This window comes from Syzygium oleosum, unplaced genomic scaffold, assembly GCF_021117445.2.
Source record: "Syzygium oleosum isolate NSW1041296 unplaced genomic scaffold, Sole_v2.1 Sole_v2.24, whole genome shotgun sequence".
Classification (NCBI taxonomy): Eukaryota; Viridiplantae; Streptophyta; class Magnoliopsida; order Myrtales; family Myrtaceae; genus Syzygium; species Syzygium oleosum.
In genome coordinates, this window is record NW_026607508.1 from 1,017,523 (window position 1) to 1,305,880 (window position 288,358).

The window sequence follows — 288,358 nt, forward strand, 5'->3', positions numbered from 1 at the left end:
TCACCACATTAGGCCACAAGAATCGCCATGAAAATCAGTCCACAAATTACACCAGTCAAATTCACATTTTCACCCAAATCAAGGCGCCTAAGCTCAGCAATCATACAGCACACTATAGGCCATTAAACCTCATCTAAATCATCACGCTAAGCCACTAAATTAACCACAAAGTCAGCCCCTAACATCCTTCGCAAGTTAACCCCTAAATTACCCTAATTAACCCCTAAAACTAATCTAGAAATGTACATTAGCCTAACTAGAGTTTAGGGTTGTACTCACTTGAATTCCTAAGCTCCTAATGAAGGCTGAACAGGTGGCAAGGGCGGCTGAATAGTGGCGGTTCCGCGCCGGACTAGTGGCGGCGAGCGGCGGTTCTCTCAGCGACGCTCAGCTGCGGCGATCCAAGGCAGTCCCACAGCCGAGAGAGGAAGAGAGAGACACGGCGAGAGGGAGAGGAGAGGGGGACGGGATGGTGATGGTGGTGATGGTGAGGCGTGGATCGGCGGCACCGGTGAGCGATGGCGGCGGCTCTCCGACGAGGGGCCTCACGTGGCCGAGCAAGGAGAGGAAGAAAGGGAGAGTGGCGAGATTGAGAGAGAGAGAGAGAGGAGGGGCTGCCAGCTTGGAGAGGAAGAAATGAGGGAGAGAGAGAGAGAATGGGAGAGATTAAGCACAAATGGACTTAGTGGGGTTAGGTGACCTAATTTCACTAAAGGACTATCTTGCCCTCAATCTAAGGGTAGAGATTAATTCTAGACAAAATATCTAAGGGCACTAAGGTCCAATGATTCTAACAATAATAATAATAATAAAGACCATAATATCCACTAATAAATCTCTAAAATTCGGAATCCAAGCTTAGGGGTCCGGGGGCACAACGGTAATTTTCCGACCCCGGATCAAATTTCCAATTTTCGACTCTACTGATTCCAAATATGATTGGCCACATAAAAATGACGTCGTCCTTGCAAAAATAGTCACGTATGCCCACGAGATTCAACACCGAAGTCCAGACTCAATTCCACAATCGATTTCGCTCAATTTGCGATTTTAGCGTCTCTCACTAACGGGCGGTTGTTTAGGGGTTACGCGTATCGACTTAGGATTACTCGAGTCGTAACGATCTCAATTTCCAAGAGAATGCGAGGATTATCGCTAGTTCCAGGGGTCGCGATCGTTCAGATTAAGTTCGGGATTGTTCGTCACGCGTACTCTCGGTCGTGCGGAATCACCCGAGATCCGGTCGTACGTCGTTGGCCAAATCAAATCCGTCACTCTCCTTGGATCGGCCAACATTGGCACAAAATATTCCCTCGTCGTTTCTCGGAATCGGACTCGATTCGCGATCGAGTTCCTAGGTCCACGTACCGTTTTCCTAGTTAGCCATTCCCTATTGGTCAGTATCCCGAGAAGGATCCGTTCCGGGTGAGACTTACTAAAATGAAATGAGAAATAAACATCTAATTCATTGATCACGAAAGTGGGTCGAATTTAGGATGTTACAACTCTTCCCTCCTTACAAAAATTTCGTCCTCGAAATTTACGATCCAAACCCGACTACTCAAATAAATGGGGGTGCTGACGTCGCATTACTTCTTCGCTTTCCCAGGTGGCGCCTTCTGTCCCGTGATGCTCCCAAATAACCTTGACTATCGGGATCGTCTTATTCTTCAAAACCTGCTCCTTCCCGTCCTCAATTCGCACTAGCCTCTCCACGTACGGCACCCTGTCGTCCACATCTATTACTTCATGATTCAGCACGTGGGTCGGATCCGGTTCGTACTTCCTTAGCATTGACACGTGGAAGACGTTATGAATTTGCGACAAATTCGGCGGCAAAGCGAGCCGATAAGCCAACGTCCCATTCCTCTCCAAAATCTCGAACGGGCCTACATACCTTGGACTCAGCTTTTCTTTCTTGACAAACCGAGATAGTCCTCTCATTGGTGAGACCTTAAGGAATACGTGGTCACCAACCTGAAACTCCAACGGTCTACGCCTTCGGTCCGCATAACTCTTCTGACGGCTCTGAGCTGTCTTTAGCCTTTCCTGGATAATCTTTACCGTTTCCACCGATTATTGAACCAACTCTGGACCCGTTATACTTCTTTCTCCCACTTCATCCCAGCACAACGGTGTTCTGCACGCTCTGCCATAAAGTGCTTCAAACGGTGCCATCCCAATACTCTGCTAAAAGCTGTTATTATAGGCAAATTCAACCAAATGCAACTGCTCTTCTCACTTGCCCTGAAATTCTAGTACACAAGCCCTCAGCATATCCTCTAAAGTTTGAATAGTCCTCTCTGACTGGCTATCTATTTGCGAATGATAGGATGTGCTGAACTGCAACTTTGTTCCTAGGGCCGTGTCACGCCCCGAACCCCAACGGGCTCGCGACACCCCTTCCACGGTCGTATTGAACGCGACGTCCCAGGACGCGTCGCCGACCCAAACGAATTACGCAAGCGGAAGCGAAATGAAACAACCCAGACAACTAATATGATGACGAAAGGGTAGCACAAAACAATAATTCCAAAACACAACATTAAAACGGAGTAGTTGTTGGATATCCTACTTCGCTATACAAAAGAGGGGCACACAAAAATATGGGGCAACTTGACCCGTCCTTGATCTCCGAGATATCCTTGCAGTGTCTCCAGTCACTCATGGTCGCGGATCTGAAATGGTTATATAATAACCGTGAGAACGAGTCTCAATAAGCAACCCCCTATACCCCACGTAGGCCAATGCGTACCTAGACAAGTCGTACATGCAATCTACCCCATAACATATAAAATTCGCATCATTATACTTACCTCACCATCGAACCCATGTAAACTCTGCACGTTAGTCAAATCGCGACAAGACGATAATACTAACTCAATAACATATCACAATCAATCAAACGCCAACCACACTAGCACTCAATCAATCCCACCAATTCAATCACACATTCAATCAGCCAGTCCAATCAGTTCAATCAATTCAATCACACAACTCGCATGCGTGGTCGAACAACTTTCCACGACCTCCCAGGTCCCTTCACACTGCCCGTGCCACTGCGCCTCAGGCCCAATCTCACAGCCCGCGCCACTGCGCCTCAGGCTCAGCCCTCAGATCAAGTCGGGCTCGGTCCCGCGTAACCACGCCTCAGGACATTTTTCCCCTTCCATTGACCCGCGTAACCTACGCCTCAGGTCTGGTCATGCCTTTCTCGCCACACCCGCGTAACCACGCCTCAGGTTGGCAGCCCTCCGATCAATCCGGGCTTTTCTCATGCACATGCACCACAACACAATTCGCAATTCTCACAAATCGTACCAATCAAACTCAAGGCATACTCACCACAATATTCCACCAAACCCGACCTTCAAGTCGGTCACATTCAGCTATCAATTCCACTCACAACCGCTACGATAAGCCAATCATTGACTCACCACAATAGCCACAAATATGCACCCACAATCATCCCAATTCCAAATCACAAGCTCACGATTCCCACATTCAAGTCAACACATTCAATTAATCCAATTCACCCACAAGCGCCACGATAATTCAGTCGTGCTATTTATCTCAGTAAATCACTAAATTAACCACACAATTACCGCCACAATAATTCACAAATTAAGCACAATCAGTCTAATTAGCCCACGCCTAATTAAATTCCTAAGCCGGTACTAAATTTCACCCTAAACAAGTCTAAAAATACCCAAAGTACTAGGTAGGGTTTAGGAAGTCACTTACCTAAGTTTGGCCCGGGAAAAGTCGGCTCGGGCCCAAAATGGCCAGGGTGAACAGTACCGGACTGGGCGCGGGCGCGGTGGCCGGCCAACGCGGGCACAATAGCCGATCGGCGTGCCTCGGCGCGCGGGCGCAAGGCCGTACGGCGTGCCAAGGGGCGCACGGGCGAACGGACGGGCGACGCGCTTGGTCGGACGGCACGGCGCCGGCGAGCTTGGCCACGGCCCGGCCGGCTCGGGCCGCCTTGGCTACGGCCCGGGCCGGCCCGAAGCCGCTTGGCCACGGCCGGGCCTGGCCGGGCCGGGCCGGGCCGGGCTAGCTGGCGGCGGCGACCGACGGCGGCGGCGACTACGGCGACGGAGACGGCGGCGCGATGGTGGCGAGCGGCGACGACGAGCTGCAGGAGGGTGGAGGTCGGCCGGGGGTGGAGGCGAGAGGGAGAGAGAGATGAAGCTGAGGCTGAGGGGGAGAGATGGCGGACCGGCAGTGAGCTGGCCGGCGAGCCGGGCGATGGAGGAGCCAATCGGCGAGCAAAGAAGACGGGGACGGTTGGGCGACGCGGCGGCGACTACGCAGCAGCCGGCAGTGGACGGCAGGGACGGACGAGCTCAGATCGGCGAGCTCCTGTGTGTGCGAACAAACGAGCGGCGAAGGCGACGGGCCGAGCTCCGCGGCGGCGAGCTGGACGGCAGAGCGGAGACAGGCAGTGGCGACGAGCCGAGCTCGCGCGCTTGGGAAGGAAGGGAAGCGGCGTCGGGCGGGGCTGCCGGGCGACGCGGCGGCGCGGCGACGGCGCGAGGAAGACGGCGGCGGCGCTCGGCGATCAAGCGGGCTCGGGCGGCGGTCGGGCCGGGCGAGCAGGAGCGGGCGAAGCGAACGGCAGCCGGCGAAGAACCAGAAAAGAAAGAAGAAGAAAAGAGAAGAAGGAAGAGAGAAGGGAGGAGAGAGAAGAGTGTGTCAGGGGGGGTTGGTCTGCCTGGCATGGGCTGAGGGGACGTTGCACGGGGAAGACGTGCGCGCAGAGGAGGAAAGAGAGAGGGAAAGAAGGAGAGAGAGAGAGACAGAGAGAACAGACGTGATGATGGAGGGGGGGATTTACATGACCAAGGATAAAACGGAAGCAAACAAACACCCGTACAAATTAAAACACATGACCAAGGATAGCAGTAATACCATAAATACAACTTGCACTAATAACAGGGATTTACAATATCCATTACAACAGAATAAACATATAAAAACCAAAACGGTTCAACAGCTACCAACATCAAAAGGGGGTACATGGCTCGGCGGTCAGGCACTATATCTAGCCGGGGCTCCTCCCAAACGTATCGGTACGCCTGCCATCCTCAAGGCTGGGGGTCTGAAAAGTTGGGGTTTAAACAACAGTGAGAATAAATCTCAGCGAGTAGGCCCCCTAAACCTAAATTAGGCTAACATGCATCTCCCGAACAAGCCTTAACTAAACAAAAAGTCAAACAATCACATGACTTAGGACCTTGCCCCAAATCCAACACTTACTTGGCCCTGCAGGTTGGGCACTTTATAAATTCACAATAATAGCACATAACCCAATCGTGGCATGTACATAACATCACTTGGTCACAACGCATGTCATGCATATGCTCATGCTCATGTTCATACTCGTGCTCATGTCTCATCAATGTACTTTCGCACACTTGCACTCTTGCACACTTGCAATTTACCAATTCTCCTCCGACCCGCGTAAAACGCATCAGGTCTATCACTTCGAGATCGATCACTGGCCCACGTAAAATGCATCAGGCTCATGACACAAAACCCGCGTAAAACGCATCATGTTGGCCATCTTCCAGTTGTCCGGGTATCGTCCCACGTAACACGCCTCAGGACGGGTTCAATACCCCGCGTAAAACACATCAGGGCTTTATGTGATCACACGTACATAGTCACCAGTTATTATCTGAACCCCGCGTAAAACGCATCAAGGCATTTTAGGTGATCACATGCTCATGTCATTCGTGCACACTCGTACATGCACATGCTATGCCAATGCTCGAGATGCACACTCATGGCTACAATATCAGCACTCGGCATTCGTGAAATTCACACTAGGCACTCAATATGATTTGGCTATTTATTCAAATAACGCCACAACATGTTCAATTTACATCTCAATAGGCCCAATAGACCAATTAGTCCAAATCAATCGCAACATGTAATTTGGCACCCAATTTCACGTAATTAACACATCAAAACTACTCATGCCGATAGTCTACTAAGCATCTCATGAATTGGCCACGCCAAGCAAATCATAGGGTATTACACAATCACAATCAAGCCATACTTAATTCAGCCTCCTCATGGGTCGATCACAATTCTCTAAGCAATTCACCCTAACACCTCGATTAACCAATTATGGCCCGAATCAACCCGATACCAAATCAGCCATGGACAGTCCACCTTAGACCACTAAATCACTTCCACATCATCACATTAGACTCCCCAAATTCACCATGTAACAGGCACTACACGGCCCAATCATTGCGCCCATTATATTCCCCATTTAGACCGCGATTAATCCACCTAATGATCCGATGAACCTACCTTAATCGATCACCAATCAGATCACCTTAGGCCACTAAATCACCACTAAGTCACCACATTAGGCCACAAGAATCGCCATGAAAATCGGTCCACAAATTACACCCGCCAAAATCACATTTTCGCCCAAATCAAGGCGCCTAAGCTCAGCAATCATACAGCACACTATAGGCCATTAAACCTCATCTAAATCATCATGCTAAGCCACTAAATTAACCACAAAGTCAGCCCCTAACATCCTCCATAAGTTAACCCCTAAATTACCCTAATTAACCCCTAAAACTAATCTAGAAATGTACATTAGGCTAACTAGGGTTTAGGGTTGTACTCACTTGAATTTCTAAGCTCCTAATGAAGGCTGAACAGGTGGCAAGGGTGGCTGAATAGTGGCGGTTCCGCGCCGGACCAGTGGCGGTGAGCGGCGGTTCTCTCGGTGGTGCTCGGCGGCGGCGATCCAAGGCGGTCCCACAGCCGAGAGAGGAAGAGAGAGACACAGCGAGAGGGAGAGGAGAGGGGTACGGGATGGTGATGGTGGTGATGGTGAGGTGTGGAACGGCGGCACCGGCGAGCGGCGGCGGCGGCTCTCCAACGAGGGGCCTCACGCGGCCGAGCAAGGAGAGAAAGGGAGGGAGAGTGGCGAGATTGAGAGAGAGAGAGAGAGAGAGAGGAGGGGCTGCCGGCTTAGAGAGGAAGAAATGTGGGAGAGAGAGAGAATGGGAGAGATTAAGCACAAATGGACTTAGTGGGGTTAGGTGACCTAATTTCACTAAAGGACTATCTTGCCCTCAATCTAAGGGTAGAGATTAATTCTAGACAAAATATCTAAGGACACTAAGGTCCAATGATTCTAACAATAATAATAATAATAATAAAGACCATAATATCCACTAATAAATCTCTAAAATTCGGAATCCAAGCTTAGGGGTCCGGGGGCACAACGGTAATTTTCCGGTCCCGGATCAAATTTCCAATTTTCGACTCTACTGATCCCAAATATGATTGGCCACATATAAATGACGTCGTCCTTGCAAAAATAGTCACGTACGCCCACGAGATTCGACACCGAAGTCCGAACTCAATTCCACGATCGATTTCGCTCAATTTGCGATTTTAGCGTCTCTCACTAACGGGCGGTTGTTTAGGGGTTACGCGTATCGACTTAGGATTACTCAAGTCGTAACGGTCTCGATTTCCAAGAGGACACGGGGATTATCGCTAGTTCCGGGGGTCGCGATCGTTTGGATTAAGTTCGGGATTGTTTGCCACGCGTACTCTCGGTCGTGCGGAATCACTCGAGATCCGATCGTACGTCGTTGGCCAAATCAAATCCGTCACTCTCCTTGGATCGGCCAACATTGGCACAAAATATTCCCTCGTTGTTTCTCGGAATCGGACTCGATTCGCGATCGAGTTCGTAGGTCCACGTACCGTTTTCCTAGTTAGTCATTCCCTATTAGTCAGTATCCCGAGAAAGATCCGTTCCGGGCGAGATTTACTAAAATGAAATGAGAAATAAACATCTATTTCATTTATCACGAAAGTGGGTCGAATTCAGGACGTTACATCCATGATGGCTGGGCTTTTGTTCTCGTGCCCCTAAGGTATGAAAATAATGAAATAGGGCTAGGCCAATTATATACTTAGTTGGATGTATCAGTTATATATCTTATGAGTAGTCATGTGTTTAATTATCATTGATAGTTTGAAGAAAAGAAAGCAAAGAAAAAGGACTACTTGGAGGTTGGGATTGCCATTTCGAGGAAGCCATAATTTTTTTTTTAGTGAGCATACGATAAAAGCTAACATAATGACATGAAATACTACATTTCCAAAAAAAAAAATCAAAGAATAAATAGACAAAAGCCATTCGCTCCAATCTGGTAGATTAATTGAAATTTATTTTGATGACCGGTCAAGTGCATCAACAATTTAACAATAAATTTGATATAAAAACAAAGAAACTTGTGTCAAATAAGATAATCCGAATACTGCTATGGTATTCGATTTCCAGTGAAAATAAGTTGATGGTTGCACACACCTATTAGATATAGTGGTCCACAACTGAAGCGATGTAATATTATTCTTTGCTGATATATTTAATTGTCCATATAATGATATGTCTTTTGAGGGTCATGTGTTTAATTACTATTTAGCAAAGAAGAAACAACTACACGGAGGTCGTGAATGTGATTTCGAGGAAGCCAGCAAAGTTTCTTTGTCAGTTTGTGCAATAATTGAGTCCACTGGGACCGCGGCGATCTATACTATTCTCTACCTTGTCGGCCATTTGGCCTGTTGACCGGTCAAATTTATCGACAATTTACCAATAAATACAATATCAAACAAACAAACAATTGTCAATCAGCCAATCTGAATAACCCGTGATGTGCGTCTTCAGGAAAAAAAGTTCACGTGTTCACACCTATCAGATAGCTTGGTCGATCGATAAGCACTATCATTTTCCAAATTTCTAATATTATTTTTTGTTGACCCTGCCCTAAAAAGGTTATACACCTCTGTCCGCCAGTATAAGAATAGATGAACAAGGAGACTGAATAGCGAACGAACTACCTGAAAGTATCATACCAAATCTGCAGATAATACTCATTATTGATTGTTGAACTCCATCATCTAATGGCTTCTTCACTGAAACCCGAAAGGAAATACCATGTGTTTTTGAGTTTCAGAGGCAAGGACGTCCGGAATAACTTCCTCGGTCATCTCTACAAAGCTCTTGATCAGAAAGGAATCTACACTTATGTTGATAGCGAGGAGCTCAGAAAAGGAGAGCAAATAGAGCCGGTGCTTATGAAGGCGATAGAGGAATCACAGATCACAATAATCGTTTTCTCCAAGGATTATGCTTCCTCATGGTGGTGTTTGGAAGAGTTGGCGAAAACCATTGACCGTAAGAAAGAAAGCGATCTCATGGTCTTTCCCTTGTTTTACAAAGTGGAACCTAGAGAATTGAGAACACCAAGAGGGAGCTACAGAGATGCTATGATTAAGCATGAGTCCAAGTATGGGAAGGATTCAAAGGAAGTGAAGAGATGGGAGAAAGCTCTTTCTGATGCCAGTTACTTGTCCGGATGGCATTTGAAAGATGGGTAAGTAGAGTGGAGTCCATATTTTATTTAAGAAGCTATATTGCAAGAAAGTATAGAGATTGTAAAAAAAAAAATCTACTTACACATGAGTGAAAGTATATATATAGATGGTTCATCTTATCATTCTTGAAAATTCTTAAGTGGCTTAAATTAAAGTTAGGAATTTCATATAAGAGTTAATAAATCTAAGACTTAGTTAAGAAAGAGAAATAAAATTTGGCAAAAGATAAGAAAAGTTGATAATTAAAAGAAAAATAAACTTGGCAAGTAACTCAAATAATAATTGATAACCCTAAATTAATTGGTAACTTAATTGTAGAGATGTTGGCAAGTCACTTTAATTAAGATCGGCAATTTCTAAAATTAGTTAAGTAAATCAAATGAGAATTGATAACTGAATAAAGAAGATGGTAAATTAAAAGAACATACGGCGCACAAGTGAGAGTTGGTAACCCAAAACTAATAGGTAATTATTTAATATAACGAATATTGATGATTCACTCTAAATTTGTACTGGTAATTTCATATAAAAGTTAGTAAGTTTGAGGCCGTAAGTTATGCAAACGAATTTTGGTAAGTTAGTACAAAAAATTAGTTATTTACTAATTATAAAAAAGATTGGTGATTTCATAAAATCGTTGGTAGGTACTAACAAGTTATGGGAAAGGAAAAGTCACTCATCTTTTTTTCACCGACAGCTTGCGATACTTACAAACACTTGTTGAAATTCACCGTCACAAAAAAAAAACTATTTTTGTAACGAAACAATAAAATTCTGCCTTTGGCTTTTGCTAAGCCTTGTTTCATTCGGAGCTCTTTCTTTTGGATCCTTGTTGCCCTCCTCGAAGTATAATAAAAGTTCTAAACGTTTTGTTTGTGGGCTATTTGAGTTTTTCACATTTCATTTTGGTTAATTGAGCTCTACAAATTTTCAATTTTGGTCAACCGAGTCATAAACTCGTTACCGGTGGCATTTTGAGTTTGAAAAATCACATGTAGCAAACCAAAGAATAGACACGAGGCTTTTTCCCGTAAAAAAATTGACAATAGGACTTCATCGCCTGAAAGTTTTACTGACTTATTTGAACAATATAAAATGCTAAAACCTGATCGATCAATGGACAAGATGTTAAGTATGTGTTACTGCACTTGCCTCATTTCTTTGGAAGGAAAGAGAAAGTTTGCAACGCTTTATACAGGATAATTAGTGTGTACAGGCCATGTAAGGCAATGACATCGTGCTTCGGGGTATTTTTATAGTTTTCAAATCAAAATCTTAACCATTGTTCAAAGTCTTGAGTAGCTTTTTTTGATTAAGCGTATAAATAAATCACATATAACAGTTCAACAAGAAAAATAAGTAAATTGTTATGTATAAATCAAAAGAACATGAATCACTTGGATGACTAAAAGTTGAACCCTCAACTTGTTTTGATTGTTGTGGAGCTCTTTTGAGTTCTAATTCAACTTGGTGGGTATCCATTTTGTTTTGGCTGTGGTTATGTGAAAATATGATGCACTGCTTTTGTCATTGTTGGCTAGTAATTGCTTTTTATTTGCTTATTCAAATTGCTAAAACGATGCCACAACTTCTTTTTCCGTTTTTTTTTCAGAGATGAGTCAGAGCTTATACAAAGAATTGTGATGGAAATCTCCATTCACCTAGACCGAACACCTTTGCATGTTGCTAAGCATCCAGTTGGGATAGATTCCCAAGTGGTTAAGTTGAAATCGATGTTAAAGCTTGAGTCCGATGATGATGTTCTCATGGTGGGATTGTGGGGACAAGGAGGCATAGGAAAGACGGCTTTAGCCAAAGCAGTTTATAATGATATTTTCAGACAATTCGAGAATTCATGTTTTTTGGCGAATGTTCGAGAAGTTTCAAAAGATTGCAAGGATTTAGTTACTTTGCAAGAAAAATTACTATTTGAGACATTAGCACTGAAAGAAAGATTAGTAGTGTCCAATGCTGACAGAGGTATTAATCTAATACAAGAAAGACTTTGTCACAAAAAAGTTCTCCTCATCCTTGATGATGTGGATGACTTGTGCCAATTACATGCTTTAATAGGAGAAGGTAATTGGCTTCGTAATCAAAGTAGGATCATGGTTACTACAAGAGACAGCCATTTGCTAACTTATCTCGGGATAGATCAAGATCACGTGTATGAAGTTAGAGAACTGAATGATAGTAATGCTCGTGAGCTGTTTTGTAAGCATGCTTTTCCGATACACCAAAAATTTAAAATCAAGACAGATCTAGTGGATAGTGTTCTAGATCATGCTAAAGGCCTTCCTTTAGCACTTGAGGTGCTAGGTTCCTTTTTACGAGGTAGAAGAGAATATGAATGGGAAAGTGCACTAGATGAGATTTCTACGGCTCCTAAAAAAGGCATCAATGATGTGCTCAAAATAAGTTATGATGGACTAGAGCCAAAAGTGAAAGAGATCTTTCTCCACATTGCTTGCTTCTTTAAGGGGCGGGATAGTGAGTATGTAAAGAAAATTCTCGAAAGTTGTGATTTTAAGGCAGTAATAGGATTACAAATTCTCATTGAGAGGTCCTTGATAAGAATTGAGACCAAAGACATACAAATGCATGACTTGATTCAATTGATGGGTATGGATATTGTGAACCAAGAAAGCAATGATCCCACAAGACGCACTAGACTATGGCTATATGATGACGTTGTCGATGTTCTCTCAAGTGACATGGTAAGGCTTGCAAATACCATCAAAATTCTCTTCCTTATCTTTTTGCCTCTAATTGTTGAACATGCATAACGTAAATAGTCTTGTATATATAGGAAAATTGTGCTGTAAAAGCCATAGTGTTGGAGCCACCTGAGCCGACAGAGATATGTATCGGTCCTGATACTTTTACAAAAATGAGAAGTTTGAGATTGCTCATTTTGCGCAATGTGCATAATTCTTTCCAAGGTTCTGTATGTCTTCCTAATGAGCTAAGATGGTTTCAATGGGCTGGATGTGCTCCTCGGATTCCAGAATTTTCCTCTGGTCGAAAGAAATTAGTGGGACTTGATCTGAGCAATTGCAGTATCACAAAAGTGCCAAATCAATTTAAGGTGAGTATTTACCTACATTAGCCCTTTTGAATTCAATATATGAAATTTGTATTTTCTTCCCAATGTTTTTCCAAGTTGGTTTCGTTGTCTTTGAAAAACTTCAACAAATTTTAAATTTTATTGATTTTCGGAAAATTTCATTGTGATAGAACATATATTCTTGACCTTCATCTATTATATATAGTTAGAGCTAGAATCCGACAATGTGCTCATTCTTATGCACACCACGTGATGCTTTGTTTTGCTTCTATGATTGTCACATGGCCTGACACGTGGTATTGTTTTGTTACGTGGCCCACATTTGCACTAGCCACGTGACACTTTACTATGCTTCTATGATTGTCACATGATATGACACGTGGCATAGTTTTTTACATGGCCACATTTGCATACTCGCTGCATGACCCTTCACTTAGAATATGGGATTGCCACATGCATGACACACGGCTCTATTCTATCCAAAACTAATTTTCATCTGCTAATAGAGAGTAGATTTGGGTGAGGAATACCGGTTTGGGATATTTTATTGGACGAAAATTAGTTTAGGGTAAATGTGTCACAATTGTACCAGTTTAGGATTTTTGTAAGATGAAAATTAATAAGGGGTAAATCTGCATGTCGATTGTGGATTTTTAATGATATTCATTCTAATCTTTTTTAATAATTGTTAACCCAATTTTATTTGTGAACTTTTTTATATTATGCGTCTATATATTATCCAATTATTTCAAATAATATCTAAAATGTCAAATGATAAGAGTTAACTCTGAGTTACTAAAATGTACATATATATATGTGTGTGTACGTATGTATAATTACTGGTAAAGTTTCTAAGTGTTTAGTAATTTCTCAGCGCGATATTTTATTCTCACAAAATCAGTTTATAGTAACTTTGAATGAAAAGTTAATTAATAAGTTAAGAAATTCACTCAGAAACCTGAATAGTGGGTTCCGAGTGTGCCTGATCTACCGAAGCTCCTTGCTTCCTTCCCCATGAAGAGTGTTGTGGCCTAAAGATGTGTAATTAGGACATATTCAGTGTTCACCCGGTCAATATAGATTATATAACAGTGGAGGATATGTAATTGTGACATATCCTTTCCCTTGAGAAACCCAATCTCCCCCATGTCTTGTGTAGGCAATATTATAAAACCATGGACAACATAAATGACATCCGATATTAGATTACCATCATTTCACGAGTTTGACTCCCCTGTCTATGTACAACAGCTTACATAAGCATATTTGTGGACTCCGTAGCAGATCACCTCTACATTAAATAAACAAGTTGCTCAATATTTACGATTGACGACCTAAAATATAGTAATTTCTTGAAAGATAAATAATGGATATGCTTCGGTATCAACCAATTCTCAAACGGGAATCCCCCGATTTTAATGTAAGGAAGCAACATCATCATACAAACACCCCTTTTTGTCCCTTTCAGAATGTTTATCAAACCTGATTTCGCTGTTTTTGCAGGGCTTCCAAACTTTGAAGTACCTTAATGTCAGTGAGTGCGAGTCGTTGGTTCGCATGCCGGACCTCTCGTGTACTCCAAATCTCGAGGAATTGGATCTCCGTAATTGTAAAAACTTGGTCGAAGCCCACAAGTCCATCGCATATCATTGCAAGCTACAGGAGTTAAATTTCCAGGGATGCTCTGAACTTAGTGTTTTTCCAAATGAGCTCAAGTCAAAAAATCTTCGAACTCTCAATCTTAAAGAATGCACAAAGTTTGAAAGGTTCCCTGATATTCCACATAAACTCGAAGCCCTAAAAGAGCTTTATTTGGAAAGAACCGCTATCAAAGGACTTCCTGCATCAATAGAAAATCTTGTCTCTTTGAAGACAATGGATGTAGGTTATTGCAAGAAACTGATGAGTCTTCCATATAGCATTTACAAGTTACAAAACCTTGAAGTCTTGGCTCTTGATTTTTGCACAAATTTAATGGGGTTTCCAAGGTACGAGGATTCAACTGATCCTTGTACGAAGACCAAACTTTCAAATTTACATCAATTAAACCTTTCAGGATGTAATTTGTCCGAAGTAGACTTTCTTGAGAATCTTTCATGTTCTCCATTCTTGACAACATTACAATTGTCGGGGAACAATATTACTAGCCTTCCTACATCCATCAATAAACGTCATCATTTGTCCTATTTGCTAGTTGATAATTGCCATCAATTACAGGAGATTCCCAAGCTTCCACCTTTTATGAAAACTCTTCGGACGGATAATTGCGAATCTCTGCAAAATTGTGGAGATTTAACTTCAATTCATGATTTTGTTCGTAGAGGGTTAACCATGGCTGAAATTTGCTCGCCTTACCAGGTTAGATTCTCTCTCTCACGCACACACATGTACACACACGCACGCATATCGATATGGACTATATGCTGGATCTCGTGCATGGTTGGATATTACAATAGCAGAAAATGCAAGATTTGAGGCTTAAGAAAATCAAACAAATATAAAGTGATTCTGCACGTGTATGCATGTAATGGAGTTGGCTACCGTACTTTTATGGAAATGATTTCTATCACATGAGACTTGTATGTTAATGCAAGCAAGGATCAAGGGATCTCTGCTCTCTAATTCCATGTGGAATTCTTTAGGATTACTTACTAAATTCAAATTGAATTGTTCTATTTGGGTACTAATAACAAAACTTGGGTACTTTCTAATGATCTATCTTTATTTCAGCCTTTTAATTACTCTGCTGTTCTCCCTCGAGGAGAGATGCCGGAGTGGGTTCTCCCTGTTGAAAAGGATTCCATATCTTTCATGGCTTCAAAAGACTTATATGACAAGTTTGTTGGATTTGCTGTATGTGTTTCTCTCGATAAGGATAATTATGAGGAGGAAAGTGAAAACTCATATCGTTTGGTTATCGAGGTTAATGGCCAAATAAGGGAAAGACATGGGTTCCATCTCGAACCGTTGGAGTTGGATCATATACAGCTTCGTTATCTCAGACCACCAAAATTGTGGGGAGTAGCCGATTTTGGTCGAATTGACGGGAGTCATGTACAATTTAGTCTCACAGTTTCTAGTAAACACATGAAAAAGTGGGGATTGCGAATATTTTGCAAACAACTGGAGGACAATTTGAAAGCTGTGCTTCAAGATAATCGATTAATCGATCCAGCTTTACTCTACGAGATTGGTCATGAATCAACATATTCAGGAGTCGAGAGTTTACTTATACACGAAAATGGTTCAATTGAAACAGATGCACAAAAATGCTTGCAAGATTATCAAACGAGAATTGAGAAATATAGTATAATGGTACTAGAGAGAAAGAGAGAGCGTGTCTTTTTTATCGTTTGAAGCAAGTGAATCAAGACTATGTCGACTTCCAATTTGATCAATGGGAGAAGGGAACGGTCGAGAAACTTGCTAAGGAAGCAATTCGTTGGCAAGTGAGCTCGCTGATTTTTTTTCTTCTTCTTCTCGTGTTCTTCTCTCTTTTATCTCTTTTCTTTGTATTTAGATTTTCTCTCTCCCCCGACGCCACTTTCAGCATCACGACTGATCGTCTTCCATCCGACACCACCAGTGAGCTCTAACGAATGGAAGATTGCCACCTGCCGACGTAGGTGACGAGCAAAGGGAGTTGGTCTTCCTGAAACAGAGTCCCGAGCGAATCGACAGCGATGGAGACCGACGAGCGGAGGCGACGGAGAACGGCGAGCGGAGGCGACGGACTACCACCCGACCGAAGCCATGGAAACTGATAAAGCAGCTTGGGGTGAGAGATCCTCTCTTGAGGTTCTGGGCTTCATGTAGATTGCTGTAGATCATATCGATTTTGAATTTGATTCGTACGGTTCTACAATTGCGCGGGAGCTTGAAGAATGTGTCCGTGAATTTGTTAGAGAGACGTTGGATAAGGTGCTTCTTCGTAAGTTTAGTCTGGGGATGCTTGGTGGTGAATTCACTGGCAATCGACATTACGCGCTGCAAAATCAGCAACGATCCCTAGAAGGTATATCTTTTCTTCCTTTCTTTTGATATGTGGCAATTTTTTCAAAGAAGTAGGTGAAGTCTAGGTTCAATGGGAAAAACAAGCAGAGGGAGAGTGAAACAATGGGAAGTAGCTTGTGCATGGTTTGGTTTAGTTCGCTTTTCGGGTGAAAACTGAGCCACTCCGTGTGCTATAGGTTGGGTCTCCCTTACGCGAAACCACGCATTGCAGCGGACAACCAGCCACAGTGGTGTTAAGGGGGGGTTGCTTTTGAGGTGTATGGATATGTAGTATGTACAACTCATACAGATGTGCAGTGGTTGAAAGGTTTTCCAGGACTATTGACTTGCAAAAAACTTCCATTGCTGGGATAGGGCTCTGTCTCTATGTTTTATGCAGCGCTTGAAGAGGCAAAACCATTTAGGAATGAAGAAGATGCAGTGAGATGGCAAGCCACCAAGAAAGGTTGCTGGACAGTCGAGTCCTTTTACCACTTGTTGACTTTGGCATCTACGGAGAATTAAAAAGCAAGTTTACTTGGAGCATGAGTTGTGCGCATGAATAACTGGTTAGGTGGTTATTTTCTTTCTTCCTGTAGACGATGGGTATGAAAAAGAAAAAAATCATAAGAAACACGGAGTTTACATAAGTTATTCAGTAGAATAGAGACAAAAGCACAAATGGCTGATTGTCAATTCTGATTTTTGAGGCCTTCGCAACAGTTTAGTGTTCTCTTTTTATGCTTATGTGCCATAGCGTTTACGGAGGAAATTGACCTAGCAGCTAAAGCTCCTAGAAGCTTCTTGAATGTTTGACTATAACCTAATTAATGAAAGATAAGCTTCTGAGGTACCAATGATAAGACTCACTCGAGTCAGCAACATGTAGTTTCTCAAATTAGTAGCTGTTTGTGCTTTAGTGTTGTTAGAGCCATATAAGTTCGACAGTTAGGTGGGATTGGCATTTGAATTACAGGATGAGAATGTGGTAATAACCATTGCTTGGAATTTGTGACCAGTATATATACAGGACCTGCAAGATCTTGATCACATAACTATGAGACATGCGTTCATTAGATCTGTAGCTATGAGACACTCTGAATATTTCTACTGGTAGCAACTTGATGTTGATTTCCTCTTGAATTGTTTGAATGCATGCACGCATGCATGAAAGAATTTCTAACTCTTTTCCTCATGTTTTCTTCTCCTAACTAGTAACGAGACCTATTTGCTTTTCTTATATAAGGCAAAGCTTGCTTTGGAAAGCCTTGAAGTTGCAGTTGGGTTAGAAACTGATTTTCAGTAACTAGGTGCGTTTCAGATATGTTATCTTATTTTCTAATTAAGATGATTAGTATTTTAGACTAAATTAGTGAATGGTTTTCAATAATATATCTGAACAAATTTGTTAATAGTGGAATTTTGCATGCATAATTAGGCTGTAAAGGGTTTTGTTCACATTATTCTTTCATAAGACATGACTAAGGCCAACAATAGCAATATTCTTGCTCTATTATGCACAATGTGTTGCGTTTTTCATTTACCATTACGCTCTGTTTGGAGCCATATTATGGTCTTTATCTATTTTTTGTGAAGTTCCTAATATTATTTTCTTAGGCTGTATGTTAGCTTGACTTTGGTATTCTTACTTGGTATAAAAAAAGCATTGTGAGCATTGTATTGACTTTTGAGATTTTAAGAACCAACTCTTTGGGCACATTTCTTCGTACAATGGCCACATGTACACAAATAGTTTAAGCCTGATTTCTGGTAGAGATCATCTCCTATCTAATAGTCTATTGCTGCAATTATTTATAGTTTTATGGTGACAATACACTGCTATAAATGATTTTATGGACAGTAATGAATAGTCGATACAAAAAATATATGGCCCTTTTAGTATCTTGTGTAGCATACTGAAAGAATAAAGGCACCTTGCTACCAGGTATATATAAAAATACTGTTATAAAAGGTGGAGGTGGCTAATCCAGTAAGAAGCCTCTTTTTCCACGTGAGATTCTCAGCAACTTCAAGCGAGCAAAAATTGTTGAGTTCATGTAGTATATGCCTTAATCTATCTTATATATTCTCTCAATTAGTTAACTTGAAGGAGAAAACATTCCTCATGAAATGCGTTTCCTAAATTTATGCTAACCTACACTGTGAGAAACTATCTTTCTGACAAAGCTCCTAAATTTGATATGCTTGCTTTGTTTTTCTCCTTGCTCTTTCATAGGCAACAAGACATGCAAAGATGGAAGCTCTTGATGTCCTTCAGGAACAGTGGCAGATGACTGGATTTTCAGCTACAGAAGTTGCAGAGAAATTTTCAGCATACTCCCTTTATGTGACATGTGAACCATGCATATATGTGCAGTAGCATTATCGATCATTGGTACATCTATTGGTCATACTGAAATAAAACTAAACTTTCCTGAATTGGTTTATTCATAAATAATAAGATTTCTCTTACCCCTTTTTAGGTATAAAGGAAGTATATTATGGCTGTACAAATGATAAATTTGGAGGCTGTGGCTCAATACTGGTGTTGCATTCAGTAGCTCCAAGGCATGCATTTCTGAACTTGCTTTTGTTGCTAATTTCGTAGCTACTTAGCTCCACTTTGTTATTGTGACATATGATGATTGACAACTAAAGCTGACTGGAGGTCTTCCTTATGTTGATTACTGATGGATGTGATTTCGTAGTGGTTCTGTTTGTTGTCATTATTTAAATATTGCAACACATAACCATGAAAATAAATGGAGGTTTATGGAGCTAATTTTCCATCTTTTCTGTCCTTAAGTGGAGTTTCTGGAAGCGTCCAGAATTCAAGTATATATTAATTCTAAATTTCTCCGCTTTGTTTCCTTTTCCTTGAATTCTTTGTGATTTGTTAGACATTTCTGTATTCTTTTCATATGCCCAAGAAGATGTACAGTTCTGGGAAGTGCTACAAGTTAAGCTAACATTAGTTTCTTCTTTCCTGTTCCCTTTCCCCTTTGTTTCTCACGTTTTCTCACTGCAGTCAGATTTTTGATGTCTTTAGTGTTGTCATGGTTAAATCTGGAAATCTGCAAAGAAATGTGATAATTTAATCATGAGTAAATTATGCTTTCTGATATGCCATGGGCAATGTACTTGACAAAGAAACCTCTTTTTGTGTTTATTAGTTGTAATTATCTCTTCTTGCATACGTGAGAGCAGGTGCCTACTAAGTTGCGGTGTATGACTTGTGTTTCCAGAATGATATTTCATCTGTCTGACGCTACTATGATCTAACTTTTGATGTTTTCTAAGCTTGTTTAAAACTCATCAAGGTTTTACTCAAACTTTGTTGACACAAAAGTTAAAACGTTGAAACGGGATTTGTTTCGTTGTGATTTTCGCAGTTCATGAAGTAGCTAATCTAGATTACGGACATTGTTTTTCTATTCAAGTATTTTTTAAAGAACAACAGCTCAAGTACAGGGAGAAGAAGCAAGAGATGTACTAAGGATGCATCTTAACAAAAAATTTAGAGAAAAGGAAATAAACCATGAAAACTCTAGACTTCTAGAGATTGAAGTTTATAGTTATGCTGCTCTTAATAATCTGACTACGAGTCAAAAGTAGTGTGGGAAACATGAACTAGCTCATTGCCTCTCTAAATACGACATCAAGCAAGAGGACTCATCTTGCGGATAAAGGACTGCCTTGCTCAATTTCCTCCTTCTGGAGCTCAAAAACTAGTCCCAATTATTGCATAGTTTCATGATAGAATATGAGACTGTTGTCATAATGGTGAGCATGGTTCCTATCCAACGTTCGGAAGACATAGCTGATTGAAACCCATCCTGGCCAGTACTAGTATACAAATCATCCACAAATCTTCTCTCAATGAGATCCTGGTACCAAAATTTCTCTGAAGAGAAGTTGCCCATCTGAATTAAAAGCTTCTAAGTATCACCCTGTTTACAGCATGTTAGTTGTTCTCCATGGACATTGGGTTTTACGTAGAAGAGAAAATATAGAATGGCCCAAAGGCATTGTTAAAGTAAAAAATTTTAAGCCATCCATGGACATTGGGTTTTACGTAGAAGAGAAAATATAGAATGGCCCAAAGGCATTGTTAAAGTAAAAAATTTTAAGCCATAGTTACCCAAAACACAAAACACACATCTTTTTTAGATTTGATCCAAGAATTTGCCAAGGTCAATGCCGCTAATAGAGCTTAGGTACTGTCAATTGAATCAAATGGTACACTTTAGAGATAATTTGCTTGCATGAAAACCTATTTCCTAGAGTACAGACATTTCTTAAAATTGATAATCTGAGGACCGAAATGTAAACTTTTTAAACAAAACATATTCTCCTATCGGAAAACTTGTTTTTGCTTAGATAGTACCTTCTTTTGCAAAGTGCTTTGTCAATTAGTCTGCTAAATTATGTCTGCCGTGATATTTGGACACGTTTTGCAATTGGAATCTATTCTGGGTTTCGAGCAGATGAACTAGGTAAAAATGCAGATTCATCGGGACCATTTGTTGGTTTCCACAGAAATTTCATCTGTGTTCCCCTTTCAAGTGTCTGCCTGATTGATGAATGTTTCCAACTTTTTTCTTGTTTCTCTTGCAGTAATGGAAATTCTAGATCAAAGGATTTCAAATGTTGTGGATGGATAATGGCATCAGAAGCGGTTTCTCATCTGTGAGAATTTTAAGAACAAGGAAACTATAATGGTGGCTACACTTTACCAGACAGACACTCTTGAGTGGAGCGGTTGTCAACCATGTAATGGTTGCTATGAATAGGTGTAGAATATGCCCAGTAAAGAAAAGTTAAAGAGTTTTAGATGGCCAGTCATTTTTTTGTTTTGGCCAATTTTCAGATGCCCTGTTTATCAAATATAGCTTTCCTCTAGACTGGGTATTCTTAGCCAGATTGCCATTTGAGAAATGGGACGGAAGGAAAAAAGAGGAAGTGCAGTATCTTAATAATTGATAATCCGTTGGTTAGACTCGTTGAGAGAAATATCTTCTTCCTTGATCCCTATCGTGAATTACTGAACATATATGGTTCTTGGTCGAGCAATTCTCCAATTTGAGCTCTTTAGTTGCAAATATTTGAAGAGACTGATTAGACCAGAACCTTTTCGTGCTTCTGAGATCATTATAAAACTTTGGAAACTCATTACATACAGAAAAGATGGCGTTGATTAATTTGTCTACGCAATGATAAAATGAATTTGGTTTTCTTCTCTGTTCTATAGAACCCTGTAACAAGAATATCATTCTTGTTGGCCATTTTTTCCCTCCTTTTCCATTCTTTTGCTGTTTACGATAGTGTGGAATCTATTTTTTGTTTTGAGTATTATAGATATATGCTGAATGCTAATATTTTGATTTCAGCTCCAAAGCCTCCCAGGCCACGGGTTACTGAGGCTTCTCATTTGATCTATGTGCATTGATTCCTCCCGTTGAATCTTCTCGTTCCTCTGCACAACTAGGTAAGACCTTTGAACGTATGATTCCTTGCTTTTATGAACGTCATGTACATCATGTGTAGTTTTATGATGGACCTTTGCTGTGTAATGAATGATTATCAGTTACTTGTGCATATAAAAAGCTGGCGGCATTGTGTGACCTTTCTAAATTATAGCCTGTTAACCATGATTATCATGTGTGATCCCTAATTATGATAAAAAGTGGTAAATAATTTGCATGTGATTCACATGGGTTTCCTAGCAAAGAATGCATTGACTGGATTTAAACTTCCAGATTGCACCAATTATGTCCTAGATACTTAAATTTATAATATTTGTAGAGCTAGTTAACGTCGTGATCATCGTTGACTTTTCCTAGCATATAATTGTGGAAAAATCTCAATGATTTGATTGGTCGCGTGGTGGCGCCAAAAGTACATAAAAATCTCAATGTTTTGCTCCGTGAAGAGGGATTTGGCGGCCAGAGGACTCCTCAAGCTCAATCGTCGACGCCGCCCTCTCTTTAAACAAGAGCTTACCTGAACAGTGGGTACCGCCGGCCAGAGGACTCCTCAAGCTCAATACCGACTGCTGGTGGACGGAGGGAGCAACGGAAGTTTTGATAGCTGGAATTGTTCGGGATTCATGCGGTATGTTGGTGGCTGGCTTTGCGAAAGGCGTGCAAGCTCCCTCGGTTCTGTTTGCAGAAGCCCTAGCAGTGAATGAGTCGATTCTCTACTTGTGCTCTGTAGTATCCACCGACTGCTTGTCACTAGTGGAGCTTACCACGGGTAATGTTGAAAGCCCTTGAGCCATGCAAGAAATCATTGAGGAATGCCGGTTTCTGCTGGCCCACTTGGTTATGGTGAAGGTTGCTCATTGTCCCTACGAGGTTAATCAAGTTGCTGATTGGATTGTTAAGACCGCAGGAACAAGACTGTCCCTTCGAATTGGTCTTCTTTACCCCAATAACCCCTTTGGAATATTTTGTGTTCAGAAACCAACTTGTCTAGCTCTGGTAGAGTTTGATTCATGAATGAATAAATGAATGAAAGTGCTTTTTCTGACCCAAAAAAAAAGAAAAAAAGAAGGCAATTGGCAACTGTTTCTTCCCTAAGTGTGCTTTCAGTATTGTTCAATCCTACACGTGAGACCTTTTTTCGTTCGATTATGAAATGTCGAAATTTTAGTGCTTTCTAGCTAGTACTGATCATAACCCAATCTATTAAAAAACATTTGAAAATACCAAAGCATTTGACTGAAAGATCTATAGTCTAACACGAGCAGGAAGATGGTAATTTTGGACCTCAATGTGTTCGAATTTTGTATAAATGCGGGCTAATATTAATTGTATAATTTTTTGGTCCGTGAAAAATACTCTGTTATAGTACTTATAAAATATATAAGAATGTTATATTGCCCAATTATGGTAATGTGAACATATTATATAGGGCTTAGCATATTTTGGTTACAGAAATAATGTGGTTGGCCGATTAGTGAAGATTAGTATTTTAACAGTGACCTGTAATGGAGGAGTCTATTAAAATATGCTACATAAATAGGTTATGGTCTCCATTCCCCTAATAATTTCGTACACCTGCATTTTATCCATCAAGACCATCTAAGGTAGGAGAAAGAGACGAAAGCCTAGTCCTGATTTGTCTGGATTTATCCATAGTGCTCGATTCAAAGACGATAATTAGCTAACCAGGTACCTGTTTTTTATTCAAGGCCAGGTATTGTAAATTCTATAAGTGAGTTTTTGATCATTGCATTTCTTACATGTGGTATAAGAGCTGCTATATATGGGTTCAGAATTCATTTAATGCGTAATCTCTATGTAATTACATGTATAGTCATATTTCAGGGGTTTTTATGGGTGAGTTCGGGAATTCAATTCTTTTGGTATCAATATGGGATTTTAAATACCGGTTCTATGGTAAATCTTCTTGGAAAATTTCGTGTTATAACTCGGCCTATGCCGTGTGAATTTCAAATATTGAAGGGCATGTGAACCGAAAATGACATTTTGCAATTTGACCTTTTTGGTTGTTAGTTTGGACGATTAATTTGTGGCTTTTGTTACTCATGCAACAATTCTCATACTCCATAAATTTCGTGCCCTAATATCATCTGCGCATCAAGAATTTCCAACTTAGAAGATTTCAGCATGAATAAGAGAACCGAAAATCATGTGGTGCAATTTCGACAATTTTACTTGTTGATGCTCAAAAACTGTTAGAGAGTTCTCTTCTACGTTGAATATCATATTCTGTGAATTTCTTATGACCGGAGTAAACAAGCTTCAAATTGGATGTCGATTTCTTATTACATGTCCAAACCGGCTTCATTATTGTGCTACCCACAAACAGTTTTGGTCATTTTGCAGCTTTAATTTCGAATGAAATCAATTCAGGGCACCTGAATCGAGTTTTGGGTGTTTCGGATTTCTAGGGTTAGATGACACCGAGTGTCAATGGTACAAATTACTTATAATTGGACCATCATTAGGCTATTAGATGCATGAGTAAGCTTCGTTTATTCGTCTATCTCTCGGTAAATCCTAGACTTTATTTCGAATTGAAGCATTCAATCAGGATTTTAGGTTTTTAACGTATAATAAAATCGAGATAGAGCTTCAGTTATGCTAAAAGGGTCGAATTTGCTACGTTCTAACGCCGGATCTAGAACGAATCAAGACCGGGTCGCGACCCGGTCAAGCTACCTTGCCAGAGGTTGAAGATGACTAATTGTACGCGTATGCAAGGCAAACCCCATGCGCAGAAGACGCACGTCTAGGCACGTGACAAGTCTTTTGGGCTCCATTTTTAGTGCGGTCTTTTGCGTTGTGCTCCATGTGCCAATGTCCTTTTTTTTAATTGGCATATTTATGGTAGATTTTATCTTAGAAAAATTGAGATAAATTGAATACTCATAATTTTTTATAAGTTAGGTGCTGCAAAATTACTTTGATATGAGAAATTACATACATATTCTCTTTGAAATATTGTGTTTTTTGAATGTACAAGTTTGAAACAAAGTCTCTAAACAAATATGTGGGGATAAGAAGTTATATAATGCACCATTAGTGATTGGTTACCAAAGTCACTTACTCGTGGGGACACACGAAAAATTTTCTCATGTTATTTGAGCATTCGTGTTTGGAGATGTCACGTGATTCAATATGTGATTGAGCACCAGAGTGCTTCACATATTGAGAACGGTGGAATTACTCATGTAACTATTGATTATTTTTAACATCCCGACTTCAAGAATACTTGCACATTTTGATATGGGTGTTTGACCATCAAAGTGGTTCACTCATTGTGACTTGTGGAGCACTCACAGGTCGTAATCTTCATGTGATGTTTATTATCTTATGATATACGATCACATCCTAGAGACCATTATTGTATTCTATACATCAAGGATTTGAGGCAGTGTAGTAAGACACACCAGTCTAGGAGGCTTGTTTGCCCATAGGAGATAAGCTTTCTTAGATTGATATTGTCTCATAATTAGCTTCACTGAGAGGCTCTAATTGACGAGTTATTTACTTTGTCGTAATGGGGAGTCTATTATGATCACAAGGATAGTCACTCGGATGAAATATCGATTCTTATCAATCACGCACACTTGGATTGTTGGATTTCTTTGTGGGATAAGATGTGCCATTTTGATTGGCAATAGAGAGAATTTCTAGTTGTATATTGCATTCTCCACCTATAGGCGAGTTTGTTAAAAAAAAAAAGCATCAAAACTCTCAAAGTTTTGTTCGATTGTCTCCTTTGAAATGCTAGATTGAAATACGAAGGTCTTGGCTAGTTTTGATTATATGAGATGGAAGCTTATAAAAGAAATTCCTTGTTAAACTTGCGGCATCTGTATGGCCTTACATATATGGGAGCTCGTAATATGGAGTATTTTACGACATCTTGTTACTAAGGGAATCAACTTAGTGATACATATATAATATCTCCTTTGGGAGATGCTTAGTTCTTGTAAGGCATGAATTCATTTTATGATATGTGCATGTACTTGAGGCACATATTAAGGTTGATTGACATTTGATCAAACTCAACATTATTGCAATTTTACAAGAGTTATACTCTTATATCCAAAGTTTATACGATATTCTTTTATTATCAGATCGAAAGAAATTGAGTCCAATGCTACCGATCTTTGATGTCAAAATTTGATAATAATATTGTGATTTTTGTGTTCCATTCCAAAGCTGAATGCCTTTATGGATCTTTGGAACTTCCACCGTAATTGTGATTTCAGTTCGTTCCTGCTTTGCCCTCGCTTTTTTCCGAGTTGCATTGCCGTTGATTGTGCTGTGGAGGAGGAATCGAGTTTGCGAGGAAGGTGTTCGATGAAATGACGAAGCTCGACTCTGTTTCAAGGAGCACCTGTTCACAATAGAAATAATCCACGACTCGGCGGTGGCGACCTCAAGCTTTGGATTGGTGGTCAAGCGAAAGCAAGTCTCTCGAAGATTGAAGTCCAGAGAAGCTCGCTGAATGTGCTCGACAACGCCATGATCCTGTCCGTGGACTCTCTCTCCCTCTCTCTTTCTCTACATTCCTCGTCATCGTTACGAGCGCTTCTTTGCTTCCGCCTACCATTAACGTCTCCATTGTTGCTCTGTTTCAAAGGCCTGCGATGTCTTGCCCAGGGATATTCAGGCGCACTAGTTGTCGAGCATCACCGGTGCTGCTCGGTTCCCATGAATTCAAGCTCCAGCATGGTTCTCATTCTCGGTCATGATGACACATGCTTGAAGCCCATGGAGCAAGAAATCTTTGGTCAATTCATGAAGCTGAGTTGTCATGTCATTCGAACCCATTGAATCAGGAACTCTCTAGAGCGTCGAAGTCCACAAAAGCAGGTCCCAAAGCCGGCACTCTGGAATAGGCAGTTAAAGCGTTGAAAACGGAAACAAATTGATGAGAATGCCAAAAAAAATTTAGTTATAGGATGGAGAGTGATTTGGAGGAAAAAATCAGATCTTATTCAGCAAAGATTGTGATGTCAAGAAGTGCTGAGGGACAAAGTGGCCAAATTTGAAGCGGGTTTGTATTCCATGCTCTCTGACGCTCTTCCATTTTATGTTATAGAATTAGTTGAAGTTGGAATAATATGAAGAGTTCAAGATTTCTTTGAAACCTCTTTTCAATGGGGTGAACACCGACTTGAATGCTATCGTGGTGGATTGATGAATATCCACGATGAATGAAGATGAGATGGAAGGGGACGATGTTCTCGCAATCAAACGGCGAACTGTTTGATTGATTTCTCTAGTTAATTCAAGAAATAATGTTTTTCATGAATCGTATGGGGGAGGTGTTGAGGTCCGCAAGGATTGATTTCTCTAGTTAATTCTAGTTAATTCGAGAAACTGCAGATCCACTGGTGTCAAGGGGGAGGTGTTGAGGTACTTGAATGATAGCGTGAAGTGATGAGTGATGCTAGAAATTGTTATGAAAATGAAGTTGGAGCAATTGAAGGCTAGCTTGAAGTGAGGGGCAATGTGTTGCTATGCATTTTTAGGATTTTCTTTTAATAGATTATAGCATACATTGTCAGTAGGAAAAAAGGATTTACATAATTGACTTTATACTTACGCCATTAATTTAAAAAAGAGAGTATTATTCACCTAACATCAATTATGGATTGGTTGATTAGGTAAAATTTCCTATAAATTAAGTATAATATATTTTTCCTATTTTTTTAATCTATTGTCGTTTCTCTTTGTGATAATTAAGATTCAAGATGATTTGAATTTATACGATGGCTAGAAGGGGGAGAGACTGGTGATTGTAGAGGACTTGTGACGAGTTCATACGTTATCTTTTTAACAGAAGAGGATAAGTGTTGTGCACGAGAAGAGGTGGCAAAATGGATTAGTGAACCTATTTTTCCACTCATATTTATTAGAAGTGAGCGTATTACGGGCCACCCCAATTTTATAATTGGATTGAAAAGGGTTTTAAAATACAAAGTCCAACTATAAGTGGGTCTAAATGAATTTACCTCATACCCATAAATTAACTCATTTTAATTGGGTTGCGTACGGCTTTTTAGCAATTGGGACATGTACATTTCAGCCCATGTGTATGGTTGAGAGAGTCTATTGATAAACACGGACCGGTTGAGGTAAGCTTGTTTGGATTCGCTTATAAGCAAGATGTAATTTCTTATCTTTTCAAATTTGAAAACAAAAAGAATATCCTTAGTTTGTGAAATATTACAACCAAAAATGATGTATATATTTATATGTCGATATTGTTTCCGTGAGTCGTAATATTGAATAAAAAGCAAAAAGTAATTAAAAATTGTATTGCTTATGAAAGATCTCAAACTAATGACACCCAAACCCTCCTTTCCAACTGGTTGGCCCTCTTCAATCATCTGATGCCTTTTCACTTTTAGTTTTATCTTTTCAAATTTACTTACACATAACTTCACATCCACCGTTTCCTTTTTACTTTTAACTGTTCTGATTATTTTATTGAGACCATTTTACTTAATTTGGTTTTTCTTAGTAATCAATTCAATCTTAAATTTTTTAATTTGGCCACTTTAGTCCTAAATCTTTTGATGATTTGCCATCACTATCGTGGCGGTCTAGTTAGTGCTGGCCATCCTCCTTGGCACGGTCAGTGCTGACATGGACGATTTTTGCAATTTTTTAAAAATTTTCAAATTTTTTCCTTTTCTTTTCTTTCCTTTTTCTTTTTTTTTTTGGGATTTTTACAATATTTTTGTGTTTTTTGCTATATTTTCTAACATATTTTAATTACGCTAATTTACTTTTTAAATTCGATATGAAATTTTTATCCAAGTAAACTTATAAGTGAAGATTTTAAAGTGGATTAAATGGGTGGTATGGGTTTTCATAGGTTGGATGAGATATAAATATATTTTAGTAATATAAGTTTGGTCGAGTATGAGTTACTAAATTTGAATTAATGGGTCAAAAAGGGTTAAATGAGTCAATTTGGTTTGAATCATCTTCGACCCGACACAAACCCAACACAACCCACTATTTGATGGCCCTACGCATGAGCAATACCAATTATCAGGGACTGGTTATAAAGGAACTTGTCCTTTCACACGCGATTCTTTAGTTGTGACATTCTGAAATTCGGCCCATTTTCGATATTTATGAAATGATTATATCATCGATGCACTTTAGTTAAATCTCACTCGGAATTGATCATTCTTGATAAGACTAACCATTAGGAATGACTAGCTAGGAATTAAGTACGTGGACCTAAGGACTTGTCCGTGGATCGACACTTCGACCATAAGGATTGACGAGGAGATATTTTGGGCCATTATATACTGATCCAAGGATGGTTATGGAACGATTCGCAAATGTTGTATAATTGGATCGTGGGTGAATCTGCTTGACCATTGTACCAGTTTCGAACTATCCTAAACTTAATCCGAACGATCGTGTCAATTGGAACTAGTGATTGACCCTCGCAATTACATGACAATTAAGGTCGTCATGGCTCAAGCAAACTTATATGTAGCCCAATATCGAATCGGCCACGAGTCGATACGCGTAATTCCTAAAAGCCGCCATTTAGTTTGAGATACACTAAAGTTGCATTTAATCAAATTTGACCATTACTTGGAATCCGGACTTGGGAATCGAAATTCTCGAAAGCCATGACTAATTCATTGGACGACGTCACATTTGGCATGACCAACATTAGGGCCACTCGGATTTGTCGGAAAAGTGAAATTTGGATTGGGTGTGAAAAATGACCACTTTGCTCTTAGGATTATTTGAGTTCATTTGAAAAGTGGAAGGGCATTTTGGTTAAGTTGTTGCCCCCATGCTAGCCGAAAATATTGGACCATAATGCCCCTCTCTCCTCTTGCTCATTTCCTCTTTTGCCCCTAGGAGTTAGTGGAGTTGACCAATCTTGACCATTGGATTTGGATGATGAGATGGGAAGTTTAATCTTAGCCCTTGGATTTGTGAGTGGAGAGGGTGATGGGGTTTGTTAGTGAGGTTAGTAAATTTCAGATTATGTCTCTCTCTCTCTCTCTCTCCCTCATCCTCTCTTGCTCACTCTCTCTCCTCCCTTGTCCCCCTCCATTTCGACTAAGCTTCACTTACTCCTCCGCTGGTCGCCGGTCCTACTGCTCACACCACCACCTCTTCATTCTCTCTCTTTCCTCACCATTTTCGAAACCAACCAGCCACCACTGAAGCCAACACCACCCCTCACCATGACCACCAGCTTGTGCTCGCCTTAGCTGTGGACCGCCATGACCGGAGCTGCCGCCGTCCTTCCCGTCCAACCGCTAGAATAGCAGCTGCTGGACTTGATTTTACTGGGTTGATCTTGCTGGTTTTAAGCTTAGGCTCATAGTAAGTACTTCCTAAGCCTTGATTAGGATAATGGGTTATCAATGGCATGTTTAGGGGTTGATTTGGGGTGGATTAGAGTTGGTTTGTTGGCTGGTTATGCTTGATTGATGATTTGTGGTTGCCGAGATGTTTCTCGGAATTGATTCCTGAGGTACCCTGTGGTTTTGTTATTTTTGTGGAGATTAATGTGGACCGAATTTGAGGAAGTTTTCTTCATAAAAGTTGACCCTAACATCTTGAATTATGTCGTATATTAAATCTGGAATTTTTGGAGGTCTTTTTGGGGTATTCGAAAGTCCATTTTGGGACCATCACAGCTCTGCCAGGTTTACTGTTCACCCGACCGGCGTGTCTCTATGAATTTTTATAAAATTTTCCAGACCTCTTTTCAACAAATTTCCTTCATGAAAGTTGTCAAGGACATTTTTTTTTCTATGACATATAAAAATTTCAATATTTTTCAAGGAGATTTGGGTACTGATTGAAAGGGATTTCTAAGGCCAAACTATCTGCCCTGGTGGACAAATTTTCATTCTGACTTTGGGTGACGAAAAGAGCTATTCATAGTTGGAATTGGATTTTGTGTCCCTCATGAAAAATGTTCATCGAGATGTTTCCAATGACATATCCAAAATTCAGAATTTTTGGAGTTGAATTACTATTTATTTCGAAAGGGTTTCGGTTACTGCGCAATTGCCAAATTTTAGCCCAATTCTGTGCAAAATTGGTTTCTCTCTCTCGGGAGCTTTTCGATGTTGTTGTTACAGGTGAGGGCGTGGCTGGTTGTGAGTTGAACATGAATTGTGTGGCAATTGGCTAATTGAAAGATGAGAAATTGATTTTAGTGAGTGAATGCCCATATGATCATATAATACCCTGAGGCGTGTTATGCGGGGTTAAGATGAGAATTGGTTGAGTGACTGAATGCTTATATGCTCACATAATACCCTGAGGCATTTCACGCAGTGTTGTAACTCTTCTTGATGCGTTTTATGTCACGCCCCGCACCCTACGAGCGCGCGATCATCCCGCGATGGTCGATCATTGAACGCGACGTCCCAGGACGCGTCGCCGACCCAATCCAAACATCAGAGATTAGGCATGCGCGGAAGCAAATAGAAACAACCCGGACAATTAATAATGACAAGGGGTAACAATAGCACAAAACAATAACTGTAATTCCTACACTTGGCAAATACATACAATGCTCATCAAAAGGGACAATGGTTCGCGAACTTAACTCCTCTACAAAAGGGGAAACTCAAAATACGGGACACTCGACCCGTCCTCGATCTCCGAGACACCCTTGCAGCGTCTCCCATCACTTACGGTCGCGGATCTGAAATGGTTATATAATAACCGTGAGAACGAATCTCAATAAGCAACCCCCTATACCCCACGTAGGCCAATGCGTACCCAGACAAGTTGTACATGCAATCTACCCCATAACATATAAAATAAAATCGCATCCTTATACTTACCTCACCATCGAACCCATGTAAACTCTGCACGTTAGTCAAATCGCGACAAGACAATAATACTAACTCTGTAACATATCACGATCAATCAAACGCCAACCACACTGGCACTCAATCAATCCCACCAATTCAATCACACATTCAATTAGCCAGTCCACTCAGTTCAATCAATTCAATCACACACAACTCGCATGCGTGGTCGAACAACTTTCCACGACCTCCCGGGTCCTTTCACACCTTTGCCGCGCCCACTGCGCCTCGGAGCCCAATCTCACGGCCCGCGCCCGCTGCGCCTCGGGCTCGGCCCTCGAGATCAAGCCGGGCTCGGTCCCGCGTAACCACGCCTCAGGACATTTTTCCCCTTCCATTGACCCGCGTAACCTACGCCTCAGGTCTGGTCATGCCTTTCTCGCCACACCCGCGTAACCTACGCCTCAGGTTGGCAGCCCTCCGATCAATCCGGGCTTTTCTCATGCACATGCACCACAACACAATTCGCAATTCTCACAAATCGTACCAATCAAACTCAAGGCATGCTCACCACAATATTCCATCACTCCGACCTTCAAGTCGGTCACATTCAGCTATCAACTCCACTCACAAACGCCACGATAGGCCAATCATTGACCCACCAACAATAGCCACAATTATGCACTTACAATCATCTCAATTCCAAATTACAAGCTCACGATTCCGACATTCAAGTCAACACATTCAATTGATTCCAATTCACCCACAAGCGCCCCGACAATTCAGTCATGCTATTTACCTCAGTCAATCACTAAATTAACCACACGATTACCGCCACAATAATTCACAAATTAAGCACAATCAGTCTAATTAGCCCACGCCTAATTAAATTCCTAAGCCGGTACTAAATTTCACCCTAAACAAGTCTAAAAATACCCAAGGTACTAGGTAGGGTTTAGGAAGTCACTTACTTGGTTTTGGCCCGGAGAAAATCGGCTCGGGCCTAAAATGGCCCGAGTGAACAGTGTCTCACTCGGCGCGGGCACGGGTCAATAGGCGCGGTGGCCGGCCAACGCGGGCACAATGGCCGGACGGCGCTCTTGCGCGCGGGCGCGGTGGCCGAAGCGGCATGCCCGGCGCACGGCAAGCCGAACGGGCGAGTGCACGGGCCTGAACGGGCAAGGCGCCGGGCCACGGCCGGCGACGCGCCCGGGTCGGACGAGCGACGCGCACTGGTCGGACGGGCACGGCGCCCGGGCAAGCTCGGCCACGGCCCGGGCGGGCCGGGCCGGCCCGAGCTGCTTGGCCACGGCTGGGCTCGGGCTAGCCGGGGCCGGCCGGGCTAGCTGGTCGGGGCGGCGACGGCGCGGCGGCGACGGCGGCGCGGTGGTAGCGAGCGGCGACGACGAGCTGCAGGGAGGGTGGAGGTCGGCCGGGGGTGGAGGCGAGAGGGAGAGAGAGAAGAAGGCTGGGCCGAGGGGGGTGGCGGACCGGTGGCGACGCGGCGGCACAGGCCTGCGGCGACGGCGGCGGGCAAATGCGGCAGCGACGCGGCGGCGACGAAATGGAGGAGATATGGAGGTCGGCCCGGGCGGTGAGGGCGAGGTGAGGGAGAGAGAAGTCGGGGCCGAGAAGGGGGGCAACGGCGACGAGCTGGCCGGACGAGCCGGTGACGAGCGAGGCTGGCCGGCGGCAGCCGACGACGGGGCGGCTAGAGCGACGCGGCGGCGACTCGCGGCAGCGGGAACGGCGGCGAGCCGAGCTCACGCGCTCGGGAGGAGGAGAAGGCAGAGTCGGGGCGGCTAGGCGGAGGTGGCGGTCGGATGGTGTGCGGTGGTGACGAGCGGCGGAGGTCGGTCCGACGAGCGGCGATTGGCGAGTTGGGCCGGCGCCAGGCGGAGCGGGGCCACACGCGGGCTCGTCGGGGGAGGAAGAAAGAAGGCTCAAGAAGAAGAGCGAAGAGAATAGAAGGAAGAAGAGAGAAGAAGAAGAAGGAAGATGAGAGAGAGAGAGAGGGTGGGGTGTCGGAGGGGGGAATGGGCGTGCGTGCATGCGTGATGGACGTGTGCATGCAAGGGGGAAAAAGAGAGAGAGAGAGAGAGAGAGAGAAGGAAGGAAGGAGAGAGGGGCAGACGCACGGGAAAAGGAAACGTGCAGGTCTGGGGCTCGGCGCAACAGAGGGGAGAGAGAGAAAAGAGAGAGAGAGAGTAGACGGGACAGGGGGAACGCAAGCGGGAAAAAGGGGAGGAGAGAGAAAGAGAGAGAAAAAGAAAGTCCACGCACTCGAATGCGATCCAACGGACACGGTTCGAACCCAAAAACAATCTAACGGCCCACAAAAAGCCTAATTAATATTATAGGGCAATTGGTCAAAATAAAATAACTCAAAACACACTACGAGAGAGGTCTGCTAGTCCAAATCCGCACCCGGTCGAAATTTCACTTTTCCACTATTCCTGGCAATCTCGAGGCTGGCCACAATAATATCGACACCATCCAATTTATTTCGTCCCGAAACTCTCGAAAATCGACTGCCAAGTTCGAGGTCTAAATAACGGCCAAATTTGATCGAGTGCGATTCTAGCGAAATCTCTAATTTAAAAATGATAACCGGGAGTGATCAGTTCCCGGGCGAGATTTTACTATAAGCACACTGACAAATTACGCGTTTTATAAATCCCAAAAATGGGCCGAAATTCGGGATGTCACATTTTACGTGAGACGATGCCCAATTTATCAGATGCCCAGTGGTGACTAGATGCCAATCGCGGTGGAGGCCGGATTGATGCTCCTTATGGAATGCCGTCTTGATGCGTGTGACGCGGGATGATGCCGTCGCCAACGTAGCAGGACAATGCCCGATTACGCCGAAAGCCCTATAGCCTGATGCGTTTTACGAGGGTTCGGGGAGCCCGAGGGGCCGCTAATAATCCGGACCTTATGATTGTGATATGTATAGTGGTATGCTATGTGAGATTATTATTGGGTATGTCCGGATTATTGAGTGTGTTGTGCATATGCTTACCCCGATTCAGATTGTTATGTGCACTGAATGGTTGCCGTGTGGTGGCTGTATACTAACATGCAGGGCTTGTGTGTGTGCCAAGGCGAGATAAGGTCGCCGGTGATTGTTGTGGCACGTTGAGTGATAAACCTTGCATGCTTTGAACTGTCCTGCGGTATGCGTTAGCCTAAGCAAGGCTTAGGTAGTGACTTATTGAGATTTATTCTCATTGTTGAATTATAAATTTTTCAGACCCCCGAACCTTATGATGATATGAAAGATCCGGGAAGGCCGCCAAGGTACTGCGATGATTGATGATGGATCTAGTCCCCCGTCCTTTTGAGTAGTGAAGTTAGGCTACCCCGACCACCCGACCGTTTTTGAATGCGCGTGGTTTGTAGTGACATGTATGGTGAGAATTTGTAAGTAATGTTATGTTTATAAAGGTGTTTTGGTTGATGAGTTTCCTTTGTCTCTTTATTACCCCGTTTCATTAAATGTTGTATGGAGAGTTCGATTTGCTTCCACGTGTGTTGCTCTTTGATTATTCGTTTGGGTCGGCGACAAATCCTGGGATGTCGCATCTTTAACGAGCGTAGCGGGATGACACATGCCCGTGGGGATCGGGGCGTGACATTAGCAAAGAGAGGGTGAGTATAGGGCATGAGTATTACCAATCATTCGGATGACTGAAGCATGGAACAGGAGCTTCAACAATCTTAAGGGACTTTAATGCAAGGTGGCAGGTGAGAGGTTGATCCATTGCTATCGAAGAGATTAAAGCAGTACATCTCCCGTTGTGAATATAACAATGAAGAAAATGGTTTAGGGTATTTATAGTGAAAGATGAGAAATTGCCATTAAACAGGATGGCGTGTAAAGATTGATGGATGCTGGATTGCCACGTGTCAAGACAAAACAAGTTTGGGACAAGTGGCCCATGACATAACGACATAAGTTGATGCTAAGTCTAATAAGAAATCTTAGGGTTTGACCTGCTTAACTTGCCCCGCTCGGACCGCACTAAGTCAAATCTTCTGTTTAAACTTCAAACTGCCATTTTCTATCTTTGATTTTTCCCCCACTTTGCTCGTCTTCAAAATTGCATTTGGAATTCTTTCTTCTTTCGACCACGAATCATTATTCATGGGTAATGCCTTTCTTTAAAAAAATAAAGAGAAATTCTAAACTTTCCTGCTTAGCTAGACTTCACACATTATAGCAATGAAATTGAATTTGGACGCGTCAATCTAAGCTCAACTTAACTCAAATTACCGACTTGGATTTGTTCACAAGAAATTTCAAGGATGAGAATTTATGATCTTCCACAGATTAAGCTTAATTTTTGTGGTAATCGCTAAACAAATTCCTCTTACACCCATAAATTAGAACATAGGTTAGCCCACAATCCAAAAACTTATTATCATCTATTACGATCGACGGATGGGGACACGGTTTAAAATCTGATTCGCTTGCACCACTGATCATCCCCCTCGTTTCGAATTTGTTTTCAATGAATCTGATTTACCATGGATCATTGGATCATACACATTAGATAAGATGGGTTTCATACAATATATATCCTTTTAACCATTGAGATTTAATGGATCGAACCTTTTTTTTTTGGTCGAAGATCGAACTTAGACATGCGGCATTATTATGGTTGAATTCTAGAAACTGACCGTCGCATTAGTGGTACAGTTATCTATTGAATAGAATTATTGGGTGAACTTAGTGCATAAACAAAATTGACTTTGCACCGTCCAAAGTAATAGGCTCAATACGAATGTCTTCAATTTTTACGATTCAGATTTAGTTTACTACAAATATTTTCATTTAAAAATATCTTACTTATTGGACCCTAATAATTGCCTCCCATTGGACTTTTGGTAGTGGCATATAGCACTCTTTATGAGAGCTTAAAATTGTCCAGACTCCTAAGCCATGTTGAAGCGACATGATAATTGCAGTAGGGAAATGCATGCGCAAAAAGAGAGATTGAAAGGTGCTTCCAAAACACCGCATGATGATCCTTTCAGTCAATCTTTTTCATAAAAATTAGAGATTGAATACTCGCTTGGGTGGTTGATCACTTGATGCTTTCAAAGCATCTAACATTTTCTCACAAAAAAAAACTATTGTGGATGAGCTGTTTTTTTTTTTTTTTTTATAACCCAGGAACCCCCGCACGGCCGACAGCCGGAGGGGTAAACCTGGGGTGACGCTAGCGCAGGACCCACCACCACGGCGCCACACTTAAGAATCCCTAACGATTACGCTGGGGTTCGAACTCTGATCCCTTCATGGGGGGACTAGAGCGCAAGCCAACGCAGCCGCTGCGGGCGGTGATATTGTGGATGAGCTGTTGCTGGCTCATTTATTTAATAGATTGGTTATAAAAGCATATCCATTTTTGGAGTATCCATATATGTCACTTTATGTAAGTCCAATTCATCTTCTTACCCATTAAATTTTTATGATAGGGGATGAAGAGTTTAAATATAACAGTAGTAGAAACTATTAATCATCAACAATGTTGATCCACATAATTCAACATAGGAATTAGGGAAAATTCTAATTAAGGACCTCAAGTGAGGTCAAATTCTCAAATAAGGACCCAAAGTGAATATTGTGTCAAATAAGGGCCTGAAGTGCCCAATCAGTTTCAAATAAGGACCCGAAGTGCCCAAAAAGTCTCAAATAAGGACCTGGGTCCTCAGCCGGCCAAAATACCCGCCGGCCGGCGAAAAAGTTACTGTTCCGGCACCGGAACAGTAACTTTTTCATTTTTTTTTCTTTTTTCTTTTTTTTTTTTCCTTTTCCTTTTCCTTTTCTTTTTTTTTTTCTTCTCTTCCTCCGCCGGCCATAGCCGGGGCCGGCGGAGGTCGCCGACCTCGGGCGAGGCCGCCTCGCCGGCGTCGGGCGAGGGCCGCCTCGCCTCGGGCGGGCGAGGTCGCCCTCGCGGCCTCGAGCGAGGCCGCCCTCGGCGGGCCGGGCGAGTGGCCGCCTCGCCGGCGTCGGGCGAGGGCCGCCTCGCCCGGGCCGGGCGAGGCCGGCCTCACCAGTTGCAGGCAAGGTCGGGCCTCGCCAGTGGCAGGCGATGTCACGCCCCGTACCCTACGAAGCGCTAACATCCCTACCTTGGTCGATTTCAGTGCGACGTCCCAGGAAGAGTCGCCGACCCACACCCATACAGAGATCAAGCACAAGCGGAAGTATAAAATAAACAAACCCAGACAATTACAATATGAGCCAAGGATAGCCGTCCAATAAACAAGATTCAACGCAGAAAATATGTACATACTTATATTACTATTTTAAAACTCTTTTTACATGTTCACGACAACCAAAAAGGAAACACCAACAGCTGGGAATAACCCAAACAGTCACTTCTCCGTTCTGCTCCATTCCCACCGAGGTGCATGCTCGACGACTGCTGGATAAAATGCGATATTCCCAAAAAGAGGTGGTGACCTCTGCATCCTACTGCTGGGGGTCTGAAAATGTTTCGGTTTACACAACCGTGAGACGAATCTCAGTGAGTTCAACCCCTAAACCTAGGCTAGGCTAGCATGCAATCTCCTGACCGAAAACAAACATTTAAAATCATAACACAACCATAATCATACAATTCTCTGACCCTGCAGGTTAGATAGTTCAATATGTAATAATCACGGGACATACGTGGCACACATTATCACACGTACGCCAATCACATGCTCATACACCGAGTCTCACACACTCGCATGCCATTCAATGCATGTTTATGCATGCAAATGTCATTGACATGTCATGCACATTTCTTTGGCCCACTGGCCCACACTGGCACACTTGCCCAGTGTGTCTAGCCTGCTTCAAAGTGCATGAGGCGCAGCATCCGATCTGGCCCAGTGTCTCTAGCCTGCTTCAAAGTGCATGAGGCGCAACACTGTTCTCCTTGCGAACCAGAGCCTGCTTCAAAGTGCATGAGGATGGTCGCCTTCCGGACGTACCGGGCATCGTCCTGCTTCAAAGTGCATGAGGACGGTATCGACCCGAAGGTCCTTAGGTGATCACACAGCTCATTATTATCTGAACCCAGCGTATAACGCTTCAGGGTATTTTAGGTGATCACATGCTCATGGCAGACACGCATTCTCGCACAATTTTCATCACATGCCTCACTCTTGGCATACGCAATGCGTGTCCATGTTATGCAATGCAATGAACCACGAGCACCAATATAATTCAGACAACCCGGGCATACCCGGCAATTTCACCGATGAACTCCTAAATTGGTCATTAAACCCTATTATCCTCCCCAACGATTCTCATTAATCCACTAAATTTTTCCGATAATAATTTCTACCAATCAATTCTCAACCCAGTCTCAATTACACACTGCTATTATCTAAGCCAGTCCAAAATGCACCGATAACACCTAAATCAGTCCAGAAAAACGCAACATCAGTCCTAATCCGGGTTTAGGAATTTTACTCACCAAAACAAGGGTCACGACGACGGGGAATGGCGGCCGATCACTGATGAACAGTGAAACCGGCAGCGGAATTCCCGGCGGACGGCGGCGCGGTGTACGGACGGGGGTGAACAGTACCCCCCGCACGGACGGCGTGAACAGTACCACCGTACGGGGACCCTGTACGGATGACTGGGGAAACGGTGGCCGGAGAGGCGCCGGTCACGGCGGCGACGGCCGTACGGTCTGGATGAACAGTAACCGTACGGGGGGGGACGTGAACAGTAACTGTACGGTCGCTGTACGGACTGGGCTGAACGGCGACGTATGGACATGCTGAACAGCCGGGTGTCGACGGAACGGCGATCGGAGCTTCGGCGAAGCTCCGGCGGTACTGTTCACAGAACAGAAATTGAGAAAAAGAGAGAAAAAGAGGGAAAAAGAGGGGGAAAGGGAGAGAGAAATGGACGGAACCGAGGCTGAGCTGTGGCGGGGGACCAAGGGGGTCGACGGCGAGGCACGGCGGTCGGCGGCGTGCTCCGGTAGCCAACGGCAAGCTCCGGCAAGGCAAAATCAAGAGAGAAAAAGAAGAGGGGGAGTGAGCTACGGAGGAGAGGGAGCTGTTCTGGCCAGAATGAGGGTGAGAGGAGAGAGAGAGAGAGTTTATCTTGGTCAAACATCTAGACTAAGGGTGCCAAGTGTCAAAAATCAAGCCAATGTGACCATTTTACCCCTCATCCAATGGTTCACATTAGATCTTATCCAATAATTCATGGGCACTTAGGTCCTTTATTGTCATAATTAAGATAAGTCCAAATTTAATTAATTTCCTTAAAATTTTCCCAAAATTCGGAACCAAAAATGGCCTAGGGGCAAAACCGTCATTTTTCCGGTCCCGAACCGAAATTCCAATTTTTGCACATACGCGTTCCATATATGCGTGGCCAACATAATATGGCGTCGGAATCGCGAAATTCATCGCGCAAGCCCTCGAAAATCCACGTCAAAGTTTCGGGAATAAAATAATATTATTTTTCCAATTTTTGTCGAAATTCCAGTTTTTGTCCAAAATGACTCCTGGTAAGCGTGGCCACCCAAAAATGGCATCGGCCACGAAAAATAACCTCATTTGGCCTCGAAAAGCGACGCTGGCATCCCGGGGGCAAAATCGTAATTTTTCACCCCCGGACCGAAATTCCAATTTTTACTCGTACTAACTCCACATGTGAGTGGCCAGCGTAATATGACGTCAGATTCCCAAAAATAGTCTCTTAAGCCTTTGAAAATCGATACCGAAATCCGGGCCCAATTCCGTGAACAAAACCCGCTAAACTTTCAATTTCAGAGTCTCTCACTAACGGGTGGCAGTTTAGAGATTACGCGTATCGACCTAGGGCTATTCGTATCGTGATGGTCTCGATCATTGAGAGAATGAGAAATTATCATTAGTTCCGAAGTCACAATCATTAGGTTCAAGTTGGATGGTTGACCACGTGCACTTTTGGTCTTGCGAGAATCACTGCGTCCCAATCGTACATCGTTGGCCTTGGCCAAACCAAATCCATTACTCTTTCCTAAGATCGGCTCACGTTGGCCCAAAATATTTCCTCAGAGTCTCTCGTGATCGGTATCCCTTTCGCGATAGGGTCCCCGGTCCACGTACCATCTTCTAGTTAGCCATACCTTATTGGTTAGTATCCCGAGAGTGATCGGCTCGGGTGAGACTTACTAAAATGAAATGCGAAATAATATCGGTTTCATTGATCCCGGAAATTACATCGAAATTGGGTACATTAAAGCGAGGTCGAGCCTCGCCGGTGTGCGCGGGCCGAGCCCTCGCCAGATCTGGCGAGGGCTCGGCCTGCCGGCGTCAGCAGGTCGCTCTCGCGCGCGTCCGGCGAGGCCGGCCTCGCCGGTTGCACGCGAGGTCGAGCCTCGCCGAGATCCGGCGAGGCCTCGGCCCCGCCGGCGTCGGGCGAGGCCTCGGCCCCGCCGGCGCCCGGGCGAGGCCTCGGCCCCGCCGGCGTCGGCGAGGCCTCGGCCCCGCCGGCGTCGGGCGAGCCGGCCTCGCCCGTGCAGGCGAGGTCGAGCCTCGCCCGGATCTGGCGGGCTCGGCCCCGCCGGCGTCGGGCGAGGTCGCCCTTGCCGGCGTGGGGCGAGGCCGGCCTCGCCAGATCACGGCGAGGCTCGGCCTCGCCGATGCGGCGAGGGCGGCCTCGCTGCTCGGCCCGGGGCGAGGGCGGCCTCGCCCGCGCCCGAGGCGAGGCGGCCCTCGCCCGGTGCCCGGGCGAGGGCGGCCTCGCCCGGCGCCAGCGCGGCGGCCCTCGCCCGGCGCCGGCAGCGAGGCGGCCTCGCCCGGCGCCGCGCAGGCGGCCCTCGCCGCGCGGCCCTACGCCGGCGCCGGCGGCGGCCACCGCCCGGCCGCCGGCGAGGCGGCCTACGCCCGACGCGGCGAGCGGCCACTCGCCGCCATGCCTAGCCCTCGCCCGGCGCGCCGCGAGCGGCGTACCGCCCGGCGCCGGCGAGGCGGCCTCGCCCGGCGCCGGCGAGGGCCGCCTCGCCCGGGACGCCGGCGAGGGCCGCCGCCGACGCCGGCGAGGCGCCTCGCCGCGCGCCGGCGAGGGAGGGCGGCTCGCCCGACGCCGGGCGAGGCGGCCTCGCCCGACGCCGGCGAGCGGCGCCCTCGCCCGACGCCGGCGAGGGCGGCTCGCCCGACGCGCGGCGAGGGCGGCCTCGCCCGACGCCGGGCGAGGGCGCCTCGCCCGACGCCGGCGAGTGGCGGCTCGCCGACGCCGGCGAGGGCGGCCTCGCCGACGCCGGCGAGGGCGGCCCTCGCCGACGCGCGCAGGCGGCCTCGCCCGACGCCCGGCGAGGGCGCCCTCGCCCGACGCCGGCGAGGGCGGCCTCGCCTAGGCCGGCGACCTCCGCCGGCCCCGGCTGTGGCCGGCAGAGAAAGAGAAGAAAAAAAAAAAGAAAAGGAAAAGGAAAAGAAAAAAACAGAAAAAAACAATAAAAAAATGAAAAATTACTGTTCAGGTCTAACAAGAACTTTCTCGCCGGCCGGCGGGTATTTTGGGCGGCTAGGGACCCGTGTCCTTATTTGAGATTTTTGGACACTTCGGGTCCTTATTTGAGACTGATTGTGCACTTCAGGCCCTTATTTGACACAATGTTCACTTTGGGTCCTTATTTGAGAATTTGACCCCACTTTGGGTCCTTAATTGGAATTTTCCCTAGGAATTATGTGTGATTAAAAATTTAATTATATGATTTTCTATGAGTCCATATAACTTTCCTTATTTGTAATTTCAATCTCCGAAAGACTTGAGCGATGTGATAAAGAAAATGTAAACTATTTGGAAGCCATATATAGAGACAACTCTAGTGAGATTTTCTTTTTTTACCAATAGTGAAATTTTCTCATATTGTATTTTTTAGTATGCACAAAGCCTAAAACTTCACAAGATTTGAACAACAATTTGTTTGCTCGATAATATACAATATAGGAATCTATAATGCTTCTTTTCAGGAAATTGCAAATCACTCACAGAAAAAAAAAATCCTAAAACAAAGAATATGACAACTATACGTAAGGAAGATGTTTAAATGACCTTTGAGAAATTTGAAATTATGGTAAATCTTCTATATTATAATAAGAACAATTTACTGTAATTTTAAGTTTTCAAATGTAATTAACATTTTAATTGTTAATATATAATCTAGATAATTTTGAAATGATGCAATAAAATAGTTATTACTACAAAGTTAACACATAAATTTACCAAAGTTACCCTTCATATATTTATCTAAATAATTACTAAAATGACTTGCAAAAAATTATTGAGACGTTAGTAATTTTCGCTACACTTTGAGAATCAATCAAAAATAATAAGTCGATTCTGTTGGGGTATGGTTCATGCTCTCCATCGACAGGAAGACACAGGGGTCCCACTCTAGGGTGAGCGGGCAAGGGTCGCGGGAGCGGCAGTCCCGAGCTGCAAAAGGGCTTTTATAGTTTGAGCTCGAAAAAGAAAAGTTTCCTAATTCAATTAGGTTTCCTAGAAAGATGTTTCCTATTTTGAGTGGGTTTCCTAATTGAATAGTTTCCTCATTGGAGTAGGTTTCCTAATTCGAATAGGTTTCCTAGAAAGAGGTTTCCTATTTTGAATCAAACTATTGCCTATATATAGGCTCTTTCTCTTGTAATTGAGAAATGTAACAGAGGTGCGAGATGCTAATTATAGTGGAATCTTCTGCTAGACGTAGCCCTAGTTTAAGGGTGAACTAGGATAAAAATCTTGTGTCTCAATTTTCTTTCTCGTTTGTTACTCTCTATTTATTTGTGATTGTGTGGCGAATCCTAACATCTGGTATCAGAGCCAGGTTTGAAGTTACAGTTTCTTGGTGAAGAGAGATCCAAAAAATCGAATCTTGGGAAGATGTTGTCGACTGTTCAATCACGGATTGAAGTAGAGAAATTCGGAAGAAAGGGTTTCGAGTTATGGAAAATGAAGATGGAGACTTTGCTCATGGACAGAGATCTATGGCACGTGATCGAAGAAGATAAACCCAAGGAAAAATTCAAGGAGAAGGCAAAGGAGACCAAGTCCACGTCTGATGAATTGAAGGCGTGGAATAGCAACGATCAGAGGGCGCGAAGCTTAATCTAGCTATGCCTTGCAGATAGCGTCCTTGTGAACGTGACCTATGAGAAAACGGTGAAGGATCTCTGGACAAAACTGGAAAGCCTATATAAAAGCAAGTCGCTCGTGAACAAACTCTTTCTGTGGAAGCGACTGTACAACTTATCGATGAGAGAAGGTGATTCTTTTTCTACACACTTAAGCGAATTTAATACTATTTATGGACAACTTGCATCGATTGATGTCAATTTGGATGAGGAAGATAAAGCGTGTACTTTGTTGTGTTCACTATCGAATTCATGGGAACATATAATTATTTCAATTGTTACTGGTATTAGTGCATTTTCCTTTCAGGGCGTTGTAGCTGCTCTATTGTCTGAGGAGATGAGGAGAGCATGTTCTGATAGTGCAACGCAAGAGGCTCTTTTCGTAAAAGGAAGGAACTTTGAACTATCTAAATCCAGATTTGGTGGCAAGAATAAGTCCAGGGGAAGATCTAAACGCAGAGAACGATTGGAAATAACGTGTTGAAAGTACAAAAAGTCTGAACACTTGAAAAAAAATTGTAGAAGCAAAAGTATAGGTCCAGAAAAACGAGATAAGGTATCATCCTATAGTACAAAGAAGGATGATGACAGTAGCACGGGAGACATGTATCTCGCCTGCAATTCATCACAGGGTGACTGCAATGCATGGATAATTGATATTGGAGCGTTTTTCCACATGACGCCTCATAGAGATTGGTTCTGCTGTTATGAGCCATATCGGAGAAGTACAGTACAAATGGGGGATGACACAGCGCTTGATATTGTTGGTCGCGGAAAGGTGAAGCTGAAGATGAAAGATGGGACAATCAAGAATCTTCCAAATGTGATGCATATTCTTGGTCTTATGAGAAATCTTATTTCTGTGGGAACTATGGCACATGTTGGCATTACCTTCACCAGCGACAAATATTCATGCAAGCTAACCCGTGGATCTATGGTGATTGCCAAAGGTGAATGGTATGGGAAATTGTGAAAGTTATTGGGAAACACAGGGATCAATGGTGAGAGTTATATCTCAGAGTAGGTGGAGGAAGATCTTTCGATGCTATGGCATCAGAGATTGGGTCGTATCCCATGTGTTTGGTTGTGAAGCATATGTACATGTGCCAAAGGAAAAGAGGAACAACTTGAGAGCAAATCAAAGAAGTGCATCTTCATTGGGTACGAGGATGGTGTCAAAGGTTATAAGCTGTGGAATCCTAATTCTAAACGTATCATCTACAGTAGAGATGTGGTGTTCAAAGAATTTACAAAAAATCAGATTGTTTGCCAAGCTCCTAAAAAACTACAGACGGTTGAGTTAGATGTTGGTTTAAAGGAAAAGACAGAGGCTACAGTAGTTGGAAATGAAAATTCGGATTTTGAAGTTGATGAGCTCGATGAAGCGGATGATGTAGTAGATTTTGAAATTGAGTTTGAAGTTGAAGCACCACCTGAACCAGTCTTAAGAAGGTCCACACGGCTGAGAAAATTACCTGAGAGGTATACCTTGTTTGCCAGCAATGAGAATTGTGCTCTAACTGTTATAGATGATGATCAAAGTACTATCAAGGAAGCAAGAAGCGCGAAGGATGCCAACCAGTAGGAGAAAGCCATGAAAGATGAGATGGACTCACTAGATAAAAACGGAACGTGGAGTTTGGTAAAACTACCTACTGATCAAAAGGCAATTCATTGCAAGTGAGTGTTCAAGAAGAAAATATCTGTAGATAGATATATAGAACGATATAAAGCTCATTTGGTTGCAAAGGGATACTCGTAGATAGAGGGAGTTGATTATGGTGGGATTTTTTCTCCCGTTGCTAAATTAAATTCCATAAGACTTGTCTTATCTATAGCAGTTGTATACAATCTGGAGGTAGAGCAGCTTGATATAAAAACAACATTCCTCCATTGTGACTTGAAGGAAAATATTTACATGAAGTAACTAGAAGGATTTGTGGTCAAAGGAAAAGAAGATATTATTTGCAAACTGAACAAATCTTTGTATGGCCTGAAGCAATCTCTAAGGATGTGGTACTAGAAATTTGACTCATATGTCTTGAAGCTTGGCTTTGTTCATTGTGATGTCGATTATTGTGTCTATGTGTAGAGGTTAGAGGATGATTTTGTTATTTTAATCTTATATGTTCATGATACGTTGCTAGTTGGAAATAGTTTGAAAATGATTAGCACTGTGAAAGGATTGTCGGCAAAACAATTTGAGATGAAAGATCTAGGCCCGACAAACTTCATCTTGGGCATGCAAATAAAAAGAAAGTGTGAGAATGGGAAGTTGTGGCTAAGTCAAAAGAAATATGTTGAAAGTGTGTTGAAAAAATTCAACATGGCTGACTATAAATCCGAGAAGACCCCCATGTCTACAAGTTCCAAGTTATCAGCACTCTAGTGTCCTAAGATTGAAGAGGAAGCTAAAGAGATGGCAATAGTCCCATATGCAAGCGTTGTTGGGAGCTGGATGTATGTCATGGTATGTACTCGTCTAGATATTACTCAAGCAGTGGGAGTATTGAGCAGATATATGTCCAATCAAGGGAAAGAACATTAGATGGCAGTAAAGCGGGTGCTTTGTTATCTTCATGGTACATCTTACCTTGAGCTATGTTATGAAGGCATGAAAAGCTCAAAGAGATAACAAGCGTTAGAACTGAAATGTTTTGTGGATGCTAATTGGGGAGGTGACATTGATTGTAGAATGTCAACTAGTGGATATGTTATTTCCTGATTCGATGGAGCTGTGAATTGGATGAGTAAGAGGCAAAGCACGGTTGCTCTATCTACAACAGAGGCAGAGTACATGGCACTTACTCATGCTGCTAAGGAAGTAATCTGGATGCACAGATTGTGTAAAGAACTTGGTTTTACACAAGGAGGAGTAAATATTGGTTATGATAACTAGAGTGCTATATTCTTGGCTAAGAATCTTGGATTTCATGCAAGAATAAAGCACATCAGCATACAATATCACTTCACTTGAGAGAAAGTAGAACACAAGGTTGTGGTATTGGAGAAAATTGATACATAGGTGAATAGTGCAGATTTTTTACCAAGGCAGTGAGTGCAGAAAAATTTGAATGGTGTATAACTATGTTGGGTCTAAAGAAGCATGTGGAGTATTCCCAAGTGGGAGAATGTTGGAGTGTCACACCCTGAACCCTATGAGCACGTAACATCCCACTATGGTCATTATAATGCAATGTCTCAAGACTCGTCACCGACCCTTTCATTTTTATCTTTCTTTTTATTACGCATGCGAAAGCGATAACAACCAATACCCAGACAACAACAACAACAAATAGGGATAGGTAGGAAAACGGTTCCAACATTCAACCAAAGCACCGTTTTAATATTTACTTGATTAACCCCTGGGAAATATTTTCTTTACAAGCCCACTTCGAACATTTCCACACGAGCTTACAAAAAGATAACGGGCTGGGGTTAATCTACTTCACCAACAGGTCAGCCCAAAAAGTCAGCTTTCAGGCAGGTACCCCGAAACGCACCGGGTGCATCGACATGCTAAGGTCCTGAAAGACATTAACAATAACAAATGAGACGAAAGTCTCAATAAGTTAACTGCCTAAGCCCCGTTTAGAAAGCCAACTCGCCTTGGGGTTCCTAGTCAAGCGACCACACACCGTATACGGATTAACCACATGCCGTTTAACAATCACAAGCATCCTTACCTCGCCTTGGCACATGTGTTATGCATGACATCAGTCAACAAATATCACAACAATGCATCCAGCATAACACGTACTCGGAACACATAAAAAGATTTCCCATGCATCATGCATCCACACTCGCACGTGTCTCGATTATGAGGTAAAACTCACTTGGGCACGTCCCATATCATGCCTAGCAGTTTTCACCCTATAATCAAGCACTATGCAACATGCGTATTCCATTTATCACGACCCCTCTGGCCTACTACATATCAAGCAATACGCAGCGAGATGGTAGTCTTCCGGCGTGACCGGGCATTGTCCCGCCTCGTCGGGCATGGAAACATCAAACAATCTACAAGATGACGACATTCCAATACGGCAACATCAAACAATCTACAGTAAGATGGTATCCCGTAAAGAGCATCGAATCTGCCATCGGGCCGCGATTCGGCATCCGAAGTATCGGCAATCTAGATAATCTCCAGGCATCCGATAAAATCGAGCGCAATCTACAGCAGACCTCGATAAAACGGGCATCATCAAGCGATCTACAGCAAGACAGCTTCGACATGTGACCACACGAACACACCAGCATTCAGGCCAATTCTTATCTTTTCAATTAGCCAATGCAAAAATGAACTGTGCTTGAATTAATGCCACATAACCATTTTCACGTGATCACATATGCAAACAGTCGCTCAATTTTGTAAATCATTATTTCGAAACACACGTTTTGTTCTCAATGCCTCAAATTCCTTTCTCAAATATAATTATAAAATAATTTATTTTCAAAAATTCAAAATCTTTTCTCGAAATATAATCATTCAAATCATTTGGCCATATATGCCAACTTATACGGCAAAATCCAACATTGACATCACAATTTGTGCATAAAACAATCACAATACGATATAAAAAAAATCATTCGAAAATATTAATATTTGATTTTCGGAATTATTAATAAATGTTTTTTTGGGAGAATAAAATATTATTATTTAATTCCGAAAATTAATTTAATTAATAAAATAAATAATAATAATAAAATAATTGATAACTTATCATCAAATTTGCGATAACTTATCGCCCATACATCAATAGCCTATCACGTAATTGGTAATAGCCTATCGCTCAATTACCGATAACTAATTAATCAATTCCTGATAACCTATCACCAATTTCACTGATAACCTATCATCGATTTCCAACGATAACTTATCAATCCAATTATAACCTATCACCCATGGTTATCAAATAATTCGCCGATAACTTATCTACTAATTTTATTTAAACAGCCATTAACTTAATCTAAACCTAAATTAAACTACCCTAAACAAGTTTAACACCCTAAACACGGGATTAGGGGTTAACTTACTTGTCTAACTACGGCGACTACGCGAGAACAACGGCGACAACACGGCTGTCCGCGGTGGTTTCCGGTTTGGGCTCGGCGGACTGCAGCAAATGAGCACGACGAAGGGAGCGGCTGCTGTGGGGTTGTTCGGGGGCTTCTCGGGGTCGTTCCAGACGTGAAATGGCTGTTGGTAGTGGTGGCTAGGCAGCTGGACAGCGGCGGACCAGCAGCTGTATTGGCGGGGACGGATGGCGGGCGACGAAGCTGGCGTTCCAGCAGAAACCAGCCGGCTGTTCGGCAAGGCTTGAGGGCTGAACCGGAAATGAAATGGTGGTTGGTGGTGGCGTCTTGGTGGTTGGGATGGCGGCGGACAAGCGGCTCAACCGGCGGGTGCAATCGGCGAGTGACGAAGCTGGAAACTCGGCTGGAAAACAGCCGGCGCCGGGGAGTTTCGGGGCAACTGGGGCGGTGTTGTTCGGCCCAGAAGGAAGCTGGGGTCACGTTGGTTCGATGGCGGGGTGGAGTAGAACTCGATGGTGGCTGGTCCGGCAGAAAAATGGACTGGTCCGGCGGCTGGAAATGAGAAGCCGAAAAGAAGCAGAAGGCACGAAGAAGCAAAACGAGCGAAGAGGAAGAAGAAAAGAAGAAGAAGAAAGGGAGGGGGAAATGATGGGGAGTTGGTGGGTTCGGTGGTGAGGGTCAGCTGAGGGAGTGGGGGGAGAGAGAGAGAGAGAAATGATTATCCCCACCAAAAAAAATCTTCCCACCATTTTTCCTTTTCTTTTTGCAATTTCTCAAATTTTGGCCTCCCAATTTACCACTATACCCTCGACCCGTGTACCGTGGACCAACTTATTCTTATCGGGCCTTGATGGTCGGCCCCCTCGGGCGCAAGGTCCAATGGGCTTTGCTTGGCTCACTTCCGCTTTTCGCGTAAAATTTTCGATTCTTCGATCCTTTTCCGAAATTGGAATTTTCGATGGCCAATTCATAGAAATTACGAGGCAACGTCCTATGGTTCGGGCGTGAAATCCTTGAGCATTCGACACTCAAAATCGAATCATAATTCGTGACTGAAATCGATCAATCGCAACTATAGTTCATCTCGAACTAATGGTCGGCTGTTAGAAATAAATTTTTCGATAGCCTTTTCTCTTTGGTTAGTATTTCCTGAGTGATCAGATCAGGACAAGAATTAACTAATAGAGCGTCGACGAAATCACCATTTCATAAATCACCAAACTAGGTCGAATTTTCAGGATAACACATGGGGTGTAGTTCATACTCTCCATTGACAAGAAGGCACGGGGGTCCCCACTCCCCGGTGAGCGAGCAAGGGTTGCTGGAGCGGCAGTCCCGAGCTGCAAGAGGGCTTTTATAGTTTGAACCCGAAAAAGGAAAGTTTCCTAATTCAATTAGGTTTCCTATTTTGATTAGGTTTCCTAATTGAATGATTTCTTAATTTGAGTAGGTTTCCTAATTAGAATATATTTTCTAGAAAGAGGTTTCCTATTTTGAATCAAATTATTGCCTATATATAGACTCTTTCTCTTGTAATTGAGAGATGTAAAAAAGATGCGCGATATGCTAATTATAGTGAAATCCTTTGTTGGACGCAGTCCTAGTTTAAGAGTGAACCAGGATAAAAATCTTGTGTCTTGATTTCCTTTCTCGTTTTTTACTAGCTATTTCTTTGTGATTGTGCGACGAATCCTAACAGATTCCCGTGCATAGCATTGGTTTTGTAGCTAATATCAACTGATGTTGATATGTCCAGACCAAATTTACGTAAGACCTTATCCGTTGGGAATAAATGGGGTATAGGTAATGTCACATAGTCATGTGGCCCACATAGATAAGAGACGGAGGAATAAACAAAACAGGTTGGGTTCTATAATTAACACCAAAATCTAAAAACTCTGCTGGTAAGAATGAAGATGTTAGAATTTTTCTCCCCATCCAAGTAGGCTGGCAACCAAGCGCCCATTTGGTTAGTGAAAATCTTCTGCGTTTTAATTTATATTTTGCGAAATATGTTTAGTATATGTATGATACCTCAAATTCATACTGGAATTAGAGGGAATGATAGGTCTTCCCATAAAGTACTTATCCTTTAACGTAAACCTATCATTTCATAAAAATTTAACTTCATATCAATCCATTTTTTGGTAAAACTTGAATTCACAAAACTTAAAAATGTTCAAACCATTTTCAAAAGGAATTCACTAGTACTCTCAATTTACCAAAAATTTATTTGGTAAATGTCATTCTAAGTCACCTCATATCACTCTTCACATGCCTCCATTTACTCTTTCGTTCTTGTGACATAAAATGGTAATAAAAGGGGAAAGCAAAATCACAGCTTAGCAAGTGATAATCATCGTTATTTCTATGATATCAAGTAACAAGTAATGCGACCTTATTAATATCGCCAATATGCATTGTGAAAATCATACAAATGAATATTTTCCAAAACCTAAATTTAAATTGTTCATGGACTTATATGGTGTTTTATAAGCCTCCAAGGTAGCTACAATTGCTATAAAAAAGTGAAGAGGGTTAGACCTCTTTTAATGAATAAAACAAGTTTTAACCAAATGGCTACAATGTACTCTCTCTCTCTCTCTCTCTCTCTCTCTCTCTCTCTCTCTCTCTCTCTCTCTCTCTCTCTCTCTCTCTCTCTCTCTCTCTCTCTCTCTATCTCTCTCTCTCTCTCTCTCTCTCAACTTTCAGTCGTAGATGCAACAACTATAGTCTACTCCGACATTGATTAAGAGTAATAATTGGGCAAAAGAATACTACAAGTGCCATAACTTGTGTACGGCGCTCACTTTGGTTCCATAAGTTTTTTTTTTATCACTTTAGTGCTAAAATTTTTAAAAATGATCACTTAAGTGCCAACTCCGGTGCCGTAAACAATTTTTCGCCGGAAATCCGATATGGCATTTTTTTTTTATTAATTTTTGAAGCTGACGTGGTTTGCCAGAGATTGGCACTTAAGTTATCGTTTTTCAAAAAATTTAGCACTTAAGTGATCGTTTTTCAAAAATTTTAGCACTTAAGTGATAAAAAAAAACTTTGGGTACTTAATTGATCGTTTTTCCTCCAATTTGGCACTTAAGTGAGCCAGCAAAAACTTTTGGCACTAAAGTAAGCATCGTACACAAGTTATGGTACTTATAGTGTCCTTTTGCCATAATAATTGACTATCAGGATAAAGGACTAATATATATACAATATTTTTATTCTGGTAACTTTTCCATATCACCGAAAACTACTCAATTCATGATTACTACCGTGAGCCATATTTTCCATGAAGAGTGCTTTGAATAAAATCCTTGAATTTTTTCGATGTAAAGAAACTTGAAAGATTTTATGTGATGATCCTCAATATGAAATATATCTTTTGGCATATAATCAAGTAGTTCAACGCGATTATAACACGGTTCCAATACTATTCGTTTAATTTCTCATGAACATTCACATATCTTAATTTCTAGTAGGCTAATATTGTTTTTGCCTATAAACACTTGATTTTCTAGAACCACAATTTCTCACAAGTCTATCGGTCCAACGGCTTGTTGCCGGCCACGTTATTCGAGGTGGAATAAAGCCAGGCTGAATCACATGTACACGCGAATATTAAAAGATGCTTCACAATTAAGACTAGAAGACAACCCACAAGTGGCTCTTGATCAAAGAAAGGTTCTTGGTTTCAAAACCCAATAACTTTGCACATGGCGTGTTGAATTTTGGTAAAGTAGTCACAAGAGTTACGAGGTTCGGCGATGTGCCTACGTCCTCGGGCAAAAAACTCTCTTATTTTTTTTCTTAGAGAGATCTACTGCCATTATTCTGCAAATATACACAAGGGATGCTCTAACAAAGGAAACAAGCAAACCCAAAAATATGAAAACAATCAAATACAGATTTGTCTATTATAGATTTGCCTACAATCTCTCCATTCCTTTGAATAAGAAAAAGCGCAAATCTCGCAAATCTCGCCAATACTCCCCCTCAAGTTGGAGCGAAGACATTGTCTGAGGTCAACTTGTTCACCATATCTTGAAATACTCCCTTGGATAAAGCTTTGGTGAAGACATCCGCAAGTTGATCCTTACTACGAATATATGGCGTTTCTATTGTCTTGTCTTGAACCTTTTCCCTTACAATGTAACAATCGACCTCTATGTGTTTGGTCCTCTCATGGAAGACTCGATTTGAAGCAATATGTGTTGCCGCCTGATTATCACAGAATAGCTTCGTAGGTTTAGACATGGCATCACGGCCCAATTCTTGAAGTAATAAATGGAGCCATACGATCTCACTAGTGGCAGCAGCCATGGCTCGGTACTCAGCTTCTGCACTAGATCTAGCCACAACTGTTTACTTCTTACTTTTCTAGGTAACAATATTTTCACCAACAAAGATACAAAAACCTGTGGTAGATTTTCTATCCATAGGATTGCCAGCCCAATCAGCATCAGTAAAACCCACAATCTCTATATTACCATTATTCTTCAACATTATTCCTCTTCCCGGGGAAGCTTTCAGATATCGAAGGAGCTGGTTTATCAACTCCATATGCCCTTGTGTAGGTTTTTGCATAAATTGGCTTACATAGCTAACAGAATAAGCAATGTCAGGCCTAGTAATGGTTAGGTAAATCAATCTCCCTACCATACATTGAAATTGCCCAATATCCTCTAATGGTGTTTCATTGGACACAGTCTTACTGTTGTAATCCATAGGAGTGCTAGCAGGTTTAACGCCCAACTTACCTGTCTCCTTCAGCAGATCTAAGACATATTTCCTTTGAGTCAGGAATAGACCTTTGTCAGAACTTGCTACCTCTATGCCCAAAAAATACCTCAATTTTCCAAGGTCTTTAATGTCAAATTCCTTGCTCAACATTTGCTTAAGCTCTGCAATACCTGTGAAGTTACTGCCAGTAATGATAAGATCATCAACATAAATGAGAATAACAACAATACCTTCACCAACTGCTTTAGTAAACATTGAAGAGTCAGCTGCGCTCCTTTTGAAACCAAATCTAATGAGTGCAAAACTCAATTTGCCATACCATGCTCTAGGCGACTATTTGAGACCATGTATTGCTTTCTTTAATTTGCAAACCATTCCCTTATCATTCTCTAAGAAATGCCCAGGAGGGACATCCATATAGACCTCTTCCTCTAGGTCTCCTTGGAGGAATGCATTCTTCACATCCATTTGAAACAACGGCCAGCCACAGTTAACTGCCAAAGATAGAAGGTCACGAACAGTATTCATTTTCACTACAGGAGCAAATGTTTCGTTGTAGTCTATCCCATAGGTTTGAGTATACCCTTTTGCGACAAGTCGAGCTTTGTACCTCTCAATCGACCCATCACTGTTATATTTGATCTTGTAAATCCACCGACATCCAACTGTCTTCTTCCCATTTGGCAATTTAACAAGTTCCCAAGTACTGTTACGGTCCAATGCCTGAAGCTCATCTTTCATGGCATTCACCCACACACTGTTTTTACAAGCTTCCAAGAAGATATTGGGCTCATGTTGATTTTCAATAGCAGACAAGAAACTTAAATACTTATGAGAAATTCTATCATACCCAATAAAATCTTGAATGGGATGCTGAGTAGTATAATATGTTGAAAAGTCATAGAGCCGCGTTGAAGGCCTTGGAATGCGCAATGATTTGCGGATTGGAGCTGAGATAACAAGTGTCGTATCTGCTAGAACTCCCTCTGTTGTATCGTCAGTTCCAACTTCCAAATCAGCCGCAACTTGAACAGGAGCAATGTTGACATCTTCTATATTCATGGGCTGATTCCCTTGAACAGCCGCTATTGGAATTTCCTCTTGGTCGAACATTGAAGGCTCGATAGGTAGGACAGGAAGCAAAAATTCAGAATAGTCATCTTGCTCCCTCTGAATTTGATTCTTAGCAAAAAACATGTTAGTTTCATCAAAGACAACATCACGAGAAAGATAAACGCGTCTAGTACTTGGTTCATAGCATTTATATCCCTTCTTGACATTCGAGTATCCCAAGAAAACACACTTTCGAGCACGCGGATCCAGCTTGTCACCAGATTGAGAATGCACATAACACACGCATCCGAAAATTCTCAGGTGAGAGATACCAAATTTTCAGCTATACAGACTTTCAATTGGAACCTTATATTCCAACACCTTACTAGGCAAACGGTTGATTAAGTAATAGCTGGTAAGGACTGCATCTGCCCAATATGTCTTAGGTAAATTTCCTGAGAATAATAATGCTTGGGTAACTTCAAGTAGATGCCTATTTTTCCTTTATGCAATTCCATTTTGCTATGAAGTTCCCACGCAAGAGGTTTGATGAATGATTCCCATGTCACACAAGAACACTTGAAAAGCCTAATTGGTATATTCAGTTCCATTGTCTATACGAAGAATCTTTACTGTAGTGTTAAATTGATTTTTCACCATATTGCAAAAATCTTGAAACACAGTCAGAACTTCACTTTTGGATTTAAGCAAATAAAGCCATGTAGCTCGAGATTTATCATCAATAAACATAACAAAATACTTGAATCCCTCCTTAGAGTCAATAGGAGAAGCCCCCCAAACATCTGAGTGAACTAAATAAAATAAATTTTCTGATTTATGTGTGCTACGTGGAAAAGGTAACCTATGCTGCTTAGCATAATGACAAGGATCACAGCAATTGGAATCATAATTTAAAGTCATATCAAGAGCATGTAACAGTCGGGATGTGTCAATAGTCTTCCTTTGAGCCATCAAAACTTTGCTGTTGAAGTTCACCATATACAGCCCATTTTGCAATGCCCTTCACCAATCATCCTCCTCGTGGTTCGATCTTGGAAGAAAACCTTTTGAGGAGTAAAAATAGCATTGCAATTCCACTGGTTAGTGCATTTGCTAACTGACAATAAATTTGAGGATAATTCGGGTACCAATACAGCTTCAGAATTATGTGAGAAAAATTTAATTTGTCCAACACCCCTAGTTGGAACCTGCCCACCATTAGCAATAGTAATAGGTGGATATGACACATTTGAAGTAATATTGGATAGCAAGTTTTGAGAACTACACATGTGGTCTGTAGCCCCAGAATCAACAATAAATTGAGTTGTGCATATAGCTGAGTAAGCATGAACATTACCAGATGTCATAGCCAAATTTCCAGTTTCAGTGCCGGAGGCGTTTGTTCCATTGCCATGTATCTGAAGTAATTGCTTAACTTGTTGAGACAAAACCTCTAACTTGGATTGAAAATCATTTGGATTTTCTTGGACTGCCATCTTAGCTTTTGCACCCTTGTCTTTGGAAAGACACAAATGCGGATGAAGGACCTAGCACCTCTCTTTGGAATGGCCATCACGATTGCAATGGTCACAATGAAACCGTACTGGTTTCTTGAACTTTCCTTTGGCAAACCGAGCAATGAGGTCTCTTTGCTTCATGTTGATGGCACTGCGGGCCGATTGTTCACCGAGTTCTCCTGATGTAATTGGGGCCAAAGGCATGACCCGTCTCCTTGTTTCCTCACTTTGGATTATGGCACAAACTTCATTGAAAGTAGGCAATTCAGGACTCATAAGAATTTGACGTTTGGTGCTCTCAAACTCGGGTCTGATACTTGCTAACAGCTGAAAGATTTTATCTTGTTCTTCTCGATTGACATAATCCATCGCATTCTGGGTCGCAGGTCTATACTGACAAAGCTCATCCCATTGCTTCTTCATTTTTCCCAGGTGTTCAGTGAAAGATTGTGTTGCACCTTGCTTAGAACAAGCAAGTCCTTGCTGCAACTCAAAGATCCGGGATGCATTTCTGGATTGACCATACATCTCATATATCGAATCCCATAGCGCCTTTGCAGACTCTGAATATGCAAATATCTCGTAGATCTCCGGTTCCATGGAATTGAATATCCAAGACATCACACAGTGATCATTGTCACGCCCCGAACCTCAACGAGCTCGCGGCATCCCCTGCTCCGGTCGAAATGATGCGACGTCCCAGGAACGTCGCCGACCCAACCCAAACATCAGAGCCACATGCGGAAGCGAATAACAAAACCCCGGACAAATAATGACGACAACGGGGTAGAACAACAGAACAATCCAGCAACCACATATTCATACAACACCAAATATACAAACATCATATTCCGAGACATAAATACAGACTAACATCCTCGGTCACCGTTTAAACAAAAGATCGAGAGTGCGGTTAACTTAACTTCCTATGGGTCAACCCGATTTACACAACCCCTAAAACCCTAGGGAAAAACCTAAGGATCGCCCTCGTCCGTCACCTTCTGAATTTCGGCTTGAAACTCGGAACTCACCTGCAGCTCCACCGGGCACCAACTGGCAGCTCCCGGACTTCCAAAAAGAAAAGGCGCACTTCCCGGGTTTAGGGGCGGGGTTCGAAAGTGGCGGTTATACAACCGTGAGACGAATCTCAATAAGTGTACAACCCCAAACCCCACGTAGGCACTCACGTACCGCGCACGAAAACACACATAACACACAACGATCGGCCAAACTAACAATCACATGCGACCCTACACGGAATCCATCACGCACGTTCCCGCACGTTAGACAATAACACGGCCAACACATCACAAGCAAGGAATCACCAGGACGCGCGTGCCTCAATTATAAGACGAAACCACTTGGGCACGTCCCATACCGTGCCTAGCGGTTTCTACCCCATAATTAAGCATCACATCACGCGATACAAACACACTCGCACGCTACTCACACCATGCGTCACTTTCCACAATCCTCTCGCTTGTCTTGCCAAATCCCACTCATTCTCAACCTTTCCACCACTACCGCGCCCGCGTAAAACGCATCAGGCCAACGGTCTTCTGACCTCGTCAGGCATCGTCACCCCGTCGGGCCGGGCATCGTCACCTCGTCGGGGACGGCATCGTCCCGCGTAAACGTACACGCCTCGGGACGGAATCCTACACACACTTTCCTTCTACCGTGCCCGCGTAAAACGCATCGTGCCAACGGTCTTCGACCACGTCGGGGCATCGACACCCCGTCGGGCCGGGCATCGTCACCTCGTCAGGGACGGCATCGTCCCGCGTAAACGTACACGCCTCAGGACGGACCTTTCCAACCAAACCACATTTCCATATCCTCGTTCCACTCAAACCACACTTGCCATGCCACCACACAAACACACTGCCAAACATACACACTTCACACACGTTTCACATTTACACAACCTCGTCACACAAACACCGCACGAACACCCAATCACACATTGTTGGCACGCGAATACAATACGCGAATGCACTACCACACCACCACACTTCACGGCCACACACACGCGACACATGGCCAGTCCACAATCATCCCACGCACAATCCCTAATCAGCCCACAACCACACAGTCATATCACAACACACACGATCAACACACAAACTGGTATTTCTCCACACCCAAACGTTATCAAATCAGTTCAGGCCCTTCACAACAATTTCACAAAATCTCGGGCCGGACCTAACAAGTACCAACCACACGACAAACAAGACCCCACAAGCACCTAAAACCACACATCACACCCATCAATCGTCTTTTTCGCCCTCAAAATCACCATATCTCACTCCCGGCTCTTCACGGCACTTTCATAAAATTACGAGCCGGTCCTAATGGTACTAACTGCGTATCGAACAGCCACTCACAGCACATCACACGGCATATCACAGCCAGCAAACAGTCCCTAAAATCACTTAAACCGAACTTCAAACGAGCCTAGAAATACCCGAGGTCCTAAATGACATTTGGGGAAAACACTTACTCAAAAGGCGAGACAGAACGGGGCTGGAACGGGCCGGGACAGCGGCAGCAGCGTCGCCGGCGATGTACGGACGGCGTGAACAGTGTTCCGTACGGACGCGATGAACAGTACCATTCCGTACGGACACTGTACGGACAGGCTGGGACGGTGGCCAAAGAGGTGCCGGTGACAGCCGCGGCGTCCGACGGTCCGGCGTGAACAGTGATCCGTACGGACGGGTGAACAGTACCGTACGGACACTGTACGGACTACGCTGGACGGCGACGTACGGCGAGGCTGGACGGCTGGGTGTCGACGGAACGACGATCGGAGCTCCGGCGAAGCTCCGGCGGTACTGTTTGCAGACCGGGAAAGAGAAAAACAGAGAAACAAGGCTGTTTTGGACAAAAACTGGGGCTGTGGTGGCTGCACAGAGGTGGAAATGGTTGCTGGTGATGTTGGCTTGGTGGGGGCAGCACCGGCTGGTACTGTTCCGGCGTGAACAGTACCGAAAATGGCAGAAACGGGACTGCAGAACCAGAAACGTGAAGAAGAAGAGGAAAATTCTGGGGAAAATATGGCTGAATGGGTCTGCACGAGAGAGAGAGAGAGAAGACTATCTGGTCAAATGGGTCAAAGATAGCTTAGTGGAGTCCAAGTGTCACAATCTAGGCCCATTGGACAATTTTGCCCCTAATCCAAGGGCCCAAATTTGATCCAATCCAATAATTTAGGGGTAGAATGGTCATTTGCTCTTAACCATGGTTGACCAGACCTGAGTTAAGCCTAACTCACCTTGGTTAATCCCAAAATTAAATCCAATTTTCGGAATTAATCAAAAATGGCCTAGGGGCATTTTCGTAATTTTCCGATCCCGAACCGAAATTCCAATTTTTGCACATACGCGTTCCATATATGCGTGGCCAACATAATATGGCGTCGGAATCGCGAAATTCATCGCGCAAGCCCTCGAAAATCCACGTCAAAGTCTCGGGAATAAAATAATATTATTTTTCCAATTTTTGTCGAAATTCCAATTTTTGGCCAAAACCACTCTAAATGTGCGTGGCCACCCCAAAATGACCTTGGCCGCGAAAAATAACCTCAAACGGCCTCCGAATCTAGCCTCGGTGCCCACAGGGGCAAAACCGTAATTTTTCCGGCCCCGGACCGAAATCCATTTTTTTGCAGAAATGGGTGGCCCCAAGGTTGGCCAAGCCAAAAACGTCATCGGCTGTCCAAAATTGTCACTTTCAAAATTCTCGATTCCCGGGCCCGAATTCCAAGAAATGACTAAAATCGAACAATCGCGACTTTAGCTTATCTCTGGCTAACGGGTGGCTCATTGGAATTACGCGCTCTCGACCCGTGACCGACACTAAGTCAAATCACGTTTAGGTTTACTCCACCCGGGACGACCTCGGTTGTCATATAATTGCGAGGGTCTGTCGCTAGTGCTCTTTGGACACGATCAATCAAGTAGATCGGTCTCGGTTGGCTCAAAACATTCCCTCGTCAATCCATATGGTCGAAGATCGAACCCAGGTCGAGTTCTTTGGTCGTGCGAACTCAATCCCGTAATAGCCTTACCCCTAAGGTTAGCATCCCGAGAATGCGCATTTCCGGGTGAGATCTCACTATAAGTGCATTGGCCAAAATATTCATTTCATGAATCCCGGGAAAAGAATCGAAATTCAGACTGTTACAATCATTGGCTTGCCATTCCTCAAAAGAGGGATCTGACTCTTGAGGAATTTTTGTCCGACCAGTGATGTGGCCCAACCGAGATCGTCCACCAAGTGGAATGGTGACGGCTCGGGACCACGGCAGAAAGTTCCTCCCATTCAATAATAAGGACGTGAGTCGCTGACTGTGTGCCTCCTGCACAATGGTCTTTGATGACCACGTCACTGCAATAGTCTTCGATGACTCCATTCTCGCAACATTTTTCTCTTTATCACCCATAACGCAGAGCAAACAAAAAAAGGAATTGCAGAGACGACAGAAGACAAGCAAAAAGAAATTCAATTCAGTACTCATAGGAATCGTCGATATGAAACCTGCTCTGATACCATGTTGAATTTTGGTAAAGTAGTCACAAAGAAGGACACAAGAGTTACGAGGTTCGGCAATGTGCCTACGTCCTCAGGCAAAAAACTCTCTTATTTTTTTCTCTTAGAGAGATCTGCTGTCATTATTCTGCAAATATACACGAGGGATGCTCTAACAAAGGAAACAAGCAAACCCAAAAATATGAAAACAATCAAAATACAGATTTGCCTATAACAGATTTGCCTACAATCTCTCCTTTCCTTTGAATAAGAAAAAGCGCAAATCTCGCAAATCTCGCCAATATGGTGCCACCACAGGTTTCATAGCACCTTTTTGATAAGAACAAGAAATCAATTAATTAGTGTCCAGTCCACGAATATTGAGGTACATTAATCATCTCTCACAAATTTGCCATATTAGAGTCGGTATACATAGAGCTAACCAAGATGATAAGAAGTCATGATATACTTAAATTGTACATATAAAATTATATGTAGTCATGTGTTAAATTATTATTTAGCAAAGAGAAAACCACCACTCAAAGGTTGGGAACGCTATCTCGAGGAAGCCATCAAAGTTTGTCTTATTAGTGAGTGACCTAGGGGTGAGCGGTTTCCGGTCCGGTCCGGTTCCAAGGTGGAACCGGGAACCGGACCGAGAGAACCGGTTCCCAATTTTGAGAACTGCGGACCGGACCGATTGGTTCTAGGATCGGGAACCAGACCGGACCGTCAGTCCAGTCCGGTCCAATGGAACCGGTTACTTAGAGTTTAGGGTTTTTTTTTGGTCAAACACTTAAGGTTTGGTTCACATTTTACTAATTTTTGTCAATAAATTTATGTCACTGAAGTTCACTTAGGGTTTAATTCACATTTTACTATTTTTTATCAATGAATTTATGATAATGAAGTTCACTTAGAGTTTAGTTCACATTTTATTAATTTTTTTAAAGAAAAAAATAATAAAAATATACATTAACTAGTCGGTCCGGTCCGGTCGGTCCGGTCCGGTCTGGTTCCCCCTTGGAACCGGGAACCGGACCGTCCGGAAACCGGTTTCGCTTTTAGGAATCGGGAACCGGACCGATAGTCCCGAGAACCGGACCAAACTCGTCGGTCCGGTTCGGTCCTGTCCGGTCCCGGTTTGGGCGGTCCAAGTTGCTCACCCCTAAGTGAGTCTATACAAAACCTAACTTAATGAAAGGCAATACTTCATTTTCCATATAATAAAAAGAAGAACAAAGACCAAATAAATGAAAGCCATTCCGTCGAAGCTAGCAGAATATGATGATTGCACTATCTTCAAATTTGGCAAAAACTAACCTAATGAAAGACAATACTCCATTTAGGACTTGATGCAGTATCCAAAAATTTTAGAATTTTATTACATTTTCGTAGCAAATTTTAGGGTTTTTGGTACAGTTATTCCTTTTAGGAATTATCAATCTCAATTGGAGTGATTAACAACTTTCACCAAAATAAGTTATCAGCTAGTTTGCATTGCAAACTCTTATTTAAGTTAGTTCCAACGATAATTTATTTTGTTAATTACCTACTTGTTAAATCTCTTATTTAAAAAAACTTATTTTATTTGTTACCGACTTTTACTTGGCTTTTTTTTCAACGGCTAATATTTACCAACTTCTGTGTCAATGATCCAGCGTGTTTTGTTAGTGGCATATATCTCTAAAATATAAGCAAAATGGCACTTTAATGAGAGCTTTTAAGCAACTCCTAAGCCATATTGAAGGGATAGAATAATTGCAGCATGCGCAAACAGAAAGACTAAAGGTGCTCCAAAAAAACCATATGATGGTCCACTCAACCAGTCTGCTTCATTATAATATTTTCTTTAGAGGAAATCAAAAGTTCATAGCACTTGATATTTAATAGTTAGTTGGGTGCTTTGAAAGCATCTAACATTTTCTAACAAAAACAAACGATTGTGGATTAACCGTTGCAGGCTCATTTATTTAATAGATTGGTTAAAACAACATATCGATTTTTGGATCATCAATATATGTCACTTTATGTAAGTCCGATTCATCTTCTTACCCATTATAATTTCACGATTGAGAATGATGAATTTAAGTATAAACGGGAATAGAAACTAGAGATTGTCCACAACGTTGATCCTCATTATTCTATGAGTCAACATAAATTTTCTTATTTGTAATTTCAATCTCCGAAAGACTTGAGTTATGTGATAAAGGAAATGTAAATTATTTTTTAACTCTAATGAGATTTTCTTTTTTTTACTAATAGCGAAATTTTCTCATATTGTATTTTTTTAGTATGGCCAAGGCCAAAAACTTCACAAGATTGTTTACTCGATATATACAATATGGGAATCTATAATGCTTCTTTTCACGAGACTGCAAATCACTCCAAAAAAAAAATCCTAAAACAAAGAATATGACAACTATAATACGTACAGAAGATGTTCAAATGATCTTGTAGAAATTTAATATGATGGTAATCTTCTGTATTGTAATAAGAAGAATTTAGTGTAATTTTAAGTTTTGAAATCAAAATTCCATAATTTAATATTTAATATATTATCTAGATAATTTTGAAATGATGCAATAAAATATTTATTTCTAAAAAATTAACACTTAAATTTACCAAAGTTATCGTTCATGTATTTTCTTTTCTAAATAATTACTAAAATGACTTGCAAAAAGTAAGTGAGACGTTCATAGTTTTGGTTACGTTTTGAGAAATAACCGAATTTATGTCAGACCGAATTTGGAAATATTCCAATGATGTTGATGTGCGTAGACTGAATTTATGCAAGACCCTCTCCGTTGGGAACAAAGTGGATGTAGGTGAATAAACAAAAGATTGGGTTCTCTAATTAACACCAAAATCTAAAAACTTTGCCGATAAGCATGATGATGTTATTTTTTTCCCCCATTTTGGTAGGCTGGCAGCTAAGCACCTATTTAGTTAGTGAATATCCTATGTGTTTTAATTTATATTCGGGAAATATATTTAGTATATAAATCATACCTCAAATTCATACCAAAATTATAAGGAATAATAGGCGTTCCCATAAAGTATACTAAGCCTTTAACATAAACCTATCATTTAAATTTTAACTTCACATTAAAACTTGTATTCACAAAATTTAAAAATATCCAAACTATCATCAAAAGGAATTCACTTGTATTCTCAATTTACTAAAATTTATTTGGCAAATGTCATTCTAAGTCACCCCATATCACTCTCCACAGGCCCCCATTTACTTTTTTCATTCTTGTGACATAAAACGGTAATAAAAGGGAAAAGAAAAATCACACCTCAGCAAGTGATATTTATCGTTAAATCTATGACATCAACTAACAAGTAATGCAACCTTATAACTAGGTATCGCCAATATGCATTACGAAAGTCATGCTAACATATATTCTCAAAAACCTAAATTTAAATGGTTCATGGGCTTGTATGATGTTTTACTATGATTACGATAAAAAAGTGAAAGAGGGCATTAATGAACAAAACAAGTTTAAACCATATGACTATAGTATAATCTCTCTCTCTCTCCCTCTGTGGGTGTACACACCACACAACACAACTTACAGTCGTAGATGCAATAACTACAGTCTACCCAGCATCAATTAACGCTTTGTTTTAGTTAAGAATAACATTTGATTATCAGGATGGAGGCACTAATATATATACAATATTTTTTCTTCTAGTAACTTGTCCCTATCACCAAAACTACTCAATTCATGATTGCTACACAAGACATATTTTCCATTAAGAGCGCTTTGAATAAAAATCCTTGACTTTTTTCGGTGTTAAATCATTTGAGTTCACAAAAAGAAATTAGAAAAAATTTTGTGGGACGATCCTCAGTATGAGATATATCTTTTGGCATATCATCAAGTAGTTCAAACGCTATTATAACCCGGTTCAAATACTATTTGTTTAATATCTTGTGAACATTCACATATCCTAAATGTCTAGTATGCTAATATTGCGTTTGTCTATGCACACATGTTTTTTTAGATCCACCATTTCTCACAAGTTTGTTGTTCCAAATGGCGTGTCATTGACCACGTCACTCGAGGTGGAGTAAATCCAAGCCGAATCACATGCACGCACTTACTGAAATTTTAGAAGACGCTTCACAATGAAGACTCGAAGAGAACACACAAGTGGCTCTTGATTAAAGGACGAAGCCCTTAATGAAAACCAACCATCTGATAAAAATTTAACTTCATGTCGCATCATTTGTCAAGCAAAACTCGTATTCGCTTAAAAATATCCAAACCAATTTCAAGAGGAATTCACAAGTACTCTCAATTTACTATTGTTTATTTGGTAAATGTCATTGTAGGTCATCACCCGTTGTCACTCTCCACGTGCCCCCATTTATTCTTCTTCGTTCTTGTAATATAGACTGGTAATAAAAGGGGAGAACAAAATCATGGCTAAACAAGTGACAACCATCATTATTTCGATGACATCAAGTAACGAAAATGCAATTTTATAAAAATGTATTGATTATACGGATCGTGAAGTCATACCAACGGATATTCTCAAATAACATGAATACTCCATATATTCTCCATAAGTTAATTCACCGCATAATATGCATCTTAACATAAACCATATAGTAGAAAATATCAATGTCAACCACTCATGTCGATAAATCCCATGGTCACTTTTCACCGGATAATAAGATCTAAAATCTCAATATATATCAAGTTTTTTTTCTCAAGCATATTGTCGTAAAAGCCATTGAGCTATTGCATGCAAGCTACTTAGACCTGTTAAATGGGTCTTAAACCCATACATGACCTATTTAAAAAATAAATGGATCATATATGGGTCACTACAACTTTGAAGAGTCCATCTTAAATGGGTCTTAAAGTTTTAAGTCTATCATAAATAGGTCTTAATGGGTTGAGTGTGGAACCTATTTCCAACCCACCCACTAAACCCACAAACACTTTCCCCCTTTTTATAAAAATATATTTTTTTAAAAATCAAAATTATCTTTATTTTTAATTTTTTCTCTTTTTCTTTTATTTTTATTTTTTCTTTTCTTTTCTTTTCTTTCTTTTTTCTTTATTCTCGGCCAGTGGCCAGCCACGGCGATCGGCCACCGACCACAGGGGAAGGACGACCTCGTTGGAGGCTAGCGATGTCACGCCCCGAACCCCAACGAGCTCGCGACACCCCTTCCACGGTCGTATTGAAAGCGACGTCCCAGGACTCATCGCCGACCCAAACGAACTACGCAAGCGGAAGCAAAATAAAACAACCCAGACAACTAACAAGATGACAAAAGGATAGCACGAAACAATAATTTCATAAAGCAGTCATTAATACAAAACAGTAATCCAGGCTACCAATTTAAAAACCACAATTTTCAAAAGGGGGCGGTGGTTTACAAGCCTATCTCCTCTACAAAAATATACTCAAAAGACAGGGTAAATTGATCTATCCTTCAATCCCTGTAGTACTCTGGCGGCATCTTCAAGTCGATCACGGTCGCGGATCTGAAAGTGGTTATATAATAACCATGAGAACGAGTCTCAATAAGCAACCCCCTATACCCCACGTAGGCCAATGCGTACCCAGACAAGTCGTACATGCAATCTACATCTACCCCATAACATATAAAATAAAATAGCATCCTTATACTTACCTCACCATCGAACCCATGCTAACACTGCACGTTAGTCATAACATGGTAATGCAGTAATAGTAACTAAATAGCACATCGCAATTGCTCAAACGCCAACCACACTTGCACGCAATTCATCTTACTAATTCGACCACACATTCAACCAGCCAATTCCATCACACGCTCAACCAGCCAATTCAATCACACTCAACCGGACATTTCAATCACACTCAAATCGCATGCGTGGCCGAACATCTTTCTCACGACCCGCGCCACTGCGCCTCAGGTCCATTCTCACTGCCCGCGCCACTGCGCCTCAGGCCCACTTGGCACACCGGCCATTCATGCTTTCACACGGACCGCCGTCAACACGTCCCAAGTCCGTAGCCCTCCGATCAATCCGGGCTCAATTTCCAATGACCGACGTAAATACGTCCCGGTCCAACACACCTCTAACGGGCCACCGTCAACACGTCTCAAGCCCGCATCCATTTGGCACACCGGCCATTCATGCCTTCACACGGACCGCCGTCAACACGTCCCAAGTCCGTAGCCCTCCGATCAATCCGGGCTTATAATCGACAGGCATGCACACGCCATTCAATTCAATCAATTTCACGCCAATTGCATTAAACCATCCATATTCACAACTCACCACGTCAATCCACAAACCCGACGTTCAAGTCGGCCACGTACGATCACCCAAATCATGCACATCATTTTATCCAATCCAATTAGCACAATCATATCATAATATAATTAAATTAAATCACGCTCTAACCGTTCTAAACCCGAGACAAGTCATAAAATACCCAAAGTACTAGATAGGGTTTAGGAAGTCACTTACTTCAATTTGGCTCGGGAAAAACCCGCACGGGCTCAAAAACGGGCCGGATGAACAAAGTTTGCCGAATGAACAAGAACGGGCCCCGATGAACAAAGTGTTCGGAATGAACAGAATGGGCCTCGATGAACAGTACTCGGAATGAACAGTAACGGGCCCCGGATGAACAGTACCCCGGAATGAACAGTGAAGGGCCCCGGATGAACAGTACCCCCGGAATGAAACAGTGACGGGCCCCGGATGAACAGTACCCCCGGAATGAACAGTGACGGGCCCTGGATGAACAGTGACGCCCCTCCCCCCCTCGGCTGAACCGTACGAGCAAGGGCGCGGGCTCGGCCACGGCTCGGGGCACTCTCGGGCTGGCTGGGCAGGGTCGCCGGGGCTAGGTGGTGGTAGACGGGGCAGCGACGGCGGCCGGTACGGCGGCGCGCGGCTGCTGGTCGAGGCGGCGCCGGGGAGAGCCCAAAACAGGGGAGGCGTCGGGGAGGAAGAACAACAGAGGAAGAAAGGTGGTGGCGGCCAAGGGGGGAGCGGCAGGTCGGCGGAGGTGGCTGAGGGGAGAGACTGGGTGGCGGAGGCCGAGCGGCGGCGGCCGGAACGACGGCACGCGGCGGCGGCGAGCTGGGAGCGAAGCGGGAAGGCGTCGGGGAAGAGAAAATGGGGGGAGAGGGTCGCGCGGCGGCGGAGGTGGCACGGCGGCGTCTCGGGTGGCGGGCGACGGAGGACGAGGCCGGCGGACGGGCCGGGCAACGCCGGACCACGGCGGACGCAGCTGGCAAGCTCTGCTCGCATGCAGCGTGGGACGGGGCCGCGACGGGCGGACAAGGCCGACGAGCGGCGGTCGCGGGCGACAAGCGCGCACGGCTCGGTCGGGCGGCAGCGGCGGCAGCGGCGGCGGCGCGGGGCTGGGGCGAGCTCGGTCGGCGTCGGCGGTGCGAGCGAAGCAAAAACGATCGAGCGACGAAGGAGGAGGAAGAAGAAGAAGAAAGAAGGAAGAAGAAAAAGAAAAAGGAAGAGAGAGAAGGAGAAGGGATGGGTCTGACACAGGGGAGAAGGGATAGACGTGCGCAGGGGGAGGTGACCGGGGAGAGAGAGAGAGAGAGAGAGAGAAAACAATAAAAAAATTTAACTTCAATCAAATATTAAATGCGATCCGATGACCCAAATTCAAAATCGAAAGCGATCTACCGGTCCAAAATAAGCCTCGCATATAAAAAGGGACAAAGGCCGAATTAATTAAATCAAACTATATCGAGGGAGGTCTACTAGTCCAAATTCGTACCCGGTCAAAAACTCCCCTTTTTCCATTATTCCTGACAATCTCAACGCTGGCTACGATAATATTGACACCGTCCAATTTATTTCGTCCTGAAACTCCCGAAAATCGACTGTCAAGTTCGGGGTCTAAATAACGGCCAAATTCGATCGAGCGCGATTCTAGCGAAATCTCAATTTTAAAACAATAACCGAGAGTGATCAGTTCCCGGGCGAGATTTTACTATAAGCACACTGACGAATTACACGTTTTATAAATCCCAACTATGGGCCGAAATTCGGAATGTCACAACTCTTCCCCCCTTACAAAAATTTCGTCCTCGAAATTTACAATCCAACCCAACTATTCAAACAAATGGGGGTACTGGTGTCGCATCAACTCTTCACTTTCCCACGTCGCACCTTCGGTTCCATGGTGTTCCCAAATCACTTTAACCATCGGAATTGTCTTGTTCCTCAACACTCGCTCCATTTCGTCCTCGATCCGAAGCGGCTTTTCCACGTACGACACTCGTCGTCCACGTCTATTTCCTCGTAGTTCAGCACGTGGGTCGGGTCCGGTTCATACTTTCTTAACATTGACACGTGGAAGACGTTATGAACTTGCGACAAATTTGGCGGCAAGGCGAGACGATATGCTAACATCCCAATCCTTTCCAAAATCTCGAATGGGCCTATATACCTTGGACTTAGTTTCCCTTTCTTGCCAAATCGAGATAGTCCTCTCATCGGCGAGACCTTAAGAAACACATGGTCGCCAACTCGAAACTCCAACGGTCTACGTCTTCGGTCTGCGTAACTTTTCCGACGGCTACGAATGTTCTTAGCCTTTCCGGATAATCTTTCTTGTTTCTACCATCGTTGAACCAACTCGGACCCGTTATACTTCTTTCCCCCACTTCATCCCAACACAACGGTGTTCTACACGCTACGCCATAAAGTGCTTCAAACGGCGCCATCCCAATACTCTTGAAAGCTGTTATTATAGGCGAATTCGACTAAATGCAGCTGTTCCTCCCAACCACCTTTAAAATCCAAAACACATGCTCGCAGCATGTCTTCCAATGTCTGAATCGTCCTTTCAGACTGGCCGTCCGTCTGAGGATGATAGGCCGTACTGAATTGCAACTTAGTCCCCATGGCCAATTGCAGACTTTTCCAAAAATTCGCAGTAAACCGGGAATCACGGTCCGAAGTGATCGATACCGGTACTCCATGCAATCGGACTACCCGCCGTACATATAAATCTGCGTATTTTTCTAGTTCAAAATCCTTTCGCACTTTGCCAGGAAGTGCGCCGACTTGGTCAACTGTCCCCTATCACCCAAATAGAGTCGTGTCCCCTCCGGCTTCTTGGCAATCCCGTTACAAAATCCATCGTAATATGCTCCCATTTCCATTCGGGATTTCCAACGGTTGCAACATCCCACCAGGTTTACAATGCTGTGCCTTCACTTGTTGGCACGTCAAACACTTGGCCACATACTTGGTTACATCCACCTTCATTCCATTCCACCAATAATGCTGTCGAAGGTTCTGGTACATTTTCGTGCTGCCTGGATGAATGCTATAATTGCTCCTATGAGCTTCCGATAAAATCTCTTCCTTAAGCTCCAAATCATCTGGCACGCACAACCGTCCTCGAAACTTAAGAATTCCGTCCTCGGACGCTTGGAAGTCCGATTTCCTCTTAGTGCCATCCATCTCCAGAATTTTCTGAATCTCAGGGTCCGTAGACTGTAACGTCTTAATCTTGGTTTGCACTTCCGGTTCAATCCTTAACGTTGCCACCAAACTGGAGAGGCGTCCTACCTCGAACTTAAACTCTGAGTCTCGCGCTTTTTCCAATAAAATCCACTCTTTGACTATTAATTGCGCGATGCTCGATTTCCGGCTTAAAGCATCCGCTACCCGGTTGGCTTTTCCGGGATTATACAAAATATCACAGTCATAGTCCTTCAAAAGCTCCATCCAACGCCTTTGCCTCATATTCAATTCTTTCTGCGAAAATAAATACTTGAGGCTCTGATGGTCCGTATAAATTTGGAACCTTTCTCCATATAAATAGTGCCTCCAAATCTTAAGTGCGAAAACAATTGCTGCCAATTCCAAGTCGTGAGTTGGGTAGTTCATCTCATGAGGCCTTAACTGACGCGATGCATAAGCAACTACCCTTCCATATTGCATTAGCACGCATCCCAATCCTTTAAGCGAAGCATCGCTATAAATCTCATATCCTCCCGGTCCTGAAGGGATTGTTAGCACTGGCGCAGTCGTCAATCTCTGCTTCAACTCCTGAAAGCTCACTTCGCACTTCTCCGTCCATTCAAACTTAGTCTCCTTCTTAAGCAACCTTGTCAATGGAGTGGCTATTGCTGAGAATCTTTCCACAAATCGTCTATAGTAACCTGCCAGTCCTAAGAAGCTTCGAACCTCAGTAACCGTCGTCGGTCTCGGCCAATCCATCACTGCTTCAATCTTTGCCGGATCCACGGAGATTCCTTCTCCGGAAATTACATGCCCAAGAAATGCTACTCGGTTCAGCCAAAACTCACACTTGCTAAACTTAGCGTACAGTGCATGCTCTCTTAACGTTCGTAGAACCTTTTCCAAGTGTACCTCATGTTCCTCGGGGCTCTTTGAATACACCAAAATATCATCTATGAAGACGATGACGAACTGATCCAAAAACTCCTTGAATACCCGATTCATTAAGTCCATAAAAGCAGCAGGGGCATTAGTCAGTCCAAACGGCATTACCGTGAATTCATAGTGCCCATACCTCGTCCTGAATGCCGTCTTTGGGATATCCTCCTTTTTAATCCTCAGTTGATGGTACCCCGTCCTCAAGTCGATCTTTGAAAACATCGATGCTCCTTGCAACTGATCAAATAGGTCATCTATCCTTGGTAGTGGGTACTTATTCTTAATGGTCACCTGATTTAACTGTCTGTAGTCTATGCACAACCTCAAAGATCCATCTTTCTTTCTCACGAATAACACCGGTGCTCCCCATGGAGACGCACTCGGACGGATAAAGCCTCTATCTAGCAACTCCTGCATTTGGACCTTCAATTCCTTTAATTCAGACAGTGACATCCTATAGGGCGCTTTCGAGATTGGTTCCGTCCCTGGGGCTAACTCAATCACGAACTCCACTTCTCTATCAGGTGGCAGTCCCGGCAATTCCTGAGGAAAAACATCAGGGAAATTGCACACCACGGCTATGTCTTCTAGCCTCGGCTCTCCCGGCCGTCGAATCAACTACATTTGCCAGAAATCCTTGGCACCCTTCATTCAGAAGCTTGGCTACCTCGAGCGACGAAATCCAAGGGATCGAGGTTCCTCCTCGGTTTCCCACAAACTCAAATCTAGGATGTCCAACCAGATTAAATTGGATCACCCTCGCTACTACAATCCATAATGCTCTCTGTTTGACTAGCTGACCCATACCGACAATCACATCAAAGTCATGCATAGATAAAACCGCCAAATCTATCCTTTCTTCCCTATCACCGATCACTATCTTACAATCGGGACATCCAAACGCAATCAGCACTTTATCATTCAGTGGAGTAGTAACACACAGCATAACATCAAGCGATTTCGGCTCAATCCCAGATAATTCAACGAACTGCTCAGATATAAATGAATGCGACGCCCCCGGATCAAACAAGGCATATGCAGCATGATCACAGAGAGAGACAGTACCTGTGACCACGCCAGGCGCGTCCTGAGCCTCCCTCCTTGCCATTGCATACACCCGGCCTTGGGCCGGCAGCCTATTCTGATTGGCCGGCTGGATAGCTCTAGTTTGATTTCCATTCCGGGGCGGCGGCGGCGGGAGTGCAGGCGACCCAGCCTGCCTATTGTTGGGGCAGTCCTTCATCTGATGGCCCCTTCCGCCACATACAAAACAGACTCCGCTCCTATTTGGGCACGATCCATTCCAGTGCCTTCCTCCACATAGCCTACATGGGGCGTTCTGATAACGGTTTGGCTTCCCAATATTCCTCCGAACGGGAGGGACAAAGCGACTATTTCCTGCCATGGGCCTTTTCCCAAGTTGACGGTCATCCCTAGTCGGGGCATACCGCGATCCAGAAGCGGCGGCCCGATCCGTTTGATCTCGCTCAATTGCCTGGGCCCTTTCATATATCTCGTTATAGCCCTCAAGTTCAATGAGATCATCGATCGCGAAGGTCCGGTTTGCCCATCCCGGAACCTCCTAGCTTTGTCCATTGGGTCCTCCACCATTCTCGGGGGGCAAATTTGGACAGCCTTGCAAACTCGGCTTCATTTCGATCTACCGACCTCCGACCTTGGCGGAGTCTCATGAATTCGGCCAATTTCGTTTCTCGGGCACTTTCCGAGAAATACTTGCCGTTGAAGGTCTCAGTAAAAACGGTCCAATTTGGGGCAGTACCCGGCGGGAACACTTGACCTCGGTGGCTCTCCACCAATCGCCGGCATTTTCCTGAAGGCCGGTAGCTCGCTAAGGTTACTTTCTCTTCCTCGGTACACCCCAAAGACCTCAAAAGCTTTCTCTAGCTCTTCTACCCATCTCGGTGCAACCTCGGGGTCACCTCTCCCATCAAACTTTGGGGTTTCAACCTCGAAACCTGTTCGACCGGCTTGGACATTGGCACGATCGCATTTACTCGCACTTGGACCAGGATTTCCACCAATTACATTATTCCCTTGATCGCCATTATTCCCAACAATCTCGCTGGCAGCTGCAGCGGCGACATTAGCACTTCTTTCCTCCGTCTGTCTACCAGATAATATTCCTGCTTCTTCGAGCGCCCTCCAGATTTCATCCACTCTATTATCCTCCATAACTCCAGCTAACGGGGCTATGCGACCTCGACCTCGACCTCGACCTCTACCTCGACCCCTACCTCGACCTCGACCTTGACTGCTCATCGTACCGATTCTCACAAACGCTCACCTGCTAAGTTCCACGCAGGAATTAAAAACCTAGGCCAACTCTACCAGTCTAAAGCCCTAGGCAGCGAATCACAACAATAATTCACTAAGCAGGCAGCCAATCACAACCGACAACCAATCACAACCAACATAGTTCGTGCACTTACCTCAAGTCCTGACGCACCTGCACCTCACACATTATTGCATAAAAATCACTTATCAAATCATAATCACACAGTCTGGGGTACGCATGGCACACAAATCTCCCTAACTGGCTACCCCAAAGTCATCGCTCCTTATCACTCCAGGTTTCGACCACTGGGATCGAGCTGACCTTGCTCTGATACCAACTCAACGGGGATGTCACGCCCCGAACCCCAACGGGCTCGCGACACCCCTTCCACGGTCGTATTGAAAGCGACGTCCCAGGACTCATCGCCGACCCAAACGAACTACGCAAGCGGAAGCAAAATAAAACAACCCAGACAACTAACAAGATGACAAAAGGATAGCACGAAACAATAATTTCATAAAGCAGTCATTAATACAAAAACAAGTAATCCAGGCTACCAATTTAAAAACCACAATTTTCAAAAGGGCGGTGGTTTACAAGCCTATCTCCTCTACAAAAATATACTCAAAAGACAGGGGTAAATTGATCTATCCTTCAATCCCCGTAGTACTGCGGCATCTTCAAGTCGATCACGGTCGCGGATCTGAAAGTGGTTATATAATAACCATGAGAACGAGTCTCAATAAGCAACCCCCTATACCCCACGTAGGCCAATGCGTACCCAGACAAGTCGTACATGCAATCTACATCTACCCCATAACATATAAAATAAAATAGCATCCTTATACTTACCTCACCATCGAACCCATGCTAACACCGCACGTTAGTCATAACATGGTAATGCAAGTAATAGTAACTAAATAGCACATCGCAATTGCTCAAACGCCAACCACACTTGCACGCAATTCATCTTACTAATTCGACCACACATTCAACCAAGCCAATTCCATCACACGCTCAACCAGCCAATTCAATCACACTCAACCGGACATTTCAATCACACTCAAATCGCATGCGTGGCCGAACATCTTTCTCACGACCCGCGCCACTGCGCCTCAGGTCCATTCTCACTGCCCGCGCCACTGCGCCTCAGGCCCACTTGGCACACCGGCCATTCATGCTTTCACACGGACCGCCGTCAACACGTCCCAAGTCCGTAGCCCTCCGATCAATCCGGGCTCAATTTCCAATGACCGACGTAAATACGTCCCGGTCCAACACACCTCTAACGGGCCACCGTCAACACGTCTCAAGCCCGCATCCATTTGGCACACCGGCCATTCATGCCTTCACACGGACCGCCGTCAACACGTCCCAAGTCCGTAGCCCTCCGATCAATCCGGGCTTATAATCGACAGGCATGCACACGCCATTCAATTCAATCAATTTCACGCCAATTGCATTAAACCATCCATATTCACAACTCACCACGTCAATCCACAAACCCGACGTTCAAGTCGGCCACGCATCGATCACCCAAATCATGCACATCATTTTATCCAATCCAATTAGCACAATCATATCATAATATAATTAAATTAAATCACGCTCTAACCGTTCTAAACCCGAGACAAGTCATAAAATACCCAAAGTACTAGATAGGGTTTAGGAAGTCACTTACTTCAATTTGGCTCGGGAAAAACCCGCACGGGCTCAAAAACGGGCCGGATGAACAGTGCCGAATGAACAGTAACGGGCCCCGATGAACAGTGTTCGGAATGAACAGTAATGGGCCTCGATGAACGATTTTCGGAATGAGCGATATCGGCCCCGGATGAACAGTACCCGGAATGAACGCAGTGAAGGCCCCGGATAAAACAGTACCGGAATGAAACAGATGGCCAGGGCCCGGATGAACAGTACCCGGAATGAACAGTGACGGGCCCCTGGATGAACAGTGACGCCCTCACTCTCGGGCTGCAACCGTACGAGCAAGGGCGCGGGCTCGGCCACGGCTCGGGGCACTCTCGGGCAGGGCTGGGCGGGGTCGCCGGGGCTAGGTGGTGGTAGACGGGAGCGGCGGCAGCGGCGGTGCGGCGCGCGGCTATTCTTTGGTCGGCGGCGCCGGGAGAGCCCAAAACAGGGGAGGCGTCGGGGAGGAAGAACAACAGAGGAAGAAAGGTGGTGGCGGCCAAGGGGGGAGCGGCAGGTCGGCGGAGGTGGCTGAGGGGAGAGACTGGGTGGCGGAGGCCGAGCGGCGGCGGCCGGGCGACGGCCGCGGCGGCGGCGAGGCGGGAGCCGAAGCTGGGAAGGCGTCGGGGAAGAGAGAAAACGGGGAGAGGGGGTCGCGCGGCGGCCGGAGGTGGCACGGCGGCGTCTCGAGTGGCCGGGCGACGGAGGGAGCTGGGCCGGCGGACGGGCTGAGCAACGCCGGACCACGGCGGACGCAGCGGCAAGGCTCTCTTGCTCGCATGCAGCGTGGACGGGGCGGCGGCAGGCGGACAAGGCCGACGAGCGGCGGTCGCGGGCGACAAGCGGCAGCACAGCTCGGTCGGGCGGCAGCGGCGGCAGCGGCGGCAGCGGCAGGGGCCCGGAGGCGAGCTCGGTCGGCGTCGGCTGGTGCGAGCAGAAGCAAAAACGATCGAGCGACGAAGGAGGAGGAAGAAGAAGAAGAAAGAAGGAAGAAGAAAAAGAAAAAGGAAGAGAGAGAAGGAGAAGGGATGGGTCGACACGGGGAGAAGGGATAGACGTGCGCGGGGAGGTGGCCGGGAGGAGAGAGAGAGAGAGAGAGAAAACAATAAAAAATTTAACTTCAATCAAATATTAAATGCGATCCGATGACCCAAATTCAAAATCGAAAGCGATCTACCGGTCCAAAATAAGCCTCGCATATAAAAAGGGACAAAGGCCGAATTAATTAAATCAAACTATATCGAGGGAGGTCTACTAGTCCAAATTCGTACCCGGTCAAAAACTCCCCTTTTTCCATTATTCCTAACAATCTCAACGCTGGCTACGATAATATTGACACCGTCCAATTTATTTCGTCCTGAAACTCCCGAAAATCGACTGTCAAGTTCGGGGTCTAAATAACGGCCAAATTCGATCGAGCGCGATTCTAGCGAAATCTCAATTTTAAAACAATAACCGAGAGTGATCAGTTCCCGGGCGAGATTTTACTATAAGCACACTGACGAATTACACGTTTTATAAATCCCAACTATGGGCCGAAATTCGGAATGTCACAACTCTTCCCCCCTTACAAAAATTTCGTCCTCGAAATTTACAATCCAACCCAACTATTCAAACAAATGGGGGTACTGGTGTCGCATCAACTCTTCACTTTCCCACGTCGCACCTTCGGTTCCATGGTGTTCCCAAATCACTTTAACCATCGGAATTGTCTTGTTCCTCAACACTCGCTCCATTCTGTCCTCGATCCGAACTGGCTTTTCCACGTACGACACTCTGTCGTCCACGTCTATTTCCTCGTAGTTCAGCACGTGGGTCGGGTCCGGTTCATACTTTCTTAACATTGACACGTGGAAGACGTTATGAACTTGCGACAAATTTGGCGGCAAGGCGAGACGATATGCTAACATCCCAATCCTTTCCAAAATCTCGAATGGGCCTATATACCTTGGACTTAGTTTCCCTTTCTTGCCAAATCGAGATAGTCCTCTCATCGGCGAGACCTTAAGAAACACATGGTCGCCAACTCGAAACTCCAACGGTCTACGTCTTCGGTCCGCGTAACTTTTCCGACGCGGCTACGAGCTGTTCTTAGCCTTTCCGGATAATCTTTCTTGTTTCTACCGATTGTTGAACCAACTCGGACCCGTTATACTTCTTTCCCCCACTTCATCCCAACACAACGGTGTTCTACACGCTCTGCCATAAAGTGCTTCAAACGGCGCCATCCCAATACTCTGCTGAAAGCTGTTATTATAGGCGAATTCGACTAAATGCACTGCTCCTCCCAACCACCTTTAAAATCCAAAACACATGCTCGCAAAGATGTCTTCCAATGTCTCGAATCGTCCTTTCGGATCGGCCGTCCGTCCGAGGATGATAGGCCGTACTGAATTGCAACTTAGTCCCCATGGCCAATTGCAGACTTTTCCAAAAATTCGCAGTAAACCGGGAATCACGGTCCGAAGTGATCGATACCGGTACTCCATGCAATCGGACTACCTGCCGTACATATAAATCTGCGTATTTTTCTAGTTCAAAATCCTTTCGCACCGCCGGAAGTGCGCCGACTTGGTCAATCTGTCCACTATCACCCAAATAGAGTCGTGTCCCCTCTGGCTTCTTGGCAATCCCGTTACAAAATCCATCGTAATATGCTCCCATTTCCATTCTGGGATTTCCAACGGTTGCAACATCCCACCAGGTTTACAATGCTGTGCCTTCACTTGTTGGCACGTCAAACACTTGGCCACATACTTGGTTACATCCACCTTCATTCCATTCCACCAATAATGCTGTCGAAGGTTCTGGTACATTTTCGTGCTGCCTGGATGAATGCTATAATTGCTCCTATGAGCTTCCGATAAAATCTCTTCCTTAAGCTCCAAATCATCTGGCACGCACAACCGTCCTCGAAACTTAAGAATTCCGTCCTCGGACGCTTGGAAGTCCGATTTCCTCTTAGTGCCATCCATCTCCAGAATTTTCTGAATCTCAGGGTCCGTAGACTGTAACGTCTTAATCTTGGTTTGCACTTCCGGTTCAATCCTTAACGTTGCCACCAAACTGGAGAGGCGTCCTACCTCGAACTTAAACTCGAGTCTCGCGCTTTTTCCAATAAAATCCACTCTTTGACTATTAATTGCGCGATGCTCGATTTCCGGCTTAAAGCATCCGCTACCCGGTTGGCTTTTCCGGGATTATACAAAATATCACGAGTCATAGTCCTTCAAAAGCTCCATCCAACGCCTTTGCCTCATATTCAATTCTTTTCTGCGAAAATAAATACTTGAGGCTCGATGGTCCGTATAAATTTGGAACCTTTCTCCATATAAATAGTGCCTCCAAATCTTAAGTGCGAAAACAATTGCTTTGCCAATTCCAAGTCGTGAGTTGGGTAGTTCATCTCATGAGGCCTTAACTGACGCGATGCATAAGCAACTACCCTTCCATATTGCATTAGCACGCATCCCAATCCTTTAAGCGAAGCATCGCTATAAATCTCATATCCTCCCGGTCCTGAAGGGATTGTTAGCACTGGCGCAGTCGTCAATCTCTGCTTCAACTCCTGAAAGCTCACTTCGCACTTCTCCGTCCATTCAAACTTAGTCTCCTTCTTAAGCAACCTTGTCAATGGAGTGGCTATTGCTGAGAATCTTTCCACAAATCGTCTATAGTAACCTGCCAGTCCTAAGAAGCTTCGAACCTCAGTAACCGTCGTCGGTCTCGGCCAATCCATCACTGCTTCAATCTTTGCCGGATCCACGGAGATTCCTTCTCCGGAAATTACATGCCCAAGAAATGCTACTCGGTTCAGCCAAAACTCACACTTGCTAAACTTAGCGTACAGTGCATGCTCTCTTAACGTTCGTAGAACCTTTTCCAAGTGTACCTCATGTTCCTCGGGGCTCTTTGAATACACCAAAATATCATCTATGAAGACGATGACGAACTGATCCAAAAACTCCTTGAATACCCGATTCATTAAGTCCATAAAAGCAGCAGGGGCATTAGTCAGTCCAAACGGCATTACCGTGAATTCATAGTGCCCATACCTCGTCCTGAATGCCGTCTTTGGGATATCCTCCTTTTTAATCCTCAGTTGATGGTACCCCGTCCTCAAGTCGATCTTTGAAAACATCGATGCTCCTTGCAACTGATCAAATAGGTCATCTATCCTTGGTAGTGGGTACTTATTCTTAATGGTCACCTGATTTAACTGTCTGTAGTCTATGCACAACCTCAAAGATCCATCTTTCTTTCTCACGAATAACACCGGTGCTCCCCATGGAGACGCACTCGGACGGATAAAGCCTCTATCTAGCAACTCCTGCATTTGGACCTTCAATTCCTTTAATTCAGACAGTGACATCCTATAGGGCGCTTTCGAGATTGGTTCCGTCCCTGGGGCTAACTCAATCACGAACTCCACTTCTCTATCAGGTGGCAGTCCCGGCAATTCCTGAGGAAAAACATCAGGGAAATTGCACACCACGGCTATGTCTTCTAGCCTCGGCTCTCCAGCCGTCGAATCAACTACATTTGCCAGAAATCCTTGGCACCCTTCATTCAGAAGCTTGGCTACCTCGAGCGACGAAATCCAAGGGATCGAGGTTCCTCCTCGGTTTCCCACAAACTCAAATCTAGGATGTCCAACCGGATTAAATTGGATCACCCTGCTACTACAATCCATAACAGCTCTCTGTTTGACTAGCCAGTCCATACCGACAATCACATCAAAGTCATGCATAGATAAAACCGCCAAATCTATCCTTTCTTCCCTATCACCGATCACTATCTTACAATCGGGACATCCAAACGCAATCAGCACTTTATCATTGAGTGGAGTAGTAACACACAGCATAACATCAAGCGATTTCGGCTCAATCCCGAGATAATTCAACGGCTGCTCGAGATATAAATGAATGCGACGCCCCGGATCAAACAAGGCATATGCAGCATGATCACGCAGAGAGAAGATACGTGACCACGCCGGGCGCGTCCCGAGCCTCCCCTCCTTGCCATTGCATACACCCGGCCTTGGGCCGGCAGCCTATTCTGATTGGCCGGCTGGATAGCTCTAGTTTGATTTCCATTCCGGGGCGGCGGCGGCGGGAGTGCAGGCGACCCAGCCTGCCTATTGTTGGGGCAGTCCTTCATCTGATGGCCCCTTCCGCCACATACAAAACAGACTCCGCTCCTATTTGGGCACGATCCATTCCAGTGCCTTCCTCCACATAGCCTACATGGGGCGTTCTGATAACGGTTTGGCTTCCCAATATTCCTCCGAACGGGAGGGACAAAGCGACTATTTCCTGCCATGGGCCTTTTCCCAAGTTGACGGTCATCCCTAGTCGGGGCATACCGCGATCCAGAAGCGGCGGCCCGATCCGTTTGATCTCGCTCAATTGCCTGGGCCCTTTCATATATCTCGTTATAGCCCCTCAAGTTCAATGAGATCATCTCGACTGCGAAGGTCCGGTTTCAGCCCATCCCGGAACCTCCTAGCTTTGTCCATTGGGTCCTCCACCATTCTGGGGGCAAATTTGGACAGCCTTGCAAACTCGGCTTCATACTGATCTACTGACCTCTGACCTTGGCGGAGTCTCATGAATTCGGCCAATTTCTGTTCTCGGGCACTTTCCGAGAAATACTTGCCGTTGAAGGTCTCGGTAAAAACGGTCCAATTTGGGGCAGTACCAGCGGGGAACACTTGACCTCTGGTGGCTCTCCACCAATCGCTGGCATTTTCCTGAAGCTGGTAGACTGCTAAGGTTACTTTCTCTTCCTCAGTACACCCCAGCACCTCAAAAGCTTTCTCTAGCTCTTCTACCCATCTCGGTGCAGCCTCGGGGTCACCTCTCCCATCAAACTTTGGGGGTTTCAACCTCAGAAACTGTTCGACCAGCTTGGACATTGGCCTGATCGCATTTACTCGCACTGGACCAGGATTTCCACCAATTACATTATTCCCTTGATCTCCATTATTCCCAACAATCTCGCTGGCAGCTGCAGCGGCGACATTAGCACTTCTTTCCCCCGTCTGTCTACCAGATAATATTCCTGCTTCTTCGAGCGCCCTCCAGATTTCATCCACTCTATTATCCTCCATAACTCCAGCTAACGGGGCTATGCGACCTCGACCTCGACCTCGACCTCTACCTCGACCCCTACCTCGACCTCGACCTTGACTGCTCATCGTACCGATTCTCACAAACGCTCACCTGCTAAGTTCCACGCAGGAATTAAAAACCTAGGCCAACTCTACCAGTCTAAAGCCCTAGGCAGCGAATCACAACAATAATTCACTAAGCAGGCAGCCAATCACAACCGACAACCAATCACAACCAACATAGTTCGTGCACTTACCTCAAGTCCCGACGCACTTTGCACCTCACACATTATTGCATAAAAATCACTTATCAAATCATAATCACACGGTCCAGGGGTACGCATGGCACACAAATCTCCCTAATGGCTACCCCAAAGTCATCGCTCCTTATCACCCGGGTTTCGACCACTCGGGATCGAGCCGACCTTGCTCGATACCAACTCAACGGGGATGTCACGCCCGAACCCCAACGGGCTCGCGACACCCCTTCCACGGTCGTATTGAAAGCGACGTCCCGGGACTCATCGCCGACCCAAACGAACTACGCAAGCGGAAGCAAAATAAAACAACCCAGACAACTAACAAGATGACAAAAGGATAGCACGAAACAATAATTTCATAAAGCAGTCATTAATACAAAACAGTAATCCAGGCTACCAATTTAAAAACCACAATTTTCAAAAGGGGCGGTGGTTTACAAGCCTATCTCCTCTACAAAAATATACTCAAAAGACAGGGGTAAATTGATCTATCCTTCAATCCCGTAGTACTGCGCGGCATCTTCAAGTCGATCACGGTCGCGGATCGAAAGTGGTTATATAATAACCATGAGAACGAGTCTCAATAAGCAACCCCTATACCCCACGTAGGCCAATGCGTACCCGGACAAGTCGTACATGCAATCTACATCTACCCCATAACATATAAAATAAAATAGCATCCTTATACTTACCTCACCATCGAACCCATGCTAACACTTGCACGTTAGTCATAACATGGTAATGCAGTAATAGTAACTAAATAGCACATCGCAATTGCTCAAACGCCAACCACACTTGCACGCAATTCATCTTACTAATTCGACCACACATTCAACCAGCCAATTCCATCACACGCTCAACCAACCAATTCAATCACACTCAACCGGACATTTCAATCACACTCAAATCGCATGCGTGGCCGAACATCTTTCTCACGACCCGCGCCACTGCGCCTCAGGTCCATTCTCACTGCCCGCGCCACTGCGCCTCAGGCCCACTTGGCACACCGGCCATTCATGCTTTCACACGGACCGCCGTCAACACGTCCCAAGTCCGTAGCCCTCCGATCAATCCGGGCTCAATTTCCAATGACCGACGTAAATACGTCCCGGTCCAACACACCTCTAACGGGCCACCGTCAACACGTCTCAAGCCCGCATCCATTTGGCACACCGGCCATTCATGCCTTCACACGGACCGCCGTCAACACGTCCCAAGTCCGTAGCCCTCCGATCAATCCGGGCTTATAATCGACAGGCATGCACACGCCATTCAATTCAATCAATTTCACGCCAATTGCATTAAACCATCCATATTCACAACTCACCACGTCAATCCACAAACCCGACGTTCAAGTCGGCCACGTACGATCACCCAAATCATGCACATCATTTTATCCAATCCAATTAGCACAATCATATCATAATATAATTAAATTAAATCACGCTCTAACCGTTCTAAACCCGAGACAAGTCATAAAATACCCAAAGTACTAGATAGGGTTTAGGAAGTCACTTACTTCAATTTGGCTCGGGAAAAACCCGCACGGGCTCAAAAACGGGCCGGATGAACAGTGCCGAATGAACAGTAACGGGCCCTGATGAACAGTGTTCGGAATGAACAGTGACGGGCCCCGGATGAACAGTACCCCCGGAATGAACAGTGACGGGCCCTGGATGAACAGTGACGCCCCTCCCCCCCTCGGCTGAACCGTACGAGCAAGGGCGCGGGCTCGGCCACGGCTCGGGGCACTCTCGGAGTTGGTAGGCGGGGTCGCGGAGGCTAGGTGGTGGTAGACGGGCGCGCGGCGGCCGGTACGGCGCGCGCGAGGCTGCCCAGTCGGCGGCGCGGGAGAGCCCAAAGCGAGGGAGGCGTCGGGGAGGAAGAACAACAGAGGAAGAAAGGTGGTGGCGGCCAAGGGGAGGGAGCGGGTCGGCGGAGGTGGGCGAGGGGGAGGCGGGTGGCGGAGGCCGAGGCGGCGCGGCGGAACGACGGCACGCGGCGGCGGCGGCGAGCTGGGAGCAGCGGGGAAGGCGTCGGGGAAGAGAGAAACAGGGGGAGAGGGGGTCGCGCGGCGGCGGAGGTGGCACGGCGGCGTCTCGGTGGCCGGGCGACGGAGGACAAGCCGGCGGACGGCAGGCAACGCAGCCGGACCACGGCGGACGCAGCGGCAGCTGCTGCTGCGCATGCGCGTGGACAGGGCCGGCGACAAGCGGACAAGGCCGACGAGCGGCGGTCGCGGGCGGCAGCGCGGCACTGGCTCGGTCGAGCGACGGCAGCGGCGGCAGCGGCGGCGACGGGGGCCGGAGGCGAGCTCGGTCGGCGTCGGGCCGGTGCGACGAGAAGCAAAAACGATCGAGCGACGAAGGAGGAGGAAGAAGAAGAAGAAAGAAGGAAGAAGAAAAAGAAAAAGGAAGAGAGAGAAGGAGAAGGGATGGGTCGACACGAGGGAGAAGGGATAGACGTGCGCGGGGAGGTGACCGGGGAGAGAGAGAGAGAGAGAGAAAACAATAAAAAAAATTTAACTTCAATCAAATATTAAATGCGATCCGATGACCCAAATTCAAAATCGAAAGCGATCTACCGGTCCAAAATAAGCCTCGCATATAAAAAGGGACAAAGGCCGAATTAATTAAATCAAACTATATCGAGGGAGGTCTACTAGTCCAAATTCGCACCCGGTCAAAAACTCCCCTTTTTCCATTATTCCTGACAATCTCAACGCTGGCTACGATAATATTGACACCGTCCAATTTATTTCGTCCTGAAACTCCCGAAAATCGACTGTCAAGTTCGGGGTCTAAATAACGGCCAAATTCGATCGAGCGCGATTCTAGCGAAATCTCAACTTTAAAACAATAACCGAGAGTGATCAGTTCCCGGGCGAGATTTTACTATAAGCACACTGATGAATTACACGTTTTATAAATCCCAACTATGGGCCGAAATTCGGAATGTCACAAGCGAGGCCTCGCGCGAGGTCGAGCTCGCCCAAGGTCGGCTTGGCTCGGCTCGGCTCGGCTCGGCTCGCCGGAATCAAGCGAGCTCGAGGCTTGCCTATGGTCAGCGAGCTTGAGCTTCATCAACCTCTAGCGAGCTCGTCCTCGCCTATGGCCGGTGGCCGGCCGTTACTGTAGCCGACCACCGGCCAAAAATAAAGGAAATAAAAAAACAAAAAATTAAAAAAATTAAAATTCGATTTTAAAAAATAAAAAATATGAAAATCATTAAAATGATTGCATGAAGTAAAATCAAATCAAATTTTATATACCAAACGTCGGAAAATATTTTCTAGTTCATTTTCAGGTTTTAGCCAAACATTGAAAATTTTTTTTATTTTCTTGGAAAATGACTTCATGGAAAATATTTTATAAAAATGTTGCATTTTTCACGAAACAAACAGAACCTCAGTTTAAAAAAAAATTATAAAAATTGTTTACTAGCTTTGTGTTGTATGAAAATGTCTTAGTAGTATAATTTTTAAAAAAATCATAAGAAACAAGTTTTCCTATATTGAGTTCAATATAGAAGTGTTTTAGTAATATGGGTCAAGTCGGGTTAGGTATGGGTTGGGTATGAGTCGGGTCGGGTATGGATCGAGATATTTACATTACAAATAAATGGGTTAATTGATCAATTTGAGTCGGACTATTTATGACCTGATCCGACCCACCCGTTTAAGAGGTCTAAAGCTACTATAGGTTAGGACTACCAGACTACCAATGCACAAAGTCAAAGGCCTAGATTTATTTGGTTCATGGGGTTACTGAACGTTTTATGAGCCTCAAGAGTAGTTATGATTATAAAAATTGTGAAAGAGGGTTAAACCTCTTTTAATGAATATAAAAAGTTAAAATCCAATGACTTCAGTGTAATATATATATATATATATATATATATATATATATATATATATATATATATCTCTCTCTCTCCCTCCCACCCTCTCTCTCTCCCTCCCCTGGGTGTATACTCACACAAAACAACTTCTTGTCGTTGTTATCGTGACTTCACTTGCTCAAGTTCGAGCCGTAGATGTAATGACTACAATCTATTCTGGCATCGATAATGATTTGCTTTCGTTAAAAATATCATTTTACTATTGGGATAATGCACTAATATGTATACAATTTTGTTTTTCTAGTAACATGTACGTATCAACGAAACTACTCAATTCATGACTACTACCATGAGCCATATTTTCCATTATGAGAGCTTTTAATAAAAATCCTTGAATTTTTGTAGGAAAAGATTTATCTAAGTATAAAATAGATGAGTAGTTTAAATGCTATTATAACACAGTTCAAATACTATTTGTCTAATTTCTCATGAATATCCGAATATCCTATATACCAAGGAGGCTAACGTTTTTTTTGTTTATACACACATGATTTTCTAGATCCATCTTTTTTTTTTCCCAATTTTGTCGGTCCAATGGTGCGTCATTGACCAAGTTACACGAGGTGGAGTAAATCCAAGCCAAATCACATGTACGCACTAAATACAATATTAAGAGATTCTTCACAATAAAGACTAGAAGAGAACACACAAGTGGCTCTTGATTAAAAAATGATTATTGGGTTCGATACACAAAATCTTTGACCGTCAAACCAACAGTCTTGGTGCACATGGTGACACCACAGATTTCATAGCACCTTTCATTTGTTAATGACAAGAAATTAATTAATTGATTAGTGTCCGGTCCACTAATATAGAGGTACATCGATCATCACTCACAAACTTACCATATAAGAGTATGCATACATAAAGCTAGCCAAGATAATAACCTTCACCTCTGATTGAAGGTAAATCATATCACTTAGCTATGATATACTTAAATTTTGTATATATAATTATATATTTCTTGAGTAGTCATGCGTTAAATTATTATTTAGCAAAAAGGAAATAGCTACTCAGAAGTCGGAACGCTGTTTTGTGTAAGCTAGCAAAGTTTGCCTTATTAGTGAGCCTATGATAAAAGCTAACCTAATGAAAGGCAATACTTCATTTTCTATGTGAGAAAAAGAAAAACGAAGACTTAACAGATGAAAGTCATTCCCTCGAGGCCGGCACATTAATTAAAATTTTATCTTCCCTCAAGGCCGGCACATTAATTAAAAATTTATCTTATGTTGAATGTCATACTCATCAATAATTTATGAATATATTCAACATCAAATAAAGAAACTTTGTTTCAATAAGACAACTTGAATAACGCCATGGTATATGGTCTTAAGTGAAAATAAGTCCATTTGTTCATACCCATTAGATATCTTGGTCCATACTTAAGCACCAAGTTTTTCCAAAGTTCTGCTATCATTAATAGATCTGATATTATTATTTTTGGATATATTAATTACGCATAAAACTATATATCTTTCGAGTAGTCATGTATTAATTAGTATTTAGCAAAGAAGAAACAACAACTCGGAGGTTGGGATGCCATGTCAAGGAAGCCAACAAAGTTTTATTTTTATTTTTATTAGTGAGCCTATAACCTACGTCACGAGAATCCACCACTCTAAAGTTGTTTGTCTGTTTGTGCATTGTGATCTACAATATTCACTACTTTGTCGGCCATTTGGCTTTATTACCGCTCAAGTTTATCAACACTTTAACAATAAAGTAAACATCGAACAAAGAAACTTGTGTCAATCAGCCAATCTGAATAAACGCCGTGATATGTTCTCTGTGAAAATAAGTCCATGTGTTCACACCTATTAAATAACTTGGTCCATCCTCAAGCAACATCACTTTCCAAAGTTCTAATGTTATTCTTTGTTGACCCTACCCTAAAAAAGCCGCGCATCTCTCTGCTCCGGTCTAAGAATAAATCCACAAGAAGATCAAATGGTGAACGAACTATCTGAAAACGCTGTACCAAATCTTAAGCTAATCGTGACATTTCAAATTTCGATTCATTTTTTGAATTTATAAAATGTGTATTTTGTTAATGTGCTTATAGTAAAATCTCGTCCGAAACTTATCACTCTGGAGTTATTTTTAAATTAGAGATTTCGCTAGAATCGAACTCGATCGAATTTAGCCATTATTTAAAGTCCGAACTTTGGTGTCGAATTTCTTGGAATTTCACGACGAATTTAATTGGACGGTGTCGATATTATTGTGGCCAGTGTTGATATTGCCCGGGAGTAGTGAAAAGTGAAATTTGGACCGGATGTGAATTTAGACTAGTAAACCTCTTTCGTAATGTGTTTTAGTTAGTGTTTTGATCCTTTTCCCTAATTTATTAATTTAGGATTTTCGTGGCCGTTGGATCAAGCTCGCGAGATCGTTTTGTGGCCGTTGGATCGCACTTGAGTGCTTTATTTGACTTTTTGCTTCTCTCTCCCCCGCTCATTTCCCCCCCTGTCACGATCGTCCTTCCCCCTCTCTCTCTCTCTCTCTCCCGCTCATTTCCCCCCTGTCACGATCGTCCTTCCCTCCCCACCTCCGCGCAGCTCTCCGGCCACCGCCCAACCGCCGCGCGTTGTCCGCCCGAGCCGCCGTCCGGCCGCTCGCCCCAGCTGGAGCCGCCGTGACCGTCACCCCTCCCCTCTGTTTTGCCTCATCGAGTTTTCCCCTCCCTCCTCCGCGCGCGTGCGTCCGGCCCGACGCCCAGCCGCCGTGTCGCCGCAGCTCTTCCGGCCACCGCACGTCGTCCACCCAGTCGCCGTGCCGTCGCCGACCGCCGCTGGCTCCCCCATTGCCGCCGCGATCCCCCCTTCCCCTGTTCTGGCTTACCCCCCCCGCTCCGCCTCGCCAGCCATCGCCGCGCGCCGCCGTCTCGGCCGCCGCCGCCCTCGCCGGCTCGCCACCACCACCCGGCTCCCCCTTTTCCGCCTGGTCGCCGCCCCTGCTGCCGCCGGCGCCACTGTGGCCGCTGCACCCCTATTCCGGCCACCACTCCCCTCCCCTTCCTCTGTTCTCTCTCTCTGTCCCTGCTCCGACCGTCACCGCCGATCGCCGCCGCTCGAACGCCGGAGCTGCTGCTGTCCCGGCGACGTGGCTGCTTCTGTTCCGTCCAAGTCACCGCTCGTCACCCGTCCAGCCTTCGACGTGGCTGCTTCTGTTTCCCCCCAGCCGCTCGCCGTCGCTGCCCAGCCGCGGCCGGACCTGCTGCTGTTCCGGCGAGGTCCCTGCCACTCACTGCTGCTGCTGCTTCTCACCACCGTGAACCCAGCCGCTCACCCCGTCGCCGGACCTGCTGCGTTCAATACGACCGTCAAACGGGTGTCGCGAGCTCGTTGGGGTTCGGGGCGTGACACTAATGCTCGTCGCCGATTGTTGAACTCCATCATCTAATGGCTTCTCCCTCGATACCCAAAAAAATTTACGATGTCTTCTTGAGTTTCAGAGGCGAGGATGTCCGGAATAACTTTCTTGGTCATCTCTACACAGCTCTTGACCAGAATGGAATTTACACTTATGTTGATAATGAGGAGCTCAGGAAAGGAGAGCAAATAACGCCGGCGCTTATGAAGGCAATCGAGGAATCGCATATCGCGATCATTGTTTTCTCCGAGGATTACGCTTCCTCGTGGTGGTGTTTGGAAGAGGTGGCAAAAATCATGGACTGCAAGGAAGAAAGAGATCTCATGGTATTTCCGGTGTTTTACAAAGTGGATCCCAAAGAAGTGAGAACACCAAGAGAGAAGTACAGAGAAGCTATGCTTAAGCATGAATCCAAGTTCGGGAAGGATTCAGAGGAAGTGAAGAGATGGAAGAAAGCCCTTTATGATGCTGGTAGCTTGTCTGGGTGGCATTTGAAAGATGGGTAAGTGGAGTGGAGTCCATATTTTGTGTAAGAAGATAATTTTTACAAGTATAGAGATTGTTTGTGAAAATAAATAAATAAATCTATACACATATGATTGTAAGTATACATATAAGTACTTCATCTCAAGAGTCCTGAAATTTCTTAGGTGGCTTCAGTTAAAGTTAGTAATTTCATATAAGAGTTGGTGAATTTGAGACTTAGTTAAGAAAGAAAAATAAAATTTGGCAAAAGAGAAGAAAGGTTAATAAATTAAAGTAAAATGAGCTTGGCAAGTAACTCAAACGAGAATTGACAACCCAAAATTAATTAGTAACTTAATGGGAGAAAAGTCTATAAGTCACTCTAATTAAGATTGGTAATCTCTAAAATTAGTTAGCAAGTAACTCAAATGAGAGTTGATAACTCAAGTGAAAGTTGGTAAACCAACATAACATAAGTCGCTCAAGCGAAAGCTGGTAACCCAAAATAGTAGGTAAATATTTAATATGACAAATGTTGGTAAGTCAATCTAATTTATGTTGGTAATTTAATATAAAAGTTAGTAAGTTCGAGCTATAAGTTATGCAAATCAAGTTTGGTAAGTTAATACAAAATTGGTAATTTGCAAATTATGAAAAATGTAGGTGATTTCATAAAATTGTTGGTAAGTTACTAACATGTTACGAGAAAGAAAAAGTCACCGATCTTTTCTTCACTAACAGTTTTTCGACACTTACCAACACTTACTAAAATTCACTAGCACAAAAAAAAGAAGAAAAACCCTGCTTTTGGGCATGGAAGAATAGAATTTTGCCTTTGGCTTTTACTAAGCCCTGTTTCATTCGGGCAAGATGAATTGCTCCTCTTTTTGGATCCTTGTTGCCGTCCTCAAAGTATAATAAAAGTTCTAAACGTTTTGTGTGGGCTATCTGAGTTCTTCACGTTTCATTTTGGTCTATTGAGTTCTACAGATTTTCAATTTTAGTCAACCAAGTCATAAACTCATTACTGGTTGCATTTTTGGCTAACCAAAGAATAGACACGTTGCTTTTTCCCGTAATAAAAATTGACAAGACAACTTCATCGGCAATGACATTGTGCTTCAGGGTATTTTAATAGTTTTCGAATTGAAATCTTACCACCGTTCAAGGTCCTAAATAGCTCCTTTTGATTTAGTGTATAAATAAATCTCATATAACGGTTCAAAGAGAGAAATAAGTAAATCGTCATGTATAAATCAAAAGAACATAAATCACTTGGATGACTAAGTTGAACCTGAACTTGTTTTGATTGTTGTGGAGCTCTTGGAGTTCTAATTAGACTCGGTGGTATGCTGTGATTATGTGAAAATGTGATGCACTGCTTTGTCATTGTTGACTCATGATTGCCCGTTATTTGCTTATTCAAATTGCTAACATGCCACAACTTACTTTTCCATTTTTGTCAGAGATGAGTCAAAGCTTATACAAACAATTGTGACGGAGATCTCCACTCACCTAGAGCGAGCACCTTTGCATGTTGCTAAGCATCCAGTTGGGATAGATTCCCACGTGGTTAAGCTAAAATCAATGTTAAACCTTGAGTCTAATGATGGTGTTCTCATGGTGGGATTATGGGGACAGGGAGGCATAGGGAAGACAGCTTTAGCAAAAGCCCTTTACAATGCTATTCATAGACAATTCCAGGGATCGTGCTTTTTGGCAGATGTTCGAGAAACTTCAAAAGATTGCAAGGATTTAGTTAGTTTGCAAAAAAAAATACTATCCGACGTATTATTGCCGAAAAGATTAGTATTGTCCAATGTCCATGGAGGTATTAATCTAGTACGAGATAGACTTTGTCGCAAAAAGGTTCTCCTCATCCTTGATGATGTGGATGACTCGCGCCAGTTAAATGCTTTAGCAGGAGAAGGCAAGTGGTTTGGTAATGGGAGTAGGATCATCGTTACTACAAGAGATAAACATTTGCTAACTTGTCATGGCATAGATCAAGATCATGTGTATGAAGTTCAAGCATTGGATGACAGTGAAGCTCATGAGCTGCTTAGTAAGCATGCTTTTCTAACACATCAAAAATTAAAAATCAGGACAGATTTAGTGAATAGTGTTCTGAATCATGCTAAAGGCCTTCCTTTAGCACTTGAGGTCCTGGGTTCCTTCTTATGTGGTAGAAAAGAACATGAATGGGAAAGTACACTGAAGAAGCTTTCTAGGATTCCTAACAAAACCATTAATGATGTGCTCAAAATAAGTTATGATGGACTCGAGGAAAATGAGAGGGAGATTTTTCTCCACATAGCCTGCTTCTTTAAGGGGTGGGATAGTAAATACACAGAGAAAGTGCTCGACAGTTGTGATTTTGAGACAACTATAGGATTAGAAATTCTCATTGAGAGGTCCTTGATAAGCATTGAGCGCGGAATCCTACAACTCGCATGACTTGGTTCAAGTGATGGGTATGGATATTGTGAATCAAGAATGTCGAGATGATCCCACAGGCTTGATGGTACGTGGCTACATGGTGATGTTCTGGATGTTTTGTCGCACGACATTGTAAGGCTTGCAAATACAATCAAAATTCTTCTCCTCATCTTTTAGTCTATTTACTATATATGCATAACCTATATGGTCTTGTATATACAGGCAGATTGTGCTATAAAAGCCATAGTGTTGGAGCCACCTGAGCTGAAAGAGATATGTATCGGTCCTAATGCTTTCACAAAAATGAGAAGGTTGAGAGTACTCATTGTGCGCAATGTGCATAATTCTTTCCAAGGTCCTATATATCTTCCTAATGAGCTTAGATGGTTTCAATGGGCTGGATGTGCTCCCTGGATTCCAGAATTTTCCTCTGGTCCAAAGAAATTAATGGGACTTCATATGATCAAGAGCAGTATCACAGTGGTGCCGCAACAATTTAAGGTGAGCATTTATCTACATAGACCCTTTTATTATCTACTTCGTTTGGAAATGCATACACGTATTATATGTACTAGTACACAAAAGAAAGTGGTGTTCCTCTGTTTTAGAAACCACCTCTCTATTTTTTTTCGGTAATGACTTTAACAACTTGCTTTAGAAATAATATGCGGCAAAAAATTGCATTTGAAAAAAAAAACTCGAAACAACTTTATTAGAATATTCAATGGAAACATTTTGTTGATAAGATACACAATACAAAGAAATTTTATAAATATATGTGGAAAGAGAATGTTCAGAATTTAAAACTTTTTTATGAAGGTCATTGCATCATTAAAAGTTTCAAACACTAATGTTGAAATATGTAAGAGGTGAAATGTCCAATTTCATGTATCGGTCCACGGGTATAATACCTATAAAATAAGTAATTGAGGATAATTGATGGAGGGGGAAAATTGAAATCTCATAAAAGGAGGAGGTCATCTTTACTTCTATAGACGAAGTTCAAATACTTTATGAACCTAATATCTCTAACTAATATTCCAACATCGAATCAAATCTACCCAGTGAAGAGATTCAAAATGCAAATCTGCTAGTGTAAGCTGTGTAAGCTAATTCTATGTCAGTTGTCTACTGAAAATTGAATAATTGATCAAATAAAAGGGGAATAAAAGTGTGACGAACTAACCCGTTGACATGTATCTAAAAACAAAAACACCAAAGAAGTAGAGGCCACGTAGTCACCATGTGATGAGGCCTTACTCAATGCACGAACATAAACGGCGAGATTTGTCCTACATCAATAAAATTAGCTCAGTCGAAGGTTTGAATACACCATGCTGTAAAATAAGGCATTGTTGAATGCTTAAATCAGTTCTTAAGGAGCAGTATTTCTAAGTAGACGTGATAAAATATTCATTATAAATTTTGCTACTTGTGGCGTGTAATGCTTGCACAACTTATTCGATATAAGTGATCCAATAGGGGCTCACCACAAGCTTCTTAAAAGAAAGCCAGAGCTAGATATGAATTGAATATATGAAATTTTTATAGTCTTCCGAATGATTTTCAAAGTTGACTTCATCTTCTTTGCAAAACTTGAAGAAATTTTAAAATTTTATTAATTTTCAAGAAATCTCATTGTGATAGAATTTATATTCTTGATATTCATCTATTATATAGAGTTAAAGTGAAAACTGACAAAGTATTCACTCACGTGCTTGCCACGTGACACTTCACCTTGCCTTTATGAATTCCACGTTGTATCACATGCATGTGGCATAGTTTTTTCAAGGGGCCCGCATTCGAATGCTCGTCATGTGACACTTCACTTTGCTTCTATGATTGCCACATGGCATGAAATGTGGCATAGTTTTTTCATGTGGCCCACATTTGCATGCTCATCACATGGCACTTTACTTTTGTAATTGCCACAAGGCATGACCCGTGCCATAGTTTTATCCAAAACTAATTTTTGTTTGCTAACAGATGGTAAATTCAGGTCATGGATACCAATTTGGGATTTTTTGTGAGACAAAAATTACTTTAGGGTAAATGTGTAATGGTCGTATCAGTTTGGGATTTTTTGTGAAATGAAAATTAATTTAGGGTAAATCAGCGTACATATATGAAATTTTTAATGGTATTAACTCAAATTTTTTCTAATGATTGTTTAACGTAATTTTATTTGTGAATATTTTTATATTTTGTATCTATATTTTAATCACTTCTTTTAAATAATATTTAAATTGTAAAATGATAGGAGTTAAACTAAATTGCTGGGCCAAAGCTATATCGTGAGCGTGCCACGTGACTTTACCTCGCACGAGCTTTACCGTGTATATAAAGTGTTCAGTAATTTTGCAATACAACATATAATTTACACGAAATCAGTTTATAATGACTTTGAATGACAAGTGAATTAATAGGTTAAGAAATTTACTCAGAAACCTGAATAGTAGGTTCCGAGTAGCCTAAGGATGAAAACACTTAAAAAGTGGCAAAGGTATCGTACAAATACCCGTTTTTGCCCTTTCAAAATGTTTATTGAAGTTGGCTCGTTGTATTTGCAGGACTTCCAACAATTGAAGTACATTAACTTGAGCGACTGCGAGTCGCTGGTTAGTATGCCCGACCTCTCATGTACTCCAAATCTCGAGGAATTGAATCTCTTGAATTGCAAAAACTTGGTAGAAGCACACGAGTCAATTGCGTATCATGACGTATTACAAGTGTTGAATTTAGAGGGGTGCTCTAAACTTAGTGTTTTTCCAAATGTGCTCAAGTCAAAAAATCTCCGGGCTCTCAATCTTCGTAATTGCACAAGATTTGAAAGGTTCCCTGATATTCCACATAAACTTGAAGGCTTCAAAAAGCTTTCTTTAGAAGGGATTGCTATTAAAGGACTTCCTATGTCAATAGAAAATCTTGTCTCTTTGGAGGATATGTTCTTATATGATTGTAGGAACCTAGTAAGTCTTCCATCTAGCATTTACAAGTTACAAAACCTTGAAAACTTGGTAATTGAGTGTTGCACAAATTTAATCGGGTTTCCAAAGTATGAGGATTCAGCTGATCCGTGCATGAAGACCGGACTTGCAAATTTACGCTGGTTAGACCTGGCGGGATGTAATCTGTCTGAAGTAGAGTTTCTTGAGAATCTTTCCTGCTTTCCCTTATTGAGGCAAATAGTTCTATCGGATAACAATATTATTAGCCTTCCTACATCCATCAATATGCGTGATCAGTTGATCGAATTGATAGTTACAAATTGCCATCAATTACAAGAGATTCCCGGGCTTCCACCATCATTGCATAATCTTTATGCGGCGGGTTGCGAATCTCTGCCAAGAACTGGAGATTTACCTTCATTTCAAGATTTTGTCCATAGATGGTTGACCACGGCTGATATTTACTCACTTGACCCGGTTAGACTCTCTCTCTCTCTCTCTCACACACACACATACACACTCACGCACACACATCGATGTAGAGTATATGCTGGATTCATTGTGTGCTTGTATATTGCAATAGCAGAAATTGCAAAAGTGGAGGCTTAAGAAAAGCAAGCAAATATAAAGTGGTTTTGCACAAATATGCATGTAATGGAGTTGGTTACCGTAGTTTCATGGGAATGATTTCTATCATGAGACTTGTGTGTTAACACAAGCAAGGATCGATGGATCTCTACTCATTTATAGAGCTTAGTTCGAAGTGAAATTTACTAAGATTATTTGCTAAACTCAATTTGGATTCTTTTATTTGGGTACTAACAAACTTGAATACTTTCTAACGGTCTCTCTTTATAACAGATTCATCCTGATTTCGTAACTATTCTCCCTAGAGGAGAGATGCCAGAGTGGGTCCTACTTGCTGAAGAGGGTTCCATATCTTTCATGGCTTCAGAGGACTTGTATAACAAGTTCCTTGGATTGGCTCTGTGTGTAGTTGTTGGTGACGATGAACAAAAAGAGGAAATCTCGTTTGAGCTTGTATCACATGTTAATGGCGAAAGGCAGAATAGCCCTAGGTTTTCTCACTATACGTTGGATTCGGATCATATCTGGCTTGAGTATATGACACCATCTAAGCTATGGGGAGCGGTTGATTTTGGTCAAATTGATGGGAATTATGTACAATTTAGTCTTGAAGTATCGAGTAGAGTGGTGAAAAAGTGGGGATTCCGAATAATATGCAAGCATCTAGAGGACGGTGTAAAGATCATGCTTCAAGATAATCAGCTAATAGATCCAGCCTTACTCTATGAGATTGTTCAGGAATCAACAGGTTTGGAAGCCGAGAGTTCAGTCATGAACGAAAATAGTTCGATCGAAATAGATTTACAGAAAGACTTGCAAGATTGTCAAATGAATACTGAGAAACAGAGTCAAATAGGCACAAAGGGAAATCATAAGCTTATTCTCACCCAAGGGATTCGAACTGAGACTATGTTGACTTCCAGTTCGACCTGCAAATATGAGCATGGTGGTGTTGGCTTGCAGCTTTTGTTGTTAGAATGATGGAAACTTGCTAAGGAACCAATTCGCAGGTAAGTGAACTCAGCTGATCTAGATTTCAATGCCTTCTTTTGTCTTATTCTTCTTGTTCTCTATTCTCAAGAAAACTTGTAACGCGCTGCTAGTACCCACTGTTACCCGTATGTTTCTGTTCAGGTATTTTATGTGTCCATTTTAATTAGTGTTAACTTTGCTAGCTACAGCGATGGAAATGATTGGCCCTGCAGAGAGCTCTCAAGGAAAGCATGCAAAGGATGTGACTGGAGAGTTACGTGAGGAGGTTTGGGCAAACAAGAAGAAGAAGATACGCATACTCTTACGTGTGGGAAGCATGCAAGCATGGAAAGGGGTCCTGATGGATGAAGATTTGGTCAGAACACGTAAAAGAAGTGGGAAGTTATCGTGCCGTTTATCAACGCGGGACGTCCATTTGATGCCGGTGGAGGTAAAATTGGCAGAGAAGATACAACTTCCATTGGAGTCTAGAGGACGAAGGCGTAATAGAAGAGAGTGACGCACGCACACAAGAATACTCTCCGTGAGTTTTATCTAATCTTTGTTTTTTCATTTTTAACTTTTTCTTTACTTGCACCTTCGCTTCTTGCCACTTTCATTTCCGTGTATTTTCTTTTCAAAATTTATTGCCTTTCAATGTAATCTCAATTCCGGTGCATCTACCTTAGTCTCACGTAGATTCATCCCTCCAAGTCCTAAGCAAAACCTCAAAAAGTTTCATCCAAAGGTCACTCGAACATCGGAGTCCTTAAGATGTAAAGTTTCTACGAGGTATTTCCTCTCGCCAGGAAGACAAAGATGCAGCGGGAATTAGGGCGCAGAACGTACGGGCGCTAGCATGTTAAAATAAGAAACGCGTCCGTGGAGCTGTTGTCATTGTAAATCAAATAGAGAGGCCGCAAAGGCCCCTGTCAGAGCTTAGTTTCACATAGAGTCATCCCTCCATCCAAACCCCCATCCGTACAATTTATACTCGAGTATGAAATCATGGAGCAATATCGGTCGTTCTTCCATCACTCAACTATCACTGGAAACGAATTCGAACACATGACTCATAAAAATTATTCAAAGCCTTTATCAAATCACATAGCTTCTCCGTTATGCCATTTTTCTAGGAACGACTTCTTGAAAACCATCAATGTCATATTTTTTGCGAAACAATATCAGCATATCAATATTGATTTTCGTCTTTGTCGAGGCACCCTTCCATCATAATAGAAATATAATATAATGTTTGATGATCGCTTGCTTGAAATAAACAATTACCTTTTGCTTCTTCTTTTTTGGCTCAAATCCCCTTTAATTAACCCTAGTTAGTTAACTTTATTGCCAAATAGAATTCTGCAATTCTTGCTTCTCTTTGTTCATTTTCTTTGATTTTCCCGCTGGAAGCTCCTTCCTTTTTCTCCGCCATAAAGGCAAATTTCGAACTCCGCCGATGCCACTTTCAGCATCACCACCAGTGAGCTCTGACGAAATGGATGATCGCCACTTGCCAACAGAGGCGACAAACAGAAGAAGAAGAAGAAGTTCCTGTAACGAAGGCGACGACGGCGACGGAGACTGGCCAGCGAAGGCGACCGAAGCCATGGAAACTGGTGACGTAGCTTTGGGCGAACGATTCTCTGCTGAGGTTTTGGGCTTCATGCAGCTTGCTCTATAGATCAGGTAAGCCTGGCACATCCGGATTTTATTAAGTTGGTGTCTGGATTTTGAATTCGATTCATTTGGTTCTGCAATTGCGCGGGAATTTGAAGAATGTGTCGGTGAATTTGTTGGGGTGACGCTGAATCACTGTTTCTTCGGAAATTTTGTCTGTGGATGCTTGATAATGAACTCATAGGTTATTGACGTTACACGCTGCAAAATCAGCGACAATCTCCGGAAGGTATAGCTTTTTTTTTGGTTGTTTTCATAGGTGGCAATTTATTGAAAGAAGTAAGTGAAGTCTAGGTTTAAAGGAAAAACAAGCAAGGGAGAGTGAAATAACAGGAAGTAGGGTGTACATGGGTTGGTTCAGTCACCTTTTCAGGGCAAAGACTGAGCCAATCTGGGTGCTGTAGGTTGGGAGGGAGGGAGGGATTTGGGTGCTTTTGAGGTGTCTAGGAAATGTGGATGTGGATGTGTATGTAATTATTATACAGATATGCTGCGGGTGATAGGTTTGCCAGGAGAATTGAATTCTGAGAAACTTCGATCACTGGGACAGGGCTCTGTCTCTATGTTTTATGAGGCGCTCGAAGAGGCAAAACCATAGAGGAATGAAGAAGTTGCAGTGAGATGGCAAGCCACCAGGAAAGGTTGCTTGACAGTTGAGTCCTTTAACCAATTCTTGACTTTGGCAAGTAGGAAGAATTGAAAACCAAATTTACTTGGAGTGTGAGAGTAATATGAACATCTGTTGTGCCCATGGATAACTGGTTAGGTGGTTATTTTCTTTCTCCCTGTGGACTGTGCATATGAAAAAGAAATAATCATGAGAAACATGGAGTTTACATAAGTTATTCAGTAGAGAAGAGTCAAAAGCACAGGATGCTAATTGTCGATTCTGAATTCTGAGGCCTTCGCAACAGTTTAGGATTCTTTTTTTATCCTTATGTACCATAGCTTGTATGAAGGAAAATGACCGAGAAGCTAAAACTCCTGGATGCTTCTTGAATGTTTGAGTGAAACCTATTTGATGAAACATGAGCTTCTAAGGTACCAATGATAGGACACACTGGAATGAGCAACATGCAGTTTCTCAAATTAGTTGCTGTTTCTGCTTTAGTGTGGTTAGAGCCATATCACTTTAAAAGTTAGGTCTGATTTGCATCCGAATTACAGTACGAATATGTTGTAATAATCATTGTTTAGAAGTTTGTGACCAGTATATAATATAGGACCTGCAGGATACTGATTGTGAGACATGCATTCATTCCATTAGTAGCTGCATATTGATACTGAATATTTCTACTGCTGGACACATGATGCTGATTTCCTCTTGAATTGCTTGTATGCATGCTTGAGAGTTTCTGACTCTTATACTCATATTTTTTTCTTCTAACAAGTAGCAAAACCTATTTGCTGTTCTTATATAAGGCAAAGCTTGCTTTGGACATTCTTAAAGTTCCAGTTGGGTAAAAAACTAATTTTCAGTAACCATGTGCATTTCAGATATACAACTTTATTTTCTAATTAAGATGATTAATATTTCAGTCTTAATTAGTGAATGATTTCAGATTGTACTCTTTTATTGAACAACTGTGTGATTGTTGAGGATGGGCACATTATTGCGACAGGAAGAAACCGGACTAATGAGACACGAAATGTACGGTTTATCGTTGCTTCTTCACCCCCTTGTATAAATTTAGCCAACAGCACTTTGTTATTGTCCTGTATAGATACCCTCGAATTATCCACTCGTAGTTATTGTTGATCATTATATATTTCTCCCATGACCATTACTTTAATAGACAATTAAAGAATTATCAGAACAAATCTGTTAATAAGTGGGAATTTCCCATGCATTATGAGGCTGTAAATGGTTTTGTTCCCATTATTCTTTCATAAAATATGACTATGGCTAACACTAGCAATAATCTGGCTTTATTGTGCACAATTTTTTTACATATTTCATTTCCCATTGTGCTGTCTGGAACCATATTATGGTCTTTATCAGCTTTTGTGAAGTTCCTAACATTGTTTCCGTAGACCATATGTTAGCTAAACTTTGGTATACTTATTTGGTATAAAAATGAATTGTGAACATTGTATTGCCCTTTAAGATGTATGAACGTGCTTCTTGGGCCCATTTTTTTCACACAATGGCCACTGTCTGCACAAATAGTTTAAGCTTGGTTTCTGGTAGAGATAATCTCTTATCTAATAGTCTATTCCTGTAATCATTAATAGTTATGTGGTAACAAAACACTGCTATAAATGACTTTGCGGACAGTAATAAATAGTTGATGTGAAAAATACTTAGCCCTTTGAGTATCTTGTGGAGCATAATGAAAAAACAAAGGCACCTGGCTATAGGGGTGTATAAAAAATAATGTTAGAAAAGGTGGAGGTGGCCAATCCAATAAGAAGCCTCTTTTCATGTGAGATTATCAGTAACTTCAAGTGAGCAAAGCTTGTTGATATCATGTAGAATATGCCTTGATCAATCCTTTATATACTCAATCAGATAACTTGCTGGAGAAAACATTTCTCATGAAATGCATTTCCTAAATTTTATGAAACTACACTAATAGCAACTTTCTCTCTGGCAAAGCTCCTAAGTTTGATCTGCTTTCTTTATTTTTCTCCTTGCGCTTTCATAGGCAACAAGACATGTTGAGAGGGACGTTCTTGATGTTCTTCTTGAACGCAGAGGACAGGATTTTCGGCTGCAGAAGTTGCAGAAAAGTTTTCAGCATGCTCCCTTTATGTGGCATGTGAACCATGCATAATGTATGCAGCAGCATTATGGATCACTGGTACATCTGTCGATCATACTCAAACAAAACTAAACTTTCCTAAAATTTATTTGTTCATAAATGATTAGATGACTCTTAGCCACTTTTAGGTATAAAGGAAGTATATGGCCATGCGAATGATAAATTTGGATGCTGTGTCTTGATGTTCCATTAAAGTACCTCCAAGGCATGCATTAGGTCAGTTTCTGAACTTGCTTTTGTTTCTGATTTTGTATCTACTTAGCTCCACTTTGAAATTGTGACCTATGACAATTGACAACTCAAGCTTACTGGAGGTTTATGATTCCTTATGTTGATTATTGATCAATGCAGTTTCATAGTGATTCTGTTTGCTGTCGCACCTTGAATATTGCAACACACAACCATGAAAATAGAAAAGGTTTATGGAACTAATTAATTATCTTTTCTGTCCTTTTCCTAGTCTAAATGGAAGAAAGTGGAATTTCCCGAAGTGTCAAGTAGTCGAGTTTATATTAATTCTTTCTATCCTTGCTTTATTTCTTTTTTCTTAAATTCTTTGTGACTGTTTGAACATTTTTCTTTTTTTAATTTCCCCTAAAAAATTTACAGTTCTGGGAAGCGCTACAAGTTAAAGCTAACATTAGTTAGTTCTTTCCTTTTCCCTTTGCCCTTTTTGTCTTCATCTCTTCTTCCTCACTTGTTTTCACTGCAATGAGATTCTTTGATGTCTTAATGTTATCAAGTTTAAATCGGGAAATATAGTATCTTCAGAGAAGTATGATTTTTTTAACAATGAGCAAATTATGCTTTTTGATATGCCGTGGGCAATGTACTTGATCTTCTTGCATACATGAGGGCAAGTGCTTGCTAAATCGTGGTGGATGGCTTGTCTTTCCAGTATGATTTTTCATCTGTCTGAAGCTGGCATGATGTGACATTTCATGTTTGCTAAGCTTGATCAGAACTCATAAATTTTTTATTCAGACTTTGTTGACATAAAACTTAAAACGTAATGAAATAGGATCTGTTTCATTGTGAGTTGAACAGTACATGAAGTAGCTAATGTAGATTATGACATTGTCTTTCTGTTGAAGTATTAGTTTTGAAAGAAGAAGCTCAAGTATGGGGATAAGCAGCACGAGATGTACTAAAGATGCATCTAAACAAGATGTTAAGTGGAAAAAATAAACCTTGAAAAATCTTACTTTTAGAGCTTGAAATACATAGTTATTCTGCTCTTAATAATATGATTATGAGTGAAAAGTATTGTGGGAAACATGACCTAACTCATTACCTTTCTGAATACAACATCAAGCAAGGGGACTCATCTTGCAGATAAAGGACCACCTTGCTCAATTTCCTCTCTCTGGAGCTCAATTGCTAGCCCAAATCACTGCATAGTTTCATGAGAGAGAATGAGACTGTTATAACAGTGAGCACAGTTCCTATGCGATGTTTGGAAGATGTAGCTGATGGAAACCATCCTAGCTGGTACCAGTACACAAGTCATCCACAAATCTTCTCTCAATCAGATCACTGTTGCAAGATCTCTCTGAAGAGAAGATGCCCATCCAAATTAAAAGCCTCTAAGCATCACCTATTTACAGCATATTGTTTGTTCTCCAAGGACATTAGGTTCCATGTCGAAGAGAAAATATAGAACGGCCCAAATGCATCATGAAAGTAAAAAATTTTAAGCCATCTTTTATATTTGATGCAAGAATTTTGCCAAGGTCAATGCCTAGTTACTGTCAATTGAATCAAATGGTACAGTTCATTGATAATTTGCTTGCATGATTTTCCTGGACTACAGACATTTCTTTGAATTGATATTGTTAAGAACAAAATGTAAACTTCCTAAACTAAACATATTCACCTACTGGCGAGCTTGTGTTTGCTTAAATGATACCTTCTTTTGCAAATTGCTTTGTCAATTTTAGTCTGCCGAATTATCTCTAGCATGATATTTGGACATGCCTTGCAAATGGAATCTGTCTCGGGTTTCAAGCTGATGAGCTAGGTGAAAATGCAGTGTCATTAGAAATATTGGCTGGTTTCCACAGAAATTTCACCTATGTTCCCCCTTTCGAGTGTCTGCCCGACTTATGAATGTTTCCAACTTTTTTCTTGTTTCTCTAGCTGTAATGGGAACTCTGGATCAAAGGGTTTCAAATGTTGGAGGTATAATGACATCAGAAGCAGTATCTCTTCTGCAAGATTTTTATGAATGAGGAAACCCTAATGGTATGAACAGCAATCAACCACCAGTAGTTAGGACCTATTTACTTTAGATACCTAAGGAAAATGATAGTTCCTTTTTAATGAACCCATAGTTAATTACACATTTTAAGAGGCTTTTACTAGCATAATAGAGCAATTCTACGTTTTGAACCAAAGTTTACTTTATCAATTGATGAAGTAGAGCATTGTGCCTGCTAGCTACATCTCCCTGCAAGACCGTTCCATAGAAAGTTCTCTTCTAATAATACAATGGTCTTCCTTTCACTCATCCATTTCCATATTGTTTAAGAAGAATTCTGGAAGCCTCTTTCTATTTCTACCTTTCAATCAATTCTTCCAACCAGCTAGAGAAAGAATTGTAGCTGGGTTAATGAAATTGCAAGCATACAACTAGCAGGCCATTGGTTGGATTAGAACCCATTCAGAAGTTTTCTCCATCAAGGATAAGGTGCTTATCTTGAGATGGTGGGTACACTTATCCAGACTGACACTAAGTATAGTTGCTTGAGTGGACTGGTGTTCAGCCATATAATGGTTGCTATAAATAGGTGTAAAATTTGCCCGGGAAACAAAAGGTAGAGTTTCAGATTCCCAATCAATTCGTTTGGCCAAATTTCAGATGCCCGGCTAATCGTATGTAGGTTTCCTCTAGACTGGGTATTTTTAACCAGATTGCCATTTGAGAAATAAAACTTCATGTCCTTGGTTAAGAAAAAAGACGAAGTGCAGCATCTTAATAGTTGATAATCCATTGGTTAGACTTATTTGAGAGAAATATCTTCTTACTTGATCCCTATCTTAAATTATTAAAAATATTCACTTGTACTCTCAATTTACTAAATTTTATTTAGTAAATGTCATTCTAAGTCACCTCATATCACTCTCCACATGCCCTCATTAACTCTTTCCATTTTTTGTGACATAGAATGTCAATAAAAGGGGAAAGAAAAATCTCAGCTCCGCAAGTGATATTCATCGTTATTTCTAGGACATCAAGTAACAAGTAATGCAATCTTATAAATATGTATTGCCAATATGCATCGTGAAAATCATACCAATGAATATTCTCAAAAACCTAAGTTTAAATGGTTCATGGGCTTATGTGGTATTTTAAAAGCCTCCAAGGTAGCTATGATTATGATAAAAAAGTGCAAGACGGTTAGACCTATTTTAATGAATAAAACAAGTTTTAAGTTTTGACCAAATGACTACAATGTTCTCTCTCTCTCTCTCTCTCTCTCTCTCTCTCTCTCTCTCTCTCTCTGACGGTGTGGGTGTACACACCGCGCAGCACAACTTTCAGCATTGATTAAGAATAACATTTAACTATCTGGATAAATGCACTAATATATATACAATATTTTTATTCTGGTAATTTTTCCATATCACCAAAATTAATCAGTTCATGATTGCTATCATGAGCCATATTTTCCATTAAAAGTGCTTTGAATAAAAATCCTTGACTTTTTTCGACGTAAAACCATTTGAGTCCACAAAAAAGAAACTAGAAAAATTTTATGTGATGATCCTCAATATGAAATATATCTTTTGGTACATCATCAAGTAGTTCAAATGCTATTATAACACGGTTCAAATACTATTTGTTTAATTTCTCATGAACATTCACATATCCTAAATTTCTAGTAGGCTAATATTGTGTTTGCCTATAAACACATGATTTTCTAGATCCACCATTTCTCACAAGTTTGTCGGTCCAATGGCTTGTTGACAGCCACATTATTCGAGGTGGAGCAAATCCAAGCCGTATCACATGTACGCACGATATTAAAAGATGCTTCCCAATAAAGACTGAACGAGCAGGTTAAAGAAAGATTCTTGGTTTCAAAGCCCAATATCTTTGCACGTGGTGCCACCACAGGTTTCACAATACTTTTTGATAATGACAAGAAATCAATCAATTAGTGTCCGATCTACGATTATCAAGATACATCGATCTTCTCCCACGAATTTGCCACATAAGAGTTGGTATACATAAAGCTAACGAAGATGATGAGAAGTTATGATATACTTAAATTGTACATATAAGATTATGAGTAATTGTTTATTAAATTATTATTTAGCAAAGAGAAAACCACTACTCAAAGGTCGGGAACGCCATCTCGAGGAAGCCATCAAAGTTTGTCTTATTAGTAAGTCTATACAAAAGCCAACCGAATGAAAGGCAATTTTTCGTTTTCCATATAAGAAAAAGAAAAACGAAGACTAAATAGATGAAAGCCATTCCGTCGAAGCTGGCAGAATATGATGATTGCGCTATCTTGAAAGTCGACAAAAACTAACCTAACGAAAGACACTCCAAAAACAAAAACGATACTTCATTTAGAATTTAACTACACTATTTGAAAGTTCGAGAATTCTGTTATACTTTCGTAATAAATTTTATAATTTTTGGTGCAGTTATTTTTTTAGAAATTATCACTCTCAAAGAGTGATTACTAACTTTCGCCGATTAAGTTATCGGCTAATTTTGCATTGACAACTCTTGTTTAATTTAGTTTCCAACAATCATTTCACTACAAAAAAATAAGGTTTTAGCCACGAATTTTTCCACGAAAAATTTGGCAAAATTCGTCGCTAAATGAATTTGCGAAGAAAAAAATTTCGTCGCTAATACGACGTCGCAAAATTTAGCGACGAAATTTTTTCGTGACAAAATTTGTCGCTAAATTGGCACGAAAATTTTTCTTTTGGTCAGTAATTTGCCACGAACTGTATTCGTGACAAAATTCGTCACTAATTATTCGTGACAAAATTCGTCATTAAATATTCGTGGCAAAATTCGTCGCTAATTTGTCACAATTTTTTTTTTGTCAGTAATTTGCAACGAACGTATTTGTGGCAAAATTCGTTGCTAATTTACCACAAAATATTTTGACAAAACGCCACGAACATTGTTCCGCAACGAATTTAGCAACGAATTTTTATTAATTCTTTAGCGACGAGCTCTACGACGAATATTGTTTAGGGACGAAATTAGCGACGAAATTTTATTTTTGCAACGAACTTTTATAATTTGTGATCGTACGATAAAATCATTTCTTTTATTTTTCGATTTTAAATCTAATTAAAAGCAAAATTAATTTCTGAAATTTATATTTAACATTGATTAAGCACTTAATAACATCAAAATATTATAATAATATGAAAATGAAATACATTCATCTACATGTTCCACAAGAATGATATAAATAAAGAACCAAACTGAAAGGTGCATTCTTTCTCTTCAAGGCAGACCTTCTCAATTGAGGAACTATCCGACCAAAAGGCGTTATCAGCCCTGTTATCAGAAAAAAGTTCACAGAATATGTTCTTGGCTTCACCAAGTCTAGCAGCCAAACCTTCTAACCTTCTCCATGTCAACTTAAGTAGCTTCATGTCAATGGTTGCAGGTGAAGTCCCCAGATTTGACATACCAAGACAGTTCTTCTCATCCAAATCATACACTGGTCTTCTGCTTCTAGTAACCTCTTGAAGCAAGTGATCGCCATTAATCTCCACAGAGAGAGTATTTGTTAAACGAACTTGTCCTGATATATGATTAGCTTGGGGCACCTGGATTCGCGCTAAAAAAAGTTTACTGCTCAAAAATAGATACGGTCAACCAAAATGAAAATAACAAGTTGTCACTAATAACACTCAAAAACAAAGGCCACAGAAAACTTGAATCTTTCTTCTGAACAATGGCAACATATTACATAAGGGAGGTAAAAAAGGGAGTCTCAGACAAACCTTCCCCCAACAACCCAAGGAAAAAGCAAAATATGTACAGTTGCTCGAAATAAGTTGCCCTTACCAGCAAAATGAGCATCTCCTTCTGAAGAACGAGGAGCTTGATCTCAACCAATAATCTTCTGTTATTCCCCTGAAATTCTCAAAAATCTGTCTCCCATGACAAGTTGCAACACTCTTTGAGTGAAACTGGAAATCAGAAAGGTCAGTGGTGTGATAAAAAAGACATAGTACATTTGTAACTTGTACAAGAGAGAACCTAAAGCACCTGCACACCATAATGAGGCCAAGTAGAATGCATAATGGCCATAAGGACTTTTTTGCTTCGTACACGATAATTGTGGTGGATGCGTTGTAATTTATCTATCACACCTGTCCAGAGTACGCACCAAGAATCGTGTAAAGCTTTGACTTTAGATTGTCACCTATAAATTTTTGCCCTGTCGCTTTTCATTGAATAGGTCTTTGCCAATCCTTTTAAAAAAGGATCTTTGCAGTGCACTTTCATGAATAGTTTTTGGAAGAGAATATACCAAAGAATGAACAACACTACACCTAAAGCATAAAGCACATGTCCTTAGCTTTTGGATGATAAAACCTAAATTTTTCTCCTCCGAGCCTTGGACACCCAAAATAAAAATCCAACTAAAACAATGATCTGAATTTGAAAACAATCATTCGTTTTGCAAAAAACGACAGCTTCTCAACATCCAGTTCAATGAAAGTCTATATGCATCGCAAGCTAATTGATCTTAATTAATTAGGAAAACATGGACACTAGATGAAAATATGCTTGAGTAGAGGGCCTTGTCTTGCATTGTCCAGAACCCACCTCTAAGTGACTGGTGCAACCAATTCTCTAATCTAGATGCGACAGATTAAGACCTTGACTTACCTGAACAATCTGTTCATTGGTTTGAGAATGTGTGTCAAAACAGCGAAGCATCAAGCCATCTGCCCATTTCTTCTTGTGAAGATTAAGTAGCATTTTTTCCTCCAGTTCATTCTTTCTGTAATTGATGGCAATTGAGTAATAGTGTCTGTTCAGCCCATGGATCAATGCCTAAAAATATGAAGTCAACCCCATGAGATAAGATCAAAACTCAATATTCAAAGAGAGCATTATCTGGTCAGCACTCACTTGGATGGACGGTTTGTTGAGATGTCCAAGGTTGGAGGTTGTTTGCCTAGGTTCTTGGCCAAGCATCATGGTTTGTGGGTTGATCAAACGGAAGGCATCAATCACCACCTTCCCTTTGACACTCTAAATGGGATCCACAACTACTGCAACCGCACGCTGATTTAAAGCCTCAAAACTCTGATTTTATAAGAACACATCACAAGTATAAAGAAGCCTTGTTAACAATTGGATCCAACTGGAAACCTATAACCAATTATAGTCTAGCAAAAAAAAGACATAAGAAACCAATCATACACGAATGCAATAGGCTATGGTCATCAACCAATGGTGAAAATATCTAAAATATCTTGAGTTACAACTCTCCGATTGAATCCCCAAAGCCACAACCTTCCACCAAAACCATCCACACACCACTCCCAATAGAGAAGCTCTTGAGATAATTTAGAGAATAATGCCAGGTATCTAAAGACTAGTAGTCCACTAAATTGGTTCACTGACTGATGCAGCAAAGTTCTACTTAATGTTGAATATGGCCTCCTTGTTCGCAAGCTCAGCTACAGTCTATAACATAACTTAGTAAATCAAATTTACTGTTAACTCTAATTTGAATAGCCCAATGGTTGCCAAACACCCACCTCCATCAGGACCAGAATCTCAGTATACAAGAAAGGAAAAGCATAAAGACGTGAACTCTCATGTCAATGTGTTACTCATGATCAAAGCAATTGATACTTCTACTCAATGTAACTGAGTTCATTTGGCTGTGTTCCAAAACGACATTGTTTTCATAAGGAGGCTGGGGAAAAAACGATATAGGGAAAATAGGTTGATGAATAAAAGAAACTCCATAATTATACTTCTAGACTTGCATGCCATGCTATCATAACGCTAAACTACATCACCAACCAATGGTGGTTGTAAAGCCAAAAAGGCCATACCATTTGTAATTACAATTTGCATGCTCCTTATAAGAATGAAATTTAGAGTAAAAGAGATGACCTGCTGCGTGTTGATGTCCACCCCAGAAAGCCAACATCCAAAGCCAGGATGAAAGCGGTACCAACCTACCACCATCTCTGGTCTGCAATGCAGAACACATAATAAGCATATAAAACATAAACATATGTTGCAACATATACCAATATAGAGAAGAACCCAGACCAAGGATGACCAACATTGACAAAAAAGGGCAGTTAAAATAAAATATAAACCCTGATCACAGGTTACAATTAGAATTTTATACTGGTGCCTATCTGACCTATTGCATGATAGTATTAGATGATAGAATAGCCAGTGTCCAACTCAAGAACCATCCACAAAAATTCAATCCAAGACACACACACAAGTAGAAAATATAAGTTCTACCTATCCAAAGAGGCACATCTTTAGCACAGATATATTGTACTGGTGAACGGTGACCTACGATAAACAGCTAGGACAGAAAATATGGACAAATATTTCTCTTTAAGAGTAATACCCGTGAAACCTCATATCGATTGACCCAGAATTAAGCCTTGAAAAAAAAAAACCGTTGTTTGTCAGTCACTAACTAACATATAATATCTAACACAAGGATCATCACCATTCGGTTTCCAAGTTACTTGAAGCATACAATCTGGCAGATGGAAGATGTATCATATAATATATCAAGCCCATAACGGCCATGACATCCATGAGCTCAGAGAATACTATTCTACCATACCACATCTTAATTGGAGACTATTCAATCATTGTTCAGCGCATAATTAGGTGAGCATTCACATTCATATTACATGAGCATTACCGTGTGTGATAAACAGAGAAACATGAACTTCAACATGCTCGTGATTCTAGATAGGGAAAATCATACCAGTAGGTAACTATGAAGTTCAACATGCAAGTCACTCTGAAAAAAACAACAATCATGCTTTGGTTCTACTAGTAATTAGAATTTTCTCGTAACTAGTGTCTGCATAAAACCTTATCAGCTTATCATAACCCGAAGGCCTTGTAACGCATCTAGTGGCTTGGTGTTATGGAGAACAGAACGGTGCATCCTAGCCAAATGCTGACTCTAACATTTGTTTCTCTGATGATCATAATCTCAATTTCTGTTTTGCTAATTCAAACCCTAGAAATGCTCCAAAAATTGTGATGGAGAGTTCATGATCATGAAGGTGATACTTCCCCAAATTACTCGTATTGATGGACCATTAGCTGTGCACTTTCAACAAAAATCAAACAAGCAAAAGTTCATAAGCAGAAGCTCATGCCAGGCAGTATATTATTCTTGCCATTACACCCCACAAGATGGTTGGATTTCAGCCAAAGTGACTGTGGATATGACAATAAGCAAATATTCAAACACAAATTTTTGGCAAATAGTAATTAGACTATAAAGCTTGATGTTGCCTAGGATGCAGATTCTCCAGGCATATAGACTACAATCTAGCATGAAGATTTTTAAGGAACAGAGACACCACACAAAATGCGAAATGTGGCAAAACCATCTTTACAGGGTAAATCAGCCTCCACACAGCTTGAGACATTGAAATATTTAGGGCAACATAAACAAATTCAAGACAATGAACCCGGAGATAGTCGAAGGGCACGTGCCGTTCAACTCAAAAGAGCATATATACTAAGATAACAAGTAACTCCCCGCAAGAGAACTACTGGGCAAAGAGGGCGGCAGACCCACTGTAAACCATGAGGAAACAATTAAAGCTGGAAACATACCATTGGGAATGTCCTTAAGCTGTATACCACGGCCCTGAAATACCAGCAAGCCATTAATCCCTTGGAAAAAAAGATTAAAAAAGAGAGTCCAAGCGTGCCAGTACCTTTTCGATGGAGAAGCCCTTGCTGGAGGGCGTCCTGACGAGGGCAGGAGCGGAATACCGCTCCACCGATGTCCTTTCTCTGGTGGGCCGCTCGATTCCGGGCGTCACGCTCGATTTCCTCCTCCTCTTGGGCAAGCCCTGTTTCTCCTCGGAGCTCCCTCCTTTCGGATTCTCCTCGCTCTCCTTCTCTTTCGGGGCGTCGTCCCCGTCGTCATCTTCGGCCGAGGCCTCCTCGTCGGAAGCCTCGGCCTTCCCCTCCTCCAGAGCTGCGATCTCTCGGTCCTCTTGATCTGCCTCCTCCACCTTTGATTTCTCGGGGAGCTCCTCCTTGCCCTCGACGGGGGGAGGAGCCGCCGCCCCTTGGGGCTCCGCGGCCTCTAGGGCTCCGGAGGCCATGGGCAAGGAGGAGTCGCAGGAGGAAGCGCGGGTGGGGGAAGGGGGTACCAAAAACCCTTAGCGAGCGCGAGAGGTTTGGGGGTGTGGGGGAGAGGGAAAGAAGCAGAAGGAGAAGCGGAAGCAGATCTGATCTGATCTGATCGAGACAAACGAAAGAGGGAGAGAGAGAGAGAGAGGGAGAACAGCGAGCGCGGGAGGAATCTGAGGAATCAGGAGAGAGAGAGAAAGAGAGAATGAGGGCGGGCAAATTGGGAGTGAGGGCGGGCAAATTGCGACGGACAAGGAAGTTGGTCGCTAAAATTTGTGACCGACAAAAACGTCGGCCGCAAAATTTGCGACGGACAAAAACGTTCATCGCTAATTTTTCGTGGCTCAATTTACTTTTTGTAGTGTAATTTTGGAATAGATTTTAGTCCATGGCTAATTAGCAACGGATTTTAATCCGTGGCTAAATAATCACGGATTTAGCTACGAAAATAAAAAATAGTCGGGAAAGTGAAGCAAGAGTTTATTTTCGTCGCTAATTAGCCACGGATTTATCAACGAAAATAAAAATAGTCGGAAAAATACCGCAAGAGTTTAATTCCGTCGCTAGTTAGCCACGGATTCAAATCCATCACTGATTTGCGACGGAATTAGCGACGGCGACGACCTTTCATATTAACCATTCATCAAATAAAAAAATTTCCAACGAATTCAGTTTGTCGCCAATTAGCGACGACCTTTTAACAATTCAACAAATAAAAATGTCACAAATGTCGTCGCTAATTTTGTCAATTAGTAACGATCCAAATCCAATGGAAAATAAAATATCACAAATGTCATCGCACAACTTCTATTTGACTTGTCGCCATTTAGCGACAACCTATTACGTTAACAATAATAATAATCAACAACAACAACAATAATAATTATGACAACAACAATAAACACATGTCGCAATAATAATAATAATAATAATAATTACACATAATTAATAAAAAGTCTCAAAAATCATAATCTCCATCTTCATCTTCGTCTTCGTCTTCGCCTTCGCCTTCGCCTTCGCCTTCGTCTTGATCTTCATCTTCTTCATGAGCGTCATCTTCATCCTCTATCTCAAAATTAGATTCTGCAACACCTTCTAAATTTCATTCACAAATTTCGGTTGGATCCAAATCTATCATTGCTCCACACGGATCTCGTAATGTTGAAATGTTATATTCTTCAGTTTCAACCATGTTATAAACTTTCTCTTGTTGTTATGCTGTATCATTCCAATGTTCCTCGATTTTTTCTCGTGCTTTGGTTTTACATACAGCCCACCAATAAGCTTTGTCACGTTTCAAACTAGAATATGATGCATAATATACATGAATTGCTTGTTGTGTCAAGACAAATGGTCCATATTTCATATACATTTTCTTGTGATTTATTTCAACCAAATTAAACTTCGTATGCACCTTCATTCGTCGCAAATTCCGTCGCAAATTAGCGACGAATTTATTTTTCGTCGCAAAAATAGCGACGAATTTTTTTTTCGTCGCTAATTCCATCGCAAATTAGTTGCGGACAATTTTTCGTCGCAAATTCCGTTCGCAAATTAGTAACGAATTTTTTTTCGTCGCAAATTTCATCGCGAATTAGCGACGAATAATTTTTCATCGCTAATTTTCCAGGGCTAAATCCTTATTTTTTGTAGTGGGTTCACGCTTTGTTTTGGTTAAGAATAACATTTGACTATTAAATGAAGGCACTAATATTTATACAATATTTTTTTATTTCGGTAACTTGTCCTTGTCACCGAGCCATATTTACCATTAGGAGTTCTTTGAAAAAAAATTCTTGACTTTTTTGGGCGTAAAACCATTTGAGTTCACAAAAACGAAACTAGAAAAAATTTTGTATGATAATCCTCAATATGAAATATATATATTGGTATTTCATAAGGTAGTTCAAACGCTATTATAGCACGGTTCAAATACTATTCAATTATTATCTCGTAAATGTTTACATATCCTAAATTTGCAGTAGGCTAATATTGCGTTTGTCTATACATACATGAGTTTCTAGATGCACCATTTCTCACAAGTTTGTCAGTCCAGCGGCTTGTCAACGATCACGTTATTCGAGGCGGAGTAAATCCAAGCCAAATCACATGTACGCACAAATTTTAAAAATGCTTCGCATTAAAGACTAGAAGAGTACAAAGAAAGATTCTTGATTTCAAAACCCAATATCTTTGCACATGCTACCACCACAGATTTCATAGCGCCTTTTTTTTATAATGACAAGAAATCAATTAACTAATTAATTAGTGTCCAGTTCACGAAGCTGGTATGCAGTCTTCAGTCAAAATAAGTCCATATGTTCATAACTATTAAGTATCTTGGTCCATACTTAAGCACCATATTTTTCCAGAGTTCTACTATTATTAATAAGTCCAATATTTTTTTGCTGGTACACTTGATCCTGCGTGTAATTATATATCTCTTGGGTGGGCCATGAGGTCGATTATTATATAGCAAGGAAAAAACAACTTCTCAGAGGTTGGGAATGAAAATTTCGAGGAAGCCAGCAAAGTTGTTTTTATCACAGAGCTCATGTTTTTCCAAAGTTGCTTGTCGGTTTGTGCAATGATCGAGTCTACTAGGACGAGTACTGATCTATAATATTCGCTACTTTTGTCGGCCATAGGGAAGCTTGTGTCCCTCTGACCATCCGAATAAAGCAGTGGTACGCGGTCTTCGGTGAAAATAAGTCCATGTGTTCACACCTTTAGATGTCTCGGTCATAGTAAAAAAAAGAAGTCATGCATCTATGTCTTCTTAGTACAAGAATAAATCAAGAAGATCAAGTGGTAATGAACAAACTACCCAAAAACACTGTATCGGATCTTAAGTTAATAGTCATTGCTGATTGTCGAACTCCATCATCCAATGGCTTCTTCATCAAAAGGATTTACGACGTCTTCTTGAGTTTCAGAGGTGCAGACTTGCGCAACAACTTTCTCAGTCATCTCTACAAAGCTTTAGACCAGAATGGAATATATACTTTTGTTGATAGCGAGGAGATGAGGAAGGGAGACGAAATATCACCAACGCTTATGAAGGCCATCGAGCAATCATGCATTGCAATCATCGTTTTCTCGGAGGATTATGCTTACTCGCGATGGTGCTTGGAAGAGGTGGCAAAGATTATGGAGTGCAAGGAACAAAAGGACCTCACTGTTCTACCAGTTTTTTATAAAGTGGATCCAAGAGAAGTGAGAAGGGGGAGAGAGAGTTATGGGAGAGCTCTAGCTAAGCATGAGTCCAAGTTCGGAAAGGATTCGGAGGAAGTGAAGAGATGGAAGAAAGCTCTTTTCAACGTGGGTAGCTTATCCGGATGGCATTTGAACGATGGGTAAGTTGAGTGGAGTTCATATTTTGCGCAAGAAACCAATCTTTACAAAGTATAAAGACTGTTTGTAAAAAAGAATAAATGAATCGACACACATGATGTCAACTATAATATGTTAATACTTGATCTACCAATGGATAAAATGTTAAGTAGTGTTATTGCACCTACCCCATTTCTTTGGAAGGAGTAAGAAAGCTCGCAAGGTCAGTTACAAGATAATTAGTGTGTATAGGCCATGTAAGGCAATGACACGGTGCTTTAGGGTATTTAATAGTTTTCAAAGTCCTAAATAGCTCTTTTTGATGAAGTGTATAGATATATCACATATAAAAGTCAAAAGCAAAACTAAGTAAATCGTCATATATAAATCAAAAGAGCATGAATCACTTGGATGACTAAAAGTTGAACCCCGGAATGGTTGTTTTGATTGGTGTGGAGCTCTTGGAGTTCTAATTCAACTAGGTGGATATATATATCTATAATCTGAAAATGTGATGCATTGCTTTATCATTATTAGCTTATGATTGCTCATATGATGCTCCAACTTCTTTTTCTGTTTTTGACAGAGATGAGTCAAAGCTTATACAAAAAATTGTGAAGGAGATCTCTAATCACCTAGACCGAAAACCTTTGCATGTTGCTAAGCACCCGGTTGGGATAGATTCCCAAGTGATTAAGTTGAAATCGACGTTAAATCTGGAGTCTGATGATGGTATTCTCATGGCGGGATTATGGGGACAGGGAGGTATAGGGAAGACAAGTTTAGCAAAAGCTCTTTACAATGCTATATTTAGACAATTTGAGGGTTCATGTTTTCTGGCAAATGTTCGAGAAACTTCAAAAGGTAGCACGGGTCTAGTTAATTTGCAAGAAATATTACTAAAAGATATATTATTACTAAAAAAAAATTTACAAGTGTCCAACGTCGATGAAGGTATTAATATAATACAACACAGACTTGGTTGCAAGAAAGTTCTCCTCATCCTTGATGACGTCGATGACTTGCGCCAATTAAATGCTTTAGCAGGAGAAGGCAAGTGGTTTGGTAATGAGAGTAGGATCATTATTACCACAAGAGAAACATTTGCTAACTTGTCACGGGATAAATCAAGATCATGTGTATGAAGTTGAAGCACTAGATGACAATCAAGCTCATGAGCTGCTTTGTAAGCATGCTTTTCAGAAGCACCAAATCAAAACAGATCTAGTGGATAGTGCTCTGAATTATTGTAAAGGCCTCCCTTTAGCGCTTGAGGTGTTGGGTTCCTTATTATGTGGTACATCGGAAGACATATGGGAAAGTACACTAATGAAACTTTCTAGGATTCCTAACAAAACCATTAATAATGTGCTCAAAATGAGTTACGATGGACTAGATGAAAATGAGAAAGAGATCTTTCTCCACATTGCTTGCTTCTTTAAGGGGCAGGAAAGAGAGTATACAAACAAGGTTCTCAACAGTTGCGATCTCCAGACAGCTGTAGGATTCGAAATTCTTATTAAGAGGTCCTTGATAAGAATTGAGACCAAAATCCTAGAAATGCATGACTTAATTCAATTGATGGGTATGGATATTGTGAAACAAGAATGTCGCGATGATCCCGGAAGACGCACTAGGCTATGGCTATATGATGATGTTGTTGATGTTTTGTCACGTGACATGGCAAGACCTGCGAACACGATCAAAATTGTGCTTCTTATCTTTGACTTTAATTACTAAAAATGCATAACCTAAATAATCTTGTATGTACAGGGAGATTGTGCTGGAAAAGCCATAGAGTTGGAGCTACCTGAGCCGACAGACATGTATATCGGTCCTGATGCTTTTACAAAAATGAGAAGGTTGAGATTACTCATCATGCACAATGTGCATAATGCTTTCCAAGGTCCTTTATGTCTTTCTCATGAGCTTAGATGGTTTGAATGGCCTGGATGTGCTCCCTCCGTTCCAGAATTTTCCTCTGGTCGAAATAAATTAGTGGGATTTGATGTGAGCAAAAGCAGCATCACAGTAGTGCTAAAACAATTTACGGTGAGGATTTACCTACATAGACCTTTTTATTATTTATTTCATTTGTATGTGTATATGCTTGTTATGTGTACTTGTACACAAAAGGAAGTGGTATTCCTATGTTTTAGAAATCACTTCTCTATTTTCTTTCAAAATGACCCTAATAACTTGCTGTTTGAAATATTTTTACATGCATCAAAATTGGCATTTGAAAAATTAAGCTAAATAACTTTATTAGAAATATGTAATGGAAACATTTGTTGTTAAAATAGACGGAACGAAGGAACTTGTCGAAAGAGAAAAATATTTCAAAATTTGAAAGTTTTTATGAAGGTCATTGGATCATAAGAAAATTCAAATTTTAATTTTAATCACGTGAGAGATTAAATAGAATAACCAACTTCATGTATTTGTCCATGGGTATAATATCTGTGATATAAGTTATTGAGGATAATTGATGAAAGGAATAACAAAATATTAAAATCACTTTAAAATGTTTACCAAAGTTTGTTTTGCTGTTTTTGCAGGACTTCCCAAATATGAAGTACATGAATTTAAGTGAATGTGAGATGCTGATTAGTATGCCCGACCTCTCATGTGCTCCAAATCTCGAGGAATTGAATCTCGAGAATTGCAAAAATTTGGTAGAAGCACACGAGTCTATTGCATATCATGACAATTTACAGGTTTTGACTTTAAAGGGGTGCTCTGAACTTAGCGTTTTCCCAAATGAGCTCAAGTCGAGAAATCTTCGAGCTCTCCATCTTGCAAATTGCACAAAACTTGGAAGGTTCCCTGATATTCCACAAAAATTAGGCCTAAAAGAGCTTGCTTTACAAGGGACCGCTATTAGAGAACTTCCTACATCAATAGAAAATCTAGTCTCTTTGGAGAGAATGAATGTAGGTGATTGCAAGAACCTCGTAAGTCTTCCGTCTAGCATTTACAAGTTACAAAACATTGAAAAGTTGATTCTTGAGGGTTGCACAAAATTATTCGAGTTTCCAAAGTACGAGGATTTAGCTGATCCACACATGAAGACTGGACTTCCAAAGTTACTCTACTTGAACCTTAGGGGATGTAATCTGTCCGAAGTAAAATTTCTTGAGAATCTTTCATGTTTTCCCTTGTTGGATTGTTTAGTTCTGGCGGAGAACAAAATTACTAGCCTTCCCACATCCATCAATAAGCGTGATAGTTTGACCTTTTTGGAAGTTCAAGATTGCCATCAATTACAAGAGATTCTTGAGCTTCCACCATTTTTGGATTTTTTGGGGGCGGTTAATTGCGAATCTCTGCAAAAGATTGGAAAATTTACTTCATCTCATGATTTTGTCCGAAGAGTGTTTACCATGGATCATATTTTCTCACGTAACCAGGTTAGATTCTCTCTCTCTCTCTCTCTCTCTCATGCGCTCATTCATGTGGAGTATGTGCGTGCTGTAGTGTGTGCTTGTATATTGCAAAATCAGAAAACGCAAGATTTGAGGCTTAAGAAAAGGGCAGCTACCGTACTTTTATGGGAATGATTTCTATCGCATGAGACCTGTACATTAATGCAAGCATGGATCAGTGGATCTCTACTCATTTTAGAGCTCTAGTTCGAAATGGATTGCTTACTAAACTCCAATTGAATTCATTTATTTGGTTATGAATAACAAATTTGGGTACATTCTAACGGTTTTCTTAAAACAGAATAGTGGTGGTTTCTTTGCCTCGCTCCCTGGAGGAGATATGCCAAAGTGGGTCATCCCTGTTAAAGAGGATTTCATATCTTTCATGGCTTCAAAGGACTTGTATGACAAATTTCTTGGATTTGCTCTCTGTGCCATTGTTAAAACTGATAACGAGACAAAGCAACACTCAGCTAAGATTACACTTAGTGTTAACGGCAAACGTCGGCTAACCATCGAAAATATTTTCGGATTGTTGGATTCGGATCATATCTGGTTTAGCTATATACCTTCTAAACCATGGGGAGTAGTCGATTTTGATCAAATTGAGGGGAGTTATGCACAATTTCACCTTGCAATATCCGGCAAAATCATAAAAAAGTTGGGATTCCGAATAATATGCAAGCAATTAGATGACGATTTAGAGGGTGTGCTTCAAGACAATCAGCTAATTGATTCAGCTTTCCTCTACGAGGTTAGTCACGACTCAACAGATTCAGAAGCCGAGAGTTCACTAGTTCATACTGAAACAGATTTGCAAAAAGACTCGGAAGATTGTCAAATAAGCACCAAGAAGTATAGTCAAATAGCGCCAAAGAGAAATCATAATCCTATTCTCGCTCAAGGCATACGAACCAAGACTGTGTTGACTTCCAATTCGATTGGCGGAGATGAGTACGGTGGCGTTGTTGGCTTACAGCTTTTGTTGTAAGAATGATGGAAACTTGCCAACGAAGCAATTCGCAGGTAAGTGAACTCAGCTGATCTTGATTAAAATGCCTTCTTTCTTCTTGTTCCTTCGTGTTTTCCTTTCTCAGAAAAACCTGTAACACGCTGTTAGTACCTACTTTTGCCCAAGTTAACTTTACATCCTAACTAAAATCCTGTAATTCTTTCTTCTCTTTTGATCACTTTTCTTTGTATTTAGTTTTTCTCTCCTCTTTTTGGGGGATCCTCTTTTCTCCGCCATAGGCAAACTTCGGACTCCACCGATGCCACTTTCAACGTCACGGCTGCTCCTCTTCCATCCGACACCACCGAGCCCTGACGAATGTAAGATCGCCACCTGCCGATGGAGGCGATGAATAGAAGAAGAAGTTCGTCTCCCTAAAACAGAGTCTTTATCGAAGCCACGGCGACGGAGGCCGGCGAGCGGAGGCGACGGACTACCACCGCCGTCCGAATCAATGGATACTGATGACGTTGCTTCGGGTGAACCATTCTCTTCTGAGGTTTTGGGCTTTGTTCAGCTTGCTATGGATCAGGTAAAGCCTGGCACATCCGAATTGTATTAGTTGATGTGATACTTGAGCTGGATTTTGAATTCGATTCGTTTGGTGCTGCTATTGCGTGGGGACCCGATTAATGTGTCGTTGAATTTGTTTGAGAGATGTTGAACTAGCGTTTCTTTGTAAGGTTTGTCTGTGGATGATTGGTAGTGAATTCATTGGTAATCGACGTTAGACGCTGCAAAATCCGTGACAATCTCTAGAATGTATAGCTTTTCTTGAGAGAGAGAGAGAGATTTGGGGGTGCTTTTGACGTGTCTGGGAAATGTAGTATGTACCTATCATAAAGATGTGCAGCTGGTGACAACTTTGCCAGGACAATTGAATTTTGAGAAACTTCGATCACTAGGATAGGACTCTGTGGCTAAGTTTTGTCAGGCACTTGAAGAGGCGAAACTATAGAGGGATGAAGAAGTTGCAGTGAGATGGCAAGCCACCACGAAGTATTGCTTGACAGTCGAGTCATTTTACCCCTTTTTGACTTTGGCAACTGGGGAGAAATAAAACCAATTCTAGTTAGGGCACGACAGTAATATGAACATCGGCTTGTGCCCATGGATAACTGGTTAGGTGGTTATTTACTCTCGCCCTGTGGACTGTTGATATGAAAAAGAAAAGAATCATGAGAAACACGGTGTTTGCATCAATTGTTCTGTTGAATAGAGACAAAAGCACACGAAGCTGATTGTCAATTCTGATTTCTGTGGCCTTTGCAACAGTTTAAAGTTCTCTTTTTATCCTTATGTTCCACAGCGTTTATGAAGGAAATTGAGCTACAAACTAAAACTCCTGGAAGCTTCTTGAATGTTTTAGTGGAACCTGATTAATGAAAGATAAACTTCTGAGGTACCAATAATAAGATGCACTGGAATGAGCAGCATGTAGTTTCTCAAATTCGTTGCTGTCTAAGTGTTAGGTGGGATTTACATCTGAATTACAGGATGAGTATGTACTAATAATCATTACTTGGAAATTTGTGACCAGTATATTATACAGGACCTGCAAGATATTGATGATATAGCTATGAGACATGGATTCATTCCATTAGTAGCTGCATACTGATACTGAAATATTTCTACTGCTGGCAACTTGATGCTGATTTCCCCTTGAATTGCCTGTATGCACGTACGAGGGAAATTCAAACTCTTATACTCATATTTTTCCTCCGAACAAGTAACAAGACCAATTTGCTTTTCTTATATATGGCAAAGCTTGCTTAGGACAGCTTTGAAGTTCCAGTTGGGTAAGAAACAGATTTTCAGTAACCAGGTGCATCTCAGATATGCTACTTTATTTTCTAATTAAGATGATTAGTATTTTCAGTCCTAATTAATAAATGATTTCACGTTGTACTTTTTTTAAATTATACTTTGATTGAACAGCTGTGTGATTGTTGAGGAAGGGCACCTTATTGCGGCAGGAAGAAACAGGACTAATGAGACACAGAATGTATGTCTATCATTGCTTCTCCACCCCTTTATATAAATTTTGGCCGGCAGCACTTTGTTGTTGTTCTGAATTGATACCCTCACATTATCCACTCGTAGTTATTGTTGATCTTTTTTGTGTTTCTGCCTTTAATGTTTCTTTAATATATGATAAAATAGTATATCTGAACAAATCTGCTAAAAAGTGGAATTTTCTGTGCATTATTAGTCTGTAAATGGTTTTGTTCCCATTATTCTTTCATAAAATATGACTAAAGCTAACAATAGCAAGAATCTTGGTTTACTATGTACAATGTTTCATGTTTCTCGTTTGCCACTGTGCTCTGTCTGAATTTTGGACCAAGAACAGTCAAAGAAAAAGGTTCAATGAGGAGAGAGAAAATTGGGGAATGACATTTATGTTTTTGAAAGATATAAAGCCGTTGCAAGCTGCTGGACCAGAATGTTGACTGCTCATGGATTGTGTTGTATTGCATGCTTGAATATGTTAATGAGTACTGATTGCCTAAAACAGATTATAAATTTAGAGTACTGATTGCCTAAAACAGATTATAAATTTATACATTATTCTGAGTACATGTTTATTCTTTACATTACAGGAGAGTGAGTTGTTATCGTGGCTTCACCTCTCTTGATTAAAAAGATGTAGAGAGAGATGCAAAATTCTAAAGTTATAGGAAGCGAGTTAAGAGACTTTGCAAAATCTCAGGGATAGGGAGGATAACTGCAATTTCACATAAAATTTCAAAGAATATCACGCTTGAGTACTAGAAATTAGATCGAATACCTAATAGTAAGGATAATGCTCTTCAAACAATGTCCACACCTTCACATTGAAGAGCAACAAGAGTTGTCCATGCTTCACGCATAAGATCCTCTCTTAGACTCTTAGTGTTGTGGGTATTTGAAGAAAGAACTGAAATTCCGGATAAGGTGTGTTGATGAATCTGTCTTAAAGAGAGTGGTTCTTCCAATTGGAGTCATGGTCTAATGCAATTGGCTCTGATGAAAATCCTGTCCCTAGGATACAATGTACACACTGTAATTTTCCTCACTTAGTCTGCAGACCGAGCAAAGGCTGAACATAATTCAAGCCTTGAAAGTATAGTCAACATGAAGCAGGAACGAAAGAGGCGATTTGAAGATGAAATAGATTTGGAATCAAATGTTAAGCAAGAGTAAAAAATAAATAAACGTGAAGGAGAAAACATTTTTCATGAAATGCATTTCCTAAGTTTATGTTGATACTACAATAAGAGCAACTTTCTCTCTACAAAGCTCCTAAGTTTGATACGCTTTCTTTATTTTTCTCCTTGCGCATTCCTAGGCAACAAGACATGCAGAAATGGAAGCACTTGACGTTCTTTTTGAAAAGTGGCGGAGGACTAGATTTTCGTCTGCAGAAGTTGCAGAGAGGTTTTCAACATGCTCTCTTTATGTGACATGTGAACCATGCATAATGTGTGCAGCAGCATTATCGATCATTGGTACATCTGTTGATCATACTGAAATAAAACTAAACTTTCATAAAATTTGATTAGTCATAAATGATTAGATGACTCTTAGCCATTTTTATAAAAAATGGCTGTGCAAATGATAAATTTGGAGGCTATGGTTCTATACTGCCGATGCATTCAAGTAGCTCTGAGGTATCCATTAGGTCAGTTTCTGAACTTGCTTTTGTTGCTGATTTGGTATCTACGTAGCTCCACTTTGAAATTGTGACATATGATATTTGACAACTAAAGCTTACCACAGGTTTATGACTCCTTATGTTTATTACTGATGGATGTGGTTTCGTAGTAATTCTGCTTGTTGTCGCACTTTGAATATTGCGACACATAACAATGAAAATAAATGGAGGTTTGTGGAAACTAATTTTTCACCTTTTCTGTCCTTTTCCAAGTCTAAATGGAAGAAAGTCGAGTTTCCTTTTCTTTTTTTTTTAATTCTATGCAACTTGTTAGACATTTCCTTTTTTGTTTTGCCCTAAACATTTACTGTTCTGGGAAGTACTACAAGTTAAGGCAACATTAGTTTGTTCTTTCCATTTCTCTTTCCCCCCCTGTTTCTTCATCTCATTTTCCTCGCTTTTTTCCATTGCAGTGAGATTCTTCGATGTCTTTAATGTTATCAAGTTTAAAGCGGGAAATATAGCATCTTCAAAGAAATATGATTTAACTATGAGGAACTTATGCTTTCTGATATGTCATGGGCAATGTACTTAATAAAGAAATCTCTTTTTCTTGTTTATTAGTAGCAATTGTCTCCTCTTGCATACATCAGGGCATGTGCTTGGTAAATTGTGGTGTATGGCATGTATTTCCATTATGATTTTTCATCTGTCTGATGCTGCCATGATCTAACATTTCATGTTTCCTGAGATTGTCCAGAAGTCATCAATTTTTTACTCAGACTTTGTTGACATAAAAGCCAAAAACGTAATGAAATAAGATCTGTTTCATTGTGATTTGAGCAGTACATGGAGTAGCTAATGTAGATTACAGACAATGTCTTTCTGTTGAATTATCAGTTTTGAAAGAAGACACTCAAGTACGGGGAGGAGGGGAGAAGGGGGGGGGGGGGGGGGGGGGCCCCCCGGGGGGTGTTGGAGGAGCAAGAGTATGAGTAAAAAATTTTAGGGGGGAAAAAATAAGCCATGAAAATTTTAGAGCAAGAGATTGATACATATGCTGCTCTTGATAATCTGGTTATAAGGAAGAAGAAAGAGTATGATTATGAGTGAAAAATTTTAGGGGGAAAAAAATAAGCCATGAAAACTCTGACTTTTAAAGCAAGAAGTTGATACTTATGCTGCTCTTAAGAGTCCGATTAGAAGTCAAAAGTATTGTGGGAAATACGAACTAGCTCATTGCCTTTCTGAATAGGACATCAAGCAAGAGGACGCATCTTTCAGATAAAGTACCACCTTGCTCAATTTCCACCGCGTGGAGCTCAAAAACTAGCCCTAATCATTGCATAGTTTCATGTTAGAGAGAATGAGACTGTTGTTATAACGGTGAGCATGGTTCATATGCAATGTTTGGAAGATGTAGCTAATTGAAACCCATCCTAGCCAGTATTAGTATACAAGTCATTTGCAAAACTTCTCTCTATCAGATTCCCCTTGCCAATATCTCTCTGAAGAGAACTTGCCATCCATGTTAAAAGCCCCAAAGTATCCCCTGTTTACAGCTATTGTTTGTTCTCCAAGTACATAGGTTACACAGAGATAATTTACTTGCCTGAAAACCTATTTCCTGGAGTACAGACATTTCTTAAAATTGATATTCTTAGGACCTAAGCGTAAACTTCCTATGTTGAGCACATTCCTTTATTGGTGAACTTGTTTTTGCTTAGATGGTACCTTCTTTTGCAAAGTGCTTTCATTAGTCTGCTAAATTATATCTTGCTTGATATTTGGACATGTTTTGCAAATGGAATCTGTCATTGGGTGGTTTTCACATAAATTTCATCTATGTTTCCCCTTTCATGTGTCTACCTGATTTATGAATGTTTCCAACTTTTTTCTTGTTTCTCTTGCAGTAATGGAAATTCTGGATCAAAGTGTTTCATATGTTGTGGAGGTATAATGGCATCAGAAGCAATTTCTCTTCTTCAAGATTTTTGTGAATGAGGAAACCTAGATGGTATGAACGACAATCAACCATTTTAACCAGATGAACTGTCTGTTCAAAAGAATGTTATAATCTTGTAGTTAGCAGCTATTTACATTGGATAACCTAAGGGAAATGATCGTTCTTTTTCAATGGACCTATAATTATATGCACTCTTTAAGAGGCCTTTATGAGCATAATAGAGCAATTCAACCTTACGAACCAAAGTTTACTTTATCAATCAATGAACTTGAGCATTATGCCTGCTAGCAACATCTCCCTGAAGGACCCCTCCGAATAAAGCTCTTTCAAAATCTAATGCTATGGTCTTTCTAGCACTCATCCCCATTCATATTGATTGAGAAGAATTCAGGAAGCCTCATTTTAATTCTACTTTTCAATCAATTCTCTCAACCAGCTAGAGAGAACTGTAGCTGGGGCTTTCCGTAATTTTGGAAATCTTGCTGTACAACTCTCTCTCTCTCTCTCTCTCTCTCTCTCGTCCATAAGTAAATGGTTTTTTTCAGTAAAATATGTTGTTGTACCCTTGGTCTGGGGAATTATCTACCCACATTCCAGGTAAATAAAACTGGCCCAGTGGAATTTTTTGTAATTATATAAAGGATAATGAAATTGGTAGCATAGAATTAATGGGTCGTTGGCTGCATAAGAACCCATTCAGAAGTTTGACACATCAAGGATAAGGTGCACATCTTGAGATGGTGGGTACACTTGTCCAGACCAACACTAAGTATAGTTGCTTCAGTGGAGTGGTGTTCAGCCATGTAATGGTTGCTATGACTAGGCATAGAACTTGCCTAGTAAACAAAAAGGTAGAGTTTCAGAAACCCAGTCTTTTCTTTTGGCCAATTTTCAGATGCCCTGTTTATCAAATCTAGCTTTTCTCTAGACTGGGTATTCTTAGCCGGATTGCCATCTGAGAAATGGAACATCATGTCCTTTGTTTAGAGATGAAGTTAGTTGATAATCTGTTGGTTAGACTCTGTTAGGAGAAGTATCTTCGTCCTTGATCCCTATCGTGAATTACTAAACCTATAGCGTTCTTGGTCGAGCAAATTCTCGAATTTGAGCTCTTCAGTTGCAAATATTTCAAGAGACTGATCAGATTATAACCTTTTCATGCTTCTGAGATAGTTAGTAAGCTTTAGAAACTCATACATACAGAAAAGATGGCCTTGAAATAATTTGTCTACGCAATGATAAAATGAATTTCGTTTTCTTCTCTGTTTCATAGAACCCTGTAACATGACTATCATTTCTCTTCGCCATTTTTCCATCTTTTTCTATTTATTTGCTGTTTATGACATTGTGGAATTTATGATTTGTTTAAGTATTATAAATATATGCTGAATGCTAATATTTGGATTTCAGCTCCAAAGCCTCACAAGTCTCGCGTTACTCAAGCTTCTCATTAGATCTGCATGCATTGATTCTTCCTGTTGAATCCTCTCATGGCTTTGCATGACTAGGTAAGACCTTTGGATTAGGATTATTGCTTCTCTGAACATCCTGGACATCCTGTATGGTATTATGATGCAACTCTGCTGCATATTGAATGATTCAGTTACTGGTGCATAGAACAAGTGGGCTGCATGGTGTGACCTTCTAGAGTATAGCCTGTTAAAAGGGAATGGCACGGATTAGGGCACTGTGCAATTTTTCTTGCTGTGGCAGCAGGAAGTGATGCTCATGCTAAGATTAATAGTACCTCTAGCTATAGATTTCCTTGTATCATAGTAGTCAATCACAACAAGGATGCTATAAAGGTCTTCAAGATGAAGTAAGACAACATCCTTGCTCTTCATTCTTAATTCTTGGTTTATTCTGAAAATATTATTCATTGTTCTTATTCCTGTTAGTTAATCTCTTCATTTGACTATAACCCAAGTCAAACTTGCTGTTGAAGGTAGTTTTCATTCTTGAGGTGAACTCATCGCAAAATTACTTTTGAACTATAGTTTTCTAACTCTTTGTATTCTACATGTAAAGCGCAAATCTGGATGTGACATCTCATTGGTGCTGATTCTAGCATAATAAGATTCTCTCCCCTTTGTGTGTGATGCCAGAAACAACTAATTATTTTGTTTCGAGATCTTACAAAATTTAATAATTACAATGCATTCAGACAGCCCTTTAAGTATAGAGATCTGTGTCGATATTATTTATGATTATTCACATTCTTTTTCATGGCAAGAGGATGTTGTTAGACATTTAGCATACCAAAAGTGTTCAAAATTCAGTGCACTCTTACTGACAATGCATGTGCCATTTTCTGCTTTTCCAATCACAGAATTTCATCAAGGGACCCACGAAAGGAAGCGTGATGCTTGTCCGGATCTTGCCCGGATGTTCATGTGCTTACTGAGGGTTGCAGCTGTGATCAGAAGTCCATTTCATGCTTTAACTTGATAATAAGATTGTTAAGATAATTTACGGCATAAACTGTGTCGGCATCACTTTTCTGAGGCTAATGTTTGTCATCAACATATCCAATAATCGAGCTTACTTTTTGTTCTAGCTTTTCGAACTTTGAGTTATTCTTGATGTGTTCTTGATGTGTCTGAGCTCCAGAGTTCTGAACTATATCATGTGTAACAGTCTGAATTTTCGATCCTTTTTCCCGGGATTTAGGAAATGAATTTGACCAATGTGCTATAGTGAGATCTCACCCGGGAACCGCGCATTCTCGGGATGCTAACCTTAGGGGTAGGGCTATTACGGGATTGAGTTCGCACGACCAAAGAACTCGACCTGGGTTCGATCTTTGACTATATGGATTGACGAGGAAATGTTTTGAGCCAACCGAGACCGGTCTATTTGATTGATCGTGTCCAGAAGGGCACTAGTGACAGACCCTCGCAATTATATGACGATCGAGGTCGCCTTGATTCGAGCAAACTTAAACGTGATTTGACTTAGTGTCGGTCACGGGTCGAGAGCGCGTAATCCTAATGAGCCACCCGTTAGCAAGAGATAAGCTAAAGTCGCGATTGGTCAATTTTAGTCATTTCTTGGAATTCGGGCCCGGGAATCGAGAATTTTGAAAGTGACAATTTTGAGCGGCCGATGACGTTTTCGGCTTGGCCAACCTTGGGGCCACCCATTTCTGCAAAAAAATAGATTTCGGTCTGGGGCCGGAAAAATTACGGTTTTGCCCCTGTGGACACCGATGTTGGATTTTGAGGCCGTTTGAGGTTATTTTTCGAGGCCGATGCCGTTTTTGGGTGGCCACGCATATCTGGAGTGGTTTCGGACGAAAATTGGAATTTTGGCTCGGAAGTGAAAAATAATAATATTTTATTCCCGGAACTTCGCAATCGATTTTCGAGGGCTTAGAAAGTGAATTTCGCGATTCCGACACCACATTATGTTGGCCACGCACATATGGAACGCGTATGTGCGAAAATTGGAATTTCGCCTGGGACCGGAAAATTACCATTTTGCCCCTGGGCTAATTTTTAGGTCCGAATTTTTTGGATAAATTGGGATAATTATGGATAAATATCAGCTGCATCCTTGGGGACCATTGACCCTTTTGCCCCTCTCTTTTTAGATAAGAATGAATAGGAATCATTTAATTAGGGGCATTTTAGTCCTTTTACCTAAGCTTGACACATGGCACCCCTAATTAAATTATTTGACCAAGTTGGCTGATCTCTCTCTCTCCTCACTCACTCTCACGTGCAGACCAGCCCTCTTCAGAAATTTTCTCCCCATTTTCCCACCTTTTCTCTCCACTTTCTCTCCATTTTCCTTCATTTTCTCTCTCGCCGGAGTTTCGCCGGAGCCACGCCGGCCAGCCGTTCCACCTTCCCGCTCTAGCCGAGTTAGTCTAGAGTCCGGTAAGTCGCGATCTAATCCCTATTTAGGACGTCGGGTATTTTCGGACTCGTTCGGGTATGGTTTAGAGGATTTAGAGGGTGATTAAGGTATTGATCATGATTATTGGTGGTTAATCATGGCTATTGGTGGCTGACTGTTAGTGGTTGTTGCGGGTTGGATTAGACGTCGGGAAATGAGTTTTGGCTGTTGGAATTCGGTAGAAATCGATTCGGGCTTGAATCCGTGAGGTTCGGGGTGAATCGCGGATTCGCGGTTACTGTACCCACCCGGTTTGCTATTTTTGTAGAAAATTTTGAGGGTCGAATTTGAGGAAGTTTTCTTCATGAAAGTTGTTTCCAACATTTTGAAGTATAACATATATTAATTTGGGAATTTTTGGAAATCATTTGATGCCATTCGGAAGTCCATCTTTGGACCGAAATAAAACTGCCCGATTTACTGTTCACCCGACCTTCGGGTCTGTTCGAATTTTTATAAATTTTTCCAGGCCTATTCTCGAAACACTTCCTTCACAAAACCTGTTGGGGACATTTGTGGCTATAACATATAAAAATTTCAAAGCTTTTCAAGGTGATTTGGGTGTTGAAATAAATGTATTTTGAGGACAAAAATAGTCTGTTAGAGCGAACTGATTTTGGTCTGATTTTGAGGGACAAAAAGGCATGGTTGTAGATTGAACCTGATTTCGTGTTCTTCATAAGAAATGTTTATCGGGATGTGTTTTGCGACATATCCAAAATTTAGAATTTTTGGAGTTCGTTTACTATTTATTTTGATGGGATTCCGGTCACTGTTTAGGGTTCGGTTTAGGGGATTTTGTGACTGTTTTAGGGGCTGTTTGGGGCTGAATTGAGAGACTGGTTATTTGGTGGTTGTGGACTGATTTGGCGACGAAAATTTGAGGTATAGAAAGCTTGGGTAGGACCGTGATGTTGTGACTGGATTGGGGTTGAATTGTGCAATCGATCAGTGGGAATTATGCTATGAATTGAATTGTGTACGTGGTTGTGTGATTTGTGATCGTGGGCTGATTTGGATTATGCTTGGGTTGAATGTGGATTGGTGATATGCAGTGTGTGCTTGGCCGTGAGATGTGGTGGTGTGATAGTGCATTCGCGTATTGTATTCGCGTGCCAAGAATGTGTGATTGGGTGGCGTGTTCGTGTGACGAGAACGTGAAATTGTGAAATGTGTGTGAGGTGTGCGTGTTTGGCGTGTGTAGGTGTGGCCGTGTGACAAATGTGGTTTGAGTGGAACGAAGGTGCTTGGAATGTAGGATTGGTTTGAAAAGTGAGACCCCGAGGCGTGTACGTTTACGCGGGTGAGGTCCGTCCTGAGGCGTGTACGTTTACGCGGGACGATGCCGTCCCCGACGAGGTGACGATGCCCGGCCCGACGGGTGACGATGCCGACGTGGTCAAGACCGTTGGCCTGATGCGTTTTACGCGGGCGCGGTAGAAGGAAAGTGTGTGTAGGATTCCGTCGAGGCGTGTTCGTTTACGCGGGACGATGCCGTCCACGACGAGGTGACGATGCCCGGCCCGACGGGTGTCGATGCGACGAGGTCGAAGACCGTTGGCCTGATGCGTTTTACGCGGGCGCGGTAGTGGTGGAAAGGTTGAGAATGAGCGGGAATTGGCTTGAGGTGCGAGGTTTGAGAAAGTGACGCGTGGTGTGAGTTGGTGTGCGAGTGTGTTTGTATCGCGTAATGCAGTGCGCGATTATGGGGTAAAATCTGCTAGGCATGGTATGGGACGTGCCCAAGTAGGTTTTTCTTTATAATCGAGGCAGCGCGCGGCCGTGATGTACTGCTTGTGGTATGATTGGCGCGTGTATTGATATGTGGAAAGTGTGTGATGGCATGTGTGCAAGAATTGTATGTTGGGATTGTGGGCTAACGTGCATGGTGCGTATGCAGAGAGTCCAGTATGTGTGAATGTTTGATTCTTGCTGGTTGTGTGGTTGTTTGGTTGCGCGTTTGGATGTGTCTCGGAATTACGTGATAGCCTAGGTGGGGCTTAGGTTGTGACTTATTGAGATGTGATCTCATGGTTGTTTCAACCAAACCATTTGAGCCCCCCCCGAATGTCGAGATTGAGGTCGACTGAGTCGTCGGGTGAGCGAGGCTGCGGAGGATTCAGGTGGTGATGCCGAGGACAGTGAGTCGAGTGACGCCTTCGAGAGGGCGTAGGGGATAGTTCTGGGAGGAGGATGCGCCCCATTTTTGGATAGTGCTGACCTAGAGAGCTGATCTTGATATTTTGGTGGTTTGGAGTTTATAGTTCGGTGTGCTTATAAATTATTTTGTGGTTTGTATTGGCGGATGATGTAAATATTTGGAAGTGTAATATATGCTTGGTGGTTTGACGATTTGTTCCTTCCTGGTGTTCTCCAATTTTAATGTCCGGGATTTTTTATTGCTTCCGCCGCGAGTTAACTCTGATGGATCGTTGGGTCGGCGACGTTATTCCTGGGACGTCGCACTCTGTTCGACCGGAGGAGGGATGTCGCGGGCTCGACGGGGGTTCGGGGCGTGACATCATGTGTCATCCTTAATGATGATAAAGAGGTTAATGATTTGCATGTGTTTCGTGTATATTTCCTGGCAAATAATTGCAATGACTGGATTTAAGGTTTCCGCTTATACCGATTATCTCGTAAATACTTGAATTTGTAATAATGATGAGTCAATTAATGTTTTGATCGTTGTTGAATTTGGATAGCATATTATTATGAGGAAGTCTCGGTGATTTGATCGGTCACGTGACGACCATGATTGGTTGAGATAGTCACGTGGTGGCTCCAAAAGTACATGAAAAACTCAATATTTTGCTCGGTCAAGGGGCAATTTGCAATTGGTTCTTCCTTATGTGTGCTTTCAATTACCGACGTGATCTCTTTTCTTCTAGTAATAAAATGTCGAAATTTGAGTGCTTTTTTTTTTGTGAGTCATGATTATGTTCTTATCATTGTCTAGTAAAACGTAGAAAATACGAAACCATTTGCCCAAAAGACCAGAGTCTAAAATAAACAGTAAAATGGTGATTTTGAGCCATAATCCGTTATGACTTTTTATCAATTTGTGGGGGCTCCTTTCTACGTTGAATATCAGTTCTATTCTATTAATTTCATGTGGTGATATGATCTGGGTTGTGGGAATTGTGATCTAGAAGTTTCAAAAAATCTTGGAATAAATTTTAGACCTAATAGACGAGCTTCAAATTGGATGTCGATTTCTGTTCATATGTCTATATTGGATTGATTATCATATTACCCACAGTAATGTTGGTCATTTTGCGCCTTTAATTTCGAATCAATTCCATTCGGGCCACCTGCATGCATGGGCAAAATTCCTCGTAATTTTACCGAGTGTTAATGGTAGAAATTCCTCATAATTGGACCATCATTAGGCTAGTAGATGCATGGGTAAGCTTCGTGATTCTATTTCCAATCTTAATGACAGTTTGATTGCGTGCAATTTCGAGTTATTATGCATTTACACGAGAATGCATTTGACTGGCTATAGAGTTATTCAGAAGCTTTTCCGTTATTGGGTCTATCTCTCGATAAATTAGGGACTACTATGGAATTTAATCAGGATTTTCGATGATTAATATTTAACAAAATAAAAAAATAGAGCTTTAATTGCACTCCAAAAGTGTCGGATTTGCTGTGTCTTTAAGTTCGCCCATAAGAAAAAACACAGCAGGTCATTAACTGGTCATCGCCGCACAAAGGTTGCAGAAGACTGTACGCGTGTGCAAGGCAAATGCCACGTGCGGAAGAAACGTGCGTGGGTGCATGACAGCTTTTTTTGCGTTGTGCACCATGCGGTCTTTCGAGATATATTGGTATACATGCATAATTTTCCGGGAGCGAGGTGCTGCAAAATTACTATAATATATGAGGGATGTAATAGCATTAGTCACTCCCTTTAGTATGGTACAAGGGTCATCTAATCTATTTTGCGAATATGCACGTAATTTGGCTTGGGCATTTGAGATTCAGGAATATAACGTTAAACTTAAATTTTCTGATATCACGAAATACATAAGATTTCATATCTTATTCAGAGTGGTCATAAGTGAATATGCATAGAAAAGGTATTTTGTGTAAATGCTTGGCTACCAAAGTGACACATATACAGCAACATTTTGAGAATTCCCCTCTATTAATGTCGTCTCAAGCGATTCTTCTTTGTTATTTAAGGTGTATCCCACCGTCAACTCACCTTGTAGCAAGCCGACCGAAAGTAAAGTGGGTCTGGCATCCAGAATAACCATCGTGGTTTGATCAAGTGTGATCGACGAGCCTGGAGTTTGATCAAGTTCACTTCTTGGAACTCCAACGACTATCGCTGTGGTTGTCACTAGTTCATTGGATGGGGGAGATTGATTTTCCTTTGTCAATCTTTCTGGCTTTCTTTCTTCTGTTCTAGTTGTCTAGAGGAGATCTGGGTTTAAAGTTTTGACTAGTAGTCTTGCGTTTTGCCAAAATAGGATCGCGGACAATGAAATACCTTTTAGCAAAAGTTTGATCTTTAATTTTCAATATGAATTGGGCTTTGTGGCGATTCTGATAGGGACTAATTTGCATAATAAGGATTACCAATGGTAACTAAAGCGAATCTAGAGAATTTAAAGAATAAAGAATAGCAAATCGATAAAACTGGAAACTGGAATTGGATAAAAATTGCACAAATGTTATGGATTGCAGATCATTTACAACTAATGCCTCTTGGCATTATATAGCCTTGTACAAAATAGAACCGTCATCGTGCGGTTATTGTTAAATTACAAATTACAACTAACCTGGCTTCATGTAGATCGTCCTTAATTGCTCGTTCTTATCATAAGCGGTTATGATCTTCGGCATGTCCTTGGGCTTGACTTTTCTCTAGTCTTTGCTTACTACTGACCGTTTATCATTGCACGTCAACAACCATCCCTGGCCCACTATTTTTAGATGACCATGGGTCTCGTGACATTAATTTGGCATCGGCTATTCACTGATTCATGATCGCGTTGCTTGCTAACTCCATCAACAACCTAACGTCGACCCATCATGACTTGGTATATTTTTGGGTGTCAACAACTTGGCATTGGAGTCAAATGTTCTGTCTCAAAGAAATAAAAAAAGGTCAAAAGCGAAGGGCAGTTTTGTAATTCCAGCCCATTGAAGCAACCTATTAGATGGAGAGCACAGCAATGCGATCCAATAGTTTCACCGATTAGATCCATCTCTTTCGTTTTCTATTTGTTATTCAAGTGGAGTGTGTATGCTCTATCCAGCAGAAGGATTGTACATTGCAGATCTAGATTATCTTACGCATTGAAATATGGCTGGCTACCCGCCAGATGTTCCTTTTTCCTTTCTTTTCTAAGTTTGTGTAAACTGCAGCCGTAAAGAACTTTTGGGAACTCTACATCTTGTCCATTGTCACTCTTCAGAGAGCTGAGCCATCAAAGAAAGACATCTGGTTCGCCAGCATCTAGCTATTGTGTGTACAATATATTCATCAGAGAGAGAGAGAGAGAGAGAGAGAGAGAGAGAGAGAGAGAGAGAGAGAGAGATTTGCACTTGTTCTGTGGTTCAAGGAGGAGTTAATGGTTGGCCCAAAAACTACAAATGGAGGCATTAATGAAGCCCAGGGGGTCATCGAAACAGGGTGACCACAGGAGCTTCCTCTGAAATGTGAATCCGTCGATACCTAAATTTTGATAACCTATTTAGTTATTCGTTACATAAACAAATAAGGATCATTCCGAAATCTAGATAAAAATATTAGTTAAATATGTGCATAGATACTATGAGCATTTTAATTAATAGTGATAAGGCCGCTTATCTTTACATTTAAATTGGATCGGCGACAAATGGACTTACATGAATGGTTTTGAACTTAATTGGATTGAGCCCACAAGAGCATGAAATTTTGCCAAGACCATGGATGCCAAGGAGTCGAAAATTGCATAATTAAAATGTCAAATTGGAAAATTTAATCTATGAAAAGAAAACTTGGGGGCGATTAATCTTGATATTATCAAAATTCAAATCTTAGAGGATAATTGAGCAAATTGATTTGATATTATCACAACAAGAGAAGAGAAGAGTTTCTTATTGTTAAGATAGAGTATGTCTTTTAGAATTCGAATTGTTAGGAAACAAGGGACATCTCTTACTCTTGAAAGAAACCCTAACTGTCAGCCCTATATAAACTCTATTATGTAAACAGAAGGGAGGAGGACTATCGTTTCTCAAGAGGGAGACGGCCACAATTTAGAGGGGAAAGCGTTTGCTTTCACAAAGGGTGGAAACTCTTTCAAAGCTTGAAAGAAGGCCAAAGGGTGTCTCTCTCGAAATATTCACGCTTCACACTCCAATTCCACGCCTTCACTTCTTCAACAGAGCATCATTGAAGCCAAGGCCGCGGAGGCTTTCCCCGCACGACCTCCATCCCGACGACGCTGTGGTGGCTCCAGTCTCTGCTGCACTGCGTCTCACCTCCGTCTCCATGCTGCACCAGCTGCACCATCCAAACCACACCGCCGCAATATGCATTGACGCCAGTTCCTGCAATCTTTGCACGCTCAAATCGACCCGAGGAGTGTTGAGCCACCGCGAATCCAGCCCCACCACTAGTCTGGCGAACCTTCCAGCTAGTCCTCTTGAGTTTATCGGTGCTTTCTTGCAGGTTTACCGGTGCCTTTGTCCCCGACCAGCATCGAAATCACCAGCGTACCTGCAGTCCAACATCTTGTCGCCGCGACCAGTCAAGCCTCCAGGGAAGCCAACGTCTCCATTACTCCTGAGAAGCCCTCGCGATGCTCTCTCCCGTCCGTGATATTCAACACTGGAGCTTCCTTCACTGGCGTCTCACTTATCGAAGAAATAAAGTTGAAGAAGACCAAGGCTGAAGAAGATTGGTGAGCTGGAAAAGAAATACAATAATTTTGGTCAAAGTAAGTCCAAGCGGTGGATTTATCTTCCTTTGGATTTTGTACAGAATTGACAATAATGTTATGGGTTTTGTGATCTTACTTCATGCAAGCCAAACAATATTATTTTGGCAAGGAGATCATGAAGAGTTGGGGCGTGTTCGCTTGGCGCCTACCTCCACGAGAAGCGTGAGCTCTGTTCAGTCCCTTCTCTCCTATTTATGCATTTCTTTTCTTTTTTTTTAATGATTGTGATCATATTATGTTTGCGGTTGCTTCCTTTGTGCGGACGAAGCGGGGTTGGCTTTTGGAACTTACCTTTTTATTCCTCTATGTTTTTCCTTTTTTAATCGGCGACATGATTATAATACCCCACAATTTCTATGTGTTTGGATAGTATTCAACTAGGAGTGATGTAGAAGCAGCGCAGATATGCACGTTCACAAAATGATGCTCTAGTTAGTCATGATCTTTGCCATCTATATGGATGTTTTGTTCCATCCATCGAGCTTTTGAGTTTGCCGTAGAGAGTGCATTTTTCTGTGCTTGCTTCGGCATTTTTGGAAGGTCAGTGTCAAAGAATATATCCGCTGACGGTTTGATTATGAATGTACAAACTTCAAATTTTCTAGTAATGGTGTGAAATGCATTTCGATGTTATTGCAAATGGTAATGATTTTCTGGATTGCTTAAGAATTTGAAGTCCACAAATTCAAATTGAACCGTTGTCACCGAATATATTCTTTGACCATGATGTTCCAACCTTTTTTTTAGAATCAATATAGAATGTGAAGATCACACATGATCATAACTTACAACTTTGTGAAGTGCATATCAAATTCTTTTACGTCACTCCCAGTTGAGTATCATCCTATTACATAGAAATTGGGGTGTATAATCTTATATGTCGCAAATTAAAAAAGGGAAATAAAATAAATAGAACACTAAAAGCTAAACTTGAAATCTGAACCTTCTTCGTCCGCATAGTAGTGGAAGCAAACAACCACAAACATCATATATACTGAGAGAAAGAGGAACTAAACAAGGCTCTTACTTCTCGTGGAGGTAGCCTCCTTCGAGCGAGTGAGTGGCGGATTGTACAGAAGCTTGAAGCCATTGAATATCTCTACGGTGCGACCTTTGGAGTCCGATTCATGGGGGCTCATCTTCACTTCCATAAACTCTTCGGATTTTTTGAAAATTTTTTACTTCATGGATTCTCGATGGGGAGAGAGATTGCAGAAGAGGAGAAGGCGCAAAGAGAAATAGTAACGGAGAAAGATTGACGGAGGATATAGAGTAAAGGTGGAAAGTGGGTCCACTATGTATACGTAACGATTAATGAATGGAGTGATAGATGGCCAATATGGAAGGACAATCTTATGCAATATTTTTAGATTTTAATTTGTATCAAATAAGGAAAGTTTAATGACCCCTCACTATACTCTATTCTCCATAGTCTGTATGACGAGGATCCTATATTTTTTGGAATATCTGGCTTTTGTCTCCCACTCTGCCCCTTGCAATTTTCTTTTTGATTAATATTTAGCTTTTTCACAGTTTAATTTATTACATGTCTCGACAATATTTATTTTTCATTTTCCCATTAATTTTAAATTTTGCGATGCTCTCATTGCAATTTTTTCAATTCGTAATCTCACAAAACTTTCACAGTGTATACGTTACAAATAAATTCGCATATATGTTCTTTTGAAATTTGGATATTATTTAGAGTTTTGATAAGAAAAGGAAAATATACTTTTTATTTAAACTAGATTTTAAACAAACAAGCCTTTGATTTGTAAGAGTAATATCTGCAAAAATTCTTACAAAGTCTTTTTACCATTTAGTACTACTACTATATTCTTTTGTTCACAATTTATTCCTTTTGCTCGACTTTTAAGATGATTATATTATCATATGAAATGTCAGCTCTACTAAAGGTCAGTCCTCCAAAAATAATTATCATGGCACATATCCATTTATGTTTAGTCATTTTGAATTGTTTTCATCTTTTAAAAAAACTTCCAAAATATTATTTTAAAGACAAATAGAATCCCGAATGTGATATTCTATTTTGTCCTCTAGCTCACTTTGTGGTCCCACGTGACTTTGGGTGGTTCGCTGGAAAAACTTATAATGATACTTGTCTAAATAATCGATGTATCAACGTTCCTAGGAACAGTTATACTAAATTAGTATTTTCCCATTAATTGTCCCAACATTCCCCCTTTTCCCAAACCTAAAAAAAGCAAGCGATTTCGTTAATAGACTATATATTAGTATTTAAACGAAAGGACCGTGTTTCGAAACTCAATAAGAGTCTTTGTTTTATAGTACACTAACTTTTGTCGAGCAACTTTAATGTATGAATATTGGTCCACTTTATCTACACTCTATGTGACATGACAGATATTCTTAAACATCAAAAACCTCACATTCATTTAAATTAGGGATTAATGCACTAGAAGTCCTAAAACTTATCAGGAAAGTGCAATTGAGTCCTAAAACTTTCAAAAAATGTGATTGAGTCCTAAAACTTGTCATGAAAGTGCAATCAAGTCCTAAAACTTTCAAAAAGTGCAATCAAATCCTAAAACTTATCACGAAGGTGCAATCAAGTCCTAAAACTTATTATGAAGGTGCAATCAAATCCTAAAACTTTCAAAAAGTACAATCAATGGAAGGATTTGATTGAACCAATTTGATAAGTTTTAAGACTTATTTGCACTTTCGTGACAAGTTTTAGGACTTGTTTGTAATTTTTGAAAGTTTTAGGACTCAATTGCACTTGCCTAACAAGTTTTAGGACTTAATTACACATTATGAAAGTTTTAAGACTCAATTACACTTTCGTGACAAGTTTTAAGACTTTGAATGCACTTATCCCTTTAAATTATAATTGCACTTACACCCTGCTAAGTACATTGACATAAACCACACTCTATTGGCCATTAAATGCGACCAACTTATTTAAAGGATTACTTATACTCTGTCGCATCAGTTAAGAATTCTAATATATGTCTCAGTCTGAAACAATTAAAGAGATAATAATATATTTAAATATTGTTAATAATTACATTTATTTTCTTAAAAAATAAGTTCGTTAAATATTGTTACTACTTATTTCATATTAGAGAGTATCTTTGGCCGCCCAACTTACTTGCTCTATTCCGTCTCTGATTACTATACACTTATTAGTATAAGCAGCAAAAAAATGACAGTAAATGTTGATTGCGTAAATGTAAGGAAATACTAGGCACTATAGTTGATCTCCTAGGATAATTATCCAAAAAGTCCTAAACTCATTATACAGCAGCCATTTCAACCCTAATTTTTTCGATTTGGTCTTAAATCTTTTGACGATTCTATTCATCGTGAATGACTTTAGTCATTTCTAGGCAGAGGTGGCAAATGGGTGGATTGGGTCGAGTTTGGATGGATCATAAATGAATTTGACCCAAATCTACTCATTTAACTCACATTAACCCATTTACTTACTGAACAATTTAAATGATCCATATCCAACCCAACCCAAACCCACCCGTATAACCCATAAAAAAACAAATAAAAAGGCCCAACAATTCTTCAAAATTAAATAAATTTTGCAAAATAAAATGAAAACCCTAGTGCTAGGTTTTGGACCCCGACGGCGGCCGATGGCGCCGACAACGGCAGCCCCAATGAGGTAGCCCCGACAACGGCGGACTTCTCATAGTTGACGGCCATGAAAGGCGTTGGTTGTTGAGTTCGTCACGGACCATCTTCGTCAGCGCGCGAAGCTCGCACGAGATAGTGCGGTACTCGGGGTGGAGCTCCGATTCGTCTATGTCCCATGAGCGGCTCAATTTTTGCGATTTCGTCAAAGATCCTGATGCAGTTATTCCAATCTCGCGATGACACACATCCACAAAGCCATTGCTGCAATGCAAATGACCTCCAACGAAAACGTGCAGAAAATCAGAATCAAGCTTGGAGGGGTCTACAAAGATTTCATTGCGCTCGTGCTCGATCGGAGGACTCGGCGGGGACGAAGGCGAGCCGAAGATTTGGCGATTCCATCCCTCGAATATCTCCTTACAAGAGCCGTCATACCTTGCCGATTCAAAGCTCCAATCGTAGATCCAGGACCCGTTGGAGTAATCGCGGGGCTGACCGGAGGCGGCGAAGTCGAGCCGGGACTTCCGCTTCATTTCGAGGGTCTTGGTAAGAGCGGGCGGAGATCTGGGAGGTCCGTCGGAAGAGAGAGGGGGGCGAGGAAGATGGAGACGAAGTAGAGGAGAGGAAGGGGAGAGTTGGGTCGATGATGGGTTGAAAATGGGTTTGTAAAAGACCCGAATAAAACCCATTTTGTTTGGGCTTTTCTTTTTCAAACCCATTTATGACCCATATCTTAATTTCATGATAACCCTTATACGACCCATTTTCATAAATATGGATTAAAATATGGATCTGTGATCCATTTTAACAGCCATCGACAAACTAAGAATCTTTCGTGCAAACATTGCGAGTTTTAGCAAAAAAATCTAATGATATACCAAGACTTCACCTTCACCTTGTTATTTCAAGCAATTTGAAATTTTTAATCTCATCTATCGAAAGTTTTTAATATAAAAATGCTTATTAAAGTTAAACCAAAGCCTTAATCTATACATTAAAAATTTTGTCGAAATCGCAAGTTCGAAACTGATAATGCAATTTGCCAATCAATTTTTTATAGTGGAACTCGTCTAATTATGAAAAAAAAAATATTGATGCTATACATTTGCACTGCCATAAGCATTAGATTTTGGATCATGGCCTCTTCGTAAAGATCATTAGTCTTTTGCATAAAGTATTTGAAATCATTCAATTAGTCATGCCTCGTCTAATGACCTGACAAATTCAATGTACATGAAATCAAAATATTGATAAAACATATGATATAATCACCATAGCATGTCCCCCGTGGATTTTCAAGAAAAAGTTAACATTTTTAGAGTAGAAATTGGATAGTTCTGCCCAAAAGTCTAAGTATCTATGTTCTTCCCTTCCTAGGTCGGGGCAAGCCACTGTGATCCAAATTCTTAAATTGTTGTAAGAGTTGCCACCAATCATTTTTTAGGTCGATTCCGAAAAGAAAAGTCAACTAGACTAAAAGCGAATAAAACTTTAAGGGCCGAGGGTTTGATTACGTGCCGGAATGGGTTAGCACCTTCCACATTGCCATTTCGATACTATAATCTTATGTCATGAGATCTCCTAATGCAATACACGTATAGTTTTCTTTTTATGTTTAGAAAATTAAAAAAACTTCGCTACTCGCTCTTAGGTAAAATCACCTCGTCACGGGGCGATTAAGGGCTCAACTGATCGTGTCATGTGATCCATGTTCTTTTAAGAAAAAATTGCAATAAATATGTCCTATGCATTTGAATCGAACAAACACGGACACATCGTCCAAAGGCGAATTTAGTCCAATCAAAATAGCATGCAATGAGCCCAATGCATATGATTCCAATAACAAAACTGAATTCAATCGTAAGAGCGTGAATGAATCCGATGTATAATGTTTTAATAAAAAAAAAGGAAATCTAATTAAAATATCAAACCGAACATACATATTCTAACATATGCTAAATGACATGCAAATCAAATCACGAGGAATAATCTAGTATGTATCCAAACATCGAAGGCATAATCCAATGGCATAAAATGCAAGTTCAGGTGAATAAATAATTTTGATGCGAAACATTTTGACGATATACGACGTGAAACTAGCTAGTTTCTCGACACGTGCTGACGTGTATGTATTATTCATGGCTTAAATAAAGACACCACTAACATGCATGGTCACAAGGGCTAGTGAGCCCTTAGCTAGTGACCGGCTAGTGCTAGCGAAGGCCTAGAGTGCGCCCAGCCCGGCTCAGGGCCCAAATGGCCTTGGTCCAGGCTTTTCTAGCCTTTCTCAAGAGTTGTTCTTAGCTGAAAACATTTCCTCAAAGTCTTTCTATGGATTCCAAGGCTTCAAAAGGTTGGCTACAAAGCACCGATTTGAATTTGAATCAAATCTACGACTTTGTTTCCCGGTACTTTGAGTATTGTCCATTCCATCCTTGGCATGAACTTCATCTACGGCGTGGTCAGTCCAAACATGGCGGTTTTGCCTAATCTCAATTTGTTCACTTTCTACACTTAGATCCTTCCAAGCATATTAATATATTCATGTTATCCAAGTTGCTCTCCTTCTATTGGTCCATCTATGCACCTCGATGATTCCATGTCCCTTGCATGTTTACCAAAATCCAAAGGTTCTCTCAAATCTAACACTTTCCACTCAGTATCTCTTTCTCCCGTATGCAGAGCAAGAAAGCCCTTCATGTTGTAAACATCACCTGCATCCGCACATTCAAATACACAGATTAGCTCCCATGGAATGTTTTGTCATCTTCAAACTACATAGGGAGTTTTGTTGACAGAAGTTACCTTGAAGAAAGAACTATTTTGACCCCTTAGTTACATGGAAAAATTGAAGGCACAAGGGACCCAAGGCCTTACTCAAGGCTATTGCGCCATTGCAGAGCATCATAGAGATATTACACAGGGCCCTCGACTCACTCCTTAGCAGACTCTGAATTCTAGGCAGTAAAGAATCAGTGCGGGCCATAGGCTTGGGCTGCAAGCGCAATGTGACACACTCTTATTAGGCGTGCCACTACCTGGCACCGATTTTTCCCTTTCTTTGAAGAATCATTTATTTTATTTATATATTTTTCCAAACTATGACCCCTTGTTTCTCTTTCATCCAATTGACTTGATATTCATGTTCGTGGAAACCTCATGGCTTTCCAAAATATTTGTCCGTTTTTTTTTAAAAGTCTTGCTATTATGTGTACAAAGCATTACTTCATTCTGGTCTTATTTGAAGAACTAGTTTTGTTTTAATGTGTTGCGACCCTCCCAAGGTGAACTCGAGGGAGTTTAACGGATTGCTAAGGAGGTGCAAATAACCCTTTTGCAAGATGGCACTTGCGCTCCGTAGAAACTCTCTCAAACCCTACCGATGACAAATTGGTTTCTCATTAATTATTTGATTACTTATAATTAGAGTCGCCACTAAGCTAGGAGCCAAGGAAGACACGGGAGATTGCTCACTTTTACGAACTAGAGATTCATAAGTCCGGGAACTCTGTTATATTAAAGAAAGGTAATTCTTGTTATGGGTACCTTTTCCTTTAATAAAAGGCTTTCCATGCAATCCTCCCTTTCTTATTTTTTGATTTTTTATGGAAGAAATGGAAATCTAAATATTCATGTATGGATACTCAAACAAATACAAATCCAATTAATAATAACATAGAAAGTAAAAGATGAGGAAAGAAATAACTCAAACCGTATCGGGCAACATTGAACAACGACTTGTTATTAAGGTTCGGGATAGGATTTCCATGAGCTATGCATAAAAATTAATGTGCGTTAAAGTAAATAATAAATATGAGTTTCCTAATCTAGGTGACAAAGATCAATACTGCACTAGATGAAACCAGATTAATTATGAATTAACTAATCTTGTGATGCAATAGTCATCTAATATGCCATCTAGGTTTTTGTATTATATACTTACGAGTTCTTTTCATTACTTTTACGATTTAATCTAACTATGTGCTTGTGAGTACAAGAAGAGTTAATTGAATGCTTGTGAACTAAGTAAAGCTATGTGCATGACCGAAACGGTAGAAAGATCCAAACTTTTTGGGTTATTGAAGGTGCAGGTAAAAGGCCAACACTACGTAAAAACGACGATGAGAAACTGTTGGATGAAGCAAAATCCAATGAATTTAACGTAAAAGCAAATCTAATGCAACAGGAACTGCTAGATGAAGCAAAATCATGCAGACAAACAATGAGGTCACTCCGGGATACTTCAAGGCACCGAACATGGACGAAACATACACTGTCTGAAACCATCATGGAAAGGGAACAACCAGGCAACATAATTCATCCCTAGACAAGTTCATGCGAAGGGGATTAAAGACAGCGAATTTCATATCAAAGTAACATGAGAAACTAATCCTACACCTTTCGACTCTCAAGCTTTTTCTTCCACTCACTGCTTTCTAATCTTGTCTGATTCTGATTTTCCATTACTTTCCAACTGTCACTCAAATCGCCCTTTTTGAATCCCCCAGCCACCGAAAGCCATCCCCCCTTGAAGCTCACGATCAATTTTACTTTTGTAAAGAGTCCCCATCTCTCGTATTTATCTCTTTTTTCAAAAAAGAACCACCGAATCCTTTTCTCATTCTGTCTCCAAAGCTCACGAACAGATTTTCCTTAATCAATCGCCAAATGACCGGCTTTCTGTTTTTCCTCTTTTATCTCATCCCTGGCCAGCTCACTTGACCCAATCAATCTTTTCAAACTCCAGATAGCCTTGTTTGTTCTCTCTTTTGGCCATCAACCGAGGGTTCTCTCTGAGTGGGAAAATTGAGCGTTGTTGATCTTGCAGAGCATAGCCCAATCACACCAATCGATCGTTATTTCAACTAAATTTTTTTTTCAATGCTCAAGGCTTTGACACATTTGAAATCGAGAAATTTTCTACTGGAGTGAGTGCTATCCAAGAATTGTCCGTGTGATCAAGTATTGGTAAAAAAATTGGGTGCCTACGCTAATAATTGCAAAGTGAGAAGTACTTGTATCCATTCAGAAAATCTAAAAACTCGTGCAAAGCAAATTATTGAAGGCCACCATTAGTCTATGGCAATGAACTTTTGGATGTACAACTTTATAGATCTGGCTTGGCGTTAACACTCTCGATTTCGAGAAGAGATCCTTGAAAGAAGAGATATATGCTCTCGTACTACACTTGATGAGGAAGAAAAAGTGACTAGCTTTCCATATCTAATGCGTCTCTGTAGAGGTTGTTTGGATAAGTATTAGGAAATATTAATTATTAATGGATAATATAGATGAATGAGAAGAGAAAGGGGCAAGGACGAAAATGAACAAATTTATTACCTAAAATATAGAGTAATCCTTGAGGCAATTAGGAAAATTGAAGAAATAAGGAGAATTTTAGAAAGTCACTTCCACAATAATAGAAGCTATTTCATGAACTTTTAGTAATCCAAATGGCTACCATTTGAGGAAAATAAACTAGATTAGTTTGATTGTAATTATATAATAATATAGATAGAGGGATGGAGCAAGACGATGCCAACAATAGTGGTAGAAGAATCCATTCATTACCTAAACAGAATCTTCGATTGACCAATTGGTCCTAGCCGCTAGTGCCAAGGTCCCAGGTCAACCGCTAGGGTTTTGGGCTTAAGTGTCAGGTTCACGAGGCTGACCAGGGATCCCCGGACCAAATTGTGAAGGTTATGAGCTTGACTCTTGGGTCCTAGGTGTTTCAAAGTATAATATTCTTACCGTCTCTCTCACAAAACCTTATAGTCAATCTCAATTGGGGTGAAGAGAAGCAAATATACTAACACTAAGCTAGCCTCGAGGTCCTTGATGACTCAATTGTCCCATGATTTTGATGGTGATGTAGTATAACTACGATGGTAGTGAAATTTCATTAACAAGTGTTGCTTGGTAATTCAATTCGAAGTTTAAAAATATCTTTCCAAATGAAAAATCCAAAATTTTGAATCTCCAATTCATTAGGTAGTCTGATTCCACAGCCAACAAATAAGACCTAAGTTGAATTATTTCACTCGTATAAGTGGATATCTATGATGCATTTATTTCTCAATGCTTTTCCTTACCATTGTTGGCCTAACCTTTTCATCGTAACAAAGCTGGAAGCGTCGGCTCCTGGTCTTCTCCCGGTCGTCTCCTGGTCATTCGCATTCTTCATGAGTATCTCGAAGCGTCGTTCCACTAACTCGTCAAGCTGGAAACTTTTTCCCACCACATTGGAAAAATTTGATAGGCTTGACTTAAAAGTTGTCACTCTTCTTTTCTTCTCATGCTAAGAGAAAAAGACGATGCCGTGTCTTATGGTGAAGAAAGCCTTGTTCAGTGGGCAGAGGGTCTTCCATGAGTGTTTGACCATGTTTTATTTCGTGCAATCCAAATCTCTTGACCGTATTTTGCTCCTTAAAAAATCCTCTAGAAAAAAGGGTTGTTTTTTCATCGAAGTCCGCTCTCTTGGCCGGCCTTGACTGATCTGATCCTCATCTTGGTAGTTTTTGATCCAAGCCTCTACAATTCTTATAATCATGATTGGCCGAATCATATCTTAATCCACAGCAAGGAGTTAGGACCAATTCCACTAACTTGGAATCATGTCCAGTCCCGCTATCTTAGAGTTAAGACCATCTCCCGCAATCCTGGAGTTGGGTCCAATCGCACTATCATGAAATTGATTCTAACTGCCATGATTTTGGAGTTATGAATTCTAATTCATCTCGCATGTCGAGCCGTTCATCAGGCCGATTAAAATGAAGAAGTTCGAGTGTGGGACTAAGCTAAGCAAATGTTGTTGTTTAAGCATCCAATCGCACCACTATCGACAAACTCGATTATTAGTTTTCTCATGAAATGAATGAAAAGTCTCCAAGAAAAAATTTGTGTCAATACAAAGTTAGAGGTATAAATTTTTAAAAACCGACTTTAGACATTTGGCGAGGAATGTTGTGATTATCTTACTATATACAAAACGTATATTTGTCTTGTGATTTATATGTCTTTTGAGTAGTCATGTGTTAATTTATTACTTAGTAAAAAGGAAACCACTCAGAGACTGGGGATGCCATTTCGAGGAAGCCAGCAAAGTTTTTCTGATTAGCGAGCCTATGACCAGAGCACAAGAATCCACCACCCCGAAGTTGTTTCTCCACTACTTTTGTCGGCCACAAAGAAGCTTGTGTCAATCAGATACTCCGAACAACACGACGGTGAAAATAAGTCCACGTGTTCACTTACGACATATCTTGGTCCACACTTAAGCACCGTGTTTTTCTGAATGATATATTGTCGTAAAAGCGCTATTGGGTACAAATTACACTATATCAAAATTGCTATTCCAGGTCAAGGCAAAACTTTATTTGTTCATAGGACTTGCAGATTTTTTTCATGGGTTTGCTAGTAATTATGCGGATAGAAAAATTGAAATAGGCTTAGACCTATATATAGTTAGTTGTGCATATAATTTTATATCTTTTGAGTTGTCATGTGTAAAATTATTTATTTAGCGAAAAAAAACAACACCTTGGAGGTTGGGAATGCCCTTTCAAGGAAGCCAGAAAAGTTTTATTTATTTATTTATTAGAGCCTTTGACAAAAGCTAACCTAATGACATGAAATACTTCAATTACAGAAAGAAAAATGAAGACTAAACAGATCAAAGCCATTTCCTCGAAGCTGATATGCGGTCTTGAGTGAAAATAAGTCCATTTGTTCATACCTTTTACATGTCTCGGTCCAGACTTCAGCACCATTTTTTCCCAAAGTTCTATATTATCAATAGATGTAAAATTATTTTTTGCTGGTACACTTGATTGTGCGTGTAATTTGTATATCTCTTGAGTGGTTATGTGGTAAATTACTATATGGCAAGGAAAAAACAACTTATCAGAGGTTGGGGATGAAATTTCGAGGAAGACCGCCAAAGTTGTTTTTATCAGCGGGCCTACGACCTAGATCACGAGAATCCACCACCCTAAAGTTGTTTGTCGGTCCCTGCAATAAGCGAGTCCACGAGGACCAGTACCGATCTACACTGCTCACTAATCTTGTCGGCCACAGATATGCAGTCTTCAGTGAAAATTGGTCCATGTGTTCACACACTTTAGATGTCCTGGACCATCCTTAAGCGCCATCATTTTCCCGAGTTCTAAGAAAAGTCGCGCATCTCTTTCGTTTCATGCTGGATGACAGAGTTAAAGAAATATGTGAGGGGTCGAGATTTCTCCGAAATCTCCATTCGACCGGCTGAATACCGACTCGAATGCTACCATGGTGGATTTATGACTATCCCAAATAGAAGAGGGATCGCTGATCTCGCATTTGATGGGTCAACTGTTTGATTGATCTAAATCGGAAACTCTCTAAATCATCTCGTATAAATTATGTTGCATCTGCCACAAATCCAGAATTAAGACACTGCCTCCTGCTTAAACTTAAAACAACCACTCTATATTTGCCGCTTTGCTCGTCTTCAAAATTGCCTCAGGAATTGGGACCGCTACTTTTTGCCTTGAGATTTTTATTCTGCGTTCGAACGGGAATATATTGGACAATTCACCTATGGCAAATTAGGAAAGAAAAACGTATTCTCGCATAAAACCTTTCTTCATAACTATCTCAAAGCGTAGTTCTTCTGACTAGTAAAGCTGAAAACTTTCTCCCTCTGCTTTAGAAAAATTTCATAGGCTTGACTTAAAAGTCGTTACTCTTCTTTTCTTTTGGTGCTAGGAGAAAAAGAAGATGCCTTGTCTCACGGTGGAGAAAGCCTTGCTCGGTGCGTAGCAGGATCAACAGTACACTCGAAACGTTCAAACTTGACTTGAATTTGACGACAAGAAATTCGAGGTTGAGAATTTATAATGAGAATTTATAATCTTCCATTGATTAAGTTCAATTTTTTTGCTACTCGCTGACCAAATTCCTCTTACACCTATTAATAGATCATGAGAATTAGAACTCGTTCTTAGGCCACAATATCATCTACTGCGATTGAGGGATCAGGAACATGGCTAAAAATCTGATACACTTGCAACATTATGATCATTCCCCTTATTTCACAAATTCATTTAATAAATTCGGTTTACAAAGGATGATTGAGTCGTACACATTATGCGATGTCCATCCTTTCAACAGAGGAGATTTAGCGAATCGAGATTAGACAAGTGATATTATTTTTCATTGAATTCTAAAAAAGACAGTTCGCATGCATAATAACTAACGTACTAGTAATTGATGCTGCCACAATTGCACACATAATAATTAATAGAATTTTAAGAGAAATAAATGTGCTTTCACCATGACTATCTTGAAGGGTGGTTCCTCTAACTATAAAGCTGGAGACTATTTCCTCCCACTTTGGAAAAATTTCACGGGCTTGACTTAAAAGTCGTCACTTTTCTTTTCTTTCGGTGCTAAAAGAGAAAAGAAGATAAATTGAACTTGAACTGTTGAATATAGTAGACTCCAGCTTTCGGTTCTAAAACCACTTCTCTAGAACACATTGTGTTAGTGGCATATATCACCAAAATATAAGTCAAGTGGCACTATTGATGAGAGGTTATAAATTACAATCAACCAAGCTCCTTAGCCATATTGAAGCAATAGAACAATTGCAGCATGCGCCAACAGAGAGAAGGTTAGGTGTTCCCAGACCACCACATAATTATTCGTTCATAATATTTTGCCTTAGAGGAAAGTCAAAATTTATAACACTTGATATTGAATAATTAATTTGGTGGTTGATGACACGATGCTTTGAACGTAGGGAAAAGTGTCAAAAAAGTCTTAAACCTTTTGCATTAGTGCCAATTTAGTCCTAAACCTTTTTTTGGTGCCAATTCAGTCCTAAACCTTTTGCATTGGTGCCAATTTAGTCCTAAACCTTTTAAATTGGTGCCAATTCAGTCCTAAACCTTTTGTTTTTGTGCAAATTTAGTCCTTCCGGCCAATTTTGACCGGAATTTGCCGGCGTGGGCGCCTCGCCGGCCGGCGGCGGCCGCTAGCGCCGACGTGGCGCCGACGTGGGCAACTATAATATTATTTTAATATTATTTTGAATATTTATTTTTTTTCCTTTTTTTTCTTTTTTTTTCCACTTTTTTTTTTAGTTGTCTCCCTCCTTGCTCTGGCCGGTCGCCGATCCGGCGATCGGCCAGAGGCCGGCGAGCTCGACCTCGCCGGCCACCGGCGAGGGCGGCCTCGCCCGGCGAGGGCGAGCCTCGCCGGATCCGGCGAGGTCGGGCCTCGCCCGACCATGGCGAGCTCGCCCTCGCCGAGGCCACGCGAGGTGAGCCTTGCCATGGTCGGGCGAGGCCCGACCTCGCCGGCCTCTGGCCTCTGGCCGGTCGCCGGACCGGTGAACGGCCAGAGCAAGGAGGGAGACAACCAAAAAAAAAGTGGAAAAAAAGAAAAAAAGGAAAAAAATAAAAATTCAAAAAATATTAAAATAATATTATAGCTGTCCACGTCGCGCCAGACCGGCAGGCGTCACGTCGGCAAATTCCGGTCAAAATTGGCCGGAATGACTAAATTGGCACAAAAACAAAAGGTTTAGGACTGAATTGGCACAAATTTAAAAGGTTTAGACTTAATTGGCACCAAAAAAGGTTTAGGACACTACCCGCCGGGTGGCTCCTGGAGCGCGCACTCTTCCTCTCGCAAAGGTTGAGTGTTCGAATCCCGGGCGCCGCAAGGTGACTTAACCGGTGGCACGTGTGTGGTGGCTAGCACGTGTCGCCTCCGGGGTTACTCCCATTGTCGGCCGTGCGGGGATTCCCTGGGTTACCAAAAAAAAAAAAAGTTTAGGACTAAATTGGCACCAATGCAAAAGGTTTAGGACTGAATTGGCACAAAAAAAAGTTTATGACTAAATTGGCACTAATGCAAAAGGTTTAGGACTTTTTTGGCACTTTTCCCTTTGAAAGCATCTTAACGTTTTCTCAACAAAAAAACAAACAATTATGGATGAGCTGCTGTTGGCTCATTTATTTAATAAGTTGATTAAAATAGCATATCCATTTATAAAGTATCAATACGTGTCACTTTTATATAAGTCTGATTTATCTTTTTAACCATTACATTTCTATGATTGAGAATGGAGAATTTAAATATAAATGGGAGTAAAAACTATATACTGTCAACAGTGTTGATCCACAATAACTGAGCATAAGACATTATCTATGATTAACCATTTAATATTACGATTTTCTACATGAGTCCACAGTACTTTTCATGTTTGGAATTTCAATCTCCAAATGATTTGAATTATGTGATAAAGCAAACGTAAACTATTTAAACACCACATGTAGAGACAACTCTAATGAATTTTTTTTTAAAACCAATACAAAATTTTATGCCATATCGTATATATTTAATATGCACGGAGCCTGAATTTTCACAAGGCTTGAACATCAACTTTATTGCTTGATCATGTGCAGTATGGGAATACATACTGCTTCCTTTTTTAAGACTGCAAATCCCTCGCAGATTTTAATATATGAAAGACAAATCCTCCAACAAAGAGACGGATGCCATTTCCATTTCGAGGAAGCCATTAAAAGTTTTTCTGATTAGTGAGCCTATGACCAGATCACAAGAGTCCACCACCCCGAACGCTGTTTCTCCACCACTTTTGTCGGCCACAAAGAGGCTTGTGTCCATCAGAGAATCGGCTTGTGATTTGGCCACACTTGATTGTGCGTGTAATTATTTATCTCGAGTAGTTCTTCTCGGAGGACAGGGATGAAATTTCGAGGAAGACCACGAAAGTTGTTTGTCGGTTTGTGATCTATAGTCCCTACTCTTGTCGGCCACAAAGAAGCTTGTGTCACGCGGTTGCACGCGGCCTTCATTTTCCAAAGTTCTAACATTATTCTTTGTTTACCCTACCCAAAAATAAGTCTTGCATCTGTCCTTTAGTATAAGAATAGATCAAAGAAGATCAAGCGGCGAATGCACTACCTGAAAACACAGATTCAGATTTTCAGCGGATAGTCATTGCTGATTGTTAAACTCCATCGTCCAATGGCGGCTTCATCAAAATCCGAAAAAATTTATGACGTCTTCTTGAGTTTCAGAGGCACGGATCTGCGTAACAACTTCGTCGGCCATCTCTACCAAGCTTTACACCTGATAGGAATATACACTTTCCGGGATAGCGAAGAATTGAAAAAGGGAGACCAAATATCACCTACGCTTATGAAGGCCATCGAAGAATCATGCATCTCAATCATCGTTTTCTCCGAGAACTATGCTTCCTCAACGTGGTGCTTAGAAGAGGTGTCCAAGATTATGGAGTGCAACGAGCAAAAGAACCTCACCGTTCTACCAGTGTTTTATAAAGTGGACCCAAGAGAAGTGAGAGGGGGCAGAAAGAGTTATCGGAGAGCTCTGGCTAAGCACGAGTCCAAGTTCGGGAAGGATTCGGAGAAAGTGAAGAGATGGAAGAAAGCTCTTTCCGATGCCGGTAGCTTGTCCGGGTGGCATTTGAAAGATGGGTAAGTGAAGCTGAGTTTATAATTTCTGTAAGAAAAGTAATCTTTACAAGCTAGTAGACATATTGTTTTTTAAAAATAAAGATAAATAAATAAATGGACGCACACATGCTTGTAAGTATATGTATACATGCTTCATCTTATGATTCCTAAAAATTCTTGAGTTGCTTAAGTTTAAGTTAGCAATTTCATAAAAGAATTGGTGAGTCTAAGTGTAGTTAAGAAAGATAAATAAAAATTGAGAAAAATTGATAATTTAAAAAATAAAATTGGCAAGTAACTCAAACGAGAATTGTTAACTTAAAACTAGTTGGTAACTAAATCGAAGAAAAATTGGTAAATCACTCTAATTAAGGTTGACAAAATAAAAAATGAGTTAGTAAGTAACTCAAATGAGAGCTGTTAACCCAATAGAAAAGTTGGCAAATTAAAAGAACAAGTAAACATTGATAAGTAGCTGAAGCAAGAGTTGGTGATTCAAAACTAATAGGTAATTATTTAATATTATCAAAGATGGTAAATCACTTAAATTTCTTTTAGTAATTTCAAATAAAGGTAGTAAATTTGAGGCCATTAGTTATGCAAATCAAATTTGGTAAGTTAGTACGAAATGGGTAAAGTGCAATTTATAAAAAGTCGTTGATGATTTCATAAAATTGTTGGTAAGTTACTAATAAGTAATGTAAAAGAAAAAATCGCCGATCTTTTTTTTTTCCGACAGTTTTTTGACACTTGCCAATTATAGAATTCTGCCCTTGCTAAGCCCTATTACATTCGGGTAAGATCTGTAGCTCTTTCTTTTGGATCCTTGCTGCCCTCTTCAAAGTGTAATAGAAGTTCTAGTCATTTTATCAGTGGGCTATTGAGGTCTTCACGTTTCATTTTGGTAAATTGAGTTCTTATAGATTTTTTTATTTTTGTCAACCAAGTCCCAAACTCGTTACAAGTGGCACTTTGAGTTCGAAAAATCACATATGCCTATCCGTAGAACAGACACGTGGCTTTCCCAATAATAGAAAATTGACACTGGGACTTTATCGGTTGAAAAATTTACTGACTCATTTGAACAGAATAAAAGATTAAATCTTGATCGACCACCAATGGACAAAATGTTAAGTAGTGTTATTGCACTTACCTCTTTTCTTTGAAAGGAATAAAAAAGTTTGCAACGCTTGATTCAGGAAGATTAGTGTTTATTGGCCCAGTAAGGCAACACCACATCGTGCTTCAGGGTATTTAATAGTTTGGAAATCAAAATCATAATCACAGTTTTAAAGTCCTAAATAGCGCTTTTTGATTAAGTGCATAAATAAATCACATATAACAGTCAAAAAGAAAAATAAGTAAATCATTATGTATAAAAAAAGAACATGAATTACTTGGATAAATCAAAGTTAAAACCTTGAACACATTTTGATTCGTGTGGAGCTTTGATAATCTGAAAATATGACGCACCGCTGTCATTTTTTTTTTTTGGTCAGACATTGCCCTGTCATTAGTAGTTAGTGATTGCTCACTATTTGCTTATTCAAATCCCTAAAATGATGCCACAACTTCCTTTTCCGTTTTTGTCAGAGATGAGTCAGAGCTTATACAAGAAATTGTGGAGAAGATCTCCACTTACCTAGCCCGAACACCTTTGCATGTAGCTAAGCATCCGGTTGGGATAGATTCTCGAGTTGTTAAGTTGAAATCGATGTTAAATCTCGAGTCTGATGATGGTGTTCTCATGGTGGGATTATGGGGACAGGGAGGTATAGGGAAGACAAGTTTAGCAAAAGCTCTTTACAATGCTATGTTCAGACAATTTGAGGGTTCATGTTTTCTGGCAAATGTTCGAGAAACTTCAAAAGGTAGCGGGGGTTTAGTTACTTTGCAAGAAATATTACTAAATGATATACTATCACCGCAACAAAGATTAGTAGTGTCCAATGTCGATGGAGGTATTCACCTAATAAAACGCAGACTTGGTCGCAAAAAAGTTTTCCTCATCCTTGATGATGTGGATGACCGGTGCCAGCTGAATACATTAGCAGGAGAAAAGTGGTTTGGTAATGGAAGTAGGATCATCATTACCACAAGAGACAAACATTTGCTAACTTGTCACCAGATAGATCAAGATCACGTGTATGAAGTTAAAGCACTAGATGACAATCAAGCTCATGAGCTGCTTAGCAAGCATGCATTTCAGATGCACCAAATCAGAGCAGATCTAGTGGATAGAGCTCTGGATTATGCTAAAGGCCTTCCTTTAGCACTTGAGGTGCTGGGTTCCTTATTGTGTGGTACAAAAGAAGATGTATGGGAAAGTACACTGACGAAACTTTCTAGGATTCCGGACAGAACCATTAATAATGTGCTCAAAGTGAGTTATGATGGACTCCATGAAAATGAGAAAGATATCTTTCTCCACATTGCCTGCTTCTTTAATGGGTGGGCAAGAGAGTATACAAAGAAAGTTCTCGACGCTTGTGATCTTCAGACAGTTGCAGGATTTGATATTCTCATGAAGAGGTCCTTGATAAGCATTGAGTGCGAAATCCTTAACATGCATGACTTGATTCAAGCGATGGGTATAGATATCGTGAACCAAGAATGTCGAGATGATCCCGGAAGACGCAGCAGACTATGGTTGTATGATGATGTTGTTGATGTTCTGTCACGTGACATGGTTAGAATTGTGAATAAGATCAAAATTTTGCTACTAATTTTTTACTCTAATTAGTGAAAGTGCATAATCTAATTTAATCTTGTTTATACAGGGAGATTGTGCCATAAAAGCCATAGTGTTGGCACTACCTGAGCAGACGGAGATGTGTATCGGTCCTGATGCTTTTACAAAAATGAGAAGGCTGAGATTGCTCATCTTGCGCAACGTGCATGATTCTTTCCAAGGTCCTATATGTCTTCCTAATGAGTTAAGATGGTTTGAATGGCCTGGATGTGCTGGCCGGATTCCAGAATTTTCCTCTGGGCCAAAGAAATTAGTGGGACTTGATATGAGTGAAGGCAATATCACAAGAATCATAAAACAATTTAAGGTGAGCATTTACCGACATAGACCTTTTTATTATCTACTTCATTTGAATATTTATATGCGTATTATATGTACTAGTACACAAAAGGAAGTGGTGTTCCTCTGTTTCAGGCATCCCTTCGCTATTTTCTTTCAAAATGACCCTAATTACTTGGTTAGAGATATTTTTACGTGCAGCAAAATTAGCATTTAAAAAATTAAGTGGAACACCTTTAGTAGAAATATTTAATGGAAACATTTTGCTGTAAAAATAGACAATACAAAGGAATTTTGTACATAGATGTGGAAAGAGAAAGATATTTCAAGGTTTGAAATTTCTTTATGAAGGTCATTCCATCATATGAAAATTCAAATTTTAATATTAATCTTTTAGAGATAAAATAGAATAACTAATGTCACGTAATTGTCCACTGGTATAATATCTGTAAAATAAGTTGTTGAGGATAATTGATGGAAGGAATAAAAAAAAAAGATTGAAATCCCTTTCAGAATATTTATTAAAGTTGGTTTCGCTGTTTTCGCAGGAATTACAAAATTTGAAGTACATTAATCTCAGTTTTTGCGATTCGTTGGTTAGTATGCCCGACCTCTTATGTACTCCAAATCTTGAGGAATTGGCTCTCCAATATTGCAAAAACTTGGTAGAAGCCCATCAATCGATTGCACATCATGAGAAGTTACGAGTGTTGACATTAGAGGGGTGCTCTAAACTTAGTGTTTTTCCGAATGTGCTCAAGTCAAAAAATCTCCAACGTCTTGATCTTAAAGATTGCGGAAATTTTGAAAGGTTCCCTGATATTCCACATAAACTCGAAAGCTTGAAATCGCTTTGTTTACAAGGGACTGCTATTAAAGAACTTCCTGCATCAATAGAAAATCTTGTTTCTTTAGAGAGAATGATGTTACATAATTGCAAGAACCTGGTAAGTCTTCCGTCTAGCATATACAAGTTACAAAATATGGAAAGATTGATCCTTAACGATTGCACAACCTTAATTGGGTTTCCAAAGTACGAGGATTCTGCTGATGCGTCAATGAAGATGGGACTTCCGAGTTTAAAATATTTAGACCTTGAGGGATGTAATCTGTCTGAGGTGGAGTTTCTTGGGAATCTTTCCTGTTTTCCCATCTTGAGACGTTTAATTCTGTCGAGGAACAATATTACTAGCCTTCCAACATCCTTCGGTAAGCGCAATCATTTGTTCAGATTGGCAGTTCAAGATTGCTATCAGTTACAAGAGATTCCCCAGCTTCCACCATTTTTGGATGACCTTTGGGCGCCTAATTGTGAATCTCTGCAAAAAACTGGAAATTTAATTTCATCTCAGGATTTTGTTCGAAGACGGTTGACCATGGTTTCCAATTTCACACCTGGCGAGGTTAGACACACACACACACACACACACTCTCTCTCTCTCTCTCTCACACACACACACACACACAAATATGAAGTGGTTGTATATTACAATAACAGAAAACGAAAGATTGGAGGCTTTAAGTAAAGCAAACAAATATGGGGGTAAGTACAGTGCAAGTGCCATAACTTTTGTACGGAGGACACTTAAGTGCCATAACTTTTTTTTGGCTCACTTGAGTGCCATAACTTTCAAAAAAGATCACTTGAGTGCCACTGACGAGTTGGTCGTGAGGGCTTGAAACCGCGGCTTTTCCGGTTGAACGGTGACCTTCACGGCAAGGCGAGCACCACCAGCTTGAAGAGAAGGTGTCAGTGAATCATTCCATGGCCTCCGTTTGTCTCAAAATTTCCGTTTTAGCCTCCGTTGACGAAGTAAAAATGCTTCGTAGTCACACAATTCAAGCATTTTATCGAACCGATTTGTGTGACTACGAAGCATTTTTACCTTCGTCAACAGAGACTAAAACGGAAATTTTGAGACGAACGGAGGCCATTGAATGATTCACCGACACTCCCTCTTCAAGCTGGTGGTGCTTGCCTCGCTGGGAAGGTCACCGTTCGGCCCGAAAGGTCGCGGTTTCGGGCCCTCACGACCAACCCCTCCGACAAGCTGGTCGTGAGGGCCCGAAACCGTAGCTTTTTCGGCTAAATGGTGACCTTCCCGGCAAGGCGAGCACTACCAGCTTGAAGAGGGGGTGTTGGTGAATCATTCCATGGCCTCCGTTCATCTCAAAATTTCCGTTTTAGTCTCCGTTGACGAAGGTAAAAATGCTTCGTAGTCACACAAATTGGTTCGATAAAATGCTTGAATTGTGTGACTACGAAGCATTTTTACCTTCGTCAACGGAGGCTAAAACGGAAATTTTGAGACGAACGGAGGTAATGGAATGATTCACCGACACCCTCTCTTCAAGTTAGTGGTGTTTGCGTCGCTGGGAAGGTCACCGTTCGGCCGAAAAGCCGCAGTTTCGAGCCCTCACGACCAGCTCGTCAGTGGCACTCAAGTAATCTTTTTTTAAAAGTTATGGCACTCAAGTGAGCCAAAAAAAAGTTATGGCATTTAAGTGTCCTCCGTACAAAAGTTATGGCACTTACACTGTACTTATCTCACAAATATGAAGTTGTTCTACATGTGGAGGCATGTAATGGAGTTGGCTTCCGCTCTTTTATAGAAATGATTTCTATCACATGAGACTTGTATATTAATAGAAGCAAGGATCAATGATCTCTACTCATTTATAGAGCTCCAGTTAAAATTGGAATTCGCTAGGATTACTTACTAAACTCAAATTGAACTCTTCTATTTGGGATACTTTCTAACGGTTTATCTTATAACAGAATAATTGTAAACCCTCTATTTATCTCCTTAGAGAAGGGATGTCAACGTGTTCACGCTCTTTTCATATCCCTGGAGGAGAGATGCCAGAGTGGCTCCAACCTGTTGAAGAGGAATTCGTATCTTTCATGGCTTCAGAGGACTTATATAACAAGTTTCTAGCATTGGCTATCTGTTTTGTTGTTAGTAAAACAAAAGAGCGAGGAGAAATAAGAATAGAACGATATGTTAATGGCCAATTGCGGCGCAATGGCTATGATGGTTGGGCAACCAATTCGCTGGATATGGATCATATCGTGCTTTTGTTACATCCACCATCTACAACATTTGGAGAAGTTGATTTTAGTCAAATTGATGGGAGTTTTGTACAATTTAGGCTTACAATATCGGGTACAATCGTGAAAAAATGGGGATTCCGAATAATATGTAAGCAACTAGAGGATGACTTAAAGGTTGGGATTCAAGATAATCAGCTTATAGATCCAGCATTACTCTACGAGGTTGGTCACGACTCAACAAATTCAGAAGCCGAGAGTTCACATATGCACAAAGTCAATCCGATCGAAATAGATCTACAGAAAGACTTGCAAGATTGTCAAATGAGTACTGAGGAACATAGTCAAGCAATATCAGAGAGAAATCATGAGCTCTTCTCCCATGAGGCATGTGAACCAAGACCTTGTGGACTTCTAATTCGATTGGCAGAGATGAGTATGGCAGTGTTTGCTCGCTGCTTTTGTTGTTAGAATGATCGAGAAACTTGCTAAGGAAGCAATTCGTAGGTAAGCAAACTCAGCTGATCTTCATTACAATGCCTTTTCTCTTTTCCCGGTTCTTCTCGTCTTCTTTTCTCAATAACACGCTGTTAGTTGCCCATATATTTCCATGGAGGTATTTTATGTGTCCACTTCAACTGGTGCTGACTTTGCCAGCAACAATAAAAGAAATGACCAGCCTTTGTAGAGAGAGCTCGACAAGCAGAGAGAAGCTCGACCTGCTTCTCGACTTCATATCGAGATAATGAGTTCGAAGGTTGTGGCTGGAGAGTCGAATGAGGGGGGGCTTGGGATGTGCATTGAATACAACTTCCATGGAGTACAGAGGACGAAGGCATCTGAGAAGATAGAACGCTCTCCGTAAGTTGTTTATCTAACCTTTTGTTCTCATTTTTACTTTCTCCTTCCTTGCGCTTTCATTTCCATGTGTGTATTTTTCGTTTCAATTCATTTCCTTTCCATGTTAACTTCGATTTCCGATGCATCCGCTTTTCTTCACACTTAGTTAACGCATAGATTCATCACTCAATCCAAGCCCCATTTGCCATTTTCATACTCGAGTATGGAACCATGGAGCGATCCCAATCGCTCTCCTTTTGCTCTACTATTACTGTAAATAGATTCGAATACACGATTGTTAGCAAATTATCGGCAACCTCAGTTGCATAGTGCCCCGCTATGTCATTTTTTCGAAAAAAAAAAGACTTTTTTTTTAAATTATAAATGTCGAATTTTCCTCGAGACAAAAGGAACATATATATAAAAAAAAAACTAATTTTCGGCTTTCTCAACAATTAACCTTCCATCATAATAGGAAATATGGCATATCTTTTGATGATTCGCTTGCTTAAATAAATAAAATTACCCACTTTCCATCTTATACATAAACAAACCGTCTACTCAGAAAAAGGAAGGAGCTTTTCAAACTCCACCGAGCACCGCTTTCGACGTCACGACTCCTCCCTCATCTTTCCATCCGACACCGCCGAGCTCTGACGAAATGGAAGATCGCCGCCACCTGCCGACGGTGGCGACGAGCAGAAGAAGAAGAAGAAGAAGTTCGTCTTCCGGAAACAGAGTCCCCGGCGAACCGACGGCGGCGGAGACCGGCCAGCGGAGGCGACGGGCTACCACCGCCGAACGAAGCCATGGAAACTGGTGACGTGGCTTCGGGTGAACGATTCTCTCCCTGAGGTTCGTTCTGGGCTTCATGCAGCTTGCTATAGATCAGGTATCGCCTGGCACATCCGAATTTTATTTGAGTTGATGTAATACTTGAGCTGGATTTTGAATTGGATTCGTTGGGTGCTGCAATTGCGCGGGAACATGAAGAATGTGTAGTTGAATCTGTTCGAGAGACGTTGAATGAGTGTTCTTTCGTAAGTTCAGTCTGTGGATGCTTGGTAGTGAATTCATAGGTTATCGACGTTACGCGCTGCAAAATTAGCGACAATCTCTGGAAGGTATTGCTTTTCTTTCTTTGTTTTCATAGGTGGCGATTCATTGAAAGAAGTAGGTGAAGTCTAGGTTCAAAGGAAAAAACAAGCGAGGCAGAGTGAAACAATGGGAAGTAGGGTGTATATGGGTTGGTTCGGTCCCCTTTTCAGGCAAAAAACTGAGCCAATCCGGCCGCTGCAGGTTGGGACTTGGGAGGGAGGGAGGGATATATGGATGGATTTGGGTGCTTTTGAGGTGTCTAGGAAATGTGGATGTGGATGTGTATGTAATTATCATACAGATATGCTGCGGGTGATAAGTTTGCCAGGAGAATTGAATTCTGAGAAACCTTCGATCACTGGGATAGGGCTCTGTCTCTATGTTTTATGAGGGGCTCCAAGAGGCAAAACCGTAGAGGAATGAAGAAGATGCAGTGAGATGGCAAGCCACCAGGAAAGGTTGCTTGACAGTCGAGTCCTTTAACCACATCTTAACTTTGGCAACTAGGGAGAATTGAAAACCAAATTTACTTGGAGTGTGAGAGTAATATGAACATTGGTTGTGCCCATGGATAACTGGTTAGGGAGTTATTTTCTTTTGCCCTGTGGACTGTAGATATGGAAATGAATTAATCGCGAGAAACAAGGAGTTTATATAAGTTATTCACTACAATAGAGAGAAAAGCACAAGAAGCTGATTGTTAGTTCTAATTTTTAAGGCCTTCGCATCAGTTTAGAGTTCTCTTTTCATCATGATATGCCATAGCGTTTATGAAGGAAAATGACCGAGAAGCTAATAACTCCCGGAAACTTCTAAGAATGTTTGAGGGAAACCTGATCAATGAAAGATAAGCTTCTGAGGTACCAATGGTAGGACACACTGGAATGAGAAACATGTAGTTTCTCAAATTAGTTGCTGTTCTTGCTTTAGTGCTGTTAGAGCCAAATCAGCTTAAAAGTTACGTGGGATTTGCATCTGAATCACGAGATGAGTATGTGGGGATAATCATTGCTTGAAGTTAATGACCGGTATATTATACAAGACCTGCAAGATCTTGATCATATAGCTATGAGACATGCATTCATTCCATCTGTAGCTGCATATTGATGTTGAAATATCTCTACTGGTAGCAACTTGATGCAGATTTCCTCTTGAATTGCCTGTATGCATGTGTGTGCATGCTTGAGAGAATTTCTGACTCTTGTCCTCATATTTTTTTCTCCTAAGAAGTAACAAGAGCTATTTGCTTTTCTTATATAAGGCAAAGCTTGCTCTGGACTGCCTTGAAGTTCCAGTTGGGTAACAAGGTGCATTTCAATATGATAAATTATTTTCTAATTCAGATGATTAGTATTTCAATTTTAATTAGTGAATAATCACAGATTGTACTTTGTTTATATTGTACTTTGACTGACTAGCTGTGTGATTGTTAAGGATGGGAACATTATTGCGGCGGGAAGAAACCAGACTAATGAGACACGAAATGTATGTTTATCATTGCTTCTCCTTCCCCTTCTATAAATTTTGGCCAACAGCACTTTGTTATCCCCTTGTAGTTTATTGTTGATCATTTCATGTTTCTCCCTCAATTGTTTCTTTACTAGATGAAAAAACAATATATCTGAACAAATCTATTAATAAGTGGAATTTTCCATGCATTATTAGGCTGCAAAGGGTTTGGTTCCCATCATTCGTTCATAAAATATGTCTACCGCTAACAATAACAATAATCTTGCATTATTATAGACGTTGTTTTACGTTTTTCATTTGCTATTGTGCTTTGTCTGGAACCATATTACGTTCTTTATCTGCTTTGGGGAAAGTTCCTGATGATATTTTCTTAGGCCGTATGGTAGCTAGACTTTTGATATGCTTTTTCTGTATGAAAATGCATTGTGAGCATTGTATTGCCTTTTAAGATCTAAGAACCTGCTCATTGGCCCCATTTCTTCATACAATGACCACATTTACACAAGTACTTTAAGCTGGGTTTCTGGTAGACATCTCTTATCTAATATTCTATTGCTGTCACATTAATAGATATGTGGTGCAAAATAGTTGATACGAAATATGTGGCCCGTTTAGTATCTCGTGGAGCATAATAAAAAAATAAAGACACCTTGCTACAGGGATATATATATATATATGAAAATACTGTTAGAAAAGTTGGAGGTGGCTAATCTAATAAGAAGCCTCTTTTTACAAGTGAGATTCTCAGCCACTTCAAGCGAGTATCTTGTTGAATTCATGTGGTATGCCCGAATCAATCTTATGTATATTCTCAATCAGTTAACTTGAAGGAGAAAACATTTCTCATGAAATGCATTTCCTAAATTTATGTTGAAACTACATTAAGAGCAACTGTCTCTCTGACAATGCTCCTTAATTTGATATTCTTGCTCTGTTTTTCTCCTTGCGCTTTCATAGGCAAGAAGACATACAGAGATGGAAGCTCTTGATGTTCTTCTTGAACAGTGGAAGAGGACTGGATTTTCAGCTGCAGAAGTTTTCAGTATGCTCACTGTATGTGACGTGAACCATGCATAATGTTTGCAGCATCATTATCGATCATTGGTACATCTGTTGATCATACTGAAACAAAGCTAAACTTTACTAGAATTTGTTTATTCATATGATTAGATGACTCTTACCCATTTTTAGGTATAAAGGAGGAATTTATGGCTGTGCAAACGATAAATTTGGAGGCTGTGGCTCAATACTGCCATTGCATTCAAGTAGCTCTGAGGCATGCATTAGGTCAATTTCTGAACTTGCTTTTGTTGCTGGTTTTGTATCTACATAGCTTTACTATGAAATTGTGACATACGACAATTGACAACTAAAGCTTACTGAAGGTTTATGATTCCTTATGTTTGTTACTGGTGAATGTGGGTTTGTAGTGATTCTGTACGTTGTCGCACTTTGAATATTGCAACACATGACAGTGAAAATAAATGGAGGTTTATGGAAAGTTTCATAAACCTTATCTTTTCTGTCAATTTTGTTTGGTGAATACTTGTCAATGTCGTTTGGTTTGCTAGATGTTTGTTCATTTGGCTGTGCGTGGTTAATCTGATGCCTTATCTTTCAAAAATTTGCAATCTTAATTTAACTCGCAACCTTTTAAACCGTATGGATGAGTATATGTTTTTTTGTTTTTGTTTGGGGGTTAGATATTTGGTGATTTCTTTTACTGATTCATTTCCTTTCTCTGGGTCCTTTTGGGATTAGAAAATGGTGATCTGATAAGTGAAAACAAGAAGGATAGTGACAGCGGTGTCCAGATTAACTCCCCAACATCTGAGGACCACCCTCCCTCATTGAATGAGGCATTGAGGACTTAAATTGTGGAGAATCGCTGTCTCCTCCGTTCACATCTATGAACGAGCCTCTAGGGTGAAATGCAGTTGTTCAAACTGTTGAGGAAGTGGAAGCTGGAGATGTTTTACAGATCGATCAGAGGGATGTTGAGGAAGCTGTTGGTGATGAAACTGATGGTCAAGGAACTGAGTTAAAGTCTAAAAGAATTCTTATAGTCAAGGTTGTCAAGAAAGAGGAAACCGAGGAAGAGTTGGAGAATGCAGATATCTACATCGAGAGGCCCGAGTCCGCGAAGGAATTGTACAATGGAGAGAGTGAGAGTTTGCCCGTGGCAAATTCGGCAGAGCAGTTGGTATTTCACTTGTTTTTGATCAATTGTAGCCTCCAAATTTATGATTATTTTGAATTTATGCATCAGAAATGGAATCTGCTTAATTACTTACTGAGCTATTGCTCCGCAGCATGAGGTAGTGATGACTCCGAGAGTGGCGCAAAGGACTTCATGGATGAATTGCTGTGGATTGCTTGATGTCATAACTGGGTCCAGGGCATAATTTCCAGGTTTGTATTTTCCAGTCACCTGGAAAATTGGTATGGTGGTTTCATGGCGGAGAATAGTGTCTATTGCATTCTATACCTGCATAAGCTAGGCTTTGTAATATAGCAGCATTTACATTTTTATCAAGGAGTGTCTACTCTTTGATGTCTCAGTTGTTACCTTTGAGGTTAGGCTAGTGCCGAAGAACTCGACCATCGTGGAAAACTGTAAAATTCTATTTGTCAAGCGCATAGACTCGTGTTTGCTTCCCCATTTCTATAAACTCAGTAGTTACTTCTGGATACTTCTACATCTTACCTATATAAATGAACTTGTTACTTAGCTTGGTCGACATTTTCACGAACTATTAGAACCCTTATTGTGCTCTCATGGTCCTCAAGTCTGAAAATCATTCTTGTTGGTGAGATGCTCCTCAAGTTTACCACATCCAACCTGCAAGTGCTTGGGGTCTGTTAGCAGCAGCAGTTTACTACGGCTGCTCTATACTTATTTGCTCCAGCCGATGCACTTTCACCGAATCACGTTTTGATTTGTGCGGATTACCTCGTTCGCTATTCCAACAACAGTACATATGTTGACCGAAGGGAATACAGCCTTGGCAAAGAATATATGGCTTTGGAACCGAGTATTTTCAGACTTGCACCCGTGAAAACATCCGGAGCTTCCTCTGAACGTGAACTCTCAAGCTTGATTCCTTCTAATGTCTTTCGGATGCAGAGAGAACTGGGAATCGGTTTTTAGTTGAAAGACGGTGAGCTCAGCAAAGAACTTAATGGTTTGCTTTTGGCCCGACGTGAATGTTATATCATCCTCGGATCTTGTGCACACGTAGCTCATGCCCGATTGCTTTTCGCGCCGTTTGGTTTGATATGGTATTTCTAAAATTGTAATGATGCGATCGATTGTAATTAACGGCTAGCGTACAGTAGGAACAAAACAGAAATGTGCCTAAACTACATTTAGTTCGAAGATTGTGATATATCATTTTCTGAGAAAGAGAGCTCGTTAATTGTGAAATTACTGTTGTGCTATGTACTCAAAATTACAGTACTCGCATTGCCAATGTGATTTTTGCTGAATGGTTTCACTTCTTACCCTCTTCGCGGAATGATCTCAATTACTCAAAAATTAGCATCAACTTCGATAATTTCACCCCAATCTCGACTATTTTCTGTGTAGCTTGATTACCTGAGAAAGCTATAGAAGTAGTTGATAGGGGAAGAAATAGATAAAATTCATTTACCTTGAGAATATGTCCGTAGCATCCATTGCACGCGGAACACCTTGATTTTCTTAACGATTTCGGAGAAAAGTACCAGAATATATTTAGAAAAAACACGAAAAATATTACCAAAAACCCGAAATTATACCCCTTTTATTACAAAAATCTCCAAACTGGAACCAGCAACAAAAATACCCTCTTTCTATTATAAAAAAATCATACGCCTTGCCTACTACGATATAATATTCTAAATTATATTTTCTTTGATCACAGAAATCTCAAATTTGTACAAATGTGACAAAAAGATAGTATTGGTGTTACAATTAATATAATTTAGGATTATTAGTAACACAAGAAAAAGTTGGTGCTATAATAGGCGTAGCTTAAATTTTTTGCTGGTTTTAATCCAAGAAAAAAGTTGTGGAGTGTGTTTACCTCAGAAATTCTACCACAACTTGGCTGAAATCCTCATATAATCATGAGAATGTGTCTCTGGGCACATGCAAAATCTGTAGAGAACAAGATAATTCTGTAAATTAAGTGAAGAAATTTAGAATATAAGAAAAATCCTTATGAGAACATCAAGGAATTGCATTGCCTTTGAAAGAGACAGGTGCGGCTTTCTTCTCTGTTTCGTTGTTAACGGTACTTGACTCGAATCCCTCCATCGTTCTTCATCGTTCTTTGTTATTCTGATCTTGGCGACCCACCACATGTCTGAGTTTCTTAAGCACTTTTTATATGATGATTTTTCCTGCGCTCATCTTCCACTTTCTCCGGATGATAGACTGATAGAGAGATTAGCTCTGAATCCGTGATTTGGATTTTATGATGTTTGTGGGTGTTTCGATTTGTGTAATGGGATTGATTCTATGGAGATGGTTAGAATTTGGGGGTATATGTAATTGTAGTGGCTGCTATGATTGGCCCGCCAGGTGTTCGTTAAAATTCCCCAGAGAAAAGTAATCATCTTTTGTGAATGTATACTAGAGATGACGACAGTGTATTAGAGATGAAAGTAGAGAGGAACTTGAACGAGCGGAGAATTACAGATTCTGTACCTGCACTGGTGTTGCACAGTGTCCTGCTTTATTCCTAGTCTGTACTCAATTTGTGGGAGGGCTTTTCAAGCTGTGGACCTCTGAGTCCATGATCAATTTTTGTATTGGTGTGTGATGACATACTGCTAGGTTGGTGCATTAACCATCCTCTGTATCAGGCTGTGAATCACATTGAAACACAATTTTTCCATTTGAGCAGTTTATGCCTAGTTTTGTCTCGAGAATTCTGTGGTCTCCTAATGAAAATGTGTGACATTCCGAAATTTCCACCAATTGGAATTTATTGAATAATTGAGTTTTATGAGATGTGCTCGCGGTAAATTCTCGCCCGGAACTGATCATTCCTGGGGATGCTAACCATTAGGAAAAGGCTATTAGGGGGAATTAAATTTGCGCGGCTAAAGGAAATTCGATCGTGAATGGATTTCGATCATTAAATCGCGTAAGTGATATTTTGAGCCATTATTGGCCGATCCAAGGATAGTTAGGGGTCAGTTCGCCGCTGTCCTAGTAGTAAATCGCGGGTGATTCCGTTGGACCACGAAACGACTTGACGAATGATTCCGAAATTATACCGAACGATCGTACCCCTCGGATCAAGTGATTGATCTTCGCGATTTTTATGACAACCGAGATCGTCACGCACCGAACGGACTTGCACGTGACTCGATTCAGTATCAGTCATGAGTCGATTCTGCGAATTTCCCCAGCAAGCCGCCCGTTAGCTCGAGAAATGCTTGAGTTGCGTTTAATAGAATTTAATTATTGAAATTTTACCCAGATTGGACACCGGAAAATTAGGAAGTCACGACGGAACGTCAGGACGACGTTGCACGTGACACGTGTGAATTTTTGGTGCGCTCAAATCCTTTGGAAAAATTTGATTTGGGCAAGAAACGGAAAATTGGACCATTTTACCCTTGAGAATCACGAAAGGGTTAGTTTTGAGGGCAAGGGGTATTTTGGTCATTTTGTGGTTTGGTCCAAGTTCACTATTTAAGTCAAAATTGGTCTTCCTTCCCCATTCTGTCTCTCCCCTTTTTGCCGTGAAGAACACCCCTTCCCCTTTTATTTTTTTTTCTCCTTGGCCGTGAGTTCTTCCTTGGCCATTCTCTCCACCGCCGGCGCCGCCGTTCGCCGCCACCACACCGGACCACCCTCAAGCCACCGTCCACGCCGCCATACGCCACCATCACCCCCTCCCGCCGTCCCTCTCTCTCTATTTCCCTCTCTCTCTCTCTTGGCCGTGAGGCCCTTGGCCACGCTCAAGCCACGCCATCGCCGTCCAAGCCGATCGCCGCCATCCGGAAGTTGTACGTTGTCGCCGTCGTCCCCGATTAAGTGCCGCCGCTTTTCGTTCTAGCCAAGAAAGCCTAGAACGCGGTAAGTCGTCCTCTAATCCCGATTTAGGAAATTGGGTATCGCCGGATAATTGAATTTTTGGGGTTGAAATCGGAGTTGTTTGGGCGAGGAACGTTGGGGTTTTAGGTTGGGAATGTGTGGCGGGCCTTGAGGATTAGTTTGGGAATTTTTGGAGAACAATTTGACGTGAAATTGAAACTGTGAATCACTGTTCTATGCTGCGAATCACTGTTCACGAGCTGTGATTTACTGTTCACGAGGCTGTGATGCTCGGTTCGGGACGCAAGTTGGATTTTTAGAACCGGTATTTAATAGCGAGGAAGTCCCATGAAGGACCGGAATCAATTTGGCGTCGTTTGGTGGGAGAAAAAATAGAAATTTATGTGTTTTACGTGTGTTTTAATTATAATTGAGTTGTGGTGGTAGAATTGTGTGTGCATCTGTGCAATGGGCTGGTGTAAATATGTTTGATTCGTGCACGTTTGGGTTCAATTGAAATGATTGTTCAATTGACCATGTGATATGCTGAGTTAGATAACGCGGGTAAGTCGCGCCTAAACCTAATTTAGGACTTCGGGTATCGACGGATAAATTCGAACAAAATCAGTATGGAATTAGGTGCGGAATCACATGGATAGGGGGTGAAAATTTTATGGCGGGCCTTAGGAATTAATTCGGGTAATATTTATTGGAAATTCAGAAAATTAGGGGCTGCAAAATACTGTTCATATGCCTCGAATCACTGTTCACTGGCTGTGGATTACTGTTCACCGAGCTGTGATGGTCCGATTGGGATGCAAGTTGAATTTTTGGAACCTAGATATTATGGCGAGAAAGTCCCGTGAAGGATCGGAATTAATCCGACGCCGTTTGGTTGGATAAAAATGGGAATTATCGTATTGGATGCATATTTAAATTGTGGTAATTAAGTTGAGTATGCTGTGGCGTGCTGTTGGGTATGAGAATGATACCGTTGAGTCCGGCTCGGAGTTTTATGTAAGTGTCGGGAAGAGTCGGTGGTGTGATTTTGTGGTTTGAGTGCAGAAATTACTGTTCACGAGCTGTGGGAGTACTGTGCACTGTGCTGTGGTGAGTCGTTTGATGCGTGTTCGGTACCGTTAGGTCTGTCTTGGAATTTTATAAAAATCCCGTGAAGGGCTGAAAATGATTTGAAAACATTTGAACAAAGAAAAATGTTGTTTTATGCGAAAATGTGCTTTTGTGTGAAAATGGTGATGTGGTGAAGTTTGGGGTGCAAGTGTGCACGGAATTTGAGCCAATGGCATGAGAAAGTGAATTGGGGATCGGACCGAGGCATGTGATGCTTGGGGCGCGATCGAGGGGCCTGAGGCGTGAACGAGTACGCGGGCCGGATGTGGTGAGTGGTCGCAGTGTACTTGAGGCGTGTACGTTTACGCGGGTCACTGGCGAAGAATGAGAAAGAGGAAATGAGAATGGACGGAATAATGGGATAAGAGTGGTATATGCGCGTGTTTACATCTGACAGGATTGAGTTTGAATGATGTTGTGCGCATGTTTGAGCCTGGCAATATTATTTGTTGTGCCTGCAATGTGATGTTTCAGCGTGTGGTGATATTGAGTGTTTGAATTTAATTGGCGCTCATGGTGCATTGCATTGCATAACATGGACACGCATTGTGTATGCCGAGAGTGAGGTATGTGATGAAATTGTGTGAGAATGCGTGTTCCGCCATGAGCATGTGATCACCTAAATGCCCCGAAGCGTTATACGCCTGGGTTCGAATAATAATAAGTTGTGTGATCACCGAAGGACCTTCGGGTCGTGACCTTCGGGTCGATACCGTCCTCATGCACTTTGAAGCGGGACGATGCCCGGTACGTCCGGAAGGCGACCATCCTCATGCACTTTGAAGCAGGCTCTGGTACGCAAGGAGAACAGTGTTGCGCCTCATGCACTTTGAAGCAGGCTAGAGACACTGGGTCAGATCGGTTGCTGCGCCTCATGCACTTTGAAGCAGGCTAGACGCACCGGGCCGTGAAAAATTGATGACTCGAGTCGTAATAATAAGTAATTGGGCAAGTGTGCCAGTGTGGGCCAGTGGGCCAAAGAAATGTGCATGACATGTCAATGATATTTGCATGCATAAACATGCATTGAATAGCATGCGAGTGTGTGAGACTCCGTGTATGAGCATGTAATTGGCGTACGTGTGATAATGTGTGCCACGTATGTCCCGTGATTATTACATATTGAACTGTCTAACCTGTAGAGTCAGAGAATTGTGTGATTATGGTTGTGTTATGATTTATAATGTTTGTTTCCGGTCAGGAGATTGCATGCTAGCCTAGCCTAGGTTGGGTTTAGGGGTGAACTTACTGAGAAGTGTTCTCACGGTTGTTTCAACCAACAATTTCAGAACTCCGACAGGACCCATGAATCTTCCGCCACCGCCACCAGAACATTTTGGAGTCCTCAGTGGATGGGACGGTATAAGGGGACTCATACTCAGAGGATAAGGAATCAGACTCAGAATGGGTTTTTGGCGAGCACCATTTTTGGAGTAGTAGTAAACCCAAGTTTCATCCTTAGAGTATTGATTTTTGATAAAGGCGATGTGCATGTACATGTATGGGACAGTTTATAAATGTAAATATTATGGTATAAGAAGGAAATGAAAAAGATAGGTATATTCTCCCTGATTTTTCTCCCCAGTTTTAATTGTCCGGGTTTAATTGTTGATATCCGCTGTGGTAGTAAATCTCTGATGGTAAATTTGAGGTCAGCGATATTCCTGGGACGTCGCTTGAATTGACCAGAGGCAGTGTCGCGTGCCGTAGGGGTTCGGGGCGTGACATCCCCATTTGAATTGGTATCAGAGCAAGGTCAGCTCGATCAAGAACTGGTCGAAAATTGGAGTGATAAGGAGTGGAAACCCTGGGGTAGTAAATGGGGAGATCTAGGTGGGTTGTAGGGTGAAATGAGCTACACGTGCTTCCAGATTGTTTATTATGATTGTTTGTGTAAGTTAAATTGTTGTGTGATAATAGAATTGCAGGTGCGTCTGAACCTGAGGTAAGTGTTCAAGCTTTTGCAATTGTGATTTCGTGATTGATAGTGGGAAATGCTTATTGAGTGAGCGGTCAAGTTAATTCACTGCTTAGAATTAGGTTGAGCTAGTTGGTTTAGACCGCTAATTCCTAAATGGAATTATAGCAGGTAGGTGAGTAGCAAAGGTCTGTAAGGATAGGAAAGGGGAAAAGAAACTCAAGGACAGTCCAGTGTAGTGGGCTAAATGGGCCCGAGAATCCCAAATGGGATGAGCTTGAGAGATAGGAGTATTTTATAAAGGGCCAATCAAGTCTTGAGAACCAAGCAGCAATGAACTCGTAAGTAAACGAGGGTCGTGAGGACTTGAGGAAAATTGGTAATTTTATGGGTAGATAAGCTCAAGAGCAAGCTGTCACTAAAGCCCAGACTGTTGAGGCCATTGCAATTGCTACTATTGGTGAAAATGAGAATCCTAACTGGAGTCAAGGAAATGCGATTAGATAGAGGTATTAGTTGATTGAGCAGTTTCTGAAACGGAAGCCTTTAAGTCTAATGAAAAAAAAAATGGGATTCTAGCAGTATACCTGCTACAAGAAAATGCAAGTAATTGGTAGAAAACCCACCAGATGAAAAATATTTCCTGCTAGTATCGCTTGGATTTGAGTTATGTTTGTGAGGCCTTCAAAGGCAAGTGCTACCCCGAGAGGGCACGAGAGTGGGAATTGGCTAAATTTATGAGATTCCATCAAGAATAGATGATAGCGAACCTGTATGAAGTTGAGTTTGCTCGAGTACCCAAGTTTGCCCCAAAAATGGTGAAGGACCTATTGGATAAGGCCCGGAAGTTCGGAGATGGGTTGAAGCCGGACCCCCATAGTTAGATGATATCACTGAGTCCGACGGGTTATATTGAGGTTTATGAGCGGACCTAAGCAATTAAATATGATGAGATAGAAGAGGCCAATGTTTTTGTAATTGGGGGTAGAGAAGAAAGGATCAACTTGACTGTGTTGGTCAGGTGCGATTTTGAGTGGGGAATTGAAATAGATTGGCTAATAAGACAGAAAAATTGTTATGGATTGTGACTATAGGATTGATCTTCAGGAAAATCGAGGAAGAATCTCGATTCCTTGAATGCCCTCGTTTGAGGTGACTAGATATCCGATGATATTTGTAAAGGATACGAGGTGAATGTGGTTGACCCGACCGTGACGGAACTAAAGTTGAAAGAGTAAACGAGGTGTGTAACCTTTCGAGATCTTTCCTTAAGAATTGCTGGGTTGCCACTAGAACGAGAAGTGGAATCGTGACAGATTTAGCCCGGGAGTTGAATTGATTTCGAGGGCGTTGTATTGAGTGTCCTTGCCAGAAATCAAAGGAATTGAAGGTTCAGATGTAAGAACTCGAGGACCAAAAAAAAAAAAAAAAAAAGAAAAAAAAAAGGGTATCCATTACCGAGGATCGATAGCCTGTTCGATCAATTGCAAGGAACTTTAGTGTCCTCTAAGGTTGAACTATGAACGGATGTCACCGGCAAAGAATTTAGAAAGAGAATGTTCCTAAGATTGTGTGACAGACTGGAAATTTTTCGTTAAGGACATGAAAAGAAGGTGTAATTACGACTGCTTAATAGACGAGGTGGCTACTACGCATTCATAGTAATGCCCATTGAGCTAAGGGATGCCTCGCTGCTTCTATGGACCTAATGAACCGAACGTTCCAAGAATTATGGGATTAGTTCATGACGATCTTCGTTAATGGTGTATTGAGAGACTCGAGGAGCCTGGGAACAAGAAAGCAAGTCTGACTGAGGTGCTGCGAACCTTGAGAGAACTCGCACTCTACACCAAGTATGGCAAGTGCGAATTTTGGCTTAATAGAATAATATTCCCTAGACATATAATATAAGGGAAATGGAATTACAGTGAACTCGACTAAGGTTGAGGTGATGACTAAGTGGCCAAGATTGATGCTAATAACGAAGGTTGGCAGTGTCTTAGATTTGGCTGACGATTATCGACGTTTTGTGGAAGATTTTCGTCGATAGCTGTGCTATGGGCATGATTGATTAAGAAGGAAATCCGTTTGAATGAAATGATCATGGTGAACAGAGTTCCCAAGAACTGAAGCGTAGGCTGATAATTGCCTCGGTATTGAATATTCAACCTGAACCGGGAGGATTCGAAATCTATAGTGACGCTTCATTAAGAAGACTTGGGTGTGTGATGATGCAACACAGTAGAGTAGCAAATTATGCGTCATTCCAGTTGAGGCAACGTGTAAAGAATTACCCAACGCATGACGGAAAATTGACTGCAACACCCTGTATCGCCATGGAAAGACTGGATGAGCAATAGATACGTTAAGTCGTGAGTCGATTGGGACGTATGGGGTGACTAAGGAATGAATCTCGTTGGCATGGCTCAGGGACTTGGAAATTAAATTTGAGGTGAACTGGATGTGGAATTTGTTGACCGCCTTGAGGATTAGTTGGAAATCCAGGCCCAGGACAAGGAATGGCATTATGTGGATCGCGAGATACGAAGAGTCATTAAGGTGGATGCCGATGAGAGGAAGTCAGATTTCCATATACTCGGGGATAGAAATCTTGAGGATTCTAGGAATGATTGTGTGTAGCCGATGAGGCGAAACTCAAGGAGGGAAAATTTGAATGGAAATGTGACATGATCCCAAGGATGTTGTAGCAGGATCAAAGGGAAGCCGGAGAAAACTCGATTCCATCAGAATAGCAGTTGATAGACTGACTAAGTCAGTGAGCTTCCTGACATTGTAAGCGGACTTTGAGTCAGACAGATAAGTAGAGTTGTCAGAAAGGTCTCACGATCGGAGACGACGACTTTTAGAGCTTGAGATTGGGAACTAAGTGGCAGCCCAAGTATTCATCAATGGAAAGATTATCCTAGTTTGACAGAAAAGGGAGGTTGAGCTGAGGCATGTTAGATTGTTCGATATTCGGGAAAAGATCGGAGATATGATCTAGCAAATTGCCTCGTTGCCTAATCTGTCCTAAGTATACGACGTATGCCACGTGCCGACGTTGAAGAAGTATAAACCAAATATGACTCATGTTAAGGGGAAACAGATGTGGACGATAAAGTATCGTACGTGGAAAAGGCCGATGAAGCTTGAGGACAGAAAGGATCATGGGCCGCATAATAAGTCAGTCCCAGTGATCCAAGTGTATGGGAGCACCGAAGGACAAAAGGTGCCGTTTGGGAAAGCGAAAAGATGATGCAACGTCAATACCCCCCAGCTGTTTGAGCAATAATAAAATTGTAAATCTTGAGTAGTAACGAGATTGTAAATTTCGAGGACGAAATTTCATAAGGGGGGAAGATTGTGACATTCCGAAATTTCCACCAATTGGAATTTATTGAATAATTGAGTTTTATGAGATGTGCTCGCGGTAAATTCTCGCCCGGAAATGATCATTCCTGGGGATGCTAACCATTAGGAAAAGGCTATTAGGGGGAATTAAATTTGCGCGGCTAAAGGAAATTCGATCGTGAATGGATTTCGACCATTAAATCGCGTAAGTGATATTTTGAGCCACTATTGGCCGATCCAAGGATAGTTAGGGGTCGGTTCGCCGTCCCTAGTAGTAAATCGCGGGTGATTCCGTTGGACCACGAAACGACTTGACGAATGATTCCGAAATTATACCGAACGATCGTACCCTCGGATCAAGTGATTGATCTTCGCGATTTTTATGACAACCGAGATCGTCACGCACCGAACGGACTTGCACGTGACTCGATTCAAGATCGCTCATGAGTCGATTCTGCGAATTTCCCACAGAAGCCGCCCGTTAGCTCGAGAAATGCTTGAGTTGCGTTTAATAGAATTTAATTATTGAAATTTTACCCAGATTGGACACCGGAAAATTAGGAAGTCACGACGGAACGTCAGGACGACGTTGCACGTGACACGTGTGAATTTTTGGTGCGCTCAAATCCTTTGGAAAAATTTGATTTGGGCAAGAAACGGAAAATTGGACCATTTTACCCTTGAGAATCACGAAAGGGTTAGTTTTGAGGGCAAGGGGTATTTTGGTCATTTTGTGGTTTGGTCCAAGTTCACTATTTAAGTCAAAATTGGTCTTCCTTCCCCATTCTGTCTCTCCCCTTTTTGCCGTGAAGAACACCCCTTCCCCTTTTATTTTTTTTTTCTCCTTGGCCGTGAGTTCTTCCTTGGCCATTCTCTCCACCGCCCGGCGCCGCTCGCCGCCACCACACCGGACCACCCTCAAGCCACCGTCCACGCCGCCATACGCCACCATCACCCCCTCCCGCCGTCCCTCTCTCTCTATTTCCCTCTCTCTCTCTCTTGGCCGTGAGGCCCTTGGCCACGCTCAAGCCACGCCATCGCCGTCCAAGCCGATCGCCGCCATCCGGAAGTTGTACGTTGTCGCCGTCGTCCCCGATTAAGTGCCGCCGCTTTTCGTTCTAGCCAAGAAAGCCTAGAACGCGGTAAGTCGTCCTCTAATCCCGATTTAGGAAATTGGGTATCGCCGGATAATTGAATTTTTGGGGTTGAAATCGGAGTTGTTTGGGCGAGGAACGTTGGGGTTTTAGGTTGGGAATGTGTGGCGGGCCTTGAGGATTAGTTTGGGAATTTTTGGAGAACAATTTGACGTGAAATTGAAACTGTGAATCACTGTTCTATGCTGCGAATCACTGTTCACGAGCTGTGATTTACTGTTCACGAGGCTGTGATGCTCGGTTCGGGACGCAAGTTGGATTTTTAGAACCGGTATTTAATAGCGAGGAAGTCCCATGAAGGACCGGAATCAATTTGGCGTCGTTTGGTGGGAGAAAAATAGAAATTTATGTGTTTTACGTGTGTTTTAATTATAATTGAGTTGTGGTGGTAGAATTGTGTGTGCATCTGTGCAATGGGCTGGTGTAAATATGTTTGATTCGTGCACGTTTGGGTTCAATTGAAATGATTGTTCAATTGACCATGTGATATGCTGAGTTAGATAACGCGGGTAAGTCGCGCCTAAACCTAATTTAGGACTTCGGGTATCGACGGATAAATTCGAACAAAATCAGTATGGAATTAGGTGCGGAATCACATGGATAGGGGGTGAAAATTTTATGGCGGGCCTTAGGAATTAATTCGGGTAATATTTATTGGAAATTCAGAAAATTAGGGGCTGCAAAATACTGTTCATATGCCTCGAATCACTGTTCACTGGCTGTGGATTACTGTTCACCGAGCTGTGATGGTCCGATTGGGATGCAAGTTGAATTTTTGGAACCTAGATATTATGGCGAGAAAGTCCCGTGAAGGATCGGAATTAATCCGACGCCGTTTGGTTGGAAAAAAATGGGAATTATCGTATTGGATGCATATTTAAATTGTGGTAATTAAGTTGAGTATGCTGTGGCGTGCTGTTGGGTATGAGAATGATACCGTTGAGTCCGGCTCGGAGTTTTATGTAAGTGTCGGGAAGAGTCGGTGGTGTGATTTTGTGGTTTGAGTGCAGAAATTACTGTTCACGAGCCGTGGGAGTACTGTGCACCGTGGCTGTGGTGAGTCGTTTGATGCGTGTTCGGTACCGTTAGGTCTGTCTTGGAATTTTATAAAAATCCCGTGAAGGGCTGAAAATGATTTGAAAACATTTGAACAAAGAAAAATGTTGTTTTATGCGAAAATGTGCTTTTGTGTGAAAATGGTGATGTGGTGAAGTTTGGGGTGCAAGTGTGCACGGAATTTGAGCCAATGGCATGAGAAAGTGAATTGGGGATCGGACCGAGGCATGTGATGCTTGGGGCGCGATCGAGGGGCCTGAGGCGTGAACGAGTACGCGGGCCGGATGTGGTGAGTGGTCGCAGTGTACTTGAGGCGTGTACGTTTACGCGGGTCACTGGCGAAGAATGAGAAAGAGGAAATGAGAATGGACGGAATAATGGGATAAGAGTGGTATATGCGCGTGTTTACATCTCGACAGATTGAGTTTGAATGATGTTGTGCGCATGTTTGAGCCTGGCAATATTATTTGTTGTGCCTCGCAATGTGATGTTTCAGCGTGTGGTGATATTGAGTGTTTGAATTTAATTGGCGCTCATGGTGCATTGCATTGCATAACATGGACACGCATTGTGTATGCCGAGAGTGAGGTATGTGATGAAATTGTGTGAGAATGCGTGTCTGCCATGAGCATGTGATCACCTAAAATGCCCTGAAGCGTTATACGCTGGGTTCAGATAATAATAAGTTGTGTGATCACCGAAGGACCTTCGGGTCGTGACCTTCGGGTCGATACCGTCCTCATGCACTTTGAAGCGGGACGATGCCCGGTACGTCCGGAAGGCGACCATCCTCATGCACTTTGAAGCAGGTGCCTCGGTTCGCAAGGAGAACAAAGTGTTGCGCCTCATGCACTTTGAAGTGTGCTGAGACACTTGGGCCAGACGGTTCTGTTGCGCCTCATGCACTTTGAAGGTGCTAGACGCACCGGGCCGTGAAAAATTGATGACTCGAGTCGTAATAATAAGTAATTGGGCAAGTGTGCCAGTGTGGGCCAGTGGGCCAAAGAAATGTGCATGACATGTTAATGATATTTGCATGCATAAACATGCATTGAATAGCATGCGAGTGTGTGAGACTCCGTGTATGAGCATGTAATTGGCGTACGTGTGATAATGTGTGCCACGTATGTCCCGTGATTATTACATATTGAACTGTCTAACCTGTAGGGTCAGAGAATTGTGTGATTATGGTTGTGTTATGATTTATAATGTTTGTTTCCGGTCAGGAGATTGCATGCTAGCCTAGCCTAGGTTGGGTTTAGGGGTGAACTTACTGAGAAGTGTTCTCACGGTTGTTTCAACCAACAATTTCAGAACTCCGACAGGACCCATGAATCTTCCGCCACCGCCACCAGAACATTTTGGAGTCCTCAGTGGATGGGACGGTATAAGGGGACTCAGACTCAGAGGATAAGGAATAAGACTCAGAATGGGTTTTTGGCGAGCACCATTTTTGGAGTAGTAGTAAACCCAAGTCTTCATCCTTAGAGTATTGGTTTTTGATAAAGGCGATGTGCATGTACATGTATGGGACAGTTTATAAATGTAAATATTATGGTATAAGAAGGAAATGAAAAAGATAGGTATATTCTCCCTGATTTTTCTCCCCAGTTTTAATTGTCCGGGTTTAATTGTTGATATCCGCTGTGGTAGTAAATCTCTGATGGTAAATTTGAGGTCAGCGATATTCCTGGGACGTCGCTTGAATCGACCAGAGGCGGTGTCGCGTGCCGTAGGGGTTCGGGGCGTGACAAAATGCGTCCTTACTTGAGTGCGTATGCTTGAAAAGATCCTTTTTTTGACCTGGTCATCCGTCAAAACACTTGGGTAAGAATAGTCCTCCTTACTTTTTTGGAATATGACTTCCACTTTTTAAATTAGGAAGTTGTTTTCCTTAGTTTTGAACTTGGTAGTTGATTGAAGTCATTTTCCTTTGACCAGCTTATTTTCCCACACCAAATACTGATAAATGGAAAAAACGTTTTCCGGTAAAATATTTTCCTCCAAACAACATAGCCTTAGTCAAAATGTATCTTCGTCTTTCCCAAACTACCCTTTAATCGTAGTAGAAATATAATAGGTTTTTAAGGACCACATACTTCATAAATAATCACCTATTTTCATCTATGCATAAGCATAACCACCTAACCTTTTTTTTTTCTTTTCGCTAAATCCCCTTTAACTCTGGTTAGCTTCTTCATATCCTAAAATAAAATTCTGTAATTCTTTCTTCTATTTATTCTTTCTTACCACCTTCTTTCTTTGATTTTCCTGTTCTAAGCTCCTTCCTTTCCTCCACCATAGGCAAACTTCGAACTCCATTGACGCCACTTTCAATATCACGACTGCTCATCTTTCATTCGACACTAGTGAGCTTTGACGAATGGAAGATCGCCACCTGCCAATGAGGCGATGAACAGAAGAAGTTCTACTTCCTGAAACAGCCTAGCGAACTGAATGCGACGGAGACCAGCAAGGGCAGGTGACGGACTCCCACCACCGACCGAAGGCATGGAAACTGATAACGCAGCTTCGGGTGAACGATTCTCTCCTGAGGTTCTGGGTTTCATGGGTATCAAACACAATTTGCTCCTACATTGATATGTGCTCTTATGTAATTGAAACGATATGCAAATCGAGTCGAATAACACCAATCAAGACCGAGACCAATATGGACAATAGGTATTCAAAAGGTGTTCCACATATTCAAAACTTGAAAATGTGACGATTCAAAGGGAAATTGATATGGGTTCCATGTAATGCTTTCCTTTCTTACACGAACATATGTGTCTGTATGGCCCAAACAACACGGGAATAATATCCAGTCAATCAAGCCGGAATAGAACATTGACAATGAGTAGAGAATACATTCAGCAATGATTACAACTAGTCAGAGATGGAAATAACATTTGAATTGCGCAACAAGGTTATACAACGTGCGAGGGTTATGGGGAACCATTCGAGTAGTAATGCGACCTCATGATTGATTAACCAAGCATTTAAATGAGACTCGAATACCACTATTTCAAGACCAAAGAAATGCGACCAGCAAACCTTAAGTAGCAAACAAGTAGGTAATAGAGGCTGAAGAATGCGTTTGGAAGCTAGAGGTGGCAATGGTGGATCTATGAGAGCAGTAACAATGATGGGCGAACTGAACTCATCGTCCAATGCTTGTACGAGTCAAGCGGTGGAACTTGTTTGGTTTGAACCAGACGAGCGATGGTGAGAGTCTTTGCAACGAAGTGACAACGGAGCCTAGCCGAAAAGGACTGTGACGTTGGCAGGAGACCAGTGAACCGTGTATAACAATGTCAATGCTTGATGCAGGGTCTTCACCCTACATTGAATCCAAGCTCAATTCTGGCGAGAATCTGAACCGTGATGTAGGGTTTGTTCAACGTGTTTACGTTGGAGAATGCATAAAGTTAGGTTCCAAAGAGGCCTTGATCTGCTAGGTTTGCATATTGTGAATTTAATTCTTCCCTGAAGAGCGAAAAATCATGGACATGGTTGAATGAACCCAATAAGTAGTGATGGCATGCTCGGTGTAATGGAGAACAATGTCACGTTCAAGCTGGTGGTCCCTTCACTGGCTGTCGGTTGACAAAACGTTGGTCAAGATTCCCACCATTCACAACACTTCCATGGCTTGCACACACGCTTGAATTGATCAAAGTCTTCACAGGAAGCCTTAGGAGCATTTCAACTTCGATGTCTTCATTGGTACCATGACAGATCATGAGCGATACTTAATTTAGGTTCCTGGTGATGATTTTGAGGGTCAAAGTTTGGAGCTGAGGAAAGTCAATCAGAAAGTGGGATGTCATAAGTTTTTATTTGAAGAAGGGGCTCCCCTTTTCTTAGCTCTGTGCATGTATATATTTATCTCCAAGTGCTGTGCATGAGTCCCCCTAAATCCAAAGTTCGCGGCTTCAGAGTTAATGAACGCTTGTTCGAGTGATTGTTGGCTGTGAATCTTGATTGAATCTTCTTTGGCGTTACAACTGCGACTTCAACCTTTTTTCTTTAATTTCACCGAGATATATGGGAGAAGTCTTGTCTGGATGGGGGGAGAGTTCGGAATTTTTTTATCAAAATTGCACCTCCTCCCAAGGACGCTAGATTTGCGGGACCACGCTTGTTCTTCAACACCCGAGGGATTTCTGTCTACGTCTTTTCCAGAGTACTTCAAGCCGACAAATAAGGAGGGTCCACAAATTGATTTTTCCATTCCAAACCCCCGGTTGCCCACCTTATTCGGCCATTGTGTCGGCCCCTCCTTATGGACATCCCTTACAAAAGGGGTGAATGCAAGTTGATGCAAATCAATCGATAACCCCTGATTCAATTTAGAAAAGCAGCTTGCTAAAAAACAAGTCTCAAAATTTAGAATGGAACAATTGAGTGGCTCATTGAACGTCATGGAGCACCTGGAGGATGACGACGTCATTTTGCTGTTGGACATGAGGGAAAGGGAGGGAAATCTTGAGCATCTACAAAATACCAATGATACGATTCAAGAAGCTCATGTGGAATTGATGGATATAAGTTTGGTTTTGTCTTCCTCTTTTATAGCCAGATTTTTAAATTTAACATGAGTTTCCTTGTGGCTAGTCGCCACTTATTGAGCGCCGATTGACTTACTTTGCAGGTATCAAAAAACACATGCAGTGATCCTAAGGTCGAAGACAACGCCCAACCCAATTCGACCGAGGACCTCCATCATCTGGCAAACCCTCGCCTGAACAATTACACCTTAAAATGCGCCATTGCCACCTCAATTACCTCAATTTTACGACTTAAAATGCACCATTGCCACCTCAATTACCACAATGCCATATATGTGCTTTGAAAATATGGTTTTCTTTGAAATATGTATTTTTAAAGTACCATAATTTGTAGTATGCTGCTATCAGAAATTTATTTTCAAACTTGTAAGGGTGCGCATCGCCGAGGCTCGCCTCACCCGGCCGGGCCTCGCCATGGCTAGGCAAAGCGCACTCTGGCCATGGCAATGGCCGGCCATCGCATGTAGATGGTTACCGGCAAAAGGAAGAATAAAGGAGAGAGAAAAAGAAAGAAAAAAATAAAACATTACAAAAAGTAATAAAAATTAAAAATTAAAATTAAAATATTATTAAAAATTATCCACATCGTCTTGGCCGGCGTGCAGGTCGGCAAGCGTCCATGTCGGCAATTCTAGCCAAAATTAGCGTAAATGACTGAATTAGCACAATTAAAAAGTTTATGACTAAATTTGTATAATTAAAAATTTAGGACTAAATTTGCACTCAATGCAATAGGTTGAGGACTTTTGACACTTTTCGACACTTTTCTGGAAGTTTTATTGTAGAGGTTCCTTGACTTGTTCTATTCTGTGCCCAAAGGGAGTGGGTAATGGTGTTATAGGAATCCCTAGTCAAAGAAAATAATCATATGATTTCAAGATTATTTGAACTATTGCTCATGCATGTTATTCAATTTGCTTCTTTTCTTGTGTTGTTGTTTTTTTTTTTTTGGGTAAAGTTCTTGTGTTGTTTTTTCTTTCTTCATATTTATAAAATTTGACATAGTGGGATTTGAGGAAATCCCGCCAAGCGTGAGTTTCAATTAATTTTCTCAAGAAAACCGGTTTAAACAAGTTAAGCACTTTCCTTGAGAAAATTAGTGGTGGACAAGCCATCGTTAGTTTTAATATATGACAGCCACCGTGAGCTTCTCATTTCTTTGTCCTATGAGTTAATCTTTTATATTTGTTGAAAGTAGGACATGTTAGAAAGATATTGTTTGATCATACGTGTTTCCTGATGCAATGCCATATACGTGCTTTGAAGATATGGTTTTCTTTGATATATGTATTTTTAAACTACCATAATTTGTCATCTTCATCCCTACACTTGTGCTGCTTTCATCAAAAAAATTTCTGCTTTTATTTTCAAACTTGACCTATGAATAGAAAAAAATTTCATAAAAATTATCCATCCGACTTTAAGTATACCAAAATGTGACAGATATGAAGAAACATGATTTCTTATCCTAATATAATTATTGTTGGGATAACGAAGTTTTATACATATGTGATATGGGTGTTTGATAACCAAAGTGATTCTTAGGAATGGGGACTTGATTATACTAATTATTTAACTAATATCCTTTCAGTATCTAAACTTGATTATTTGTTGACTAAAGTGTCGAGGCAGTCTTTTACCTAACAATTTTAAAAAGGAAAATAACAACCAATGTATTAAAAATGTGCAATCAAGTAAAATCGAAATGAAAGTGCGCAAACAGCAACTTAGCATTGGCTCTAAAAGAAAAATCATCCAAAAACCCTAGTTAAAGCCCTAAAGGTTGATTCAATTTCGAATCAAATTTTATCTAAGCCCAAAATGTTTATTAAAAGCCCTAAACTAGGTAAATTCTAATTTTCTTTTAGCTTTACCCACATATTTTGGATTTTTCCGAATTTTCTTAATTTTTTAAATTTTTAAATTTTTATTATTTAATTCTAGAAAATGGACTTCGGACCGGGTCAGTGGAACTTTGTTCCAAATCGCCGGTTGACCGCCCTTTGGGCCCGGTCCGAGTACGGCCCTGATTCGCTGGGCTTAGGCTATCAGAAGAATTCAAGCCCAAATTCCCAAAATTTTAATTTTCAGTTCACTTAAGCCCAATTTCAAGTTCGGCCCAGTCAGCCCATTTTCCCAGCCCTGTCTCTAGCCCACAACGCTCAAATCCGATCCGGTTCTATTGATTGGATCCGACCCGACTCTTATTTTATATCTGGATTTTAATTTCTCTTCTAATTTTTAATTTCCTTTTTCTATTTCTATTTTTTCATTTTTTCTTATTTCTATTTTTCCCGATCTTCTTCTTCCCGAGACCTCACCAACACCGTCTGGAAATCCATTACCACCGATTCTCTCACACCTGCCGTTGGCCATCTATTCCGGCCACCACCAGACTTCCGTTGACGACAACTTACAGCCACCGTCGGGCCCCATCGCACACCGACCGCAAAATCAGAACCTCTTATTCAATCTGCCATCGATCTCCATCTAATCAAACATGCTAAATCGAAACACATGAATCACTACAGATCTGAAAAAAATGTCGAACATCCGATTATGCGAAATCAGGTTCAAGACGTCTCATGCGCAAATCATCAAACAGGTGGCGTGCGACTTAGAGTGCAAGTTTCAGATCCGAATCTCACCTGTTTCATGTGCAAAAACCAAGGCTCCGAGTGTCGATTATATCAAACTACAGAAGCTTCGGTGATCATCGATGGACGAAATCCCCCGACAATGAATGCTCCACGAGATTTAACTCAGTCGGAACCCTCAGCAAAACAGAACACCGACTGGTATTGCCTTGAAGATGAGGTCGGCGGCAGCGGCGGCGGCGGCGGCGGCTGGAAAGGTGGCGGACAACGTCGATCGGCTGGCGGCTCGATCGGCTGCGGCTCCCAGGTTGTGTGCGAAGCTTCAATGGGGATCATGGCCAGAGGAGAGAGGACCGGCACCACTGCGTGGATTGTAACCGTTTAGATTTAGCAAATTGATTGCTGGGTTTCATGGGCTTTGACTTCCGTCAATGGACCAAGCTACGACCTGTTTATTACTCTTTTCTTCTTCTTTTCTCTTTCTTTTATATATAAGTTTTTTTACCACTATATTTTATTTTTATTTTGCATTTTTACAAAGAAATGAACGTTTGAATGGTCAACAAAAATTCAGATGTCAACACCATTTATTAATTGCACCAAATTTTAGGTTGTGAAACGGAAAATTATAAAGTTAATAAAATATACGAGACAATGCTAGAGCACCTAAAGTACATTCATGTAATCATATTATATTGGACTTAACACGTTTAGTTTACGGTAGTAACCTGATTGAATGGTCGACATAGGCAAGTGTTTTAACATTGACTTGTGATGGATGGGTCTATTGGAATATGCTACATAAATAGGTTATAGTCCTCCCTCCTCTCCTATAATAAAATTAGTGTATCGCAGGTCTTTCAATTAGAAATCTACGGGCAACATTAATAAAAATCTAAAACATAACAATCCCAAAAGGAAAGGTTGTCTGGAAATTATTGCAACAGAAAATATTGACTTTAATTAATTTGGCCTTTTGAGATTTACAAAATTATAGGTTAGTCTAGTGTAGATGCATTAAATAGCTCTTTTTAATTTGTTGTCGAGCTAAATCATGGGAGCCAAAAAGATGAGTCAATTTCTCCTCTTGTACTAGACTGGATCGATAGACAGTAGGACCGACCCATCTAAAATGTGGGCGGTTGGCTACTTTTTGCTTTGGATCGTTGGGCCGGCGAACTATTTTTTCAAGCCTAGCCCTCGAAAATATATTTATATTTATCTTTCATTGACTTTCCTACCTCAACACATAAATATATAAAGATTAAAAGAAACAAAATGGAGCCAAATTCTGATATGAAAAAGAAACAAAGCGACAGAACATATGAAAAAGAAACAGAGCAAGACATAACACATGGGCAAAGTAGTAACGTAGAACACCACAAATTCCGGTAATTATTTCCACTCATATTTCGTTTTTTTATTATCAATTAATCATATAAATAAATGTTGCGCATTTGGGCAAGCTTCCCAAACTCATGTTTTTGCATTGGTTGGGCTTAGGCCTGTTGAAGGTCCCTGGAAAGTACGAACATGAGAAGCTTCAGCCCAAGCACGTCTAGGTTCGCACGATGATCGGGTCTAGTTCAAACTTTAAACCAACGACACATCAAAGACAATTCCTATGATAGTAGCTATACGTCAATGGATTTAGCAAAGTTTGGTGATGGAGAATGTTTATACGCAATTTTGACATGTTTATTGAATATTGGATTTGGTTGCCGCTCTTCCCATCTTTTTGGAAACACATTGTGATTTTTCACGATCTAACTGATCTGGCAGTGGAAACAATTTCTTGACTTTTTTTTGTATGTAAAAGTCGTGTTATTCATTAGATTTGATGACTTGCTAGCCGAAAATCCAAAAAAGAAAAACAAATTTTTCGTGACTTCTGGGAGAAATGCTAATCGTTGCAAACAGATGGAGCACCGGTTTCTTTTTTCTTTTTTTACCTCTTTAATATTTTAAAGTGATATGCTTTCACAGACAGCTTACTAAACTTGAGAGAGAAAGAGAGAGAGAGATGCAAAGATCCAATGAAAATTCAAGCTCCTGCATAATGAACCCTTAATAATCTTTCCTGCTTTGGTACTTCCTCAACATTTTATTGAATCGTATATTTATAGATGAGGAAAAAGGAAAACCACCCCCTAGACATTATCATAGTTGTCTCATAGTCACCTGATTGATTAATTCAGTACGCCATGCTCTGGTGCTATTGCTGGTTCTAGGACATCGGTCTCATTGTGGGACATAATATACTCCTTCCATAATTCATCCACAGACTGACCAAGTAGGATCACGAAGAACGAATCTGAGTACGAATTCTCCATCATCGCGTTGAGGTCCGACACGAACCCACGCCTCTTCCTGCTGCAAAACTCCAGGAAATACGCCGTCACAGCATACCCATCATCCCATCTGCAACCGGATCCTCTCGGCGGCCAATACTTTGATGGCCATCTCGCCCTCAATCGGATGTAGTCAGCGATGCCTGTGATAAGGCCAATGGGGGCAGTATCATTGCCTGTCCATTGCCATACGCGAGCGCTTTCGTGGTATACGATCCCCGTGAACTCAGCCTTCACGTCACCAACGTAGGCCTGGAGGTAGTCCGCGTTCACTCGGAATTGGCTGCCGTTGTTGGTCGCGATGGTGGGGGAATATCCGTTGGCGAGGAAGCTCTCGATGATCATGAGAACTGTCGGGTAGCCTCTTCCCCCACCGTTGCTTTGATTGAACGTCTCAAAGACAAAGTCAGAAGCGTCTGATAAAGCTTCCAAAGCGTATCCAAATCCGATCTCGTCCCCGAATCTGGGGTCAAGGGTTTCGGAGGTGTTGTCGAGGACTTCACAGATGATGTCTCGAGCTGCTTGTGTTGGTTTCAGAGCAACGAGGACAAAGGTGAAGAGAAGGAAGAGCTTCAAAGGTCTCATTCTGAAAAGATGTAATGTATCAGCTTACGATGAGGTTTATGAAATCTCGAGTATACCCGCGGAGTCTATAAATAAGGCGGCTCGAGGATGAAATGAACACACAACATCTATTCAATTAATGTAGTTGACTATTGTGTCTGCACATGCTGTAGTGATTGTTTGTCACTATCGCAGTTTGTTTCTATCCCTAAAGTGGAGTGCAAGTGCATTTATTAGGATCGCTTGGAATCATGAAAATTTCCGAAAAGCCAAAAAGTAATTAATTAACTGTGAAATAGAGAGAAGGACTACAGTTGTCTCATGTACCGTGATGACATAAGAGACTAAGTAAGGGCTAAGTCAATGAGTTTGTCGAGTGGAACTATCTATTTTTGCCACTTAAGTCAATGAGATTTCATTCTTAGAAAAATTGAGATTTTCATGTTGAGATGGACATTAATGCTATCAATTAAAAGAACGCGCCTGTGTTACAAAGAAGATCAATGTGGCTCTAATTTGGAATGATTTTGATAAGCATCCAAGCTCGTGAGATGATCCCAATAGGTGCAGTTTGTCCTAAGAAAATCAACACATTAAAGGAATTATAAGACTTGGAAGAGCATCACTCTTTTTTTTTTTCTTTTATGGTCAATAAGACCCATTAAAAAGGAATAGTCCCTTCTATCCCACCGCTGTCACATGGAGTGACCAAAAAAAAGTGCTTTCGCTTGAGTATTTCTTTTGTGATTTGAGTTTAACATTTTATTGATGACAGGTATTCTAGAGCAATTTTAATGAAACGAGAGTGAATCCATTTTCCTGATTGACCAAAAAAATGGCTATCATATTCCAGATGGTCGATTCGTACAGAGGAAATTACTTCATAAGAGATTGCGTCGAGTACAAATTGAATATGAGATCTTGTGTTGAACCCGAGTCTAAAGCCATTTTAGTTCCGAATCAATGAGAATCTCTTCGAAAATGGAGCTATTTCACCGGCAAAAGATTTGTTTTCTCATTTGAGGTACAAACATCTCACATGTAGGTTGCACTAGCATTGAATGAGTTCCTACAAGTCAAAGACTCAAAATAAAATATGCATGCAGTTTTGGTGAAAAAGGCTGTGATTTTCTTGAAACAGAAATGCATTCTATTTGTAGTATCTCTTATCCCCACTTGAATAGGTTGAATTTAGTAATGTGATGCATAAAATTATACTAACAAAATGGCAGCGTAGGAAATTAAGGGGTTGGTAGGATATCATATTGCAAAATCAATAATGTGCATTAAAAAACGAATTTTGAGCTCTCTTCCTAAGCTAATAAGACAAAAAATAAATAAATAAAGAAGATGAACAAGTGATAATTGGGGACCGCAAATCGAAAGACAAAAACGTTGATGGACCCGGCCCAATTGACATTGAACATTTCATAAGTGGTGTCAATATTGCTAGGGTCAAAGTAAGTTTAGCCGTAGATTTTTATGGTTCTATTGTATCATATTATTATGAGACATGATTTTATATTAATACAAAAACTAAAGCACAACAAATTACATAAATTGTCATATAAGAATTTTTTTGGTGCAACAACAAAATAGTTACCTTTTATATGAGCAATGCTTTATATGATTGGATGAAATTTTACACAAAAAAGCTCTTCTGAAATTCTAAACCTTAGTATGAAATGCAATCTAGTCATAAATCATTCATGTGATACTATCAAGTCTTAATCTTGTTAAGAGTAATTATAATATCCACCTCCAGTGTAAACAAAATTTGGACGCAAATCCACTGTTGATTTGAAAAGGTGAATAAAGCCCCTTGTGTAAAATTTCTTTTCTAGTGGCGGTATATGCTATATTATGCATCTTTTCAAAAGGTGACAAAGTTTAATGGGTATTAGTACTGTAAATTGCTAAAGTGATAGTGTTAGAAATTTAATTGTACAAGACAATGGAGAAGTGATAACTAGATAGACTAGATTGCACTTTCAAAAAAAAAAATTGGGATTCGATAGCATCACTTGAAAAGTTTAGAGCTCATTCGCAATAAAAAAGGCTAATCACTCAACTGCATTCCACTCATAAAAATTCGAACTTCTAATATGCTATTTTTTTTTACCTTTTAAAAAATTGAAATGTAAATTTTAAATATTTGTGCTTTCTTTGATGTCATTTGGTTATTCATATTTTGAAGGGTCAAGTTTGTAATTTCAAAAATATAGTGGGGTCGAAATCTACAAAAGATGTCAAATGTACACTTCATGTAAAAATTTATAGGCGTATATTATGGAAAATAAAAATTCGAGACCCTATTCAAATAGGGAAAATTACCAAAAAATTCTAAACATATCTCACTTGTGTCAATTAAGTCCTAAATTTTTCAATTGTGCCAATTAAGTCCTAAACATTTTGACAATTTGCCAATTTAGTCCTAAACCTTAATTGTGTCAATTTAGTCCCAAACCTTTTAACAATTGCCGAAAAGCGAAAAAGTAATTAACTAATTGTGAAAAAAAGAGAGAGAAAAGAACTATAGTTGTTTCATGTGCTGTGATGACAAAAGAGACTAAATAAGCGCTCAGTCAATGAGTTAGTGGAGTGGAACTATCTATATTTGCAACTTAAGTCAATGAGATTTCATTCTTAGAAAAATTGAGTTTTTTCATATCGAGACAGACATTAGTGCAATCAATTAAAGGAACGTGCTTGTGTTACAAAGAAAATCAACATGGCTCTAAATTGGTATGATTTTGATAAGCATTCAAGCTCGTAAGTTGATCCCAGTAGGTGTAGTTTGTCCTAAGAAAATTGACGCCTTAGAGGAATTATAAGACTTGGAAGGGCATCACTCTTTATATTTTTCTCTTCCTTCTAGAATTATATATACAATTTATTTATTTATTATTTTTTCTTTTTTTTTCTTTAAGAATCTAGTTTTCCAGTCAAGGTAACCTGGCTACAACAAGAAAGTATTGAAAAGAAAGACACTTGAAATACACGAGCAATCACATTGAAAAGGAATAGTCCTTCCATCCCACCATTGTCACGTAGGGCGACCAAAGAAAAAGTGTTTTCGCTTGATTCTTCATGTATATGATCGTGAGGCATTTTCCATGTTTAAGGTTTGAATCATCTCTACCCACCTAACTGATATGTTATTACACATAAATTGAGATAATTGTCAATATAAAGGGTATGGAGCTATTTTCCATTTTTTATGAATGAACGGGCATTCTGGAGCAATTTTCAAGAAAACGAGAGGGAATCCATCAAATAAATTGCCTCAGTGTTGGAGTTGCACGAATCATAAGTAGGAAATTACTCTGACAAGAGATTATGCCCGGTATGAATTGAATATGAGACCACGTATTGAGCCTAAATTTATAACCATTTCAGTTCTGGGTCAATGACAATCTCTTGGAAAATGGAGCCATTTCACCGCCAGCAACAGTTTTTATTTTCTTATAGGAAGAAAAATCACATATAAAGGTTGCATTAGTATTAAATGAGTTTCTGTAAGTTAAAGACTCAAACATCACATCATAGAGTTTCTATAAACGTTCTTGAAACAGAAACGCATTCCATTTGTAGTATCCAAAATTCTTATCCCCACTTTATTAGGTTGGAAACAGCGACGAAATGCATAAAATGAAAGGATAGTATCTTGTCCCACCAAAAATAAAATAATAGTACCAAAATGGTAGCGCAGGAAATCAAAGGGGTTGCTTGTATATCATGGCGCCAATTGAATAATTGGTATAAAATCTAGAATTTGAGCTGCCTTCCTAAGCTAATAAAGAATGATTATATCGAGAATCTCACTCACTATCAAAAACAAATTAGACGAACAAGTGATAATTGCTGACCACATTCAAAAGACAAAAACGTCGACGGACCGGCCCAATTGACATTAAACAAATGGACAAAAGATCCCGTTGGACGAAGAAATAACTTTTCATCAGGGATGTCAATATAGCAAGGGTAGGAGTAATTTTAGCCATGGATTTTATTTTCTTATTAGACAATACTATTATGAGAGAAGATTTTATTTAAGCACAAAATCTAAAGGATGAAAAATTACTTATCAATTGTCACATAAGAATTTTTTTGTGCAAAAAAAAAAAATAGGTACCTTTTACATGAAGTAATATTTTATATGATTGGATATGTTTTTATGAAAAAAGTTCATGGGAACTTTTAAACCTTGAACATGAAGTGCAATCTAATCATAAGCCATTCATTTGAAACTATCAAGTCTTAATCTTTTTAAGAGTAATTATAACGTACACATCCAATGTAAAAAATATTTACATAAACAGCCTAAATCCACCATTTATTTAAAAGATTGGATAGATAAAATTCTCAAATCAATGGTGGTTAAGGTCCCCTGTGTAAAATTTCCTTTACACTAGCGGTATATGCTTTATTTTTCCTCAACAATGTAGAAGTGATGACCTGACTGCATTTCCATAAAGAAAATTGGGATTTGGTTGCATTAATTGAAAATTCTATGACTCACCAGAAACAAAAAAAGGGCTCATTAATCGAATACATTCCCATACATATAAAGTTCGAACTTCTAATATGCTTTATCTATTTATTTTTTGGAAAAATTCAATTTTTTTTTAATTTTGCACTTTTTTATGCCACTTGTTCTTTTCATATTCTGAGGGGTGAAGTTTATAATTTCGAAAATTCAGTGGGGTTGAAGTCTACAAAAGAGGTCAAATATACACTTCATATAAAAATTTACAGATGTTCCATGTATCATATGAAAAATAGAACTTCAAGACCCACTCAAATAAGTGACGCTCCGTCCTTGGATCCAGTTCAGACATTCACAAGTAAGTGAAGTTGGCTGAGCTTTATTTGGACTAAATCAAAAGGTTGTACAGCTACAGTCGTGTTTGGGGATATGTCGGCAATCGTCTCCAATGCAGTCAACACCGCATTGACAATAGGCGCCGAGGAGGTCTAGTGGTGGTGCGGCCATGACTGCGCGGTGGTTCAGGGCGCTGCTAAGGGCTCCACCAAATAGGAATTGCTAGAGCCCATGTTAAGCGTGGGGAGGGACACCGGCAAGCTTGTTGACATTCCGGGCAAGCAGGGAGGAGGGACGGTGGATGAACACACAAGCACTGCGCGACTTCAAATATTCAAGATAAGGGCTGGGACGTGAACAAGTCACATCAGTTTGATACCTCAGACGGCTAAATCTTCAAAACCTTACTAATATATGGCCGTTGGTCTAAGGGCTGGATTATCGGGTGAGTCCATTATAAAACTTTACAAATATATTAGCATGTGTTGGCGCATGTTTTGGGCTTTTACTTCAATTCCTGACATTACATCGTTGGCATGTTGTCCCGCCCACTCATGCAGTGCCGAGTTTCGAGAAAATCATTGCGATCATAAGGTTTCAAACTCATCACTTCATATATTGTTTTGTTTTTTAGTCATCCGTTGTCTCATAGTCGATTCACTGTGTGCTCGTAGCAATTGTCTTACCGGACCAAGCCTTTCTTTGCTATTAGTTCTTTCTTGCAATCGACATCGTAAAGTTCCTATTGAATTTTATGGTCTTAAAAAGTCATAGAAGCAAGTAGGCTCTCAAATCAAATGGGAGATTCACCTCCCCAGTTCAAGGGAAAAAGAAAATGAATCTCCCACGGCCAAGAAATCTAGGACAAGCCCGAGCCGGTGAATAAGCGGCCTGGCCCATTTCCCAGCTAGTTCAGCCTATTGAAACTAAAGGGGCCGCCTCATGCTTTTTTTTTTTTTTTGGGTAACTTAAAAAAACAACAAGAAAAAAATCAAGCACCAATAGTAATAGGTGCCGTCTTTCTCTGGATGCTTCTTTCTTGTCGTGAAACTCTCACACATAGTACTTCTAGAATATATCGTTCCTATGGCCACTGATTTTGGTTTTGAGGTGGAACTCTTCTGTTTTCTCTAATTGACTCCCTTTTTACTCTTTCCTATGGCCACTGAGATGTTTAACATTCTCCTGTTGTTTCAGTTTTGAGCTTATCTATCAACAGCTTCAATAACTCTAATATGACTAAAACAGTCTATCTTGATATTTCTATACAGATGCCGGGGATAATATCGTCCATTTCGACAATAATAATGTGCTATGTTTGCTTTTACTTATCAGATCCTTTACTTGGTATTTTTCAGTCATTAGCTGGGGTTACTCTTGGTGATAAGTGATAAGCGAATGGCACAATGGGTGGACAGTCTTGTGGGTGATGATGAATTGAAGAGGTTCTAACTTCAGGTCTCTATAGACAAAGTTCATGGAGTTCACAATACATTAATAATCTTTGAAATATGTGATTAAGCCTATGTTTGTTGCAAGTGTTGGCAAATCAAGAAGCAACTGAGATACTCTCCTTGTCTAAGGTGCAAGGTTGATGAACTGTTACTTGATAGTAGTTGTCACGATAGCATCAGTAGCCGACTTCAACCCGAAGAAAGAATTCCATGTACAAAGTCGACTCCATTAGGCTAGCGTTGGACTTTTCCTTTTGTTAATTTTCTTGACCACTTCAATCAGGAAAGTGGATTCCATGTATTTTAAGACAATCTTGCACCCAATCAAAATCCAAGGAAGACTTCCTTTCTTGATCTTGATTCCAACACAGAGACAATATTTATTTTGCTTTTCCATATTCAGATTTTCTCTTTGCTAGATTTTGGACGTCCCCAAAATATCCAATTTGGAATATTCAGATTTCCACAAATAGCAATTAATTTCGGGTCGGGTTTCGTCTATCGGGATCGAACTCGGGACATATTTTAACAATGTCATTCATCCTAAACATGTCACAGTTAGAAAAAATTATTGCCTAATACATTTCTAACAGCTTCTTAGTTCTTAGTAGTGCCGTAGAGCCGCCGACCTCGGCTACTGCGACGGCCCGGATGCACACTCGATTGGAAGAGGTAGTGGCCGGAAGCAGCAGCGACAAGGAGCCGAACTTGGAGCTTTTCGTGCAGAGAGAGCGAGAGAAGTGCGGAATTGATGAAGCGAGGGAATGGCGAACGAGTGGAGTGAGGTCTAGTGCTGATGCTGCCTGAATTGACGAGTATTAGAGCAGCGGGTTGAACGCGGTGGTCTTCTGTATTTCGGATCCGGGTTTGGGCCTATCCAGACATAAATGTCAGCCCAACCCATTATTGACTGTGCAACTCGGCCACATAGCTCAAAAATTCAAAAAGGAGGCGATAATTTTCGGCTGAATTACCAAAATCAATCTTATGTGGATTCTTCCAGAGCTTTCTACTTTTATTGACTGGCCATCAGAAATCTACATCTGTCATGATGTATATAGTCCGCCTAAAGACATTACTTTGGAATTAGGCGAGATCTTTGCAAAATCGAAAATTCATGGTCCACGAAAACTAAAATCGATTTCTTCCTTCAAATTTAAAGGTACACACGCACAAGTTCTTATCCTCATACCGGCTATACACAGGATTGCCATCCATCAGATGGCCATCATACATCTGCAAGTGAAGCAGCAGATTTTGGAGGATTCTTAAACGTCAAATGTTGGACTTTTCAGCTGCGGTAGCATCTTGTTAAGTGGACGCTTATTTGTCCAAGAGGATTTTCTTCAACCCAGAAGCAGTGGACTGCAGGATGGTATAAAAACAAAAGAGCAGGGAGAGCAGTCTTCGAAATTGTTGTGGAGTACCCAGACCCCATCACGCGGTAGCGCATCCGTGTCACCCTGGAACTTCGACATCAATCCAAGCGAGAACTGCAAATTACGGACCCAATGCTTTTGGAATTGCACGAAACAATCCACAATAACATGTCTCTCTGATTCTCCGAAGTCCGGTATCAATGCCCAACCAAGAAGCAGATCCACAATGTCCACAAAATGGGTTTGGAAGCATATAGAGATCAGAGTTATAATGCCAAGAGGCTATGCAATAAACTCAAGGAGCTTCACTCATCTTGGAGTAGCTGTCAGCATGCTTGTTTTTTTTGTGTAAAATATAAGTAGTATATAACAGATGATGTACAGCAGCTTAGGGGCATTCCCCAGCATTACAACTAGTACTAATAATTCGAGAATATGGAGGTAGGAAGTCTCCATAAAGTAGCTAAAACAACGTTAGCTTGCTAAGGTTTGATTTTTTGGTATAGCGAAGCTCTATCTCTTACATTTTCCCGCATCTTCGCCAAAATAATCTGAATGTCAGTTGGATTGTTTTGAAACCGCCTATGGTTGCACTCCATCCAAGTGCAATATACAGTCGCTAGGAAAGATACTTTGAGGAGTTTCGCTGCCAAATCTTTGTCTCTTGTTGCTCTAACCATCCATTGAAGCTTCTCATTCCATCCCCATACATCACGCCTGATCCCATGTTGAGCAAGAATATTGCGCTATACTTGCCCTACAGAAGGTACATTGGACATCGACTGAGGTCATCCATCGTGATATGATCTCTGCTGTCAGAAGCCTATCCCTACATACTAACCAACCAATAAAATTGTGCTTGCTAACGCCGCTACTCCATATTAAGTGATACCATTCCACAGCCGGACTCTCGTGTCTAAGTTCATCCAAGACATCATGGCAGCAATATCTTGGATTAGACATGACTGGGGTTAGGACATGACGTAGTTTGAGGAGACATCGCCAACTCCAAGCCATACTACCCTTCATGTCCAATTGCAAAAATGGGGTTCCTCTGCATTTTGTACTATGGACCCAGGAGCTCCAAAGTGAAGAAGATGGATGATTGATAAGATTCCACATTGTGCGTCCTAATAACACTTTATTCCATAGGTTCAAATCAGGCAATCCTAACCCTCCTTCCTTTTTGGGTGAGCATACTACACGCCATGCAACTTTGTGCGATCCACGGTTTGTTGAAGACCTAGCCCATAGGAAGTGGCGAATCTTCATCTCAATCTCATAAATAGTTTGCTTCGGAAGAAGAAACATTTGCATTCAGTACGTGCAAATAGATATAAGAACCGATTTGGTTAGTTGTAACCGACCCGCATAACTCATATGCTGTCAGCATGCTTTGAGAATTGGTAATGCATATTTTTCAATTCCATTAAAATTCCCAACGTTAAGAAACTGGAGGCTGTCGAGTGCCAGTTCTGCTGTACCATCTCCAGCAATTATGTTAAGAGCGATGGTAGTGATCAGCTAATGAACCTATCCACCATAGTAAAAGCATGACATAGTTGTCTTCCATTAGATGTTATTGGAATAGAAAAAGCTACAGCGCAGAGGGCCCCATATGCCGTGGCAGCTAATTGTCTGACCGAATATGATCTGCTCAGGAAGTTGATAAAATTACTATAGTTTATAACACAGTGCTATCTGTCTAATTAATAGATTGTACAGTGCATCAATTAAATAGGAAAAGTGGTCTAGAAATGAGCAACAACAACAATAAGTGCAACAAACTAAATGTCATCCCACTAAGCAGGTTCGAATATATGAATCCTTTTGTTCAATTTTGTATCAAGTCTAAGTATAGCATTCTTTAGAAAGGGATGAAATCAGTGACTCTGGTGCTTTCTAATGTAAGTGATCGCCTTTATTACCGAGAGGTCCAACACAATGGCTAAACTGCTAAGTTCTTGTTTGAAGTAACAAGTGAAAATAAAGATCATTCAATTTGTTTCAAGCTCCTCCAGATTTTATGCCTTTGGAGAGAGAAGTTATTGCATGGGGAATTAAGAATCCCCCAATGGCATCTATATTTAACTATGAGATCATATTTCAGAGGAGGGCCAAGAAAAAAAGTGCCAGCAAGATGCCAAGATTTAGCTCGAACCTCAACATGTTTGAAGCTAGCATGACAAGCTTATTGCAATCGCCCAACCATAACAATATCTTTTTTTTTTTGGTAAGGTTTAACCATAACAATATCTTCCTAAGCAACTTTTTCCTAAACATTTGTCGCTCATCTTTTTGTTCTCTAATTACAGCGAAACTCACTATAGTAGAGAAAATGCAGAAAACGAAGGAAGAAAGCATGATTTCAACTGGCTTCATCGAGGCTGTAAATTTTTTTCACCGGTCTCGAAGGATCTTTCCTACAGAATGAAACAGTTAGCTGATTCACTCATGGAAGAGTGGAACCGAACTCAATCTCCTTAAATTCCTATTTACCCTTTCGGTTCCTCTGTCCCCTCCTGCATCCCCCACTTCGAATAAAGCCCTATCGCAACAAAATCTTAACCAAATATTTTTCACTGAAATTCATCGGTTCGCACAATTGGCCATCAGGAAGTATCTGCCACCAAAACTCGAATTTCAATCAAGCGACCACCCCCCCTTTTGCCTGGGAATTCCGACCGGCATTGCTCCGTGTGGCCCAGGTTCCATTTAATTCCCATGTCTGACTTTTTGCACCATTTCTCTTCTTCAAGGGTGACGCTGGGCATGATTCGCACGTCTGCAATGTAACGCATTTGATTGCTCTCTTGTTGAAACCCATCATTGTGAGCCTCAGTTTCGCGAGAGGGAAGAACTGAGAGGAATAGAGAGGTGGGGAAGAGAACCAGAACATGCTCGCCGCGACCAAAGTTGCGCGGGATTGTGATTCTGAACAGCCGGGAGGAAGAAGTGAGTTCTCGAGTTTATGAGGTGATCTGTTTGAGAAAACTAAGAAACCGTCAAATTCTGGAATTCACCTTAAGCAAACCGACATGGATTTTGATATAATTTTTTGAAATTTTTTTTTGAGCATGAATCTAAATATGAGATTAAATTTTCTCTATAGCAGATATTTGTAACTTTTGTTTTTGCGGGTAATGGGTCACCTCCCCTTCTCTCCCTTCCCTCCATGGCCAATGTCGGGTACATAATCAGATTGATGAAGTTTCATTGAAGTGCCCTAAAATTCTAAAAACCCGTCAATTGAAATTGCCGTAATCGAGTGATATAAGAGGAAATTGATGTTTTTCGATCTTATTACTTGTCAGCAATTTCGTGTTAACTTTAAAACAGAATATGAGTTCTTATAATATAAACTTCATTGAATTGTTTGATCTAAGATCTTAATCTTTTCCATTTTGATAAAAGTTATTTCTTGCATTGTAAAATGTATACATGCATATTTTCTTTGAAAATGAATTCACAAGTCAAAATCAGTTGTTGATATCAAGAAATCATATGTTGGTAGTAGCAAGTTAAGAGGCAAGATCACGGGTTATTGTTAGCTTTTTCATTGTCATTACCCAAAATCTCGTAATGAGGGAGGAAAGTTCACAATGTCCGTCGCCTTCCTCCTCTGTTTTTGTCCTTGCTTTCCAACTAATTTTTTTATCCTTTTGAAGAAGAATGCAAGAGAGTAAAACTATATGAAATACAGTAACACAACATTAACCTAAGAGCGACAAGAAGAGAATCTCAAAAGTAATTAGTATTGAGTTGAACTAGCTCAAGTCCCACCCAACATAATACTAGGTTGTGGGCAAATACAAAAAGCTTTTCCAATCAAACTGTGCATGGTTCTCTAAACATTATTGCTATCTCTAAAAGGAAAACTAGCTAAAATTATCGGAGCGCTTGATGAAGTTGAGAATGTTTCTAGTTCCATCTCGCTATGTCATTGTTAACCAAATCATCCGGTGGGTAAATAAGTGATTTTGGAGGCATTTGAAGTTTACCATTATCTCCTTCAAGCATTTCTTGGACTTTGCTCATTGGAGACCGATGGTCAGGGTTTAATTGTATACACCAAAGTGCAACTATTATCATCTTTTCTATCACCTTCCTTTCCTCTTCTACAACTGCTTCCATTTCAATACTTGTACCTTCACTAACTTGGTCGTATACCCACAATGGAAAATAAATTTGGCTTGAGTGTTCCGCATTTGCATTTATATTCTTCCTTCTACCTGTCAATTCCATGAGCAACATCCAAAAGATGTATACATTCGCTTTATAAGATACACCACCAATGGTTTTGTAAAACAACTCATGTGCAATATATCTCAAGGTTCCTCTTGCAGTAATCAATGAAACTGTGCTTAGATCTATGGGATAAAGTTTCGCGAGTCCAAAGTCAGAAACTTTCGGAGTGAAATTCTTGTCCAAAAGAATGTCACGAGGCTTGATATCAAAGTGTAGCATTTGCATGTCACACCCCCGATGTAAGTATTCGATCTCCCTTACCACCCCAAGTGCGTTCTCATATATTTTCTTGTATTCAAGAAACTTACCACCTTCCTCACTAAAAAATGTGCTTATTTAAAGATCCATTTGATATGAGATCATACACGAGAGCTTGTTTCGAGCCTTCAAAGCAAAACCAATGAGTTGCACAATGTGACATTCCGAATTTCAGTCCATAGTTGGGATTTATAAAACGTGTAATTCGTCAGTGTGCTTATAGTAAAATCTCGCCCGGGAACTGATCACTTTCGGTTATTTTTTTAAAATTGAGATTTCGCTAGAGTCGCGCTTGATCGAATTTGGCCGTTATTTAGAGCCCAAACTTTTGTGTTGAATTTCTCGAAGTTCCGAGACGAATTTAATTGGACGGTGTCGATATTATTGTGGGCAGCCTCGAGATTACCCGGGATATGTGAAAAGTGGATTTTTGACCGGGTGCGGATTTGGACTAGTAGACCTCCCTCGTAGTGTGTTTTGAGTTATTTTCTTTTGGCCCTTTTTCCTACATTATTAATTAGGATTTTCGTGGGCCGTTAGATCGTTTTTGAGTTCAAACTGTGACCGTTGGATCGCGATAATTACTTTTGACTTTCCCTCTCTCTCTCTTTCTCTCTCTCTCTCTCTCCCCAGTCACCTCCCCCTGCGCACGTCTATCCCTTCCCCCTATCAGACCCATCCACTCCTCTCTCTCTCCTTCTTTCTCTTTTTCTTCTTCCTTCTCTCTCTTTCTTCTTCCTTCTTCCTTCCCTGACCCCGAACTGGTTCTGCTTTTGCCTTTGCTCGCCCGACCAGTCGCCGCCGACCGCCCTTTGCCGTCCGCCTCGCGCCGCCGTCGCCCGACCGAGTCGTGCCGCAACTCGTCGCCCGCGACCGCGCTCACCGGCCCTGTCCGTGCAACACGCGAACAGCATCTCGGCGTTGCGTTCGCCACGGCCCGGTGCTGCCCAGCCGCCTGCCGGCCTGTCCTCCGTCGCCCGGCCACCTGTGACGCTGCCGTGCCGCCTCCGGCCGCCGCGCGACTCGCCCCCTCCCCGCGTTTCTCCCTGGCCTCTCCCGTTTTGGCCCGACCGCCTGGGGCCGCTGGCTGGCCGCGTCCCGGCGAGTCCCAGCCTGTCCGGCCACTTCCTCACGCCCCTCGTCGCCGCATTGCGCGCCGCCCCCATCGCCGGGTTCGCCCTTCTTCCTCGCCCCGATCTCTCTCTCTCTCTCTCTCTCTCTCTCTCTCTCTCTCTCTCTCCCGCTGTCACCACCTCCCTGGTTCACCTTTCCCTCCCCTCCAGCTCGTCATCGCCGCATTGCCGTGCTTTCACCTGCTCCGGCCGCCGCTCCGCCGCCCCTAGTCTCTCCCTCACCCACCTCCGCCACCTACTCGCCCTCGCCACCTGCCCCCCTTCCCCCGCTTTTCCTTTCTCCCCGACACCTCCCCTATTTTGAACTCTCCTCGGCGCCGCCTCACCCATCCGCCATGCACCGCCATTCCGGCTGCCGCCGCTGCCCTGTCCGCCACCACCCAAACCCCAGTGACCTTGCCCAGCCACTTGCAATCACCGTGCTCGCCGAGATAGCCCAACAACCGTTGTCGTCGCCGTCGCCCAAGCGTCCCGAGCCATGACCGAGCTCGCCTAGCGGCTGCCCAGCCAGCCCGAGCATGCCCAGACTGCCCCGGGCCGTGGCCGTGTGCCGGGCTGTGTGCCAAGCCATGGCCGAGCCCCGCGCCCGTCGTGCCCTCGCTATTACCGTTCATTCGGCCGTTTTGAGCCCGTGCGAGTTTTTTTCTAGAGCCAAATTTAGGTAAGTGACTTTCTAAACCCTATTTAGTACTTTGGGTATTTTATAGACTTGTCTCGGGTTTAGAACGGTTAGAGCGTGATTTAATTTAATTATATTATGATTTAATTGTGCTAATTGGATTGGATAAAATAATATGCATGATTTAGGTGATCGTACGTGGCCGACTTGAACGTCGGGTTTGTGGATTGATGTGACGAATTGTGAATTGGATTGAGTTGTGAATATGGATCGTTTGATGCAATTGGTGTAAAATTGATTGAATTGAATGGCGTGTGCATGCCTGTCGATTTTAAGCCCGGATTGATCGGAGGACTACGGACTTGGGACGTGTTGACGGCGGTCCGTGTGAAGGCATGAATGGCCAGTGTGCCAAATGGATGCGGGCTTGAGACGTGTTGACGGTGGCCCGTTGAAGGTGTATTGGACCGGGACGTGTTTATGTCGGTCATTGGAAATTGAGCCCGGATTGATCGGAGGGCTACGAACTTAGGACGTGTTGACGGCGGTCCGTGTGAAAGCATGAATGGCTGGTGTGCCAAATGGGCCTAAGGCGCAGTGGCGCGGATCGTGAGAAAGAATTTTGGCCATGCATGCGATTTGAGTGTGATTGAATTAACTTGTTGAGCGTGTGATGGAATTGGTTGGTTGGATGTGTAGTTGAGTTAATTGGATTGGTTGAGTGTAATGTGACTGGTTGGGTTGGCTGAATGCGAGTGGGTGTGTGCCCGAGTGATTGTGATATGTTATTGAATTACTATTATTGCATTATCACGTTGTGACTAACGTGCAAAGTTGGCATGGGCTTGATGACGAGGTAAGTACAATGATGCGAATTTTATATGTTATGGGGTAGATTGCATGTACGACTTGTCTGGGTACGTATTGGCCTACGTGGGGTTTAGGGGGTTGCTTATTGAGACTCGTTCTCACGGTTATTATATAACCATTTCAGATTCGTGACCATGAGTGATTGGAGACGCTACAAGGGTATCTCGGAGATCGAGGATAGGTTAAGTACCCGGTAATTTGAGTTCCCCTTTTGTAGAGGAGTTAAGTTTGCGAACCATTGTCCCTTTCGAGGAATGTGGTTCTGTTGTTGTGGCCTAGCTTGGGGATTGTCTTTTTGTGAACGTTGTATGTATCTACCAAGTGTCGGAATTATAGTTATTATTTCGTGCTATTGCTATCCCTTTGTCATTATTAATTGTCCGGGTTGTTTCTATTTGTTTCCGCGCGTGCCTAATCTCTGATGTTTGGGTTGGGTCGGCGACGTGCCTGGGACATCACATTTAATGATCGACCATCGAGGGATGATCGCGCGCTCGTACGGTGCGGGGCGTGACATCCCCGTTGATTTGGTATCAGAGCAAGGTCAGCTCGATCCAAGTGGTCGAAACTTGGAGTGATAAGGAGCGATGACTTTGGGGTAGCCAGTTAGGGAGATTTGTGTGCCATGCGTACCCTAGACTGTGTGATTGTGATTTGCTAAGTGATTTTTTTATGCAATATTATGTAAGGTGCAGGTGCGTCAGGACTTGAGGTAAGTGCACGAACTATGTTGGTTGTGATTGGTTGTTGGTTGTGATTGGCTGCCTACTTAGTGAATTGTGTTGTGATTAACTGCCTAGGGCTTAGACTGGTATAGTTGGCCTAGGTTTTTAATTCATGCATGGAATTTAGCAGGTGAGCGTTTGTGAGAATCAGTAAGATGAGCAGTCGAGGTCGAGGTAGAGGTCGAGGTCGAGGTCGCATAGCCCCGTTAGCTGGAGTTATGGAGGATAATAGGGTGGATGAAATCTGGAGGGCGCTCGAAGAAGCGGGAATATTATCGGGTAGACAGACGGGGGAAAGAAGTATTACTGTCGTCGCTGCAGCTGCCAGCGAGATTGTTGGGAATAATGGAGATAAGGGGAATAATGTAATTGGTGGAAATCCTGGTCCAGTGCGAATAAATGCGATCAGGCCAATGTCCAAGCTGGTCGAGCAGTTCTTGAGGTTGAAACCCCCGAAGTTTGATGGGAGAGGCGATGCCGAGGCTGCACCAAGATGGGTAGAAGAGCTGGAGAAAGCTTTTGAGGTGCTAGGATACACTGAAGAGGAAAAAGTGACCTTAGCAGTCTACCGGCTTCAGGAAAATGCCAGCGATTGGTGGAGAGCCACCAAAGGTCAAGTGTTCCCCGCTGGTACTGCCCTAAATTGGACTATTTTTACTAAGACCTTCAATGGTAAATACTTCTCGGAAAGCACCCGAGAGCAGAAACTGGCGGAATTCATGAGACTTCGCCAAGGTCAGAGGTCGGTAGATCAGTATGAAGCCGAGTTTGCTAGACTATCCAAATTTGCCCCTAGAATGGTGGAGGACCCAATGGACAAAGCTAGGAGGTTTCGGGATGAGCTGAAGCCGGACCTTCGCAGTCAGATGATCTCATTGAACTTGAGGGGCTATAATGAGATTTATGAAAGGGCTCAGGCAATTGAGCGAGATCAAACGGATCGGGCTGCCTCTTCTAGAACGCGGTATGCCCCGGCTAGAGACGACCGTCAACTTAGGAAAAGACCCATGGCAGGGAATAGTCACTTTGTCCCTCCCGTTCAAAACGCCCCGTGTAGGCTATGTAGAGGAAGGCACGGGAATGGACCGTGCCCAAATAGGAGTGGAGTTTGTTTTGTATGTGGCGGAAGGGGCCATCAGATGAAGGACTGCCCCAACAATAGACAGGCTGGGTCGCCTGCACTACCGCCGCTGCCGCCGCCCTGGAATGGGAATCAGTTTAGAGCTATTCAGCCGGCCAACCAGAATAGGCCGCCTGCCCAAGGACGGGTGTATGCAATTGCAAGGAGGGAGGCTCAGGATGCGCCTGGCGTGGTCACAGGTACGGTCTCTCTCTGTGATCATGCTATATATGCCTGTTGACACCTAAATTTCGGCGTATCATTTAGTGGTTAATTGCATAGAAAATTAGGGATTAAATTTTAACCCCTGAACAAAAATATTACAAATCGCATAGCATAAAGTTTAGGTTCATATAGATTAACTGCATTTCGCATCGGATCGGCGGTGGTAAGCGAGCTTAAAATTCATCACGTAAATCGAGCTCGGGCACCGAATGAGACTCGGTTCACTTGGAAAGTATGGGCCGAAAATCACACACAAAAGGGCTTGGTTGTCTTAATTTGAGCTTAAATTAGCCCATTATGCTTCATTAAAGAAAAGCCCAAATTAATTCAGCCCACTTAGAATTAAATTAAAGCCTAAACCTAAGCCAATTAGGACTAGAAAGCCCGACTAAATGACCTAGGTTTACACTATAAATATATGTTTATGTCTCATAATCTGGGGGAGGGAGCTTTCATAATTTCAGAAATCAGATTTTTAGAGAGAGCAAAAGGGAGAGAAAGAGAGAGAGTCGGTTGCGTACGGATGCATCCGCCGCGTTCGCGCTGCCCCTCCGCCGTGCCCGAGTCGCTGCCACTGCTGTTCCGTAGCGCCCAAAGGACTCTGCAGTTTATCCCTGGCGGTGCTGCTCTCCCTCGTGGTTACCTTGAACGCCGCAGGATAACTTCTTGCTCCAACCGACCACCGTGAGCAACACCAGCAAGTCTTCATCGCTGAACCTACAATTGCAGCGAAGCATCTTCCCGAAGCATCAGACTAGTTGCTTCCCCTGCCCAGTTGAAGACTTGTTCAAGTTGAAGGCTGAACCCGTGAGTCCAAGAGGTTACTTTGTCACCTTTATGCCAACGTTGCTCCCTCCTAGTGTCCCCGAAGCAGCAGTCCAGCTGATCCTGACGATCTCCACCTTCACATGACGGCTCCTGCTCGTCTCTTCTGCCGTCCAAATGACCAATCAACAGCAATTGCAAGCAGCGAATGTCCAGAAGTCCAGGTGAGTTCTTGAGCAGTCTTGGTTCTTTTGTGATTAAAGCGTCACAACCAGCCACCATAGTCGGCTAAGCATCCAAGCCCACCGAGAGCACTCTCGGCCGAGAACCAGTCCAAGCCGTGGAGGTCCCCAACTAAACACCATCCTGCTGTCCGTGAGCAACACCGATGAGACACCACCGCTCTTGCTCTCGATGCCGCGCCATCGCTCGTGCACCGCCGCTTGTGCACCGCCACTGTTCCCGATGTGGCACCGCCGCTCCCAACGCACCGCCGGTCACAATCCCGACCCGCTGCAAATTCAAATTAGGAAAGAAATCTGCAAATCAGGTAATTATCTTATCCCGATTTGATTTGAATATTTTATTACCTAATTTGTGCTTATTGATATCTAATCTTGCATACTTAGATAATAGGCAATATTTCAATTAGGATTTATTTCCTTCTTCTTTTTTTTTTGAAATCTTGGATATCTGATCTTATCAAATTTGGATAGAATTTAGAATTTTCAAAATCCTTTGAATATATCCAAGATATTTGAGATATCTAAATTTTTTCAAGATGTGATCGATTAGGAAAATTTCCTAATCCGCAACCGCATACGTGGAAATAAATCTATCTATTAGGCTTTAGATAGAGTTATTTCCATACGGGTATTTCGAATTTTAGGATCGATCCGTCAGCTGTGTCGAAACTTAATTCGAAAGATTTAGCGGTTATTTTTTTTACTTGATTTTAATTTTGAATTTTGATAAAAAATGCCAAAAATATTACTCTAGAATAGGTTAATTTCTTTAGTTTAAAATTGCACATTTAGATAATTGGCATTTTTAATTCCGAATTTCATTAAAGGAAAAAATACAAAAAAATAATATGCCCGTCATTAGAAATAGGTCACGTCGTCGCATGACATATAGTTTGCATGTTAGGTTGCATTAATCGCATGTCAATTTTTTGCACGCCATTACATATAGGTTAGCTTTCATTTAAATAAATAAAAAAAATCAAAAAAGAAAATTTCTGTACCTTTGAACTCCAAGTCAGGATTTATCAAAATTGTCAAATTAAGTATTTTTCTTGAAATTGGTACCGAAAGGGTGTTAGGGAATCTAGCGTAACCAAGTCTCCGAATCCATAATTTTTGGTTCGCAGAAATAAAATAGTACTCCCGCTATTTTATTTAGGTTTCTATTCAACCCACCTTAAATGATTAGTGGCGACTTCCATTGAAAATATTTGCATGCTCATAATTGGACCTAAGTTGCGAATTGGTAGAGTTTTGGAGAACTCGAACTGGGTTAGTTAATTTAATTGATCTAGTAATCCATTAGCCTAAGATTGGAAAACCCGATTTTTTTAGGTCGCGACAGCTTGGCGACTCCACTGGGGATATTAACTTGAATTTTTTAAAAAAAAAAATTTAAGGAGGACTTAGGCCAAAATTTTTTTATGGAAAAATCACTCGATTTGACAAAATTTGATTGAATTCTCATTCTTAGGTGTTAAATAGTTTTGCAGGATGGGAGTTATAAGGGGAGTAGTGATTGGCTAACCCTTTGTTTTGCAGGCTTGGTGGAGTGGAATTATGATTTAATTTTTGTACTATTGAAGTGGTGTTTGCATATAATTGTTGTGCATGATTTACAGTATTTGCACTACACCACACACAACCTGTGACCGGACCTGGGTCACACCCATAGTTTTAATATGGTATTTGGATGTTTCTTTAACCTTGGCGGTAAGACTTTGCTAAATGTTATCCCATTTGGATCCCGAAATTTTTTTCAAAAAATGGCTCAAGGGTCGTCCTCATGCACATGAGGCTACAATGCATGGAGGTTACCCTTGTCGACCGAACCAAGCCGAAGTGATTGGACCCGACTAGTCATGACTATGGTATGCGAGGCCGCGACTAGTCATGATGATTGTACGCGAGGCTGCGACGTGTCGTTCCGTTCATCATTTCACTTTGCAAAAGCCATTAGGATAGATAGATTAAGATTTAAACTCACTATTCATGTGCATGTCTCTGTGATTGACATTTTTTCCCCAATACGGTAATTTCTCGAGCTTTATCTTTGGTTTTCTGTATCTTATTTTGAGTCTGTCCATGGTTTAGGTTGAGTCTTTTGGCACATGGTCTATATAAGAATGGGTCGCCTCGATATCCGTTTCGTGCCTACTCCGAAGCTAGAGTTCAAAAAGTTATGGAGCCATTTGAAGCCAGATGGTCAGCAGTACGTTCTCAAGCGTATTGGATTCATGCTGCCAATCCTAGACATAGATGTTCAGAGTGGGATCATGCAAGCATTCACTCATTTTTGGTGCCCCGAGACAACCACATTTGTGTTGGGAGGTAAGTTTGAGCTCACACCGACTCTGGAAGAATACAGTATTGCCATTGGGAAATCGATTGAGTTGGATATAGTCGAACCACCCATTAAGGTAGATCCTGTGGTAGTGCTTGCTGAATTTTTGAATTTGACTAAAAAGGAAATTGAAAAAGTGCTAAAGGGTAATTGTCAAGCATGCCCGTTATCTTTTCTTATTGAATGTTTCGAAAATAACTCCGTCCTCATGAGATCTAAAATTTTTATCTTAGTTTTTTTTGGACTCATTGTTTTTCCATTCCGTCAAAATGCTATTGATCCGGTGATAGCTTGGACGGTAAAAAAAATATGTGATGGAGTTAGTTTTATAAACACAATTCTGGCAGAAACTTTCATATCTCTGACACGATTCAAGAAAGGAAAAGATAGAGCTTTTCGAGCCTCGATTGAGCTTTTACAAATCTGGCTTTTCTCACACCTTTCTCAATTTGGGAAAAATATGACTGTATTTGAAATGGACATGACTGATAACCCTATTTTAAGGTTCAAACAAATACAAGATCAAACTAAGAGCTTGCACTATACACAATGGGTCCATCTGTTCAAGGATCCAACCTCTAAGATTTTCCTTTGGCAAGCTGTGTGGTTTCAGGAGGTTGAGGCTCGACTATACCATGGCAATCAGAAGCTCGTAACTTTGATGGGCATTTATGGGGCAACCTGCTATCAGCCCTCTCGAGTTACACGTCAATTTCGAGTTCTGCAGGATGTCCCACCTCCACTCAGGCCCAATGAATTTCAAGTCCAGTTCGAGAAGGACGAGTCTTACAGAGTCGAGCTTAGGCGTCATTCTGAGGCTTGGCAGAATTGTTCCACTCAGAAGCTGATTTGGCCCGCGGATGAGCCCACCGGAAGGATGATAAGTCACTTTGCCACAGCCCGGTATATTCAGCATCATGCCATCCCTACTGAGATACTCCCGAAGATCCCGATCGTGACAGTACGGCATACCCTTCAGACTCAAATCAAAATCAGCAAAGAAAAGGCGACGAAGGCCCAGGATAAAGCAGATGCTCTGGCTGAAGAGAATGCACGATTACGGCGCGCCTTGAAGGCCTATTCGTCTATAGATCACGTAGCCTCTAAAAAGAGGAAGACTATTTGATTTCTAGTTTGGTTTAGGGAGTTTGTCTTTCTTTTAGGATGGAATGTTAGCTTACATTTGTACTTCATGCTATTGATGTTTTTGGTAATAAATGTTGCTGAACGATTTTTATAAGAATTCTTTTGAGACATTTTCCATGAAAAACGTTGAGCTATAATTTGTAAATTTTGGAATCAGTCCAGGTTTTTATTGAATAAAGCAATTTGGAATTTCGGGATTTACTAGATGAATCGGTCGTTCGAAGGAAATTTCATCTTGAGGGTCTAGAGGATGTCATGGACCGACTTGTTATTCTTACTTGTCGTATTTATTCCAATGTTGCTTTTTGCAGGTAATTTGCCACGGATCCCCTTCATCCTTATAATACTCGATCGGTGACCAAAAGAAGGATGGCCAATCAAGCTTCGAGATTGCGGCCATGATTGACGAAAAGCCGAAAGAACACATGAATACAATCAATGAGCACATCACGCTTGTCATGTCCAAAATGATGAGTGATCTCATGGCCAAGCAGCAGCAGATCAATGTTGCCTCCCAATCGGAGATTCCACCTCCAACCCGTCAAGGCCTCCGCCTTGACAAATCTCCTGCAGTAAACACTAATCCAACCCTTCAACTAGATGATGCCATTTTGTACACTAGTGCTTCTCCGTCCGTCCCTGTTCCTCATTCACCCCCCAACGATGAGAATGCCAAGTTGTTGGCCAAGCTCGACCAGAGGTTACGTGAAGTGGAGGGAACTCAAAGTGTTCCGCCTGTTGATTTGTCCATTTTTACCTAGGTCCAAGTGCCCGATAAATTCAAGATGCTAGCCTTTGAGAAGTACGACGGCACCTCGAACCCAATTCAGCACATCGATATATACCAGGGGCTCATGAATAGATATGTGTCTAATGGACCCTTAATGATCCAAACCTTCCAAGCAAGCTTGAAGGATGCTGCAATGAGGTGGTATACCAACCACCAGATCAACCGGAAAGACTCGTGGGAAGAGGTGGCAAACCTTTTCGTCAACCACTTCAAGTTCAATCTCGACGTCACTATTATAAGGGAAGACCTGGAAAGAGCTGAGCAGAAAAAAGGGCGAGACTCTGAAGGAGTATGCCACTCGTTGGAGGAACATGGCAGGGCAGATCATGCTTGAACCGTCAGAACGTGACTTAATGAAGTTGTTCGTGTCCACTCTATCGCAGCCGGTTCGTTCACAAATGTTAGTAACGGCCGCCCAATCTTTTGGCCAGCTGATAGCCATGGGTGAGGAGATTGAGACCGGGCTCAAGAAAGGATGGTACAGTGAGTCAGGTTCATCAAACAAGAGATTTACTAGTAAGAAGGACAAAGAGCATGTCCCCGAAGTCAACATGACCTATGTGCAGAAGATGCCAGCTTAGGCCCCGAAGCTACAATTTAGCACCCAGCAGATGACCTCTTATGGACGGCAAGGCCAGCAAGACCCACGCCAACAACGCAAATCTTGCCAGTTTACTCCACTTCCCGGGACGTTATCTCAGGTGCTGGCGGTGCTAAGGAAGAAGAACTTGCTGAATTCAGAGTCACAAAGATCTAACGCTGCCGGCTATGCAAAGTATGATCCGTCGAAGAAATGCGATTACCATAGAGGTGAGGTTGGGCATTCAACAGATGATTGCCAAGTGCTCAAACATCGAGTGTAGGATCTACTCGAGACTGGAGCGTTTACACTACAGCCATGCAGTAAGCCCAATGTGCAGAACAATTCACTCCCTGATCATTCGAGCAGTACAAATGTTGTCCTTGGCCCGGGAGTCAAGCAGGTTCGAGGCTTCAGGGTCCCTCTCGAAGATATGTTTGATGCTTTAGTCCGAGCTGGTTATGTTTCGATCGGTGAGGTGGTGTCACTCGGTGACATAAGAAAGAAAGTGGATGAGTTGGTGAGAGAGGGGATGATTGGGACAGCAGATGAATTCGGGGCGGTGGCCGCTATATCCCAAGTCATCATTGATTGGAATGAAGAACTCGCAAGGATGACCGATGAACAAGTGAAGTTGGATCCTGACATACCCACTCTCGAGGACGCCTCTGACGATGACCTCGGGATCATTATACCCAACACTCCGGAAGTATTGATCCTGGCATTACCTCAGCCCTATGCTTATGAGAATGACAAGATGGTCCCATGGTCGTACGACGTTGATATGATAACGAGGTTAGGGCGAACTTATCCCGATAAGCAACCGGCCAAGCCAGTGGCTGAGAAAGAAGCGAAGGAATTCCTAGCTGTGATTAAGGCTAGTGAATATAATGTGGTTGTTCAGCTGAGAAAGTTACCTACACAAGTCTCGTTGTTGGAACTTCTCCAGACATCAGATAAGCATCGGAGTGCTCTAATGAAGGTGTTGAGTGAGATTCATGTGCCCGAGACTATTGAAGAAGATAAGCTAGAAGGGTTTGTCGGGACGATCTTCCTCAAAGATCAAGTAGCATTTTCTGATGAGGAAATCCCAGTTGAAGGACGTGGTCATAATAAGGCGCTTCACATATCAGTGAAGTACAAGGAGACTCACATGGCTAGGGTGCTTGTTGATAACGGGTTGGCTCTGAATTTATGCCCGTTGGCTACTTTGAAAAGGCTGGGCATTCCTCCATCTACCATGCAAGCAGCCAAGACTTCTGTTCGAGCCTTTGATGGAGTAAAGAAGGATGTCATAGGCCAGATTAACTTAAAGCTGCAGATCGGACCTTCAGTGTTTGATATTCTTTTTCAAGTGCTGGATATCCCTTTTGCTTTCAATTTCTTGCTGGGACGGCCATAGATTCACAATACAGGCGCAGTACCCTCCAGTTTGCATCAGAAGATCAAGTTTGTGGCTGAAGCAAAGTTGGTTACAATTTATGGAGAGGAAGATCACCGAATCTTCAATGCAACATCGATCCCATACATAGAACCCGATCATGTTGAGGAGGATAGCTATCATTCATTTGAGATAGTTCAAGTTGTTCAAGCTTCCTATGATATGCCGTTGCCCGTTCCTGAAGTTTCTAAAGCAGCTCTCATGGTGGCTAAAGTCATGGTCGGTAATGGTTTTAAGCCAGGTCAGGGTCTTGGGAAGGAATGCCAAGGCATTCGTGCCCCGATCGAGACAAATTGACAATCCCATAAAGCTAGTTTGGGATATCATGGGCAGGGAAGTCACGAACAAAGCAACGATTCTTGCAGAAGCCGAACATGAGTAGGTCAAAGTCCCTTACCACCTTCCATCAACGACACCTTTCACTCGGCTGGAGTTGTGGGAGGATATGAATATTTAAATTTGAGCCCGACTGAGGATGATCTTGGGCTTATCTTTCCTGAGTCGCTACAAGCCCTAACTGACTCACCTAAGAAGCACGGTAAAGCGATTCTGGTCAGTTTGTCTAACGATTCTGACGATGACCAGCCACCCTGTATTTTCAAGAAGCCAAAGTCGAGGGTGGTGGACTTTGATGATGGTATACCTTACATCACCGGTTGATTTGCTAAGACCTCCATTTGTGCAATCACTGAAGGACCACTTGAAGGGATGGGCGCTAGCCCTCAAGAGTATTCATTTCTAGTTTTCATATATCCCCTGTGTGGGAATCTTTATTGCTTTTTTCGATTGTCATTCCTATTCATGTTGCACTTAGGTTTTTCAATCCAATAAGATGTAATTCATTGGTTCAATATCAATAAAATTACAGCGTTTTTTAGCATTTTGAATCTTGTTGAAGTGTCCCAAACCAACCCAATGACGATAACCAACGATTGAAAAATTTGTCATCTACGGTAAGAACTGAGGGTTGGGCTTCTCAAGAATTCTCGTTTCGAGGTCTTCGAAAGCAAAATGAATTTAAAAAAAAAAGCAAAGAACAATTTTCAAAAATTGCATGTAGTTAAGCCCCGTCTTGTCTTTTTGATCCCTTTCTTTCATGTTTCAGGACTAATCTCGAGGCATGCGAAGGGACGGGAATCATGGATCCTCATATATGTGATGCAAGTCAATCCGATGACTCAAACGATTCTAATCCGAATGATGAAGAGATATGACGGAACTTGGAAATCCATGAGAAATCCAAGCCTTTGACTGTTGAAGAAACCGTAGTGATCAATCTTGGCGACTCAGAGAATCCTAGAGAGGTGAAGATTGGGGCATGTCTTCCTGAAGATGTGGCCAAACGCTTAACCCAGTTGTTGAAGGATTATCAAGACATCTTTGCCTGGTCTTATGCTGACATGCCGGGTCTTGATCGATCGATTGTCGAACATTGTCTACCGACTGATCCTTCAGTTGAGCTTGTGAAACAAAGGCCGCGAAGAGCTAAGCCAGAACTGGCGAAGAAAATCAAGGAAGAGGTCATGAAGCTTCTTGACGTGGGATTTATTCAGACTACCCAATACTCAGAATGGGTCGCTAATATAGTCCCAGTGATGAAGAAAGACAGTCGGGTTCGAGTATGTGTTGACTACCAAGATCTGAACAAAGCTAGTCCTAAAGATGATTTTCCACTCCCGCACATTGATGTGCTTGTGGACAGTACAGCTGGATTCGAACTATTCTCCTTCATGGATGGTTTCTCAGGTTATAATCAGATCTTGATGAATGAGGATGATAAATTGAAAACATCATTTACCACTCCTTGGGGGACATTTCATTACAAGGTGATGCCCTTCGGTCTAAAAAATGCTGAGGCAACTTACCAGCGGGCAATGGTCACGTTGTTCCATGACATGATGCATAATGAGATCGAGGTCTATGTTGACGATATGATTGCAAAAACTCGACGTGGAGAAGATCACATAGAAACCTTGACGAAATTATTCGACAAGGCTTCGTAAGTTCAAATTGCGCCTCAATCCGGCAAAATGCGTGTTCGGGGCAGCCTCTGGCAAACTACTTGGCTTCATTGTTAGTAACAAAGGGATTGAGATTGACCCGTCAAAAGTGAAAGCCATTTGTGAAATAAAATCTCCCTTTTCGGTGAAGGAAGTTCGTAGCTTAATGGGCAGACTAAACTATATTGCCAGATTTATTTCTCAGCTATCTGAGACAGCGAAGCCTTTCTTTAAACTCCTCAAGAAGAATGCGCTGGTTAGGTGGGATGAAGAGTGTGAACTGGCATTCGACAAGATTAAGCACTACTTGATGAATCCGCCAGTGCTTGTTCCACCAACGCCGGGGCAACCTCTAATCATGTACCTTACAATCCACAGTGAATTCTTAGGTGCCATGCTTGCTCATAAAAGTGAAGAGGATGGAAAGGAGCGTGCGATTTATTATTTGAGTAAGAAATTCACCGCCTCTGAGATGAATTATTCCGAAGTAGAAAGAACGTGCGCAGCATTGGTTTGGGTACTACACAGATTGAGGCAATACACTTTGCACTATCAGATATTGCTTGTAACAGAGTGTGATCCCATCAAATACTTGCTCAATCAACCCGCTTTGGTTGGAAAACTGGCAAAATGGTAGATTCTCATCTCATAATTTAATGTTCGATTCATGTCTCAGAAATCAGTCAAAGGACGAGTAATTGCTAATGTCTTGGCTGAAAATCCTGGGACAAATGAGGATCTAGATCCGTTAGAGGATAGAGTCATGCCAATTGATGAGTATGTATGGACCATGTATTTTGATGGAGCCGTAAACTTGTCAAGATCAGGTATCGAGGCAGTTTTAATATCTCCAGGCGGACAACATTATCCGGTCACAGCGAAAATGATATTTCCTTGTACGAATAATATCGCCGAATATGAAGCATGCATCCTCGGGTTACAAGCTGCAATTGAAATGGAAGTAGCTCGACTTAAGGTGTTCGGGGATTCAACCCTCATTATTTTTCAGACCGTTGGTAAATGGCAAACTAGAGATGCTAAGTTGCAGCCCTATCACATCTATCTGGAGGAGTTGGTGGGAAGAGTTTGAAGAAATTTCGTTTGAATACTTGCCAAGAACTCAAAACAGTTTTGCCGATGCTCTGGCTACGTTATCGGCAATGCTACGAGTGACAAGCGGTTTAGAAGTTGAACCTTTGAAGATAGAAGTCTTACAGAAACCGGCTTATTGCATGGCCTTGACAGAGGAGCCCGACGGCAAGCCGTGGTATCATGATATCGAGGTATATCTTCAAACACAGGAATTTCCTAAGAAAAGTACCGCATCTGACCAAAAGTATATCAAGAAAATGGCATCGAAGTTCTTCTTGAGCGGAGAATGCCTATACAAGCGTTCTTATGATTCGGTTTTATTAAGGTGTGTTGATTCAACCGAGGCTGTTCATTTGATGCTAGAAGTACATGAGGGAGTATGTGGTCCGCACATGAATGGTTATATTCTAGCAAGGAAGATAATGAGGATGGGTTATTACTGGCTCACTTTAGAGAGTGATTGCATTCAGCATGTCCGGAGTTGTCACAAATGCCAGATCCATGATGACAAGATTAATACTCCCCCGAATGAATTGCATAAGATGTCTGAACCATGGCCATTTTCTATGTGGGGCATTGATGTGATTGGCCCAATCAATCCTAAAGCGTCAAATGGACATCGGTTTATCCTGGTCGCTATCGATTATTTTTCGAAGTGGATCGAAGCTATGTCCTATACGACAGTGACGGCCCGGAATGTGGTGAAGTTCATTCGTCGAGACATCATTGCTCGATATGGTGCACCTGAGACCATAATTACTGACAATGGGTCGAATCTAAATAATAAATTGGTGGATGATCTGTTCAAGGAGTTCAAGATCAAGCATCTGAATTTCTCTCCATACCGTCCGTAGATGAACGGAGCGGTCGAAGCAACCAACAAGAATATCAAGAAAATTTTGGCTAAAACAGCTGAGAACTATCGTGATTGGCATGAGAGATTACCTTTTGCACTTATGGCATATTGAACTTCTATCCGGACATCTACATGGGCAACTCCATATTCTCTTGTGTACGGTATGGAAGCAGTTCTACCTGTTAAGGTTGATATTCCTTCGTTACGTATTCTTTCACAGGTACAATTGTCAGAAGCAGATTGGATCCAGCAGAGATTGGACCAGTTGAACATGATTGATGAGATAAGGCTTAGAGCTCTATGTCATGGCCAGTGCTACCAACAACGAGTTGCTAAATCTTTCAACAAGAAAGTCAAGCCTCGACATTTTCAGGTAGGTGACCTTATCCTGCAGAAGTTATTGCCAATAGTTCCTCTTGCAGAAGGAAAATTCGCCCCAAACTACGGTGGCCCGTACATTGTGAAGAAAGTCCTTCCAGGAGGTGCTTTGATTTTGGCCGAGATGGATGGTCGTGTTTTTTCCGGTCCAGTTAATTCCGATTCCGTGAAGAAGTATTACACTTGATTTGTACTCATTCTGACTTTGTTTCTATCAAGTATCAAGTTGAATTTCATGAATCAATTTATGTTACCAAGTTTTGTTTGAGGAAGGCTTTTGATTTGGCAATCTGTTTCTGTCCTAATGAAGCGATCATATTGCATGAGAGACTTCAAGATGACGAAAGGCAAGACATTTCCATACACGTTCTGAATAATAATCCCTAGTGCGAGTTGAGTGAAAATTCCGTGTTGACAAGGTAAAGGATTATCTCACGAAAAGTATGACGACCGAAATGATGAGAGGCATTCATTTCCTCTATCTAAACACTACAGGTTATCATTTGCTTAACCCCTTTGAACGGAGTTTCATTTCTTACCCCTGTCGGGAACAACCCCATACTAGGGCAATTTCTTAGAAAGTTCAAAATGGTTAGAATTCTCTTGCTTTCACTTGCATCAATCTTCAAGTATATTTACTGCATGCAAATTCTGTGTTAGCTCGAGTGCCTTAGATATGACGAAGAGCATTTCTTTCTATATCCCTACACATTATACCCTTTGCATACCCAATTTGAGCGGTGAATTCATTTCAACCCGATTGGTGATCATTCTGATGATAAACAAATGAAATCATCTCAAAGCAAGTTCAATGTGACTTGAGGCAAATGGGAGCTAGAAAGAAAATTCATCAAAAAGGACGCAAAAGGACTCCATTAAATCGAAGTTCTCTCTCTCTTGGAAAAATCTCTCGAAAAGAAAATCTCTCTAAAAAGAGAGAGAGAGAGAGAGAAAAAGGAGAGAAAGAAAAGCTTTAGCAAGAACTGAGTCGACATACAAGATCAGTCTTCAAGGAAAAGACCGTTTGAAGGTTCATTTATGGAGCAATTGCTAGAGATAGGTCAATGGTACTAGTAGCATAATTGGATGATCACCAATCTCCATGTTCATAATACCCCCTTTGATGAAATAAGCCATTCATTTCAAGCCTACCCGAACCTACGTTACAACCCTTACCGAAGTCTCTTCAGAATAGGGCACTTGAGTTAACATAGAGTTTCAAATGCTTATAAATGTTGCTCGAAGAAGTGCGAGCAAGATTTTTCTATCTCATTTTGCATCATTCCTGACTTGTAAACCCGGAGCAGCTGGTGATATCATTTTTTTCAATAGCCTCGACTCGAAGAGTCCCTTTTGCTAAACCATTGACCAAACCCACGTTTTAGTCCTTATAAAGACCTCTCAGATTGGTCAAGTCATACTAATTTTGAGAATATCCGAATCTTTGTCAAGCACGATGAAGAGAGTTTGAGTGATTCTTATACCCGCATCAAAGGTCGGGTCAAAAGCCTTTCATTGAGAGTGAGTAGAAAGTCCTTTCTAATTAAAGGTCTCTCATTTAATGAGATCAAATTGTCAAAAGGACGAAATGGTTGTTCTTATTGATAAATTCCCCAGTGAAGCTTGGTAATGTAAGTAGATTCATGAATTATGTTTTCTCTGCCCCTGCGCATGTGTTGTTTTAATCTTTTTTCAGGTAAAAATAGGTGCAGTGCAATTGGCTTTGCCATTTTTATAACACAAGAAGAAATCAGGTGACATATCATTTGGTGTTGCCAAGTAGAGTACGCGGCACACCCCATGTTATGTTCGCCCAGTAGGATAGGCGGCATAATATCTCATTTGGTGTTGCCAAGTAGAGTACGCGGCACACCCCATTTTATGTTCGCCCAATAGGACAAAGATAATATCTCATTTGGTGTTGCTAAGTGGAGTACGCGGCACACCCCATTTCATGTTTGCCCAAAGAGTGCAAAGCATAATTTCTCATTTGGTGTTGCTAAGTGGAGTACGCGGCACACCCCATTTCATGTTCATCCAATGGAAGAGGTGACATGATCCTTTTAGTGATTGCCCAGTGGTATGGGCAACACATCCCATTCTTTCTTTATATCATGTGCTATTTCGCATCTATAGAAAACTACAGGTAACAGATAGGCAATCCAGTACCTCGAGAACCTTACTTTCAATGGACCGGAAGTTTGGAGATCGAGGGAAGTCAAAGCATTATAAAGCTTTCCCTCACTTGGACGCTTTTTATGCGATCCGTATGTAAGGCTCTTTCACCGCTCTACACGAAGTGAGAAGCCTTAGCATACATTCTTTATTGTTTGCATATTATGCATCATTGTATTAAAAAAAAAGAAAAAAAAATCATTCATCATTTTGCATAGTTTAAATTTAGGTCTCAGTCTTTGAGCGAAACCTCTGCGAGCCTCCACTCAAAGAGGGGCAGCTATTGACACCTAAATATCGGCGCATCATTTAGTGGTTAATTGCATAGAAAATCAGGGGTTAAATTTTAACCCCTAAACAAAAATATTACAAATCGCATGACATAAAGTTTAGGTTCATATAGATTAACTGCATTTCGCATCGGATCGGCGGTGGTAAGCGAGCTTAAAATTCATTACGTAAATCGAGCTCGGGCACCGAACGATACTCGGATCACTCGGAAAGCATGGGCCGAAAATCATACGCAAAGGGCTTGGTTGTCTTAATTTGAGCTTAAATTAGCCCATTATGCTTAATTAAAGAAAAGCCCAAATTAATTCAGCCCACTTAGAATTAATTTAAAGCCTAAACCTAAGCCCATTAGGACTAAAAAGCCCGGCTAATTGACCTAGGTTTACACTATAAATATATATTTATGTCTCATAATCTGGGGGAGGGAGCTTTCATAATTTCATAAATCAGATTTTTAGAGAGAGCAAAATGGAGAGAAAGAGAGAGAATCGGTTTCGTACGGGTGCATCTGCCGCGTCCGTGTTCCCCTCCGTCGTGCTCGAGTCGCTGCCACTGCTGTTCCGTAGCGCCCAAAGGACTCTACAATTTATCCCCGGCAGTGCTGCTCTCCCTCGTGGTCACCTTGAATGCCGCAGGATAACTTCTTGCTCCAACCGGCCACCGTGAGCAACACCAGCAAGTTTTCATCGCTGAACCTACAATTGCAGCGAAGCATCTTCCCGAAGCATCAGACTAGTCGCTTCCCCTGACCAGTTGAAGACTTGTCCAAGTTGAAGGCTGAACCCGTGAGTCCAAGAGGATGACTTTGTCACCTTTCTGCCAACGTTGCTCCCTTTTAGTGTCCCCGAAGCAGCAGTCCAGCTGATCCTGACGATCTCCACCTTCACGTGACGGCTCCTCGCTCGTCTCTTTCTCCGTCCAAATGACCAATCAACAAAGAATCGGAAGCAGCGAATGTCCAGAAGTCCAAAGTGAGTTCTTGAGCAGTCTTGATTCTTTTGTGATTAAAGCGTCATAACCAGCCACCATAGTCGGCTAAGCATCCAAGCCCACCGAGAGCACTCTCGGCCGAGAACTAGTCCAAGCCGTGGAGGTCCCCAACTAAACACCATCCTACTGTCCGTGAGCAACACCGACGAGACACCACCGCTGTTGCTCTTGACGCCGCGCCATCGCTCGTGCACCGCCACTGTTCCCGACGTGGCACCACCGCTCCCGACGCACTGCCGGTCACAATCCCGACCCACTGCAAATTCAAATTAGGAAAGAAATCTACAAATCAGGTAATTATCTTATCCCGATTTGATTTGAATATTTTATTACCTAATTTGTCCTTATTGATATCTAATCTTGCATACTTAGATAATAGGCAATATTTCAATTAGGATTTATTTCCTTCTTCTTTTTTTTGAAATCTTGGATATCTGATCTTGTCAAATTTGGATAGAATTTGGACTTTTCAAAATCCTTTGAATATATCCAAGATATTTGAGATATCTAAATTTTTTCAAGATGTGATCGATTAGGAAAATTTCCTAATCCGTAACCGCATACGTGGAAATAAATCTATCTATCAGGCTTTAGATAGAGTTATTTCCATAGCGGGTATTTTGAATTTTAGGATCGATCTGTCAGGCTTCAGGTCGAAACTTAATTCGAAAGATTTAGCGGTTATTTTTTTTTACGTGATTTTAATTTCGAATTTTGATAAAAAAAATGCCAAAAATATTACTCTAGAATAGGTTAATTTCTTTAGTTTAAAATTGCATGTTTAGATAATTGGCATTTTTAATTCCGAATTTCATTAAAGGAAAAAATACAAAAAAATAATATGCCCGTCATTAGAAATAGGTCACGTCGTCGCATGACATATAGTTTGCATGTTAGGTTGCATTAATCGCATGTCAATTTTTTGCACGCCATTACATAAAGGCTAGCTTTCATTTAAATAAATAAAAAAAAATCAAAAAAGAAAATTTCTACACCTTTGAACTCTAAGTCAGGATTTATCAAAATTGTCAAATTAAGTATTTTTCTTGAAATTGGTATCGAAAGGGCGTTAGGGAATCTAGCGTAACCAAGTCCCCGAATCCATAATTTCTGGTTCACAGAAATAAAATAGTACTCCCGCTATTTTATTTAGGTTTCTAATCAACCTACCTTAAATGATTAGTGGCGACTCCCATTGAAAATATTTGCATGCTCATAATTGGATCTAAGTTGCGAATTAGTAGAGTTTGGGAGAACTCGAGCTGGGTTAGTTAATTTAATTGATTTAGTAATACATTAGCCTAAGATCGGAAAACCCGATTTTTTTAGGTCGTAACAATGCCTTGTTTGATCCGGGGGCGTCGCATTCATTTATATCTGAGCAGTTCGTTGAATTATCTGGGATTGAGCCGAAATCGCTTGATGTCATGCTATGTGTTACTACTCGACCGAATGATAAATTGCTGATTGCGTTTGGATGTCCCGATTGTAAGATAGTGATTGGCGATAGGGAAGGAAGGATAGATTTGGCGATTTTATCTATGCATGACTTTGATGTGATTGTCGGTATTGACTAGCTAGTCAAACAGAGAGCTGTTATGGACTGTAGTAGCAGGGTGATCCAATTTAATCGTTCGACATCCTAGATTTGAGTTTGTGGGAAACCGAGGAGGAACCTCGATCCCTTGGATTTCGTCGCTCGAGGTAGCCAAGCTTCTGGATGAAGGGTGCCAAGGATTTCTGGCAAATGTAGTTGATTCGATGGCTGGAGTGCCGAGACTAAAAGGCATAGCTGTGGTGTGCACTTTTCCTGATGTCTTTCCTCAGGAATTACCGGGACTGCCACCTAATAGAGAAGTGGAGTTCGTGATTGAGTTAGCCCCAAGGACGGAACCGATCTCGAAAGCGCCCTATAGGATGTCACTGTCTGAATTGAAGGAATTGAAGGTCCAAATGCAGGAGTTGCTAGATAAAGGCTTTATCCGCCCGAGTGCATCTCCATGGAGAGCACCGGTGTTATTCGTGAGAAAGAAAGATGGATCTTTGAGGTTGTACATAGACTACAGACAGTTAAATCAGGTGACCATTAAGAATAAGTACCCACTACCAAGGATAGATGACCTGTTTCATCAGTTGCAAGGTGCATCGATATTTTCAAAGATCGACTTGAGGACGGGTTACCACTAATTGAGGATTAAGAAGGAGGATATACCAAAAATGGCATTTAGGACGAGATATGGGCACTATGACTACGTTAATGCCGTTCGGATTGACTAACGCCCCTGCAGCCTTTATGGACTTAATGAATAGGGTATTCAAGGAGTTTTTGGATCAGTTCGTCATCGTCTTCATAGATGATATTTTGGTGTATTCAAAGAGCCCCGAGGAACATGAGGTACACTTGGAAAAGGTTCTACGAACGTTAAGAGAGCATGCACTGTATGCTAAGTTTAGCAAGTGCGAGTTTTGGCTGAACCGAGTAGGATTTTTTTGGGCATGTAATTTCCGGAGAAGGAATCTCCGTGGATCCGGCAAAGATTGAAGCAGTGATGGATTGGCCGAGACCGACGACGGTTACTGAGGTTCGAAGCTTTTTAGGACTGGCAGGTTACTATAGACGATTTGTGGAAAGATTCTCGGCAATAGCCACTCCATTGACAAGGTTGCTTAAGAAGGAGACTAAGTTTAAATGGACAGAGAAGTGTGAAGAGAGCTTTCAGGAGTTGAAGCAAAGATTGACGACTGCGCCAGTGCTAACGATCCTTTCAGGACAGGGAGGATATGAGATTTATAGCGATACTTCGCTCAAGGGATTGGGATGCGTGCTAATGTAACATGGAAGGGTGGTTGCTTATGCATCGTGTTAGTTAAGGCCTCATGAGATGAACTACCCAACTCACGACTTGGAACTGGCAGCAATCATTTTCGTACTTAAGATTTGGAGGCACTATTTATATAGAGAAATGTTCCAAATTTATACGGACTATCAGAGCCTCAAGTATTTGTTTTCGCAGAAAGAATTGAATATGAGGCAAATGCGTTGGATGGAGCTTCTGAAGGACTATGACTGTGATATTTTGTATAATCCCGAAAAAGCCAACCGGGTAGCGGATGCCTTAAGCCGAAAATCGAGCATCGCGCAATTATTAGTCAAAGAGTGGATTTTATTGGAAGGAGTGCGAGACTTAGAATTTAAGTTCGAGGTAGAACGCCTCTCCAGTTTGGTGGCAACGTTAAGGATTGAATCGGAAGTGCAAACCTAGATTAAGGCATTGCAATCTACGGTACCTGAGATTCAGAAAATTCTGGAGATGGATGGCACTAAGAGGAAACCGGACTTTCAAGTGTCCGAGGATGGAATTCTTAAGTTTCGAGAACGTTTGTGTGTGCCCGATGATTTGGAGCTTAAGGAAGAGATTTTATCGGAAGCTCATAGGAGCAATTATAGCATTCATCCAGGCAGCACGAAGATGTACCAGAACCTTCGACAGCATTATTGGTGGAATAGAATGAAGGTGGATGTGGCCAAGCATGTGGCCAAGTGTTTGACGTGCCAACAAGTGAAGGCACAGCATTGTAAACCTGGTGGAATGTTGTAACCGTTGGAAATCCCAGAATGGAAATGGGAGCATATTACGATGGATTTTGTAACGGGATTGCCAAGAAGCCAGAGGGGACACGACTCTATTTAGGTGATAGTGGACAGATTGACCAAGTCAGCGCACTTCCTGGTAGTGCGAAAGAATTTTGAGATAGAAAGATACGCAGATTTATATGTACGGCAGGTAGTCCGATTGCATGGAGTACCGGTATCGATCACTTCGGACTGTGATCCCCGGTTTACTGTTAATTTTTGGAAAAGTTTACAAGCGGCCTTAGGATCAAAGTTGCAGTTTAGCACAGCCTATCATCCCCAAATGGATGGCCAGTCTGAAAGGACAATTCAGACTTTGGAAGATATGCTACGGGCGTGTGTATTGGACTTTAAAGGTAGCTGGGAGGAACAGTTGCATTTAGTTGAATTTGCCTACAATAACAGCTTTCAGCAGAGTATTAGGATGGCGCCGTTTGAAGCACTTTATGGCAGAGCATGTAGAACACCCTTATGTTGGGATGAAGTAGGAGAAAGAAGTGTAACAGGTCCAGAGTTGGTTCAGCAGTCGATGGAAACGGTAAAGATTATCCGAGAAAGACTAAGGACAGTTCAGAGCCGTCAGAAGAGTTATGCGGACTGGAGATGTAGGCCTTTGGAGTTTCAGGTGGGGGACCACGTTTTCCTCAAAGTGTCGCCGATGAGAGGATTGTCACAGTTCGGCAAGAAAGGAAAGTTGAGCCCGAGGTACGTGGGTCCGTTCGAAGTTTTAGAGAGAATTGGTACCTTGGCTTATCGTTTCGCGCTACCGCCAAATTTATCTCAAGTGCATAATGTGTTCCATGTGTCTATGTTAAGGAAGTATGAATCGGACCCGACCCACATGCTAAATTATGAAGAAATAGACGTGAACGACACAGTGTCGTACGTGAAAAAGCCAGTAAGGATCGAGGATAGAATAGAGCGAGTGTTGCGGAACAAGACAATTCCGATGATTAAGGTGATTTGGGAGCACCATAGAACCGAAGGTGCGACGTGGGAAAGTGAAGAGTTGATGCGACACCAGTACCCCCATTTGTTTGAATAGTTGGGTTGGATTGTAAATTTCGAGGACGAAATTTTTGTAAGGGGGGAAGAGTTGTGACATTCCGAATTTCAGCCCATAGTTGGAATTTATAAAATGTGTAATTTGTCAATGTGCTTATAGTAAAATCTCGCTCGGGAACTGATCACTCTCGGTTATTATTTTAAAATTGAGATTTCGCTAGAATCGCGCTCGATTGAATTTGGCCGTTATTTAGAGTCCAAACTTTGGTGTCGAATTTCTCGAAGTTCCGGGACGAATTTAATTGGACGGTGTCGATATTATTGTGGCCAGCCTCGAGATTACCCGGGATATATGAAAAGTGGATTTTTGACCGGATGCGAATTTGGACTAGTAGACCTCCCTCGTAGTGTGTTTTGAGTTATTTTCTTTTGGCCCTTTTTCCTATATTATTAATTAGGATTTTCGTGGGCTGTTAGATCGTTTTCGAGTTCGAACTGTGACCATTGGATCGCGATAATTACTTTTGACTTTCCCTCTCTCTCTCTCTCTCTCTCTCTTTCTCTCTCTCTCTCTCTCTCTCTCTCTCTCCCCGGTCACTTCCCCCTGCGCACGTCTATCCCTTCCCCCTGTCAGACCCATCCACTCCTCTTTCTCTCCTTCTTTCTCTTTTTCTTCTTCCTTCTCTCTCTTCTTCTTTCATCTTCCTTCCCCGATCCCGACTGGTTCTGCTTCTGCCTTTGCTCGCCCGACTAGTTGCCGCCGACCGCCCCTCGCTGTCCACTTCGCACCGCCAACACATGACCGAGCCGTGCCGCAGCTCGTCGCCCGCGACCGCCGCTCGCCGGCCCTGTCCACGCAACACGCGAACAGCATCTCGGCGCTGCGTTCGCCGCGGCCCGGCGCTGCCCAACCGCTCGCCGGCCTGTCCTCCATCGCCCGGCCACCCGTGACGCCGCCGTGCCGCCTCTAGCCGCCGCGCGACCAGTCCCTCCCCCTGTTTCTCTCCTCCCCGGTCTCTCCCCTGTTTTTCTCCTCCCCAGTCTCTCCCCTGTTTCGGCTCCGACCGTCCAGCCGCCGCTTGCCACCGCATCCGGCGAGTCCCAGCCGCCGCCCACTCGTCTGGCCAGCTCTCCAGCCTCTCGCTGCCGCATCGTGCCGCCCCGTCGCCGCTGGTTGGCTCCTCTTCCTCAGCCCTGATCTCTCTCTCTCCTTCTCTCTCTCTCCCGCTGTCACCACCTCCCCGGCTTACCTTTCCCTCCCCTCCAGCTCGTCGCCGCCGCGTTGCCATGCTGCCATTCCGACCGTCGCCGCTCCGCCTCTGCCCCCTAGTCTCTCCCCTCAACCACCTCCGTCGCCCAGCTGCCCCTTGGCCTCTACCAGCCCCCTTCCCCCTGCTTTTTCCTTTCTCTCCGACACCTCCCCTGTTTTGAACTCTCCCCGGCGCCGCCTCGCCCAGCTGCCGCGCGCCACCGTTCCGGCCGCCGCCGCTGCCCCGTCCGCCACCACCCAATCCCCGGCGACCTTGCCCAGCTATTTGTAGCAGCTGTGCTCGTCGGGACAGCCCAACGACCATTGTCGTCGCCATCGCCCAAGTGTCCCGAGCCGTGACCGAGCTCGCCTAGCTGCTGCCCAGCCAGCCCGAGCATGCCCAGGCTGTGGCCGGACTGCCCCGGGCCGTGGCCGTGTGCCAAGCCGTGGCCGATCCCCTCGCCTATCGCGCCCTCACTGTTATCGTTCATCCGGCCGTTTTGAGCCCGTGCGGGTTTTTTTCCAGGGCCAAATTTGGGTAAGTGACTTTCTAAACCCTATTTAGTACTTTGGATATTTTATAGACTTGTCTCATGTTTAGAACGGTTAGAGCGTGATTTAATTTCATTATATTATGATTTAATTGTGCTAATTGGATTGGATAAAATAATATGCATGATTTGGGTGATCGTACGTGGCCGACTTGAATGTCGGGTTTGTGGATTGATGTGGCAAATTATGAATTGGATTGAGTTGTGAATATGGATCGTTTGATGCAATTGGCATGAAATTGATTGAATTGAATGGCGTGTGCATGCCTGTCGATTTTAAGCCCGGATTGATCGGAGGGCTACGGACTTGGGACGTGTTGACGGCGGTCCGTGTGAAGGCATGAATGGCCGGTGTGCCAAATGGATGCGGGTTTGAGACGTGTTGACGGTGGCCCGTTGAAGGTGTGTTGGACCGAAACGTGTTTACGTCGGTCATTGGAAATTGAGCTCGGATTGATCGGAGGGCTACAGACTTGGGACGTGTTGACGGCGGTCCGTGTGAAAGTATGAATGGCCGGTGTGCCAAATGTGCCTGAGGCGCAGTGACGCGGGCAGTGACAATGAGCCTAAGGCGCAGTGGCGCGGATCGTGAGAAAGAATTTTGGCCATGCATGCGATTTGAGTGTGATTGAATTAACTTGTTGAGCGTGTGATGGAATTGGCTGGTTGGATGTGTGGTTGAGTTAATTGGATTGATTGAGTGTAATGTGACTGGTTGGGTTGGCTGAATGCGAGTGGGTGTGTGCCCGAGTGATTGTGATATGTTATTGAATTACTATTATTACATTATCACATTGTGACTAAAGTGCAGAGTTGGCATGGGCTTGATGACGAGGTAAGTATAATGATGCGAATTTTATATGTTATGGGGTAGATTGCATGTACGACTTGTCTGGGTACGCATTGGCCTACGTGGGGTTTAGAGGGTTGCTTATTGAGACTCGTTCTCACGGTTATTATATAATCATTTCAGATCCGCGACCATGAGTGATTGGAGACGCTACAAGGGTATCTCGAAGATCGAGAACAGGTCAAGTACCCGATAATTTTAGTTCCCCTTTTGTAGAGGAGTTAAGTTTGCGAACCATTGTCCCTTTCGAGGAATATTGTGCTGTTGTTGTGGCCTAGCTTGGGGATTGTCTTTTTGTGAACGTCGTATGTATTTGCCAAGTGTCAGAATTACAGTTATTGTTTCATGCTATTACTATCCCTTTGTCATTATTAATTGTCCGGGTTGTTTCTATTTGTTTCCGCACGTGCCTAATTTCTGATGTTTGGGTTGGGTCGAAGACGTGCCTGGGACGTCGCATTTAATGATCGACCATCGAGGGATGATTACGCGCTCGTAGAGTGCGGGGCGTGACACACAACATTAACATGGTGAATTCTTCCAATAGTAACCACTTCACCAATAAAATCTTGGCCATGGGCCTTGGACTTCTTCAAAATCTTGATTGCCACTACATTGCCGCTTCTGAGCATTCCTTTGTACACGGAACCATACCCCTCTTCACCTAGTTTGTACTTAAAGTTTCTAGTGATGTTTTTAATATTCGAGTAAGAGTACCTTATGGGCAAAAAATTGTTATGAGCTTGCAAAAATTCTTCAATGTTCTTGTCCATTGCTAAGTGACTTCTTTTATATTTGTAGATTAGAAATATCGCGACAAATGGCACCCCGATTACGAATTTCGCTACACAAAAAAGTACTGAAGAAAATTTTGATAGGTTAGAATAAGTTTCTTGTGTATTCGTGTTGAGAACAAATCATTGCGGCTTACCTAGTATTACTAGAAAATCCAAAGCTGTCCAAATTGCAATATCATTTAGAGGACACCTGTGGAAGGAATGAATGGTGTGAAAAGAAGTTGAAGGAAAAGAAGTACGGAAAACAAAACTCACGAGAAAAGAGAGTAATAGCAAGCTACTTTGTACAAGTTGAATTTTATCCAAACAAAAAAATATGAGAAGTGGGATGCGTGCATTTGCGTATAGATGGATATAAGAAGCTTCATTTCACTTAGATGATAGGCAACACAAAAAACTCCTTCTGCATTATTCGTGGTCAACAAATATAGAGAATTTAATTAATAGTTTTGTTCCTCCTACCGATACACGACTACAGTTCTTTAAGGAATGTTTACGAGTGTCTCTTGAATTATTAGTTAAGTGACTAATTAAAGAACTAATTGAGTAAATAAGAAAATGTAAATTCTATGCCAACAAAAAACTAGTCATGTGGGTGCTGGCTCGATAATCCTTTTTCTTTTTTAGTGTGGGAGTTGTAGCCCTTTCGTGGAAAGGAGTAATCTAGGCACATGGAAATGTGCAACTAATGTGGGTCTGTTGGGGGTTGGCTTCTACCGTCACTTTTTCATTTTTTTTCTTTTGCGAATTTTGAATCCTACAACTCCTTCAATCGATATTAATAAGTAATGCTAACCTCCTGAAACCTTTCAAATACACAACTTTAACGTACACTATCATGTATATTTCGTCATAATTTTCTTGGAAATTAGATATCCTTTCATCTTCTAGTTTTGAAGAGAAAGTAGCAAGTGAAATTGTGTAGAGAATCATGCAAAATTACTGTAAAATTTCATTGCCAACCAATGCTTACTGCCGAAGTAGACCTGGGATCCGCAAACCTGACCTCCGTAGATGCTAGACAAATTAAATCTACTGGAATGAAAGTAGTAATCGAGCAGAAAGAACCTATAGAAATCAAAGTAGCAAAAAAAGTTTTTCTTTGGATAAAGTCGACCAAAGTAGAGAGCAAATCCATTGGCCACGATTTTATGGATTAGCTCATAGTTGTAGAAGCTAATATTAACCTGCTTAGAAGGCCCATAATCGGGCAATACTTGTGACATTCCGAAATTTCCGCCAATTGAATATTATGAAATAACTGAGTTTTATAAAATGTGCTCGCAGTAAATTCTTGCCCGGAACTGATCATTCCTGGGAATGCTAACCATTAGGGAAAGGCTAATAAGGGAATTAAATTCGAGCGACTAAAGAAAATTCGACCGTGAATGGACTTCGACCATTAAATCGCGTAAGTGATATTTTGAGCCATTGTTGGCCGATCCAAGGATAGTTAGGGGTCAGTTCGCCGCTGTTCTAGTAGTGGATCGTGGGTGATTCCGTCGGATCACAAAACGACTTGTCGAACGATTCCGAAATTATACCGAACGATCGTACCCCTCGGATCAAGTGATTGATCTTCGCGATTTTAATGACATCCGAGGTCGTCACGCACCGAACGGACTTGCACGTGACTCGATTCAATATCAGTCATGAGTCGATTCTGCGAATTTCCCCAGCAAGCCACCCGTTAGCTCGAGAAACGCTCGAGTTGCGTTTAATAGAATTTAATTATGGAATTTTTGCCCAAATTGGACACTGGAAAATTAGGAAGTCACGCCGGAAGGTTAGGACGACGTTGCACGTGACACGTGTGAATTTTTGGTGTGCTCAAATTCTTCGGAAAAATTCAATTTGGACAAGAAACGAAGAAGTTGATTGTTTTGCCTTTAAGGATTAACAAAGGGCATGTTTATGGAAAAAGGGGTATTTTAGTCATTTTTGCTTTAGATATTTTTTTGGGTCAAAGTTTCTAGATAAGACCCTCTCCTCTCTCTCTCTCCCTCTCCTTCGTGGACTTCCCCCCCCCCTTTTTCTTTTTTGGCTGTGAGTTTCCCCTCCTCCACCGTGAGTTCTTCCTTGGCCATTTTCTCCACAGCCGGCGCCGCCGCTCGCCGCCACCACACCGGACCACCCTCAAGCCACCGTCCACGCCGCCGTACGCCACCATCACCCCCTCCCGCCATCCCTCTCTCTCTCTCTCTATTTCCCTCCCTCTCTCTCTTGGCCGTGAGGCCCTCGGCCATGCGCAAGCCACGCCATCGCCGTCCAAGCCGATCGCCGCCACCCGGAAGTTGTACGTCGTCGCCGTTGTCCCCGATTAAGGGCCGCCACTTTCCGTTCTAGCCGAGGAAGTCTAGAACGCGGGTAAGTCGCGCCTAAACCTAATTTAGGACTTCGGGTATCGACGGGTAAATTCGGACGAAATCAGTATGGAATTAGGTGCGGAATCACATGGATAGGGGGTGAAAATTTTATGGCGGGCCTTAGGAATTAATTCGGGTAATATTTATTGGAAATTCAGAAAATTAGGGGCTGCGAATTACTGTTCATATGCCTCGAATCACTGTTCACTGGCTGTGGATTACTGTTTACCGAGCTGTGATGGTCCGATTGGGACGCAAGTTGAATTTTTGGAACCTAGATATTATGGCGAGAAAGTCCCGTGAAGGATTGGAATTAATCCGACGCCGTTTGGTTGGAGAAAAATGGGAATTATCGTATTGGATGCGTATTTAAATTATTAGTAAATTGTGGTAATTAAGTTGAGTATGCTTTGGCGTGCTGTTGGGTATGAGAATGATACCGTTGAGTCTGGCTCGGAGTTTCACGTAAGTGTCGGGAAGAGTCGGTGGTGTGATTTTGTGGTTTGAGTGCAGAAATTACTGTTCACGAGCTGTGGGAGTACTGTGCACTATGCTGTGGTGAGTCGTTTGACGCGTAATTGGTGCCGTTAGGTCCGTCTTGGAATTTTATGAAAATCCCGTGAAGGGCTGAAAATGATTTGAAAACATTTGAACAAAGAAAAATGTTGTTTTATGCGAAAATGTGTTTTTGTGTGAAAATGGTGATGTAGTGAAGTGTGGGGTGCAAGTGTGCACGGAATTTGAGGCAATGGCATGAGAAAGTGAATGTGGGATCGGACCGAGGCGTGTGATGCTCGGGGCGCGATCGAGGGGCCTGAGGCGCGAACGAGTACGCGGGCCGGATGTGGTGAGTGGTCGCAGTGTACCTGAGGCGTGTACGTTTACGTGGGTCACTAGCAAAGAATGAGAAAGAGGAAATGAGAATGGACGGAATAATGGGATAAGAGTGGTATATGCGCGTGTTTACATCTGATAGGATTGAGTTTGAATGATGTTGTGCGCATGTTTGAGCCTGGCAATATTATTTGTTGTGCCTGCAATGTGATGTTTCAGCGTGTGATGATATTGAGTGTTTGAATTTAATTGGCGCTCATGGTGCATTGCATTGCATAACATGGACACGCATTGTGTATGCCAAGAGTGAGGTATGTGATGAAATTGTGTGAGAATGCGTGTCTGCCATGAGCATGTGATCACCTAAAATGCCCTGAAGCGTTATACGCTGGGGTCAGATAATAATAAGTTGTGTGATCACTGAAGGACATTCGGGTCATGACCTTCGGGTCGATACCGTCCTCATGCACTTTGAAGCAGGACGATGCCCGGTACGTCCGGAAGACGACCATCCTCATGCACTTTGAAGCAGGCTCTGGTTCGTAAGGAGATCAGTGTTGCGCCTCATGCACTTTGAAGCAGGCTAGAGACACTGGGCCAGATCGGTTGCTGCGCCTCATGCACTTTAAAGCAGGCTAGACGCACTTGGCCGTTAATAATGTGGACTCGAGTCGTAATTAATAATAAATTGGGAAATTGCCAGTGTGCCAGTGTGGGCCAGTGGGCCAGAGAATGCGTATGACATGTAGACGACATTTGCATGCATGGAACATGCATAGACTGGCATGCGAATGTATGATAATCGGTGCATGAACGTGTGATTGACATACGTGTGATTATGCTTGCCACGCCTATGCCATGACTATTGTATGTTGATCTGCCTAACCTGCAGGGTCAGATAATTGTCTGACTATTGTGGTTTTGTGATTTGAATAATTGTTTCCAGTCAGGAGATTGCATGCTAGCCTAGCCTAGGTTGGGTTTAGGGGTGAACTTACTGAGAAGTGTTCTCACGGTTATTTCAACCAACAATTTCAGAACCCCGACAGGACCCATGAATCTTCCGCCACCGCCACCACAACATTTTGGAGTCCTCAGTGGATGGGACGGTATAAAGGGACTCAGACTCAGAGGACAAGGTATCAGACTCAGAATGGGTTTTTGGCGAGCACCATTTTTGGAGTAGTAGTAAACCCAAGTTTTCATCCTTGGAGTATCAATTTTTGAGAAAGGCGATATGCATGTATGGGGCAGTTTATAAATGTAAATATTATGGTATAAGAAGGAAATGAAAAAGATATGTATATTCTCTCTGATTTTTCTCCCCAGTTTTAATTGTTCGGGTTTAATTGTTGTTATCCGCTGTAGTAGTAAATCTCTGATGGAGAATTTGAGGTCAGCGATATTCCTGGGACGTCGCTTGAATCGACCAGAGGCGGTGTCGCGTGCCGTAGGGGTTCGGGGCGTGACATCCCCGTTTGAATTGGTATCAGAGCAAGGTTAGCTCGATCTAGAACTGATCGAAAATTGGAGTGATAAGAAGCGAAAACCCTGGGGTAGTAAATGGGGAGATCTAGGTGGGTTGTAGGGTGAAATGAGCTACACGTGCCTCCAGATTGTTTATTGTGATTGTTTGTGTAAGTTAAATTGTGTGTGGTAATTGAGTTGCAGGTGCGTCTGGACTTGAGGTAAGTGTTCAGACTCTGATGATGGTGATTTCGTGATTTGTAGTAGGGAAATTGCTTGTTGAGTAAACGGGTGTGTTAATTCGCTGCTTAGAATCAGATTGATTTAGTTGGCCTAGATTGCTAATTCCTGAATGGAATTATAGTAAGTAGGTGATCATTGAGGCAGTAAGATTGAGGAGAAGGGGTAAGAAAACCCAAAGGTATTTAATTGCGGTAGGCCAAGAGGCCCAAGACTTAATGTTAGAGGTTGTGACTCAGACTCTATAAGAAATAGGGAATGTATAGGCAGGCAAACTCGGGAAAGGGGCTGCCGTTATTGCCTAGGCTGCCGAGGTTGCAGTGATTACTACTATGAGTGGGATTAATGCCAGTTAGGCCAAACTCAGATAGTGGCCAATAGGTAAAGGCGCTAGTTGTTGGAATGGTTTCTCAAGTCGAAATCATATAAAGTCAATGGTGAGGGTGATTTCAAGATTGCACCGAGGTGGGTGTAGGAATTAAAGAAAGCCTTTGAGATTTTGGGGTGCAACGAGGCTAAGAAAGTAACGTTGGCGAGGTATTAGCCGTAAGACAATGTTAAATATTAGTGAAAGATTGCCAAGGATAAGATATCCCACAATGAGTACAGCCCAGATTCGAGCCATGATTGTTAAGAGTTCCTATGGGAAAATATTTCCCAGAGAATGCCAAGAGAAGGGAACTGACGGAGTTTAGGTGATTTGCCGAGGGCAGATGACTGTGGAACAATACGAAACGGAGTCCATTTGACTGGTTGAGAATCCACAGGACAAGGTTCAGAAATCCCGAGAATGACTGAAGTCGGGTCTCTAAAACCTAATGATCTCATTGAACATCAGGAATAATGGGGAAGTGTATGAATGAGCTCAAGTGATAGAGCGAAATCAGTTGGAAAGTGCAACTACTTTTGGATAGTGATTTACTCAAACTAAGGATAATCGCCGCCTAGAGAAGAGGCAGATGGCGAGGAAATAGGCGATTCATTCCACCGGTTAGGAAGGATATTAAAAAGCCGAATCGTCAAACGAGCAGTTTTAAGCCTTGCATCGAAAGTGAGAGTCGGAATAACTAGTTAAACTAGATGGGATTGCGTCTGTTGTGCTTGAGTCACGTTTGGTGTAATGATTCCTCGATTGATAAGGTGATGGTGTTGTTAAAGTGTCTTAACTGTGAGATAGTAATCGGGAGTAGAGAAAAGAGTGTCAACTTGACAGTGTTGGTCAGGTGCAATTTTGAGTGGGGAATTGAAATAGATTAGCTAATAAGACATAAAATCATTATGGATTGTGACTATAGGACGATCCAGTTCAACCTAATTGGACGTCTTAGGAATGATCTTCAGGAAAATCGAGGAGGAATTTCAATTCCTTGAATGCCCTCGTTTGATGTGACTAGATATCCGATGATAGTTGCAAAGGATACGAGGTGAATGTGGTTGACCCGACCGTGACGGAACTAAAGTTGAAAGAGTAAACGAGGTGTGTAACCTTTCAAGGTCTTTCCTTAAGAATTGCCGGGTTGCCACTAGAACGAGAAGTGGAATCGTGATAGATTTGGCCCGAGAGTTGAATTGATTTCGAGGGCGTTGTATTGAGTGTCTTTGCCAGAAATCAAAGGAATTGAAGGTTCAGATGTAAGAACTCGAGGACCAAAAAAAAAAAAAAAAAATTGGGTATCCATTACCGAGGATCGATAGCATGTTCGATCAATTGCAAGGAACTTTAGTGTCCTCTAAGGTTGAACTATGAACGGATGTCACCGGCAAAGAATTTAGAAAGAGAATGTTCCTAAGATTGTGTGACGGACTGGAAATTTTTCGTTAAGGACATGAAAAGAAGGTGTAATTACGACTGCTTAATAGACGAGGTGGCTACTACGCATTCATAGTAATGCCCATTGAGCTAAGGGATGCCTCGCTGCTTCTGTGGACCTAATGAACCGAACGTTCCAAGAATTATGGGATTAGTTCATGACGATCTTCGTTAATGGTGTATTGAGAGATTCGAGGAGCCTGGGAACAAGAAAGCAAGTTTGATTGAGGTGCTGCGAACCTTGAGAGAACTCACACTCTACACCAAGTACGGCAAGTGCGAATTTTGGCTCAATAGAATAATATTCCCTAGACATATAATATAAGGGAAATGGAATTACAGTGAACTCGACTAAGGTTGAGGTGATGACTAAGTGGCCAAGATTGATGCTAATAACGGAGGTTGGCAGTGTCTTAGATTTGGCTGACGATTATCGACGTTTTGTGGAAGATTTTCGTCGATAGCCGTGCTATGGGCATGATTGATTGAGAAGGAAATCCGTTTGAATGAAATGATCATGGTGAACAGAGTTCTCAAGAACTGAAGCGTAGGCTGATAATTGCCCCGGTATTGAATAGTCAACCTAAACCGGGAGGATTCGAAATCTATAGTGACGCTTCATTAAGAAGACTTGGGTGTGTGATGATGCAACACAGTAGAGTAGCAAATTATGCATCGTGCCAGTTGAGGCAACGTGTAAAGAATTACCCAACGCATGACGGAAAATTGACTGCAACACCCTGTATCGCCATGGAAAGACTGGATGAGCAATAGATACGTTAAGTCGTGAGTCGATTGGGACGTATGGGGTGACCAAGGAATGAATCTCGTTGGGAAGGCTCAGGGACTTGGAAATTAAATTTGAGGTGAACTGGATGTGGAATTTGTTGACCGCCTTGAGGATTAGTTGGAAATTCAGGCCCAGGACAAGGAATGACATTATGTGGATCGCGAGATACGAAGAGTCATTAAGGTGGATGCCGATAAGAGGAAGTCAGATTTCCATATACTCGGGGATAGAAATCTTGAGGTTCTAGGAATGATTGTGTGTACTCGATGAGGCGAAACTTGAGGAAAAAAAAAATTTAAATGGAAATTTACGCAGTAAGCATAAGGTTCATTCAAGTAACATAAAGGTGTGTCCAATGACGTGGGGAGTAAGAAAGAAATCATATTTGAGACCACGAGAGCAATTACGACGTTCACAGAAAGAAATCATATTTGAGACCACGAGAGCAATTACGACGTTCACACGGCAATACGAAATGTGCTAGGATTTGTGGCGACACTGCCGGAAAAATGGGGTGAAAGTAAATATGGCCAAGTAGATGGCCAAGTGTTTGACGTGCCTATAAGTGAAGACACAGCACAGTAAGCCTAGAAGGCTATTATAACCATTGAATGGAAATGTGACATGATCCCACGGATGTAGTAATAGGATCAAAGTGAAGCCGGAGGAAACCCGATTCCATCGGAATAGTAGTTGATAGACTGACTAAGTCGGTACGCTTCCTGACATTGTGAACAGACTTTTAGTCGGACAGATAAGTAAAGTTGTCGGAAAGGTCTCACAATCGGAGACGACGACTTTTAAAGCTTGAGATTGGGAACTAAGCGATAGCCCAAGTGTTCATCAATGGAAAGATTATCCTAGTTTGACAGAAAACGAAAGTTGAGCTGAGGCATGTTAGATTATTCAATATTCGGGAAAAGATCGGAGATATGATCTAGCAAATTGCCTCGTTGCCTAATCTGTCCTAAGTATACGATGTATGCCACGTGCCGACGTTGAAGAAGTATAAACCAAATATGACTCACGTTAAGGGGAAACGGACATGCACGATAAAGTGTCGTACGTGGAAAGGGCTGATGAAGCTTGAGGACAGAAAGATCATGGGCCGCATAATAAGTCAGTCCCAGTGATCCAAGTGTATGGAAGTACCGAAGGACAAAAGGTATCGTTGGGAAAGTGAAAAGATGATGCAACGTCAGTACCCCTAGTTATTTGAGTAGCAGTAAGGATTGTAATTTTGAGTATTAGTGAGATTGTAAATTTCGAGGACGAAATTTCATAAGGGGGGAAGATTGTGACATTCCGAAATTTCCGCCAATTGGATATTATGAAATAACTGAGTTTTATGAAATGTGCTCGCAGTAAATTCTCGCCCGGAACTAATCATTCCTGGGAATGCTAACCATTAGGGAAAGGCTAATAGGGGAATTAAATTCGCGCGACTAAAGAAAATTCGACCGTGAATGGACTTCAACCATTAAATCGCGTAAGTGATATTTTGAGCAATTGTTGGCCGATCCAAGGATAGTTAGGGGTCAGTTCGCCACTGTCCTAGTAGTGGATCGTGGGTGATTCCGTCGGACCACAAAACGACTTGCCGAACGATTCCGAAATTATATCGAACGATCGTACCCCTCGGATCAAGTGATTGATCTTCGCAATTTTAATGACAACCGAGGTCGTCACGCACCGAACGGACTTGCACGTGACTCGATTCAATATCAGTCATGAGTCGATTCTGCGAATTTCCCCAGCAAGCCGTCCGTTAGCTCGAGAAACGCTCGAGTTGCGTTTAATAGAATTTAATTATGGAATTTTTGCCCAAAGTGGACACCGGAAAATTAGGAAGTCACGCCGGAAGGTTAGGACGACGTTGCACGTGACACGTGTGAATTTTTGGTGTGCTCAAATTCTTCGGAAAAATTCAATTTGGACAAGAAACGAAGAAGTTGACTATTTTGCCCTTCAGGATTAACAAAGGGCATGCTTATGGAAGAAGGGGTATTTTAGTCATTTTTGCTTTAGATATTTTTTTAGGTCAAAGTTTCTAGATAAGACCCTCTCCTCTCTCTCTCCCTCTCCTTCGTGGACTTCCCCCCCCCGCCCCTTTTTCTTTTTTGGCCGCGAGTTTCCCCTCCTCCACCGTGAGTTCTTCCTTGGCCATTTTCTCCACAGCCAGCGCCGCCGCTTGCCGCCACCACACCGGACCACCCTCAAGCCACCGTCCACGCCGCCGTACGCCACCATCACCCCCTCCCGCCGTCCCTCTCTCTCTCTCTATTTCCCTCCCTCTCTCTCTTGGCCGTGAGGCCCTCGGCCACGCGCAAGCCACGCCATCGCCGTCCAAGCCAATCGCCGCCACCCGGAAGTTGTACGTCGTCACCGTTGTCCCCGATTAAGGGCCGTCACTTTCCGTTCTAGCCGAGGAAGTCTAGAACGCGGGTAAGTCGCGCCTAAACCTAATTTAGGACTTCGGGTATCGACGGGTAAATTCGGACGAAATCACTATGGAATTAGGTGCGAAATCACATGGATAGGGGGTGAAAATTTTATGGCGGGCCTTAGGAATTACTTCGGGTAATATTTATTGGAAATTCAGAAAATTAGGGGCTGCGAATTACTGTTCATATGCCTCGAATCACTGTTCACTGGCTGTGGATTACTGTTCACCGAGCTGTGATGGTCCGATTGGGACGCAAGTTGAATTTTTGGAACCTAGATATTATGGCGAGAAAGTCCCGTGAAGGATTGGAATTAATCCGATGCCGTTTGGTTGGAGAAAAATGGGAATTATCGTATTGGATGCGTATTTAAATTATTAGTAAATTGTGGTAATTAAGTTGAGTATGCTTTGGCGTGCTGTTGGGTATGAGAATGATACCGTTGAGTCCGGCTCGGAGTTTCACGTAAGTGTCGGGAAGAGTCGGTGGTGTGATTTTGTGGTTTGAGTGTAGAAATTACTGTTCACGAGCTGTGGGAGTACTGTGCACTGTGCTGTGGTGAGTCGTTTGACGCGTAATTGGTGCCTTTAGGTCCGTATTGGAATTTTATGAAAATCCCGTGAAGGGCTGAAAATGATTTGAAAACATTTGAACAAAGAAAAATGTTGTTTTATGCGAAAATGTGTTTTTGTGTGAAAATGGTGATGTAGTGAGTGTGGGGTGCAAGTGTGCATGGAATTTGAGGCAATGGCATGAGAAAGTGAATGTGGGATTGGACCGAGGCGTGTGATGCTCGGGGCGCGATCGAGGGGCCTGAGACGTGAACGAGTACGCGGGCCAGATGTGGTGAGTGGTCGCAGTGTACCTGAGGCGTGTACGTTTACGCGGGTCACTGGCGAAGAATGAGAAAGAGGAAATAAGAATGGACGGAATAATGGGATAAAAGTGGTATATGCGCGTGTTTACATCTGATAGGATTGAGTTTGAATGATGTTGTGCGCATGTTTGAGCCTGGCAATATTATTTGTTGTGCCTGCAATGTGATGTTTCAGCGTGTGATGATATTGAGTGTTTGAATTTAATTGGCGCTCATGGTGCATTGCATTGCATAACATGGACACGCATTGTGTATGCCGAGAGTGAGGTATGTGATGAAATTGTGTGAGAATGCGTGTCTGCCATGAGCATGTGATCACCTAAAATGCCCTGAAGCGTTATACGCTGGGGTCAGATAATAATAAGTTGTGTGATCACCGAAGGACCTTCGGGTCATGACCTTCGAGTCGATACCGTCCTCATGCACTTTGAAGCAGGACGATGCCCGGTACGTCCGGAAGACGACCATCCTCATGCACTTTGAAGCAGGCTCTGGTTCGTAAGGAGATCAGTGTTGCGCCTCATGCACTTTGAAGCAGGCTAGAGACACTGGGCAGATCGGTTGCTGCTTCTCATGCACTTTGAAGCAGGCTAGACGCACTGGGCCGTTAATAATGTGGACTCGAGTCGTAATTAATAATAAATTGGGAAATTGCCAGTGTGCTAATGTGGGCCAGATGTAACATCCTGAATTTTGACCTGTTATCGGAACCAGTAAAGCGTATATTAATTCTCGTGTGATTTTAGTGAGTCTCGCCCGGACTTAATCGATCACGGGATACTAACCAAATGGGAAAGGCTAAATAGGAACAGGTACGTGGACCGAGAAACCAATCGCGATTGGACACTGATTTCGAGAAACGTCGAGGGAATATCTTGAGCCAATATGGGCCGATCTTAGGAAGATAACGGATTCGATATAGTTAGTAACGTACGATTGGATCGCGGGTGATTCCGCACGACCGAAAGTACGCCTGACAAACAAATTCCAAATTTTATCCGAACGATCGCGACCCCCGGTACTAGTGATAATCTCTTACCTTCTCTCGAGATTTGAGACTATCGAGACTCGGACAGTCTTAGGTCGATACGCGTAACACCTAAACAGCCACCCGTTAGTGAGAGATCCTAAGATTTTAAAACGAGCTATTTTGATCGCGATATTGAGCCGAACTCCGATCTCAAAATTTCAAGGGTAATTATGACTATTTTGTAGGACGGACGTCATTTTATAGTGGCCAAGTAAGTTTGGGACAAGAACGGCTGAAAATAGGAATTTCGACAAAAATTGGGGAAAATTATGGTTTTGCCCCCGTGGGCACCGGGGCTGGATTCGGAGGCCGTTTGAGATTATTTTTTACGGCCAAGGTCATTTTGGAGTGGCCACGTACATTTAGAGTGGTTTTGGACAAAAACGGGAATTTCGGCAAAAATTGGAAAAATAATATTATTTTATTCCCGGGACTTCGCAGGCGATTTTCGAAGGCGTAGAAAGTGAATTTCGCGAATCCGACACCGTATTATGTCTCCCATGAACATATAGGACCGGCATGGACAAAAATTGAAATTTCGGTCCGGATCGGAAAATTACGAAAATGCCCCTAGGCCATTTTAATTTATTCCGAAATTTGGATAAATTTTGGGGACTAACCAAGGTTAAGTGGACCAAACCAGATCTGGTTAGCCTTGGTTAGGGGCATTTGACCATCTCACTCTTGCATTATTGGAGGAGAATGAGCTTAGGCCATTGGATTAAAGGGCAAATTGTCCAAACCCTTGGATTGTTGACACATGGACTCCACTCACCCAAGTTTGACCACTTTTGACCTGCTTCTTCTCTCTCCTCAGTCTCTCTCAGCTCACGTTCTCTCTCCCGAGCAGCCCTCACGATCGTCCTCTTCAAGCCATTCCTCTGCCCGTATGCTCTGCCGGCCACTGTTCTCGCCGGAACAGCCGCGCCGCCGGAGCTGCTGACCTTAGGCCGCCGCACACCACCCCCTGGCACCGCCCCAGCCCCCATCGACCAGCTCCACCCTCTGAATCGTCCGCCCCACAGCAGCTGTTCCAGGCGGGAGAGAGAGAAACACCGCCGGTCTTCACCTCGCCGACACCGCGCCGCCGTCCACCGCCGTGCGCCGCCCTTGTCGACCACCTCGCCCTCACCGTCTCTCTCCACCATCCTCAGCCTGTACACCGAGCAGCTCCCCTGTTTCGGTTGTGTGTGTAGCCGTGAGCCACGCCGGCGCCGCCGTGACCGCCGGCTTGCCCCGGAGCGCCGCCGTCGATTTTCACCGCGTGTCGGTAATCGGCTGCCCGCTCCCGTCGCCTCAATTCGATTTTAGGCGAGTAAAAATCCCTAAACCCCGAACTAGTCTATTTATGCGATTTAGGGGTAAATTTAGGTTGATTAAGCTAAATTATGGCCTAATTAGGTGTATATGTGTGTGGGCTGATTAAGGGACTTAATTGAGGCTTAATGACATTATTTAGGTGTGATTTAGAGCTGGAAAATGCATGCTGTCCAGCACTGTTCACAAGGATCCGAATTTGCATTAAATTGCCTAAATTGTTCATTAAATGGACTATTGAGTAATGGCTTGAAATTGGGCGATTTAGAGACTATTTAGAGTTGCATATATATCGTCAGGGGTGTCTCTATGTTCGAGGACTAATTGGTCAAGTTTGGTTGGTCATGGCGGACCTTAGGCACAATGAATTGGATCGATGTGAGTGCGTGGTTCAAGAACCGGACTAATTAGACTTGAACGGGATTAAGCTTAACATGCCAGTGACATATTGAATTTTTGCCTAAAATTATGATAGATTGTGCTTGGCATGTTGATATTGATAATTGACTTTAGCTCCCTGGGTATGTAGAGAAATTGTGGCCTTCGGGTCAGCTAGATATCCCGATGTCTCGTTTGTGGGAGAGGGTCAGCTAGATATTCAGTGTCCAGATGGTGACGTAGTAGATGTTGATATGGAGGGCAATCCTGATTCTGAGGTTGAGTACGAGATTGTGGAAGAAGAGGAAGAGCACGAGGAGCTTGGTGGATTAGCCTTTGAGCCGGAGGTAGTTGATCCAGCTCCAGAGTAGGTGGACGCAGAAGCCCCTGAGCCTATGGACATAGACGAGTACGAGGAGCAAGACCCTGAGCCAGAGATAGAGTTGGAGGCCATGAGTTCTGAAGACAATCAAGAGCGATTCGAGAGTTCTTCGGAGTCGTCGGGTTCTGATCCTGACTGGGTACCGTAGGTTAGATATCAATATAGGAGTGAGGGCCGACACTTTTTGACCGTACCCCTCCGGTAGTTAGTTTGACACCCCTAGGTCACCGATCCCTTTTTGTTCGTGGTTTTTTTGATGTACCTTTTTGTTTATAAATGGGTAATGTATATAGGGGTTTAATCGATCGTAATTGGTATCTCTTGCCACTCATGATTGCTTTTAAATTGTCTAGGTGTATATATATATTTATTATATATACGTCGTTTCCGCTTGTGGCGTGTTTCCTCTGATTTGGGTTTCGGATCGGTGACGTAACCTGGGAGCGTCGCACTACTATTTCGACCTATAAGCGGGATGCTCATGCTTCGTGGGGTACGGGGCGTGACATCCCCGTCTGAAGTGGTATCAGAGCATGGACAGCTCGGTCCATTCTGGTCGAACCCTGGAGTGATAAGGAGGAGTGACCATGGGTAGCCATAAGGTGACCTAGTGTGCTAAGTGTACCTCCAGATTGCTTGTGTTTGAATGTTGTGGTGATTATTTGAACCAGTATTATGCAGGTGCGGCAGGACCCAAGGTAAATGTGCGAGTTCTTGGGTGAAAATTATGTGCCGTTATGCTAGCTGCATGCTGAGTGTTTCATTGCTTTTGTATTGATACCTGCCTAGGACTTAGACCGAATTGTTTGGTTTAGGTCTCTAATTCCTGGACGGAATTATATTAGATAGTTGAGCACTCAGATTTAGAAGGATGAACGGCGAAGGAGGAAGTGTGAGAAGAGTCCCAAGGAGGGGCACAGGAAGAGGAACTAGAGGTGGAGGTCGTGCTCGAGCTAGAGCTGTAGAAGACCGCGAGACGGGTGTTAGAGCGGTAGGAAACCCCGGAGTTAATGCCGGAGCTGCAGTAGACCCCAGAATGGAACAAGTGATCGAAACCCTAAGAGAAATAGGGAATGTCATGGGCGACAGGCCCAAGATAGAGCAACGTCATTGGCCGAGGCTTTGCTGGGCTGCAGCAAAGCTCGCCGCCATCAATGGGAATCAAGCTCAAGCCCGGCAAGCTCAAGCTCAACCAATGGTAGCAGCTAGACCAATACACCAGTTGGTGGAACAGTTTCTTAAGCTGAAACCGCCCAAGTTCACGGGTAGAGGTGATCCAGAAACCGCCCCACGTTGGGTGGAGGAGTTAGAGAAAGCATTCGACTTGTTAGAGTGTACTGAGACAGAAAAGATTTCGTTGGCGACTTACCAGCTGCAAGATAATGCGCACGACTGGTGGAAAGCAGTTAAGGATAGAGTATTTCCAGAAAATATGGAACAGACCTGGGCAATTTTTGTTGAGCATTTCTATGGACAGTTTTTCTCAGAGAGTGCCCAGGAGAAGAAGATGGCGGAGTTCATGAGACTTCGTCAGGGGTCGATGATAGTAGTTCAGTACGAAGCAAGTTCGCAAGACTGTCCAGATTCGCCCCAAGGATGGTTGAGAATCCGCTGGATAAAGCTCGAAGATTCCGGGATGGACTGAAGTCAGATCTTCGTACCCAGATGCTTTTGCTGAATATCAGAGATTACATAGAATTGTATGAGCGACCCAAAACGATGGAGCGAGATCAGATGGAAAGGACAGCAGCATCGGGTTCAAGGTTTAATTAGAATCGGGACAATCGTCGCTTCGGCAAGAAGCCGATGACTAGCAATAGACGGTTTGTTCCACTTCCGAGAAGGAATATAGGGAAATCTAGCCAGTCGCCAAATAAATTCGGGGCTTGTTTTCGTTGCGGGAGTTTGGGACACCAGATAAAGGATTGTCCCCAGCAACGACCTTTAGGACCCCCAGGACAACATCAGCAGCCCAGAGTAGGAAATCATGCCGGAAATCCCCCACCAGCTATTCAAGGCAGACCACCTGCACAAGGACGGGTATACGCAATGGCGTAAGGATGCCGAGGATGCGCCAGGCGTGGTCACGGGTACCATCTCTCTCTGTGATCATGCTGCCTATGCGTTATTTTATCCCGGGGCAACCCATTCGTTTATTTTAGAACAGTTTGTTAGATTGGTTGGTCTGGAGCCTATATTACTTGCAAGCATGTTATGTGTGACGACCCCACTGCATGATAGGGTGTTAGTATCATTGGGGTGCTTGGACTGTAAAATCGTGATTGGGAATGTAGAGGAAAGGATTGATTTGGCTGTGTTAGCCATATATGATTTCGATGTGATCATCGGTATGGATTGGCTGACGAAACAGAAAGCCGTTATGGATTGCGGCAATAGGACAGTCCAATTTAATCCGATTGGACATCCTAGGTTTGAATTTCAGGGAAACCGAGGAGGAACCTCGATCCCTTGGATCTCCTCAGTAGAGGCAACTGAGATGCTCGAAGAAGGTTGTGAGGGATATTTGGTTAATGTTAAGGATCCGACCTTAGCGGAACCCAAGTTGGAAGAAATCCCTATTGTGTGCAATTTCCCCGAGGTTTTCCCTCAGGAATTGCCCGGCTTACGCGAACGGAAGTGGAGTTCGTAATAGAATTGGCCCGTGTACTCGAACCGATTTCTAAGGCCCCATATATCGGATGTCCCTATCGGAGTTAAAGGAGTTGAAAGTCCAAATGCAGGAACTGCTGGATAAAGGGTTCATTCGTCCTAGTGCATCTCCATGGGGAGCGCCAGTCCTATTTGTGAGGAAAAAGGACGGGACGTTGAGATTATGTATAGACTATCGGCAGTTGAATCAGGTGACTATAAAGAATAAGTATCCACTGCCAAGAATTGACGACTTGTTCGATCAATTGCAAGGAGCGTCAGTGTTCTCCAAGATTGATCTACGGACCGGGTATCATCAATTAAGAATTCGGAAGGAGGATATACCCAAGACTGCATTTAGGACGAGGTATGGGCATTGCGAGTTTACAGTCATGCCATTCGGTTTGACGAATGCCCCTGCAGCTTTCATGGATCTGATGAATAGAGTTTTTAAGGAATTCCTGGACCAGTTCGTCATTGTGTTCATCGACGATATTCTAGTATACTCGAAGAGTCCAGAAGAACATGAAGTGCATTTGACTGAAGTATTACGGACGTTGAAGGAGCACGCACTTTATGCGAAGTTCAGCAAATGCGAATTCTGGCTTAGCAAGGTAGCATTCCTTGGACATATTGTATCGGGAGAAGGAATATCTGTGGATCCAACTAAGATTGAAGCAGTGCTCAAGTGGCACAGACCGACATCAGTGACGGAAATCAGGAGTTTCTTGGGATTGGCCGGTTATTATCGACGTTTCGTGGAAGAATTCTCGTCGATAGCCATGCCATTAATGCGATTACTGAAAAAAGAGGTTAAGTTTGAATGGGATGACAAGTGCGAACGAAGCTTTCAGAAACTTAAGCACAGACTGACAACAGCTCCAGTCTTAACTATTCCATCTGGACCTGGTGGATTTGAGGTCTACAGTGAGGCTTCACTCAGGGGACTCGGTTGTGTACTAATGCAGCATGGAAAAGTAGTTGCATATGCGTCACGTCAGTTGAGACCACACGAGTTGAACTATCCGACGCATGACCTAGAGTTGGCTGCCATTGTTTTTGCACTTAAAATCTGGAGACATTATTTATGTGGGGAAAAGTTCCAGATTTATACGGATCATCAGAGCCTCAAATATCTATTTTCGCAAAAAGAGCTAAATATGAGGCAGCGTAGATGGATGGAACTTCTGAAAGATTATGATTGCGACATCATGTACCACCCTGGAAAGGCGAATCGAGTGGCGGATGAGCTAAGTCGCAAATCAAGTATGGCGCATATGATGATCAAGGAGTGGACGTTATTAGAAAAGCTTCGAGACTCAGAATTTAAATTTGAATTAGGCCATGTGTCAAATCTGCTGGCTACTTTGAGAATCGAGCCGAAGATTCAGACCAAGATTAAGGCGCTGCAGTCCACGGATCAGGAAATTCAGAAAATCATGGAAATGGATGCCACTACAAGGAAGCCAGATTTCCAAATATCAGACGATGGAATCCTGAAATTTAGAGGACGATGGTGTGTACCTGATGATACTGAGCTTAAGGAAGAGATACTAAGAGAAGCTCATCGCAGCAATTACAGTATCCACCCTGGCAGTACGAAAATGTACCAGAATCTACGATAATATTATTGGTGGAATGGAATGAAGACGGATGTGGCCAGGTATGTGGTTAAGTGTTTGACATGTCAGCAGATAAAGGCGCAACACTCGTAAACCTGGGAGGATCTACGCGACCGTTGGAAATTCCCGAGTGGAAATGGGAACACATCACCGTGGACTTTGTAACCGGATTGCCGAGAAGCAGAGAGAGGGCATGATTCCATATGGGTGATTGTGGATCGACTTACGAAGTCGGCATTTCTTAGGCATGTACGAAAGGATTTCGATTTGGGAAGGTATGCGAATTTCGGGCGCTATGTGAGAGACAGATCGTTAGACTGCATGGAGTGCCGGTAACAATTACATCAGATCGTGACCCGAGGTTTACGGCGAATTTTTGGAAAAGTCTGCAGACGGCCTTGGGAACAAAGGTGCAATAGTTAGTAACGTACGATTGGATAGCGGGTGATTTCGCACGATCGAAAGTACGCCTGACAAACAAATTCCAAATTTTATCCGAACGATCGCGACCCCCGGTACTAGTGATAATCTCTTACCTTCTCTCGAGATTTGAGACTATCGAGACTCGGACAGTCTTAGGTCGATACGCGTAACACCTAAACAGCCACCCGTTAGTGAGAGATCCTAAGATTTTAAAACGAGCTATTTTGATCGCGATATTGAGCTGAACTCCGATATCAAAATTTCAAGGGTAATTATGACTATTTTGTAGGACGGACGTCATTTTATAGTGGCCAAGTAAGTTTGGGACAATAACGGCTGAAAATAGGAATTTCGACAAAAATTGGGGAAAATTACGGTTTTGCCCCCGTGGGCACCGGGGTTGGATTCGGAGGCCGTTTGAGGTTATTTTTCACGGCCAAGGTCATTTTGGAGTGGCCACGTACATTTAGAGTGGTTTTGGACAAAAACGGAAATTTCGGCAAAAATTGGAAAAATAATATTATTTTTTTCCCGGAACTTCGCAAGCGATTTTCGAAGGCGTAGAAAGTGAATTTCGCGAATCCGACACCGTATTATGTCTCCCATGAACATATAGGACCGGTATGGACAAAAATTGAAATTTCGGTTCGGGATCAGAAAATTACGAAAATGCCCCTAGGCCATTTTAATTTATTCCGAAATTTGGATAAATTTTGGGGACTAACCAAGGTTAAGTGGACCAAACCAGACCTGGTCAGCCTTGGTTAGGGGCATTTGACCATCTCACCCTTGCATTATTGGAGGAGAATGAGCTTAGGCCATTGGATTAAAGGGCAAATTGTCCAAACCCTTGGATTGTTGACACATGAACTCCACTCACCCAAGTTTGACAACTTTTAACCTGCTTCTTCTCTCTCCTCAGTCTCTCTCAGCTCACGTTCTCTCTCCCAAGCAGCCCTCACGATCGTCCTCTTCAAGCCGTTCCTCTGCCCGTATGCTCTGCCGGCCACTGTTCACGCCGGAACAGCCGCGCCGCCGGAGCTGCTGACCTCAGGCCGCCGCACACCACCCCCTGGCACCGCCCCAGCCCCCGTCGACCAGCCCTACCCTCTGAATCGTCCGCTCCACAGCAGCTGTTCCAGGCGGGAGAGAGAGAAACACCGCCGGTCTTCACCTTGCCGACACCGCGCCGCCGTCCACCGCCGTGCGCCGCCCTCGTCGACCACCTCGCCCTCACCGTCTCTCTCCACCATCCTCAGCCCGTACGCCCAGCAGCTCCCCTGTTTCGGTTGTGTGTGTGGCCGTGAGCCACGCCGGCTTGCCCCGGAGCGCCGCCGTCGATTCTCACCACGTGTCGGTAATCGGCTACCCGCTCCCGTCGCCTCAAGTCGATTTTAGGCGAGTAAAAATCCCTAAACCCCGAACTAGTCTATTTATGCGATTTAGGGGTAAATGTAGGGTTGATTAAGCTAAATTATGGCCTAATTAGGTGTATATGTGTGTGGGCTGATTAAGGGACTTAATTGAGGCTTAATGACATTATTTAGGTGTGATTTAGAGCTGGAAAATGCATGCTGTCCAGCACTGTTCACAAGGATCCGAATATGCACTAAATTGCCTAAATTGTTCATTAAATGGACTATTGAGTAATGGCTTGAAATTGGGCGATTTAGAGACTATTTAGAGTTGTATATATATCCTCAGGGGTGTCTCTATGTTCGAGGACTAATTGGTCAAGTTTGGTTGGTCATGGCGGACCTTAGGCACAATGAATTGGATCGATGTGAGTGCGTGGTTCAAGAACCGGACTAATTAGACTTGAACGGGATTAAGCTTAACATGCCAGTAACGTATTGAATTTTTGCCTAAAATTATGATAGATTGTGCTTGGCATGTTGATATTGATAATTGACTTTAGCTCCCTGGGTATGTAGAGAAATTGTGGCCTTCGGGTCGGGCCTTCGGGTCGGAAGAAATTGTGGCCTTCGGGTCGGGCCTTCGGGTCGGGAGAAACTGTGACCTTCGGGTCGGGCCTTCGGGTCGGGAGAAACTGTGGCCTTCGGGTCGGTTTAACTGTTGTTGGCCTCTGGGTCGTGGCCTTCGGGTCGATTTACTCGTATATTCTTTATAATGATATTAAAAGTCTAACCTGTAGGGCAGAGTAGTGAATTCGGCTGTGGGCCCGGGTGAACTTATATTGATTGTTATACTGGTTCAGTAATTTATGTGTTTTATTTACCCTCTGGAGGTGCACATTAGCCTAGTTTAGGATTAGTGGTTTTTACTTGCTGAGTTTTTCTCACGGTTGTGGTAAAACCGACTTTTCAGATCTCCAGCCATGAACTTCGACGATGCACCGTTACGCTTTGGGATTCCCCACCATATAGAGCGTACACTGACCGTGCACCCCGTGGGGAACGGGGAGAAGTACTATAGACACTATGCTTTAGTATGGGTAGACGTAGGCTTAGCTTACCTTGAGACTCACGAGTACCTAGCCTGGTGTTTCTGGGATCGTTTTGGAGAAGAATTCGGTCCCATCAGGTCCGCCGATGTCCCGTTTGTGGGAGAGGGTCAGCTAGATATTCAGTGTCCAGATGGTGAACTAGTAGATGTTGATATGGAGGGCAATCCTGATTCTGAGGTTGAGTACGAGATTGTGGAAGAAGAGGAAGAGCACGAGGAGCTTGGTGGATTAGCCTTTGAGCCGGAGGTAGTCGATCCAGCTCCAGAGCAGGTGGACGCAGAAGCCCCTGAGCCTATGGACATAGACGAGTACGAGGAGCAAGACCCTGAGCCAGAGATAGAGTTGGAGGCCATGAGTTCTGAGGAGGATTAAGAGCGATTCGAGAGTTCTTCGGAGTCATCGAGTTCTAATCCTGACTGGGTACCGTAGGTTAGATATCAGTATAGGAGTGAGGATCGACACTTTTTGACCGTACCCCTCCGGTAGTTAGTTTGACACCCTTAGGTCACCGATCCCTTTTTGTTCGTGGCCTTTTTGATGTACCTTTTTGTTTATAAATGGATAATGTATGTAGGGGTTTAATCGATCGTAATTGGTATCTCTTGCCACTCATGGTTGCTTTTAAATTGTCTGGGTGTTTATATATATTTATTATATATACGTTGTTTCCGCTTGTGACGTGCTTCCTCTGATTTGGGTTTCGGGTCGGTGACGTAACCTGGGAGCGTCGCACTACTATTTCGACCTATAAGCGGGATGCTCATGCTTCGTGGGGTACGGGGCGTGACACCGGAGAATGCGTATGACATGTAGACGACATTTGCATGCATGGAACATGCATAGACTGGCATGCGAATGTATGAGAATCGGTGCATGAACGTGTGATTGACATACGTGTGATTATGCGTGCCACGCCTATGCCGTGACTATTGTATGTTGATCATTTAACCTGCGGGGTCGGATAATTGTCGACTATTGTGGTATTGTGATTTGAATAATTGTTTCGGTCGAGGAGATTGCATGCTAGCCTAGGTTGGGTTTAGGGGTGAACTTACTGAGAAGTGTTCTCACGGTTGTTTCAACCAACAATTTCAGAACCCCGACAGGACCCATGAATCTTCCGCCACCGCCACTAGAACGTTTTGGAGTCCTCAGTGGATGGGACGGTATAAAGGGACTCAGACTCAGAGGACAAGGAATCAAACTCAGAATGGGTTTTTGGAGAGCACCATTTTTGGAGTAGTAGTAAACCCAAGTTTTCATTCTTGGAGTATCGGTTTTTGAGAAAGGCGATATGCATGTATGGGACAGTTTATAAATGTAAATATTATGGTATAAGAAGGAAATGAAAAAGATATGTATATTCTCCCTGATTTTTCTCCCCAGTTTTAATTGTTCGGGTTTAATTGTTGATATCCGCTGTAGTAGTAAATCTCTGATGGAGAATTTGAGGTCAGCGATATTCCTGGGACGTCGCTTGAATCGACCAGAGGCGGTGTTGCGTACCGTAGGGGTTCGGGGCGTGACAATACTCGCGTCCACCTACTAATGGTGCAAAAATCTCTAACATCCAATGCATTGGGATTGAGCAGAGCATACAAGTTCCAATTAGATGACATATTGGAAGAGTACGACCCCTCAATGCATGGATTGGTAGTGATGTAAAATGAAGAATCAATCGGCTTTGAGCAGTTCACAATGACCAACATAGCTTCTTCATCCAAGAAGTATAAGTTGCTTGGATCGATACTTAAGTCATAGATCCGTCATGAATAATGGGAGAGAGACGAGCAATTATCATTTCGCAACCCATCGTCGACCAATATGATTTGTTGGGTGGAATAATTAATAGACTGCACATAGAATTGGTCATCAAGCAAATACATAATGGTGCGATTATTTTCACCAACAAGCTCTTTTTTTGGGTTACCGCATCCCTTTGCATGATTCTCCAATCAAAATGGGTGACTTATATTGTGAATATCACCATAGGATGAAGCGATGCACCACGGATTACTTGACCTAGCATTGTGTAGAGAATCATGCAAAATTACTGTAAAATTTCATTGCCAACCAATGCTTACCGCCGAAGTAGACCTGGGATTCGCAAACCTGACCTCCGTAGATGCTATACAAATTAAATCTACCGGAATGAAAGTAGTAATCGAGCAGAAAGAGCCTATAGAAATCAAAGTAGCAAAAAAAGTTTTTCTTTGGATAAAGTGGACCAAAGTAGAGAGCAAATCCATTGGCCATGATTTTATGGATTAGCTCGTAGTTGTAGAAGCTAATATTAATCTGCTTAGAAGGCCCATAATCGGGCAATACTCGCGTCCACCTACTAATGGTGCAAAAATCCCTAACATCCGATGCACTGGGATTGACCGGAGAATACATGTTCCAATTCGATGATGTGTTGGAAGAGTATGACCCCTTAATGCATGGACTGGTAGTGATGTAAAATGAAAAATCAATCGGCTTTGATCAGTTCAAAATAACCAACGTAGCTTCTTCATCCAAGAAGTATAAGTTGCTTGGATCGATACTTAAGTCATAGATCCGTCATGAATAACGGGGGAGAGACGAGCAATTATCCTTTCGCAACCCATCGTCGACCAATATGATTTGTTGGGCGGAATAATTAATAGACTACACATAGAATCGACCATCAAGCAAATACATAATTGTGCGATTCTTTTCATTAACCAGCTCTTTTTTTGGGTTACCGCATACCTTCGGGTCACCCTTCAATCAAAATGGGTGACTTATATTTCGCATATCACCACAGGATGAAGCGATGCACCATGGATTACTTGACCTGGCATTGCTAGTCATCGCTTGCAATAGAACAAGGACGAGTAGCGACACTGGATGGACATTCATGGAGCTGAGAGCAGTAATCATGTCTCTGTTCGTCTTTGGTCAAGGAGAAATTGGTACAGAATTGCTTGGTGCGTGTGGAGGAGAGGCACAATATAAAAAGACGGAAAAAGGTGGGACGATCCTTGTTTGATGGAGAGACTTTGGAGTCGCCTTGTACTATAGAGAAGCCCAAGTCAGTTAAGGGAACAAATGCATGGAAGTCAAGAAATTAAAGGAGGTGGACCCAAACTTAATGACCTCCATATACACCGCCATCTACGAAATTTACACCCATTGAAATTTCAAAAGTTTCTTGCACTCTCTCCCTCTTTCCCCATCACTTCCTTCTGATACGCCATCTTCCTTCTTGTTTTCTTCTTCGTTTTTTTCGTCCTCCCATCTTCTCCATCTTCTTTCTCCGCCCCACGAGTCCTGGCCATAGGAAAATTGATATCTGGTTTTGAGGAACAATATCAAAAATTAAAACTAGCTTGCCTCGAAACTTCTTCTTCTTCTCCGTCATCCTTGATTTCTGTGCAATCGTGGGCGCTTTATCACTCGATATGTACCTCATGTTTGTTAAGTTAAGTTACAAACTTCATACATAATCCATTATATACATGTTCGAATCATTTCATGGGATAAATCGCTACAAGAAAAGTATCGTCTATAACTAATATATGTTTCACAATATCATCATTGATTTAGCTCCGAACGAGTACATATTTTTTTTTGGTAAGGTAACGAGTACATATTTTGTCGCACAAATTTGAAAAAAAAATCCTTATGTAAAGTTAAAATGTATAAATTTGCAACGGTTTATGTGCATAGTAATTACATAATTAGAGTGTATATTAGTCATTGATAAGTTTAAGAAAATACAAGTTCAATTCTAAATTTTGTTCTTGATTTTCTTATAAGAACCTAAATAAGTACTGGGACAAGGGAACACTTTTTTCTTGATGACTCTTAGATATAATTATTTTGAATTTAAAAATTTATCTTTTAGCTAGAACTTTTCCGTTAGAATATTCAATTAATTAAGGTTGGGTTCATTCATATTTATTTTAAAAAAAAAGATATACCTAAACAACCTATATTTTGCGTACGAGGCATATATATAGAGTTAATTAAAAATCACAATTTCTTAGATGAAAATTACTTCTTTGCCCATTGAATACAACATTTTGCAATTTACCTTAAGCAAATTATTTGGATTTTGATAGATTTAAAAAAAAATAAGTTTGAGCATGAAACTAAAGATGAGATTAATTTCTAATAATAGAGATCTTAACTTTTTGGCGGAGAGGGGTATCTCTCTTCCCCATCACTTTCTTCTGATACACAATTTTCTTCTTCGTTTTTCCTCCTCGCTTCTTCGTCTGCACCTTCTTTGAATTTTTTCTGTTCCATCGTATACGTACTCCATATTTGCTAACTTAAGTCACAAACTTTACACGTAATTCAATTTGTTACATAGTCAAATCATCTCATGAAATAAATAATCAATATAAAAAAAGTGTCTCATATTACAATGATATATTGTATGACACCATCGTCAACCTAGCCAGAAATGACTAAGTGTCTTGTTGAGCAAATATGAAAAAATCCTGAGCGGAAGTTAAAATGTATAGATTTGTAATAGTTTATGTGCATAGTAGTTGCATAAAATACCCTCTCCTGTACTCCGCTTAAGAGCAAAATCATATCCATAGTTGTATATGCACGTGGCAAGAATAACTATACTTGCTTATGGAGTTGTTCGTATGCCGAAAGCATACGATCAAAACATGCCCATGTCATCATGGGTGAAAATGCAAGATTCCTTAATAACCGATGCATTTTCATCTATCACAACCCATTAATACCCACTCTTTTTAGATTATTTTAGACGATATGTCCGAGGAGTATGTTCTGCGATATATAAAGGAGAAAACAACATGTAAATAGCACATCACAAAGATCACGGATTTACCAAAAACATGATAACCCTAATAACTGAAGTTAGAGTTCGTCGATGAATAACTAAGGAGGAACGAGTAGTTACCCTTCTGCAATCCCACGTCAAACACAAGGACATTGCCAGAATTGAAAGTGTTATTATTTCTATAGACGGATTTGACAATGTATTTAGGATTTTTCTCACATGTTAGCTCATTGAATCACCATAGCCTTTCGGATCACTCTTCAATTGAAAGGGATAGCTTATTTTGTGAACTTCGCCGCAAGAGAAGCAGAATAGGGTCGTTCATTCTAGGCATTACATGTCCCTAGTAGCACAACAAGAAAGACCAATGACACGAGGTACACTAGTGTGGAATTGAGAGGAAAAATCATGTCCCACCCAGCCTGTGAGCAATGGAAATTTGGGGCTTGATATGTGGTGGAGGATCAACAAGGATACAATGTATATGTAATAATGGCAAATGAGAGAGATTTTGAATATTAAGACTTGGGGTTGTCTATTGGAAAGTCCATGTCAACCGATAAAACAAAGTCAATCAAGTCGAGAATGTTACAAAGGTAGTGAGTAGAACCCAATATTATCACCATTTCTTTCTAGCAGGAAAACATCACAATTGACAACATATATATTTAGCCGTCCAACTATATCATTTCATATTTTTTTGAGATCTTTCTTAGATAAGTAAGATATTTCAAATTCCCGGAGATATTTATGCTGTTATTGAGTTTTCTATTTTCTAACATGACAAGAAAGCCGCCTTAAGATTTGATTGCAAACTTTGAATCAAAGTGAATCGGTACGAGTTAAGAATCGAATGCATCCTATAATTAAGGATTGCATAAATTCAGTTCAAAGAAAAAAATTGTTAAGAAATCGAAAGAATTATCCACTGTATTTGTCACGCCGCGTACCCCATTGAGCTCGCGACATCCCTCACCTCCGGTCGAATGGTTGCGACGTCCCAGGAACATCGCCAACCCAACCCAAACATCAGAAACACATGCGGAAGTGAAAATAAAACCCCTGACTATAAAGACAACGACGAGGCAGACTAACAAAACAGTCAAATAATAACAACATCATTCATTTATATACAATGCTATTACACCAAGCATACAAACATCGTCTTACAAACATATTTAGCAAACTAGCATTCGAAACCACCGAAACAACAAAAGGATCAGATGGCTTGGTTAACTTAACTTCACTATAGATCGATCTATTCTAAGCAACCCCTAAAATACCCTAGGGGGAAACTACTGATCGCCTTCTTCCAATCTGCTCCTGAGTCATCTGGCTTCTGCTCCGGAGGATCACCCGCAGCTCCACTGGGCACCATGGGCGGCTCTTCAAACTCCAAAAAGAGGAGGCGGGCCTCTTGGGTCTAAGGTTGGGGGTCTGAAATTGTGGATTATACAACTATGAGACGAATCTCAATAAGTGTACAACCCCAAACCCCACATAGGCTCTCATGTACCGCCAGACAAAACATGCACAACACACAACGACCAATCATGCTAACAAACACATACGATCCTACCTGGAATCCATCATGCACGTCCCTGCATGTTAGATAATAACACAGCCAACATGCCATATTAATGCATCACAACCACGCACGTGCCTCGATTATAAGGCAAAACCCACTTGGACACGTCCCATACCATGCCTAGCAGTTTTTATCCCATAATCGAGCGCGATACAAACCACACTCGCACACGAACTCACACCACGCATCAACTTTCTCAATCTTCACACGTCAACCCAATTTCCAACTCATTCTCCACTTTTCCACCACTACCGTGCCCGCGTAAAACGCATCAGGCCAACGGTCTTCTGATCTTGTCAGGCATCGTCACCCTGTCGGGCCGGGCATCGTCACCTCATCAGGGACGGCATCGTCCTGCGTAAACGAACACGCCTCAGGACGGAATCCTACACTCAACTTGCCTTCACTACCGCACTCGCATAAAACGCATCAGGCCAACAGTCTTCTGACCTCGTCAGGCATCGTCACCCCGTCGGCCCGGGCATCGTCGCCTCGTCAGGGACGGCATCGTCCCGCGTAAACGAACACGCCTCAGGACGGACCTTTTCCTACCAATCCTACATTCCCGTACCTTCGTTTCACTCATTCCCCACGACCACACATACACACGGCCATACACAATTTCACATCTCACATACACTTCGCAAATATACATCCTCGTCACATGAACACCACACGATCACCCATGCTCGGCACACGAACTCATTGCGCGAGCACGCCACCACACCCCACGGCCACACACACACGGCACACGGCCACCACATTCAGCACAAAAACACATTTCAAAACCAGCCGACAACCACAATTCATTCAATCACTCAATAGGCTCAACCAAACCATAAAACTACCAATCAATCGCACCATTCAGCCACGATCATTCCACATCACCTCAGCCCTAACCGAGACTACCGAACCACACATTTTCGATCCCCGAATCAGTCCACAACAACTTAATATCCAGCCTCGATCTACACTCCAAAACAGCCACAATAATTGCCTAAACTGAGTCCTAAACATGTCTAACCATACCCGAGGTCCTAGGTAACATTTGGAGAAGTCACTTACCTAAGAAAAGCGAGACAAACGGGCTAGAAAAGGGGCTGGAACGGCGGGACAGCAGCGGCGGCGGCGACCAGGCGAGTGAGTGGCTGAGCTGCCGTGGGCAGGTGGCTGGCGGGCGGCTGGGGGTGGCGATTTGGTCGTATGAACCAAGGGAGGAAGGCCAGGGGTGGCTCGGTGGCAGCCGGGCTGAGCAGAACAGGCGAGGGAGAGAGAGAGTGAACGACATGCGATGGTGAGGCGTGACCAAGGAGGAGGAGACGGCGGCGCGAACGGCTGGGCTGGGCGGCGACCGAGGGCGGTGAGCTAGTGGCCGGCCAAGGGCTTCACGCACGGGGAGAGGGGAGAGAGAGTCGGTTCGATGGGGAGGGGGGTGAGGAGAGAGAGAGCGTGTGTGAAAATGAGAGAGGAGAGAGAGAGAAAATGAATATTTATAATCTAATCCCAATAATTGCACCCCGGAATTTACCAAAATACCCCTCTAACTACCCTCTAATCCAATGACCAATATTTAATCTTATCAAAAATCCGACGGCCCACAATTGATCTTATCCATTAATTAAAAGGGCAAAATGGTAATTACTCAAAAAGGATGAGGGGCATTCTTGTCCCAATAATTTTCGGCCAAACAGGATATTTCCCAGTCCCCCGACTTAATCCAGTCCTCAAAATTCGTTCGCGGTCCCAGGGGCAAAACGGTCATTTTTCCGGTCCCGAACCGAAATCCATTTTTTTGCAGAAATTGGTGGCCCCAAGGTTGGCCAAGCCAAAAATGTCATCGGCCGCTCAAAATTGTCACTTTCAAAATTCTCGATTCCCGGGCCCGAATTCCAAAAAATGACTAGGATCAAACAATCGCGACTTTAGCTTATCTCTTGCTAACGGGTGGCTTATTGGGATTACGTGTAATAGTCTGAATTTTCGATCCTTTTCCCGGAATTCATGAAATGAATATTTTGACCAACGCACTTATAGTGAGATCTCACCCGGAAATGCGCATTCACGGGATGCTAACCTTAGGGGTAAGGCCAGTACTGGATTGAGTTCGCACGACTAAAGAACTCGACCTTGGTTCGATCTTCGACCATATCGATTGACGAGGGAATGTTTTGAGCCAACTGAGACCGGTCTATTTGATTGATCGTGTCCGAAGGGCACTAGTGACAGACCCTCGCAATTATATGACAATCGAGGTCGCCTTGGCTCGAGCAAACTTAAACGTGATTTGACTTAGTGTCGGTCACGGGTCGAGACCGCGTAATCCCAATAAGCCACCCGTTAGCCTGAGATAAACTAAAGTCGCGATTGTTCGATCTTAGTCATTTCTTGAAATTCGGGCCCGGGAATCGAGAATTTTGAAAGTGATAATTTTGGACGGCCGATGACATTTTTGGCTTGGCCAACCTTGGGGCCAATCATTTCTGCAAAAAAATGGATTTCGGTTTGGGACTAGGAAAATTACGATTTTACCCCTTTGGACCCCGGCGTTGATTTTGAGGCAGTATGAGGTTATTTTTCGAGGCCAATGTCATTTTGGGGTGGCCACTCACATTTAGAGTTGTTACGGTAAAAAATTGGAATTTTGGCTCGGAAGTGAAAAATAATATTATTTTAATCCCCAGGACTTCGCAATCGATTTTCGAGGGCTTAAGAGGCTATTTTCATGAATCCGACGCCATATTATGTTGGCCACTCACATTTTTGGTTAGTACAATTGAAAAATGGAATTTCGGCCCGGGGCGGAAAAATCACTATTTTGCCCCTGGACCCGGTACTAGGTATTCCGAATTTTGGACTGGAGAATTGGGAATTATTAAATTAGAATTTCAGCTGCATTATTGGACTTTGGACATTTTTTCCCTTCAATTATTGGATAGAGACAAATAAGGGCCATCGGATCAAGGGCAAAATGGGAAATCGCGTAGGATCGCGACACATGGCGCCCTCTAGTCCCCCATTTTTGACCGGTCTGACCTTCTCTCTCTCTCCTCCCTCATTTGGCCAGAACCCCCCCCCCCCCCACGATCAGTCTCTCTCTCTCTCTCTCTCTCTCTCTCTCTCTCTCTCTCTCTCTCTCTCTCTCTCACACTCTCTTCATCTTCGTTTCCTCCCATCACCGCTGCTGCTGCTGCTGCTGTTCCGCCCGTTTCAGCCACCCATCCAGCCCGTTTGTCTCGCCTTTCTTAGGTAAGTGTCTCCCCCAAAAACTACCTAGGACCTCGGGTATTGTTACACTAGTTTAGGGCTCGGTTTAGACGATTTTTGTGGCTGTTTTGGGACTGAATTAGGGGCTAATGTTCGGGTGGTTGTGGACTGATTTGGAGACGGAAAATATGAGGTTTGGGAGGTTCGGATAGGGCCGTGAGGATACGGAACGATTACGGTTTGAATTCGTGAGATTTGGTGTAATTTTCGGATTTGTGACTGTTGTACCCGTCCGGTTTGCTATTTTTGTAGAGAATTTTGGGGGCCGAATTTGAGGAATTTTTCTTCATGAAAGTTGCTCCCAACATCTTGAAGTATAACATACTTTACTTTGGAAATTTTTGGAAATCATTTGAGGCCATTCGGAAGTCTATCTTTGGACCGAAACAAAATTGCCCGATTTACTGTTCACCTGACCTTCTGGTCTGTTCGAATTTTTATAAATTTTTCCAGGCCTATTTTCAAAATACTTCCTCACAAAAATTGTTGGGGACATTTGTGGCTATAACATATAAAAATTTCAAGGCTTTCCAAAATGATTTGGATACTGAATGAGTTGTATTTTGATAGCCTGAGGGGCTGTCCGAGCGAATTGGATTTTGTCCGACTTTGAGTGTCAAAACGAGGTGGTTACGGTTAGAACTGGGTTTCTAGTTCTTCACGGAAAATGTTCATCGAGATGTTTTGTACAACATATCCAAATTTCATAATTTTTGGAATTGATTTACCATTTATTTCAAATGGATTTGTGTCACTGTGCAACTGCCCAATTTGGACACGATTTTGTATATTCCAGATTTTTCTCTCTCTTGGACTGAGTTAGGGGCTGGTTGTTTGGTGGTTGTGGGCTGATTGGGTGATGGAATTCGAGGTTTAGGAATGCTGAGTTAGGGCTGTGATGTTGAGGATTGATCGGGAATTAAATGGGTGATTAATTGGAATTGTGTTGGCTTGATTAGGTTTATTGGATTAATTGCATTGTTTGCTGTGGTTGGCTGGTTCTAGTTTGTGCATGGGCTGAATGTGATGAGGTGGTGTGCCATGTGGGTATGGCCGTGAGGTGTAGGGGCGTGGTCGTGTGAATATGCATTGAATTCGCGTGCCAAGAGTGTGTGATTGGGTGGCGTGTTCGTGTGACGAGAATGTGAAATTGTGAAATGTGTGTGTGAGGTGTGTATGTTTGGCCGTGCGTTTGTTGGCCGTGTATAAGTGTGGTTTGAGTGGAACGAGGATACGGAAATGTGGGATTGGTTGGAAAGGATTCATCCTGAGGCGTGTACATTTACGCGAGACGATGCCGTCCCTAACGAGGTGACGATGCCCGGCCTGACGAGATGTCGATGCCTGACATGGTCAGAAGACCGTTGGCCTGATGCGTGTTACACGGGCGCGGTAGAAGGAAAGTGTGTGTAGGATTATGTCCTGAGGCGTGTACGTTTACGCGGGACGGTGCCGTCCCTGACAAGGTGACGATGCCTGGCTCGACGGGGTGACGATGCCTGACGAGGTCAGAAGACCGTTGGCCTGATGCGTTTTACGCGGGCGCGGTAGTAGTGGAAGAGTTGAGAAGGAGCGGGAATTGGCTTGAGGTGCGAGATTTGAGAAAGTGACGCATGGTGTGAGTAGTGTGCGAGTGTGTTTGTATCGCGTGATGTGATGGTTAATTATGGGGTAGAAACTGCTAGGCATGGTATGGGACATGCCCAAGTAGTTTCTATCTTATAATTAAGGCACGCGCGCGTCTGTGATGTGTTGCTGTGATGTGCTGGCTGTATTATGGCCTAACGTGCAGGAACGTGCATGATGGGTTCCAGGTAGGTTCGTGTGTGATTGTTAGATTGATTGATCGTTGTGTGAGATGCGTGATCTATCTAGCGGTACGTGAGTGCCTACGTGGGGTTTGGGGTTGTACACTTATTGAGATTCGTCTCACGGTTGTATAACCGCCACTTTCAGACCCTCAGCCTTAGACCCAGGAGGCCCGCCTCCTCTTTTTGGAGTTTCGAGGAGCCGTCCAGGTTGGCCAGTGGAGTTGCAGGCGATGCCTAAGAAGTCTTCCGGAAGATCGAACCAAGCGAAGTAGGAGCATGAAGAAAGGAGGATGAGCCCTAGGTTTTTCCTAGGGTATTATAGGGGTTGTTCAGACTAGTTTGACCAGTAGTGAAGTTAAGTTAACAAGACCCTGATATTTCGTTATGACGGTGATTTCGGATGCTGGTTTGCTGTATATGTTTGTAATATAATGTTTGTATATTTGGTGCTGTATGAATATGTTGTTGTTTGATTGTAGTGGTGGTCTACCCCGTTGTCGTCATCTTTCTGTCTGGGGTTTTGTTTTATATATTCGCTTCCGCATGTGGCTCTGATGTTTGGGTTGGGTCGGCGACGTTCCTGGGACGTCGCAACAAATTCGACCTGTAGCAGGATGTCGCGAACTCGATGGGGGTTCAGGGCGTGACATTACGCGCTCTCAACCCGTGATCGACACTAAGTCAAATCACGTTTAAGTTTGCTCGAACCAAGGCGACCTCGATTGTCATGTAATTGCAAGGGTCTGTCACTAGTTCCCTGCGGACACGATCAATCAAATAGATCGCTCTCTGTTGGCCCAAAACATTCCCCCGTCAATCTTTATGGTCGAAGGTCGAACCAAGGTCGAGTTCTTTGGTCGTGCGAACTCAATCCCGTAATAGCCTTATTCTTAAGGTTAGCATCCCGAGAATGCGCGGTTCTGGGTGAGATCTCACTATAAGTGCATTGGCCAAAATATTTATTTCATAAATTTCGAAAAAAGGATCGAAAATTCAGAATGTTACAGTATTTTATTTTTATAAAAGAAAATTCTCCATAAGTCGTTAGAGTTAAATATTGAAACTTTATAGTTCCCTCGCTATCTTCGAAGAGAATCTTATAGCGTGCTCAACAGTATGGCTTTTTTAGAAGACTTCAAAGTCACCGACAAAAGCAGGTGCGAGGGCTCATCGGGAAAATGCAAGTTCAATTATTTATCTCTTGACTGGTTCTTCTCGGAGGTAAGGGATGAAATTTCGAGGAAGACCACGAAAGTTGTTTGTCGGTTTGTGATCTATTACTGGTCCCTACTTTTGTCGGCCACAAAGAAGCTTGTGTCACGCGGTCGCACGCCGGTCTTCATTTTCCAAAGTTCTAATATTATTCTTTGTTTACCCTACCCAAAAAAAAGTCTTGCATCTCTGTCCTTTAGTATAAGAATAGATCAAAGAAGATCAAGCGGCGAATGCACTACCTGAAAACACAGTTTCAGATTTTCAGTGGATAGTCATTGCTGATTGTTAAACTCCATTGTCCAATGGCGGCTTCATCAAAATTCAAAAAATTTTACGATGTCTTCTTGAGTTTCAGAGACACGGATTTGCGTAATAACTTCATCGGCCATCTCTACCAAGCTTTACACCAGATTGGAATATACACTTTCTAGAATAGTGAGGAATTGAAAAAGGGAGACCATATATTGATGCTTATAAAGGCCATTGAAGAATCATGCATCTCAATCATCGTTTTCTCTTAGAACTATGCTTCCTCAACGTGGTGCTTAGAAGAGGTGTCCAAGATTATGGAGTGCAACAAGCAAAAGAACCTCACCGTTCTATGAGTGTTTTATAAAGTGGACCCAAGAGAAGTGAGAGGGGGCAGAAAGAGTTATCGGAGAGCTTTGGCTAAGCACGAGTCCAAGTTCGGGAAGGATTCGGAGAAAGTGAAGAGATGGAAGAAAGCTCTTTCCGATGCCGGTAGCTTGTCCGGGTGGCATTTGAAAGATGGGTAAGTGAAGCGGAGTTTATAATTTCTGTAAGAAAAGTAATCTTTACAAGCTAGTAGACATATTGTTTTTTTAAAAATAAAGATAAATAAATAAATGGACGCACACGTGCTTGTAAGTATATGTATACATGCTTCATCTTATGATTCCTAAAAATTCTTGAGTTGCTTAAGTTTAAGTTCGGGAAGGATTTGGAGAAAGTGAAGAGATGAAAGAACTACACAAGACCTGAACACCTATTTGTTAGTTCGATAATATACAAACTGGGAAAAGATAATGCTCCTTTTTATAAGACTGCAAATCGCTCACAAACATTAATATATGAAAGAAAATTCTATAGCAAAGAGTATGACAACTATAATACACAGGGAAGATGTTTAAATGATCTCTGAGAAATTTGATATGGTGATAAATTTTCTGTATTTTAATAAGAAGAATTTAGTGTAATTTGAAGTTTTGAAAAGTGATTTCTACATTGTAAATTTTCAATGCATCTACACAATTTTGAAATGATGCAATAAAATGTATAGTTTTAGAAATTAATAAATTTGCCAATCTTATCCTACAATAATTTACTTATTTAAATAATTACAAAATTGATTTGCACAAGATTAGTGAAGTGTTAACATTTTTTGTTAATTTTGAAACATAACCTAAATTAACCCTTCACTTCTTGTGCATAGCACGGACTTTTTAGGTAATATAAAATGATGTCGGGGTACTAAGATCCAATTTATGTAAGACTTTCTGCCCTGGAACAAAGTGGGTATTGGTAATGTCATACTCATGTGGCCCAAATATATAAAGACGAAGGAAGAAATAGAAAGGTTGGGTTCTTTAATTAACGCCAAAATCTAAAAATTCTGCCGGTTAGCATAAAAATGTTAGTTTTCTTTTCCTTTTTGGTAAGCCGGCAGCTAAGTGTACATTATGAGTTTTCAATTTTATTTCACGAAAATATTTTAATATATGTATCATACCCGAATTATAGAAAATGATTGGCCGTCCTATAAAGGATGAAGCCTTGAAAACCAACCATTCATAAAAATTTAACTTCATATAAAATCATTCACCAGGTAAAACTTGTATTCACAAAATTTAAAAAACATCAAGGCTCAGCAAGTGACAATTATCATTATTTCTATGACATAAAATCACGAGTAATCCAATTTTATATATGTGTGTGTGTGTATGTATCGACTATATGCAATGCGAAGGTCATATAAAAGGTACTAAGAAGGTCACGTTTCACCGTATGACAAAATTTGGAATCCATATATATGTCTTTGCAGAACCCAAGTTATAATTTTTCTCAAGCATATTGTCATAAAAACCATTAACCTATTGCGTGCAAACTGCTATATGATTGGACTACCAACTTACAGGTCAAAGGTCTAGATTTAATCGGTCCATAAGGGCTTATCGAGTTTTTTATGGGCCTCTAGGGAAACTATGAGTATAAAAAAATAATGAAAGAGGGCTAGACCTATCATATACTTAAATTGTGCATATAATTTTATATCTTTTGAGTAGCCATGCTTTAGATTATTATTTAGCAAAGAGAAAACAACCACTCGGAGGTCGCGAACGCCAATTCGAGGAAGCCAGCAAATTTGTCTTATTAGTGAGCCTATAACAAAAGCTAACCCAATGAAAGCGAATACTTCATTTTCCATATAAGAAAAGGAAAAACCAAGACTAAAACAAGCGGAAACCCATTCCGTCAAGCCGGCACATTAATTAAAAATTTATCTTATGTTGAACGTCATGCTCATCTAAAATCTAACAATAAATTTAACATCAAACAAAGAAACTTTTATCAATAAGACAATCCGAATAATGCCGTGGTATGCCGTCTTCAGTGGATTCCATGTGTTCAAAATTCTAATATTATTAATGGAAATTACTTTTCAAATAATGGGCACTTAGCTAATGGGTGTGAAGACAGCAATGTGGTCCACATAGATGGAACCGGAGGAACAAACAGGAAGGTTGGGCTTTTTAATTAACACCAAAAATCTGAAAACTCTTCCGGGTAAGCGTGAAGATGTTAGCTTTTTTTCATTTTCGGTAGGCCGGCAGCTAAAAGCGTCCATTTAGTTAGTGAAAATATTTTGAGTAGACGGTTTTATTTCGCAACAATATGTTTGATATATTTATCATACCCCAAATTCATACTGAAATTATAGGGGATGACCAGCTGTCCTATAAAGGACGAAGGCTTTAACGAAAACCATTTCATAAGAAGTTGACTTCATACCAAAATATTTATTGGGTAAAATTTGTATCTACTAAACTTAAAAATTCCCAAACCATGTATAAAAGGAATTCAAAAGTAGTCTCAATTTCCAAATATTTATTTGGTAAATGCCATTCTAGGTCATCCCATATCATTCTCTTAGTGTCCCCATTTACTCCTTACTCGTTCTTCTAACAAAGAATGGTAATAGAAAGGGAGAGAAAAATTATGGCTCAGCAAATGGCAATCATCGCTAGTTCTATGAGATCGAGTCATAATTACTGCAATTTTTATAAATCGACTTAATGCATTGCCGAAGTAATACAAGTAGATATTATCAAGTAACATGAATATTCCATCTATTCTCCGTATGCCAATGCATCACATAATATGCATCAATCACATGAATTCTATAGTAGGCAGCAAATATCAATGTCAACCACTCATGTCATGAAACCCTATGCTCACATTTCGGCAAGTTACAAAATCTGACATTCGTGTATTTATATATATACTTGCACAACCCAAGTTATAATTTTTCTCCAGCATATTACCGTAAAAGTTATTGAGCTATTGCATACAAATTGCTCTATACGGAACTACTATTGTAGTTGAAGGCCTGGACTTAATTTGTTCATAGAGTTTGTGGACGTTTTATAGCCAGGCATTTGCACTCATGCTAACAAATGTGTGTATAGAAAAATGAAATAGGGATAGACCCTTCATATACGTTTCATATACTTAGTTGTGCATATGATTTTATATGTTTTGAATTGTCATGTGTTAAATTGTGTTGATGGCTTGAGGAAAAAGGAAAAGCAAAGAAAAGACAACTACTCGGAGGTTGGGAATTGCCCTTTCAAGGAAGCTGGCAAAGTTTTGTTCACTAGGGAGCCTTTTGACGATAGCAAACCTAATGACAAGAAATACTTCAATTACAAATGGAAAATGAAGACTAAAAGATGGAAGCCATTCCCTCAAATAATTCAATGCATTACATAATACGCATCATACCATAGTCCATATAGTCGGCAGCAAATGTCATTGTCAACCACGCATGTCAAGAAACCCTATTGTCACGATTCATTAGGTGCCAAATCTGACATCTATATAAGTTATTATAATTTTCCTCAAGCATATCCTCGTAAAAGCCATTGATCCATCTTGTGCAAACTACTTTAAATTAGGACAACTAGTATAAGTCAAAGGTCAAGAATTAATTTGTTCATGGGGCTTACGGGGTGATTTATAGGCCTCCAGGGTGGCTGGGCCTTTTGTGCTCGTGCCCCTTTGTTTTAAAGAAAAATGAAATAGCGCTAGATCTATGTCATATTTATTTATCTGTGTAATTATATACCTTTCATGTAATCATGTGTTAAATTATTATTTATCGTTTAAAAAAAAGGAAGTAAAGAAAAAACCAACTACTCGGAGGTCGGGAATGCCCTTTCGAGGAAGCCAGCAAAGTTTTTTTTAATTATTGAGCCTATGACAAAAGCTAACCTCATGACATGAAATACTTTAATTAAAAAAAGAAAAGTGAAGACCAAACTTATCAAAGCCATTTCCTCGAAGCTGGTGTGCGGTCTTCACTGAAAATGAGTCCATTTCTTCACACCAATTACATATCTTGGTCCACACTTAAGCACCATGTTCTTCCAAAGTTCATCTATTATTAATAGAATTAAAATTATTTTTTGCTGGTATATTTGATTTTGCGTGTAATTATATATCTCTTGAGTGGTCACGTGGTAAATTATTATAGATCAAGGAAAAAACTACTTCTCAGAGGTGGGGACGAAATTTCGAGGAAGACAACCAAAGTTTTTTGTTTTTTAAACTAAAGTTGCTTTCATGAGTGAGCCTATGACCTCTATCACGCGCATCCACCACGCCAGAGTTGTTTGTCGGTTTGTGATCTATTATTAGTCCTTGCTTTTGTCGGCCACGAAGAAGCTCGAGTCATGTGGTCGTACGCGGTCTTCATTTTCCGATGTTCTAATATTTTTCTGTGTTCACCCAAGCCAAAAAAGGTCGTGCATCTCTGTCCTCTATTATCAGAATAAATCAACAAGAAGATCAAGCGGCGAATGAACAACCTGAGAACACAGTTTCAAATTTTCAGCTAATAGTCATTGCCAATTGTGAAACTCCATCATCCAATGGCTTCTTCATCGAAACCCAAAAAGATTTACAACGTCTTCTTGAGTTTTAGAGGTATGGATCTACGTAACAACTTCATTGGCCATCTCTACCAAGCTTTACACCAGAATGGAATATACACTTTCCGGGATAGCGAGGAACTGAGGAAGGGAGACCAAATATCAACGGCACTTATGAAGGCTATTGAAGAATCGCGCATCGCGATCATCATTTTCTCCAAGGATTACGCTTCCTCACCGTGGTGTTTGGAAGAGTTGACAAAAATCATGGAATGCAAGGAGCAAAGAGACCTCATAGTCTTTTCAGTGTTTTACAAAGTGGAGCCCAGGGAAGTGAGAACACCAAGAGGGAGTTACAACGATGCTTTGGTTAAGCATGAGTCCCAGTTTATGATGGATTCAGAGAAAGTAAAGAGATGGAAGAAAGCTCTTTTTGACGCCGGTTGCTCGTCTGGGTGGCATTTGAATGATGGGTAAGTTGAGTGGAGTTCACATTTTTGTGTAAGAAACTAATCTTTACAAGTAAGCATACAGACTGTTTGTTAAAAAAAATGAATCGACACATATGATTGTAAGTATAAAATGTTAAAACTTGATCTACCAATGGACAAATTGTTAAGTGCCATTCTTGCACTTATCCCACTTCTTTGGAAGGAGTAAGAAAGTTCGCAACGCCAAATACAGGATCATTAGTTTGTACAGGCCACGTAAGGCAGGTGTTTAATAGTTTTCGAATCCCAATCTTAACCACCATTCAAAGTCCTAAATAGCTCTTTTTGATTAAGCGTGTAGATAAATCATATAGAACAGTCAAAAGGGAAAATAAGTAAATTATCATGTATAAATCAAAAGAACATTAATCACTTGAATGACTAAAAGTTGAATCCTGAACTTGTTTTGATTGACGTGTGGAGCTCTTGGAGTTCTAATTCGACTTGGTGGGAATACAATTTGTTTTGGCTATGATCATCTGAAAATGTGACACAATGTTTTGTCATTGTTAGTTGGTGATTGCTCATTAAATGCTTATTCAAATTGCTAAAACAATTCTACAACTTGTTTTTGTGCTTTTTGTCAGAGATGAGTGGGAGCTTATACAAAGAATTGTGAAGGAAATCTCCACTCACCTAAACCGAACACCTTTGTACGTTGCTAAGCATCCGGTTGGGATAGATGCTCAAGTGGTTAAGCTGAAATCGATGTTAAATGTTGACTTTGATGATGATGTTGTCATGGTGGGATTATGGGGTCCCGGAGGCATAGGCAAGACAACCTTAGTAAAAGCCCTTTATAATGCTACTGTTAGTCAATTTGAGGGTTCATGTTTTCTTGCAAATGTTCGAGAAACTTCACAAGGTTGCATGGGTCTAGTTACTTTGCAAGAAAAATTACTAAAAGATGCATTATTACTACAACAAAGATTAGAATTGTCAAATGTTGATAAAGGTATTAATATAATACAACACAGACTTTGTTGCAAGAAAGTTCTCCTCATCCTTGATGATGTGGATGACTTGAGCCAATTGAATGCTTTAGCAGGAGAAGGCAACTGGTTTGGTGATGGAAGTAGGATTATCGTTACTACAAGAGATAAACGAATGCTACATGGCCTAGATCATATATATGAAGTTAAAGCACTCAATGCCAGTGAATCTCGTGAGCTGCTTAGCCATCATGCTTTTCCGACACACCAAAAATTAGAAATCAGGACAGATCTGGTGAATAGTGTTCTGAAACATGCTGGAGGCCTTCCTTTAGCGCTTGAGTTGTTGGGTTCCTTCTTACGTGATAGAGGAGAACGTGAATGGAAGAGTACGCTAAAAAAACTTTCTAGAATTCCTGACAAAACCATTAATGATGTGCTCAAAATAAGTTATGATGGGCTAGAGGAAAATGAGAAAGAGATCTTTCTCCACATTGCCTGCTTCTTTAAGGGGCGGACAAGAGAGTATACAAAGAAAGTTCTTGACAATTGCGATCTTGAGACAGCTGTAGGATTTGATATTCTCATTAAGAGGTCCTTGATAAGCATTGAGTTTGGAATCCTAAAAATGCATGATTTGATTCAAGCGATGGGTGTAGATAAGGTGCACCGAGAATGTCGAGATGATCCTAGAAGACGTAGCAGACTATGGTTGTATGATGATGTTGTCGATGTTCTGTCACATGAAATGGTAAGTTGTGAATAAGATCAGAATTTTGCTACTTATTTTTTACTCTAATTACCAAAAATGCATAATATAAATTAATCTTGTATATACAGGGAGATTGTGCTGTAAAAGCTATAGTGTTGGAACTACCTGAGCCGATAGAGATGTGTATCTATCCTAATGCTTTTACAAAAATGAGAAGGCTGAGATTGCTCATCTTGCGGAATGTGCATAATTCTTTCCAAGGTCCTATATGTCTTCCTAATGAGCTTGGATGGTTTGAATGGCCTGGATGTGCTCACCAGATTCCAGAATTTTCCTTTGGTCCAAAGAAAATAGTGGGACTTAATATGAGCGGAGGCAACATCACAAGAGTGGTGAAACAATTTAAGGTAAGCATTTACCTACATAGAACTTTTTATTATCTACTTCATTTGTATACGATTATGCGTTTTACATGTACTAGTAAACAAAAGGAAGTGGTGCTCCTCTGTTTCAGGCACCACTTCGCTATTTTCTTTCAAAATGACCCCTCATTACTTGCGTCAGAGATATTTTTACGTGCAGCAAAATTGGCAATTGAAAAATTAAGCGTAAAACCTCATTAAAAATAAATACACAATGTGAAAGAGAAAGATATTTCAAGATTTGAAATTTTTTTTATGGAAGTCATTACATCATAAGTTTAAATACTTTCTAAGCCTAATGTCCGTAACAATCTGACATAGTTAACTTTCAAATCAAATCAAATCTATCTAGTGAAGAAATTCAAAATGTCAATGTGCTAGTGTAAGCTGTGTAACCTCATTCTTGCGTCGATTGCTTACATATAACCTTTTCTACTTTATAGAAAAACTGTACAATGGTCGAATATGAACGAAACAATTATATGACAAACAAACTTATTGATATTGTGTATAAATGTAAAAACACCGAAGGAATGGCTGGCTGAGTGGTGAAGTGTTTGATTTAGATGTGACAAATCAAATATCCTAAAACTGGATCTCCTACTCAAAGTTACCTTAGGGGCCAAGTCGTCATCAAGTGATGAAGCCTTACCCTATGCACAGAGGTAAACCGCAGGATTTGTCTCGCATCTATAGAATTATAAGGCATTCTTAATCGCTTAAATCATTTCTTAAGGAGCAACAATTCTACGTAGATGTAGTAATATATCTATTATAAACTTTGTTAGTAATGTGTGTACTGCGTTTACAAATAATTCGATATAAGGGATCTAGCAGTGACATACCACTAGTTTCTTAATCGAATGTTAGAGCTAGATTTTGAATTGAATATATGAGATGTTTTTGTCTTCATAATGTTTTTCAAAGTTGGTTTCATTGTCATTGCGTGACTTCAAAAAAATTAAAAATTAATTAATTTTTGGGAAAATTTCATTGTGAAAGAATATATATATTTTACGTTAAGCTTATTATATATAGTCTAAACTGAAATTGAAAGAATGTTCACTCCTGTGCTTGCCACGTGACATTCACTTTGCTTCTATAATTCACACATGGCACGACACATGGCTTAATTTTGTCACTTGGCCCACATTCGCGTGGTCGCTGTGTGGCACTTCACCTTTTCTTGCCACATGGCTCACATCCTACCAATATCCATTAGCCTTTTGATTTATCCTCTCTAAATTTCAATCGCTTACCATATATATGTACAGATTTGTAATTACTAGCAAAATCACTAAGTGTTTAGTAATTTCTCAATACAATATATTATTCTCACAAAATCAGTATATAGTAACTTCGAATTGACTGTAGATTTCGCTGTTTTTCAGGACTTCCAACAGATGAAGTATATTGATTTCAGTGAATGCGAGTTGTTAGTTAGTATGCCCGACCTCTCGTGCACTCCAAAACTTAAGGAATTGTATCTCCGAGATTGCAAAAACTTGGTAGAAGCCCATGAGTCAATTGCATATCATAACAAGTTACAAGTGTTGAATTTAAGTGGATGCAAAAGTTTTGAAAGGTTCCCTGATATTCCACATAAACTCGAAAGCCTGAAATTTCTTTTTTTAAAAGGGACCGCTATCAAAGAACTTCCTGCATCACTAGAAAATCTTGTCTCTTTGGAGAGTATGGATTTATGTAATTGCAAGAACCTAATAAGTCTTCCGTCCACCATATACAAGTTACAAAACATTCAAGAATTGATACTTCAGGATTGCACGACCTTAATTGGGTTTCCAAAGTACGAGGATCCTGCTAATCTGTCTATGAAGACTGGATTTCCAAGTTTACAATATTTAAACCTTCAGGGATGTAACCTGTTCGAAGTGGAGTTTCTTGAGAATCTTTCCAGTTTTCCTGTCTTGAGAAGGTTAAATCTGTCAAGGAACAATATTACTAACCTTCCAACATCCATCAATAAGCGTGATCATTTGTCCCTGTTAAATGTGGGAGATTGCTATCAATTGCAAGAGATTCCCGAGCTTCCACCATATTTGAATTACTTTTGGGCGGATAATTGCAAATCTCTGCAAAAAACTGGAGATCTCATTTCATCCCGTGAAATTGCCCTTAAAGGGTTGAGCATGATTCAGAAATACACGGTTAGATTCTCTCTCTCTCTCTCTCTCTCTCTCTCTCACACACACACACACGCACGCGCACGCACACGCACACGCACACGCACACATTGATGTGGAGTGTACGCGGGATCTAGTGAGTACTCATATATTGCAAAAGCAAAAAACGAAAGATTGGAATGGAGGTGGCTACAGTTCTTTTATAGGAACGATTTTATCACGAGACTTGTATATTAATATAAGCAAGGATCAATGAATCTCTACTCATTTATAGAGCTCTAGTTAGAAATGGAATTCACTTAGATTGCTTATGAAACTCATATTGAATTCTTCTATTAAGTACTAATAACAAACTTGGGTACTTTATAATGGTTTATCTTATAACAGATTGATTGTTATTCCTTTATTTGTCTCCCTGGAGGAGAGATGCCAGAGTGGTTCGTCCCCGTTGAAGAAGGTTTGGTATCTTTCCGGGCTTCAAAGGACTTGTATAACAAGTTTCTTGGATTGGCTTTCTGTGTCGTTCTCAGTAATAATGAACAGAAAGAGCAACAAAGTTGTTTCATAAAACCATATGTTAATGGCCAAAGACAGGGGGACATTGAATGGATGCTCAATTCCTTTGATTCGGATCATCTCTGGCTTCAGTTTCATACACCATATTTGTTTTTTAGAGCAATCGATTTTGGTCCAATTGATGGAAGTTATAAACAATTTGGGCTTGAAGTGTCATGTGAAAAATTAAAAAAGTGGGGATTTCGAATAATATGCAAGCAACTAGAGGATAATCTAAAGGTTATGGTCCAGCACAATCAGCTAATGGATCCAGCTTTACTCTATGAGATTGGTCATGACTCAACCAATTCAGAAACTGAGAGTTCAAGCATGCACGAAGACACTTTGAGAGAAATAGATTGTCATACTGAGGAACATAATCAAATAGGATCAAAGAGAAACCATGAGTTTATTCTCCCTCAAGGCAAGCGAGTCAAGATGGTGTTGACTTCCAATTCGACCGATAGAGAAGAGAATGGTGAGGAAGCAATTCGTAGGTGAGTGAACTCAGTTGATCTTGTCCTTCTTTCTTCGTGTTCCTCTCGTTTTCTTCTCTTTTATCTCTTTTCTTTGGTTTTAGTTTTTCTCTCTCCGCCTTCTTTCTTTGGGTATTATAGCCATGTATAATATATCTTTTTTTCTTTTTTGTTAAATCCTCATTTCTCTGCCATAGGCAAACTTCAACTTCCACCAACGCCACTTTCAGCATCGCAACTGCTCATCTTCCATCAGACACCGGTGAAGCTCCGACAAATGTGAGATCCCCACCTGCCAATGAAGGCGACGAACCATGAAGTTCGTCTTCCTGAAATAAAGTCCCTATCGAATCGATGGCAATGGAGGCCGGCGAGCAAAGGCAACGGACTACCACTGCCGTCCGAAGCCATGGAAACTGATGATGTAGCTTCACGTGAACGATTCTCTGCAGAGGTTCTGGGCTTCATGTAGCTTGCTATATATCGAGTAACATCTGACACATCCGAAATGTGATACTTGAGATGAATTTTGAATTCAACTTGTATGGTGCTACAATTGCGCGGGAACTTGAAGATTGTGTCGTTGAATTTGTTCGAGATATGTTGAATAAGTGTTTCTTCATAAGTTTAGTCTGTGGATGCTTGGTAGTGAATCCATTGGTAATCGACGTTACACGCTGCAAAATCATCAACAACCCCTTGAAGGTATAGCTTTTTTGTCTTTCTTTTCAAGGGTGGCGACTTATTTAAAAAAGTAGGTGAAGTCTAGGTTCAAAGGAAAAACAATCGAGGGAGAGTGAAACAATGGGAAGCAGGGTGTACATGGTTTGGTTCAGTCTGCGTTTCAGGTGAAAACCTAAGCCAACCTGGATGCTATAGGTTGGGAACTCACTAATGCGAAACTAGGCGTTGAAGCTGACAATTCGCCCCACTAGAGAGAGAGAGAGAGACGGCGGGGGAGGGGGAGGTGGAGGGGAGGGAGGGATTTGGGTGCTTTTGAGGTGTCTAGGAATGTGGATGTGTAGTTGTTGCAACCTTACCTCGGGATACACTACCTAGGGGTTTAGTTAATGGAATACTTAAGCTTAAACTTAGCTTGAGCACTCCCAAATAATGGAATTTCCATGCATTATTAGGCTATAAAGGGTTCTGTTCCCATTACTCTTTCATAAGATATGACTAAGGCTAACAATAGCAATATTCTTGCTTTATTATGCACAATGTGTTGCTTTTTTCATTTATCATTGTGCTGTGTCTGGAACCATATTATGGTTTTTATCAGCTTTTGTGAAGTTCCTAATATTAATTTTCTTAGGCTACATGTTAGTTAGACTTTGGTATTCTTACTTTGTACAAAAATGCATTGCGAGTATTGTATTGCCTTTTAAGATGGAAGAACTAACTCCTTGGGCACATTTCTTCATACAATGGCCACATGTACACAAATAGTTTAGCCTGGTTTCTGGTAGAGATCATCTCCTATATAATAGCCTATTGCTGCAATTATTTATAGTTTTATGGTGACAGTACACTACTAAAAATGATTTTGTGGACAGTAATGAATAGTTGATACGAAAAATATTTGGCCCTTTTATCATCATTGGGACCATACTGAAAGAACAAAGGAACCTTGCTACAGGGTTATATATAAAAATGCTGTTAGAAAAGGTGGAGGTGGCTAATCTAGTAAAAAGCCTCTTTTTCCATGTGAGATTCTCAGCAATTTAAGCGAGCGAAACTTGTTGAGTTCATGTAGTATATGCCTTGATCAATATTATGTCACGCCCCGAACCCCATCGAACCCGTGACTTCTCTCTAGCTCGGTCGAATCAGTGCGACGTCCCAGGAACACGTCACCGACCCAATGTTCCCATCACAGTTGATTCGCGGCGGAAACAATTATAAAATCCCAGACAATAAAATTGGAGACTACCAGGAATAACTAGATTGCAGAACCGCCAACATATGTATACATTACACTTCCAAAGATTTACAATATTCATCATAATTTACAAGTACTCCGAACCAGTAATTATTAACTTTCAAAATACAAAAAGGATCAACATCCTAGATCAGCATTATCCAAAAATGGGGCACTCTCAAACTATTGCCTCGCTCCCAGAAGTAGTCCCCACGCCCTATCGAAGGCGTCCACTCTGACTCACTGTCCTCGGCATCACCACCTGAATCCTCCTCAGCTGTCTGATCACCCGACGGTTCCGAGTCGGCCTCAATATGCTCATGGCTCAGTCGGGGGCTCTGAAATGGTTTGGTTGATACAACCATGAGACACTTCTCAATAAGTCACAACCTAAACCCTACCTAGGCTACCACGTATTCCAGACATATCCAGACACAACCAAGCAATAAACACAAACATCGTCATCCACACGATCACACTATCCTGGACTCTTGGCATAAACAGCCTGCACATTAGTCCGTAATCATAACAAGCAATTCTCACACGCATCTCAACCACACGCACTACAACTCACTCGCATTCTCAAGTCCACGTACACATCGAACATACCACATTTCCGATTCCACATTCCACACTCGGTCACGCACCAATCACATCATTTTCATTAACTTGCCATCGCGACCCGCGTAAACACGCCTCAGGCCCGATCTCACTTTCCTCGGCCCGCGTAAACACGCCTCAGGCCCACACAATCGCGCCCCGAGCATCACACGCCTCGGTCCGATCCCATTCCTCAGCTCGCGCCAAATGCGACAGGCCTATGTGACCGAAACCCGAGCTTACAATATCTCGGTCCGATCCCGGTCTCACCCGAGCTGATCATGCCTCGGACCGATTTCCACTTTCTTGAGCCCGCGCCAAATGCGACAGGCCTACTTGATCGCGACCCGAGCTTATAATACTCGGCCCGATCCCATAGTCGTATCACGACTAGCGTAAACACGCCTCAGGCCGGTTCAATTCCCCGCGTAAACACGCCTTAGGGATTTAGTGATCACACGTACACACCAACATACCAGATTTTATCTAAACCCCGCGTAAACACGCCTCAGGGCCCTTTAGTGATCACACGCACGTCGCACATCACAAGTCTCACACGTGCACACAATTGCACCCAATAAATCACAACCACACAGTCATATCACAAAACACACGATCAACACACAAACTGGCATTTTTCCACGCCCAAACGTTATCAAATCAGTTCCGGCCCTTCACGGCATTTTCACAAAATCTCGAGCCGGACCTAACAGTACCAACCACACTACAAACAGCACCCCACAGCACCTAAAACCACACATCACAGCCATCAATCAGCCTTTTACGCCCTCAAAATCACCATATCTCACTCCCGGCTCTTCACGGCACTTTCATAAAATTCCGAGCCGGATCTAATGGCGGAAACCACACGTCCAACAGCACATCACAACACTTAGAACCACACAACACAGCCATCAATTTGCCATTTTCACACCCAAAATCACAATATTTCATTCTCGGCTCTTCACGACACTTCCATCAAATTACGAGCCGGTCCTAATGGTACTAACCGCGTACCGAACAGCCACTCACAGCACATCACACGGCATATCACAGCCAGCAAACAGTATTTTCTGCACCCAAAATCGCAATTTCACGCTTCCGACTCTTCACGACACTTGCATAAAATCCCGAGCCGGACTTAACGGTACCAATCGCGTCTCAAACAGCACCCCACAGCATACTGAACAGCACATCACAGCATTGATCGGCCTCTAAAATTTCCGTCAAAACTCTCCGAATTCATTCCTAGGCCTCGCAAATCAACTTCGCCCGCAAAACCATAACAACCCGTTTCTAACTAGGTCCGAAATAACCTGATATACTAGATAAAGTTTAGGCCGCGACTTACCGAGCTCTAAACTATCACGGTTAGAGCGAAAGTGGCGGCAAAACCCGAGATCTAACGGCGGCTTGTGGTGGCGGCGGTGTACGGCAAGCGGCGGCGACGACGGTGGCTTGGGCGGTGGCCGGTGAGGCTCACGGCCAAGGGAGACCGAGAGGGAGAGAGAGAGAGAGTCACGGTGGGATGGTGGTGAGGCGGCGATGCGGCGGTGCGGCAGCAATCCGGGACGGCGGTGTGGCGGCGGTCCGGCGCGGTGGCGACACGATGGGAGGGAGAGCTCACGGGAGAGAGAGAGAGATCGGGAGGGGAGAGAGGACGATGGAGCAATGAGAGTGAGAGAGAGAATGATCCCAAACTTAAGGACCAAGTTTTGACCCAATTTTGCAAAATGACCAAAATGCCCCTTTCTCACATTTTTGATCCAACGGTCCAGATTCGATCTATTCTTAAAATCAACGGCCCAGATCGAATCTCACTCAAAATATCCAAGGGCAATCTTGTAATTTCTCAAAAAGTTCAAGAGCAAAATTGTCTTTTCTAAATTTGAGGGCAAAATGACCAAAATGCCCTTGCCCTTTAGAAATCCTTGGGGTAAAATGATCACTTTCTCATTTTCTTGCCCAAATTGAATTTTTCTGAAGGATTCGGGCACACCCAAAAATCGCACGTTACTACCGCAACGTCATCCTAACGTTCTGCCGTGACTTCCTAATTTTCCGATATCCAATTTGGTCTAAATTTAATAATTAAATTCTATATAATGTAACTCGTGCATATCTCTAACTAACGGGCGGCTTTCCGGAAAATTCGTAGAATCGACCCGTGACTGATACTAAATCGAGTCACGTGCAATTTATTCAGACCGTAACAACTTCGGTTGTCAATAAAATCACGAGGGTCGATCACTAGTTCCGATGAGTACGATCGTTTGGAATAGGTTCTGGATCGTTTGTCAATTCATTTCGGGGTCAAACGGAATCACCCGTGATCCACGTGTATGACAATAACGAATCGGCCCATCACTACCCTAAGATCGGCCTACACTGGCTCAAAATGTCACCTCGATAATTTTCTGATCGAAAGTCAGTCCGCGATCGAATTCTCTCTAGTCGTGCGAATTTAAATCCCTCATTAGCCTTTCCCTATAGGTTAGTATCCCAGGAATAATCAGTTCCGGGCGAGACTGCCTACAAGCACATTAATAAAATCAGCTATTTCATAAATCCCAAATAGGCGAAATTTCGGAATGTCACTTATTATATATACTCTCGATCAGTTAACTTGAAGGAGAAAACATTCCTCATAAAATGCATTTTCTAAATGTATGTTAACCTGCACTATGAGAAACTGTCTTTCTGACAAAGCTCCTAAATATGATATGCTTGGTTTGTTTTTCTCCTAGCGCTTTCATAGGCAACAAGACATGCAGAGATGGAAGCTCTTGATGTACTTCAGGAACAGTGACATGTGAACCATGCATAATGTGTGCAGCAACATTATTGATCATTGGTACATCTATTGGTAATAATGAAATAAAATTGAACTTTTCTAAAATTGGTTTATTCATAAATGATGAGATGACTCTTACCCCTTTTTAGGTATAAAGGAAGTTTATTGTGGCTATGCAAATGATAAATTTGGAGGCTGTGTCTCAATACTGGCGTTGCATTCGAGTAGCTCCAAGGCATGCATTTATGAACTTGCTTTTGTTGCTGATTTCGTATCTACTTAGCTCCACTTTGTAATTGTGACACAAAGCTTACTAAAGGTTTATGATTCCTTTTGTTGATTACGAATGGATGTGATTTCGTAGTAATTCTCTTTGTTGTCACTATTTGAATATTGCAACACAAAACCATGAAATTAAGTGGAGGTTTATGGAACTAGTTTTCCATCTTTTTTATCCTTTTCCAAGTCTAAATGGAAGAAAGTGGAGTTTCTAGAAGCGTCAGGAAGTCAAGTATTTATTAATTCTAAATTTCCCAGCTTTCCTTGAATTCTTTGTGACGCAATGTACTTGATAAAGAAACCTCTATTTGTGCTTGTTAGGTGCAATTGTCTCTCCTTGCATAGATGAGAGCAGGTGCCTACTAAGTTGTGGTGTATGTTGTCATGCCCCGAACATTAACGGACTCGCGACACCCCTTCGACGGTCGTATTGAACGCAACGTCCTAGGACGCGTCGCCGACCCAAACGCACACACGAAGATATACGCAAGCGAAAGCGGAAATCAAACAACCCAGACAATAAACAATGACGAAAGGGTAGTACATGCATGAATCAATAAACCCATATCATTAGCTAAAGGCCAAAAGCATACATTAGGCTTCTAGGGTTAGCATCCACCTTCATCATCAAGAAGGAACAGGTGGTAGGGTAGACTACGGCGTACACAAAAAGGACTCTATCAAAAGTTCTAAGCCTATCACCTAAATGCTCCTACGGTGCCCAGTTCGGATTAGACTCTGAAGACTCGGACTCGATGTCAGAGTTGATCTCGATAGACTCATCCTCGTGCTCGGACTCCATAGGCTCGTCCTTGGGCTTGGGCTCTGGTTCTTCAAACTCCTTCGCGAGCTCGGGTCCGTAGGTGCTACGGGTTCTGGTACGGGCTTGGGTTCTGACCAGGGCTCTCCGGTGGATCGTCGGGGTCCGTCATCTCGCCATCAGGAGCATATTTGTCCTAGGGCTCCCAATTCACTACATCCTCACTACCATGTCGCAGACCCTTAAAATCACGGATTGGCCCAGTAGTCTCTAACCCGACACGATAAAACTAGGCCAAGTAGGTGTGGCGCTGTAAGTCCTCTAAGCCTACATCTACCCAGACTGTTGTAAGGTGTCTAATGTAAGTCTGGTTGGGACCTACTGGATACTCGGTCTCCTTATGCATCGTACGCATGGAGACCCCAAAACGCCTAGCTGGCGGCATACTCAAGGGCGGGGATCTGCAATGGTTTGCATTACAGTAATGAGAATAAATCTCCATAAGCAGACAATCTATACCCCACCTAGGCCAATGCGTACCCAGACAAGTTTCCACATGCAATCTAACAAGTGACATACCAGAATTCACATAAACGTACTTATCTCGCCTCAGAAAACATGTCAACTCTGCACATTAGTCAAACACCATAATGCGATAATAGCCCAAGCACATATCACGATCACCCGAGTGTCATACACATGTGCATTCATCCAATTCAACCAATTACATTACACACGCGCATCCATCCAACTTTCACACGACCCGGGTCAACACCCCACAAGTCCTTTTTCACATTCTCACGATCCGTGTAAATACGCCTCAGGTCAGCTCTCCGATCAATCTGGGCTTTGTCCCGCGTCAACACGCCTCGGGACCTTTCTTACAACCCGGGTCAACACCTCACAGGTCCTTTCTCACAACTCGGGTCAACACCCTATAGGTTGGCAGCTCTCCGATTGATCCGGGCTTGGTCAAGCAAACACAAACGTCACTTAATTCAATCCATTCCACGCCAATCACATAGTCAAACAACGCCATAATATGCTCAACCATCATTCTAACACATCTCAAGTGCCCAATTCCAAGTCATGAACTCCCCACAACAGCCCATAAATCCGACATTCAAGTCGGTCACAGTCAAATATCCAATTCACCCACAAACGCCACGACAGCCCAATCATCGAACCCATCTTAATCAGTTACTAATTAAGCCACAAATCACCCCAATTTAATCGACTAACTAGCCACATTCAAATATCAATCCTCCTCCAAGCTTAGCCACTAAACCGATACTAATTAACCCCTAAACAGGTCTAGTAATACCCATTATACTAAGTAGGGTTTGTGGAGTCACTTACCCAAGTTTGGCCCGGGAAAAATTGGCAAGGGGTCCAAAATGGCCGGGGGGAACAGTGGCGGCTCGGCTCGGCGCGGCGTGGGCGTAACAGGCACAATGGCCGGCAAGGTGCTCGGCCATGGCCGGGGTGCTTGGCACGACGCTCGACCATGGCTGGGCACTCGATCTGGCGAGCTGGGCGACTTGGCTAAGGCCTGGGCAGTGGCTTAGGCTGTTCGGCCACGGCCGAGGCAACGGCTAGGAGCGCGGGCAACGGGCTCGGCCACTGCCAGGCGAGCGGCTAGGCTGCTTGGCCAACTAGCTGGGGCTAGCGGCCGCACGGCGACAGCGATGGCGGGCTCGGCTATCACGCCCCGCACCCTACGAGCGCGCGATTATCCCTTGATGGTCGATCATTAAATGCAACGTCCCAGGCACGTCGCCGACCCAACCCAAACATCAGAGATTAGGCACGCGCGGAAACAAATAGAAACAACTCAGACAATTAATAATGACAAGGGGTAGTAATAGTACGAAACAATAACTGTAATTCCTACACTTGGCAGATACATACGACGCTCACAAAAAGACAATCCCCGAGCTAGGCCACAACAACAGAACCACATTCCTCGAAAGAGACAATAGTTCACAAACTTAACTCCTCTATAAAAGGGGAACTCAAAAATACCGGGTACTTGACTCCATCCTCGATCTCCAAGATACCCTTGCAGCGTCTCCAATCACTCATAGTTGCGGATCTGAAATGGTTATATAATAACCGTGAGAACGAGTCTCAATAAGCAACCCCCTATACCCCACGTAGGCCAATGCGTACCCAAACAAGTCGTACATGTAATCTACCCCAAAACATATAAAATTCGCATCATTGTACTTACCTCGTCATCAAGCCCATGCCAACTCTACACGTTAGTCACAACGTGATAATACAGTAATAGTAATTCAATAACATATCACAATCGCTCAAACACCAACCACACTTGCACTCAATCAATGCAATTAACTCAACCACACATCCAACCAGCCAATTCAATCACACGCTCAACCAGTCAATTCAACCACACTCAAATCGCATGCATGGCCGAAATTCTTTCTCACGACCCGCACCACTACGCCTCAGGTCCATTCTCATTGCCCGCGCCACTGCGCCTCAGGCCCATTTGGCACACCGGCCATTCATGCTTTCACACGGACCGCCGTCAACAGGTCCCAAGTCCGTAGCCCTTCGATCAATCCGGGCTCAATTCTAATGACCGACGTAAGCACGTCCCGGTCCAACACACCTTTAACGGGCCACCGTCAACAAGTCTCAAGCCCGCATCCATTTGGCACACCGTCCATTCATGCCTTCACACGGACCGCCGTCAACACGTCCCAAGTCCGTAGCCCTCCGATCAATCCGGGCTTATAATCGACAGGCATACACACGCCATTCAATTCAATCAATTTCACGCCAATTGCACCAAACGATCCACATTCACAACTCAATTCAATTCACGGCACAACATACCAACCCACAAACTCGACATTCAATCGGCCACATACGAACATCCAAATCATGCATATAATTTCATCCAATCCAACTAACACAATTATATAATAATATAATAAAATTATACCGTGCCCTAACCGTTCTAAACCCTAAACAAGTCTATAAAGTACCCAAAGTACTAGGTAGGGTTTAGGAAGTCACTTACTTGATTTTGGCCCGGGAAAAGTAGGCTCGGGCCTAAAATGGCCCGGGTGAACAGTGCTAGATTAGGCACGGGTGCAGGCCAAACGGGCGCGCTGGCCGGCCATCACGGGCACGGTGGCCGATCAGCGTGCCTGGTGCGCGGGCGCGGTGGCAGAACGGCACGCCTGGCGCACGGGTGCGGTGGCCGAATGGCGTGCGGGGCGCACGGGCGAGCCGGACGGGCGACGCGCCCTGGTTGGACGGGCGAGAGCTAGGACGGGCGATGCGCCCGGCCGGGACGGGCGAGGCACCGAGCGTGGCTCGGGCGAGCTCGGCCACGGCTTGGGCCGGCTTGGGCTGCTCGGCCATGGCTCGGGCTGGGCCGGCCAGGCCGGGCCTAGTTAGCCGGCCGGACGGGGACGGGTGGCGGTGGCGGCGACGGCAGCGGCGACGGGGGGCATTGCGACGGCGGCAGCGCGATGGTGACGTGGCGGCGGTGAGTCAAGGTGAGGTGAAGGCCAGGGTGGTGAGGGTGAGGAGGAGAGAGAGGCTGGGGCTGAGGGAGGCGACGGCGACGAGCTTGCCGGGCGACGGGAGGCACGGCGGCGGCTGGGGCGATGGCAGCGTAGGCCAGGCGCGGCTAGACAATGCTGAGCTCGACAGGCAGCGGCGGCGAGGGGCACGGGACGGCGGCCTCGAGCGGCAAGCTGGGCGCGGAGGAGAGGGAGAGACCAGCCGGTCGGGGTGGCGGCTGGCGGACGGTGCGCGGCGGTCGGACGGAGCCTGATGGTCGGACGACGACGCGGCGGCCCGACAAGCAGCGGCGGCGCGCGGCGAGGCTGTCCAGTCGGCGAGTTACAGAAGGCAGAGGCAGAGCAGAACTAGTCGGCCAAGGAGAGAACAACGAAGAAGAAGAAGAGAAGAAAGAAAAGAAAAGGAAAAAGGAGGAGAGAGAAAGGAGAGAAGGGATGGGTTTGCATGGCTTAATGGGGGAGGGGACGTGCGCGGCCAGGGGGGAGGTGATAGGCGCAGAGGAGAGAGAGAGAGAGCCCAAAGTCAAACGTCATCATCGCGATCCAACGGCCCACGATCGAACTCGAAAGCGATCTAACGGTCCACAAAAATCCTAATTGATATTTTAGGAAAAAGGGCCAAAAGAAAATAACCCAAAACACACTACGATAGAGGTCTACTAGTCCAAATCCTCACCCGGTCAAAAATTCACTTTTCACATATCCCGGGTAATCTCGAGACTGGCGACAATAATATCGACACCGTCCAATTAAATTCGTTCCAAAACTCCAAGAAATTCGACATCAAAGTTTGGGCTCTAAATAACGGCCAAATTCGATTGAGTGCGATTCTAGCGAAATTTCAATTTTAAAATAATAACCGGGAGTGATCAGTTCCTGGGCGAGATTTTTACTATAAGCACACTGACGAATTACACGTTTTATAAATCCAAACTTTGGGCCGAAATTCGGGATGTCACAACTCTTCCCCCCTTACAAAAATTTCGTCCTCGAAATTTACAATCCAACCCAACTATCCAAATAAATGGGGGTACTGGTGTCGCATCAACTCTTCGCTTTCCCACGTCGCACCTTCGGTTTCATGGTTCTCCCAAATCACCTTGACCATCGGAATTGTCTTGTTCCGCAATACTCGTTCCATTCTATCCTCGATCCTTACTGGCTTTTCCACGTACGACACTCTGTCGTCCACGTCTATTTCTTCATAATTTAGCACGCGGGTCGGATTTGGCTCGTACTTCCTTAACATAGACACGTGGAACACATTATGCACTTGAGATAAATTTGGCGGTAGCGCGAGATGATAAGCTAAGGTGCCAATTCCCTCTAAGACCTCGAATGGATCGACGTACCTCGGGCTCAACTTCCCTTTCTTACCAAACCGAGATAATCCTTTCATAGGCGATACTTTGAGGAAAACGTGGTCCCCCACTTGAAATTCCAAAGGCCTACGTCTCCAGTTCGCATAATTCTTTTGACGACTCTGAGCGGTCCTTAGCCTTTCCCGGATAATCTTTACCGTTTCCATTGACTGCTGAACCAACTCGGGACCCGTGATGCTCCTCTCACCAACTTCGTCCCAACAAATCGGTGTTCGGCAAACTCTGCCATATAATGCTTCCAACGGTGCCATTTTGATACTTTGTTGATAGCTATTGTTATAGGCAAACTCAATCAAAGGTAACTGTTCTTCCCAACTGCCCCTAAAATCCAAAATATATGCTCGCAGCATATCTTCTAAAGTCCGAATCGTCCTCTCAGACTGGCCATCCATCTGCGGATGATAAGCCGTGCTAAACGGCAACTTTGTTCCTAATGCCATGTAAAGACTTTTCCAAAAAGCGGCAGTGAATTTTAGATCACGGTCTAAGCTAATCGTCACTAGCACTCCATATAGACGAACTATCTGTTGCACTTACAGCTCTACGTACGTTTCTAGCGCGAAGTCCTTTCACACTGCCAGAAAATATGCCGATTTTGTCAACCGATCTACTATAACCCAAATTGAATCATGGCCCCTCTGGCTTCTTGGTAGTCCCATAACAAAGTCCATCGTGACATGCTCCCATTTCCATTCGGGGATTTCCAATGGCTGTAACAATCCACCCGGCTTATAATGTTGCGCCTTCACTTGTTGGCATGTTAAACACTTAGCCACGTGCTTATCTAAATCGACTTTTATGTCGTTTCACCAATAATGTTGTCGCAAGTTCTGATACATCTTCGTACTACCCGAGTGAATACTATAATTGCTACGGTATGCCTCAGACAAAATCTCCTCCTTAAGTTCTGCATTACTGGGTACACACAACCCTCCGCGGAGCTTTAGAATCCCATCCTCGGATACCTGAAAGTTCAATTTCCTTTTTTTTTGTGACATCCATACCCAGAATCTTTTGAATCTCTGGGTCCGTTGACTGTAAGGCCTTGATCTTAGTTTGGATTTTCGGCTCAATCCTTAATGCTGCAAGCAGACTTGAGACCTAACTCACTTCCAACTTAAATTTCGAATCCCGAATTCCCTCTAATAGAGTCCATTCCTTGACCATCATATGCGCGATGCTCGATTTCCGGCTCAATGCATTGGCTACTTTGTTAGCTTTTCCAGGATGATACATAATCTCGCAGTCATAGTCCTTACGGAGTTCCATCCAACGACGCTGTCTCATGTTCGATTTTTTTTTGGGAAAACAAGTACCTTAGACTTTGATGGTCCGTATAAATCTGAAATTTCTCCCCACACAAGTAGTGTCTCCAAATTTTAAGAGCGAATATAATCGCAGCCAATTCCAAGTCGTGCGTCGGATAATTCAGCTCATGCGGTCTCAATTGTCGCGATGCGTATGCCACTACTCTTCCATGTTGCACTAGCATGCATCCCAATCCTCTTAACGATGCATCACTGTAAATCTCATATCCTCCCGGACCTAACGGGATTGTCATCACTGGCGTGGTCATCAACCTTTGTTTTAGCCCCTGAAAACTCCTTTCGCACTTATCCATCCATTCAAACCTCGTTTCTTTTTTTAGTAATCGCGTCAACGACGTCGATAATGCTGAAAATCTCTCTACGAAGTATCTGTAATAACCCGTTAGACCCAAGAAGCTCCGAACCTTGGTCACCGTTGTTGGCCTCGGCCAATTCGTGACGGCCTCAATCTTTGTTGGGTCCACTGCAATTCCTTCCCCGGATATCACATGTCCTAAGAACGCCACTCGATGAAGCCAGAATTCGCACTTACTAAACTTAGCATAGAATGCGTTTTCCCTTAGGGTTCGTACGACTTTTTCCAAATGTAACTCATGCTCGGCGAAACTCTTCGAATATACCAGGATATCGTCTATGAATACGAACACAAACTGATCCAGAAATTCCTTAAATACTCTATTCATCAAATCCATAAAGGCTGCCGGGGCATTAGTCAATCCGAACGGCATTACCGTAAACTCATAGTGCCCATATCTTGTCCTGAATGCCAACTTCGGCACGTCCTCCTTCTTGATCCTCAATTGGTGATAGCCAGTCCTCAAATCGATCTTAGAAAACACTGACGCCCCTTGTAACTGATCAAACAGATCATCAATCCTTGGCAACGGGTACTTATTCTTAATGGTTACTTGATTCAACTGTCTGTAGTCAATGCACAACCTCAATGATCCATCCTTTTTTCTCACGAACAACACTGGCGCTCCCCATGGAGACGCACTCGGCGAATAAAACCTTTATCCAATAACTCCTGCGTTTGGACCTTCAATTCCTTCAATTCCGACAGTGACATCCTATAGGGCACTTTCAAGATCGGTTCTGTCCCTGGGGCTAATTCAACCACAAACTCCACTTCTCTATCAGGTGGCAATCCCGGCAATTTCTAAGGAAAGACATTGGGAAGATTACACACCTCAGCTATGTCCTCTAGCCTTGGCTCCTTAACCAACGAGTTAATCACAAGATAGTTATCTTTCCACACCTCAAAGACAAGGCTTAATCCATCCAATTTCAATCCAACAGTCTCCCAAAACAAATCACCCCAGTTCTTTACAAAATCCGAAATTTCCAAGCAACACTCATCCTTTCAAACCCATCCAAGAACATCATTAGTAATCCATAAATCCTTAAACCGATTGCGCCTATTCACCATAAAATTGATTATAAGTCTTGCATGACCACTCAAGCGATAACTTCAAAATCATCTCCTTTTGCACCTAATATCATCTCATAACGCATCAAGACTTTCAAGGCATATCCTCCGCTTCCTTCTCAGACACAACATACACTTTTCCTTACATCCTTAGTCGATTCCGATTAATCTTCGGGGCAATTCTCACTTAATGTCCTACCTGCGGTCGCTACGAATGCATCAGTGGTCCAACCTGTCGGTTCAGCAATTTCTCACCTGGTGACCTTGCTGTCCACATCCACAACATGCTCCACTTCTACCTTGGCAATGGCCATTCCCATGCCTCTTTCCATAAGACCGACATGCAGAGTTGGAGCGGTGGTTCAGCTTTCCGAAGTTGTTACTTACTAGAGGGACAAGTCTCCTATTCTCTGCCATAGACCTCTTTCCAAAGTTCCTATTATCCCTAGCCGGCGCGTACCGCGATCCAGAAGAGGTAGCCCTTTCACTCGTATCCATTTCAACCCTCGAGCCCTCTCATACAACTTATTGTAATCCCTTAAGACTCAAGAATACTAACTGACTGCGGAGCTTCGATTTCAATTCATCTCGAAACCTTCTTGTCCTATCCACATGGTCCTTGACTATCCTTGGTGTGTGCTTAGATGAACTTACAAGCTCGACCTCATACTGATCGGCTGACATCCGATTTTAGCGAAGTCGAAGAAACTCTGTCTTTTTCTGTTCTCGCGCACTCTCCGAAAAGTACTTCCTATTGAAAGCCTCGACCAAAGCACCCCAATACTTGAAAGCCTTTTTCTAACTCTTATATCCAAAGTGATGTAGCCTCAGGGTCACTTTTCCCATCAAACTTCGGAGGTTTCAATTTCAAAAATTGCTCAACCCGTTATTGCATCTGTCTGACTGCATTAACTTGCCCTTGACCTTGATTCCCATCATTCCCATTATGCCCACGATTCTCGTTATTTCCATTGGCGGCGGCAACAGTGGCCTCAGCATCAGTAGCAACAGTAGCATTTCGCTCCTCAGTCTACCTTCCCATTAAAATTCCAACTTCCTCAAGTGCCCTCAAAATTCCATCCACTCTGGGATCCTCTGCAACTCCAACTTGCGAACCTACACGACCTCGACCTCTTCCTCGACTACTCATACTCACAGGGTTCGCACCACCCACTTACCTGCTATAATTCCCCTTGGGAATTAAAGACCTAGGCCAACTATACCAGTCTCAAGCCCTAGGCAGTGAATTACAACAATTCACTAAGCAGGCAGTCAATTACAACATCATTCGATCACAAAGAACAGGGATCGTGCACTAATCTCAAGTCCCGACGCACCTACATTTCACATATTAGTGCATAATATCACTCAGCAATCACAACCAAGCGGTCTGGGTAACGCATGGCCCACAAGTCTCCCTATCTGGCTACCTCAAAGTCATCGCTCCTTATCACTCTAGGCTTCGACCAACTGGAATCGAGCTGACCTTGCTCTGATACCAAATCAACTAGGATGTCACGCCCCGCACCCTACGAGCGCACGATCATCCGTCGATGGTTGATCATTAAATGCAACGTCCCAGACACGTCGCCAACCCAACCCAAACATCACAGATTAGGCATGCGCGGAAACAAATAGAAACAACCCAGACAATTAATAATGACAAGGGGTAGCAATAGCATGAAACAATAATTGTAATTCCTACACTTGGCAGATACATACGATCCTCACAAAAAGACAATCCCCGAGCTAGGCCACAACAACAGAACCACATTCCTCGAAAGAGACAATAGTTCGCAAACTTAACTCCTCTACAAAAGGGGAACTCAAAAATACCGGGTACTTGACCCCGTCCTCGATCTCCGAGATACCCTTGCAGCGTCTCCAATCACTCATGGTCACGGATCTGAAATGGTTATATAAAAACCGTGACAACGAGTCTCAATAAGCAACCCCCTATACCCCACGTAGGCCAAGGCGTACCCAGACAAGTCGTACATGCAATCTACCCAGAACGAGTCTCAAAACATATAAAATTCGCATCATTGTACTTACCTCGTCATCAAGCCCATGCCAACTCTACACGTTAGTCACAACGTGATAATACAATAATAGTAATTCAATAGCATATCACAATCGCTCAAACACCAACCACATTGCACTCAATCAATCCAATTAACTCATCCACACATCCAACCAGCCAATTCAATCACACGCTCAATCAGTCAATTCAATCACACTCAAATCGCATGCATGGCCGAAATTCTTTCTCACGACCCGCGCCACTGCACCTCAGGCCCATTTGGCACACCGGCCATTCATGCTTTCACACGGATCGCAGTCAACACGTCCCAAGTCCGTAGCCCTTAGATCAATCCGGGCTCAATTCTAATGACCGACGTAAACACGTCTCGGTCCAACACACCTTTAACGGGCCACCGTCAACACGTCTCAAGCCCGCATTCATTTGGCACACCGGCCATTCATACCTTCACACGGACCGCCATCAACACATCCCAAGTCCGTATCCCTCCGATCAATCCGGGCTTATAATCGACAGGCATACACACGCCATTCAATTCAATCAATTTCACGCCAATTACACCAAACGATCCACATTCACAACTCAATTCAATTCATGGCATGCCATACCAACCCACAAACTCGACATTCAATCGGCCACATACGAACATCCAAATCATGCATATAATTTCATCCAATCCAACTAACACAATTATATAATAATATAATAAAATTATACCGTGCCCTAAGCGTTCTAAACCCTAAACAAGTTTATAAAGTACCCAAAGTATTAGGTAGGGTTTCGGAAGTCACTTACTTGGTTTTGGCCCAGGAAAAGTTGGCTCGGGCCTAAAATGGCCCGGGTGAACAGTGCTGGACTAGGCACGGGTGCGGGCCAAACGGGCGCACTGGCCGGCCATCACGGGCACGGTGGCCGATCGGAGTGCTTGGCGCGCGGGCATGGTACCCGAACGGCATGCCTGGCGCACGAGCGAGGTGGCCGAACGGCGTGCCCAGGGCGCACGGGCGAGCCGGATGGGCGACACGCCCGGGCCTGGACGAGCGAGGCGTCTGGGCAAGCGGGCTCGGGCGAGCTTGGCCACGGCTTGGGCGGGCTCGGGCCGGGCCGGGCCATGGCTTAGCCGGGCTAGCCGGCTAGGACGGGCGAGCGGTGGCGCGGCGACGGCGACGCGACGGCGACGGCAGCGGGCAGCTGCGATGGTGACGCGGCGGCGGTGAGTTAAAGGGGAGGTGAAGGTCGGCCGGGGCGGTGAGGGTGAGGGAGAGAGAGGCTAGGGTTGAGGGAGTCGACGGGGACGAGCTTGTCGGGCGACGGGCGGCACGACGGCGGCTGGGGCGACGGCAGCGACGGCCAGGGGCGGCTGGACAATGCCGAGCACGACAGGCAGTGGCGTCGAGCGACACGGGATGGTAGCCTCGAGCGGCAAGCTGGGCGTGGAGGAGAGGGAGAAACCAGCTGGTCGAGGTAGCAGCTGTCGGACGGTGCGCGGCGGTCTGGCAGAGTCTGATGGCCAGACGGCGATGCAGTGGCCCGACGAACAGTGGTGGCGCGCGGCAAGGTAGTCCAGTCGGCGAGTTGCAGAAGGTAGAGGCGGAGCAGAACCAGTCGGCCATGGAGAGAACAATGAAGAAGAAGAAGAGAAGAAAGAAAAGAAAAGGAAAAAGGAGGAGAGAGAAAGGAGAGAAGGGATGGGTCTGCATGGCTTAAAGGGGGAGGGGACGTGCACGGCCAGGGGGGAGGTGACAGGCGCAGAGGAGAGAGAGATAGAGCCCAAAGTCAAACGTCATGATCGCGATCCAACGGCCGACGATCGAACTCGAAAACGATCTAACAGTCCACAAAAATCCTAATTGATATTTTAGGAAAAAGAGCCAAAAGAAA

General features: G+C 42.3%; 7 protein-coding genes, 2 long non-coding RNA genes and 2 pseudogenes across 36 annotated transcripts; 9 read left to right on the plus strand and 2 right to left on the minus strand.

Annotated features, from left to right (window-relative positions):
• The first annotated feature begins 8,958 nt into the window (after positions 1-8,958).
• Positions 8,959-11,502, plus strand: LOC130134811 (toll/interleukin-1 receptor-like protein; annotated as a pseudogene).
• Positions 11,503-12,004: 502 nt separating this feature from the next.
• On the plus strand, positions 12,005-122,231 carry LOC115665731 (disease resistance protein Roq1-like). 3 transcript variants are annotated; one of them, XM_056302581.1, is made up of 8 exons: positions 12,005-12,149; positions 92,006-92,284; positions 94,354-95,208; positions 95,593-96,329; positions 96,495-96,835; positions 97,705-97,980; positions 120,823-120,889; positions 122,216-122,231. In XM_056302581.1, exons 1-4 carry the CDS (start codon positions 12,030-12,032, stop codon positions 96,298-96,300), a joined length of 1,962 nt encoding a protein of 653 aa, XP_056158556.1. In that variant the 5' UTR covers positions 12,005-12,029; the 3' UTR covers positions 96,301-96,329; positions 96,495-96,835; positions 97,705-97,980; positions 120,823-120,889; positions 122,216-122,231. The 3 variants fall into 3 exon arrangements, with proteins under 3 accessions (XP_056158556.1, XP_056158555.1, XP_056158554.1); XM_056302580.1 differs by lacking the exon at positions 122,216-122,231 and having other exon boundaries at positions 120,823-121,016; XM_056302579.1 differs by lacking the exons at positions 120,823-120,889; positions 122,216-122,231 and adding an exon at positions 100,620-101,324.
• LOC115692849 (uncharacterized) lies at positions 16,249-22,063 on the plus strand. Its single transcript, XR_008814341.1, has 5 exons — positions 16,249-16,514; positions 17,708-17,776; positions 18,729-18,887; positions 18,976-21,213; positions 21,883-22,063. It is a non-coding gene; the product is annotated as an uncharacterized LOC115692849 (long non-coding RNA).
• Positions 87,993-91,389, plus strand: LOC130134841 (toll/interleukin-1 receptor-like protein; annotated as a pseudogene).
• LOC130134840 (DEK domain-containing chromatin-associated protein 2-like) lies at positions 106,079-111,178 on the minus strand. Of its 7 annotated transcripts, none has more exons than XR_008814339.1 (5): positions 110,691-111,178; positions 108,868-108,949; positions 107,869-108,045; positions 107,623-107,790; positions 106,605-106,916 (listed from the first exon to the last, which is right to left on the minus strand). XR_008814339.1 is itself a non-coding variant. In XM_056302583.1 (3 exons), the coding sequence occupies exons 1-3, from the start codon at positions 111,084-111,086 to the stop codon at positions 106,537-106,539; spliced, it is 444 nt and encodes a 147-aa protein (XP_056158558.1). In that variant the 5' UTR covers positions 111,087-111,178; the 3' UTR covers positions 106,079-106,536. The 7 variants fall into 7 exon arrangements, 2 of the variants coding, with proteins under 2 accessions (XP_056158558.1, XP_056158557.1); XR_008814338.1 differs by having other exon boundaries at positions 106,605-107,099; XR_008814337.1 differs by having other exon boundaries at positions 106,996-107,790.
• LOC130134812 (disease resistance protein Roq1-like) lies at positions 113,929-118,863 on the plus strand. Its single transcript, XM_056302514.1, has 5 exons — positions 113,929-114,470; positions 115,034-115,232; positions 116,221-116,499; positions 117,006-117,989; positions 118,174-118,863. The coding sequence occupies exons 1-5, from the start codon at positions 113,929-113,931 to the stop codon at positions 118,861-118,863; spliced, it is 2,694 nt and encodes an 897-aa protein (XP_056158489.1).
• Positions 122,232-122,465: 234 nt separating the features above from the next.
• LOC130134842 (uncharacterized) lies at positions 122,466-127,022 on the plus strand. The gene is made up of 3 exons (XR_008814342.1): positions 122,466-122,548; positions 125,898-125,995; positions 126,817-127,022. It is a non-coding gene; the product is annotated as an uncharacterized LOC130134842 (long non-coding RNA).
• Positions 127,023-150,860: 23,838 nt separating this feature from the next.
• Positions 150,861-163,087, plus strand: LOC115668588 (disease resistance protein RUN1-like). 18 transcript variants are annotated; one of them, XM_056302562.1, is made up of 11 exons: positions 150,861-151,479; positions 153,052-154,147; positions 154,239-154,517; positions 155,038-155,892; positions 157,269-158,402; positions 158,947-159,273; positions 160,741-160,786; positions 160,914-160,964; positions 161,907-162,002; positions 162,141-162,236; positions 162,711-163,087. In XM_056302562.1, exons 1-5 carry the CDS (start codon positions 151,007-151,009, stop codon positions 158,010-158,012), a joined length of 3,447 nt encoding a protein of 1,148 aa, XP_056158537.1. In that variant the 5' UTR covers positions 150,861-151,006; the 3' UTR covers positions 158,013-158,402; positions 158,947-159,273; positions 160,741-160,786; positions 160,914-160,964; positions 161,907-162,002; positions 162,141-162,236; positions 162,711-163,087. The 18 variants fall into 18 exon arrangements, with proteins under 18 accessions (XP_056158537.1, XP_056158536.1, XP_056158538.1 ...); XM_056302561.1 differs by having other exon boundaries at positions 157,269-158,048; positions 158,136-159,273; XM_056302563.1 differs by having other exon boundaries at positions 157,269-158,048; positions 158,158-159,273.
• LOC115662240 (uncharacterized) lies at positions 161,925-163,642 on the plus strand. Its single transcript, XM_056302515.1, has 3 exons — positions 161,925-162,002; positions 162,880-163,152; positions 163,262-163,642. Exons 1-3 carry the CDS (start codon positions 161,925-161,927, stop codon positions 163,352-163,354), a joined length of 444 nt encoding a protein of 147 aa, XP_056158490.1. The 3' UTR covers positions 163,355-163,642.
• Positions 163,643-184,795: 21,153 nt separating this feature from the next.
• On the minus strand, positions 184,796-185,711 carry LOC115662615 (uncharacterized). Its single transcript, XM_030584734.2, has one exon. It carries the CDS (start codon positions 185,695-185,697, stop codon positions 184,951-184,953), a length of 747 nt encoding a protein of 248 aa, XP_030440594.2. The 5' UTR covers positions 185,698-185,711; the 3' UTR covers positions 184,796-184,950.
• Positions 185,712-259,846: 74,135 nt separating this feature from the next.
• Positions 259,847-271,002, plus strand: LOC115662316 (TMV resistance protein N-like). Of its 3 annotated transcripts, none has more exons than XM_030584475.2 (6): positions 259,847-260,246; positions 265,724-266,819; positions 266,909-267,187; positions 268,594-269,370; positions 269,734-270,398; positions 270,575-271,002. In XM_030584475.2, exons 2-6 carry the CDS (start codon positions 265,845-265,847, stop codon positions 270,693-270,695), a joined length of 2,817 nt encoding a protein of 938 aa, XP_030440335.2. In that variant the 5' UTR covers positions 259,847-260,246; positions 265,724-265,844; the 3' UTR covers positions 270,696-271,002. The 3 variants fall into 3 exon arrangements, with proteins under 3 accessions (XP_030440335.2, XP_030440334.2, XP_056158553.1); XM_030584474.2 differs by lacking the exon at positions 259,847-260,246 and adding an exon at positions 264,541-265,118; XM_056302578.1 differs by lacking the exon at positions 259,847-260,246 and adding an exon at positions 264,541-265,118 and having other exon boundaries at positions 268,981-269,370.
• The last annotated feature ends 17,356 nt before the right edge of the window (positions 271,003-288,358 follow it).

What these genes read in the sequence shown, in the direction of transcription:
- LOC115668588 (XM_056302560.1), top strand. Translation starts at nt 151,007, where the DNA reads ATGGCGGCTTCATCAAAATCCGAAAAAATTTATGACGTCTTCTTGAGT. An exon ending in ATGTTCTGTCACGTGACATG is followed by an intron (nt 154,148 to 154,238) that starts GTTAGAATTGTG and finishes TTGTTTATACAG; the next exon opens with GGAGATTGTGCCATAAAAGC. An exon ending in GAATCATAAAACAATTTAAG is followed by an intron (nt 154,518 to 155,037) that starts GTGAGCATTTAC and finishes CTGTTTTCGCAG; the next exon opens with GAATTACAAAATTTGAAGTA.
- LOC130134812 (XM_056302514.1), top strand. Translation starts at nt 113,929, where the DNA reads ATGAACAAACTACCCAAAAACACTGTATCGGATCTTAAGTTAATAGTC. An exon ending in GGATGGCATTTGAACGATGG is followed by an intron (nt 114,471 to 115,033) that starts GTAAGTTGAGTG and finishes TGTTTTTGACAG; the next exon opens with AGATGAGTCAAAGCTTATAC. An exon ending in TAGTGCTAAAACAATTTACG is followed by an intron (nt 116,500 to 117,005) that starts GTGAGGATTTAC and finishes CTGTTTTTGCAG; the next exon opens with GACTTCCCAAATATGAAGTA.
- LOC115662615 (XM_030584734.2), bottom strand. Translation starts at nt 185,697, where the DNA reads ATGAGACCTTTGAAGCTCTTCCTTCTCTTCACCTTTGTCCTCGTTGCT.
- LOC115665731 (XM_056302581.1), top strand. Translation starts at nt 12,030, where the DNA reads ATGCATGACTTGATTCAATTGATGGGTATGGATATTGTGAACCAAGAA. An exon ending in ATGTTCTCTCAAGTGACATG is followed by an intron (nt 12,150 to 92,005) that starts GTAAGGCTTGCA and finishes TTGTATATACAG; the next exon opens with GCAGATTGTGCTATAAAAGC. An exon ending in TGGTGCCGCAACAATTTAAG is followed by an intron (nt 92,285 to 94,353) that starts GTGAGCATTTAT and finishes TTGTATTTGCAG; the next exon opens with GACTTCCAACAATTGAAGTA.
- LOC115662240 (XM_056302515.1), top strand. Translation starts at nt 161,925, where the DNA reads ATGGAAGCTCTTGATGTTCTTCTTGAACAGTGGAAGAGGACTGGATTT. An exon ending in AAGTTTTCAGTATGCTCACT is followed by an intron (nt 162,003 to 162,879) that starts GTATGTGACGTG and finishes CCTCTAGGGTGA; the next exon opens with AATGCAGTTGTTCAAACTGT. An exon ending in CAAATTCGGCAGAGCAGTTG is followed by an intron (nt 163,153 to 163,261) that starts GTATTTCACTTG and finishes ATTGCTCCGCAG; the next exon opens with CATGAGGTAGTGATGACTCC.
- LOC130134840 (XM_056302582.1), bottom strand. Translation starts at nt 111,086, where the DNA reads ATGGCCTCCGGAGCCCTAGAGGCCGCGGAGCCCCAAGGGGCGGCGGCT. An exon ending in AGGGCTTCTCCATCGAAAAG is followed by an intron (nt 110,621 to 110,690) that starts GTACTGGCACGC and finishes CTGGTATTTCAG; the next exon opens with GGCCGTGGTATACAGCTTAA. An exon ending in GCTTAAGGACATTCCCAATG is followed by an intron (nt 106,562 to 110,586) that starts GTATGTTTCCAG and finishes AACTTTTTTTAG; the next exon opens with CGCGAATCCAGGTGCCCCAA.
- LOC115662316 (XM_030584474.2), top strand. Translation starts at nt 264,646, where the DNA reads ATGGCTTCTTCATCGAAACCCAAAAAGATTTACAACGTCTTCTTGAGT. An exon ending in GGGTGGCATTTGAATGATGG is followed by an intron (nt 265,119 to 265,723) that starts GTAAGTTGAGTG and finishes GCTTTTTGTCAG; the next exon opens with AGATGAGTGGGAGCTTATAC. An exon ending in GAGTGGTGAAACAATTTAAG is followed by an intron (nt 267,188 to 268,593) that starts GTAAGCATTTAC and finishes GCTGTTTTTCAG; the next exon opens with GACTTCCAACAGATGAAGTA.